Genomic DNA, 288,358 nt, shown 5'->3' with positions numbered 1-288,358 from the left:
CCTGAAAGATTAACTATATGACATTCTTCTTATGGCTGAACCTTTGGGGAAAACATCATGGTGGAAGTGGCAGACTATTGATTGGTTGGCAAAACAGTTATTCCCAACCAACTTCCTTTCTATCATCTTCCATTGCAGAGGCCAGGAAAGTGAAATATTCATTTTTGTAGTATTCTTGCAGCTAGGATTGGCTATATTGGCCAGTTTTGGCCAACGAGAACTTTCTGGGAAAGTTTACAAATACGTTGGAACTGCCTTCTTCTCTTCTTGTTTTGAATATGGACATGATACCTGGACTTACAACAGTCACCTTGAAACTGACTGAAAAGTCAGGAAGATCTCAGAGACGAGGCCCTAACAGTATTGGGCCTCTGATCCTATGTCAGTATTGAGCCATCCTGAGAAAAAATTACAACTCTATTTGTTTCAGTTTCTTTTAGTTGGATTTTCTGTTACTTGCAGCTAAAATCATTCCCAATTTACACGTTGGGTTGTTTTCTTTCCTGACTTTAGTTTGCTCAATCAATTGTGCCAGGCCTGGGAATCAACGTCTCTTTTTTGGCATGCAGCTTATTGCCCTTTGGTGACATCATATCAGTCCTTTTACTGTCCCCGATTTATGGGTACTATAAACAAATACCAAAACACAAAATGATTGAAAGAACAAAGAGGGAGCGTGTAGAGTGAGAATGAGGGGAACTGGAGGGAAGCAGCAAGTTTATCTTCTTTTATCTGAGGTGGTTCTTATTTTGGAGACACAACATTTATTTTCTGAGAACTCTAAGGACTGTGCATTTGGCAAGGACTGTTCATTTTTCATCTTTCCCACTAATGTCTTAGGGGAGGGAGAAGATAAATCTGAATGTCATCGGGATACATATGGAGTTGAGGGCCACGGTTACTAATTAGGTCTTCTCCAAAGATCCATTTGGATACCTCAGAACAAGAGATAAAGAGACTACCCTATGAGGTCTTTTTTTCCTAGGAGCCTAAAGACCCCAGATTATCTTGTATTAACGAGAGTGGTATAAGAGGGCTAAGATGCTTCTACAGTCCCCCCATGGTGCTGGCTAGATGGTAAGGTCTTGGTTGTCTGATAATTACTACTTTAAGCGATGGGTATTTTATTGCATTGCTACTGAGGAAACAGAATTCTAATCATAGCAAGCCCTGAAGCAATTTAAGTGTTGCAAACTAACCCCAAATAGAATTCACTTGAACCTTGCCAAAAATAGGAATGTCATTTTCTTGAAGCTAAAAGGAGAGTAAAGTAATTTGGGAAACAGACAATCCTTTGAAAGTCTCTCCTTTGCCTTCCTGGGTTCACATTTCCACTGAGTCCAACAGTGTGGTAATTAAAAAAAACCTAGTTATTTTATTTATGTTTTTCCAAAGGGTTCCCTCCATCTCTGACTAGTTCCTTTTTTTAACCCACATCAAGAACCTGACAGGAAATGATCAGTGCTTTTCCTGAGTCTGGTCCTGCTCCCACAACAATCCTGCCAAAAGCAAGCCAAAATGATTCCAGATTTCATCTTATGAGAATAAACAAGAGTATCTTTCAGTTCATATCAGACAGCTGGATACTGGCTTTGATGACTGGTCAGCAAACAGACAGAACGGCAAAACAGACAGAACTCACATTTTTGTCAACTTTTTTCTTTAACCTGAAAGCTAGATGAACACTAACAGAGATGACCACACATTTTTGGTGGGGAAAGTACTTTAATTTAGATACACAGTTTATTTCTCTAGAGAAAGGAGGTCAGATCAGCAAATGATCTATTTTTCCATGAAATTTGTTCTAAAAAATTCATGTAAATACCTAAAAATTTCAAATCTTGTCACAGAGGATGCAGTCCTTTTAGCCTAAGTTCCTCTCAACCCATCTTCCACTAGCTAACTTTTCTTTTCAGGAAAAGTCGACAATGACTGAATTTTAAAATCTGATTTACAGGCTTAAGCAGCACATTCTTACGAGAGTCTGCTTTCCCTCTTGGTTAAAACAGAATGAAACATTTACAATTTAGGATATTCTCTGTGTAGGCTAGGCTGTGGTAGAATTACTCTGTATACACCGTAGAGTATGAGCCTATGAAGATTAAAAATGAAATTCACCTGGGAATATCTGACCAAATACCAGGATAGTGCAGGCCAATCACAAGGATGAAATCAGCTGTTTCAGCAGCTGGCCCAATGGAGACAATGAAGTAAATTTTATTCCAGTTTTGCTCCAGGATGAAAGCAAACATTTGTTTCATTGATTTTTGTAGAGCAGAAGGTGGTATTCAACAGTTTTTCCAGTTTCTACAGCAAATTTCTGATATTAGCTGCAAATCTATAAAGTCTCTGATCATTGGAAGGTAATTGTTTTCTATATGGCAGATGGAATTAGGTTATCATTGTGGCATCAATAAATAATGACACGACTTCTCCAAAAAAAAGACTCATATGGTAAATTTTCCAAGACTGCTATATTCTAGCTCTCTGTGGACCTGAAGATTCTTTACCAACTTGTTTATATTAAATCTGATTTGCATGATTGCGAGGTGGGTAGGCATCTTCCTCAAATTGTAGATACAGACAAGCAAAATAGAAACTAAATTCTCATAGGAAATTTGTTTTAATTGTATCTACCCATTCTGTCAGCTTACCTCCCAAAGTACTTGCCTTTATTTTTCTATCCTGTCATCTGAATTCCTAATGGAAATTAGGAGTGGGTAGAATACTGACGCTGAGTTGCTTAATGATAATAAAAGTTAAGATTTACTGGCAGGTTGTGGAAGAAGGGGTCAAAAGGTTCAGAGAAGTGGGAATGTGATGTACACCACTTAAGGCCAGGAAACCCAACTCCTGATAGTACTCTGTGGGAGAGTTCAGAAGACACTCAGTTTTCCCAAGCAATAATGAATGTGCTGGTGGAAGGGGCACCAGAACCACTGAGAAGCTCAGAAACTCTATAGACCAGGCTGATAGTAGGAGATGCTGTTACAGAACTGATAGCAATGGAAATGATAAAAATCTGAAATATTAGAGTCCAGGTGACAGTTTAATCATCAGAAGAAAGACGCAAACAATTATCACAATAAGTGACAAAATCAGAGTGGAAATCAGCCAGGGGTCTCAACTTGCAGAGAGCTCTGGAGATTCCGAATGCCACACAGTATTCCTAGAGGCAAGACAGATGGGTAGCCAACAAGGGTACTACTTAATTTATGCAATCAAAATAAACCAAGGATAGATGATCAGGGAGCTAAGGGCAATCGCCCCAACAAAAGTCAAGATCCATTGCTCTGTTTTTGGAGGTAGGCCACTTTCAGACTCGTGGAGAGACCCGTTGATTGAAGGAGAGGCTGAGGCTTTATGAGGAAGGACCCTGTGACACTATGCTACATTTAATCAACAGTAGTTCTCTACATCTTTCCCCAAACGGACCTACAGACATTTACTAGGATAACTTGCATTGAGAAAAGTAGAATATCCAGATTTTTGAGGATTGTTGGGCATAGAGCCTGATTTTCATTGGTACTTGGGGACCCAGAGTGCCACCATGATCCCCAGTGGGTGGTAAATGGAATCTTGGCTCAGGACTGGCTTACCGTGAGTCCACCTGGTCCATGGGCCTACATGGATGTTATTTCCTTGATACCCCAATGTATAATTGGAAGGGACAGACTTGGCAGAACACTCACATTGGTTCTGGACCTGTGATAGAGATCTCATAGGAGAGAAGGCCAATTGAAAGTCTCTAAATCTGGCCCCTCCTCCAAACTCCCTAGCCTTGGCCCAGTTAGTAAATCAAAATAAATACCATATCCTGTGGGGAAGAGTAATGCCATTCTTTCGAACACTTAAAGAACACAGGGGTAGTGGTCCCTGTTAAATCCCTATTTAATTCACTATTCTGACCCCTACAGAAATTAGATGGTTCACACTGAATGACAGTCAACTACTGCAAATGACTAAGTAGCAACCTCGATTGCAGCTGCTCTGCTAGATATAGTATTTATTTGTTTTTTTGGAAAAGATTAACACAAACTCTGGCATGTGGTATGCAGCCATCTATCTAGCAAATGCATTATTTTCCATCCCTCTTAGAAAGGAGGCTGAGAAGCAGTTTCCGTTCGTGTAAGACAAAGAAGAGTATACATTTAGTAAGGATCTTCCCCCAGATCAATGTTTCTTTCACCTTCAGTCATGATGTAGTCCAAAGGGACCTGTATCATCTGGGCACCTGTTGAACATCACATTCATCCACTATACTGATGATATGGTAATTGAACTAGACAGGCAAGAAGTGACAAGTACTTGACAAAATGCTTGTGCTCCAGAGGGTGAGTGATAAACCTATGAAAGATCAGCAGTCCTCAGTGAAGTTTTCAGGGGGCCCAGAGTTTTGGGGCATACGAGGACATCTCATCCAAAATGAAAGACACATTGCATCTTACGATTTCCACTACTAACAAGCACAATGATTGATAAGCCTCATTGACTTTCGGAAGCAATACATTCCATATTTGAGAATACTGCTCCATTCCCTTTAATGAGAAACATAGGAAGCTGTCAGTTTTGAGCGTGGGAGAGCCTGCAGCAGGTCTATAGTATAAATAGCCCTGCCATCTAGACCATACAACCTGGCAGATCCTATAGTACTAAAGGTATCTGTGGTGGGGAAGGACACGGTGTAGAGTTTATAGAAAGCCCCAAAGGAGAATCACCATCTAGAACCCCAGGGTTCTAGAACAGCTCTATGAAATTTTCTGTGATGTTGAAATGTTTTATATCTGCACTGTGAAATATGGTAGCCACGAGCTAAATATAGCTATTGAGCAGTTGAAATGTGGCTAGTGTTATTTCATATATTTATTTTACTTAATTTCAATTAATTTCAGTTTAAATAGTCACATGTGGTCAGTGGCTATCATATTGGATAATGCAGTTCTAGAGGAAGGCCATTTCATCTGCAACACAGATTTACGCCATTCAGAAAGCAGCTCCTGCATACTGCTTGGATCTGATAGAGACAGAGTGTCTGACCATGATGCAATGTGTCTATGTGTCCAGAGCTATTCCTCATGAGCTGAGTTCTCTCACCTACTGAGTCATAAATTTGGGTGGGCCCAGCAGTAATCTATTATAAGATGGCAGAAGTGGTCTATCCTGGATTGGGCATGAGAAGGGCCAGTGGAGATGAGTTAGCTGCATAGACAGATGCCCTAGACCACTGCATGCCATCCACCACTGTTGTACTGATGCCTCTCCTTTAGCTCATACCCATAGCCACTTGGCGTGTACCTTAGGAATTGACCACAGATGATGACAAAAATCCAACTTGGTTCACCATTGGGTCAGCTTGATGTACCAGTATGAGCTGAAAATGGACTGACCTTATTCTAAAACTCCATTCAGGGATGACCTTGATAGATATCAATGAGGGAAAATCTCCCCAGTGGCCAAAACCCTGGATTGCACCTGTGGTCATTCACTTCGTGTGGAAGGAGATAGTCCAAGATAAGACTATACATGGACTTATGAGCAGGAGCAGACGACCTGGCTAGTTGGTCATGGCCCTGAAAGGAAAAAGTATTAGAGGATAGAAGACACGGAGCATCTTAGAGCATCAACCACAGAACTGGCGCTGAACTATCAAGTAGACAGAAACTCTCAACCATTTAAAGTCGGTCAGCCTCTGTCATTTGCCCTCCTAGTACTGGCAAATTGGACTCACGAATAGAGTCTGCACTGTGGCCAAGATGGACCCAACAGCATGGGCTCCTGGCCACCAAGGCTGACCTAGCTACCAGGTTGAGCCAAATGCTCAACCTGCCAGCAATAGAGACATGGCTGCTATATGGCACCATTCCTCAAGAAAACTACCAGGCATGAGGTTGCGTGTTCACTACTTTGGACTTCTATCCTGGAAGGGGTAGTGATTCATCTCGATTGGGATTAACAGTTATTCTGGGTATACGTTTGCCTTTCCTGACTGCAGAGCTTCAGACAGCACCACGATCCAGGGTCTTACAGGGTGTTTGATCCACTGACATGGGATCCACATAATATCACCTTAGACGAAAAGACCAACTTTAAAGCAAAGGAGGTACAGAAATGAGTTTATGACCATGGGATCCACTGGCCATATCACATACTGTGTCACTCAGAAGCTGCTTGCCTAATAGAGTGACAGAATGGTCTTTTAGAGACACAGCTGAGGTGCTAGCTTGTAGATGACTCCCTTAGAGGCCATTAGAGGGGCACCATTTTCCAAGATATGGCATATACCCTAAATAAAGAACATTATCGGGTGCTGTGTCCCCAGTAGGTAGAATACATAGGTCAGGGAATCAAGGGATGGAAGTAGTGGCCTCGCTTATCATTATCCCCAGTGATTCTCTTAGGAAATTTGTGTTTCCTTCCTCTGCAATTACAGGCTCTGCAGGCCTATAGGTCTTGGTTCTCAGAAGAGGAATGCTTACCACCAAGGGGCACACAGTAAGATTCCCACTGGACTTTAAGCTATGTTGTTGTTTGTTGAGTTCCTTATGCCTGGAGACCATTAGGCAAGGATAGGTGTCACCATGCTAGCAGAGTAATTGACTGTGTTAGTTACCAATTTCTTGCTTCTTCGCTCCAAATCCACTCTTCATTACCCAGCTTGTGAAAGTGGCAATGGACACTAAACATTTCTCCTTTGCTGGCCAAATTTGTCAGTTGAGGGTGCTGGAGGGACCCTGTAGGAGGAAGGGCTTCTCTTTCTGGTCACTTGTGATTTCCCTTTCTTCTTGATCCTGGTCTGTGGCCAGGGCTGACCTGCAGGACACCCAGTCGCACTCACCCCCAGTGAGTTCAACAGCATGGCAGTTCCCAAGCAAGTTCTGTGGGCATCCCAGCCTGACATTCTCCCCATAGGTGATTTCCTGGTAAGTTCCACTGGTTCTCCAGCTGGCTTCCCAGTTCAACAGCAGCCCCTGCAGGCAGTTTCCCAGCATATGTCATTCCTTGGTACCTCACTGGGAGTTTTCCTGCTTGTCAATCTTGGCCTGTAGCACCCCAGTGAATTTCTCCACCCCATCCAGTGGGCTAGAGCCACACCAACTCCATTGCTCTCTGAATCTCTGTCTTGGGGCCAGGGGCATCACACCTTAATTTTTTTCCTCTTTGAGTGCTCTGCCTCAGTCGTAGGAGTAATAATGGCTACTCACTAGATCTGCTATTTCTGTATTCTTTAAAGTTCTTTTTAGCCCATAGAAGCTAATTCTCTGTTACTCCAATTCCATGCTATATTTGATAATTATGTTAAACTTCTCTTATTCAAATTGCTGCTGTATTTCTCTCTTCTGCCTGGACTGATTATCAGTAGAAGGCAAGGCCGTTGCTAACAAGTGGGGCAGAGAAGAATACATTTGGCATTCAGATGATCCATAGGGTAGTCTCTTGAAGCTCCCATGGCAAGTTTTAATAGTAAGTGGACATGTACAGTAACCATGGCCGGAGATAGGCATGGTAATCAAATTCAGACCCCTCAGGAATGAGGGCCTAGACCATCCCAACAGGTAAGCTGCCTAGACCAGCAGTTCTGCTGGCTGAGGGTGAGAGGGAGACTAGACTAGAAGGAAGTGAGGAAGGATGATGACTGTTGGTTGTGGCCTCAAGATCAACAGCAGCATCAGAACTTATCCCACTAACTCTTCTTTGTAGTTTTTCCCAATAAAGAAGACCAACCAGAACCTTGGAGAAGGTATTCTCAGATGGGGTGGACTTATTAAAACAGGAAGTGGATGAGGGTGGTAGGTGTGCACTGCAGTGGATACTGTAGTGCTCTGTCCAGATCCCCTCTTCAGGACTGAGACATCCATCCTTCAAATGCTGGAGATAGCATCTTCTGACAGCTCATAGCTCGTCTCTCACTGGGAATTGTACTCAGCCGCAAGCAACTGCCTCACCAAGGTTTATGCCCCATATCAATTTTGACCAGCAAGCGATTTCTGGTGGTTGCAGGATAACAAAAGCCCAGGCCCTTTGCCTTTATTGGGGACACATCTGTAGGGCCGTCCTAGTTCTGGTCTCTGTGTAAAATCAGCTAAGGCATTAGTTGCATTCACAGTGTGAGTCAGCTTCTCCTTTGGCCCATTCCTGCCTTCCTCACTTCCTTTAAGGTGTATCTCTCTTGAAATCACTTCCCAATAAGCCCGCATGCATGTCTCCATCTCAGATTCTGTGTCCAGGGAACCCAATATAACACATGTGTTAATACTTTACATATATCATCGCATTTTGTAGGACAAAGATTAAGAATTGTCCCTGGTTATTTTTTCCCCAGATTCTCAAGCTCCATTAATTATTTGGCAAATAATGAGTGAGTACAGCTGCTCACGGATGAGAAGAAATGCTGCTACTGCAGTCCATTGCCCAAAACTGCTGCTGGATCACGTCTCTGGGGAAGGTCAAAGCTTCCCTTGGTTGTTGATTAATTGAGGAAAGGCTGATTCAGCAAGGGCCTAATTACCAGAATGGGAAGGAAAGATCTGCTCACAGTGGTAAAAATAACGTACTGTGTGATGTAGAGTCAGTAACAAAGTACGCCGATGTCACCAAGCAGTGGACACAGTCTTTTCCTGTGTGTGAGTTCTGATAGAAGGTTGACTGCTCTCTTAAACATTGTCTCGCCCACTCACCTACCCACTTATTTATTTGTGTGTTGGGATATGAATGGGGAACCATTTTCAACTCACACATTAGGGACAGTGTTTCAGCTACTACTGCTGTAAAAAACGCTACAAAACTTAGTAGTGTAATCCTTATGCTCCTGGATTCTGTAGGTTAGTAACTGGGACAGTGGGAATAGCTTTTCTCTGCTCCACGTTTCCTGAGGTTGAAGCTTGGAAAACTCAAAGCTTCGCATGGCTCAATAGCTGGAGGCCACAATCATCTGGAGGCATCGCACTAGCACGTCTGTAGTAGATGCTCAATACCACTTGGGACCTCAGATGGTCTGTCTGATGTAGGCACAGCCTCTTCATGAAGTCTCTCTCTGTGGTAGTTTGGGCTTCCTCACAGCGTGAAGGGTGGATCTTGGGAGTGAGCATCCTAAGCGGGCAAGGCAGACATGTGTGCGTTTTTATGATCTAGCTTCAGAAGCCATAGAGCTTCACTTTTGTTGCACCCTGTTGGTAGAAGCTGTCCCAAGGCTTCACTCATATTGAAGGGAATGGGAACCCACAGACCACCACTTAATGGAAGAGCTGTCAAGATTCCATGGTGTCTTAGTCATCTCAGTTGCCATAACAAAATACTGTAGATTGGGTGACTTAAACAACAGACATTTATTCCTCACAGTTTTGGAGGCTGGGAAGTCCAAGATCAAGTGCCAGTAGGTTCTTGGTGAGGGTTCTCTTCCTGGCTTGCAGATGGCTGCCTTCTTGCTGTGTCCTCATTTGGCAGAGACAGGAGGCTCTGATATCTCTTCCTCTTCTTATAAGGGTGCTAATCCCATCATGGGGGCTCTACCCTCATGACCTCATCCAAACCTAATTGGGTCCCAGTCCACACCTCCCAATATCATCACATTGGGAAATAGGGCTTCAACAAATGACTTTTGGGTGACACAAACGCTCAGTCAATAACACATAGTAAGAAGAGCATGTGGGGTGGGAGATATTATTGTGGCCATCTCTGGAAAATAGAGTTTGTCACAAATGGATTACAAATAATATTATTTCTTAAGATCTCTCTTCCTTATATATCTATTCTGTGTGCCTGACTGGGTTGGGGGGGTTAGTATAAAAGACTAGATTCTCCTCATCTATTTGTTGAAATGAACCAAAGTGAATTTGTGGGATTCCCAAAGGCCCTGCAAAAAGCAAATGCCTGTAGTGAGGACAAATGACACGATATCTTGCTCCTTGGTTCTGCCATGATTTGTGTTGCCCTGGCTTCCAACCCAGACTCCAGGGAATAGTGGGCACCTAGAAAATGGAGACTCTGGTGCCAGAATCTCTTCTATAGGGGGACCCAGGGAAGTCAGCTTATACCATGTGCCCTGCAGCAGAACTCAAACCTGATTGAATGTGCTTCCTGGGAGAGTGGAGGATCCTTTCCCTCTGTAAGAGAGCAACAACTGCTTAAAATCCCTGGGTAGGAATTAGGAGGAATGGGTCTAGCTATGGATCTTTCGCTTTCTGTGACCTTGAAAATTTAAGAGACTTAGTCTCTACCTGCTGTAAATGGGATTAGTGATGCCTAGTATGAAATTTCATAGGATTGTTGTGAAGAACAAATGAAATATATTCATGAAAATTCCTAACAATTGTAAGTCACTGTGAAAGGAAAGCTATCATGAGGGGTTTATTTATTAGCTCTTATTCAGGATTAAAGTCTTCATTGGGCAGGGATTCCTCAATATGTCAACTTCTAATAAACAGTGCTTCTTTGGGTACAACCAACCGTGGAGAAGCTCTTCCCCTCTGACTACCAAGTGGTTGATCTTGGACCTGACTTTAGCCTGCCTAACACCCTTGGTGCCAAAAATAGATTAAGCCTGCCAACCCTGTGTTGTACCCAGATAGACTCACCCCACTTTGTGCCTGGATTTTCCTATTTAACGTGACCAGAATGAATTCATGTTCACTTCCTGTCAGGGCTCATTTTCCACTCTGGCCAGAACACAGCTGAGATATCAGTCCTTGAGTTTGCAGTTGGACATTCGTTATTTTCAGACTGTTCAAAGACAATTATTGTCAGTAGATGATCCCAAATAGCTCTTAAACTTTGATTTTTAGAGCAATGAGAAAGGAGCAGGAGACAGGAAAAGGCTATGATTTTCATGGGTCGAAAGAGCAGTTTCATAAATTTAGTAACACCGTGTCAACATCACCACCAAAATAGAGAAAGAAAGCGAATACTACCCCTTCCTCTGCCTCCCTTATGCCTAATCACCCTCCTTTATCCCTCTACTTCTGCCAAATGGAACAGAACCAGCGCCTGGGTGTGAGTAAACTTTCTCAAGAAAAATCAAGAGCTACACATGGGCTCAGACTATAGACAGAAAAGAGAAACTCCGTTCTGGAAGTGATCTTCCTGAAATCTCAATGTGAATAACAAAATCTACACATAGCAACAACACTTCGAGTGCATGTAATTCCACATGCCAAACAAGTTTATTTTTAAATCGATAATGTGGATTTGTATTCGGTGAAGCTCATTCAGTGCCCTTTCTTTATCACTCCTTATGTGCGCCCGTGTGTGCGGGCGCGCGAGCGCACACTCACACACACACACGCCATACGTACCACATACTATTTGGAACTTTCTAGCCTTTTCCCCAGTTTTTTGGAGTTTGGATTTTTCAGGGATATTTTTAACAAAATGAGGATTTTGGGTTAATGTGACAAACTGAGGAAAAATACTGATGGCTTATTGCTTTGGTGCAAGGAGGCAGTGACATTCCTGGGCAGGAGGTGGTCACAGACAAATTTTGTGCCAGCAACCATTTTTTGTCATTCAGGAAGACACCTGAAGCTTTGGTCACACTGACTGTGTTGTTTTTTGGGCCTGTTCATGCCCATAGGCATCAATTTTCTATTTGCAAATAAATCATGGAAATGTTTTAATTTTAGACTCTAAAAGCACTTTACCTTGATGTAAGCAAAACAACAAACCCTACCAAGCCTGCCCAAGAAGAAACTAGCTCTGCTACTTTTGGGGTACACTTCTGCAGTTATAAAGTCTGACCCTTATGCAAGTATCTTTCTTTTTTTTTTTTTTTTTTTTTTTGGTGAGGAAGTTTGGCCCTGAGCTAACATCCATTGCCAATCTTCATCTTTTTGCTTCAGGAAGATTGTTGCTGAGCCAGCATCTCTGCCAATCTTCTTCTATTTTATATAGGAGGTCACTACAGCGAGGCTTGACAAGTGGTGCTAGGTCTGCGCCTGGGATCCGAACCTGCAAACCCCAGGCCACCAAAGCAGAGCATGTGAACTTAACCTCTGCGCCACCCAACTGGCCCCAACAAGTATCCTTTAATGGCTTATTGTTGTGTTCTACTTGGAACATCTGTGAAGCAACGTTTATCTTTGTAAAGCTCTTTTGAATTCCCTTTCACTGACTTTTAGAGGTCAAAGTATTTCTTCATCATAGGAAGGAATTATTTCATAATTGGAATTTCAAAAATATCAGCTCTAAATGAAAATGTTTTGTTTAAATAAGGAAAGTGAAACTGGTATTCCGATTCCTCACAAAATTCTTTCAATAATTCTGATACAAATACTAATTTATATTTTTGGCAGGTACTTTAAGTTCTTAAATATATTATTTTACTTACTTTTCATCAAAGTCCTATGGAGTAGGTACTATAGCTCCATATTACAGGTGAGAAAATCGAGTCTCAGAGAGGTTAATAAAATCAATCAAAGTTACATATACAATAAGTGGCTGAGACTAGATTTAAGCTTAGATCTATCTGATGTCAAAGGCCAAACTCTTTCCACTTTCAGACATTGCTTCTCAAGTCACTAAATTATACACTTCTTTACAAGTCCATGAATCACCCCATCCATGACAAGGGTGATAGATTCAGCAAATCTGTTTCCTCTTCTTCCTGGACCATGGCCAGAATACATTTCTAAGCCTGCCAAGCAGTTAGTTATGGCCAGGTACTAGAGTTCTGGCTAATAGACCATACGAAGAAAAATTATATATATATATGTAATTTCCAGGCATGGACCACAAAATCTTCCATATGATTCTCCACATTTTTCCTCCATATTCCAGGGGATGGCAAGATCCAGGGCAACCTTGGAAGCCTCACAAGTGTGGGGGACTGGTCTTGGCCATGCCAAGATATGTCTCTTTGGCATGAGGATTATTGGGCTGGTTGCTTTTGATAAACTGGGACAGGGAAGGAGGCTCTGAGGGGTGGAACTTGCTTGCTCTTTGTTAGGAGATATTTACATTGTAAAGGAAATCTCTATCTGTAAAGGTGCCTCCCTCTCTGTACCAGGAAGAAGAAAGAGGATGACCTTCTCTCTAGAAACTCTTAATCAATGCCAAAGGCAAGGACTTAAATCTGCATAATAATCTTATTCCTGTTTCTGGTAACCTCCTGTAACTGACTCCCCCCACCCCCAACATCCTCCTTTGTCGTTAGCTGGATATGGTTTAAGTGGGGACTTCAGCCATTTTGGTGAGTTGCTCAGCTTGCCTGACCTCTCCCATGTATACATGTTATAAAGCTTTGTTTAATTTTCTCCTGCTATTCTGTCTCATGTGAATTTAATTTGTTCTCCGGCCAGACGAACCCAGAGAGGGTAGAGGAAATGTCTTCCTCGCCTACACAAGCCATGCATAGAACATGGCAGAACCTCTGTCTGTCTGGGTCCCCATGTGGCTACACAGAATGCAGTTTTCTCCTGGCAGCAACTGGATTTCATGTGAGTGAGAAATAAGCTTTTGTTGTGACGTTTTGGAGTTTATAGGTCAGAGTGGCTAGTGTTGATTTCAAGGTACCAATTCCTCTCTCGTTTAAGTAGTGTGCTACTGTTACAGAAACCTCGAATGTGTGACACTGACTTAGCAGTTGGATGGTGAGAAAACTGATATCACAGGCAGAAACACTGAAGTTCCATCTTACGCAGTGACAATGTTTTTGGTAAAACCATCAGCCTGAAGAAAACCTGAAGTCAGATCTTGTGCTTACTGAGCCTGTAGTTCCAGGAAGTAAGGTTGAAAAGCAGTATGTTAGGAATGTGTATTGGTTCTTATTGGCTGCCATTAGCAAGATAGTACAAGACAGAGGAGCTCAGGAAAGAATTGGCTGGTTTGGAGGGAGAGATTAAAGAGGATGGAGAAAGTCCAGAAATCAAAGACATTTGAGGGCTGGCAAAATTCTACTCTACTGGATCCCCAAAGGGTAAAAGATAAGACAGAAGTGTTTTGAGTAACAGAGACCCATTAAAAATCAGCCTTAGGTAAAAACTCTTTCAATAATAGCCATCATTTGCATACCTAAAAACTCACTAATGTCTATGCTAAATTTAACTAAATTGATTATTAACCTTGAGTTACCTTTAGTGGTATAAAGAATTGCCAGAAGCTATGAAATTTGAATTTTATGAAAACAAAATTAAATTTTAATTTAATTTAAATTAAATTCTGGATCAAATTCTTAGGCAGAGTCCCCAGTCTGACTAGAGCAAACCACAGTGGTGGTTGGGGGTGGCATGGTGGTGATCCACACCCCCAGCCCTCCACCCCACACTTGACATTTATGAAAGACTCATCTCAAGCAGAGCATTTGACCTGGCCTTCAAAGGACAGGTAGGACTTTGATATATATAGACAGGTGAGCAAGGACAATGTAGGCGAGTAGAAAGGCAGAGGTAAAGGCACGAAGTGGGAAAGCATCCTCTTGGGCCCACATGTATTTAGGGGAGTAAGATTTAGAAGATAAGCCACATATTTGAGGACCTTGGCTTTGACACTGTCGGGGATCAGAATTGGCCACCCCAATACATGTCGCTTTGGCTTGATTATTTTTAAGGACAAAAGACTCTGAAAGAAACTTTGACCTTCCTCCTAACTGCCTAAAAGAATTTAAAATAGAAGTCCTGTTCTGGGAAAAAGCTAATACCATAAGATAACTGTAGTATAATATAAACTAGGTACGATAGGGTGGGACGTAGCAAGGGCTTCTTAATAAAAGTCCTCTCCGTCACTCATTGTCTCTGCAAGGCATGGGCAACATTTGCTTTTCCGTCTTTATGTGAATTGCCTTCCTCCCCTTTGAAGTCCCAAACCACTACCCACAACATCCTCCTTTGTCTTTAGCTGGAGATGGCATATAAAGTAGTGGCTTTGGCCATTTTGGAGAGTTACTCAATTTTCCTGGGTTTCTCTCAAGTATACACATTACTAAATTTTGTTGGATTTTCTCCTGTTATTCTGTCTCATGTCAATTTAATTCTTAGACCAGCCAGAAGGACCTAGAGGGGAGAGGAATGGTTCTTTCTCCCCTACAACACTAAGGATTTATTCTTCATGTGAGTTAATGTGAGGACTTTCACATATCATCAGCAACATAGGCATGTGGTTAGGACTGTGGCAGCAGAATGTGACATCATTTGGAGAGAGAATAAAATGGAGAAAGAAGACCTGTTTGCAGATCGTCACAATGGTCCCGGCAGTGGTAAGGGAAGAGGGACAGATGCGTTACAGAAGCAATTTAACAGGATCAGGGAAACGCCTGAATATGGGAGACAGAGGATAGGTTCAAGGTGTAGAGAGAAGAATTGATAAGTTTTGATTTCTTGGTCTGTCCATAGTTATGGAAATTTAAGAATGCATTGTATTTGCTTTGGAGTTTCATAAGAATTTTATGAAACCCCAAATCTTGAACTGGTCTTTACCTTTCTCAGTTAAAATAAACAATGAAATGTTTAAAAATTATTTACAATCTATTGTACACAGAGACACTATAAATAAGGAGTCAGGTAGGGCAAACATCTCTTAAGATTAAACTAAGCATATTTTGCTGTCTTAGTATAAAAGTCTCTAGCTAAGTTTAATGATGGTTAAGAAAAATCAAACTTTTGAATATATCCAGTTAGCCACTTAAATTTCTAAGTCATAGTTGCTATAGAGAATTGTGATTGTTCACCTTTAAGTTATCAAAATAATTTCCCACAAGAAATGTGCTGACAGCTACAGGCAGCTTGGGGTGTGCAGGGGGCCCAGGAGATGGAAGCCACAGATGTGGCTTGATCACCAGGAACTGAACCAAGCTGACCACTGGCAGGTGAGGGGATCTGCACAATTTCCATACTGTCATGGAACAGAGACCCCACACCACCACTCTAAGACTTAGAGGTGGAGACAATCACAAGAGATCCTGCACAGGGAATGGTATGTCTAGAGAGTGAGACCGAAAAAAACCATAAACGAAATAAACCTACAAAGGCCAGAATAACCTTAATATGAAACTGGATGGACCAGGACCGGTAAAAAGGAAAAATATACATCTGTCTCAGTTATAAAGGTAAATACAGAAATTCTAAATGGAATATTAGTAAGTTAAATCATAAATAAATAATTATTAAATCAAATTCAGCACTGAAGAAAAAAATCAAAGCTGTATTAATTAAAGTGAAGCTAAGCTGCTGGACTAAAAAGCCCTCAGTGGCTTAAAGAACTTAGAGAGACTCTTCTTTCTCTTTCATGTTAATGCTGCAAGGTGAGTGCCCCAGGCTAGCTGGCTGCTCCCTGTGTTTATTCATGGACCCAGGTTCCTTCAATTGTGCTGCTTCATTATCTCTTAGGACAGTGGGTTTCAAACTTTAGTGCAAATCAGAATCACCTAGAGAGCTTTAAAAAATCCAGACTGCTGGGTCCCATCCTCAGACTTCCTGATTTAGTAGGTTTTGAGTGGGGTCTAAGAATCTGTCTTTTAAAACAATTCCTACGTGCCGGCCCCATGGCATAGTGGTTAAGTTCACATGCTCCACTTTGGCAGCCTGAGGTTCATGGGTTCAGATCCCTGGTGTGGACCTACACACTACTCATCAAGCCATGCTGTGGCAGCATCCCATATACAAAAGAAATAGAGGAAGATTGGTACAGATGTTAGCTCAGCAAAAAGAGGAGGATTGGCAACAGATGCCAGCTCAGGGTCAATCTTCCTCACCAAAAAAAAAAAAAAAAAAAAAAAAAAAAACCCAGGTGATGAAGATGCTACTATCTGGACCCTACTTTTACTAGAACATCATTTTCATCTGTATGGTAAAAAATAAGTCACCATGGGTTCCAGGTGACAGCAAATGGAAAAAGAGGGTATGGAATATGTTTGATTCCTATCTTAAAATAAATGAAGTTGCACACATCAATTTCCTTCTCATTTTATTGGCATGAACGTGGTCACCCAGTTACATCTAACTGTAAGTTGGTCTGGAAAATGTGGCCTCTAAATAATGGCATGCTGGGAAAATCTCTTCCAATTCTGTATTTAGTGATATCACACTGGTAGCTTGAAATTTGCCATAGTGTAGATACAGCATGGAACTGCCAAATGCTACAAATCAGGGCTTCCCACAACCCAAGGACCAGTTGTTAAACATTTACCACCACTCTACTGTTTATAGCTCAGCCACCACGTTCCCAGCTTCAGCTCTATTACCATGGATGTAGGGGAGAATAAATTTTGGTAGACAACTAGCAGCTTCTGCTACAATGACTAAGGAGAGTTTATTCTAAGAATGCAAAGATAGATAAATATCTATTAAATAAATGACCTAAACAGAAACATCTATTAAAGTAGTAGGTTAAATTAATGTAATGAATTACATATGATCATCTCAATAGATGCAGAAAATGTACCTGATAAAATTTAACACACATGTATGGCAAATTCAATTAGCAAGAGATTAAGGATCTTGATAGAGAGTGTCAAGGAGGAAAAACTTTTCTTCTACCCTCTTAGGTGAAGTGATTGAGGGCCTGTAATGAAATTGACAAAAGGCAGATTAGCAAGAGAAAAGGCAAAGTTTATTCACTTACATAAAGGGGAGCTCATAGAAAACATGGCTCAAAGAGGCAGTTAGAATTTGGGCTCATATATCATCTCAATAGGGGAAGGGGAAGGATATTTGTGGGAAAACAAATGACTTTTAGGAAAGACAAATGGGACCTTAGGAGAATAGATGGGACATATGATAGTTTGGTGACAATTGCCTATTTAGGCAATTTCTCATCCTAGTGCTGACTTCTTGCTTCCAGTGATAGGCGTCAATCTTCCCTGGCTGGGGAACTCCTGGAGAAGGATGTTTGACAGTTGATTTCTTTTGGAAGGCTCTGCTTTTAGGGGCTAAGGGGAGCTCAGGAAAAAAAAAAAAACCCAAACAAACAACTCTTCCTACATCTGCTAATTCTCATATGTCTTCAGTTCAAAATAATCCTTATGCCACAATTGTATATTCTGGATCCCCTTCAAGAGTATTAATATATAAAAAAACCTACAGCAAACATAAGGATACAGCTGTTTATAGGAGCTTTGTCCTAAAAATGACACATTCCATTTCTCTTCTTGTTCCTTTTGCTAGAATTTAGTCACATGGCTATATCTAATTGCAGGGGAGACTGGGAAATGTTACTCTGGAATATGGGTCCAGGTAGACATCTAGTAGTCTTTGCCATATCCTCTTCCCTTTTTTTCTTTCTTTCTATGGTACGTGTCAATCCCCAGTATTGGTATTTTCTTGTTAATTTGTTAATTGTGTACCCTCACCACTAGAATGTAACTTCCCTAATGGCAGATACTTCATTCTGTACATCAATGTATCTGTAGCCTGGTAGAGTACCTGGAATATGGTACCTACTCAGTACATATTGATTGAGTGACTATCAAAAATTCATATCAAAAATTTATGCAAACCCTCACCCTTGCACAAAGATGACTCTAAGTTTTGATTCCAGCTGGCTGAGGGAATTATGGTGCCTGGTCAAACATAGGGAAGAAGAAGAAAGTTGAATTTTTGAAATAAATGTAAATTTGAGTTGCTGGCGGGTCAGTCAGATGGGTATAGGCTATAGTTGGTTGGAAGAGCAAAAGACTAAGTCTAGCTCTGTGGAACTGATCTGCATCATTGCGATAGGTAAAGCTCTCAGAGAGTGAGATTGCCAAGGAGGAGCTATATAAAGAGAAGAGCAGGAACTGTTCTGCTCTTGGAGAGCAGGGAGGGATGGAGAAAGGGAGGGATGAGGACCTCGTCAGAGGAGGCAGAGATAGTGTAGTCCTAGAGATAACAGGAGAGCCAGAGTAGTGAAGAACTCTGGAATCCACAAAGACAGAATTTCAAGAAATAGGACATCTTTAATGTCCGTAGAGAGTTTTAATAAAGCAGGGAAAGAGAAATTGCAAAGAAAGCTTGGATCATCATCCAGCTGTGTGATCAGGAAGAGTAGAAGAACATATTGGTGAAGAGTCTTGGACCCACTCTCTGTGTCAGTTTCCTCTGCTGCTATAAAAAATTGTAAAAATCTTGGAGCCTTAAAACAGCACACATTTATTCTCTTAGAGTTCTGGAGGTCAGAAATCCGAAATAGGTTTCCTGGGGCTGAAACCAAGGTATGGGCCAGGCCACGTTCCCTCCAGAGACTCCAGGAGAAAATCTATTTCCTTGCCTTTTCTAGCTTCTAGAGTTGCATTCCTTGGCTCATGGTGCTTGCTCTATCTTCAAGATCAGCAGTGTGGCGTCTTCAAAGCTCTCTCTGTTCCTTTTTCACGCTGCCTTTTCCTCTTCCGTCTCCAAATCTCCCTCTGCCTCCCTCTTATAAGGATACTTATAACTATATTTAGGGCTGAACTGGATAATCCAGGGTAGTTTCCTCATCTCGAGACCCTTAAATTAATCACATCTGAAAATTCCTTGTTACCATGTAAGGTAGCAGTCACAGGTGCTAGGGACTAGGATCTACATATCTTTTGGGGCCATTATTCAGCCTAGCGTTTTCTCCTTTGCCTGGCTTACCTGGTAACCAAAGGATCATTGAGAGAACAGCTCAGCAGAATGTTTGGAGGCAAAAGTGGATAAAAGTTTGAAATTGAGAAAGAAGAGATCTCAACAAAAATTGGTTTTTTTTTTTTTTTTTTGGCTGGTTTGGTCGGTGAAAGGATAGGGCAAGAAGAGTGGCCATTTCAGACTAGAGAAGACCAGAGTCTGTGTGTAGACAGAAGAGAAGGAGCCAAAAGAACTCTCACTGGAAAGAGATACTAAAATCATTACTCTCTGCTCAAATGTAATCATGTGAACAAGGATCATATTGATTTTGTTCACCACTACATTTCAATCTCTACAAACACTACTTAACACATAGTATGCACTCAATAAAAATTTGTAGAATGAGTGACTCATCATTTATGGAGCACTAGTATAGACCTTTGTGCTCATTCTGAAGAGCTAAAGGCACCAGTGAAATCTACTTTCAGCTGGTCTAACAATATATTAATTGAGAAAGTACAAAAAGAATTATGGAGCCAAAATGCACTTGTCAAATTCCGGAGCTACTCAAATACCTATAGAGATGTTGTGGTTTTCAATGTTCCAAAGAGTTCGAAAACTTGTTACAAAGTATCATCTGTGGTATCTCTTTTCTTTTCAATTACGCTGCACATTTTCTATACTCTGATCAGAAGTCCAGAGAAACTTTTCGTTAACTTATATTCTGTATAATATCTGTGTAGAGGTTGGAATATTGATTTGTCTTAAGACCTGAGTAGGTTTGAATGTGAGCTCTGAGAGCTACTGTCTTTGAGGTCCTTGGCAAGTTACTTTACCTCTCTGAACTTCAGTTTCCGCATCTCTAAGTGGAGATAATAACATCTACCTTGAAAAGATGGGTGATTGCATGAGTCAATGCATTAAAAGTGCTCAGAACCCAGCAGCCCTCAATACATATCAGTGTCTGTTATTGCTGCTGCTGCTACTACTGCCATTCTAGACTTTTTTGGCTCCTGTCCCAAGTGAGTGCGTGAAAGGCTTCTAGGGAGATCTCTTTGTGCAACTTGGAGGTCATATTAACACAATTATACAACACCGGAGATGACATTAACTCCTTCATAATGAAATCTGGGTTTAGACACCAATTTGTGGGGCCTTTAGCGCACAAATGAATTCAGTAATTTCATTTCTGTAGCCTTCATTGGCAAATCCAGGGTCTTTTCCAGTTTTATTTTTCTGTGACTGTATTCACTGGACTCCCTGCTCTATGAGGAGAGGAATCACGACTGTTTTGTTTACCATTATTCCTAAATCCTAGCACAGGACCCAGCTTAGTAGGCCCTCAAAGTCTGTCTAATGAAGGGAGCCATGGACTGGGTTATTGGTTTTGCTACAAAGTGAATTTTCATGACTCAGGCTTATGTCTTATGATTTCTGTGTTCCTCATTATAAAAGGGAAGAGAGTAGTGGTACCATCTAACACCACAGAGCAGGCATAGGGTGAGAATTAATCTATTATAATTGAGTCTTTGGGTGAAAATTCTACATCAAGTTCAGTCAGGAGTATTTTTCAGATAGTGATTATGAGATTAGCAGTTAATGATGTTTGCATATAAGAAGACATTCACAAATATAACAAATTAATAGTTAAATGAAAGCTTATTAACATACAACAGTATTAGCAGTGCTTGGTGACAGTGAAGGAGAGGGGGTGTTTCCATGGTTGGATGAAGGCTGCAGAAAAAGGGTGTTAACTATAGGAAGTGAGGAGGAGGGAAGTGGAAGCTTGGTGCTAGCACTCGAAAAAATAGACTATAGGCAGCAACGGAAGTAATGGAAGCCCTTGCTTCTAGGAAATTATCAGAAATTCTTGATATGGGTCTGGGCTTTGTATAGTCACATAGGATACGTTCTTGAGTCATTTTACTCAAATAGCAAAGTAGTCAGTGATCCCAAAATGCTAGAACATGTGAGACAGACAAAACTTTGGTATCTGTCCATGAAATTTAAATGCAGTAAACTTTTATTTATAGACAGCTGCCATAGTTTGAATGCTTCCACTGCAAAGCAGTCATTACTATATCCATTTTATGATGAGAAAATTGTAGTTCTAAGAGTTGAACAATTAAATTTATTTTAAAAAGGAAAGGACTTAATTTTGTCCTTAATTCTGTTGTCTGATGCCAAATCCTTACATGTTCCTATTAGAGTGTGCCCTGGGTCGTCTTAGATTCCATTTGTTCTTGACAGTACGGCTCAGTGGGAGACATAGCCAGACTCACCATGGAAAGGTCATAAACTATCTCTAATTTTAATATTTCAAGATCCAATACTATTGTCAGAGGTAAAGACCAGTGGTCAGATTGGGGACACCATAGCTCCAAGAAATGTCAGATAATATATTGTTGTTAAGGGATTTCCTAATAGAGCTTAGAAGTATTTTGCCTTGTATGCACTATTATTTTTTTTACATAGGGATTACATTTAGTGTTATCTTTTTCTTATATTTTTGTGCCCTTTTGGATGATGGAACAAATTGGGGAGATACAATTTAAAAATGTGGGAAAGCTTTGATGGTTTGTGAATGAAGTACAACAGAATACTCGAAATAAGGATGATTGCAAAATCTGACTTTTTTTTACTATATCTTATATGTTCTTGACTTTTTCTTTTTTTTTGAGGAAGATTAGCCCTGAGCTAACATGTGCTGCCAATCCTCCTCTTTTTGCTGAGGAAGACTGGCCTTGTGGTAACATCCATGTCCATCTTCCTCCACTTTATATGTGGGACACCTGCCACAGTGTGGCTTGACAAGCAGTGTATAGGTCTGCACCTGGGATCTGAACTGGCAAACCCCGGGCCACTGAAGCGGAACGTGTGAACTTAACTGCTGTGCCACTGGGCCAGCCCCTATATATTCTTGATTTTGTAAGACAAATTGAGGATAATAAATAATTCATTTAAAACACATATTTGTGTAGCAGCATATAATGTAGCTGGGGAATAAGAATCATATGTATGAATGAATAGAAACAGTTCAATATAATATATAACTAAATGTCAATCTAAGTATTATAAACTATGATTCTCAGTAAAGGTAGGCCCATAGAGAATGAAGGATGAAAGAAAACTTCATAGTGAGGATAGAAATTGAGCACAGTCTTTGAGGTTGTGTATAATTTGGGTAGATAGAGGCAGTGAATAGAGAATGCAAAAAGGGATTATTGTGAATGAAGGCAATGTGGAAAGAATATATGGCATGTACTTGGAAGTGTAGCCCAACTAGAATATAGGATGCATGTGAATACAGTGTGATTCAGTCGAAAGAGCACTGGTCTAAGTACCATAAAACCCGGATTCAAATGCCTTTCAACCTCTATGTCTGTGAGAGTCCCACCAGTTGTAGGGGTACTTGAAGTGTACAAGTCAGAGATGGTAAAGGATCCCGAGGCTAGCAATAGTATAGAGCCATTACCACTACTACATACGAAGGGTCAAGGAAAGGGAATGGCTATGAGAAACCAGAGAAAGCTGTAGTACTAACTGCAACCATAGGGAAAGTGCTTCATGGCAGGAAGCTGGGCTCTTCACTTCCTGCCTTTGCTTCTGAACTTCAATAGGGGAAAACAGCTACTGTCAACCTGTGGCATAGCAGGAAGGAAGCCGGGGAATGACCTCTCTCTGCTGCCCTGTAATTTCCTCCTATAGTCTCTCATTGGCTCAACAGAACTGGAAAATAAAGGACAAAGAAAATCAATTTACATGGTCCATGGAGGTCAGCTGCCCAGGATGCTCAGCAAGATGGAGAAGGTGTAGAATGGATTTGGAGAGTAATGGAAATATTCAGAACAACACTCACTAGTTAGATGACCATTAGCAAACAATTTGCCCACTTGGATATTCACTCTTCCCATCCATGTCGTTATAAAATACTAGGATAACAGCATTACATTGTAGAAAAGCAATAGGCAAAGTTCAGAAGAAAAACGTTTAACTTTAACCATATACAATTCTTCAAGAGTCTAAAACATCTAAAAGTAGTGGAGTGACTATTGCTATAAAAAGAGCAACATAGCGATAGTTTGGACTTTACAATCTCTATGTTTTCTTTAGCCCTATGAGGTACTTTATGTGACAGCTTATTCCTTGAAATTAAAGGTATTGTGCACGATGATACTTATTTCCTTTCTTCTGAAGTCTTTATCAGTTATCCAGGGGTACGTAATTCCTTAGTCGACTTAATTTGGTAAAAAAAGATATATTGGGCATTTGTAAAAAATTTGGGAAAAGAAATTTTTGCATATGTTTGTTGTTTGGAACTACTCAGTAACTGAAGTATGCCACTTGACATGTATTGAAAGGTACTCTGACATTAGCTTAGTATTGCTCCCCTCCCTTACCACATGGTCCCTGTGGAGCCATCAGGTACTCCAGTAGCTGTGCTTATCTACTGTACATGTGGAGGAGTGGGTTGAAGAAGTAAAGGGATTGTAGTGAGCATGCAGATGATACTGTGTCTTTGTCAGCAGATAATAATGACTATTTTAAAAGAAAGGGACTTCTTGGCCATTTTCTGGTCAAGTCATTTATATGATCACTGTAATCCACTCAGGAGCTAAATCCATCCCCACACCACAGATACAGTAGTTGACATTACTGCCACAGACAATAACAGTCAAGAGCAGCAGCCCCTTGGGCTTTGAGGCCCTTGTTTCAGTTGGCACTTTGTCACAATCACCCACAGACGATAATGTGATTGATTATGATGCCACTGCATGCCATGGATTACTAGTATCTTGTTTCCCTTTGGTAAGCAGCTTAGCCCTGTGCTCAAGCTCAAGGGCATGACCAAAGTGATAACCAAATCCCAACATTAAAGGTCTGTCTCCTGGGACTGATCAGTCATGGTCCCATTGGGAGACAGAAACTACACAGCAATTGGAACGGGGAAAGTTTAATATAAAGAATTGTTAGTTATAACAAGAGATTGCCTACTAAGGGATAAAAAGAACTCTAAGGAATACAGAAATAGCATGTATATGGAAGAGCTACTGCCCCTAGGGCTGAGTCAGAGCATCCAAGGAAAGAAAAAAATTGAAACATACCACCTGCTGCAGGCTGAGATCCAGACCTCATTGGAGAGTGTGTGAGTGTGGCCCATGGGATGGCAGAAAACCTTTCTCAGATGTCCTGTTGGGAGAGGTTCCTGGGAAGCTGCCCTCTGTGGCACTGGGGAAAGCTCTTTGTGGGGAGATGCTGTGCTGGTGACATTTGCTGGGAAACCACCCTCTGGTTTTCCTGGGGAAGATACTCAGGGGGAAGTATCATACCATGGAACTTACTGGAAAGCTGCCATGGGGGTAGTGAATTGTAGAGGGAAGTGGTCCTCTATTTTATTAGGGGGAGGTGCCCATGGGGAGGGCCAACTGAAACTTGCTTGGGTGAGCCCCACTCGGTGTCTTACTTTCTTCTGGTCACTGCACGCTACAAGCACAAGCCCAGGAGAGCCTATTGGCTGGCTTCCTCCCATCCTTAATTGCTTGCTTGCTCCCTTCCTTTCATCCCGCTGCCTCCATATTTCCTCTCTCTCTTTTAGCCTGACTCTTCTGTATTCCTTTAACCAGAGGTAGTTTCTTTGGAAAGCTCAGGATATTTCTGCGAGTCTGGCTGTGGCAGTTGTTTATCAGTTTCCTATGGGCATATTAAAACATCAGTTTCAACTGTGGAAAGTGGAGTTGGCTTGTAGTTAGTCTTTACATCATATCAGCTGATGGGAAACAGGACTAAAAAAATAGAATAACGTCTTACATTAGGAGATTAGTTCATCTCTGCTGTGTGCACTTTGGATCTGGTTTTCTTATTTAAATTTGTATACAAAAAGCAGCATTTCTACACAGAGATTTACATAAGTGAAAAGAATACAAAGCTAGGAGACACAATATCTGGGTTCTGTCACCAAATAGCATCATGATCCCAAGCAAATAACACTTTCTATGGACTTCAGTTTCCTCATTATTCAAATAAGAATAGCTTTCACTTATTTATTTGTTAATTCTTTCTGTAAACATTTTTTGAGTGCTTACTTTATGCTGGCTTCTGTGCCAGGGCTGGAGATTTGTAGCCTATGTAAGACATTATCCTTTTTCTCAGCGAGCTCGATCATGGTCCTGAAAATGAAACGTAATGTCACATTGTAGAGAGTTCTCATAAAAATCAAATGAGATAATGGATTATAAGCGCTTTTGAAAAAGATTAAAAAAAATCACTCTTCAAATGTAAGAGGTTGTCCTAATGTTGGTGTCACAGTCATCACAACCCAAGGATGGCAATTAACCTACTGTATTTTTTGTTCATTGGCATTTGGGCTAAGAGGAAGACTGCAAGTGATTCAGGTAAGACTGGAGCATTTGTATTCCCAAAGAATGTTTCCCATAAATTGGCAATCATTAAAATTAACCTGTGAAGTTAATTATGGTGTCTGACATGGATGGCTTTCGGCTTTATGCAGTTATGTTCCTGACCAGATGAGGTCTTCCTTTTATTAGTTTATGAGTCACAGGGCAAGCACGGGTGTTGTACTGTGAATGCTAAATCAAGATCAAGGAGCTGGAGTTGCTCCCGGCCTTGAAAATAAAAACCTTTTTGGCATATCTATTTTTGTTGTTTCTTGTGAACAAAGGCACCCTTTGTGGCTGCTCAGGATGCAAGCAACCCCTCAAATACCTGGACCTTGACTCTGTTGTGACAGTCTCCCTTTCATCTCTGATGCTTTGGCTTCTAGAGTTCTGACAGGGTGCCAGATTTCCTTCATTAGTTCTTGTTCCTCTTTCTTTGCCCTTTTTTTTTCTCTCTTTCTCTTTTTTCCCCATTATCAAGGTCTCACCAGTTCTCTGGGAGAGGGTTGCATCAGCCTCACCATAAAACTACCTGGAGCTCTGGGTGTTCTGTAACTGCTCATGTCCTTTCCACTCCCTTCAACAAAGGAAAAGAGTGACAGATTGCTGGCTGAGAGCATCAGAGTGGCTGTTGGCTAATGATTACTATAAATTCTGATAATAATAATAGCAATCATAAATAATATAAAACAATTGCACTGCAGCAGCTGGTTTTCATACTGCTCAGATTCTTATTTAAAGGATTAAAAAAAATTTGGGGGGGCTGGTCCCATGGCCAAGTGGTTAAAGTTCTGTGTGCTGCACTTTGATGGCCTCAAGGATTTAGATCCCGGGCGTGGACCTATTCCACTCATCAGCCAGGCTGTGGAGGCATCCCACATACAAAATAGAGGAAGACTGGCACAGACGTTAGCTGAAGGCTAATCTTCCTTAAGTAAAAAAAAGAAAAGAAAAAAGATTGGCAATGGCTGTTAGCTCAGGGTGAATCTTCCTCACCAAAAAAAAAAAAAAAGTTTCTAAAGAGACATAAGAATTTTGGGTTACATGGTGCCACTTGGCTACAAAGAATTGGTAATGAGCAAGGCATTTCTTGAAGGGCAAACTGAAAGAGATGGACAGCTGTCCTGGAGAGTCACCCCATCCTACATCAGAACTGCATGCGTAAGAAGTAAATCTTCGTTGTGTTAGGCCCCTGAGATTTTGGGCTTTATTTGTTACACTAGTGTAGTGTAAACTATCATGGCTAATACATATCACTCATATGTTACTTACATCTCTGCTGTTAATTTTCCTCATGGCCAAGATAACTCTAGTAAAAACCGCTTGTCGTTCATTGTGCTTTTCCTAAGACAGGTGTCCTTCAAGACACTTTACAGTCATATGGGAAGGAACTTTTAGAAGCTTCGGGAGAATTGCACAAATTCTAAATTCCAAATGGAAGGTTGTTGTGCTGAAAAAGAGAAACAGCTGTCCAGCTCCAATCCAAAGTTTATTCCTGTAAATTCTATGTAAGAAAAATCTTGCCTCTCTCTTGCATTTCAGAAACAAAGCTGATCATGAAGCAAGGCTTATAGGTTTAGTATTTACAATTTATTTAAATTTGACAAGCATAAAACATATAGATATTAGTTGGTTACATTATGCGTTATAAATACTACATAGCATTGTTATCTAAATCGAGTTCTTACAATAGGGAAAACTAAACATGGGTGTGTCAATTTTTATATCCACGGTACTTCAGTCTTGGTTCTTGATTGTGAGCAACAGAAACTATCTCTGCACCTAATTGCATGAACCCATGTTGTCATTCAGTGACTAGGAATGGAAAAAAGGAGAATTCCCTTCTTTATCTTTCATAGAGGGAAGCAAGGCACTGTGTCCTACCAATTGTGTCCACAGTAAAGTGGAATTTCCTGAAAATGGGAGGAGGAGATGCCGTCACAGCAAAGCTAACTAATCAGTAAACAATAAAAACTGCCCATAAACGCCCACTCCAATTAGCAAACTAGAATACATGTGAAAAGCATAGATTCCATAGCACAGAAAGTGGAGGAACAATTCTGCCTTAACTGAGTGTCACTCACTGAGTAGATAAAGACAGTATTACCTTATAACAGTTTTTCAAATTTAACATTAGCAGTGGGATTTTTTCTCAAACAAAATCCTTTACAGAGCTCTGATGCATTGAATAGAATTGTTCTAGTGAAGCAGGCGTGGAGGTCCAGAATTCTGCTGTTCAATACCATCTGTTCTCGGTTCCCAGTGGCCTTGATGCCTCATCAGAGCTCTAGGACTCCTGGACCATCGTTTGAAAACTACTAATCAGGATGGCTGTTTTGAATCAAATCTCTGATTTCTGATGCATTCAGCCTTTTGCTCTTCCCCTTCTTACCCCCTACTTGCTCTGGATCTAACTAAAAAATAAAGAGAAAAAAGCAAACGTCAAAAAACCCAAACAAACAAAAAGCAAAACTCAAACCTGTGTTCTCATCTATGCAGAATGGCAGTGGACCAAAAAAAGATACAAGAATTAACCCCAAGTAGAAGCGACTTTTTGTTGAGGTTACAAGCAGGAGAGCTTCTTCCCTTTTGCACGTTAATTGCAATTTGGATTTATGGTCTGTGATATGGTGATCGATCAGTCGTCACTGCATTTTGTAGACAGTAGCAGCTGCAGATGTGGGTGCTGGGCTTGATGTGGTCCGGTGATTATGTCATTTCTGGCAAACTCCGCTCAGATGTGCTTTGAATGATTTAGTTGTTCTTCTCTTTGCTAAGCTGACGTGTACTCTGCCTCAGGCACGAATCATGATCAAGTTACTGAGCCATTTAGGGATCAGCATCCTCTGCAGCCATGGAAGGTTAAAGAGATATTCTCAGTGTCTTCATCCCTCCTGACCCCACTTTTCTACAGGAAGAGTGAAAATGAGAGGAGGAAAGGAGGCCAGAGAAAGGAGGAAAGGAGAGACACGTGATGTGAAGGAGGAGAGGGTGGAAGGCCCTGGTGGGATCTCAGTCGTCTCCGGTCATCACAGCACTCGAGGAGGATGGCTACAAATATGCATTTAAGACTCTTCTTTCTGGACCAGAATTTCCTGTTCAGCTAAGACTACGGCTGCACTAAGTATTTGGCAAATTTGCTGCAGGGTTACCCAGGAAACCTCCCCGGTACTGATGTTCACTTGCTTCTCAGATCACAGGTCGCTTACCAGTGCAGGAAATATGAGTTCTCTGCTCAGTGACAGGGTCCTGGGTACTTCATAGGACCTATGAATCTTTCAGTCCAGCCGAGGACAGCACGCTACCAGGTTTTACCTTCCTCCTTCTCTACTCCTGAAAATCCGAGACCAGGACTCGGGTGCAGGTAGTTGAGTTAGGAGATGATCCCAGGAAACTCATTGAGGAAGCAACAACGTGAAACAGAAAATCCAATAATGGTGAATTAATCAGTGGGTTACTACTGTGGACAGTTGGGGCTCAATCCCCCTGAGACCCTCAAGAAATTATGTGTCCCATGAATTGGAGGCTGGGATATTGACCCACTAACTTCTGCCTCCCATTGGGAGAATCCGTCCAGCAGTGTCAACTCCACACTTCTGGTTATAACTGAGCTCAGCGAGGCAAGTTCTCTTGGTGTCAGAGAAAGCCCTTTGGCTGAGAAGAGGGACCTAGGAGCACTGGAGAGGTAGAAAGCTGTTGGCAGGTGAGGAATTGTCCACCCACACCTGCAGCTGATCTTGGCTGGGTCAAAGGGTATGGACTGAGGCATTAGCTGTGGCTGCTACAGTCTTGAACTGAGAGTAAGGCCTAGCACTATTCCATAAATAATAGAGGATCAAGAAATATTTATTAAATTAAACAACATAAAAATATTTTAATCTAGACCAAAGCAGTTTAGGAATAGGTGATCAGTCTGCATGGGCAGAAGTTGTTAAAGAAAAGAAACAGAGAGAAAAGCACAGAGAAAGAGGAAAAAAGGAACAGAAAGTGAATTTCTATAGGTTGGAAAAGATTTCTTCATTCAGAATATATTTACCGAGCATCGATTATGTTTCAGGTACTGTTCTAAGTTGCAGGGAAGAGAGCAGTGCATAAAAGATCGCAAAATTCTACATCCTTATGAAGTTTATATTCTAATAGGAGGGAGATAGACTGTTAGTAAGATAATCAAGTTAGGTTTACAGTGTGCTTGATGATCAGGAGTGTCAGGGAGAAAAATATGGCAGAAGAGGGGACTAGGAGGTGTGGGGCTGGAGAAGAGTTTCAGTTTTAACTAGGCCAGGCAAGGCAGGCCCCACTAGGAAGGTAACTGGAGGGGCTGAGGGAGCCCTGAGGTATCAAGGGGGGAGCATTCCAGGCAGAGGAACAGCAGGTACAAGCCTCCAAGGCAGGAACATGCCTGTGTGGGGAGGAAAAATAATTTTCCTCCTGCCCTTCTGAGTTCTTGGCTGAGACCACCGTAATAAAGCGTAGATTAACAAGAGAAAAATAAACAGAACCTGGAAAAAATGAGTAACTCATAAAGGTGACTTTAGAATTCAGGCTTAAATGCTACCTTAATAAGGAAATGGGAGGAGGGATGTAGGCCTCTTAGGGGAGAGTAAATGATTTTTAGGAAAGATGAGCGGGCTCTTGGAAGAATAGATGGGAGGTCTGAGAATTTGTGACAAAGACTGTCTGGGTGTGGTGTTGATCTCTAGTCTCCTCTACTGTGATGAAACTCCCCAAGAGGGGATTTCTGACAATTGAGTTCCTCTTGCAGAATGTATCTTCAGGCAGATAAGGGGCCTTCAGAGAAAATTTCTCCCTGCATTTGCATTTGTGTCTACAGCTCAAAATAATCAGTATACCAGAGTGGCATATTTTGGAGTGGCGTATCCTGAATTCCTGCAGTCATATTTTTGAGTGGCATATTCTGCTACACTTCACCTGGTAAGCTGAGTGAGCAGCAAAGAAGGCCCATATGGTTGAAGCAGCTGAGCGAGAGTGAGAATAGAATAGGGCCTTGTATGCCTCTTTAAAGATTTACATTTTTACTCTGAGTGCAATGGGAAACCATCAGGACATTTTGAACAGTGATGTGATGAGATTTAAAAAAGAAAGGGCAGAAATCATTGGACCTTACAGGGAGACAGCAAATGATTATGGGAACATGGCAGCATTTGTTAGCATCTCCTATCTTGGCCCCTTTACACCGCTCTCCAAAAGGGGAACATTTTATACAGGCCTTGATCATACCTACTTCCTGCCCAGCTGGAAGATCCGGAGGTACCGGCATGGATCTCTCCCACCAGCTTCTCTAAACATTTTTACTTTAAGAGGCATTTTTCAGACTAAAAGACAAAATAAACATGTTAACCTTTTATTAGGACACAGTGGAATGAATCTAGAGATTTCTCACGCTTGAAGAATCTTCAAAGATCTGTGAAGCATGCTCTTTGAATTCACCTCCCCTTTGCTTAGAAACCAACAATCTTTTGAAATTAGGTTGTCTTACATATTGGTTAAGCTTTTTGATTGTAAGAAATAGGAGCTAATTTAACTGACACGGTGTAGGGTGGCCCCTAGAGAAGCAGTAGTTGAAGAATTGGCCTTCAAAAGAGGTGGGAATCAGGGAATTCCGGGAGAATCAGGTGGCAGGAGTGAATCAGGAGTCTCAGAGGTATCACCATGACTGGATTGAATTAGCTCCAATCGCTTTTGTTTTATCCCCACCCTTGTAAAACTTCCCACAAAATTGACAGTCCTGGCAGATGGTCCTGCAAATGGCAGAGGCAAATGGCCTCCTCTGGGCCACATGCAGTGTGCAAGAGCAACACATGATGATCAACAGTTCCATAAAGGCAGCACATAGTGAATGAGAGGCAAGCCTTTCAAAGGAAACCTGGGTACTTGTATTAGTCAGGATTCCCCAGAGAAACAGAGCCAACAGGATATGTACAGATATGGATAGACAGATATACGAGCAAATTTCTTATAGGAATTGGTGTACACAGTTATGGGATATGGAGGCCAAGAAGTCCCGCAATCTGCCATCTGCAAGCTGAAGAACTAGGAAAGCTGGTGATGTAATTCAGTCTGAATCTGAAGGCCTGAGAATCAGAGGGCCATAGTCTAAGTCCTGGTCTGCGTCTGACAGCCTGAGAACCGGGAGTGAAATTGTCTAAGGGCAGGAGAGGATTGATGTCTCAGCTAGAGCAGAGAAAGAACATTCACAGTTCCTCCACGTTTTTGATCTACTTGGGCCCTGAGTAGATTGGATGATACCCACCCACAACGGTGAGGGCCATCTGCTTTACTCAGTTCACCAGTTCAAATGTTAATGTCTTCCAGAAACACGCTCACTGACACACTCAGAAATAATGTTTTATCAGCATCCCTTAGTCCATAAAATTAACCATCACAGTACTGTCACCAAACAAATATGAAATAGATGTTGAGTAGGCCCAAACAACAATGTTCACTGTAGTCTATGTCTGCACTAATACAGTAGTCACTAGCTACCTGTGGCTATTTAAATATAAGTTTAAGTAAATTTAAATACTTAATTTAAGTACAATTAAAGAAGATCAAAAATTTAGTTCCTTCGCTAGCCACATTTCAAATGTTCAATAGCCACATGTGGCTGGTGGCTTCTGTATTGACAATTCATATATAGAACATTTTATTGCCATAGAAAGTTCTTTTAGACAGCACCATTATATAAAGTAATAGTAATAAATGTACAGAAATTATTTTAATTGGCCAGGGACTTTATACCAATTTTTTAATACACTCTCACTGTCATGACATTATATTTAACTCCTGTTTCAGCTTTGTGATGTAGATAGAGAGTATATTATTATTTCTACATTATAGGTGAGGAAATTGAGGCCAAGAAAGGATCAGCAACTGGCGGTAAAGATCACCCAGTCAGAACAAGGTCACAGAGCCAGTGCTAGGACAGGGGCTTGCAGCCTCCCAGCGCAGGGTCCCTCATACCACTCATAACCTAGGAGCCCAGCTAATGTATGATTTGGTGTAAAGCTTCTTCTCAGGAACAAGCATTTTGGTTGTCACAATTCAAGTCTTTATAAATTTCCCCATCAAGGAAACAACCATGAAACCCTGGGAAGTTATCTCTTTTCGGGCTTTTAAAGGCTCCTTTGTCAAAGGGAACTATATACCCATGACATAAATATGAAGATAGATTGACAGATAGGAAATACTTTATCACAGGCCAATGAAAAAATTGGGGGAAAGGAATTGTCTCAGACTGTTCTTCCAAAGTGGCGTGGATCTTGGACGTGTGCTGTCCCAGAGCATGCACTAGGACGTGTCACCCTGGCATCGGGGTCTTGTGACTGGTAGGAGCAGGCAGTTTCCCAGGGGTGTGATTTAAGGTGGAGCTTGTAGGTTTATAAAGCTCAAGCTCTTATCACCACACTGCAGAGCCTTTCTAATGCAATTATAAAGACATTAGACTCATTTCTATAAGCTGTACATAAAATCAGGCCCACTGATTTGTGGGAGCTGGGGCAAGGCTGTAAGTGGAGTCTCATTTCCCATGTCTAAATGTTTCAAAGTTATAAATCAAGATAGGCCCATGGGCCAGGTGAGTGGCTCCTCTCAGATCTCCTTGGAGACCCACAGGTGAAAGGAACCTCATCCTCCTGGACCAGCCCTGCTGCCTGCGAGTCTGAGTGGTAACCACATCTGCTGGGTCAGGGAAGGTGGGGGCTTGGCCTGAGCCTGTGGTCCTTGGTGGGATCCGAAGCTTCTGAATCTGGGATGGACTGATTCGGTCATGCATCTCACGGAGCCAAAGCACAGTTCCCCTTCTCCACATGTCACTTTTCTGATTAAGGACTTCTAGACAGTTCCAAGCAGCTTTCAAACAACACAGCTCTGGAACAAATGGGAGGGAGGAAACTTAGTTATGTTGGAAATAGACCTGTCCAGACACCCACTTCGGGTCATTGGGAATTCGCGGCAGGGGCTGCCTTTCCGGTGCCCCTCTGTGCTTCCCTAGCCCCCTGAACACACTCAGCAGCTCTCAGGCCAGCCTCTTGCAGCTGCTGGACCTAGTTTAGCTTGTCCCACGTCCTTCTCCTGTAAGCTCTTTTGCTCAGTAAACTACTGAACTTTCAGAACATTTTATTAGAAGAATAAAAAACAAAACAAAACAAAGCAAAGCAAACAAAACACAAATTTTGCTGTTTTTATTGTGTAGCACCCTCTAAAACAGAGGACTTGGTGGAGGGACCTCTTCAGCCCTCTTTAGGTCCAAGGGCTGAATACTCAGAAACTGTTTCATTACTTTGTAATCATACTGTAGGACAGTTTATTCCATCTATGACTTTTTTATAGTAAATTCTATTTAGCTAGTTTTAAAATACATAGCTCTATTTTTGTTAAAATGGTGCCATATCTTCACCTGAAGGAGTCCACACCTACACCATTAAGTTATATTCTGGACAATAGTCAGTGCACCTCTGATCGCTATTTGTCAGTAGCTCAACCCAACTGTAGGCAACATAGCAAAGAGGAGAGGAGCGGCAGCCCCTTAAGTAGGAGGCTTGTGGCTGAACCATAGTTCTGGCAGACGCCAGCGCACTGAGGTTGATTTTTTCTACTTCATGCATGGCCCTGGACACCGTTCCCCACATCCACTTTAGGATAATTTAAAGTTCAGCTGTTCAGTAGGGGTGATCTTAGAGACCACGGGGTTTACCACTGCATTTTTCAGATGAAGTAAGTGAAACCTGAAGGTCATCCAGCTAGATAGTGGCAATTTGAACTCTCTATCAGATTGTCTGATGCCGAGTGTCTTAGTCAGCTCAGACTGCTATAGAAAAATGCTACAGGCTGGGTGGCTTAAGAACAGACACTGATTTCTCAGAGTTCTGAAGGCTGAGAGCTCTGAGCTCAGGAGGCCGTCACAGTTGGGTTCTGGTGAGGGCCCTCCTCCTGGCTTACAGACGGCCACCTTCTTACTATGTCCTCAAGTGGTAGAGAGAGAGGGACCTCTGGTCTCTTCCTCTTCTTATGAGCACACTAATCCCATCATGAGGGCCCCACCCTTATGACCTCATCTAAACCTAATCACCTCCCAACGGCCCCACCTGCAAATACTATCACATTGGGGATTAGGGCTTCAACATTTGAAATTTAGGGAGATAGATACAAATATTCAGTCCATAAAACCAAGTCAGTTTTCACTCGAGTCTACTGCAAAGCTAGACTCAATATGCCCTCACCCAATGTCCTTTGAATACCAACTTCTAATGAAAGACTTTATAATTTTGCAAGCTCCATAATAATTTTTTGAATTATAAGTACAATATATACTTATAGTAGAAAAAAAACTAAGGAAAATAAAACTTACCTATAATCCCACCAGCTAGAGACTGACAGTTGGTTTATTTTCTTCTGAATTCGTATGTGTGTATGTACATATATACCATCTCTAAATAACATTTTAAAAACAAAATTTAATTCATGCTATAGAGTTTTGTGGGGGTTTTTTGAGGAAGATTAGCCTCGAGCTAACACCTGCTGCCAATCCTCCTCTTTTTGCTGAGGAAGACTGGTCCTGAGCTAACATCTGTGCCCATCTTCCTCTAGTTTATATGTGGGACGCCTTCCACACCATGGCTTGCCAAGTGGTGCCATGTCCACACCTGGGATCTGAACCAGGGAACCCCTGGCCACCAAAGCAGAACGTGAGAACTTAACTGCTGTGCCACCGGGCTGGCCCCTAGAGTTTTTTAAATTCTACTTTTTTGCTTTCTGTAATAATGAGCCTTTCATCTTCTCTTAAAAAATATTTCTGGGGAGTGACGTCAGCAACATGTGGAGTGAGCTGTTCCCTTTATTTGTCCCCCTTCGAGCTGCAACTAAAAGGATAGTCATTGATCAATGGAGGATACCCACACAGCACAACAGGATGCCTGAGAGAACCACACAGCTATACATCTGAAGGTGGATGGACTACCCCCAGGGAGGTGGTGGAGACAGCTGAGAACTTTCCTGCCCACTGGCAGCTCTGTAAACATGCATGACTGCTGTCCTGGCTGGCACAAGCACCCAAGTACCTCTGCTGCCCTGAGTGTGGGAGCATGCCTCGAAATGACTGTGGGAACAGGTGATGGCAGCCCTAAGCCCCGGCATGATGGCCAGTGCAACTGTAGAGGAGGCAGCAGCAGATCTACCTGCCCAGGTGAATACTCTCCCAGCTGGTGCAAGCGCCCATAATGCCTCACAACTTCCAGCAGATGGGATGGGATCTGAAACAGCTTCTGCTTCCCCCTAGTGGTAGCAGGTGGAATCTGTGACCTGATACTACCACAGATACCCTGGCAAAAGATTAGTTCATCAAAAACCATGAGAAACTACAACAAAAATTCAGAGCAGGAGAATGAAAATTCTCCAGAAGCTAACCCTGAAGTCACAGAAATTTACGATGTAAATGACAGAGAATTCAAAATGACTATCATAAAGAAACTCAATACAAGAAAATTAAGAGAGACAGTTAAATGAGCTCAGAAATAAAATCAATGAGAAGAAGGAATACTTCACCAAAGAGATTGAAACTATATATATATATAAAGAAAAACCAAGCACAAATTCTGGGTATGAAGAACACAATTAACGAAATAATGTATAATCTAGAATCCTTAAACAACAGAGCTGGGGGGCTGGCCCAGTGGTGCAGCAGTCAAGTTTGTCTGTTCTGCTTTGGTGGCCTGGGGTTAACCAGTTCGGATCCCAGGTGTGGACATGGCACCACTTGGCAAACCATACAGTGCTAGACATCTCACATATAAAGTGGAGGAAGATGGGCACGGATGTTAGCTCAGGGCTAATCTTCCTCAGGAAAAAAAAAAAGAGAAAAGAAAAAGAAAAAATAGAGCTGGTGCTATGGAGGAAAAAATTAGTTATTTAGAAGATAGAAATATAAAAAATGCTTCAGGTGGAGGAATGGAAAGAATTAAGATTTACAAAAAATGAAGGAATTATTCAAGAAATATCAGACTCAACTAGGAAAAGCAACATAAGGATTATAGGTGTTTCAGAAAGAGAAGACAGGGAGAAAGGAGCAGAGAGCTTGTTCAAAGAAATTATAACTGAGAATTACCCAAACCTGGGAAAGAAACCAGATTTACAAGTACATGAAGCCAATAGAACTCCTAATTATATCAATGCTAAAAGACATTCTTCAAGGCATATAATAGTAAAACTGGCAAAAGTCAGTGAAAAGAAAAGAATATTAAGGGCAGCAAGGCAGAAGAAAATAACCTACAAAGGAATATCTATCAGGCTTTCAGTGGGATTTCCCAGCAGAAACCTTACAGAGTAGGAGAGAATGGAATGATATATTCAAAATACTGAAAGACAAAAACTTTCAGCTAAGAATACTCTATCCAGTGAAAGTATCTTTCAGATATGTTGGAGAAATAAAATCTTTCTCAGGTAAACAATATTTGAGGGAGTTCCTTGCCACTAGAGCTCCCTACAAGAAATGATCAGGGATATACTCATACCTGACACAAAAAGGCAAAGATCTACAAAGACTTGAGCAAGGAGATAAATAGACAGACAAAATCAGAAAACTACAGCTCTCTTTCATAACAGAGAAGCAAATTCTTATTATAACTTAAAAGATAAAGGGAAGGAAAGCACCAAAAGCAACTATAGACACTTCAATTTAGTTGCAAACTCACAATACAAAACCGAATAATTTGTAACAACAATAATTCAGATGGCCAACAGACACATAAAAAGATGTTCAAGATCACTAATTATTAGGGAAATGCAAATCTAAACCAAAATGAGATATCATCCTACACCAGTCAGAATGGCTATAATTACCAAGACAAAAAATAGCAAATGTTGGAGAAGATGTGGAGAAAAGGGAACCCTCATACATTGCTGGTAGAAATGCAAACTGATGCAGCCACTATGGAAAACAGTATGGAGATGTCTTAAAAAATTAAAAATAGAAATATCATATGACTCAGCTATCCCTCTACTGGGCATTTATCCAAAGAACATGAAATCAAAAATCCAAAGATATTTATACACCCCTATGTTCATTGCAGCATTACTCACAGTAGCCAAGATGTTGAAGCGACCCAAGTGCCCATCAATGTATGAATGGATAAAGAAGATGTGGTATATATATACTATGGAATACTATTCAGCCACAAAAGGAGACAAAATCATCCCATTTGCAACAACATGGATAGACCTTGAGCATATTGTGTTAAGCAAAATAAGCCAGACAGAGAAAGACAAACACCATGTGATTTCATTCATATGTGGAAGATAAACTAACACATGGCCAAAGAGAACAGGTTAGTGGTTACCAGCGGGGAGGGAGGTGGGTGATGGGCAAAGGGGTTAAAAGGGCAAATATGTGGGTGATGGATAAAAATTAGACTATTGGTGGTGAGCACAATGCAGTCTATACAGAAATTGATAAATAATAATGTATACCTGAAATTTCACAATGTTATAAACCATTATAACCTCAATAAAATAAAAAAATTGTATGCTATTACAGAACAACAAAACAATATTTATTTCCTCACTTGTTAATGTTTTTGACTATCTGAATCATGTATTGCTTTTAATTCTCTCAGTTTTTAATTTCTAATTTTTAAAATGCATTTCAAAAATTGTATTTTTGTAATTATCAAGTCAAGAAAGAAATACTATCTTTTCATTCTACCTTTGGTAGATGAAGAACTTAGCACATCTTTCCTTTTGCTGTCCCTTCCTTCATGACAAAACCTTGGTTTTGAATGCTGATTATTACTCTTTTTTACAAAATGAATATATGGACATAGGAAATTATTATGCATGTAAACCATGCATTTTGTCTCACAAGATTTAAGTTGGTAATTTGTCTACATTACACTAATTGTTTCCACAAGGTAGAAATACGAGGATTGGCTTGGATCCTGGATCTCAGCATCCTTAATCAGCCCCCAATGTTCTTGCAGGTTCTTGAGAGAACTCTCCCTGTTATTACTCTAAAGCTTTAGATTCCAACACCCGTGGAGAATCTTGGCTCTAGGCTAGACCACAGGGAGCTCAGACCCTTTTTTGCCCCCTGCTCTATAGCCTTGTCAGGAACAGTCCTCCTTGGATTGATTCCAGGCCAACACCATAGAAAGACGAATCTTTCAGGAAGAGCATCAAAGAAAGAACACTTCTCCCTGATGTCTAGGGCTCTTGATCTCTGCCAACTACCTCAAACTTCTTTCTTTTCTGCTGGGCCCTGCCCTTGTTTCTGCTTGAGCAAGATACATGAATTTAGAACATAGATTCTCAAACCATGTGCTGCATTACATTGTCGTACTGTGAGCCTTTGACTTGTTTTTGCTACAACTGCAGATATATCTTGAAAGGATGCTGTTTGTTGGGTGAATCACTGAGCTAAGCAGGTCTGATAATGGGCTGTAGAGTAGGGCTCCATGCTAGAAATTAGGGTCATGAATGGTAGCACCTGGTCAAGTTGGTGCCAAAGAAGAATTCGACATTTAGTGGAACATGTGAAGACTTTGCCTCTGACAATGTGGTCCTGGCTGGGAAGAGGGTTATTTTAAAAAGCAACACAATATTGAAGCATGACCATGTGACCAGTGCTATAGCCAGATGCTTTGAAAGAGTGTGAGACATTATTCTCTGATAGTTTGTGCGTTATAATTATTCCTGTCTTGTTTAGTGTTCGTGTTTTTTGAGTGCCCAAAATTACAGCATTGAAAAAATGTGCCACTAAAATGAAAATTGGGAACTACTGATCTGGAACCTTTCTACTGTTACCAGTCAGAGACCATAGCGAAGACTTCCTATTGTCTGGGGAAAAGGATGGGCAGAGAAAAAAGCCAACCGAAAGAGAAAAAGCAAAAATATTTTATGGTTTCAGCTTTGCTAGCATACCAGTCAATCCATGCCAGCTGTTCTGGTTCCATCAGCTTCAAACTCTACAGGGAGAGCTCTTTCATCAATAGGTTAATTGTGATACTAAAATTTCCATATTTTGGAAAAACATTCACTTACCTACCATGCAAATTGCCTTCTTCCTTAGGGTTTCTGATGTGGAACCAGAAGCATAAGGACTTTTCTGAGGAGATTTCCTTCTTTTATTGACCACCTCATATATTTATAATTTCCCAATTAATTTTTTTAAACTCCATTAACTCCTGTGTTCTTGAATTCCCAATATTCAATTAATTGTGGACTCTCTCCAGCAACACAATTTAACTCCCTTTTGAGTGGCAGAGTGCCCCACATTTATCGTGACCTTGCATTTCCCAATGCCAAACTTTCTGCTTATTTCTGTATGTCTCCAGACCAGCAAACTTGCAAGGTATTCTTATCTGTGGTTTTGCTCTTTATGCATCTCAAGAGCCTGCCCTGAGGGCCCAGGAAAAAGTGACATATCTTCTCCCATACTCTCCAAAATCTTGCCTTTCCTAAAATACCCAGGCCCTGGATAAGGTTGCTACTCTGGCGCTCTGATGGAACAGAACCTTTCCATTCTTATTTACAGAAGTACCTGGCCTTTGTTTCCTTTGAGTAACATGTCATTCTCTTAGCTCCATCTGAGGAACAGATTATAGAGGAAGAAAGGATCTAGAATATTGGCCACCCACCACTGCCAGACATTATCAGGTAAAAAACCTGCCCACCAAAACTCTGGACCCTGATATGCAAGTGTAACCAGTTCTGTATGACAAGTCCTGGCCACAAAGAAGTTTCCCACAGGCCCTGAAATTGGCTTCCTTGATTTCTAGTGGTGTAGGATAAGCAAGCCATAGAGTATGCTTCTCAATTATTTTCATTGATCAGATAGCTGGTAACAAAAAATTCCTTTTCAATTCTATAGTTTTAGAATCTCAACAGAGACTCCCTTGGCGCTGGTAATGAGTCTTCATGGTATTTTGGCTTGCCTGTAGTAAAAGTAATTAAGTCATTTACCCAACATTTGTGGTCTCATTATTTTTAACTATTTACATTATGCATAGTTATCTAGGTAACTATTTGTTTTGCTGCTCTCTTTGCTCACTTAGAAGTCTGCACATAATTCTTTCCCAGAGTATGGAAAATTATTGTTTGATATTCTTAGTTTTCAATGTTGTGATTCAGTGCCTTTCTTTTTTTTAACCTTCTTAGGCAACTTGTGAGCAAGAAAATCACGAACTGTGAGCCACCTGCCATCGTAATTTGACATCTGGTCTCACGGTTTTCAAGCTCCTCCACTTCAAAGCACTCTTACAAGTGAATGATTGTCATTAAATGGGCCTGTGATTGAAAGGCATTTAGACGACTAGGCTTAAAAGAATCAAGACATACTTAATACATGTGACTTGATTGAAAACCAAATAAAACAACCCTTTCAGCATCAGGCTATATTTTCCATAGCTAGGGAATCTGGGAAAAAATTACATAATTCATTTTTATAGGTAGTTTGATAGCTACTCCAATAGGGCAAGTAATTTGAATGAACAAATAATAACCAGCTGCAATTTAAACCCTACTTTCTCTGAAGATAACTCAAGAGATGACTTTCTTCTTTAGTCCTGGGTCTGAGGTCATTTCTACACTAGAGAGAAGATGAGGTCTATTCAGATCATTAGTACAAGTAATTTCTCATCAAAGTGTAGCAGTCTATTTTCAATTACCCATTGGGGAAAAGAGGCCCAAGGAAACAGCAATAATTTGGATATGTGTTTTAACCAAAAGTTGCAACTTATTTTCAGAACTACCTTAAAAGCTATTTGTTGCTGTGAAATAAATCTTTCTTCCATTTTCCCCTCTTCTTTTGGATCTGCTAAGGAGCAGTGAGATAGACCAAATGTAAACAGCAAAAATGAGAACAAAGGAGATTGAGAGATAAAAGAAATCTGGTTTTCTTTGCATTCTTTAGAATGCAGAGTGGTTCCTGGCATAGAGTAGATATTCAATAAATTTTTGTCAAATTAAATGTATAACCTGAATATTCAGAATATGAGTTTAGATACTTTGACTTGCCTGAACACAGGAGCTTTACTCTTAGAAAATTCGGTCAGCTAGAGGAAAAAACTTTAAGTGCCTTGAAAAAAAATAACTGGGAGAGTGACGTCAGCATCATGGCATAGTGAGATCTTCCCCTCGCCTCTCCCCTCTGAGATACAACAAAAAGGACATTCATACACCAACAAAGGACATATACACATCACAAAATTCATCTGAGAAACCCATATAGCCATATGCCTGAAGGTGGTGGTGGGGCTGAATCCTCTGGAGGAAGTGGAAGCTCATCTGCAAGAGCTCCTTGGAGAGAGATGGGCCACAGCAGCAGGAAGTGCTCAGGTGAAAAGGGCACCCCATCCCCACCCAGTACTCCAGCCACAGAATCATCTGGAGCACAGTGCAGAGAGCATGGCAGTGGTGGTGGGGAAAGTGTCCAGGTGAGGAGAGGTACCCCATCCCCCCCCCCAGCATTCCAGCCCCACTATCACCTGGTGCATCGAGTGATGAGTGAGGGCATGGCAGGTGGGAAATGGGAAAGTGCACAGTCCTGCAATTGCTGAGAGCTCTGTACAGAGAGACCAGTGGGGGCTGGGGGAAGTGCTGAGGAAGGAGAGTACTCCTCCTGCTGCCCAGTGCTCCAGATCTGCCATTGATCAGTCGCTTAGAGAGAAAAGCAGTCAGTGGCCAGAACTGGGGAGCCCCTGTTCATGCAGGGCCCAGAATACACAGTGCCTGATCCCAACCCAGTGGCCATATGTGGCAGCTGAAAACAGATAAGAACAGCATGAGGAAGCAAAGATCCACCCCATCAAGCAGTATGAGTAGGTATATTAAATTTCCAGATCAGAAGGAAAGTGACAAGTACCCAGAAACCTACCCTGAAGGAACAGAAATCCACAAGCTAAGTGACAAAGAATTCAAAACAGTTATCATAACAAAACAAAACAAGAGTGATGTCAGCATCATGGTGGAGTGAACTTGCCTGGGACTCTCTCCCCTCCAACATACAACAAAAAGGGGCATCCATACTCCAACAGAGGACATCCTAACACAACACAAAAATGTTGGAGAGACACACAGCCACAAGATGGAGGGTGGAGAGGCTGGAGCCCCCATCAGAGGAGCTGGAACCAGGTAAGAGAGAACTTCATTCCTTCCCCTAAAGACTGCAATTGTGACTGTGGGAGGTTCTGTGAGGGAAGGAATGGAGGAGGGGTCGCTCATCTGCTGGCTTACCAAGGACTCCCTAGGGCCCTTGCAGCCTAGAGAGAAGCCCTCTAATGGGGCAAAAGCTTTCATGAGGGATGACCTCATCAAACCAACACCCCAGGAGACCAGATAGTGAGAGCAGAGCAACAAAGCCTGGAGTGCATGCAGGAGAAAGTGCCCCTCCTCCCACTTGCCCCATGCCGCCCCACTTCCTGGGATCTCCGCTGAAGGCAGAGGGCTCAGAATACACGGTTATCGACCCCCATCCAGTGGCAGTAGGTCATAACTGCAGCCAAATAATATCAGAATGTGTCAGGCCCAACCTACCTCTAGCAACATCAGACACTACATCAAATCTACAGGCCAGACATAAAACGACAAGCACCCAGAAATCAGTCCTGAGGACACAGAAATATGTAAACTAAATGACAATGAATTCAAAATAGCTATCATCATAAAACTCAATGAGGTAAAAGAGAATTTAGAGAAACAATTCAACAAGTTCAGGAGCTACTTCACATAGGAGATTGAAACTATGAAGAAGAATCAATCAGAAATATTAGAGAAGAAAGACACAATGGAAGAGATAAAATAAAATGTGGATTCCCTGAACACTTGAGTGGACATCATAGAGGAGCGCATCAGCATAATCGAAGATAGACATGTTGAAATGCTCCAGACAGAGGAGGAGAGAGAACTAAGACTAAAAAGAAATGAAGAAAGTCTCCGAGAAATATCCGACTCAATGAGGAAATGCAACATAAGAATTATAGGCATTCAAGAAGGAGAATAGAGCTGAAAGCATGTTTACAGAAATAATAGCAGAAAACTTCCCAAACCTAGAGAAAGAGAGGGAAATCTGTGTGGAAGAGACTTCCAGATCTCCTAGATTTGTCAATGTGAAAAGATCTAGTGCAAGGCATATAGTAGTAAAACTGGCAAAAATGAATGACAAAGAAAGAATACTCAGGGCAGCAAGGCAGAAGAAAATAATCTACAAAGGAATCCCTATCAGGCTTTCAGTGGATTTGTCTGCAGAAACCTTACAAGCTAGGAGAGAATGGAACAACACATTCAAATCATTAAAAGACAAAAACCTTCAGCCAAGAATACTCTATCTAGCAAAAATATCCTTCAGATATGAGGGAGAAATTAAAACTTTCCCAGAGAAACAAAAGCTAAGGGACTTCGTAGCTATGAGACCTTCTCTACAAGAAATCCTCAAGAAGGTCCTCATACCTGAAAAAGACAAAAGGGGGAAAGGAGTCACAAAACACAGAGTAAGGAGATAAATAGGTAGACAGAATCAGAATAGGATAGTAAATATTCAACTATAACATTAAGCTACAGGGAAGGAAAACACCAATAACAAAGATAATCTTGTCATTTTAACCAGAAACTTGCAAGACAAAATGGAATAAGATCTGAGAAAAACAACTTAGGAGGGGAGGAGGAAAGGAATTGACTTGGTTTAGACTAAGGAAATGAGGCCATCAGAAAATGGACTATCTTATACACGAGATTCTGAATACAAACCTCAGGGTAACCACTAAACAAAAAAGCAGAACAGAGACACAAATAGTAAATAAGGAGAAAGCAAAGAAACACATCATAAAAACTACATAATTCAATGGGTATACCAAAACACACAGGATGAGAAACAAAGGAAATGTAGGAAAACCAGAAAATGAGTGATAAAATGACAGCATTAAGCCCTCATACGTCAATAATCACCCTAAACGTAAATGGATTTAATTCTCCAATAAAAAGACACAGAGTGGCAAGATGGATTAAAGAACAAGACCCAATAGTATACAGCCTCCAGGAAACACGTCTCAGCTCCAATGACAAATAGGCTCAGAGTGAAGGGGCGGAAGATGATACTCCAAGCTAATGGCAAACAAAAGAAAGCAGGTGTTGCAATAGTTAGAGCAGACAAAGTAGACTTCAACATAAGACAGGTAAAGAGAGACCACGAGGAGAAATATATAAAGATCAAAGGGACACTCCATCAAGAAGAAATAATGCTTATAAATATCTATGCACCCAACACAGGAGCACCAAAGTTCATAAAGCAACTACTAACAAACCTAAAAGAAGATATTAATAATAACACAATAATAGTAGGGGACCTCCACACTCCACTCACATCAACGGATAGGTCATCCAGACAGAAAATCAACAAGGAAACAGTAGAATTAAATGAAAAGCTAAACCAGTTGGACTTACTGGACATATATAGAACACTCCATCCCAAAACAGCAGAATGCGCATTCTTCTCACATGTGCATGGAACATTCTGAAGGATAGACCATATGCTGGGAAACAAGGCAAGCCTCAATAAATTTAAGACAATTGAAATAATAACGAACATCTTTTCTGATCATAATGCTATAAAGCTAGAAATTATTTACAAGAAAAAAGTGGTGAAATGGACAAAGATGTGGAGACTAAACAACATGCTATTGAACAAACAGTGGATCATTGAAGAAATTAAGAGAGAAATCAAAAAATATCTGGTGACAAATGAAGATGATAACATACCATACCAGCTCATATGGGATTCAGCAAAAGCTGTATTAAGAGGGAAATTCATCGCAATACAGGCACACCTTAAGAAACAAGAACAGTCCCAAATACGCAACCTCAAATTACACCTAACTGAACTAGAAAAAGAACAACAAACAAAGCCCAAAGTCAGCAGAAGCAGAGAAATAATAAAAATCAGAGCAGAAATAAATGCTACTAAAAAAAAAGGCAGTATAAAAGATAAATGAAACAAAGAGCTGGTTCTTTGAGAAGATAAATAAAATTGACAAACCCCTAGCTAGACTTACAAATGAAAAAAGACAGAAAGTTCACATAAACAAAATCAGAAATGAAAGACGAGAAATAACAGACAGCACAGAAACACAACAGATTACAAGAGAATACTACAAAAAACTATATGCCAACAAAATAGATAATCTGAGGAAAAGGATAAACTCTTAGACTCTTACAACTTCCCAAAGCTGAATCAAGAAGAAACAGACAATCTGAATAGACTAATAACAAGGAAAGAGATTGAAACAGTAATCAAAAACATCCCAAAGAATAAAACTCCAGGACCAGATGGCTTCCCTGGGGAATTCTACAAAACTTTGAGAGAGGATTTAATACCCATCTTTCTCAGGCTATTCCAAAAAATTAGGGAAGATGGAACACTTCCTAACACGTTCTACGAGGCTAACATCACTCTGATACCAAAGCCTTACGAGGACAGCACAAAAAAGGAAAACTACAGGCCAATATCACTGATGAACATAGATGCAAAAATCCTCAACAAAACTTTGGCAACCCGAATTCAACAATACATCAAAAGGATCATACATCATGATCAAGTGGGATTTATACCAGGGACACAGGGATAGTTCAACATCCACAAATAAATCAATGTGATACACGACATCAACAAACTGAGGAATAAAACCACATGATCATCTCAATAGACACAGAGAAAGCATTTTACAAGATCCAACAGGCATTTATGATAAAAATCCTTAACAAAATGGGGATAGAGGGAAATTACCTCAACATAATAAAGGCCATATATGAGAAACTCACAGCTAACATCATACTCAGTGGGCAAAAACTGAACACCATCCTCTTGAGAACAGGAAAAAGACAAGGATGCCCACTATCACCACTCTTATTCAACAGAGTGCTGGAGTCTTTGGCCAGAGCAATTAGGCAAGTGAAAGGAATAAAAGCAATCCAAATAGAGAGTGAAGAAGTGAAACACTTGCTGTTTGCAGATGACATTATCCTATATATAGAACCCCCCAAAGAATCCTTCAGTAAACTAATAGAAATAATTAACAACTACCGTAAAGTTGCAGGGTACAAAATCAACTTTCAAAAATCAGTTGCTTTTCTCTATTCCAACAACGAACTTACAGACAGAGAACTCAAGAATACAATTCCATTTGCAAGTGAAAGTAAAAGAATAAAGTACCTGGAAATAAATTTAACCAAGGAGGTGAAGGACTTATACAACGAAAACTATGACATTACTGAAAGAAAATGATAATGACAAAAAGAGATGGAAAGAGATTCCATATATATGAATTGGAAGAATAAACATAGTTAAAATGTCTGTACTACCCAAAGCAATCTAAAGATTCAATGCAATCCCAATAAGAATGCCAATGACATTCTTCACAGAAATAGAGCAAAGAATCCTAAAATTCATATGGAGCCAAAGACCCTGAATTGCTAAGGCAATCCTGAGAAAAAGACAAAGCTGGAGGTATCACAATCCCTGACTTCACAATGTACTACAAAGCCATAGTGATCAAAATGGCATGGTACTGGAACAAACACAGGCACACAGATCAACGGAACAGAACTGAAAGCCCAGAAATAAAACCACACATCTATGGACAACTAATCTTCGACAAGAGTGCCAAGAACATACAATGGAGAAAAGATAGTCTCTTCAATAAATGGTATTAGGAAAACTGGACAACCACATGCAAAAGAATGAAGGTAGAATATTATCTCATGCCATACACAAAAATAAACTCAAAATGCATCAAAGACTTGAAGATAAGTCCTGAAACTAAAAAACTCCTGGAAGATAATATAGGTAGTACACTCTTTGACAATGAACTCAAAAGGATCTTTTCAAATATCACGTCTTCTCAGACAAGGGAAACAAAAGAAAAATAAACAAGTGGTAGTTCTTCAGACTAAAGAGCTTCTGCAAGGTGAAAGAAACTAGAATCAAAACAAAGAGACAATCCACAAATTGGGAGAAAATATTTGCAAATCATATATCTGACAAGGGGGTAATCTCCATAATATATAAGGAACTCACACAACTGAACAGTAAAAAACAAACAACCTGATCAAAAAATGAGCAGAGGATATGAACAGACATTTTTCCAAAGAAGATATATAGATGGCCAAAAGGCACATGAAAAGATGCTCAACATCAGTAATCATCAGGGAAATTCAAATCAAAACTACACTAAGATACCACCTTACACCAGTTAAAATGGCTATAATCACTAAGACTAAAAATAACAAATGTTGGAGAGGATGTGGAGAAAAGGAAACCCTCATACACTCCTGGTGGGAATCCAAACTGGTGCAGCCACTATGGAAAACGGTATGGAGATTCCTCAAAACACTAAAAATAGAACTACCATAGGACCCAGCTATCCCACTACTGGGTATCTACCCAAACAATTTGAAATCAACAATCCAAAGTAACATACGCACCCCTATGTTCATTGCAGCACTATTCACAATAGCCAAGGCATGTGCCCATCCAACCAATACAAGTGCCCATCGACTGATGATTTGATAAAGAAGATGTGGTATATATACACAATGGAATACTACTCAGCCATAAAAAAGACAAATTCATGCCACTTGCAATAACATGGAAGGACCTGGAGGGAATTATTCAAAGATAAATAAGCCAGAGTGAGAAAGACAAACATCAGATGATTTCACTTATATGTGGAGTATAAACAAACACATGGACAAAGAAAACAGTTCAGTGGTTACCAGGGGAAGGGGTTGAGGGTGGGCACAGGAGGAGAGGGGGAGAACTTATGTGGTGACAGACAAGAAATAATGTAAAACTGAAATCTCACATCAATGTAAACTATTATGAACCCAATTAAAAAACTCAACAAGTTACAAGAAAACACAGAAAGACAAATTAACATATTCAGGAGCTTCTTCACAAAGGAGATTGAAACCATAAAGAAGAATCAATCAGAATTGTTGGAGATGAAAACCACAATAGATGAAACAAGGGAAAATCTGGATTCCCTAAACAACAGAGCTGACAATATGGAGGACAGAATAGCCAGTTAGAAGATAGTACTATAGAAATGCTTCAGAGGGAGGAGAAGAGAGAACTAAGACTAAAAAGAAATGAAGAAGCTCTCAGAGAAATATATGACTTAATCAGGAAATTCAACAAAAGGATTATAGGTATTCCAGAGAAGGAGGAGAAGGAGAATGGAGCAGAAAGCTTGTTCAAAGAAATAATAGCTGAGGGGCTGGCTCCATGGCCGAGTGGTTAAGTTCGCATGCTCTGCTGCAGCGGCCCAGGGTTCGGATCCTGGATGCGGACATGGCGCTGCTCGTCAGGCCATGTTGAGGTAGCATCCCACATCCCACAACTAGAAGGACCAGCAGCTAAGATATGCAACTGTGTATGGGGGGGGGGGTTGGGGAGAAAAAGCAGAAAAAAAAAGATTGGCAACAGTTGTTAGCCCAGGTGCCAATCCTTAAAACAGAAAAAAAAAAAAAGAATAGCTGAGAACTTCTCAAACCTGGGGAAGGAGCTGGAGATCAATGTGAAAGAGGCCTCCAGATCTCCTAACTTTTTCAGTGTAAAAAGACCCACTCCAAGGCATATAGTAGTGAAACTGGTAACAGACAAGGACAAAGAAAATATACTACGGGCAGCAAGGCAGAAGAAAATAACTTACAAAGGAACCCTTATGAGGCTTTCAGTGGATTTCTTGGCAGAAACATTACAGGCTAGGAGAGAGTGGAATGATATATTCAAAATACTGAAAGACAAAAACTTTCAGCCAACATTACTCTATCCAGTGAAAATCTCCTTCAGAAATGACAGAGAAATAAAAACTTTCCCAGATAAACAAAAGCTAAGGGAGTTCATTATCACAAGACATCCCCTACAAGAAATCCTCAAGAAGGCCCTCATACCCAAAAAGAAAAATAGGAAAGGGGCTACAAAGCCCTGAGCAAGGAGATGAATAGGTAGGCAATAATCAGAAAATGGCAGTTCTCTATCAGATTAGGTTAGTAAACATTTAACTTTTACATCAAGAATAAAGAAAAGGAAAAGTCCAAAACAAACATGATCTCATCATTTTAACCAAAAACACACCACAAGATGGGAAAAGATATGACAAAAATAACTTAGAAGGGGAAGAGGCAAGGGATGGAATCAGTACAGTCTAAGAAATAAGAGGCTATCAGAAAATGAACTATCTCAACTATGAGATTTTTCATAGGAACCTAAGGGTAACCACTAAACAAATAATTAGAATAGAGACATTTATGGTAAACAAGGAGAAAATAAAGAAAAATAACAGAGAAAACTACCTAATCAACTTGGTAGTCTGAAATACACGGGATGAGAAAAAAAGGAAATGTGTGATAAGATGGCAACATTAAGCTGTCATGTATGAACAAGCACTCTAAATGTAAATAGATTGAATTCTCCAATCAAAAGACACAGAGCGTAATGATAGACTACAGACCAAGACCCAACAATGTGCTGCCTCCAGGAAACACATCTCAGCTCTAGAGACAAACATAGGCTCAGAATGAAGGAATGGCAGACAATACTCCAAACTAATGACAAACAAAAGAAAGCAGGTGTTGCCATACTTATATAAGACAAAGTAGACTTCAAGATAAAACTTGTAAAGAGAGACATAGGGGGGCAGTATATAATGATAAAAGGGACTCTCCACCAAGAAGAAATCACACTTATAAACATGTATGCACCCAACACAGGAGCACCAAAGTACATAAAGCAACTACTAACAAACCTAAAAGGAGATATCAATGACAACACGGTAATAGTAGGGGACCTCAACACCCCACTTACATCAATGGATAGATCATCCAGACAAAAAGTCAACAAGGAGATAGTGGACTTAAACGAAAAACTAGATCGGATGAACTTAACAGATATATATAGAGCACTCCATTCAAAACCAGCAAAATATACATTCTTCTCAAGCACACATGGAACATTCTCAAGGATAGACTATATATTGGGAAACAAGGCAAACCTCAATAAATTTAAGAAGATTGAAATCATATCTACTATCTTTTCTGACCATAATGCTGTGAAACTAGAAATCAACTACAAGAAAAAAGCTGGAAAAGGAACAAAAATGTGGAGACTCAACATGCTACTGAATAACCAATGGGTTCTCGAAGAAATAAAAGAAGAAATCAAAAAATATTTGGAGACAAATGAGAATGAAAACACACCATACCAACTCTTATGGGATGCAGCAAAAGCAATCATAAGAGGGAAACTTATAGCGTTACAGGCCCATGTTAATAAACAAGAAAAAGCTCAAATAAACAATCTTAAACTGCACCTAATAGAATTAGAAAGAGAAAACAAAGCCCAAACTCAGCAGAAGGAGGGAAATAAAAATTAGAGCAGAAATAAATGAAATTGAAACAAAAACGACTGTAAAAAAGATCAATGAAACAAGGAGCTGTTTCTTTGAGAGGATAAACAAAACTGACAAACCCTTAGCCAGACTCACTAAGAAAAAAAGAGAGAAGACTCAAATAAATAAAATCAGAAATGAAAGAGGAGAAATCACAACGGATACCACAGAAATACAAAAGATTATAAGAGAATATTATGAAAAACTATTTGCCAACAACCTGGGCAATCTAGAAGAAATGAATAAATTCTTAGATGCTTACAACCTCCCAAAACTGAATCAAGAAGAAATAGAGAATCTGAATACACCAATCACAAGTAAAGAGATTGAAATACTAATCAAAAATCTCCCCAAAAATAAAAGTCCAGTACCAGATGGTTTCTCTGGAGAATTCTCCCAAACATTCAAAGAAAGTTTATTACATATTCTTCTCAAACTATTCCAAAAAATTGAGGAAGATGGAAATATTCCTAACACATTCTACGAGGCCAACATCACCCTGATCCCGAAGCCAGACAAGGACAACACAAAGAAGGAAAATTACAGGCCAATATCGCTGATGAATATAGATGCAAAAATCCTCAACAAAATAATGGCAAACTGAGTATAGCAATACATCAAAAAGATCACATACCATGGTCAAGTTGGATTCACACCAGGGACACAAGGATGGTTCAACATCTGCAAATCAATCAATGTGATACATCATATTAACAAAAGGATGAACAAAAATCACATGATCACCTCAATAGAGACAGAGAAAGCATTTGACAAGATCCAATACCGTTCAAGATAGAAACTCTCAATAAAATAGGTATAGAAGGGAAATACCTCAATATAATAAAGGCCATATATGACAAACCCACTGCCAACACAGTACTGAATGGGGAAAAACTGAAAGCCATCCGACTGAGAACAGGAACAACAGGTGCCCACGCTCACCACTCTTATTCAGCATAGTACTGGAGGTTTTGGCTAGAGCAATAACGCAAGAAAAAGAAATAAAAGGAATCCAAATAGACAAGGAAGAAGTGAAACTCTCACTGTTTGCAGATGACATGATTCTATATATAGAAAACCCTAAAGAATCCATTGGAAAACTATTAGAAATAGTCAACAACTACAGCAAAGTTGTAGGATACAAGGTCAACTTACAAAAATCAGTGGTGTTTCTATGCTGTAATAATGAACTAATAGAACAAAAACTCAAGAATACAACCCCATTTACAATCACAAGAAAAAGAATAAAATACCTAGGAATAAATTCAACCAAGGAGGTGAAAGATCTATATAAGGAAAACTACAGGACATTTCTGAAAGAAATCGAGAAGGACATAAAGAAATGGAAAGATATTCCATGTAAATGGATTGGAAGAATAAACAGTTGAAATGTCCATTCTACCTAAAGCAATCTACAGATTCAATGCAATCTCAATCAGAACCCCAATGACATTCTTCACAGAAACAGAACAAAGAATCTTAAAATTCATATGGGGTAACAAAAGACCCCACATAGCCAAAGCAATCCAGAGAAACAAGAACAAAGCTGGTGGCATTGCAATCCCTGACTTCAAAACATATTACAAAGCTATAGTAATCAAAACAGCACGATACTGATACAAAAACAGACACACAGATCAATGGAACAGTATTGAAAGCCCAGAAATAAAATAACACATCTATGGACAGCTAATCTTTGACAAAAGAGTGAAGAACATACAATGAAGAAAGGAAAGCCTTTTAAATAAATGGTGCTGGCAAAACTGGGCAGCCACATGCAAAAGAATGAAACTAGACCATTATCTTTCTCCATACACCAAAATACACTCAAATGGATCAAAGACTTGAAAGTGAGTCTTGAAACCATAAAACTTCTGGAAGAAAATAGCGGCAGAACAGTCTTTGACATCAGCCTTAAAAGGATCTTTATGAATAAGATGTCCATTCAGACAAGGGAAATGAGAAAAAGTAAACAAGTGGGACTCATCAGACTGAAGAGCTTCTGCAAGGCAAAGGAAACCAAGATCAAAATGAAAAAAACAACCCACCAACTGGTAGAAAATATTTGCAAATCATAACTAATAAGGAGTTAATCTCCATAATATATAAAGAGCTCATGCAACTGAACTACAAAAAATTAAACAACCCAATCAAAAAGTGGGCAGAGGATATGAACACACATTTTTCCAAAAAAGATATACAGATGGCCAATAGGCACATGAAAAGATGCTCAACATCACTAATCATCAGGGAGATGCAAATCAAAACTACACTTAGATATCATCTTATGCCCGTTAGAATGGCTACAATCAACAAGACAAAAAATAATAAATGTTTGAGAGGTTGTGGAGAAAGGGACCACTCATCCACTGCTTGTGGGAATGCAAACTGGTGCAGCCACTTTAGAAAACATTGCGGAGATTTCTCAGAAAATTAAAAATAGAACTACCATATGACCCAGCTACCCCACTACTGAGTATTTATCCAAAGAACTTGAAATCAACAATACAAAGAGACTTATGCTCCCTTATGTTCATTTCTGCATTATTCACAATAGCCAAGAAGTGGAAGCAACACAAGTGCTCTGCGACTGACGATTGGATAAAGAAGATGTGGTATATACATACAACGGAATAATACTCAGCCATAAAAAAAACCATAATCGTCCTATTTGCAGCCATATGGATGGACCTTGAGGGCATCATATTAAGTGAAATAAGCCAGACAGAGAAAGACAAACACCATATGATTTCACTCATATGTGGAATATAAACAAACTTATGGACAAAGAGAATGATTTAGTGGTTACTAGGGGAACATGGGCAGAGGGTGAGCACAAGGGTTGCAGGGGCACATTTATATGGTGTTTGACAAATATTAATGTACAAGTGAAATTTCACAATGTTATAAACTATTTAGACCACAATAAAAATTTTTAAAAACCCAACTGGTGATATGTTGCTTATAGCTGGAGGCTGGCACAAAGCACCTCATAATAGCACTCCGGGAAGCATATTATTTGGAAGGGCTGGCTTGGATTGGTGATAGTTTAGGAGAATGCGGTAGTAACCAAACAGATCATCCAAGCCAGGGGCCATCCCGGCTGGAGCAAAGGCAAGTGTCAAGCAGATAGACTATGTTGGACACAAATTTTGTCCACCTTTCAGATTGCCTCCTATTCTCCTTTGTCTTTATGGGTTGGTATCAAAACTGTGCTGAGGAGCCTGTCTACTTCTAGCTGTGGGTGAAAGGACACATTCTGGAGCATAATACCTGTTTTTTTAAATGCCACAGGGGATTGGATGACACAACCCAGAAGTGTCTGTGAGGAGGGTATATGTACACATTACAGCTCCCTGCATGTAAACCTTGACCAACGAGAAATGGGAAATAGGAGTCCTGCCTGCCTTCTTCCCTCCGAGGACAGCTCCAAGATAAGATTTCCCTTTGCATATTTTCTTCAGAAGTCCCGTATGTCGGGTGAACATGGCTGCTGCCTAGCCACTGTGCTACTTTTTCTCCTCTGACTCTCACTGTTCTGGCTTTTCAGTTCCCAACGACAGGGTCAGCCTTTCAATTCCTTCTTCAGGCTCTGCTTTCTAAAGGATTAAGATTAAGATATTGACTACCTCCAAGCTTCCGCATCTGGAACATCCTACCTCAACACTTTCCTCTTAATATTTTGTGGCACCAATCCAAGGGCATAAAGAGAGCAGTCCTCAAAGATCATGCCCTTAGTCCCTTACATTATCCTTCTTCTGCTTCTCTTACTCTGTATCTCTAAATAACTAATATTTGTTATAGTGTGAAACAGTTTGTCTAGGGAAATGTGTGTGGAGGGGCAGGTGTACAGATTGTATCCTGAACATCACAACTTCCTGTTACATCCACAGCTGATATTGTCCAAGAGCTGTTGGACAATATCAGCTATTTTAACATATGTGTAATTGGAATCCAAGAAGGAGAAAAAAAGAGATAGTCAAGAAAAATATTTGAAGAAATAATGGCTGAGAATTTCCCAAAATGAATGACAGAAACCAAACCACAGAACCCTGAGTCTCAGAGAACACACATACACACAAAATACCACCCTTTTCCCCAAATATACACACCCAGGCATATAACAATGAAACTGCTGTAAACAAAAGATAAAATCTTAAAGATAGCCAGAGAAAAAGAAACATTATTACATACAGAGGAGCAAAGAATTACAGTAAACTTCTTAGCAGAAACTATGCAAACCAGATGATGATGGAGGAACATCTTTAAAGTGTTGAAAGAAAAATAATCTGTTAACCAAGAATTCTGTATGTAGTGAAAATGCCTTTCAAAAAATGAAGGAAAAAATGAAGATTTTCTTAGACAAGCAAAAACAGAGGGAATTCATTTCCAGCAGTCCTACTCTAAAAGAAATATTAGAAGATATTCTTCATGCAGAGAGAATATGATAGCAGACTACAACTTGGACTTATGCAAAGAACCAAAGAACACTGGAAATGGAAGTAACAAAGGTAAAGTTGCATTTAACATATTTTAAATTTTTAATTTCTCTAAAGCAGTTGTTTTCAACTGCGGGAAATCCCTTTCCCCTCTCATCCCTCCCCCAGGGACGCTGGCAATGTCTGAAGACAGTTTTGGTTGTCACACTGGGTCGGTGCTACTGATATCTATCGGGTAGAGGTGAGGGATGCTGCTAAACATCCTTCATGCACAGGAAAGCCTCACACAACAAAGAATTATCCAGTCCAAAATGTGAATATTGCTGAGGTTGAGAAACCTTGTTCTGAAAGATAATTGTCTAAAGCAAAAATAGCAACAATGTATTGTGTGTTTATAGCATATGTAAAAGTAGATGGTGTGACAGCAATAGCACAAATAATGTGAGGGAGGGATTGGGACTAAACTATTGCAATGTCCTTACACTATACAGGAAATAATATTATTTGAACGTAGACTCTTGTTAATTAAAGATGTATATTTAAAAACATAGGACAACCAGTCAAAAACACTGGAGGGGCTGGCCCCGTGGCCGAGTGGTTAAGTTCGCGCACTCCGCAGCAGGCCGCCCAGTGTTTCGTCAGTTCGAATCCTGGGCGCGGACATGGCACTGCTCATCAAACCACGCTGAGGCAGCGTCCCACATGCCACAACTAGAAGGACCCACAACTAAGAATATACAACTATGTACTGGGGGACTTTGGGGAGAAAAAGGAAAAAAATAAAATCTTAAAAAAAAAAAGAAAGAAGGCAATGGCATTCTAAAAAAAAAAAAAAAATCCTGGAGATAAATTCAAATAATAAAATGTGCTCAATTAACAAAGGAAAAGGCTGAAAAGGGGGGGAAAATTAAAGAAAAGGTGGGACAAATTTAAAACAGTTAGCAAGATATAAACTCATTTTATGAGTCCTGCATTTCCTTAATACCCAAACCAAACAATCCCATACGAACATAGATACAACTATTCTTAACAAAATATTAGCAAATTGAATCTAGTAATATATATAAAAAATAATACTGCACAGTCAATGCAGTATCCTGGGCATGCAATGCTGATGCAATACTAAACAAACAAATAAACAAAACAAAAAACCCCACTAAACTATGTAACTCATCATATTAATGGTTTAAAGAAGAAAAACCAATCAATATATACAGAAAAAGTGTTTGACGAAATTCATCAACCGTTCATGATAAAAATTCTCAGCAAACTAGTAATAGAAGGAACTTCCTCAATCTGAGAAAAGGACATGTATAAAAACTCTATGGCTATTGTTATTCTTAATGATGAAAGACTGACTTCTTACCCTGTAAAATCAAGAACAAAGCAAGAATATCATTCTCACCACTCCTATAATTCTTAATACTAGGTGTCTCAGCAGTGAAATAAAGCAATAAAAGGAAATAAAATGTATACAGATTGAAGGAAGAAAGAACACTGTTCCTATTTGCTGATAACATGATTGTCTAGCTATAAAATCTTAAGGAATTTACAAAAAGGCTCCTAGAACTAATAAGTTTATCAAAATTACAAGCTACAAGGTCAACAGGAAAAATCAATTACATTTCTATGCACTAGCAAAAATCCATTAGGAACCTTAATTTAAAAATGATATCATTTACTATAGCTCCCCTCAAAATGAAATACTTAGGTATAAATCTAAGAAAATATGTGTAAGATCTGTAGGTTGGAACCTAAAAAACGCTGATGAAAGAAATCAGTGAAGACCTAAATAGATGGAGACACATACTATTTTCATGCATTGAAAGACTCAGCATAGCAAAGATGTCAACTCTCTCCAAACTGATGTATAGGTTTAATGCAACACCAATCAAAATCCCAGCAAGACATTTTGTAGATATAGACAAGCTGATTCTAAAGTTGATATGCAAAGGCATTGGAACTGGAATGGCTAAAACAATTTTGAAAAAGAAGAACAAAGAGGAATCTCATGACCAGATTTGAAACCTTCTTATAAAGCAACAGTAATCAGGGTGACGTGGTATTGATGAAGGGACAGACACATAGCTCAATGGAACAGGAGACAGACCTAGAAATAGACCTACACAAATACGGCAATTTGATTTTTGACAAAAGCGTAAATGTAATTCAGTGGAGAAAGAGTGTTTTTTTGACAAATGGTATTGGAACAAAATGTCATTCACATGCAAAAGAGTGAGACTCTGCCTCAACTTTACATCTTATACAACAATTAATTCAACTGTATCGTGGATCTAAATGTCAAACATAAAACTATAAAACTTTTAAAAGAAAACATAGGACCACAGGGTTCCCTTAACCCAGTGCTTCGGGGCCGAGGGGAGTATTTCCACGGTGGCCGCAGCCAGGCTTTCTGAGAGTGCACCTTCCTGACTGGAGCTTGCCTCAGTACAGGGCAGGAAGATTCGAAAGGGGAGAAATGGCGATACCCTCCCGATTCTCCATCCCACAGGGCGCCCTCTCCCCAGTCTTCTGGTTGGAAAGAGAGTTTCTCTTTCAGCTTTTTCTGTCCACACTTGCTGTGCATTTCCTGGATTGGGGCTGCCCTAGAGTCTGAGCAGGGAAATATGGGGAAAACATTCAGGAAATTTGTTGCCATCTGGGTTGCCCCTCAGGATTTGATTTCCCTCTCAAATATGCCTGCTGTTATTTACTTGTCGGAGTCCCCAGATGCTTGCCTTGTGCATTGGTCTGAAGATTTTTTGTTGGAATTTGAGAGAGATAGGGTAGAGTGCGCATCTTCTTAGAGGAACTGGAACCACTAATTTTGCGCCCCCCCCGCCCCCGCCTTTTTTTGACCAAAGAAGTCAATTTCCTTTTGCTGGTGATTGGTTTGAAGTGGGAACAGCACCAAGCTCTAGCCAACGAGACATAAGGGACATCTATTTAAGGCTTCTTGGAGACCTAGTTCTCCTTAATAAAGAGAGAAATCCGTGGAAAAATTCCACTCTTCCTTCCTGCCATTGGATGCTTTTGTATAAGGACATGCTGCTTGGAATCATGGCTGCCGTCTTGAACCCCTGAAAGAAAAGCCAAAAAATTACATAGAAGCTAAATAGGAGCCCAGACATGTTGAGGGATGAATTAGCTGAACCTGGAACCATCTATCTTTAGACTTTAACTTATGTGGGATCACAAATTCCTAATATGTAGCCATTTTCAGTGAGGTACTTTCTAAATTGCTTTCCAAGGCATTCTAAATGATAAACTAGATTATTCCATTTTCTAATTTAGGGATTCAGCCATCCACAAAAATAACTGTGATAGAATTAATGACTATCCCTCAATAATCTTTAAATTATATTAAAAAAATGCTTTTGAGTTGATAGTTTATTCACTGATTAAAAGATTTGACTTGCGGGAAAAGATTGATATTTTGATACTTCAGATCTATAAAACTGAAAAATGAATATAAAGCCTCAAAAGAAATATGGATTGTAATAGAATTATTCTTAGTTCTTCTGCTGACTTGGAGATACGTTATAATTCTATTCTTTATGTTCCTTTATTCACATTCAAAAATATTAATAAGGTACATATTATGTGCCGGAAACTTGTTCTGGATATCTGGAGCACTAAGATGAGGCAGAAACGTTTGCTGCTTTTCAATGGCTTGCAGTCCAGAAGGGGATATAGACGTATAAACAAATGCTATGGTTAAAATGCAGAGTGATATAGACTAATAAATGGATATGTATACAATTATTTAGGAATATAAAAGAAAAAAAGAACTACTTTTGAGGTAAAGCTTTAATACAGGGAGAAATCCAGGGAGAAATTCCACTCTTCCTTCCTGCCATTGGATGCTTTTGTATAAGGACGTGCTACTTGGAACCATGGTTGCCATCTTGTACCCCTGAAAGGAAAGCCAAAAACTTATATAGAAGCTAAATTGGAGCTTCTATATAATTCTATTCTCTTTTATGATAATGTATTTATCTATTCGATGGATTTATCTATTAGATATTCTAATTCTATTCTATGATAACATTGATTTTTGTCACATATGAATATAGTACATTTCTTTTGGTTCTAGATTATTAGGTAGTATAATATGCTTCATTTTTACAAGGCGAGACTTTAAAAGGAATATTTCTTCTTAGTAGAGAAACGGGCCCTAGATGGCTCCTGTATGTTGGCCCCTGTATTGTTTGCTTCCTCACAGCAGGCTTGGACTCTTTACTCAAAGCTTTCTGGCAGCAAACTCAAATTCTTACCTCTCCAACTGCTCTAAATGTAGCTCAAATAAGCATATTTTCAGCTATTTACAGCCTGCCTGCTTTGCACACCCTGCAAAACTGCACTCCACATCTGCTAGCCATAGATAAGACAGACATGTGGTATAAAAGACCCGGAACTGCTGCTGCCCTTTCGAGATGCCCCACCTTGCTGCTGGGAGGCATCACTTCACCACATATGCCCCTTCATGGATTCCTCTCTCTCTCTTGGGGTTTCCCTTGCCCTCTTTACCTTCTGTCTTTGGAAGTTCTCTTGCTGTGACCCTTCTCTCTCCTGCCATTCTGTCCAAGTGCCATCCAATTAAGCTTGTGTTGTACAATACTACCATCTTATGGTCCTATCTTTGCCTTGATCGGCCCTGAAATCTCTAACTCACCACATTTCTCTTCTATTATTTTTCTTTTGGTGTTCATTGTAAAAAGTGTACTCTTGGGGCAGGCCGGTGGTGCAGTGGTTAAGTTTGCACGTTCCGCTTTGTTGGCCCAGGGTTTGCTGGTTCGGATCCCGGGTGAGGACACGGCACTGCTTGGCAAGCCATGCTGTGGTAGGCGTCCCACATAGAAAGTAGAGGAAGATGGGCATGGATTTTAGCTCAGGGCCAGTCTTCCTCAGCAAAAAGAGGAGGATTGGTGGCAGATGTTAACTCAGGGCTAATCTTCCTCAAAAAAAAAAAAAGTGTATTCTTTGGAATTCTCTTCCTTGCATGTCTGCTGGCTGAATCCTCTCACACGTCCTTCAAGTGTCTGCCCAAACCTTTCCTTCTTAGTGTATATTGGTCCCTCCTTGACCTGCCTTTCTGATATTGCAACCAGCCCTCCATCCTCATCTCCCTGAATTTCCAAATCTCCCTTATTTTGCTCTATTTTTTCTTATTTCCCTAGAACCGATTACCTTCTAACATACTATCCACTTTACTCATTTGTATTTATTGTTTATTCTATGCCAGCCTCCACTAGAATATTATTTCCTCAGAGGTTAACTGTATTGCTTCATTCTCTTTTCACTTTAGCGTTGCTGACGACGAGTCAGGATGATTCTCATCCCTTTGTAGGTAGCCTGATTTTTCTCCCTGGAAGCTTTGAGGTTCTGCTCTCTATCTGAGGAGTTCTGAACAGCACGAGATTTTTTATGCAGAGAAGTCTTGTTCTTTCTTTCTGTTTGGTAGAAAGTAAGCATTTCATTCCGAAGACCGGTCTTTTTCCAGTTCTGGAGGTTTTTCTGTATATACATACATATAATAATATAATACACACATATACATCATTCTCTCTGTGTGTATGATATATAATGCACACATACGTATAATCATATAATATACACACATATATAGCATTCTTTTTGCGTGTGTGTAAATATAATGCATATTCCCCCGCACACATTCGTAAAAGTCTGTGTATGTGTGTGTATCATATTTCTTTCTTTATTTCCTCTCTGCTATTGTAGAACTTACTGTTGAAGATCTATTATCCATGCAACTTAAGGCGTATTTCATATTTTCCACCTCTCTTTGTTTTTATTTTTTTCAGTTCTTTGTGGGAGAATTCTTTAGTTCAATTTTTAGATTTTAATCTATTATACTCTTTGTCCTATCTGTTGAGTTATAAAATATCATGTTTTTGATCTCTAAGATCTCCATTCACTATATTTTCATAGAAGCCTTTTCTTATTTCTCTGAGGATATTAACTTTCCTCATTTTTAAACTTTCTTTTCCATGGTATTTTAGGCTATTTGTTGAGTTTGGCTCCTTTCTTTCACGGGTGTTGCTTTTCCTCCAATGTTCAGTGATTCTTGTTTGCTTGGTCATATTTTTATTTGAGATTCTCCTTTTGCCTATTGGTGGTTTTGAGTGCAGAAACCTGTACTCAGGTGGTTTGGGGGCAGATGGAGCGTGCAGACAGGTTGGTCGTGTGAGGCCATAATCTTCTGGGCATCAGTCACTCGGGGATTGAGAGTTATGGTGGGGATGGGGTGGGCTCACTGACCGAGCCAACTCTGAGTCCTGAGGGCCACGTCTCCCACTTCAGAGAGTGGTGTTCCCTGCTTTTGCTTAGGGACTAGAGCGAAAGCCATCTGCTTCCTTTCAATTGTTTTCTTCCGTTGTTGTCTATGTGGAAGTATAGTATTACTTTGTTCTCTGCTCTTCTGTTTTCAGCTCCAACGTTTCTACTCAGCCAGTGGTTCTCAACCTTATTTGCACATTGGAATCTCCTGGGTAGCTTTAGAAACTACTGAAGCCTTTGTCCTACCCCGAGAGATCTTGATTTATTTGGTCTGGGGAGCAAACTGGGCATTGGGATATTTTTAAAGTCCCCCAGCTGATTCTAATTTACAGCCAAGATTGCTAACCACAGTGCTAGGAAACGGCCTCAGGCAGATCTTTCACGTGTAAGTGTAGAAAAAGTTCTCCGGGTTCCTCTTAGGGGAGAGACCATTTTTATCTGCTGCTCACTGAGAAGCAGAGAGAAAGAAGGCTGCCTAGGCAGGCTTTTATGACACAGTTCTTTAATTAATCATCTTATCATTTGTCTCACAGTCCTTCCTTCTTCTGTTGACTTTAACTTGAAGTATTTAGAATTGCTTTTATGTCCATAGCTGTTTTTACTTTTCCTTAGTTGTTTTGGGCTGAAGTTTTCTCTTTCCCTGCTTTCTCCATCACTCTGTTATCAACGATGTTCCGTTTTCCAAGATTACTCAAAATTTCTGGTCCACTGATTAACACTATTACTCATTTTTCATCATTGTTGTAAATTTATTTTTAATTATTTATTTTTCTTGTTATTTCAATGTATTTAAAGAGGAATGGATGGACACGAATTTACTCCATCTCCCATTTTCATTCTCCATTTGTCTTGTCCCCCTAATGGATCTATAAATGTGGAAAGAGATGTTTTACAGTCTCTCACAGCACTTCTATTTTTGTTTTATATAATTTGATGCTTTCATGTGAAGCATAAAGCTTCATGGCTATTACAAATTTTATGTAGATTTTGCCTTTTATGAATATAAAATGACCCTCTTTTCCATGGAAACCTTTCTGCCTTGTATTAAATTTTGCTTGAAATAAAAAGAGCCACATCTTCTTTTTTATTTCAAATATCTGATAAACTGTTGCGTATCCTTTAGAAACATTTCCTGCCCCCTTAATATGTTTCTTTAAGCTTAAACAGCATATGACTAAATTTTCAAAATCTTATTTTCTAATGAGGAGTTGAAATAGTTTAAATGTGTTATCATAACTTGTACTATTGGCCTGGCCTCTGTCATCTTGTTTTCGATTTTTAGGTTTTATGCTTCCCTGTTTTTCTCTGGATTTATGTCTTCTATTTTGTGTATTACGTTTTGTTTGCTTTTACCTTTTCCTATGTTCTGAAAGATCAACATCCCTCTTAAAATTTTTGTCTTTTGGTTTTTGGAAAATGATATTTAATCTATTATTAATTATTTTTGGTTTTAGTCCGAGTTCTTATTTGCAAACAATAGAAACTGACTCTGGTTAAATTAGGCAGAAAAGGAATTTTTCCCGAAGATAAGGAGGTATGCACAGAATTGAGAGGAAGGAGGGCAGGTACACAGGGAGAAGCCATTGGCAGCCATGTCGCAGGGCAGGACACACCCAGGAGCAGCAGCTCTCTGAATGCCTTTGCTGCTGCTGTGGTCTCTGTGTTCCCTGGACATTGGCCCTAGACGCTTCCTCAGTCACCTGCACTGCTACCACTCTGGTTACTGGACTCCATTGCTGCCACTGCCAGATGATTTCAGAATGGTTTCTGCTTCGGGGCATCATTTACTTCACGTTAATGTACAGACAGGAATACACAATGGGCTGAGCTTAAGTCTCCAGCCTATCACAGAGCTGAAAGATGTTGAGAGGGCAAGTTTATGGCCTTCTCTGCTCCTGTAGTGAGGCAAGGTCCTGCTTGCCCCGTTTGACACGTCCCAGATCTCTGCCTACTTAATTTTCAGTCCTTCTCTATTTTTATCACATCCCTTCTCTATATTTTATAAATGATGACTAAACTAAAAAGTTAATTACCACTTAAATACTACATACAGTATGGGAATAAAGAGAGACAAAAGTAAGGGGAAGTTGGTTAAAATATATTCACAGCAAGGAAGTGTGGATAGAGGTTATGATCCTTATTTCTTAAATTGGTCATATGGCTGTAGATCAGCACTGTCCAATAAAAGCTTCTGTGACAGTGGAAGTGTTCTGTACCTGCACGGTTCAGTACAGAAGCCATTAGCCACTTGTGATCAGAGGACACCTGAAACATGGCTAGTCAAGGTGAGGAACTAGTATTTTAGTTGTATTTAATTCTAATTAATTTAAACTGAGATTTAAATAGCCGTGCATGACCGATGGCTACAATGTTGTACAGCATGACTAAGTAAATAAAATGATGATTTTCCCTTTGCCTTCAGCCATACTTCAATGAATTGAGCTCTTTCCCAGTTCAATTCTTTGCCCAATTCCAGGATAACCCTGAAACCTGGCTAATCTTGTCTGTATAGAGCTTCAGTAGTCATGCACTTAAAACTGACCATTGAACATGTTAGGAAGGGACCCAACTGTATTGTCCCCTGTCCTTCTGGAGAAAGAGCATGCCTATTTGCTTTTTGTAATTAGTGTCAATTACCAGGCAATACTGTTAACACCTTATTTATCTATTTCTCCGGTGGCATAAGGAGCACAAACAGCCTGATGGTAATTCAACAAGATGGTTTCCTCCTTCCTTGCAAACAAAATTGCAGCACCAGTGGATAACAGAGTTATGAGATGAGAATGTGTAAAATTTTTGCAAGTATTTTATTAGGTTCAATTCCTACAGTTATCATACCCTCTTCCACCCATTTGTTCCTGGACTTACATTCTGACTATAGAAGAAACAGAACATTCATGGAATCCTTAAAGACTGCAATCTAACCTGCAAAGTCTTGTGTCTCAGTTGGAGTGATTCAGTCTTCTGTAGCTAATTACAAAGTTCTGTAAGTCCAGCTGCTTTTAGATGATGGGATACATAATAAAACCAGTAATTGTTTTATTGCTTTTTTCCTTCAGCGAAAGTGAGTTCCTTGGTCATAGACAATGTTGTTTGGCACACCATGCTTGTATATAAGGTATTCAGTAATGGTGGCACTTGTAGAAGTATAGTTAAGGAGGGAAAGCAAATCCAAATCCTAGTAACAAGTGAGGTCAAGTTGTTGTCCTTACCAGGAAGGAAGTTTCCCAAAATAGTTCACCTCCTACCAGGCAGCTGGCTGGCCCATATGTACAGTATTATGTTGGGGGCTCAGGCTTGGTCTTTTAGCAGGAAAGTTGAACAAACAGTAGTGGTGGTGGCTTGGTCAGTCTTTGCAATGGGAAGTCCATGTTGATAAACTTACACATAGCTTTATATGTGCCACCTAAACTGGAGATGTGTTAGCTGGGGAGGAGGGACCTGGCTGTCTGCCTTATGATTAAAAGCATCCTTGACAGTAGGAATTCATATTGGATACAAATATTCTCCCTTTCTGGGCCTTTGTTGAGAGCCCTCTGGAATAGCAGCTGAAATTAGAGTTATAACTGCGTAAGTTTTGATAATCTACTTTAGTTCTCGAAGTCCCAGACATCTTCACCAGGGTCTTCCTTTGATCTTGTTTCCTAATATTACTACCATCCCTCTGGCATTTAAGTGCCCAATATGGCCTCTATTACCCTTAGATCTTCCAATTTTCTTTAAAATTAGAAAACCAATTTCTACTGCATCATCTTCCTTCAGTCTCCCTGCCCCATAAAGAAAGACCTCTGACATACTTCTCAGAGATGCTTGCATTCCCTTTGCTCATGAATGTCTTGGGGTCTTTGTGAAGGAAGTGTCTTCTGGGAGCTATCAGGAGGTGTCATGATGCAGGGGGTGGGCAGGTCCCCCACTGCAAAGACACTTCAGCGTTCCACTCTTCGAAGTCCTTGGATTCCTTTTACATAATACTGAAGAATTTTTGTAACCTCAGATTCATTTGGTGAGGGCCGCCTATGAGTCTAGATTTTAGTTGACACACCAGGCAAATAGTTATAGCACCGTTTCAGATGCTCAAGCTACTATAAAGAATATAGAATACTGAGAATATCCATATTAATAAGTACAACCTTATCCAATGCCTTCTTCCCTCTTTGTCTAAATACTGAGTCCATTCCACATAGATTCCCCATTGAAAAAAAAAATCAGTTTAAATAGACAAAGTCCTGCAGTGTATGTGTGTGTGTATGTGTGTGCGTGTATGTAAGCAAGTTCCTCATAGGCTTGATTTTGACTTTGTAATTGGATCCCTGGAGCATGTTTAGATATGAAAGGTTTTGGGAAACTAAGGCCAGGGAACCACGCCATTTTTCAAATCATATATGTAGAGATACATCAAACTAGATTGTTAGGGCTCTTTTGTCTGAAAAGAAGGCTTACTGGAAGGTGAGGGTTCAGGGTTTAGAGTTCTCTAAATAGTTTCATACATCATCATTCCAGTTCTTGAGATTGCGCTATTTCTTTCAATAGTTTCTTTAAGTTTAGTTTAATAATTTCTTTTAATTTTTACATAAGAGAGCTAGTGAAACTGAGAATTCAACCAATATATTTACACCTTTGCAAAACAAACTGTGTTTTGTATTTTACCACCTCAATATTACAGCCATAGGAAATAGATTCTTTTAACACAATTACGAAATATCCCTAAGTTTTATAAAGGCCTTAATCCAAGAAGTTAAAGAAATTGTCATTCTCTTTCTTGAACCCATTAGGTGCCATTAGAAGCCATTTTAAACTGTCCCTTCTTCTTTGCATCAGTTTCTAGGGATTCAAAGTTCTGAGTAGGAACAAATGATTGACTCATTTTGGGCTGCTTGTCCACAGTATAGCTGCTATGTGTTAGAGAGAGCAAACAACTTGCCTTAACATCTATTGTAGTAGGAGATAGACCCCTCTTCCCACCTATAAATTTCCTAAGCATATGAAAAATGACTCAGACACTGGGAAATCTAAAAAATTCAACTGATTTTATTTATTAAAGTTAGGAGCAAAACAATATTTCTGGAGTCTCTCCTTTAAAGCATGAATAATATTAATTATTATTGTTCTTCATCTCCTGATTTCCTAAATCTGGGTTTAATATCAAAACTATATTATTAGGTTATTTTTTAAAAATATTAATCCCCTTAAAGGATATATTTGTATTAATTCAAAAAACAAATTTCAGAGTTTCTGATTGTTTAAGGGGTTTCAAAGCATCAGTAATTGTTTCATAACACAACTTTTCTTTTCCAAAGTAGTACATTTAATTAATCTTTCAGTCAATACAAATAGATCTTTAAGCAATTATTTTCAGGAAGAGTGCTTTTACAACTTTTTTATTTTTTGAAAATTTCAACCCTACGGAAGTGCTGAAAGAATACTTGAAGTGAATATCTGCATAAATATCAGCTAGATTCACCAAATGACCACATTTGCATTGTTCTTTCTATCTGAGTATGTATGTATGCACACATTTATTTTTTCTGAACCACTTGAAAGTAAGTTGGGTCGTCATGATATCTCACTTCTAAATGCTTCAGCCTGTATCTCCTGAGTAAGGAAATTCCCTTATACAACCATGAAATCATCACATTGGGTGGCATATTTTCTTAGACATTAGTCTGTTTGTGGTTTGATAGATTTTTGATGTGGGTTAAAAAGTATTTTATCAGGGAGATCAACTTTTGGCAAATACCATGAGAAGCTCCAAGGATCGGTTCCCAGTGGAACAGGTGACAATTATAAAAAATCAAACAAATAACCATTCAAAGTTTCTAGAAATGTTCCTAAGGGAATACAGCAAATGAAAAAAAAAATCCATTCAATAAGATCTATAAACATTTGATAAGAAAGGTGAGTGTCTGAGACATTTGACCCAGGATTTTCCCCTTCCTCCCCACTTCCAGCTCAGCGAGATCGAAACTCCACTCTAGACTGGTACAACCAAGGGCACAGGGTTTTCTCTCTCCCAAGCATCCAGTGAGAGGGACTTCTTCCAGGGACCAGCAGGATGTCAATATTTCTCACCCTACCTCTAGCTTCTTGTTGCTGAAGCTAAGTTCTGAAGGAGTGTGGCCGAGAGATAGGGGCTCCTTTTTTCTGCCAGACCTCACTCAGGAAACAGAGGCTCTATTATAGATGAGGCACACTGAAAACACTGGAGCCCTGATTTCCCTTGTCTTGGCATACAAAGCAGTGGTTTCATACTAGGAGAGGCAGGCTGAGAAGATCTGAGTCTACTGCACAGTAGTGCATCTGCCAAATTCTCTGCTCCTAAAGTGGGGATGTCACTCAGAGGGAAGCATGCCATTGTCTCCACCTGCAGTTCAAGGTCCCTGTCTCAGAGATTTTGCCTGGAGAGAGAAACAGGTCATAAAACAGATAACAAAAACAGAGAATCTGTTGCTAGCAGAATCACCTTACAAGAAATATTAAAGGAATTTATTCAGGCTGAAAGCAAGTGACTCTAAACAGTAATTTGAATCCACATGAAAAAACGAAGAGCACCAGTAAAGTGAATAGATAATTATAATATGTAGTGTAAATGAATATTTCTTCTCTTTTCTTTTATTAACTGATTTAAAAAGAAATTGTATGCAATAATATATATATATATATATATCGTTGGGCTTATAACGCATAGAAATGTGATATGTTTTTCAATTATAGCACAAAAGAGGTGAGTGGGAGCAAAGCTGTACTGGGCTAAGGAAATGATTCCAGATATATGATAACTTGAACCCAAAGTACAAATGAAGGGAACTAGAAAGGTTAATACACTAAAACTAGAAATATATATTTGCTTTCCTTTCTTCTCTCACCTCTTTTAAAAGACTTAAAATCATATCAGGTGATAATTATAACATTGTATTGTTGGATTTGTAATATTGATAGATATAGTTATGTATAACCATAATACCACAAAAAATATGAAAAGGGAAAAGAGCTGTACAAGAGTAACATTTCTATATCACCCTGAAATTAAATTAGTATAAATCTGAAGCTGATTCTGATAATTTAAGATGTATATGGTAAGCTCCACAGCAACCACTAAGGGAATAATTTAAAAATATAGTGAAAAAAAATCAAAGAAATTTAAATGCATCATTAGAAAATACTCAATACAAACGAGAGCAGTAAACGAGGATTAGAGAAACAAAAAACTGTGAGGTTCATTGAAAACAGAAAAAAATGGTGGATATAAATCTAACTATTCAGTAATAAACTTAAATGTGAATGGAATAAACAATCCAATCAAAAGGCAGAGATTGTTAGACTGGATGAAAAAATAAGATTCAATTATACACTGTCTAGAGGAGATGCCCTTTGGCTTAGAAGATACAAGTAGATTGAAAGTGAATGGATGAAACCATAAGAAAGGTTTTGTGGCTGTACTAATATCAGATAAAATAGATTTTAAAACAAAAAAACAAGGTTATTAGAGTTAAAGAGGGAGATTTTTTTGTGGTAAAAGGGTCGATCTATCAGGAATGCATAATGATTATCAAAAGTGTTTCATCAATTTTGAGAAGTTTTTTTTTGCCAGTAAATGTTTAAATATGGCTCTTAGCCCATTTTCTCTCTCGTTTTCTTCTGGGACTTCACTTACATGCTTATTAGATCTTCTTCCTGAGTCCCATCTGCCTCTAATGCTGTTTCTGTGTTTTCTATTCTTTTTTCACTCTTCTCTATTTCTGTTTCGTTGTTTTCTATTGCCCTGTTTTCCAAGTGATTGATCTTATATTCTACTGTGTCTAATGTGTTACTGAACCCAGCTAATAGGTTCTTAATTTTATATACTTTTTTATGTTTTAATTTTTATATATGTTTTTTTAATTTAGAATTCCCATCTGATCCTTTCCTATAGTTTTGAATATACTAATGAAGTTATCTATCTTTTCAATTATTTTTTTCATTTTCCTCTATTTTCTTGAACATAAACACAGTTATTTTCAAATTCTTGTTATCTAACTCTAAATTGGGATCATCTGTGAGTCTGTTTCTATTGGTCACTTTTTCTCTTGTTACTTTTTAACACGTGAAGAAATGTTTGAATGAATGCCATATATTATTTTTTAAATAAGGTAGAGATTTCTGATTCCTGGGGAAGCTCACTTTGCCCTCCTCTCATCAGAGTGGTGGTTAATTGCCTTAATTCAATAAGGAACTGTAATGATCATGGGTGTGTAAAGGTCACATTACCTCTGGCTCAAGCCTGGCTCTCCAAATTTTCTTCTAGAATTGTGGTGTTTTGGGGAGGGGACACTCTTTTTTTTTGTGGGTCTCAAATTCTAATCTTTGTCTTGTGAGACTGACCATAGAGCTCTGTTTTGTTCTTCAGAGGCTTTCCATTTATTTTTTCTCCTGCCACATACTGCTTCAGTATTCAATAAATGTTTTGGGGAATAAAACCCTGCAAGCGCTCGGGGGCTGGCCTCATGGCTGAGTGGTTAAAGTTCCACATGCTCCACTTTTGGGGCCCAGGGTTCACGGGGTCAGGTCCCAGGTGCAGACCCACTCCACTCATCAGCCATGCTGTGGAGGCATCCCACATACAAAGTAGAGGAAGAGTGCCACAGATGTTAGCTCAGGGCTAATCTTCCTCAAGCAAAAAAAGAGGAGGACTGGCAATGAATGTTAGCTCAGGGTGAATCTTAAACGCACACACACACACACAAAACGCTGCAAATGCTTGAAACTTTCCATGTTCCCCCCAAAACTCTCCTGGCTTCTTCTTCCCGTGCAGTAGCCCTCTTCCAGGTGTTGCACTGGGGTTTGCCCTAGATTCTCAGCTTCTTGCCTGAGAATTCAAATTCATCAATACCCCAAGAATAAAAGCAACTTCAGAAGCCAATTCCCTTCTCTGTTCCTTCCCTTCTGAAGTGTTAGTTCCTTTAGTCCTTGATGCCTGAGCAACTCTCTTCTGCTTCTAACAAGATAGTTCTTGTATTTCATCTGGTTTTTCTAGTCCTAGATGGGAGCACTGGTCTTTGGACAAGTATTACAATCTACCTGGAGGTGAAGGAGTCTTTGCATAGTACACATTTCTGAATATCTTTTTGTTTATTCATACATGAGTTGCAATTTAGCTGATTTCAGGATTTGAGGGACATAATATTTGTCCTTGAAACTATAAAAGCGATCTCATTTCACTGCCTTTTTGGCAATTAGAGTTTTATGTGAGTCTGATTTTTATTCCTTTTGTGGGTAAACCCATTTTTTAAAAAATCTGCTTGTTTTTAAATGTTTATTATTTATCTGTCTTAGTGAAAATAATATATATTTTTTCTAGGATGTCTCTTAATGTGGCTATCTTTTCAGCAATTTTGAACAGTCTGTGATAAGCCCTTTACTCTAAGCTCCCTTGACAGTTTTGGGAGGTCTTTTTGAATTCAATTTTAGATTTTTGCTTCTTCTCCAGTTATTGTGAAGTCTTCCTAAAAAGGCTTGCAGCTCTTAGGTTCAGCCTCTTTTTCCTTTATTCTCATTACTTTCTCCATAAATTTTTTTGGGGGGTCACTTTGGAACTTTGTACTACATTCTGAAAAAATTTTCAAGTTATTTTATTTCTGTTTTTCTGTTTTACTAGATTTTTCCAAATTTAGTCTTATGCTTTGTTGAATCAATTTGCATTTAAGTTCTAATATTGTGATTTTATCTTCTTTAAAATTATCGTACTTTGTGTCTCTTTCTCTCGTTTTTACTCATATTTGTCTTTTATTCTCAGTCTTTTTTCTTTATCTTGGCTTTCTGCTGCCATTTCATAGAAATCATGCATTCGAATACGTATGATAAACTGATATTGACATTTTTCTTCTTTTTTTTTAGCAAATCATTTTCAGAGATTTGTTATCCTCGTACATTTTTAGGGTGATCTTCAGTTTTACTGTAGTTTTTTCTAAATGAACTTTATTGAGGTATAATTCATAAATCCTTACAATTTACATTCATTTACTAAAATACGTTTTATTATTATTATTTTTTGATTATTTTATTGAGATCATAATGGTTTATGACATTGTGAAATTTCAGGCATACATTATTATTTTTGTTTCTGTATAAACTGCATTGTGCTCACACCAATAGTCTAATTTTTATCCATCACCATACATATGTGTCCCTTTATCCTTTTTGCCCACCTCCTGATCCCCTTCCTCTCTGGTAACCACTAATCTGTTCTCTTTGTCCATGTGTTTGTTCATCTTCCACATATGAGTGAAATGATGCAGTGTTTGTCTTTCTCTGTCTGGCTTATATGGCTTAACATCATATCCTCGAGGTCCATAAATGTTGCTGCAAATGGGATGATTTTGTCTTTTATATGGCCAAGTAGTATTCCATTATATATATATAAAATGGAATTATATATATATATATATATAATATATATATATATATATGTATATTTATACCACAGCTTTATCCATTCATCCATTGATGAGCACTTGGGTTTCTTCCATGTCCTGGCTATTGTGAATAATGCTGCAATGAACATAGGGGTGCATAAATCTTTTTGAATTATTGATTTCATGCTCTTTGGACAAATACCCAGTAGTGAAATAGCTGGATCATATGGCCTTTCTAGTTTTAATGTTTTGAGAAATCTCCATACTGTTTTCCATAGTGGCTTGACCAGTTTGCATTCCCACCAGCAGTGTCTGAGGGTTCCTTTTTCTCCACAGCCTCTCCAACAGTTGTTGTTTTCTGTCTTGTTAATTATAGCCATTCTGACTATCTCATTTTAATTTTGATTTGTATTCCCAGAATAATTAGTGAAATTGGACGTCTTTACATGTGCCTATTGGCCATCTGTATATATTCTTTGGAAAAATGTCTGTTCATATCCTCTGCCCGTTTTTTGATTGGGTTGTTTGTTTTTTTGTTGCAGAGATCTATGAGTTCTTTATATATTTTGGAAATTAACCCCTTTCAGATACATGATTTGTGAATATTTTCTTCCAGTTGGTGAGTTGTCTTTTCATTTTGTTCATGGTTTCCTTTGCCTTACAGAAGCTTTTTAGTCTGATGTAGTCTCATTTGTTAATTTGTTTCTTTTCTTTCTCTTGCCTGAGTAGACATGGTATTCAAAAAGATGCTATTAAGACTGACGTCAAAGAGTGTACTACCTATATTTTCTTCTAGGAGTTTTATGGTTTCAAGTCTTACATTCAAGTCTTTAATCCATTTGCAGATTTGAACCATCCCTGCGTCCCTGTTATAAATTCCTCTTGATCATGGTATATGATCTTTTTAATCTATTGCTGTATTTGGTTTGCTACTATTTTGTTGAAGATTTTTGCATCTATATTCATTAGCAATATTGGTCTATAATTTTCCTTCTTTGTGTTGTCCTTGTCTGGTGTTGGTTTCAGGATAATGTTGGCCTCATATAATGAGTTAGGAAGTATTCTGTCTAATTTTTTGGAATAGTATGAAAAGGATGGGGATTAAGTCTTATTTGAATATTTGGTAGAATTTTCCTGAGAAGCTATCTGGTCTTGGACTTTGGCTTTTTAGGAGGTTTTTGATTACTATTTCAATCTCTTTACTTGTGATTGGTCTATTCAGATTCTCTATTTCTTCTTGATTCAGTTTTAGAAAGGTTTATGAGTCTAAGAATTTATGTATTTCTTCCAGGTTATCCAATTTGTGGGTGTATAGTTTTTCATAGTATTCTCTTATAATCCTTTGTATGTCTGTATTATCCATTGTAATTTCTCCTCTTTCATTTCTAATTTTATTTATTTGAGGCTTCTCTCTTTTATTCTTGGTGAGTCTGGCTAAGGGTTTGTAAATTTTCTTTATCATCTCAAAGAACAAGCTCTTAGTTTCATTAATCCTTTCTACTGTTTTTTTGGTTTCAATTTCATTTATTTCTGCTCTAATTTTTATTATTTTCCTCCTTCTGCTGACTTTGGGCTTTGTTCTTCTTCTTTTTCTAGTTCAGTTAGGTGTAGTTTAAGAGTACTTATTTGAGATTTTTCTTGTTTGTTGAGGTGGGCCTGTATTGCTATAAAATTTCCTCTTAGAACTGCTTTTGCTGCATTCCACAGGAGTTGGTGTGATGTATTTTCATTTTCATTTGTCTCTAGGTATTTTTAAATTTCTCCTTTGATTTCTTCATTGATCCAATGGTTTTTCAGTAGCATGTTGTTTGGTCTCCACATATTTGTGACTTTCCCAACTTTTACTTGAAGTTGATTTCTAGTTTCATAGCATTGTGGTCTGAAAAGATGCTTGATATGATTTCTGTCTTCTTAAATTTATTGATGCTTGCCTTCTTTCCCAAGATACGGTTTATCTTTGAGAAGGTTCCATGTGCACTTGAGAAAAATGTGTATTCTGTTGTTTTTGGATGGAATATTCTCTATAAAGTCCATCTGATCTAGTGTTTCATTTAAATCCACTGTTTCCTTGTTGACTTTCTGTCTGGATGATCTACCCATTGATGTAAGTGGGATGTTAAGGTCCCCTACTATTATTGTATTGCTGTTAATTTCTCCCTTTAGGTCTGTTAAAAGTTGCTTTATACACTTTGGTGCTCTTGTGTTAGGTGCATATATATTCATAAGTGTTATGTCCTCTTGAAGAAATTTCCCTTTTATCATTATATACTTCCCCTCTTTGTTTCTGATTGTCTTTTTTATCTTGAAGTCTGCTTTGTGTGATATACGTATTGCAGCACCTGCTTTCTTTGGTTTGCCATTTGCTTGGAGTATCATCTTCCATCCCTCTACTCTGAAGCTATATTTGTCTTTAGAGTTGAGCTCTGTTTCCTGGAGACAGCATATTTTTGGGTCTTGTTTTTTAATCCACCCAGCTACTCTGTGTCTTTTGATTGAAGAATTCAATCCATTTACATTTTAGAGTTATTATTGATATATGAGGGCTTAGTACTGCGATTTTATCTCTTGTTTTCCAGTTGTTCCATATTTCCGTTGTTTCTTTTTCTTTGGATTTCTGACTGCCATTTCAGTTTGGTGGTTTTCTCAGTTTCTCTATTTATGAATTGTGTCTCTGCTCTGATTTTTTGTTTAGTGGTTATCATGGAGTTTGTATAAAAGCACTTGTAAGTGAGATAGTCCATTTTCTGGTAGCCTCTTATCTCCCTTAGACTAAGCAGGTTTCCATCCCTTTCCTCTTCTGCTTCTGAGTTATTGTTGTCACAAAATATTCTGTTTTGTGTTGTGAGTTTGTGACTAAATTGTATTGTTAATTGTTATTTTTTATGCTTTCCTTCTCTTTGTCTTTTATGTTATAATTAAACGTTTGCTAACCTTTTCTGATAGAGAGCTGCAATTTCCTGATTTTGTCTTTTTATTGCCTTGCTCGAATCTTTGTAGACTGTTGCCTTTTTGTTTCAGGTATGCGAGCATCCTTCATCATTTCTTGTAAGGGAACTCTAGTGGCAGTGAACTCCCTGAACTTTTGTTTATCGGGGAAAGCTTTTATTTCTCCATTATATCTGAAGGATAGTTTCACTGGATAGAGTAATGTTGGCTGAAAGTTTTTGTCTTTCATTATTTTGAATATATCGTTCCATTCTCTCCTAGCCTGTAAGGTTTCTTGTAAGAAATCCACTGAAAGCCTGGTAGGGCATTCCTTTGTAGGTTATTTCCTTCTGCCTTACTGCCCTTAACATTTTTTGTTTGTGATTGGCTTTTGCCAGTTTTACTGTTATATGCTTTGGAAAAAGTCTTTTTGTATTGATGTAATTAGGAATTCCATTCACTTCTTGTACTTGTAAGTCCAGTTTCTTCCCCAGGTTTGGGAAGTTCTTAGCTATAATTTTTTAGAACAAGCTCTCTGCTCCTTTCTCCCATTCTTCTCCCTCTGGAATACCTATAATCCTTATGTTGCTTTTCCTAATTGAGTCAGGTATTTCTCAAAGAATCCCTTCATTTTAAAAAAATCTTAATTCTCTCTCCCCCTCCAGCTGAAGCATTTCTGTATTTCTATCCTCTGAACTACTAATTCTGCCCTCCATAAAGTCAGCTGTATTTTTTAAGGATTCTAGATTATTGTTTATTTCATTAATTGTGTTCTTCATCTCCAGAATTTTTTTATAGCTTCAATCTCTTTGGTGAATTATTCCTTCCACTCATTAATTTTATTCCTGAGCTCATTGAACTGTCTTTCTGAGTTTTCTTGTAACTCATGGAGTTTCTTTATGACAGCTATTTTGAATTCTCTGTCATTTAGATTGTAAATTTCTGTGACTTCAGGGTTGGTTTCTGAAGACTGGTCATTTTCCTTCTGCTCTGATGTGTTACTGTAACTACTACTTTCATGATGAACTGATTCTTTGCTGGCTCATTTGTGGTACTATTGGGTCACAGATTCCCCACCTGCCACAGCTGCGGGGAAGCAGGAGCTGTTTCTGATCCCATCCTGTCTGCTGGAAGTTATGCAGGTAAGGTGGGTGCTCCTGCAGGCCAGGATAGTGTTCGTATGAGCAGAAGGTTGCCGCTGCCTCTGCATGCTGTTGTGCTGGCCACTCTGCTTGGTGGGCAGGGCTTCTTTATTGGGTCAAAATTGGGGCCAATTGTTGGGGCCACTGTGGCACAGTGGGTGCTCCTGCAGGCTGGGATAGTGTTTGTGTGCCCATGTATGGCTGCTGCTGCCTCCTCTTATACTCATGCTGGTGTGCATTCCCACTGATGGGGCTGCCGGAGCGCAGTGGGTGCTCCTGTAGGCCAAGATAGCATTCCTATGCAGGCTGGGCCATCCCTGCCTCCTCTTAGAGTAGTGCTGGCCACTGTGTGAGGACCCGCAACCTGGCTCACTGCTGCTGGGGAGGGGTAGAGGAGTGTTCCCTATCTCCACTGCTTCCCAGGGATCTATTGCATCCCCCTTCAGATGTATAGCTGTGTGGGTCTCTCAGTGTCCTGTCGTGCTGTATGGGTATCCTCCATTGGCTGATAAATGTCCAGTTAGTTGTAATTCAGAGGAGGAGAGAAAAAGGAAACAGTTCACTCCACCATATTCTGATGTTACTCTAAAATACATTCATTTTAAATGAACACTTCAGTTAGCTTTGTTTGTTGCATATATCCATACGTCCACCACCACAATGAATAAATGGAATTTTTCCGAAAATTTCCCTGTACTCCTTTTGTAGTCAATACCCCCAACATCTATCTCATGCAACCACTGATAGGATTTCTATTATTGTAGATTAGTTTCAGCTGTTCAAGAATTTCATAAAAATTGAATAATCTGGCGTGTGCTTTTCTTCTTAGCTTCTTTTGCTCAGCCTAACATTTTAAAAATTCATTTGTATTGTTACACATACCAGTAGTTTGTTCCTTCTTATCACTGAGTAGTATTCCATTGTATGAATGCAATACAATATGTTTGTCTATTCTTGTTATGGACTGAATGTTTGTATCCCCCCAAAATTCATATATAGAAGCTCTAATCCCCAAGGTGATGGTATTTGGAGTCTTTGTGAATCCTCCGCTGTTCAGCAATATCTGTCTATTCTAGGTTGTCAGAACTCAAGCACCTCCTGTACTACCTTAGCGCATTTTCAGCTTTCAGTTTCCAAATAGCTGTTGTTTCCTGGAAGCTGTTCTTTGCCCAGACTCCTGAATCTCTCCCTTGTGCATCATGGCTTACTAGGAAGTCAAAGACTCAAGAAAGCCCCTTTGCAGATTTCTGCAGCTCCTTTTCTGTGTCGCTATTCCTTTTTACTACTGTACATGACAAATATCAGCTGCACCAACCTCCTTGAGCTCTGATCTCTATTTCCTCAGCTCAAAGAGACTGCTAGTCTCTACTTGGCTTTCCTTTCCCTGTTCCAGAGTCCAATCATGTTTCCAAGTGGAAAGCTGGAGCAACCATAGGGTTTGCCTTGTGTGTTTCTCTTCCCTCAGAGATCACAGTCCTGTACTGCTTGTCATCCAATGTCTGAAAGTAGTTGTTAGATATGTTTTGTCTAGATTTCTAGATGTTTATGGTAGAAAGCCTAGACTAGTACCAGTACTTCATCATTTCTGGAAGCAAAAGTCTTATTGTGGTGTTTTCAAGAGGAATTTTAAAATTAATTGTTCTAACTATTTTAAAATGAGAAGAGTTGATCCATTTCCAGTATTTTCTTAGAATCCAGGTGAGTGGTTTGCTGTGGTGCCACTCTTTGTCCTTTTGGATGACGGTTGAAACCTCTTCTCGTATACACAGCTGGATAGAAAGTGGATTTCACCTTTCTTAGTGAAATTCTCAGTGATTACATATTTTTCAGTTAATATTGCTGAGCTTGACCACATAGAGTATTACAAGCCATAGGGTTAGATCTTTGATGCTCTAAATAAATCTGGTATGAAACCCCGTGGCTCCTAGTATGTTCTGCAATTGGAGATCGTCTTCTTTTCAATCAGAGGGGAAATTTCTTTGCTCTTCTTGTGATTTATGAATTAAGACTCCTTTTCTCTCTTTCTGGATAGTGTAGTCTGAAAATGTTGCGTCTGATATTGCTGCAGCAAATTTGGCACCATGATGGTAGGTGCAAGGATGGTAGGGATAGAAGGAAATGGGATACCACTTTAATTTATACAAAAATATTCATTTAGCACCTATTATACATCAGACACTCTTCTAGAGCTAGAGATTAAAAAAATACCTCTAACTTACATTTCATTAAATCAAACCATTGCACTGATGAATCCAACTAACCCTGAAATGCATGCTATCTCTAGATTTTTGAAGTTGCAATCATTTTCCTATCTTTATTGTTTAAAGCAATTTGAGTTAAGTTTTCTGTTACTTGCTGTTGGGAAAGGCAGTTTCCTGCATGCAGTCTTTTGACTCCCGCTCAGCCACATAGCCCAGGCCTTGGGCCTGGGACACTTCCTGACCAACAGACAAAGAGCTCAAACAGCCCATACTGGGCTTATCGCGTTGTGTGGGAATATCTTTCCCTGTTTCAGGCTCAGGGTATGCTCCTTTGTTCTGCTTGCCCGAGGCATGCCTCAGCTTTCAATATTTCAGACTCCACAGGGGAGGGGTAAGTCCTTCCATTGTGGGAGGAGAGAGGAGCATGTAGGTAAACTGCCCTGCATTTGCTGCTGGGAGAGACTCACTATTAGAGCTGATATTACTCTGTCTCTTCTCTGTGTAAGTAGAGTGTTGTTCCATCCAGTGCTTCACTGTGTTGTGTTGTCCTTGGCAACTCTGATACGAGAGGCAGTGTGCAGGTGTGTTTAGAGTCCTCCCTTGGGATTGGTAACTGGCGCATGGTGTTCTGCTGGACAGTTGCAAACAAAGGCATCCTAACATACAGAATATTTAGTTGAGTTACACACTCATGTTGCAGTTTACTACTGCCAATTCCTCATTTCTCTTCTAATCAAATTCTTAACTGGTTCCTTTTTTTTAAAAAGAATATGCAGTATCTGACTAGATTGATAAGAATGGCAGCTGAAATTTGCTGGGCCCTTATTATGTATCAGGTGTCTTTGTAAGCGCTGTACATGCTTTGAATCATTCAGTCCTCAAAACAACCCAATGAGGTAAGTACTACCATTATCCCCCTTTTAGCGATTAGGACACCGTGAGCTTTCCCAAAGTCACATTGCCAGTAAGTGTGGAGTGAGGATTTGAACGTAGGGTCTGGTTTCAAAGGCTGAGCTCTTAACCACAACACTGTTCTACTACACACTTGCTCTTATTCATTTACTATATTGTGGATGTACTTTTGTGCATTAAAGTATCCTCTTACAACACTATTACTAATTGACCAACACATTCAATCATTTGAATAGCCTGCTATATTTAACCAACATCATCCTTTTGGGCATTTATTTATTTCTAATTTTTTTCCTTCAAAAAATGACATGCCATGTAAATCCTTATATATTATTTTTAGAAAATCTCCCTAATTATTTCTTTACAAAAATTCCTAGAAGAAGAAGATCTGGAACTAATGAGCAGTGGATTTTAAGATTAAGTTGAAAATTACAAATTTGCCCTCCAGGAAATACGTATCAATTTATACTGCTTCTAAGAGTGTATCTTCCTTGGTATTTTAGTACAAAATTGGGGAAGCATTACTATTTAAACTAAAAATTCCTTTCACCAATTTTTGTACAGATTTCTCCGTCCCTAATCCTTTCATTTTTCAAGGTGACCTATCCTTATCTTTTTTCCTCCCTTGGATAGTATCTATCAGAATTCTGTATTTTTAACACATATTTTGGGTTTTAAAAGATTAGTCTGTGAACTTGCCATGGGTTTAAAGTTTTTTCCCCGAGACCTTGAGCCCTCACTAAGATTTTCACTTGACCCGGCCTTTAATGAGTGAGGTAATTACTTAGATATTGCTGATGAAAATGCTATTAGAAAGTAAAAAATTTTTTGGGCTGGAATCACATAATTTGACAATTTACTTAGATGTCATTAGTTAGTTTCCTGTTTTCTTCTTATTTTTCTTAAGCCTAGATATCACAGTGACATTTAAACTCATGCTCATAAAGAAAAGCTATTTAATAAGTCCAATATTATTAAGGATAATAGTTTGATTCAAGTTAAGAGATTTTTACTGACATTTATTCTATTTTCACAGATATATTGCCATGTAAGGACTTTTCTTTCATATGAGGACCGACGTTGGCTCAATTAACAGTTTTAAGAACTAATATTCATTCTTACTTATACTAAAATTTTTTCCTCCAGACTATTTATAGAGTACTTAAACAATATTTTTATCTTTAGCCGTTAGAAGGCAAGTTTTAGGGTGAAGTAGAACCAACAAAAATGAAGGTACAAAGTTGATATTGATTTTGCCTTTTTCCCTCCCTGTCTTTTTAGATTGTTTTCTTCACATTTCTCATATCTCTTCTCCCTATTTATGCAAGGCACTCTTTCTTGCTCTAGGCCTTTCACTGTTTTGAAACATAAAAGGGAACTTCAAAGACTTCCATCATGTGAGTTTCAGATGTAACTCTACATTGACAATATCATGCCAAGCTTGTGAGTTTAGTGCAGCAATGCCCTTCATTTGTCTGTACTGATCATAACATTTCATCCCTGCTTGAATCTTAGATGATGGTTATCGAGTCTCTTTATATTCGTCTTTGGAGTCAGAAAATCCCAGAAAGCATCTTTGCTTGGGGTATTTTGTTCTACTTCTTGACAACATTTTGAACAAACACGCTTTTCTGGGTAGATAATGCTTAGGAATATAGATCATACTGGGAAAATTGAAATGAAGAGTGGAAAGATCCAATCATGTTGTCCTTCTGTACTATAAAATTGTGTCTCAGGTTATTTGCTATCTAAGGTTAAGAAGTAAGCTAGTCAAAATATAGCCCTCTGTTTGTGTCCCAAATTGATGGACTTTAAAAATTGAGATGCGCTAGTGAAATATCTGGCTTCAGAAGGTGTTTTTTTATATCCCAGTCAATTTCTCTATTATTCATCTATTATATTGTACATATTTAATGTTTTTAGAAGTAAAAAAGTGTTATAAGAATTTGCCTTATAAACATTGATTAAAAACTAGCCAAGACCTGATATCTTTACAAGATAAGTTCTAAAGTAAAAAAGAAAGAGGTCTATGTTTTTGAACCCCCTGCTCCAAGGGAGAATTTTCAGGTAATGTTATTCATTTATTGTTCCTTATAAAGACTGAAAGTTTTCTCTGCTTATAATTTGTGGTTCATATTTTCACAGCTGCAGAATTAGGGAAGTAACACATAAGACTACCCTCACTTTTGACATCAACTGTAAGTTTGGGGGTCCCCAAGACCACCCTCAGTTTTGATAATTTGCTAGAAGGATTCACAGAACTTGCTGAAAACTGTTTACAGTTTATTACAGCAAACGGCTACAGTTTGTTACAGCAAAAGGAAACATACTAAAATCAGCCAAGGGAAGAGACACATGGGACAGAGTACAGGAGAACTCAAAATGTGGTGCTCCCCATTGTCCTCGCCCAATGTTGTTATGGACAGCATTAACTCCACCTGGGATGATGTGTAACAATATGCACATAATATTGCCAACTATGTGTTTATTGTTATATGTTCATGTGACATTGAACCTTGGCGTCCAGGGTTTTTATTGGGGCTTTGTTATGTAGATATGGTTGGCTAACCTCAGTCTCAGCTCCTGTGGAGGTTGAGCTGATACCATGTTACCCAAAGCCTCTACCATCAATCATGGTGCTGAACTATCTGGCACTGCCCAAGGCCCCCAGGTAAACAAAGATGTTCTTATCAGACAGGACATTCCAAGGGCTTAGAGCTTCGTTCCCAGGAGCCAAGGGCAAAGGCAAGACCTCTCTTTTGGGAAGGTTAAGTTCTTTACTACACAATACCAAATTTAGCAGCTGCATTTTATGACTGTGAATGGATAGTGGGGGAGGTTTCCTATATATTTTGAGTAGGAGTAGTGACCTGTCATTTCAGGAAGGTCACAAGGGTGTGTGGATTTGTGTGTAGGTCAGGATGAGACAGATGCTGTTTGGACCTGTAGGAAGTTCTGCTGAGACCACCAAAATAAAGGAAGCATTTATCCTTTGGCTGTTATTAGGGTGGTTGCCATCAAGCATCAACAGCATACAACATGCATACATTCTCTAAAAAACAAAAAAATAAGACCCTTTTTGAGAGCATATTAGTGGAAATTAATTCTGTGGATGGGAAAGTATTATGGCTTAAGAATTAAGAAAAAAGCAATATCAATTTTACATTCCATTTAAGTACATTTCTACTTGTTTGAGAAAACACATCCATTATTTAGTTAGGAATCAACTTTTTGAATGACCAGTGAAGGAGCAGATAGGCAAGTGTCTTTCTGAGAGCTTTTATGAATAGAATTCTACAATAGAGATTTATTTGTTCCTCATCATCTCTTCTAGTTCTATGAGGATTCTGTCATCTCTCTTAGAGTTACCCCCTTATCTCTCCTATTAGATGAGAAGATGTGTACCTCATCTTGGTTAATCACAGCTCCATCCTTCCAGTTGCTCAGGCCAAAAACCTTATAGACATGTGTATTAGTTATTATTGCTGCATAACAAAATACCACAGACTTGTGACTTAAAACAAGACCTGTTTATTAGCTCACAGTTCTACAGGTCAGAAGTCTGGGCATGGTGTATCTGCGCTCTCTGCTCAGGGTCTTACGAGGCCAAGAACAAGGTGTCAGCCAGCTGTGTTCTCATTCAGAGCTCAGAGTTTTCTTTTAAGCTCATTCAGGTCATTGGCAGAATTTAGTACTTGTGATTATAGAACTAAAGTCCTTATTTTCTTGCTGGATATTTACTCTTAGCTTTCTAGGCCATTCGGCCCTCTCACAACATGGCAGCTTACTTTTCTGAACCAGCTAGATGATTTTTTCTAGTCTGTAAGATGGATGTTTATATAATGTTACGTAATCACTAGAGTGACTATCCCATTGCGTTTGTCATTTAATGCAACCTAATCAAAGGAGTGATTATCCCATCATATTAATAGGTCCTGCCTACACTCAAGAGGAAGGGATTACACAGGGCATTTACACCAAGGGTTGGGAATCTGGAGGTCATCTTAGAATCCTGCTTACTACCAGGTCTCTGTATGGTATCATATTATTTAACAAAATAATCATGTTTTGCTTTTGTAATCTGGAGAAAAACTTTCGATGAATTAATTTAGAAAGAGAAACATAAACCAGAGACTTTAAACATCCAAATAATTGGGGGGAAAGAAAGGAAAATGTTAAAGTTCAATATATCAAAAGAGTTAGGAAAGGAGAAAAAGAGAAGCAAATTGCATGGTTGAAAAAGTAAGGTGAGATGGTACAACTAAATCCAAATTTACAATAACACCACAAATGTTCATTATTAAACCTGCTATCAATAGGAAGAGATTCTTAGGTTAGTTAAAAAAATGCACTCTAACTACAAGAGCGCCCCTGAAATACAGTGATACAGAAAGGTTTATCCACTGATTTAGTCAACTAATGTTTGTGCCAGATATTGTTTCGGCTTCTAAAGACTTTCAGTGAAGCTATCAAAGTCCCTGCCCTCATGAAGCTCACATTACGGTGGGGGATGTTGATAATAAACAAATAAGCCATATAACATGTAAAGAATGGTAAGTGCTACTAAGAAAGAAGCAGGATAAAGGGATACAGAGTAGTTTGGTGGGTGAGAGGGCACTGATCCTTTAGACGGGCTGTTCAGGGATGCCTCTGCGAGAAAAAGAGATCTAAATCGATTGAGAGAATGAGCCACATTGGTGTCTGCACGCAGAGCAAATGCAGAGACCCTGACATGGGATTGTGTGTGGCATGCTTGACAAGCAGCAGGCTGGTAAATGTGGCGGAAGCAGAGAAGGCAAAGGAGGAAATGTGAGGTGAGAGTAGCAGAGGACGGAGCACGTAAGGCTTGGAATTAAAAATAAATGAATGAGGAAAAATATCTATTGAGCACTTATTTATTTTTTTACTTTTTTAAAATTAAAGTAAAATTGGCATACAACATTATACTAATTTCAGGCGTACAACATAATTTGCATATGCTACAAAGTGATCACCACAATAAGTCTAGTTACCATCCATCACCATACAATTGACCCCTTTCCACTCTGGGAACCACCAGCCTGTTCTCTGTTATCTGTGAGTTTTGTGTTGTTTGTTTGGTTTTTTAGATTCTACGTTTAAGCGAAATCATACGGTGTTTGTCTTTCTCAGTCTGTCTTCTTTCACTTAGCATAATACTCTCAAGGTCACCTATGTTGTTGCAAATGGCAAGATTTCCTTCTGTTTCCTGACTGAGTAGTATTCCATTGTATGTATACACACACACACACACACATCTTATTTATCGATGGGCACTTGGATTTTTTCCATAGCTTGGCTGTTGTAAATAATGTTGCAATGAGCACAGAGATGCATTATCTTTTCAAATTAGTGTTTTCATGTTCTTTGGATAAATACTCAGAAGTGGAATAGCTGGATAATATGGTAGTTCTATTTTCAGTTTTTTGAGGGACCTGCATACTGTTTTCCATAGTGGCTGCACCAATTTACATTCCCACCAACAGTGTACAAGGGTTCCCTTTTCTCCACATCCTCTCCAACACATATTATTTCTTATCTTTTTGTTAATAGCCTTTCTAACAGGAGTGAGGTGATATCTCATTGTGGTTTTAATTTGGATTTCCCTGATAATTACTGATGTTAAATACCTTTTCATGTGCCTGTTGGCCATCTCCGTGTTTTCTTTGGAAAAATGTCTATTTAGATCTTCTGCCCATTTTTTAATCGGATAGATTATTTTTTTGCTATTGAGTTGTTTAAGTTCTTTATATATTTTGGATATTAACCCACTATTGGATATATTATTTACAAACATTTTCTCCCATTCAGTAGGTTGGCTTTTCGTTTTGTTGATGGTTTTCTTTGCTCTGGAGAAGCTTTGTAGTTTGTTGTGGTCTCACCTATTTATTTTGGCTTTTTTGCCTTTGCTTTTGGAGACAGATCCAAAAATTCAACACCAAGACCCATGTCAAGGAGCTTACTGCGTATTTTTCCTTCTAGGAGTTTTATGGTTTCAGGCCTTATATTAAGTCTTTAATCCATTTTGAGTTAATTTTTGTGTATAGTATAAGATAGTGGTCTGGCTTTACTCTTTTGCATGTGGCTGTCTAGTTTTCCCAGAACCATTTATTGAAGAGATTGTTCTTTCCCCATTGTATATTCTTGACCCCCTTTTCATAAATTAATTTCTAATCTCTGTATTCTGTTCCATTGATCTATGTGTCTGTTTTAATGCCAATACTGTACTGTTTTGATTACTATAGCTTTGTAATGCAGTTTGAAATCAGAGAGCATGATTATTGAGCCTCTATTTTGTACCACACTTGGTACATAGTTTTGGAAATACAAAACGGATGAAACAGACATGAATCTTGCTCTCTGGGATCTTTCGCTGAATCTTCTTCTATGAAATATCACTTATAGTCACAAAAACATAAACAACAACGACAACAACTTGCCCTCTTTGAAAATGGTAGGTTCCCTCAAGCTCATGTAGGGCCATGAAAACAACTAATTTCATTATTTCTTTCCCTCCGTCTTCCTTAAAAGCTGTGATCTTTTGTTTGCTCTTTCAAGAGTTAAAATTAGAATATCACATGACTGGGTAATTTTTATTCTATCTTCTGCTGATGAATCGTTGACCATTCAACCATACAACAATTTCTGAATGCACTGTCTTACCCAGCAGCAAATTTGCCAAACAGCACTTTGCATGACAAACCACATTTTAACTCTATGCATCTGAGCTTTCTAAATAATCTTTGCAAAGCGTTTGCTTATATCACACAATTTCCAAATGTTTGTTTTAGTTGTTGGGGGGAGAAGTATTGGTTCCAAGGGCAGTCAAATTGGTTGTTTTCCTTACCCATTTTGCACGTGTTTCACTCCATTAAATCTAGGCTTGTAACATTTAGAGAAGGATTTGTCACAATTCAACTGCAAACAGGGCATTCCCTTCTGAGCGTTTTTGAAAATGTGTGGCGATCCCTTCAATGCTTCATTTGGCGGTGTAGAGATTGCCAAAACCTAGAGCTTTCAGATTTTTGCAGAATGCAGTTAGGAGAATGCCTCCTTTTTATTACTGAGCATTTAAAACTCTTAGAAAAAATGGAAAGCCCTGGAGTGGACGTTCTGTGCAGGTGTGGGGAGGAGGCTCTAGACAGCAGCAAGATCAGCTCTCCCAATTTCCCCAAACAATTGACAACTAACAGGGCAGAAAACGTATTTATGCTCGCTACTCCAATGTTGGTTTATCTCATTAGATATATTAAATCATGTTTGCAAATGCAAGGGAGTGTGTGTGTGTGTGTGTGTGTGTGTGTGTGTTTATTTTCTGAGAGATAGCTTTGTAGCAGGGGATTTTTCTCATTCTTCCTATTAGTAACTGGTAGAGCGGAGTGCTTTTTCTCTAATTCTGAAGTTGCTTTGTTTTGTTTTGGGTTTTTTTTTTTCCTGTAAAGAGAGTTCATTTAGGTGAACTCTGCTTCTTACCTCATTCTGCTCTGGGGATACATAGAATAGCATCTAATTAGCAAATTAGATTAATTGTAATTAGTAATTAGATTAATTGTGCATATTCTTTTCAGCTCATCTTCCTCTGGGGAGGGAGGCTGTCCTAGGAGAGCAAATATTGCTGTTTACTCTTTCTATCCATGAGGCTAACCTTACCCTGTTGTCTACCATTGCCTTTGACCGGGTCAGGTGTGTGCCTGATGCTGGGATTCAGTACACATGTCTTCCCATCCATCTGTGTCCCTATAAAGGTTGATGTTTTACCCTCTATCTTTAGTCTTTTATTTTTATTTTTCAAATTATTCAGAATCCTAGTGGGAGAAGGGTGGTATTTATTGGCGCCAACTTACAGACTTCAACTGCAACCGGAAGAGCAGTTCTATGGGCGTAGAATGCAGAAATCCAGCTGTCCACTGTCCCTCTAGGAAGGAGACCCGGGTTCAAGCCAGTTGGCTAAAATGGCAAATTGCAATAATGGTTTATCCCTCAAGACAATCTCTGCAGAAAGAGCCTGACAATATTAACTTAACCATCAGAAAAAACGGTCAGCATTAAACCTACAGAAAGAGGTCTGAGCAGAAGAAACCCACGTGTCAATGATAGGAAACTCTGATCTCTTTCTGAGCAAAAAAATGCTAATACATATTTTCATTTCCAACGAGTTGCTATTACATTCCCTCAGCAGTGAGCAGTTCTATGTAACAATTGCTCATTTAGCTCCCATCTTCCAGAAGAGCAGCTGCAATCATTAAATCTTACTCTTCAGTGTTAGTCTGCATGCCGAGTTTTAGCCTGCCTACATGCTATAATGGGTAGATACTGGGACCTATGAGGTAGAATTCTCATGATATAGGTGTATATACATTATTAACTGTTTTTTCTCAATATGTAGATGACATGATGTTAGATATGGAAATCCTAAGGGATCCACTAAAAAACTATTGAAACTATAAGTGAGTTCAGCAAGGTTGCAGGATACAGGATCAATATAAAAAATCTATTATATTTTTATACACTGTCAATGAGCAAACAAAATGAAATTAAGAAAACAATTCCAATTCACAATAGCATGAAAAACAGTAAAATACATAGGAATAAACTTTACAAAAGAAGTGCAAAACTTATACTCTGTAAACTACAAAACATTGTTGAAAGAAATTAAAGAGGATCTAAATGAATGGAAAAACATCTCACGTTCATGGATCAGAGGACTTAACATTGGTAAGATGGTAATACTCTTCAAACTGATCTACAGATTCAACCAATCCCTATCAGAATCCTAGCTGACATTGTGGTAGAAACTGACAAACTGATTCTAAAATTCGTATTAACTGCAAGAGACTCAGAATAACCAAAACAGTTCTGAAAAAGAACAAAGTAAGAGAACTCACACTTTCCGATTTTAAAACTTACTACAAAGTGACAGTAATCAAGACAGAGTGGTACTGACATTAGGATGGAAATATAGATCAATGGAATAGAATTTATATTGGCACAAGGATCGACATATAGATCAATAAAATAGAATTGAGGATTCAAAGATAAGCCCATGTACCCGTGGCCATCTGATTTAGGACAAGGCTGCCAAGATCATTCAGTGGGGAAAGAATAGTCTTTTCAACAAATGGTGCTGGAACCCCTGGATAGGCACATGCAAAACCATGAAATTGGACCCCTACCTGACACCACATGCAAAAATTAACTCAAATAGGATCAAAGACCTAAATATAAGTGCTAAAACTATAAAACTCTTGGAAGAAAACATAGGGGTAAATCTTTATAACCTTGGATCTGGCAAAGGATTTTTAGATATGACACAAAGCAGGAGCAACGAAAGAAAAATTAGATGAAGTGGACCTCATCAAAAACTTTTGTGTGGGGCCAGCCCTGTGGCTGAGTGGTTAAGTTTGCATGCTCCACTTCTTGGGTCCTGGGCACAGATGAATGCACTGCTCATCAAGCCTTGGTGTGGCAGCATCCCACATAAAGGAACTAGAATGACCTACAACTAGGATATACAACTGTGTACTGGGGCTTTGGGGAGAAAAATAAAAAGAGGAAGATTGGCAACAGATGTTAGCCCAGGGTCAATCTTCCTCACCAAAAAAAAACCAAACCACAAACTTTTGTGCTTCAAAGAACACCATCAAAAAAGTAAAAGTACAACTCACAGAATGGGAGAAAATATTTGAAAATCATATATCTGATAAGAGACTTGTATCTAGAGTATATGAAGAACTTTTAAAACTCAATAATAAAATGAAAAATAACTCAATTAAAAAATAGGCAAAGGATCTGAATAGACATTTCTCCAAAGAAAACATACAAATGACCAATAAGCACGTGAAAAGGTCCTCAACATCATCAGTCATCAGAGAAGTACAAATCTATAGCACAATAAGATACTGCCTCACATGCATTAGGATGGCTAGAACCAAAAAGTCAGATATAGCAAGTATTGGCAAGGATGTAGACAAATTGGAATGCTTATACATTGCTGGTGGGAATGTAAAGTGGTGCAGCCTCTTTGTAAATAGTGTGGCACTTCCCCAAATGGTTGAACATGGAGTTACCATATGACCTACCAATTTTGCTCCTAGATATACACATAAGAGAAGTGAAAACATATCCAGACAAAACCTGCATGTGAATGTTTATAGCACCATTATTCATAATATCCAGTTCCTCAAATAAAAGGTGGAAAAAACCCAATGTCTATCAATAGATGAGTAGGTAAACAAAATGTGTATTCCTATAAAATGGAATATTATTCAGTCATTAAGAGCAATGAAATGTTGATACATTCTACAACATGGATGAACCTTGAAAGCATTATGCTAAGTGAAAGAAACAAGTCACAAAATTCCACATATTATTTGATTTCAGTTATGTGAAATGTCCATAAAAGGGAAATGAACAGAGACAGGAAGTATATTAGTGACTGCTTCAGGAAGAGGTAGATGGACGGATAGGCAAGTGATAGCTAAAGCTTATGGAGTTGCTTTTTGAGGTGATGAAAATATCCTAAAATTGGCTGTGGTGCTGGTTGCATATACCTGTGAGTATACTAAAAACTGTTCAACTTAACACTTTAAATGAGTGAATTGTATAATATGTAAATTATATCTCAATAAGCTTTTTTAAAAAAAGTGATTAAATCAGTTTTAACTCCAGCCAGCAGTGTATAGAATTCCATTGCTCCACATCTTTACCACCATTTCACACCGTCAGACTTAAATTTTTGCCTGAGGGGCTGGCCCCGTGGCCGAGTGGTTAAGTTCGGGCGCTCCGCTGCAGGCGGCCCAGTGTTTCGTTGGTTCGGATCCTGGGTGTGGACATGGCACTGCTCATCAAACCATGCTGAGGCAGCGTCCCACATGCCACAACTAGAAGGACCCACAAGGAAGAATATACAACTATGTACCGGGGGGGCAGTGGGGAGAAAAAGGAAAAAAAATAGATAAAATCTTTAAATTTTTGCCTGATATGAAATGTCATTTCTTTTGTATATCCCTGATTATTATTAAGGTTGATCATCTTTTCATGTTTATTAGCTATGTGAGTTTTCTTCTTTAAGTTTCCTGTTCATATCTTTTAACTATTCTGTTTATGGGTTGTCTTTTTCTAATTGATTTATTGGAGTATTTAGAGACTTCAGTCTGGGCCCTAGGAGTACTTACACCTTCCTGGTTGTCCTTGTTCCTAGGCCTTTTCATGAACAAAACTAGAGTTTATACTGGTGCTCCAAATTCAAACTCAGAGCTGGAGTTTTTACATAAATGTGTTAAACTTACATTTCCCACTTCTTTCCCTCATACACACAATAGTTTCAGATTAACAATACCATCTATACTACTAACAATACGAGAAGTTGAAATTATTTGAGAGCTTTTGCCCTTTACATTTAAAAAAATATTATCTTTTTAATTTTAAAGGAAGTACAGCCAGCCCTGGTGGTCTAGTGGTTAAGACTCAGTGTGTTGACTACTGGCCCAGGTTCATTTCCTGGTCAGAGAACCACACCGCGTCTGTATGGTTGTGATACTGTGGCGGTTGCATGTTGCTGTGACACCAAAAGCTTTACCATTGGTATTTCAAATACCAGCAAGGTCACCGATGGTGGACAGATTTCAGCAGAGCTTCCAGATTGAGACAGACTAGGAAGAAGGACCTGGCCACTCACTTTAGAAAAAACTGGACATGAAAAACCTGTGAATAGTAGCAGAGCATTGTCTGATACAGCACTGGAAGATGAGAGGATGGTGCAAAAACAGAGGGCAGGGTTCTGCTCCGTGGCACACAGGGTCACTAGCAGTTGAAATTGACCTGATGGCACTAACGAAAAAAAAAAAAAAAAAAAGGAAATGCATATTTAATACGGAAGAGTTGCAAAATAGAAAAACACAAAGAACAAAAATTATTTATCATCCAACAACCCCATATATTATCAATGTGAACATTTTGGAATACATGGTTTAGATAGTAAATTTTTTAATAGCAAGAGCTCATATCCTATCAATTTTAGTGGAAAAGTAATAATGTATTCCCAGCCCATACGAAAGCCCCAATCAGTTCCTCAAATATTACTAAAACATTCTTAAAATTCTATAGAGAAATGGACCAGAATTTTAAGGTATTTAAAGGACCAACTACTTATTTAACATTTCATAAAATCATAGGTGGGAATGTTTGCATGTTTTACGGAACAATGTTGCATTGTGTTGGATAGAAATTAAATATTTCTTCTACATTGCGAAGAACCTGTTGTAAAGTAAATCAAACAATTAAATATGTTAAGGATACAGAGGAATGCAAATAATATTTAGCAAAATGAAATAAACCAACAAGGCAAGTTTTTACAATATTTGTCAGTTGAATAGCTACCTGAATGGAGCTGAATGGTAAAGAGAGATGACGACCATAGTCACTGTTGCTGCTTGGGGGCTGAAGGTGTTGGGTTAAGGGGAACTGGAGTGGGAGTGAACTGGAGATGGGGTAAGTAAAAACTGTACATCTGTGAGGTTTCTCCTTACCCAAATTCAAGGAACTTTGTGTGTGGTCTTCTCTTGTTGCACTCAAGACACTAGAAGTTGGTCTATTTTCTCCAATTGATTGAAGAAGAATGCTGCCACCTCACTCTTAGATTTGCAGTATCTTTATTCCGGAGAATTCTATTCCCTTGATTGAGACACACATTTGCAATTTCTCCCTTCTTCAGTCTATGAAATTAGGGTCATCCAGCTGCTCAGCATGACTTATTTTCTTCCTCATACGAGTAGCATTCATGGAAATGCATGCCTACCCTTTCATTTTATGCAGTACAGATGGCTAGTTAAGCTTGTCTGTAAATTATATTTTATCCATAAACTCCAGCATGTCCTGTTTAGAACCACAGAGTAAGAAACAAATACAGTTAAATTATTAATATACATTAAATCCAGAGAGGTCTCAATTTTTAGCCTAATCAAAGTTTTATCTATATTTTAATCGCTTGGTTGAAGCACATACAGATATTAAGAAATGATATGTACTTTATAAAAATGAGCATTCCAAAAGAGTTCTGATTTGCTGAACACAAACATCATAAAGACTCAGGCTCATTAGGTTCCAGACTTCTCTTTTGAGCAATGCTCGTAGCAAAGTGATACAAAATAAATGGATACATATCCAGGCTGTGTGGTTTAATGTTCTAATTCCTGTTTAACTCTTGGATTGGAGTCCTATTGAATTTTGAAGTATTGGTGGAAAATGGTATGGAGGCAGTTTGGAACGACTGGTGCAGAAAAAAGTTTCAACAGGATGGACTTCTATCCCTATTTCTATAAAAACATACCCCAGGAAAAGGGATTAGGGTCTGTTAACCTGATCACCATTTCCACGCTGTGAGAAAGAAATAGGCTGTTAGTTTTTATTTTTTGCCACAATGATTAGTTTAAGCTCTCACACTCTGGGTTTCTGAGATCCAGTGTCTGTTTCCATGGGAACGGCAGTGGCAGGAAGCCCTTGAATTGTCAGGCGCTTCTCATAATCTGGGGGAGCTCCTGTCTGAGTGCAGGCCAAGTTCCTCCTCCAGCATCTTTGGTCATTTAGTCACAAGTGGCTTCTGAGCTTATAGAGATACCTTGACACATAGGCAGTTGAAATACTTCAGTTGTATTGAAATGAGTGTATATATATATATTAATGTATATTTTATATATATACTCATTTCAATATAACAAGTATTTCAACTACTATGTATGTGTGTATATATATGTTATACTTATGTATATATGTATTATAATATATATGTTATATATATATTATTTTTATGGGAGTAAGAAGTAATTTGAAAAGAAAGCGATTTAAGGAAGGCCATATAGTATAAAACAGAAAGTTCCCTGCCCTCAAGAAACTTAAAATTTATTTGGATAGTCAAGTCTCCTGTATTCCATGCTGAAAATGCAGAATTTCAAAATATACAGGGAATGTTTCAACCAAATGCACTGTTGAGCATCTTTGTGGTCGCCCCTTAGTGCTCTTTCATCCATTTTTGTGTTTAATTGCTGAATATATTCCTCTTTGAGGGAGGTGGGGGGCTGGGGTTTGGGAGCAGCAATAGGCACTCAGCAAGAAAATAACAATCCAGTGGAATCCACCCATCAAAACAGCAGTATAGACAGCCAATGTATGTGAGGTCAGTGGGTTGAGGTGGCTAAAGAGGGCTTCATGGAGAGAGAAGGACTTGGGGTGGGCTAAGAAATTTCTTCTGCGCCAGCAGCGTGCTCTGAGCCATCAGCTGCCAGGTTCAGAGCCTTTCTAGCTACACTCCCTTCTCTCCCAGGGGGCTGGGCAAAGGTGATGTTGAGGGTGGCCTGGCTGCAGGTCACTGAGAACTCATCTGATTATCCCTGGCGGGTGCGTGGCCATGTAATACACTCAATCACATTTCACGGCGGTAAGTCATTGCACATGCTGCAGAAGAGGATTAGCTCAGCCTGGGGAATAGCCAGTACCTCTCCACTTGTCCAGACTGATTGACAATTTATGCTGGGTGAGCGGAAGTGAATTTTGACTTCTTTCACTTTATTGCTCGTGAAATCACGGCAGTGACTGTAGACTTCTTGTTTGAACATTTATATTGGTAGGTATTTTTGTGTTTTCACAAACCTGTATTAAATGAACATGCACAATTCAAATACTGACATGAAGTTGTTAATGAATTAATAATTTTTTGCCTCCAAAAGCCAGATTTCTGTTAGAATTAGCTATACAAGGCACACGACTGATCAACTCAGGTATTCAAAGTTACGGCTTAGGAAATTGGCATTGCTGCTGGGCTGAGGATTAGTGTCAGGATCAAATCTTCCTTTCTTTTACACATGCATTCATTCAACATCACGTGCCTACTATATGCCAGGATGCCCGAAGGAGTTTGAGCATCCTGGCATATAGTGTTATACATATAGCTACAGATAGAGATAGATATTATATAGATATCTATATTATATATATCTATCCATCTATCTATCTAGAAAGACATCAATACTAATAAGGCAATAGCAATTCAATGTAGTAAGTGTTATGACAGCGGCACACACAGGGTGCTATGGAGTACAGGAAGGAATGACTTTCTGAGAACATGCCATCGGAGATGAGTTCAAAGGGAGATGTGGGTATTGGCTGATGAGCTCTGTGTATATGGAGGTTGGAGAAGAAAGGGAGTAGATCATATTTTGGGTAGAAGGAGAAATATATGCTAAATGTCAAAGGCAAGGGGAAATATATCTTCTTCTTTAACTGTTTATCAGTCAGGGTTTAATTAGAAAACAGGTCATACTGAGGACTTTAAACAGAGGATATTTAGCACAGAGAATTGATTTCACAGGTGTTGGAGTGCTAAAAGAGCAAAAAAGGTGACATTGAGGTAGCCCAAAATTAGAAATTGCAATCCCTAAGGTTCATATAAAAGAGTGAAGTAGCTACAGTCTAGAACATGCAGAGAGAGGCAGCAATTGTGCAGGGGCCCACTTAGTCCTGATATTATCTATTTTATGTATTGCTGGATTCACTTTGCTAATAATTTGTAGAGGATTTTTCGCTGATATTCACAAGAGATATTAGATTATAATTTTCTTTCTTTTGTATCAAGTTTATGCTGGTTTCATAAAATGAGTTTAGAAGTATTTACTCCTCTGTTTTTGGAAAGAGTATGTAGGAAAGGCATTATTTCCTCCTTAAATGCTTGATAGAATTCATCAGTGAGGTCATCTGGATCTGGAGTTTTCTTTGTGGGAATGCTTTTGATTGCTAACTTGATTTTGTTAATAGATATTGAACTAATAGGTTTCCTATTACCTCTTGGGTAAGTTTTGGTAAATATGTTTTTCAAGGAATTTACCCATGTAACCTATGTTGTCAAATTTATTAGCATAAGGTTGCTCCCAGTATTTCCTTCTTATACTTTCAATGTCTAAGATTTGTAGTGAAGTCCCTTCTTTTATTCCTAATATTGTAATTTGTATTCTTTCTCTTTTTCCTAACTTAATCTTGCTAGGTATTCATCACTTTCATTAACGTTTTCAAAGAAACAACTTTTGTTGATTTTCTCTGTTGTATGTCTACTTTTTCTCTATTGTATGTCTACTTTCTATTTATTGATTTTTTCCTCTTCTTTTTACTACTTGCTTATTGCAAATAGTAAATTGCTTTGGCTGGATTCTAGAGTTAGAATCTTACATCACTCATTCTCAATCTTTTTTCTCTAAAATATCCATTTAAAGATAAAAATATTCCCCTAAGCATTGCTTCATCTGCATGGCGCATGCTATTATTGCTCTTACTTAAGTTTCATTCAGTTTAGTTCCAGTGTGATTGGAGAACATGCTTTGTATGATTTCAGTTCTTTGAAGCTTTTTGAGACTTACTTTATGACCCAGTATCTATCTTGGTAAATGCTCATGTGCCTTTGAAAAGTATTTGTTCATTTCTTTTACAGCTTTATTGAGATATAATTGACAAATAACGTTGTGTAAGTTTAATGTGTACAACTTGTTGATTCAATACACTTACATATTCCAAAAGTTATTACCGTCATAGGGTTAGCTAACACCTCCATCACATCACATAATTATCGTTTCTTTTCTGTGTAAAAGCATTTAAGATCTAGTCTCTTAGTAACTTTAAGGTATTTAATATAGCATTCTTAACTATAATCACCGTACTCTACATTAGATCCCCAGAACTCATTCATCTTATAACTGGAAGTTTGTACCCCTTTACCAACCCTTTTTATCTTCCCATTTCCACCAACTCCCAGCTCCTGGTAACCACCATTCTACTATCTGTTTCTTTGAGTTTGGCTTTTTTAGATTCCATATGTAAGTAATATCATACAGGATTTGTCTTTCTTTGTGTCACTTATTTTACTTAGCATTATGTCCTCAAGTTCCATCCATGTTGTTGCAAATGGCAGGATTTCCTTCTTTCTCATGGCTGAATAATATTCCACTGTATGTGTATATATATATATACACACCACATTTTCTTTATCCATTCCTCCATTGACAGACAGCTTGTTTCCGTATCTTGGCTATTGTGAATAACACTGCAGTAAATATGAGCATGCAGATATCTCTTTGAGAGCCTGTTTTCATTTCCTTTGATTATTTATCCAGAAGTGGAATTGCTGGATCATATGGTAGTTTTATTTTTAAATTTAAATTTTTAAATTCCATACTGTTTTCCATAGTGGTTGCACCAATTTGCGTTTCCACCAACAGTGCACAATGGTTCCCTTTTCTCCACATCCTTACCAGCACTTGTTATCTCTTGTCTTTGTGATGCTAGCCATTCTAATACATGTGAAGTGATATCTCACTTTGGTTTTGATTTGCATTTGCCTGATGATTAATGATGTCAAGTACCTTTTATGATTTTACGAAGTTCTCAGCCATGATTTTTTAAAATACACTTTCTGTCACCTTCTCTCTCTATTCTCCCTCTGAAAATCCAGTAATTTGCACAAGGTTCTTTTGATGGTATCCCATAGATCACACAGGCTTTCTTCATTCTTTTTTCTTTTTTCTCCTCTGATTAGATAATTTCAATTGTTTGTCTTCGAGCTCACTTGTTCTTTCTTTTGCTTGGTCAATTCTGATGTTGAAGCTCTCTATTAAATTCTTCTGTTCGGTCATTGTATTCTTCAGCTCCAACATTTGTGGGGTTTTTTATGTTTTCCATATCTTTGTTGAACTTCTCTTTTTATTTTTGTATTGTCTTCCTGATGTCATTAAATTGTTTAACTGTGTTCTTTTGTAGTTGTCTGAGCATTGTTAGAAGAATTATTTTGAATTCTTTGGCAATTTCTAGGTCTCCATTTCTTTGGAGTCAGCTACTGGAATTTAACTGTATTCCTTTGGTGGAGTCGTGCTTCCCTGATTCTTCGTGATTCCTGTAGCCTTGCATAGGTATTTTTCTCATTTGAAGAAGCAGTCACCTCTTCCAGACTTCATGGACTTGTTTTGGCAAGGGAAGATATTCACCTATGGATATGAGTGCTCTGGATTGGGCTGTGACCTAGTATTGCAGGGCACCCAGTGTGGGGCCATGTGGTGGCACTGCATCTGGGAGGCATTATGTCTCTTCAGCTCAGGCCACTGGGGTCCATAGCACTGACAACTGTGTGGTCCTTTGTGAGCACTCTGTGGTGTCTGCCATGGCTTCAGGTACTCAGGGCTTTTCACCAGCCCCTTCAGGTCCAGTAGCTAGGGGCCAGGGCAGGTAGTGGTGGTGGCTAGATCCAGTGATATGCACACACTCAGCTGTGCAGACCAGCTGCAGGTGCCTGTGTGGTGTAAGGGGCCAGTTGCAGACATACATGTAGTAATGGGGGCCAGGGCAGATAGCAAGGGCCGGGATCAACTATGGATGAACAGATAGCTTGTGGCGGGGGGGGGCCGGGGGCTGGGGCCTAGGTGTCAGACATGCACTCCCATGATTGCAGTCTCCTTCTGGGTGTGCATGCTGTAGTGGAGGCTGATGATGGGCATCAAGCCAGCCGTATGCAAGTGCACAGCTGCAGAGGCTAGTGCTGAGTGCTCGTACAGCAATAGGGGTTAGCTATGGGCATCTATGCTGGAGTCTTGCACTTATACACCTGCAGGGGCCTGGAATAGCTACTGGTGTAGTTCCAGGCCCACAGTAGGGGCTGGAGGGAGGGAATAGAGAGGTATTCAGGAGGCTGGCATCAGCCAATGTGAATACTTGCATGGCAAAAAGTGGTGAAAGCTGCAGGGGGTTGGCAGCAGCTATATTGGCTGTTGGTTTCTTCCGTGGTGAAAGCTGCTGTGTTTGTCTGTAGAGCAGGTCCCTGTGAACAATGGTTGCTCCTGCTGCATGGCTGCTACTGGTCATCCCTGCTTTTCGTCCTTGTTCCTAGCTGTTTCTATACATCTGAGGCTTTCTGGTCTGGGTGAGGTAAAATTGAAGCAAGACTTTCACGTGGTGCCTCAAAAGAGTGGGGAAGCTGGTTGCTCATCCTGCTCTCCCTTTCCCAGTGAGGGGAACTCTTTCTAGCTGGAGAGTTCCTCTTGGGAGCTGAGCAATACTGACTTGGACAATAGGATGATGCAGGCAAAATAAAGCTGTGCTCCTTTTCTTTTGTATGGTTATTCTCAGGTCTTTTATTCCACTGTGTTGCTGAAGTTTCTTAATGGACTCTACAGCTCTGTTTTTGTTCATGGATAGCTACCTAATTGTTGATCTTTGTTGGGGGAGGCTGGAGTCTCCACCGTATTGATGAGGTCACTTGAAAAGTATTCAATTTATGGGGCTGGCCTGGTGGCGTAGTGGTTAAGTTTGGGCACTCCGCTTCAGTAGCAGGGGTTCACAGGTTCGGATCCCAGGTGTGGACTAGCACTGCTCATCAAGCCACACTGTGGTGGCATCCCACATAAAATAGAGGAAGATTGGCACAGACCTTAGCTCATGGCCAATCTTCCTCACACACACACACAAAAGAAAAGTATTCAACCTTCAATTATTAGATATCTACATATCTATGCATCTATCTATCTAGCTATCATCTTAGGTCAAATTGGCTAATTATATTGTTTAAATCTTTTACATTCTTGCCAAATTTTTGTCTTCATGTGTTTTGAAGCTAAATTCGTGTATATTTAAGCTATGTTTTAGGTGCATACAAATTTAGGTTTATGCTTTCCTTTTTAATTTCTCTTTTACCATTATGAATGTCTCTTTTGCTCTAGCATTACTTAATTCTTAAAGTCTACATTGACAATATTAGTAGCTATTCCAGTTTTCTTTTGATCAGTGGTTGTATGGTTTATTTTTTTCTCATTATTTACTTTCAACCAAACTCTGCCCTTATTTTTCAAGTGTGGCTCTTGATAATAACATGCAGTTGGATATAGTTTTTTTGTTTTTTTAAAACCCAGTCTGTTTACTTCATTTACTATTACTGTAATTTCTGATAGAGTTGTGTTTAGGACTATCATTTTGATATTTGATTTCTGTTTTTGCTATCTGTTCTTTATCCTTTTATTCTTTCTACCTTCTTTTGGGCTTATCAAGTATTATTTTTACCTTTTCATTTTTTCACTTCTATTAGCTTATTAGTTTTAGATTCTTTGTGTTTTTAGTGGCTACCTTAGCAATTTCAAGATGCATCCTTGCTTATTAGAGTACCTTGTAACTTGAACCATGAAAGAACTCAACATCAATTTTTCTCTATTCTCTTCCCACCCTTTTTGCTGTTGTCATCATACATTTTATTTCTATATGTGTGAAAAATCTGCATGAAACTTACTATTGTATTTAAATGGTTAACATATTTTATATTTAGCCATACACTTAAAGTTTATGATGCTTTTCATTTTTTCTTACAGTTCTGTGATTTCATCTGGATCATTTTTCTTCCCCAGCATAAAGAACATTTTAGTATTTTTTTGCAGTGCCAATGTATTGATGGCGATTTTTCTCAGCTTTTGTTTGTCTTCTAGTGTCTTTATTTCACCTTCATTTTTTTCCTTTTTAGTCAACTTTTTTGATATATAATTTATAGACAATAAAATGTACTTATTTTAAGTGAATAGTTCAATGAATTTGAAAAATGTATACACCCATGCAACTACTATTCTAACCAAGATATAGGGTAATTCCATCACCCCAAAGAGTTCTCTCATGGCCCCTTAGACTCAAACTCCTCTTATTCCCTCTCTATGACTAGACTGATCTGCTTTCTGTCACTATAAATTAGTTTTGACTATTTCACCTTCATTTGAGTTATAATTTTGTGTGTATAAAATTTTAGGTTGGCTAGTTTTCCCCTCCTTTTGGTATATTAAGACGTCACTCCATCATCTTTGGCTTCCATGGATCCTGTTAAAACGTCTATTGTAGTTCTTTCTATTGCCCATTTACTCATTTAAAAGTAATACTTGTTTTTTTCTCTCACCGTTTTTAGGATTTTCTCTTTATCTCCTATTTTAAATATGCCTTTTTTTTTTATAAAAGAAAGATTTTACATCTAATGAGTTTTGTTGTTAGCTTGGTCATATATTGTCTGGTAATTTAGAATAAATAAAGGTTATAAAATGTACTCAGTGCTTTTGTTTTACAGCTTTATTGCAGTCTAACTTAAATACCATGAAATTCACCCATTTTAAGTTTACAATTCAATGAATTTAGTAAATTTATAGAATTGTGTGTCACCACAATCCAGTTTTAGAACTTTTTTATCACTCAAAAAGTTTTCTTCAAGACTCTGTGCTGTCAATTCTCACTTTACACAGTTTCTCCCTCCCCCCATTTCTAGGCAATCATAGGCTGCTTTTTGTCTTGACAAATCTGTCTTTTGTGGATATTTTATATAAATAGAATTACATGTGTAGTTTTTTATGTCAGACTTCTTTCACGTAGCCTCATGTTTTTGAGGTTTTTCCATGTTGTAGCATGTAGCAATGTTTCATTCCTTTTTATGACTGAATACTATTCCATTACATGGACATATCACAGTTTGTTTATCTATTCACTAGTTTATGTATCTAGTTTTTGTTATTAGAAACAATGTTGCTATGAATATTCAGGTACAAGTTCTTTTGTGGACATGTTTTCGTGTCTCTTGGGTAGATTTCTAAGAGTGGAATTACCAGGTCATGTGGTAAATTTACGTTCAGCTTTTTAAGAAACTGTCAAACCGTTTTCCAAGGGGGCTGTACAATCTCACATTCCTACCTGCAATGTACGAGGGTTCTAGTTTTTCCACATTATCATCAATACTTGATATTATCTCTTTTTGATTATAACTATTCCAGTGAGCGTGTTGCAGTAGCTCGTGATTTTAGTTTGCGTTTCCTTAATAACTAATGATATTGAGCACGTTTTCATATGATTATCGAACATTTGTATGTCTTAGCTGGTGAAATGTTAATACAAGGTTTTGCCCCTTATTAAAGTGAATTGGAGGTCTTCTTATTATTGAGTTGCTTGTGTTCTTTATATTTTTCTAGTTTAGGCCTACAATCCATTTGGAGTTAATTTCTGTGTAAGGGTTTAAAGTCTTTTTGTTTTGCATATGAATATCCAGTTGTCCTAGCATCGTTTGTTGAAAATATTATTCTTTTCCCATTGAATTGTTAAAGATCAATTGGCCATAAATATAAATGTTTATTTTTGGATTCACAATTCTCTTTCATCGATCTATGTGCCTATCCTGATGCCAGGGCCACACTGTCTTAATAACTATAGCTTTATAGGAAGTTTTAAAATTGGGTAGTCTAGGTGCTCAAACCATCTTTTTGTTAAAGAAACAAACAAACTTGTTTTGCCTGTTGTATGTCTTTTGCATTTTAATATAAAATTTAGCATCAAATTGTTGATTTCCACAAAAAACTCCATTGGGATTTTGATAGGGATTCCACTGAATTTGTAGATCAATTCTCTGCCTGCTTTTAGGATTATCTTTGTTTTTGATTGTTGGCAGTTTAACTCAGTTGTGCCTAATTATAGATTTTTGAATATTTATCCTGCTTGGGATTTACTTTATTTTTTGAATCTGTAGGTTGTTATCTTTCATCAGTTTTCAATATTTACAGCCATATTTTTTTTTACTGCTTCATTTTTCTTTTCCCCTTTCTGAAACTCTCTTTTGTTTTTCACTGATTTGTACATTTCCTTTATGTTTTTCTCCCTTTTCTTTCTACTATTTTCTTTCCATCGTCTTCATTTTGGATTTTTTCTATTGACTTGTCTTCCAAATCATTAATGTCATTCTCATCTACCATTAAGCAGATACAATGAGATTTTAATATCAGATATTGTATTTTTCAGTTCTAGAAATGTGTGTTTACTTGTTTCTTTCTTATACATTCAAATTCTTCATTTTTTTCTCAATTTTATCCATCTCTTCTTTATATTCTTTCACATATTCATAAAAGATTAAAGAAAATTTCCAGCTTTATTGGGCTATAATTGACACACAGCATTGTGCAAGTTTAAGGTGTTGATTTGATATGCTTATATATTACAAAATGATTACCACTATAGCATTAGCTAATACCTCCATCACATGATATAATTACCATTACTTTTTTTTGTGGTAAAAACATTTAAGATTTACTCTCTAATAACTTTCAAGGATATAACACGTTATTGTTAACTATAATCATGATGCTGTGCATTAGATTCCCAGAACTTATTCATTTTCTAACTGGAGTTTATAACTTTTGACAAACATCTCCCCATTTCCCCCACCCCATCCCCAGCCATTGTTAACCACCATTCTACTGATTCTGCAAGTTTGGTTTTTTAGATTCTGCTTATAGGTGAGATCGTATGGTGTTTATCTTTCTCTGTATGACTTATTTCACTTAGTGTAATGCCCTCAAGGTCCATCCATGTTGTCACAAATGGCAGGATTTCCTTCTTTCTCATGGCTGAATAAGATTCCATTGTGTGTAAATGTATATATATATATGCCACATTTTCTTTATCCATTCGTCTATTGACAGATACTTAGCTTGTTTCCATATCTTGGCTATTGTGAACAACGTTGCAATAAACATGAGAATGCAGATATCTCTTTGAGATCCTGTTTTCATTTCCCTTGGATATATACCCAGAAGTGGGATTGATGGATCATATGGTAATTCTATTTGTAATTTTTTGAGGAACCTGCATACTGTTTTCCATGTGGCTACACCTGTTTACATTTCCACTAATAGTGCTCTAAGATTCCCTTTTCTTCATATCCTCACAAACACTTGTTATCTCTTGTCCTTTTGATGATAAACATTAGTGTGAGATGATATCGTATTGTGGTTTTGATTTGCATTTCCCTTATCATTGGTGATGTTGAACATCTTTTTATGTACCTATTGACCATTTGTATTCCTTCTTTGGAAAAATATCTATTCAATTCTTCTGTCCACTTTTCAATTGGATTGTTTGAGTTTTTTGTTACTGAGTTATGAGTTCTTTATATATTTTGGATATTAAACCCCTATTAGATATGCGGTTTGCAAATATTTTCTACCATTCTGTAAGGTGCCTTTTCATTTTGTTGATTGTTTCATAAAAGAATTTTTTAAATCTTTGTTTATTTTGGTTAATATCTGAATTATTTTCTGTTTTATGTTTTTTCTTTTGATTATCAGTTACATTTTTCTAACTCTTCATTACCTAGCTGTTTTCTATTTTATGACAGACAATGTAAATAAGAGAACTATGGAGATTGTGGATGATGCTATTTTCCATTAAAGAAAATTCTCATTTTATCCTGCTAGGAAGATAGTTTGAAGAGCAGGTCACTTCAGTCTAGTCATGGACTGAACTGTGTTGGAACTGGGTTAGAGTTTTTCTAGGATCTGGTTTACCTCTGATTCATCCGTGGGCTAAATTTTTTGTGTGTCTCTGTCTCCTTGGCACTGATGTACTAAAAGGATTTAACTCTGACCATTGGAGGTTTTGGACATGGCTCTTTAAGTTCTTGCCCTACACAGCTTTAAAATCCGGTAAATGTCTTAAGGGCAACAAGATGGGTTATAAAATACTGTCTTGTGGTACTTTTTATCCTAAGAACCATAAAACTGTGAAAGATTTTACTCTTCCTTTCCAATTTAGCTCCTCTAACCTTGCATGCTGCCTCAGAACTCATGAATGGACCCATAGCAAAAACTGACTTGTTTCTAGGGCTTTAAAGTTTCCAATTCAGGTCAGCAACTGTGAACCCTCTAAATTTACAACTTCTTTCTCTTTTCTCCACTACAGTCCCTCTGTGAGGGCAATCTTGATCATCATGTCTATTTCAGAATTTGTTAAATGACTCCAGGAAAGAAAATGGCTGGTGATCGTCAACTCTCCTAGGAAAGGCTCTCTTGATTCTGAAATATTAGTTCTTCTGGTCCTCATTGACTCCATGGCTTTCTGATATCTTTAAGCATATGATTTTTGTAATTTATGTGTTTTTTCCTAGTTGCCAGGAAGAACATTGACCTGCCACAACCTCCTACATCTGTCCTAGAAGTGAAGTCCATTTTCTGCTAAAGACAAAAAGAGAAGTGAATTCCGTAATCTACAAACCAGTAAGTTTATTTTAGATACCAAGCAAAACTCCTAGAAATTATTATTTATAAGGGGAAGTTATTATAAAGGGCAGAGTGAAATAAATCTAATATAGGACCATTGAGAATATATTATCCCTAAATAGCTCCATTTCTTTTTTATTTTTTGATCAAGATTACAAAAAACATAGATATAATCTATCTGAAATTTAGAAAGTCATTCGACAAAATTTTTATGATTTCCTTGTTGTCAAGATGAAGAAATGTAAAGTTGATACTAATACATTTAGATGGATTTACAGAGTCAACGCATCTTACCCTATGAATCTGGCTGACTTTTTGAAGAGATCAGAGTGAGTTTGAAGAAATATTTTTGTGAGTATAAGACAAAGCTTGTTTTCCAGACCACTGAGTAGATTTTAATCAATGGATTTGATAAAGACAAAGATAACACACAGACCATGTAAAGTTGGAGTGAATTCCTGTGAACTGAAAGAATCAAGGATCAAAATATTTTCATCAGTATGCAACAAGTAAAACTTGATGGCTACAAATGTAGTATCCTACATTTGGATAAAATAAAAACTGTTAAAATGCAGGCTGAGAAAGATATGGCTTAACAAAAATATATGTTAAAAAAAAACACTTGGGAATTATTGTTGGCATGAGCTCAGAATGAGTCAACAGTGTGATATGGCTGCCAAAAGGGCCAGCATGATTTAGGACAGCATTAAGTAGAGTATAAGGTACAGAATGAGGTAGCTGATGAATCCATTGCACTGGATACTGCTTGGACGCATGCTCTTACAATATGTTCTGAGCATCATACTTTCAGAGGCGGGGACCACATCTCCATATTTGAAGTTCACCAAGAGGAGAGTAACCGAGTGATAAAGGTGGGGAACATAAAGACAGAAACAAAGGATGTAACAGTATCTAACTTGGGAAACAGAACTTTCAGGGAGACATGAGAGTTGTCTTCAAATGCCCACAGGATTGCTTTGTCTTTGAGGTTTGAACTAGGGTAGAAACAGAGAGAAAGCTTGCATTTCTAACATTAAGCAGAACTTTTTCAAAAGAGTTCTATGGGTGTCTGAATTTTGAATGAGGCCATTTAGTGTAATTGTGAAGACCTAGGACTTCTGAATCAGGAAGAATTTGATACCGGACTTCTCTGTCATTTACAAGCTCTGTGATTTTACCTAAACTTTCAGACTTTCATTTTCCTTGTTTCTAAAGTGGAGATAATAATAGTGCGATTTTTTAGGATTGTTATGAAGATTAAGGGAAATAATTTGGAGAAAGTGCATGCCATGGCATGTGGCACATTTTATATGCCCAATGTATGTGAATTAGTTTTAAGTTACTGGTGTGCGGTAAGAAAAAGAAAAAAAAAGCACCTGACTCTTACACTCGCCATAGTTTTCCTTCAGTAAGTAGGAAACAAAGCCCCAACTCAGAATTTAAACTTAACTCCTGAAACATAGGGGCCGGGGGACTGACTTAATTTGATTAAGATTATTACCATTAAGAGTCTACAGACCACGAAAGGTAATTCTAGAAGACTTTCCAGGTGTCATTTTTACTTAGCTCTTCTGCTTGGATGAACTCATACTGTGAGCTGATGAAATATCAGTTTATTTATTCCTTCTAGGTGGCCAGTTTTTACAAAATGACATATGTGTATGCAAACGTGCATCCTGGATTTTGGGAGTACATCCAATTTCAAATATTCTACTCCTTTTTTTCTCTAAGTACATTATCACGTGTATATGTAAGATACGATTGGAAATGCAAACAGAGGTTATAGATGTCACAATTGTGGCCCTGAAACAGTCATAATCATTTTCGTTTAAGAAACATGTTTCAAAAATACCGTGAGGTACCATTTTACACTCATGAGCAAAGATTAATATAATCTATGGAAAGGATAAAGAGCCATGGTAACTGAAAATGCTGGTGGGAGTATGAATTGATATAGCCACTCTGGATGCCAATTTGGTAATATCTATTAAAATCATAGATGAACACCCTCTCACTCAGCAAGTCCACTGCCATATATATGCCAGGAAAAATCTTGCATGTGTGCAAAAGAGAAACAGACAGAATGTCCCTGGCAACATTCAACCTAAATGTTCATCAAGTGGGGAAAGAATAAATCAGTTATGGAGTAGTCATCTGAATGAACGCTATACCACAATTATGATGAATGAAGCAGAGGTACCTCTATAAACACGAATAAATTTTAAGAACATGATATTGAGTGAAAATACTATTTGTGGGAAGATATATGCAATGTGATTCCACTTTGATAAAGATTTAACGGTAGAACAATATTAAATAATGTCTATGGTTATAAATATGGAGCAAATATATAGAACCATTCATGACTGAGATTTATTTTGGAGGAAAGTAAGGAGAAAAATGGAGAGGGGGTAAATGGAGGGGCGTAATTCTATCAGTGATATTTTATTTTCCAAAAAAGGTAATTCTAAAGTGAATGAGGAATAATATTAATATTTGATAAAGTAGGACATTAGGTACATAGGAGCTCATTATATTACTCTTTTCTTATCTGCATCCTTAATATATTTCATAATACTGTTTTATTTCTTTTTAAGAGAAAGAGGGCTCTTTTTTTCATGTCCTTGCTCACTTTTTCTTGAAACAGGTATGATGAGAACATTGAGTGGCCTGAAGAAAGGGGAAAGTTTGGCTCTAATTTAGGCCTCTTGGATTAAGAGGCAAAAGGCATTCTCAAGTCTCCTATTTGGTTAGCCCGTTCGCCAGGTTTGGCCTGAAGTCCCAGGTGGGCAATGTCACACTTTTACTTGGAGTAGTGCAGTAATAAGCACCCCGGAAAAATCTGACAACCCAGACAAGAAGGCTTGGAAGCATGGCTTCGTGGTTAACAAAGGCCATGCTACTTTGTTGGGTGGAACAACCGTACATGCCTGAACGCCCAGGCATCGACTTGGTCCTTGCTCTCCAGGGTCCTGCAGAACATAGACGGCATCCTGCTCTGCCGGCTAATGGAGTGAATGGATTTCCAGCATGCCAGAGGCCCAGGTTCTAATTACAGTCCTCCTTCTGGCTTTTAATGAGCAGCCTTCACTCACTTCCTAGTGTCCTTAGACAAGAACATTCCATATTCTGGGAGAAATTGCCCTCTTTTAGACGTATGAAGTGGTTCTGTATTTGAAGCAAGTGGTCTTGTATTTTTCTTTTTGTATGAAGCAAGCGGTCTTGAGATGATGAGTATATCTTATCATATAAAAGCATCACTAAATGCTCTTTAAAAATGCTATCTAAAAAGGAAACTTTGCCTTAAGGAATAATGCCAGAGAAAGAAGTTTGGGAATTTAAGGCAGGATAGGGAAATTTTAAAATTTAGATGTTTTTCCAGTTTGTATTGTATTTTCCATAGAATACATGTATTGTATGTATTTTAATGTATAAGGAGTAATGAAGGAGTTGCTAGAAGGAGAAAGTGAAGAGAGCTACGGAGTGAGAGAGAGTTAAGATGTGCTGTAGATGACGTTAGTGTAGAAGGCTTATTTGTTCCCCGACATGGACAGAGGGTTATGCCATGAAGACGCTCCACCAGCTTATTTCTTTTTCACTTTAAAGAAGCTTTAAAGATTCCGTTGTTTAGCCTGTACTGCCTTCTCCTGGTTGGTCTTGGATTAGCAGTTAAGATACAGCAAAAGCAAATCTTGCGTGAAAGAACCCAAGTATAACACAGATGTTATGTGCCAGTTTATGCTCTGCCCGCTGCCCTTTACCACAATGCCAGTAATATATATATCCAGTACTGAGGGGCTGGCTGAGAACCATCATGGGCTTGTTTCATGGCCGTCGCTATTGTGATCCCATGCATATATGAATAAAATGTCTAAGTAGAACATTTAAGGTATTCCAGAACTGTGGAGGGCACATATGTGCAGACTGAGGTGTCTGTGAGTCCCTTCTAAATGAGGGAGGTTGCACAAAAGCTTAAGCTCTAGTAATATACTTAAGCTTGTGAAGGGACACGGCTTGCAGGCCTCCAGAGTTGACTTTAATTTTTCTTCTATGACCTGGCAGGAGTGTAGTGGAGAGGTTAAAATGGTAATCTCCAGAAACCTCAGTTCAAAGAAAAGGAATTGGGCTTTCCTCAGTGAGAAGAATTCTCCTGTTTAATAGTCAGATAGATTTTGACGTTCTGAGAATTATACCTAGAGTGAAAGAAAAGGAAGAGACTGGGAAAAAGGGAGCAGAAATACAAAATTATTGATTTTTGAGCAGGAAAAGCCAAAGCTCTATACACATACACACACTGCATGCATGCATAAGCATATACATATATGTGTATCATGGTATGCCTGGAAATTGTACAGTGTGGGGAATCTATCTGCGAGGATTAAGATGGAAAAGGACCAGGGAATGCTGCTAGAACAGAAAGACATTGAGGATGAGGAGCAGGGCTGAGGTTCTGGCTCTAGCCTTTTGTTAGAGCATCCATGGATTCGGAATTTCTGTAGAGGGAAGAGGTTCGTGGAAGTGGCTAGGTCGTAAATAAAAGTCTCTATCCAAATGGGGGAAGCTTGGGAGGTTGAACCAAGCCAAGAAGTAAAAGCAGGCTGTAGCCAAGTACACAAACTGAGACAGAATGGGAGCTAAGTGAAACCAGGAATAACAGAATTGGGAGTCAGAAAGCCAATGGACTGTCATAGAGGGGAGAAGCCAGTGGAACAGCAGGAACTCAATCTGGTCAAATCCCAAAGAACACAAAAAAGTCATGATGGAAGCAAAAAGCCCACACGCTGTGCTGAGACAGAATTTAGCTTCATAGCTTCTTGCATTTTCAAATGACTTTTAATTCCTGGTGCCTCCATGCACAGAAGGTCTACTCCTAGAGAGCCTAAGGCAGAAAGTGGCTTCTAAGAAATGTTCTGGAAAGATATTAGCTATCCTACTGAAGAGAGATCATCTGTATCATATACGTGTGTGTGTATAAAATCAATATGTTCAAGTAAAAGGCCGTGTCGCTGTGGTTTGTTTTGGTTCTTCTTAGCTAAGTATTTTGTCTTTAAAGTCTCAGAAAAGAACTCCACTCCTGTAATTTCCAACCAGAAAGAAAGGTTGACTGTGGTAAGCTTGGAGTAAACAGTAGAGGCATAATCAGACAGGGTCCCCTGGATATCAAATCTCAAACCTGCTGATCCACCAATTAGAGGTCTTTGCTAAAGAATGGATTTAGGATCAGCTACTATTTTCACCTAGTAAATTATAAGGACAAACAGATTACACAGACACTATAAAGTAATCTGATTATCTATTATTGTTTAGAACATAAAGATAATGGAGGAGCCATGTCTGTTGTTTGCAATAACAGAGCCTAGAATTCAATAAATATGAACTGATGATGATAACATGAAAATCTTGATTGCTCCAGAGATAACAAACTAAACCTCACAGCCTTTCCCAGAGACCAAATAAGAGCTAAAATAATTAATTAAGAAAATGAGTGAGGGACTGGCCCCATGGTGTAGTGTTTAAGTTTAGCACACTCTGCTTCTGTAGCCCAGGTTTTCAGGTTCAGATCCTGGCCATGGACCTACACCACTCATCAGCCATGCTGTGGTGGCAACCCACGTACAAAGCAGAGGAAGATTGGCACAGATGTTAGCTCAGGGCTAAGCTTATTCAAGCGAAAAAAAATAAAAGAGGAAGATTGGTAACAGATGGTAGCTCAGGGTGAATCTTCCTCAGCAAAAAAAAAAAAAAGAAAAAGAAAAAGAATGAAAGCCCAGCCAAACTGCAAGAAGATGATCTAAGTTAAAGTACATGACCAGGCAGGCGGCTCCAGTTTTAGTAGGAATATTTTGATAGCTAGGAGCAAGATGAAAGTGGAATATTAGTAATTGTCATTTTTCTTCATAGTTAAGGTATCAGAAACCAATGAGATATTCCATGGCCTGTGAAAGCAAAACCTCCAATTCTAAGAGCCAGTTTTACTCTAATTAGAGAGGTTGGAAAGACTTTTGAGATTGTTATTTTAAACGCCTTTTGCTATTAAGCTAGTTAGGAAATCTACTCAGCCAAAATGATACTAAAAGAGCATTAAGTTTATGAGTCACGAAAACCGGAATGCTTCCAATTAGTTTCTTGCACTTTAGCACTATAGAAGTCCTTCACATGCAAGGGGACACCGCTTTAAAATTGAGACAAGACAGATCAGAATCTCGGCTTCTCTCCTCACCTTGAGTATTGACCAAGGAAAGGTTGGGTGAGGTATGGTGTTGATTCATTTGAAAGATTCCTCTTCTGCAGAATGGCATTAACAGTGGACACATTTGGGTCTTGTGGAGCAGGTCACTGTGCCTCTTCAGACAGAATCTTTTACATGTAGGAGGCAGGAGTGAGAGGCAGTGCAGGTCTCACTTCTGCTCAGGCCCTTAGATTCAACTGTCTCTCTTCCCTCCCTCCCTCCTTCTCTCCATCTCTCCCTCGCTCCCTTTCCTTTTCCTTTTTGTTTTTTTTTCATTTTTTACCTTTCAAAATTGTCTACAAAGTTCATTTTAACCTAACTCCATCCAGTCCCAGTATTCTGAGCAGGAAATGGCAAGGTAGGCTATGGAAGGCACGTGCCTTAGAAGGATTAATTTACAGAAATAAAATACCAACACAGGTGGATTTCTGGGAGCCCTAGAGGTTACTGACAGTCTGTATCCTCAAGGTTTTTCGGCTTTTTCTGTCCCACGTATTATTCCACAGGCTCAGAAGTCCTTAATGAGATGTGTCACTCAAATGCCAGGAAGAATATCTGGCTAATGGGCCAAGAAGTCTTACACAGTATTACTTTGAACAGGAAATTTAAAAGGCAAGAGGCAAAGGACTTTCCTAGATCTCTGTCATCAGAGTGGAAGAAACAGAGACCAAGGCAGTTTCTGATGTGCTTTTTTCCCCAAATATAAGAGCAAAATATGTTCATTTTAGGAAACTCATAAAATGCAAAGCAGTACAAAAAAGCAAAAAAGACAACTGTAATCTCACAACCAAGAGAAAACTGGTCTTGATTTTATATTGTGTTTCCTTCCAGTTTTTTTTCATGCATTTTTGTCTTTTACATGGAATCAAATGCTACTGTTTGTTATCTTGCTTTTGTCACATGGTGTTATAGGAAACACTGTCCCAGTTATTAAAATTTCTCAGAAAATTTTATTTTTAAAGGTAGTAAATAATTCTACCATGTGGATGGATCAAGTTTACTAATTTTAGATATTTAGATTGTTTTTAATTCTATATTATAAATAATAAACTGGCAAGCGTCTTTGTACATATGTTTTGTGACATTATTGAGATTTCTACATGTAGGTGTACTGAGTCAAAATCTGTACATAGTAAGGCTTTTGATGTATGCTACCAAACCGACCTTGAGAAAGCTGGGAACAATTTATCCTCCAGCATCCATATTTGTGGAGATCTCCACAACACCTTGGTATTTCACTGGTGTATAATTTACAACTTTGTTATTTGTAAAGTTGAATGGATGCTTTTTGTTTTCATACGTTTATTAGCTCTTCTCATTTCTTCTTTTGTGAATTGCCTATTCATGTTCTTGATCCATTTTTCCATTAGGTGTTCAACTTGTTATACTAATTTTGTAAGAGTGTTTTATTTATCAGAGATAATATAGGTGTCTGTAATACATATTTTCTCAGTTTATCATAACTTTGGATTTTTTAAATTGTTTTTAAAAAATTCCTGTAGGCAAACGACAATTTACATATGCATATAATACTGCCTATAACGCCCTTCTCCACCCTACTGTCACCCAATCATTTATCTAGCATTCAGATCTGTAGTCTCCCTGGAATTTATTTAGGTGAAATGTGTGAAGTAGCACTCTAACTTGATTTTTCAAATGGTTAACCAGTCATTACAATATCATCGATTAATATCGTTATTTATTCTCTTCCTCACCTTTATCACGTCTCAACATGTTTGCATATATTCCTTTCTGTACTTTTGATTAAATTTCTTTAATCAAATTTTTTTCTTTAGATTCATCAAAAACTCACATTTAAAAAAGCTATTTGAATAGTTTGAAGTCCGCAGGGAAAGGTCCTACTTGCCACTCTTTAATTTTGCGTGTGAGAGTGTGCGTATTGGAGGAAGATTGGACCTGAGCTAACATCTGTTGCCAATCTTCCTGTTTGTTTTTTTTTTTTTAAAGATTTTCTTTTTCCTTCTTCTCGCCAAGCCCCCTAGTACATAGTTGTATATTCTAGTTGTAGGTCATTCTGGTTGTGGCATGTGGGACACCACCTCAATGTGGCCTGATGAGCGGTGCCATGTCCACACCCAGGATCCGAACCAGCGAAACCGTGGACCCCCGAAGAAGAGCGCACGAACTTAACCACTCGGTCATGGGGCTGGCCCCCAATCTTCCTCTTTTTGCTTGAGGAAGATTGTTGCTGAGCTAACATCTGTGCCAATCTTCCTTTATTTTGTACGTGGGATGCCGACACAGCATGGCTTGTGTATAACGCTGTGTAGGTCCACACCAGGGATCCGAACCCATAAACCCCAGCTGCCAATGCACAGTGTACAAACTTACCCACTACACCGCCAGGTTGGCCTCCTATTTTTCTTCCTGATAAACTTCAGAAGCATTTTAGAAAGTTTCCAAACAATGACCCACCTCCCCCAGCTTTAAATGTATGCATTAATTTGGATAGAACTCAGGCCCTCAAAATATTAACTCTTCTCACACATGTTTTAGGTATGCTTCCTCATTTATTTAGTTTTATATCCTATAATACAATTTTATAGTTTTTTCATATGGCTCCTTAGTAGGCTTTTAAATTTCATTTCTAGATACTTTATATTTATGTTGCTATAGTGAATGGGATCTCTCTGATGTATTTTTGTATTTGGGAATCTATATATTGTAATATAGTTAGTTGCAATGTATCATGTATACATATATTGCATATATATATATATATAAATAGCCACAAACTGATCTACTCATCTATTAGTTATCATTGTTTATCAGCTGGGCTTTTTTTAACTTTCCAAGTAGTCAATTATATCATATACAAAAAAATTTTTTTTTTCTCATTTATCTCTTGAATACTGCAGGGTGCAATATATATGCTGTGTGTGTATATTATATCATATATAATATACTATTGTATTAACTGTAATTTCCAGAATAATATTGATTGGTGTAGACATCCTTGACTTTTTCCTAAACATAATGGAGATGACACTAGTATTGACTTTTGAGAGGAATGTTGATGGCTTGATGTTTTGGATAGATATCTTTCATTATATTACTAAAGTATTAATTTATTTTTGGTTTTTAAGAATTTTATTATAAATGGAGGTAATTTTGCCCCATGCCTTTCTAGCATGTTTGGAGATATTTATATAGTTTTTCTTCTTTGACTTAGTGGTGTGATGATTTGATGAAATAGGTTCCTGATGTTGAAACATCTCAGCATTCATTGAATATACTCTGCTTAATCATGATGCTTTATTCTTTCAATATTCTTTGAATTTGATTTGCCAATATTTTAATCTAAAATTTTCCTAGATATAGACAAAGAAATTGATCTGTAGTTGGTTTGTCAAATTATAGTATTGGGATAAGGAATATGTTTGTTCCATAAACTGATTTGAGAAGATAGCCACATTATTCTATGGTCCAGAATTACTTATTCCTTCAAAGTTTCTATTCATGAAATAATTGTCAGATATCTTTGGAGGGATGGGTGAGATGACAATTTTACACTTTTTTCACATCTTCCAGTTTCTTCTGCAGACACTAATATTTTCAGGCTTCAATATCACTTGGGGTTGGTTTTGTTAATTTGTATTTTCCTTTTTCCCCTCTCATTCATTGGTTCCTTTGACAATATTGATTGAGTACCTATTCTGTACCAAATAGTATTTGTGGTTAAAACAGTGGAAAGAACAAAGGAAGACAGAGGTGGACCAGACATACAGAGTTCTCATTGCAGTTCTGGCTCCCTGGGAGCTAAACTCGGAACCTCTGAGATTTGTGTGTGGGGTACATTGGGGAGTGCATCCACAACGACATCTGTGAATGGTGAGGGCAGCAATATTGGGCAGAGGGAGGAATGAAGTGTGACACGGTGGCAACAGAGGCTTCAGCTGATACTATAGGGAGCTCTGGAGTTGAGATGGCCCCGCAGAGTTTTCTCTAGTTGACAAGTCACTACATGTGTGCTGTCCCCAAGGAGGGAAGTGTGACTTTGGGTGCAGGGGGTCCCTTGGGCCCTGTCAATTCTCATTCCTGGAGAGGACTCCCATATGCATTCACATTCCTGGCAGCTGGTGGGATAAGTGCCCCAGTCCTGAAGCGGGACCTCCTCACTGAGTCTACATTGATTGATGTTTAAAACTTTCTGCAGCATTTATTTGATACCTTTTAAAAACTGTCTTATTTACTGTGGTTATATCCCATTAAACATCCAAAGTTTTGTTGTTGTGTCTCCCTGCCCCCCCCCCCCAACTTACCCTGCTTGTGGGTTTGTCTATTTTATCAGTATGTTTGAAGAACTAGTCATATTTATTTACCAATTTTAATTTCACTAGGTGCTGTATCTTTAATATCATCTTTTGTCTTCACTATTTCTTTTTCCTACTTCATTTTATTATGTTCCCAGTGTCTTGAGTTGAATTCTTAGCTCATTTATTTAACCATTTCATTTTTAATAAGAAATACTTTAAAAACATAAATTTTCCTGTGAGTGCATTTTAAACAGTATTCTCTACCTTTCCATAAGGATGGTTTTCATTGGTATTATTTTAAAATTATATGTGGTTGCAGGTCTCATTTCCTCTTCAGCAGCCTTGAGAGTACTTTAGAAGAAAATTCTAAAATGTCAAAGTGATTCTTTTTCTGCTTTAGTCATAGTCAGAGAAAGTGACCTGAAAAATGTCCACAGTTGGGGACTTTTTGAGATTTTTCTCCATGGCATAATGTAATAGGTTCAATAGTGCACCCTCAAAATTCATGTCCATCCGGAACCTCAGAATGTGACCTTATTTGGAAATAGAGTCTTTGAAGATACAATTAGTTAAGGTGAAGTCGTATTAGATTAGGGTAGGCTGTAAATCCAATGACTAGTGTTCTTGTTAGCAGACCAGTGAGCACACAGAGACACATGTAGTAAGAATGCCAGGTGAAGACAGAGGCAGAGATTGGAATAACGCATCCAACAGCCAAGGAACACCAAAGATTGCTGGCAACCATCTGAAGCTAGGAAGAGGCAAGGAAGAATCCTCTCCCAGAGCGTTCAGAGATATGCTAAAGTCACTTGCTAGCATTATTTTTCTATAATTTTCTTAAATTTGGAATACATTTTACACTATGTATAGTGGTGCAATAGTATTTTAGAGCTAAAGACTTATGGTAGTTGTATTGTTATCAGAATTATTTTACATGAGATCATTATAGTAGACAATTTTATTTCATGTAATATGTACTTAGAATTACTTTTTATATGATTTTAATATTTAATCACAGTTTTATGTTTTCTTTGACAAAAAACCTCTTCCCATTCTTCTTTTTAAAAAAATCAACTTATGGGGGCTGGCCCCGTGGCCGAGTGGTTAAGTTCGCGCGCTCCGCTGCAGGCGGCCCAGTGTTTCGTTAGTTCGAATCCTGGGCGCGGACATGGCACTGCTCATCAGACCACGCTGAGGCAGCGTCCCACATGCCACAACTAGAAGAACCCACAACGAAGAATACACAACTATGTACCGGGGGGCTTTGGGGAGAAAAAGGAAAAAATAAAATCTTTAAAAAAAAAAAAATCAACTTATGTCAGTATGTTTTAGTTGCTTCTACTCCATATTTAAGAGTCTATATTTAAGAGGTCATTCCCCATCTCCCCAATTTTGTAATCAAATAGGAAAGTATTTGCCTCTGAATTGGGAAATTTACATAATGTCCATTTATCTAATATCAAGGTTGTAGCTATAGTTGGTGTTAATTTTGCTTGATACATTAACAGAAATGCCTCCTTGATGTTTGTTTCATTTTCTGTCTGCTTTCCTTGCTTTTATATTGTCAAACATTTTAGGAAATATATATTTTGTTTCCAATCCACAAGTTGCTACTCAAAAGTCTTCTTAAATTATGCTTAATATGTGATACTTGAAGGATTTTCTTTGTGAGTCCTCCTCTTTGACATAAGAAATTTAGAACACTTTTACTTTTCTTTCTCCATTACCACAGCATCTCCTCCCCTCTCTGAATTCTCAGCCCTGTACACTATTACCCCTGTATTTTAGATGCTAATAATTGTACTCATCTTATTATTTTTATATTCTATATCTTCTCTTTGATTGCCATATTTTGTTTTGCATTCAATTTTATATCCAGACTTTAAAATTTTCTCTTGGACTTAATATCTGTATTTAACTAGTCTTAAAGGACTCTGTGACCTCTGTTCTCTTAGTCAGCTGAAGTACTTCTTCCAGAAATTCCTTTAAAGAGAAGTACATTTTCTGTTTCCTAGCTGAAATGTTTTTCGCTTTGAACTTCAGTGATGGCTTGAATTTTGCTCCATTTAGTTCTGACATTTAATATGCAGAGGGAAGTTAGAGGTCAGGCTGATTTTTATTTCTTTGGAGGTAAGTATTTGGGAGGTAGGGTAGAGGTAGAAGACAGCTAAGTGAGTTCCATCATTATTGTTATTGCCGGTTGAAAATGTTATCACAATGGTTTTAGGTGTAGCATTTATTTTCCTTAACTCTTTTCTTGGGAAATAATAAGCTCTCTTTATTTGTATACACTGGATTTCCTTGCACTTAGGAAGATTTTCTTCTAATAGCTCATTTATTATTATATTTCTTTCGTTTGTTCTGGCTTATCCAGAAGTAACTATTTTCTGACATCTCTCATATGACATACCATATGATGTCTCTTTTTCCTTCATGTTCTATATTGTCCGTATTCTCTATCATTATTTTAATGTTTATACTTTTCTCTTGCATACTGACATCTTCTCAAGTTTGGCTTTCACATGTTTTATTTGAATTTCTTTTTCATCTGTTCTTTCTCCACTGCCCTCAGTGTGGATTTAATTATTTTTATTTTATGTTTAGTTTTGTTGAATTCCTTCTTTTTTTATTTCTTTCATCTCTCTCTAATCTTTCTGATTGCTTATAAAAATCTTATCACATTGTCACCTCATGCAAAGTTCTGTTCTCTTTGAGAATGTATAGTATATAGTTTCCTGAAATTCTCTTCTGAAAAGTTCCAGAGGTTTACTCTTTTTTTTTGTTTGATTTTGGTGAGGAAGATTGGCCCTGAACTAACATCTGTTGCCAATCTTCCTCTTTTAGCTTGAGGAAGATTGTCCCAGAGCTAATATCCATGCCAATCTTCCTCTGTTTTGTATGTGGGATGCCTCCACAGCATAGCTTGATGAGCAGTATATAGATCCACACCTGGGATCTAAGCCATGAACCCTGGGCCACTGAAGTGGAGCATGGAAACTTAACCACTATGCCAGTGGGCTGGCCCCAAGAGGTTTACTCTTGACTCCTCTTTGGAAGCTATTCTATTGAACTTACCCCATTGTATTTCTTATTTGTTATCCTTCTATAATCTTTTCTCTCTCTTTATTTTTAGCAAGCAAGAGTTTTGTACATTTGTTTTTTGTTGCAATGGGTGAGTGTGTGGCCCTTGGTCACATTCTAGCCATTGACATGGTGTTGGAATCTGCATTTTAAACTTGTGATTGAAAGGCTGGTTGATATGCGTAGCTCCCAGTTTAACTCTCATTTCTTAGCAGATTTTCTCCCAGTGCTTTTCTGTTTTACTGCAGTTTTATCTTCTTCCTAGTACTGGAAAACCTCTAATTCCCAGTATACCTTGTTGATGATTGTTTTTTAAATTCCCCTCTGCATATATTGCTACCTTCTTAATGGACATTATGCTTCTCAGGAAGCTCTGTTCTCCTTCCTTTCTGCCTCTTCTTCTCTGGACTGCATAGAACCATCTTCTTTGTGGAAAGTCAGTGGGAAATATCAGGCAGTGGTATTGAAAAACAGCCATTATTTGGCCTAACACAGGAACATCTAAAATGTGAAGAGAAATAATTGCCTGTTTTCCGGCAGAAATAGGCTTTGGATCCTTGAATATGGGGACGTATTTAAAATTTTTTTTCAATCTGTTTCTATTTCTTGTAATGATGTTGTGTGAAGTCAGGGTAGAATCGCAAATAGGATTTCCCTTTATTTAACTTCTTCTGTCTCATAATTAGTTTCCCTTGCTCCTGCATTTAGGCTTTAGGTTATCCATCAGGGTTAGGTTTCAGAGTTTTGAGGGCTTCAGTTTTTTCCTGTGTGTGCCCTTATGAGAATTTAATGGTTAGTTGGAAGAGGCTGACTTGGAGATTGCAACCTGGTCACCATTTTGGATTGTAAGTCTCTCTACTCATTCAAAATACCATTTTAATGTTCTCAAACTTAAACTTTTACTTTTTATTCTTTTATTGTTGTGGAGTATTTCTTCAAGGAGTTCATTTAGGAATGATACACAGTGTAAGATTTATCTTTGAGTTCTTGCATATCTAAACATTGTTCTGTTACTGTTTTGTATGAATGACCACTAAAACAGGTATGGAAGTTATAGATTACCGTATTTTTTTCTATAGAGATCTAGAAATGATCTTGGCCATCTAGAAATGGCCAAGCTGATTTTTATTCTTTTGTGAACAATCAAATATTTTCCAGGATGCTCATGGGATTCTTTCATCTCTGAAATTTATTTCCACATGATGAAGTCTGGTTAAGTATAGTTGTGTAGCCACTTTTCAGGAGTTTTCCTAAGCATCAAGAAACACTTTCAAAACTCTACATTAGTGTAAATTTCAGATTGTGTAAAATTTCTTTATTATTTCTATGATTATTGATTCTCTTTATATTTATTTTGTTTTCTAATGCTTCCTTTTGTAGGAGGTAGCATCTTCTAGAATTATTTTTCATATGTCTCATCTTCTTCCTTCTTGTTTTCATCTTTTTATCTTCTTCCTCTAATTATGGAATTTCTTGAGTTTTTCTTTTCCATCACTAATTGATTTTCTGCAGTATCTAATATCCTATTTACTGCCATCATCCAGTTTTTGGTTTGTCGTTATGCTTCTCAACCTCACTCAGTCTTTCCAGATTTTAGTTAAGTCTTTCTTTGTGTTTCTCCAGCTATGCGGATGCCATGGCTCTTGAATCTTTTTGAAAAGAGAATCAGATATTTTCTAAAAATTTCTTCTGATTTTTGGAGTATCTCTATTGCAAAAGGTGGTAAAATGGTACAAATTTTTTAACAATGATTCACTTATTTTGAACACCAATATTTTTTCATAGACTTTGGATTTGCTTTTCCTTAGACAGAGAGGTTCAGTACTGGTTATTAATCAAGCAGAAATTGAGGTGGGCTAATGTTTGTGTTTGTACCTGTCTCAATCACTTGTAGAAGGACCCTTGAGTAGAAAGCCCCAGAGTCTCCTTTGAAGCGAGAAGTGGGAATTCAAAAGGTTCTAAGGCCCTACATAGCCGTCACATAAAATTTTAACAGTACATCACAATTAAGGATAGATTCCTTAGGAAGTTCTTACCCTTCTTTATACTACCCCATATATCTCTATTCCATGTCCTCCTCTACTTATCTTGACCCCCATTCCAGGGGAAATCTCAGGCACAGTTTCTGATCTTTAACTTTCTCTGTGCCTTGCGGCTGCCAATTTCAGGAAGGCTTCCCAGAATCTTTCAGTATTGCTTCTAAGTACAGAAAAACTCAAAGGGCACAGTATGGCTATCTCCCTACAGCCTGTTCCCAATATTGTTCCTCACACTTCTGAATTCTCTTGGGAGTTGATAGCCTCTCCTCTCACAGACTTCCATGATAAGCTGCTCTGTTTCATGACAGGGAATGAACACATGCACCCTTCCTTCAGTCTCACCCCACCCTTACTGTATCCGGCAAAAATTCCTAGAAATATCTAGCCTATTGATGGCATCCATCTCTAGTTTCATCCAATGATGTGGGTTTTATTATTTTTTAAATTTAATTGTTCACTACAAAGAATTTGTGGGGGAGCACAGAAGAACAGGTATTTGTAATAAATAACAGCATGAATTTTAAATGTGTTGAAACTATACGGAAAAAAGGGAAACATGGACATGATTCTTAAACAGATCAAAGCATCTCTCTATGCCCCATTTCCCTATTTTGAAGTGAGGCTCTTTGATTTGATTTCTACAGTAGCTTCTAAAGATAAGATTTGATGATGAGGATGACAGTAACTGTGATAATGATGATAAGCACAGACATGATGATAAGTTTAGGGATAATGATGAGCACACTCCCTGAGTGCTTAGTTTATGATAATGATGACTGCTAGCATTTGTTCAGCCTTGCTGTATATCAGGCGCCATGCTAATTGCTTTACACACGTGATCCCAGTTAATTCTTACAACAGGCCTATGAGAAAGATATATAAATTATTCTCATCTTACAGATGAGGAAACTAAGAAACAGACTAGTTAAGTAAAGTGCCCAAGGTCACACAGATGGTACCTGACAGAGTTGGGATTTGAATTCAGAGCAGTCTGACTACAGAGCCTTTGTCTCAGGTACAGCCTGATTTTACTTCTCTATTTGTTTTATTTAAAGTATTATGACACATGACTTAAATATAATGTGTCCAGAGCAGAAGGGTAAAAATTGACTATTCAAGATAGGGAAATACTGGAGTTAGGATTCAAATGCGTTTGAAGCAAAAGTTTCACCTTTCACCTGGTTGGCCTGAGTTTCTTATATATAAGATTTTTATGTTTCTGGAGCCCAATGATTAAGAATTCAAGATTGGGCCATGGGAAGGAGCTGAACTAGTGAGAGAGAAAAAGGTTCCATAAGATGCCCTAGAAGAAACTGTCTATCTAGAGATTAAGACTGTTAAGACTATTGGATACTACATGAATGAATACAGACTTGAGTAAAAATATATGCCTCATGTGCATTTCTTTTGTACTTTAAGATTCCAGTCCTTTGTGGTAAAAATAATGTGTGTCTGTGTTGGTGGGTACTTAGGAAGAAAGCTTTATGTTTGTGGAGAGTGTTTTATTTCATCTTCTTCTATATATTAAGAAACTTGGAGAGGCTACAGGCATATTTGATATCCTGTAGGTAACAACAACGTAATGCCTTTAGGTTGATTTTGGCATGGATCAGCACTTTTTTTTTTAAGCAGAAATCTTCAGTCTATTTGAACCCATAATCTTATTAGGACTAATTACACTATCAGTACAAATATGAACAATCATATCATTAGAAGCTATAATTGTCTAATTATGACTTGAACTGATGTGGCGATTTTTGTTAGAATTTTGTTAATTCCAGCTATAGAACTATTCTTCCAAATCCGGAGACAGAAATTAGAGTCAATTCTAGTCAAGTCAGTGGCTCTTATTTTTTGCTGGCCCTGGGTAAATTTTCCTGTACAATTTCTCTGAGTTGAGGACTCTTGACCTTTCTCTGCTATATATTTTATATCATCCCATTCAAAATTTGGACAATTGCTCATTCAAATTAAGTCATTCATGAATGACTCCTAAAGGGCAATGACAATAAAGGTATTGATTTAGAGTTTTTTATTAGCACGAAATTATATTATTCTTCAAAATCTTCATAAGGACTGATTAAAAGAAACTCCTTGCAGATTGAAACCATTCCCCTCACCACTTCCCTAAGATAAAATACAGGGGCAGGATATTCCTTAGAATCACATACAAAATTAACAGAGGCACCAAGCACCCTAACAACTTTCCAGCAACCTCCTCATTATCATGCTACCCTCCTGAAGACCTCTTTTATCCCACCTGCCTTTATTTTTTTGTTTGTTTCCTGGAGGAAAGTCTTACAAAGCAGGCTCCCCAAATCTTATTTGGAAGACCAAGGCATGGGCACTTTTATTCCTCAGCAAGTGAGCTGTCCAATAGTGCAAGAAGCAGAGAGAACAGTTCATTTCTGTCTTTGGAAAATTTGAAGGCTAACAGCTGATACTTGTAGAGAGAAAACAAATGATGTATAGAAAGTCCAGTTTGAAAGACTACATTTACCCCATCTTCCTGGTGTATTTATAATATTTTAGTGCTTCTGCAATGACCAAAATGAGACTGGTTCTTTAGGAGCCTGACTGCTTGGAGGCATTATTTATTCCTGGGTTTTAAGTGAGTGAGTGTTAAAGAATTCTCCCTGGGGATCTTCCATAATAAGCTCAATTTGGACGACATCCAGGATGGACCCATACACCGAATTCTGAATTATAATGGGCGACGTTATAGCAAAACTCCAGAGTATTTCTCTCCGTGTCCTAGAACATTGGATATTTTTGTCTGGCAGGCACATAGGCAAGACCTAATCTCATTCCAGTCTGATAAGGCTATTTTTGTCATGATTAGCATGCCAAATATTTCAATTTCTACATGCTCAGTTTCCTTCCCCTCCCACCCCCACTGTTTGTAAACTGTGGGGGAGGTGTTTTAACATTTTATTTCAATGTTGTCAGGAGTGGAAGTTGTGATGGTGGGAGGCAGGGGTGGGGGCGATGTTGCTTTTTGGATACACTTTTTTAACTCCACTTTTTCCTGTTTAAAATTATTTTGAAAGAGGTGAATAAGTAGATGAGTATTAGCTGTAAGTTAAATATAGTTCTAATCATCACAATTCTATGGTTATGTTTTATTAGATAAATGATAAATTCATTTCCTAAGGTTGCTATAATGAGGTACCACAAATAGGGTGACTTAAAGCAACGAAACTTATTCCCTCACAGTTCTGGAGACCAGAAGTCTGAAACCAAGTTCAGCAGGGCCATGTTCTCTCTGAATGGGGAGAGAATCCTTCCTGACCTCTTTCCAGCTTCTGTGGGTTGCTGGCAACCCCTGGCATTCCTTGGTTTGTAGATATGTCACTCAATCTCTGCCTCCATCTTCACACGGCCATCTTCCAAGTGTCTCTGTGTTCAAATGTCCCTCTTTTTATAACGACACAAGTCATTGGATTGGGGCCCACTCTAATACAGTACGATCCCATCCTAACTTGATTATGTCTGCAAGGATGCTATTTCCAAATAAGGTCACTTTATGGCATAGTGGGAGTTAGGACTCCAACGTATCTTTTTGGGGGGATACACTTTGAACTGTAACGAGTGGCAAAAGGGAATGTTTCATTTTTTCATTTGCTCAGAGAAGGGTCCCTCAGGGCTGTGGGATAGTTACCCATCATATTTAGCAATTTCCCCTAGAAGCCTCATAAGAGAGGTCAGGATGAATGGGCCTGTTTTACAGATAGGGTAGGCAGCCACCCTCCATACCATCACATTCAACACTTCATAGTCGAAGAAGAATTGTGTTAGCCCAGAGTGTTAAATACATTTCCCAGTTCACACAGTTAATGATGAAGGGCTGAGGGTGTAAGCCACTGTAAGATGACTCCTAGGCTGTTAATGCTGAGCAGGTGAGCAGTGAGGCACGCATCGCATCTAGGGTTACCCAGCAGAGCAGTGACACACAGGATGCTTCTCATCACACTGTAAGTCAATGAAGTTTCTCTTAATCCACCTTGTGGCTTGGCATCACAAATTCTTCTTTGAAAAGAGGTGAGGTATAAACAAATCAAACGAATAAAACAAAAACTTGAACTGTTCTCTCTCCTTTGCGACATTTGCATTTTAGCGGAGCAGCCTGGGCCCCATCCCAGACCTACTGAATCATAAGCTCAAGGGAGAGTCCTGGGGGAATCCGCATTCTACACAGCACACCAGGGGACTCACATGGTAGTTCATGTTTGGGAGACACTGGAAGAGAGGAATCTGAAAGAGCAAGGAGTAAATATTTAGTGGAGGGATTTGAGGTAAGAATCAGGTGGGGATGGTGGGAGGAGAGGGGGAAGTGAAAATTAATTCCTCAATGCCCTCCAAGGAACACGAGTCAGATGCATAATTCTCTACTCTTTGTGCCAAGTTTGAGGTCTGGACTCTGCCTCAGGAAGGATCCAAAAGAAGCAGGTTTTCTGGGCTCAGAGTTCAGGAGCCCTCTTAAGAGAAGCAGAACAGACTTAGGATTGTGTATTAAGCGCAGAGCCCAGGGCTTCTTGGAGCTTGGAGGGCCAATTCCACCTTAAGGGAGGGTATCAGAGAAAATTCTAGCCCGATTCTGTTGCCTCCTTTGTTATATTGCGTGCAGTCAGTGGTTACACACTCTCTTTTTTAAAGAGTTGTTTATTATTTGTTTTGCACCTGAAGTTATAATCTAGTGTCTGTGACGGCACATTTGATTGTTTTTAAATGAAGGTGATAGGAAAGGCAAAGAAATGACTATGGGAAAAAAATCTGGAGAACAGATGATAAGATAATGGTGTTTTTGATTCTCTCAGAATGAACACAGTATTGAAAAACAATCCAAAATCATTTGCTTGAAAAACCACACTTACTTTTGAGTAATATTTTTGTGAGAATCTTTAAAACGTATTTTTCTTTGAAGGCTGGTGTTCTGAAATTGAATTTGAAGCCTGCTTAATAGCAAAGTGTGATATATTTTCTTTTGCAAGGCTTTACTGTATTCTCTTCTCCATTTAGTTTTTACAAATTTAATTTTCATTATTTCTGCATTTGAGATAGAAATCCCCCAGTGGCTTCTACTTGAATGGGATCCTCAGGAACTGGTGACATATTTTCCTTTGTTATTTCCTGTTTCTTTATGTCTGCTGCCTTTCTTCAGTTTCTTCTTGCTTAATAACATTTCTTGAGGGTCTCCCATGCACCAGCACTGTGCTAGGACAGAGGCGCAAGTTGATCTGAGAAGGACCACCAAGTGGTGAGTGAGAAGGATCTGGAACGGGATCACTTCAAAGTGTCGTGAAAAGTAACCTATTATACACTTTGTCAGCGTGCTAGGGGAGCACACGTAAAGTCAGTTGACCGCAGTTAGTGGGGTCTGGGAATGCTTTCTGGAAGAGATTACACTTGGGCTGAAACATGAAGTATGGGTATAGGTTATCTAGACAATTTGTTGGGGTGGAGCACTACAGCTGAATCCATGGTAAGGAAGGAAAAAATCCTACCCTCTTAGGATCGGTGCCTGGGCCTGCAAAATAAATTGATAAAAGATAAATTGGCAAGAGAAAAACAAAGTTCATGAACACGTGCATTGTGCCTGCATGTGGGAGAACCCAATGATGAGTAACTCAAAGGAGGGGTTAGAATTTGGGCTTATACAGAATCTTAACAAAGAACAAGTTTGTAGAGAAGTGACAAGACAAAGGAAAAGGAGCTTTAGGCTTCCAAGGACAGTAAACTATGGGAAAGTTACTATATGGGGGGAACTAATGGGGTAAGTTTTGTACAAACAAACAGGTTCATCTTGCTGCCGACTTATCATCTTCTTCATGGCCATAAAACTTCCCTGGGGGAAGGCAGTTAAGGCAGTCTTCAGTTCTCAGAAATTCCTCCTTCTAGTTAGACAAGAGAAGCTCTGGGAAGGCTTCTTTTTGCCTCTGTTGATTCTTTCCCACCCCCCCGCCCCCAGCTCAAAATAATCCTTATGTCAAAGTGGCATATTTTGGGGTGGCAAATTCTGATTTTCTACACCACGTGCTCCACCTTCCTTCTTGTTGCAGTGGATGGTCTGTTTCTGCTCCTCTGTAAGGCAAACACTTTACTTGCTGCACTCAATCCCATTCTCTGACTTTTTCAAGGACCTCACTCCTGCAGTTGGCCCTTCTCTATCCTGCAGCAGCAATTTTTACTACCTGCTGTGTCTTTTGCATAAGTATGCAAATATGGCACAATATTTCCTTTTTTTTTGAAAACAAAACAAAACAAAACAAAACTCCCTTGAACCACATCTGCCTCCAGCTACTGGCTCATTTTTCTGCTTCTGTTTTAGACCCAAACACCTTGAATAGTTGTTTATAACCACTCTCTCCACTTCTTTGCATTGCTCACTTGGCATTGCGTTACTTCTTAAACTCACTGCAGATTTTCACCTTCACTATTTCATGGAAATCACTTTGGTAAAGGTCACCAACCACCTCCCATCATGCCAAAGTGAGTGGTCAATTCTCAGTATCAACTTGGTTATCAGCAGCATTTGGCATAGTTGATCACGTCCCCCTTTATATACATTCCTCACTCCTCTTCTAGGACATCACCTACTCCTGATTTTTCTCCTAATCCATTGGCCACTAACACTCAGCCTCTTTTTTCTGATTCTTCCTCCTCTTCTGATATCTGAAGGTTGTAATCCTGGCCTGTCTTCTCTCTTTATACCCATTTCAGTAACATGGTTTACTGTCATCTCTGATAACTCCCAAACGTGTAAGTCCGGCCAGTAGTGTGCTAGTAAATGTTTAATAACCAGCTCTCTGGAGAAAATAAAGCCCTGATTTGAAGCATTTACCAATTACTATGATATAAATACTCCCACCATGACAGATTTCAAGCTACTAATGTGACGGAATCGGGAGCTGGGAAGAGACATGCAGTGGTACACCATTGTATAGTATTTGCACCATAAAGACACCACAGGTGTAAATAATCTCAAGAGCTTAGATAAGAATAAACTGTAGTAAAAGAGGTAGGAAGTCATAGTTATGTTTTTAATATAATTTATTTAATTTGTTTTTAATATAATTTATTTAATTATAAATTTATCTAATTTAGTGTTTAATAACGGTTGTATTTAACAACTGGCTTACAAAATTCCTTGAGAGTCAGGATGAGTCAGCTTCTGCACACTATTGTGTCCAGCCCTGATCTTTTTCCTGAGCTCCTCCTCTGTGAAGTGCTGTCAACTACTGCCTACTTTATAGCACCATGTTGGAGGTGCCATAGACTTCTCAAATTTAGGATGTTACAAACCAACCTCTGGGTTTTTTAATCCCAAACCTTTTCTTTCCTGGTTTTCCTCCACTCAGTGAATGGTATCTACATCTTCCCATTTGCACAAACCCACAATTTGGAAGTCTTCCTTGATATTTTTTTCACACTTAACACCCTTAGCTCAATCTAAGGTAATTTTCTTGAGTGTTACTTTCAAAATATATCCCAAATATGACTTTTCATGATATCCACAGCTCCCATTCAAGTCCAAATCACCCTCTTCTCTTTCCCATGGTACCAACGGAGTAGATCTATAATATAGTCTATATTATAATATAGATCTATAATATAATATATAATAGTCTACTGAGTGCCTTGCTTCCTTTCTTCCCCTACAATCTAATTGCTACCCAAGGGACAGAATATAAATCCAATCATGTATTCCACTGCTGAAAACCCTGCAATGGCTTCCATTTACCAACCTCTGCATTACACAGTTTGCCTTCCCACTTATTTCTGTAGATGAGCACTCCATGCTCCTATCTAAAGCCAGTCTCTCTCCTGTTGGATGAGAACCCCTCCCTGTTCACTACTCATGGACAATGCTCTGGTAACTATGTGATCTCTAATATCATCAATTTTTCATCTCTATTGGATTAGTTTCACCAGCCTACAAACAAACAAACAAAAAATAACATATAAAAAGCAAAAACAAAAACAAGCAGTGGCCAAACCTCTTGTGTATTTCAGTGTTGCCACAGGAGTTGGCAGTGACCCCTGGAACTCAATTTCCCTCCAGCTTGTGTAGACAAGATTGCCAAGACTTCTCTTCCCTGGGGAAAATGATTTGAGACTTTGTGCTTTATGGGATTATTTCTGGGATTATGTCCCAGAGCGGAGTAGTGACTTCAAACACCATGATGGCCTTTGTGGCAAGACTATCTCTGGGGAGAAACTAATGAGAACCTTGTTTTAGAAGGCGTAACTTGGCATCTTGCCTGTGTTATAACTTAGGGTTCCCAGCCTATTTGTTTATACTTTTATGATGATCGATTGAAAGGCAAGGATGTGGTCTTTAGCAAGGTATAAGATGGCATGTGGCAGGCTGGGTCCAGGAAAGGCAAAGCCAGCAAGATCACCATTGCCGAGTGTGGGCAAGCCTAATCAATTTGATTTTATTTTCAATCTTAACTCACAAAATCGTTCTATTCTGTAGCTAAGTAGAGCTTCCCAGTACTGTTCATTGTAACCTTCATTTTTCTCATTTGATAGAATTCTTCGGATTCCATATTTCCTTTTCCTTCTCGAAATCTAGTTAGACTTCAGAGGTCAGATTATAATTATGAAATAAAAGCTAAACTACAACACCTCCAAAATGTATTTCTCTTATCCAGACCTGTCTCTTATAGCCCAGGCTTCTCTATCCATCTGCATACCAGACCTCTCCACTTGGATGTCTAACAGATTTATCAGAACTCTCACTTGTACCCCGTCCCTCCAAAACCTGCTCCAAATCTTTATTCTTTCCTACATCAGTGTATGAAAAATCCTCTATAGCCACATGCGGGTCTTTTTGCTCCTCCTCATATATGCCACACATCCTTCCTTAGGCCTTATAGGTACCGTTTTTTCTCTCAGTCTGGAATGCTCTTTCCTCAGATATTACCATGGCTACTCAACTCCTTCAAGTTTTTTGTCAATTATCACCTTCTTGGTGAATCCTACCCTGACCATGTTATTTGAGATCCCAGCTATCCCCACTCAAACTTCCTGCCCATCCTTTACCCTAGTCTATTTGTTTCCTTAGAACTTATCACCTCTCAACACACTATATAATTTATTTCTCTCCCTAGAATGACAGCTCAACAAAGGTTGGGTTTTTTTCATTTTTTGCTCATTGATATATCCCCGGCACATAGAACAATGCTTGTAAAGGTAGGCACATGGTAAATATTTGTTGATTTGAATGAATGAATGAATGATTTTTCATATAAACTAAAATAAAATTCAGACACCTTATTATGAAGACCTACATGATCCATCTTTGATAACCTCTGACCTCACTTCCTGCACTCTCCCGTTGGCTCACTCCAGTCCTTTTTGCTGTTCTCTGCACTCTCAAGCTTGTTCCTGCCTCAAGTTTTACACCAGCCGTTACCTTTGCCCCTCACTCGTGTGTTGCCTCCTCAAAGTGGCCTTTTCCATCTAAATGGAGCATCCCATCTAAAATAGAGCCCCTCCTCTTCAGTCACTAGCATCTGATCCTGCTTCATTTGTCTTCATAGTACTTATAACCTGCTGAAATTGCAGTATTTATTTACTTCTTTACTTACTTCTTTACTGGTATACTTATGTTTTTTTTCTTTTAACCTAAAAGAGCGTAAATGTGGTGAGTCAGGGATTTTGTCTTTCTTGTGTATTGCTTCATCTGTGGCACATAATGCCTGCACAAAATGTATCTTTAATAAATACTGTTGAAAGGATGAATGAATTAATACAAAACTCAGAAAATAGAACAAGCAAAGACATGAATTCAATAAATAAAATAGAGCAGTCTGCTATGGACTATAATAATAATAATATAATATAGTAATAATAATAATAATGTTTGTGACCCCCCCCAATTCACATGTTGAAACCCTTCCCCCTAATGTGATGGATGGAGTGGCCTTTGGGAAGTAATTAGAATTAGATGAGGTCGTGAGAGTGGAAGCCCTCACGTATGGGATTAGTGCCCTTAGAAGAATCACAAGAGAGCTTGTCTCCTTTCTCTGCTCTCTGCCATGTGAGGACACAATAGGGAGTTGGCAGGCTGCAACCTGGAAGAGGGTTCTCACCAGAACTCAGCTGTGCTGGCACCCTCATCTTGGACTTCCAGCCTCTAGAACTGTGAGAAATAAATTTCTGTTGTTCATAAGCCACGCAGACGATGGTACTTTGTTATAGCAGCCTGAACTGTCTAGGACAGTCCATGGGGCGAAGTGCAAACAAGTTTATGTTTTATTCTATAGGCAGGTGGACACAACTGGTTGGACGTGACCAAATGTGTAACTTAATTATATACTGTGAAGAGAAAGACAATACTGAAAGCAGGGAGGATAGTGCTCTTAATCATCTGCTGGGAAATGGGAGCCTAAATTAAGGCAAGAATGTTCAAGGAGGAATGGAGAAGAACGGATAGAGTGGAGAAGCATTTACGAGATAAATGACAGGAGTTGGTAGGATGTGGAGGACGTGGAAGAAGGAGAGTTCCAGAAAAACAACAATTTTCTGATTTTGCAGCTATGTTTGTAGTTGTGTCATTAACTGAGTTAGAGAATTGGGGTGGGGGCAGAAGATGGTGAGTTGGGTTTTAGACATGGTGAGTTGCAGGAGCCTAATTATTATTTCTGTAGTAATTCAGCTCAGGAAATAGACTAGGGTGGAGTCCAGCATTTATAGGTAGTCGCTTACGCCATAAAAATGTATGAAATTATCTACAGAAAGATGTGAAGCTAAGGGGTACTCAGCCTTTCTGATTGCGGCATATTTTCAACAACTAAAATTTCTGACTGTGTACGTGTATTTAAAAAAAAATCAGCAAACTGTCAGTTAATCACTGTGTATGAGAGTGTGCAATATTATCATCTATTTGGAAGTGATCAATAATAATATAAACAGTAATTATAAATTCACTAGTATTTTAATGTGATTCTCAGACCTAACTTTTAAAAGCATTTTATTACTACTAGTCATATGTATGATAAGATGATTCTCATGTATTTAAGTTCCCTGTTTTTCCATTTCTTTGATTTTTATTATTTTATGACCTGCATTTGATACTTTTAAGATTTAAGAATTCATATTAAATAATATACAATGTTGAAAACTGCAACAGAGTTGCAAGACTTTTTGTGAGTCTCTAAAAAAATTTATTTTTGATAAAAATGGAGAAATTAAAAGACATATTCAAATATTTTATTTTCAGGCAGATGCTATAGAAATAGTACTCACTTATGCCTGTTAGATATTTGAAGTGTGTTTCTTATTAGCAGTATATAGTTGGGTCTTACTTCTTTTGTCCAGTTTGGTAATCTTTGCCTTTAATTGAAGCATTCCTTTGCACTGTATTTATATTGTACATTGTATTGGTACAGCTGAGTTGAAGACTGCCATCTTGGTATTTACTTTTTTTTAAAATCCCATTTGTTTTTTGCTCTTCTGTTTTTCCATTCTTGACTTCTTTTTGTTAAATCACGTAGTTTTTATATTCTATGATATTTCAGTTTTCATCTACATCCCTGTATCATTTTTAATAGTAGTGGCTCTAAATTGATTATAATATACAAGTTTAAATGATCACAATCTATCTTTAAATAATATATGACTTCATGGACTGTATGAGAACTGTACAGCAATGTATTTTTAGTTCCTTCTCACCTTTTGTGATCTTCTTTTTTATGTTTTATTTCTACATATACTATAAACCCCACAATATTTTGCTATTATTGTTTGAAACAATTGTCTTTTAAAGAAATCAATATATACATTTTAGTGACAACTTAAGCTTGAATAACATAATACAAATGTTGAAAATTTCTTTAAAAACCCACGTTTCAAAGATTATTTAAAAATTTAGGACTTTTCAGGATGTTTCTTACTATATTTCAACATAACTAACATCTTATGCTATACACTATTTTAGTCAAATTTGGATTTTGTAAAAATTTCATCAGCTGCTACTCAGTGACCAATGTCTTTTCTTTATATGAACTTAAAGAAAATGTCTATTGGAGAGTAATCAGGTGAGTGAGATGGCCAAACTAGACACCTTGTATGTCCATCTATCTAGAAATTGTCACCTACAAAAACTTAGAAATCAAAATTCAGGGACCGTCCCCTTCACTGAGTGGTTAAGTCCGCACAGCCCAATTCGGTGGCTGGCGGTTTCGCCAGTCTGGGTGCAGACATGGCATTGCTCATCAGGCCATGCTGAGACAGTGTCCTGCATAGCACAACCAGAAGGACCTACAACTACAATATATAACTATGTACTAAGGGGCTTTGGGGAGAAGAAGGAAAAAAAAATCAAAATTCACAAAATAAGCATTAGAATTTACATCAATTAACTTTCAAATGAATTTTTTGTAAGTTTGTAACATTTATATTTTGAAGTTATTAAAGCTTAAAACTGCTCTAAGAAGTTTTTTTTTTTTTTTTGAGGAAGATCAGCCCTGAGCTAACATCTGCTGCCAATCCTCCTCTTTTTACTGAGGAAGACTGACCCTGAGCTAACATCCGTGCACATCTTCCTCCACTTTATACGTGGGATGCCTACCACAGCACGGCTTGCCAAGCAGTGCCATATCCATGCCCGGGATCTGAACCAGTGAACCCTGGGCCTCCGAAGCGGAACATGCACACTTAACTGCTGCGCCACCAGGCTGGCCCCACTGCTCTAAGAATTTTGAGATACCCTGTATATATATAACAAGGATCCTTTTCTAAAAGAATAAATAAAAGAGAATTTTTATGTACCAAAAATGTTTACTCTTTCTGGTGCTCCTTATTTCTGAAAAGCTGGTGTTTTATCTGAGTTTTTATTTCCATTTAGTTGAGCGACTTATTTTAGCTTTTCTTGTAATGTAAGAACTTTTATCTTTCTGAAAATGTTTCCATTTTGCTTATCTTTCTGAAGGATATCTTCTCTGGATATCAAATTCCAGTTTGAGTAGTTTTTTCTTTAAGTACTTTACAGATGTCGTTCCATTGTCTCTGGCCTTTATTCTTTCTGGTGAGACGTCAGTCATCAATATAATTGTTCTGTAGGTGATGCGTACTTTTTTCCTCCGGTTGCTCTTTTGTTCTTTATCTTTTGTTTTCAGCACTTTGACTATGATGTGTCTAGGTGTGGTTTTCTTTGTATTTATCCTGCTTAAAGTTTCTGCACTGAGTTTCTTGGATCTATAGGTTGATTTCTTTTGCCAGTTTTGGAAATTTCTTTGTCATTATCTCTTCAAATATTTCTTCTGCCTCATTCTCGCTCCCCTGTTTCTGGAGTTTCCAATTATACTTATGTTAGAGTATTTGGTACTGTCTTATAAATCTCATAAATTCTGTTCTGAATTGCTTCTAAGTTATTGGAAAGTGATTCAATGATCTGATTAGATTTAAAGGTGTTGATGACCCTGTTTCCAGGGGTAAAGGAGACTCTGATTGTCCATGGCATGTAATAACGAAAGAGTGATTTAAATTATCACACGTAGACAACTGTAGCCAAGTGCTTATGGAGTCAAGTATTTGGGTGATCAAATATTCACTGCCCTGGAGTGAGAGCTATTAGGTTAGAAAGAGTCAAATGGAAGCCACTATAACTTCCTTTACCTACCAAAAATTTTTTGAAAACTGCATTCTAAATGGATTTTAAAGCTTCATAATACTGTTAAGGACTTAAAAGATGCAGGAATGGTAATTCCCCATTCAACTTGCCTATTTGGCCTATGCAGGAGATGATTTCGAAGAACAGTGGTGGATCACGACAACCTTAATCCACAGTGACTTCAATTGAAGGTGTTCTTACAGATGTAGTTTTGTTGTTGGAACAAGTCAACACATGTCTTGGTGCTTGGCTTAACAGTTGTTGATCTAGCAAATGCTTAGGTCTATCTACACCTGCTAGTAAAGACCATCAGAAGCAGTTTGCTATCAGCTGGGTAAGCAATACACCTTCACTGCCTTACCTCAGGGCTACTCTCCAGCCCTATGTCATTATGCAGTCCCGAATACGTGGCCTTGATGCCCTGTCCATTCCACAGGCTATCATACTGCTCTAAAGTCTTAGTTCTCAAGGGAGAAATGCTGCTACCAGACACAACAATGGTTTCATTCACCAACAGGCAAAGAATCAGTTACTTCACTGGCTGGGATGATTGATATTGGTTATCAAGAGAAAATTAGATTTTTAACTACACCATGGGGGTAAGGAGGAGTATGTCTGAGATGTAGGAGATTTCTTGGGGTGATTCTTAGTACTTTCAAGCCTTGTGATTAAAGTCAATAGAAAACGACAACAATCCAATACAGGGATTATTACTAAGGCCCAGAACCTTCCAGGAATGAAAATTTGGGTCACCCCATCAAGCAAGGAACCACAACTAGCAGGAGTGCTTACTAAGGGCAAAGAGAATATGGAATGGATAGTGGAAGAAAGTTATAAATACCGGCAATGACTAATTGCAGAAATGAGAACTGTAAGAATAATGTGCATTTCTTCCTATTTTTGATATGAATATCAAAAAAAGTTTCTCTTTCCTTTTTCTCTTCTCCTATCATCTAATGTAATGTGCTAATAATAGTTAATTCATATTTCAGTTTTAATTTATAGGATGTCAAAGCTGGAGAAGGAATGTGACTTAGAAGAGGAATACTTCTCATCCAAAGATGGATAAAGGACTTTTATCCTCTTTTGGGGACAGAATCAGTATATCTTCCAGTTTTATGAGGAACATTTGCATTATATTTTGCATTATGTTACTATTTTCTTTATTTGGAAGTTAAGTATGATTGAAAGAGGGTTATATGGATGGGGGATGGATTGTGGTGGGTTTAAGTTGTGTCAACTTAGCTAAACCAGAAGTACATTTCCCAGAATTTCCTTCCCTGTCAGTTCTGTAATGGCCTGGACCACAAGAGACATTTTGCATCAGATGTTCAAAAATAGAGGTAGAGAAGAGCCATCCTTATGTATTTATTCTCTAATGTTTGGACAATTGGTACAGAGTGTGACATGCTATTGTGGTTTACACATGCTGTCACTTATCCTCTGGCTCATGTGTGTGGTTGATGTATGACAGTGGTAGAGCCCAGGGTCATGGTACCTCTGGCTCCCATCAGATCCTCCTTAAGCTTTTTGACCAGGTACATGTTTAGCACTATGATGAGGGGCGCCTGTTTCTCCTGCAGGGCACTCCCATCATCAAAATTGAATGTTCCGGCAGATTCCTGGTTATCCTCATTGGTTCCAGCTTGCCTCACAGGTTCAGTTTGTGCTTGCTTCCCTATTTTATATTCATTTTTTGTTTTCTTCTTACTGCCTATTCTGAAGACTTTAGACTCCAGCAAAAGACAAACAAACAACATCCTTCCTGTTGAACCAGCTCCCAGAATTGCACACGGTCAAATCCCTACAATAAATTATACATCTCTGATCAAACCCTGACTGAAACATTGCTATCTGATGTTTTACCCAATTTTCAGCCAAAATATATTTTCATGGGTTTGTTGGCCATTTCTATATTTTCTCTGGTGAAATATACATTCTTTTAAAATACAAACTATTTTATAATACAAATTTTAAGACAAAATACATATGATATGAAAAATTGAAAGAAGAGTTTACGTAGACAATTCTTTACATAAGTTTGTCTGTAAATGGCAGCAGAGAAAGGAGATACCGCAAAGGAGATGAGAGTTGAAAATGGACTACAAATATTTACGTTCAGCATTTTTTTTATGACTCAGTAATAATTGTAGTCTGTGGTCACAGTCTCAGTGGGCACAGAGTGAGGGAGGCAAAGGGAGGAACGTTAGAGGAAGACTAACATGGGGCGGGATTGAGTTTATTGCAAAATGGAGAAGAATAATTGAATGATAGAGAGGTATCTTGTCTGGCCAAGAAAATGTTACAGATAGGTCCTCGTAGGCGCAGAAGGAAAGCAGAGAGGCCGCTGGATAAGCAGACTTATTTCCTTGTGTATCAATGAGTCCAGTGACTTTGCTCCCCTCTCCACCTAAGGACCACACTGTTCCACATTCTAACGAGCTAGCTAAAAAGAAGGGGAAAAAAGGCAAAAAACCCAACTAGTTAAAAAAAATCACACAATTCACAAAAAAAGCCCCTCAAGAGTATGTGATGTAAAGACTTCTGTACTAAACCACCTGCCTTGTTTAAACACAAAGAAAGACCTTATTAAAAATGAGTTTACTTTAAGAAACCTATGCATGAATTATTTGAATAACTAAACTGATGAAGGGTGAAATTAAAACAAATGTATTCAAATAAAGATATGCATTGTAAGTGAAGAGGAATATGGTTCAAATTCTGAGCTTTATAAAAATTATATTTATATATAATACAACTATTTGTAATGATAAAGAAAATGAAACGAGTAGCAAGTTTTTGATTCGGACGTGTAGTGGAAATCCAAGCTATGGGAAGGACAAGTGTGACCTTCAGTGTACGCACACGTGTATTAAGCTATTGCTTTATTTTCAGTCCCATCCTTGTATCCTCTGCCTGTGATGCCGGTCCTGGGACCCTGTAAATCACACTTCTCTTTTGCCAGCTGGCTCCCTGTTAGGCTTTGCCAACTAGGGGATGCTGGAGGCCGACTGGAAGGCTGAAGGAGGAAGAAGGGACTCACTTCTTCCTGTTTGCTCCCTGTTCCTTTCAATGACATCCCAGTAATCATTTTTCACCCTAGCAGCCACAGCTTTTCCCGATATTAAGTGGCTCCAGCTTGTAGTTTCAACAACTAGCCTCACTATGCTCCTTTTAGAGACAACAGCACCAGCCAGCGAGTGCCTCATCCTGAGCCATCTGGGCTCGAGCGCTGAGAACTCCCTCAAGCTTCTAAATTGTAATAATTCTAACCTCTTCTCTTTGTTCTCTCAGCCTAGGGATGGTAGTTGCTTCCTAGAGTTGTCTATTTCATGACATTTTAGTATTCCCTTTTGCCTTTTTGATTTTTCAATATCTGTCTGGTTACCAATTCTTTATATTAAATTATCTCTGTAAAAATCACTGTTGTAGTTTCTATTGTATATCTTAAGAGGACCATTAGTGAGTGGCTATGTATATTCATTCAGTTTCCCCGAGGCTTAGTGAGACAAATGTGTGTGTGTGTATAATTATAATATATTATTATTTTAATGCATTTCAATATTGTTACTTTAGAAATTTTATTTATATGTTTATTAGTGAAAATGACCCATAATTGCCTTTCCTGGTACTTTTTATGGTTTTGATATTAGTGTTATGTTAGCTTTGAGAAATGGGCTAGGAAATTTACTGTTTTTTTAAATTAATTAATTCATTTTTAATTAAGACATTATATTTTAGAGCAGTTTAAGGTTCACAGCAAAATTGAGGCGATGGTACAGAGATTTCCCGTAAACCCCCTGCCCCCTACACACACACACCCTCCCCCATTATCAACATCCTTTACTAGAGTGGTATATGATACAATCAGTGAACCCACACTGACACATCAGAATCACACAAAGTCCATAGTTTACCTTAGGGTTCACTCTTGCTGTTGTACATTCTGTGGGTCTGGACAAATGCATAATGATGTGCATCCATCATCATGGTATCATACAGAGTATTTCCACTGTTCTAAAAGTCCTCTGTGCTCCTCCCATTCATCTCTCCTCTCTCACCAGCCCAAACCCTGGCGATCACTGATCTTTTCACTGTCTCCTAGTTTTTCCTTTTCCAGAATGTCATATAGTTAGAATCATACAGTATGTAGCTTTTTCAGATTGACTTCTTTCACTTATCATATATTTTGAAATAATTTGCATAAATTGAAATTATTTGATCCTTAAAAGTTTATGGAATTCACCTGTAAAACCATCTGGGTCTTGTACAATTTTTAAGATAATTTTTTGACTGACATTTCAATTTCTTCTAAATCTATGTATATCTTCTGTTTTGTCTTGAGCCAATTTTGAGAATTTTTATTTTCTTAAAGTAGTGTCCATTTTCATCTAGATGAGTAATGTAGTATATATTTATAAATTTTTAAAGTCATTATCTGTATTTCCAGTTTTCATTCACAACATTGTTATTTTATATTTTATCTCTTTTTTGAAATTACGCTTCTCTCAGTTTTAAAAATGGTTGCTCTAAAAATCACCTTTGGTTTTATTGATAAACTTCTCTTATTATCCAATTGTATTAATTTTCTTTTTTAACTTCAAATATTCTGCTCTGATTTTCTGAGAGTTTTCTTAACTAAGCAAAAGCTTAGTTCAACTGTTTTTAATCTCTCTTGATTTTTAATACTGTTTTGGTGTAACACTGTGGTTATATCTTCATTTTCTTATTCTCATAGTCTCAATAGTTCTACAGAGTTTGTAATTTTCATTTTGTTTCCTTCTTGACCTAAGAGTAATTTCAAATGTGATGAACAATTTCCAGTTATTTAATTTTTTTCTTTTCTGGTGGGAGGGCTGTGCTAAGATTTTTTGTTGAGTTTATTAATTTCTAATTTTTTTGTACCATCCTTGGTGGTTGCTTTTGAGAATTTGTTGAAATTTTCTTTGTGGCTTAATAATGCATAGTAAATTTTTATTAGTGCGTGTTTTTAAAAAAGTATAGATTTTCAATGTTGTGTATAATATTTTATAGGTTCTAATTATTTTTGTTTTTCTCCTTGTTTTGTTATTTTTTGAGAGAGCTTTGTTAGCATCTTCCTTTCAGATTTGTTACTATTCAAAATCTCTTTAGAGAGTTTTTCTTTATAAAAATTTCAAAGCTATTTTATTTAGCTACTTATAGACTTATAACTATTGTGTCTTCTTACTAGAATCTTCCTTTTATTAAGGAATCATTTAATATTTTGCATTAAATTTTCCTTTGTCTTACAATTTTGTCATAATTTTCCTAATGTGTATTTTTCTGTATTGTTATTTTAGGTTTTCCTGTATGCTTTCAGTTTAAAGATTTCTATTATAAAGTTTACAGAGAAGTTATTTTTTTAAACCTAATTCGTGAGTTGTTGTCCTTTAATATGTGAGTTTAACCCTGGTGTATGTATTATAACTAAGGCTTCATGTAACTTTTCCTTGCTATTTTATTTTGGGTTTTATTTGTTTCACTTGCAAATAAATATATTATTTAATATATTTAATATAATATATATTTCTCTTCACCTCTTTTCCAGCCTTTGGTTAGAGTCATCATTTTTTTCTCTTTTTCCCTCACTCTAATGGTTTGGAAGATAGTTCTATTCTGAGTAATTATGCCTAAATTTCCATCACACAAACGTATATTCTTCCACTGAAGTTTAATTATTAAGAATTCCAGTCTTCCCCATTAATTAGACAGAAATGTTTGCACATTTCTCATTTTTATATAGTTTAGAATTTTAATTTGGTTACTGTTGTGGTTTTATTGTTTTGTCCTATCACCATGTTTAGACAACTCTAAATGGTCTTGTTGTTGTTGTTGTTATCATTACTCTTTGAATCTCATTGTTTCTTCTTACATTTTTAATCTTTTTCCTTTTCTTTCTTTCTCCTCTCTTCTCATCCCCAAAATTGCATCCTTTAGTAATTTTTTCAGAAAACATTTGCAAGTGGTAAACAATGTCAATCTTTCTCTTCCTGTAACTTCTATAAATTGGAAAATCTGTATTTATTCTTCTAGTTAGTGTTTATTTCTATGCTCAGAATTTTAATCTCTTCAACCTCTTGTTCATTTTATTTAAGGATGAAATATCCTCTTGTATCTTTTGGGGAACATTATCTATAGTGATCAAAAGTCCATCTTACTCAGACTATAAATTTTCTTTCTTTGTGTGTAAATTTCTTCTCTTTATTGAATTTCATATTGCTTTTTCACAGCGTTGGCTTTCTTTAAATATTTGATGACTCTTGCGCATCTTTGTAACTGAAGTTCTCTAGTAAACTCAGAAGAGGCTACATCTGTTTTTGCAGCCTGCTTAATGGGAGGAGCAGGACCAATTTTTGAATGAGATAGACAGAACTCTCTGCCCAGGACTCAACATTCTCCTGGGTGTTGACAGTTGCCCAAGATGCCACCCTGTCTCTCTACCCAGTCTTTAGCCACTCTCACTCATGTGATGGAGGATTTTCTTGTTTGTCTTACCTGGCCCTTGGACAGGTTGGGGAGAGCAGGGCGGGGTAGGAAGACGTTTGTGTACTGGATCCTCTCTTGCTTCTAGTATCTGCAACCTTCAGACATGGGGGCACCAGTGCTTTTCCCGTCTTTCGCAGCTTCCCTCTTAGCTTCATCTTGGGCTGTGGTTTCCTTCTTCAGCCCAGTCCTCTGCTTTCTGCCCTTCGTGGAGTCCTTATGGTGTCTCCCTGCTTTGTTTTCTACTGTTGAGACGAATTCATTTATTTTGTTTTCTGGCTTATAAAGAGGTTTGTACCTCTTTACAATAACTGATGGGAGCACTGTATCTTCAGTCCACCATCCTGAGCTGGGACCACCCTTCACTTCCTAAGATAGTTTTCCTTATACAAAAACAGCAGAATTCAGTAGTCTGTTCAGCATTTTACATCTATTGTTTTGGTTTTGGCCCTACTTTTGTTTTTTAAATACAACTCACAAAGATAAGATAAGTGGTAGCCAGAATTAAGATTAATCAGCTATAAGCTAATTAGGGCTATAGTTTTTAGTTATGTTTAGACATTCTGTATTTTCATCCTATCCTAATCTCACCTTCTAGAAAATATAAGGTAAATCTAAGGCTATATCTGTGTATTTTTAGTCTCAGAGAATATTGAAATGGAGAATAGATGTTGGACAATTTTCTCATTTGTTTGCCAACTAGAATATTTTCTTTTCTGTTATTCAACCAAGTGAAGACACAAAACAACAAAAATAGTTTTGCAGAGAAGGTAGACATATCCAAGCAGTGTTTTAACGTAGGAGATCTAATATGTTTGCATTTTATTGTCTTCTGAATATATCCCTAAGTGATATTGAAATTGACGAGAGACATTCACTAATGATCCCAAAGGAACTTGGCTGATTGGACTCAAATACGAAGCTCCATGTGATGATTTGGAAGGCTGGTTAAAGAAAGCTGCAACGTTGGCTACTTTGTTGGTGTGGACACTACAAAAAGCATGGAATTTAATAGAGGATTTTTATTATATTCAATGGTCTAGTAAGAAAAATTCATGAAACTTTTTATGGGCTGATCCTCTGACATATCAACATTTAAATAATCTATGAAGTGTTGGCGGGTGTCTTCTTTTATTCTAGGAACCTTAATAGATTGTTAAGTGGGCGTTTGCCTCCACACACACCCACTTCAGATCCTCATTGTCATATGTGACTCTTTTCTCTTCCAGCTTTAAAAATCCTTCAGAGAAAGATATTAGATAATATTCATTTCAAAGCCTAATATTCCATGTGACTGGTATTATTTCCAATGTCTCATCTCAGTATTTTATGCTACAGGATAAACTTAGTTCTTCTGTTCTTTCCTTAGTGGCTATGATAATTACTACTACTTTTTTGGCATTACTTCCCTACTTTTAAAAATAATAATGCACATGAAAGTTATTTATATTGTTCAAAAATATTAATATTATCTAATGCTAATATTATCATTAATATAATATCATGTCACTAGCATCATTGACTTTAAGAACTTTGGATAATAAAAGTTAATGAGAAAGTATGTGTGTGTGTGTGTGTGTGTGTGTCTCCCTTTCTCTTTTGGTAAGTATATGGGTGTTTTCAATATCAGGAACTAGAATACAAGACTTTTCTTGAACTTTCCTGTTGAGCACCAGAAGACTTTTCAACAAACAAGTTGATGGTTTCATGTACCAGTTGGCATGAGGATAAGGTCTTAGCATGGAATTTTAAAGAGGATAAATTGTGAATAGGTTTGATGAATATGAAGAAGCAACTAGAGTAGAATCAATTGCAATAGGGTAGCGATTGGCAAAGACACTTTTCAGAGAGCTTGGAGCTCCTCAAAGAAATTGAGCAGTTTGGCAGAGAGTGGTCTGCATTCTCTTTATGCTATAATAGTCATTAGTCTAAATCTTTCATGCCTCCTCTGCATTATCTGTGAAACTGGGATCATACTAGCCCTACCTTTCTTAAAAAAGTCGCTATAAAATTACATTATAGACCGTAAAATCACAGTAGTTACAAGGCATTCAGTGTTCATTTAATGCCTTTATTTTCCTAAAAAAGAAACAGCCTCAAGTGAATAAGCGATTTGCCCCAGGTCAAAAAACTGGTTGAGATACAATAAAGTAGAGGCTTTTTGAATTGGAAGAGACTTTTTAGTTATATATTTAAATCTTTTACTAAATCAGAAATTCTCTACAACATGTCTGGGAATCATTTGGAGGTTTTCCCATGCTAAGAAATTGATGGTTTTTCGGAGCAGAGTGTTCTATTTTTGGAACACTCTAATTGTTAGTCAGTCACTGCTTGCAACGAATTGGACCCCAGGTTCCTGTGACTTCTATACTTTGACTCTGTCACAGGTGGATTCCCCAGAAAGCAGACTCTAGGATAGAATCAGCATGCAAGAAGTTCATTAGGAAATGCTTTTGGGATCAACATTGTGTAAAGGAAGAGAAAGAAACACGATTTGTCAGAGAGAGAAGTAATCTGCAATGCAGTTCCAATGGAATGCCTCAACTGATGCTGCGAGGAATTTAGAAGATGGAATGAACTTCGAGCTGTCTCATATTGGAAGGAGAGGGCCAGGCCTTTAAACCTCTATGTCTCCCAGTTATTGAGCGTGGGCAGCCTGAGAAGGGCGAGTGACTTTGGTGAAGCTTCTGTCTTTTGCTGAGGCAATCCCAAATGGGACTGACATCCTGAGGACTATTTGCAGGTGGCACTACTAGTAGCTAAAGAGTAGAATTCATTAACTTCTGAAAGGGGATCTGGATGGTACCTCATAGCATCCATCACAAATGATAAATTTTAGCATTATCCTGTAAATTTCCACTAAAAAATTCCCTACTGCCTTTGATTGGGATTGTGTTGTATCTATAGATAATTTTAGAGAGAATGGATATATTAACAATCTTGAACCCTCCAATCCATCAATATGTTATATCTTTCTATTTATTTAGGTCCAAAAATTTTGGTTAGCAATATTTTATAGTTTTCAGTGTACAAGTCTTAAATACATTTGGACGTATTTGCCCTTTAATTTGATGTGTTTTTGATGCTATTTTAAATGGTATATTTTAAATTTTCATTTAAAATATTTATTGCTAGTATATAGCAGTAAAATTGTTGATTTTTGTATATTGCTCTTGTATTCTGACACATTGCTAAACTCACTTATTAGTCATAGTGGATTTTTCAGTAAATTTTTTAGAATCTCCTATGTTCAGGATCATATTGCCCATTGATAAAGATAGTTTTACTTCTTTATTTCTAATCTGCATGTCTTTTATTTCCTTTTGTCACCATATTGTAATGGCTAGGGTCTGCAGTACCACGAGGAACAGAAGTGCAGAGAGCAGATATCCTTCCCTTGTTCCAGATCTAGTCGAATAGCATTCAGTCTTTCATTAAGTACGATGTTACTAAATTATAGAAGGTGAAGTAAACTTCTGGAATAGCCACATGAAAAATATGCATTAACAGACAATTGCTCAAAGTCCTATACTCGCTTTAACTGCATCAATATTGAATACAACAATAGCTGGAACAAGCTGTAAATAATATTTCCTACTTCCTAGCTTTGAAAGAGAGCATGTTTCACATTCTATGGAAAACTTTTGTCCAAAGTGTTGTTGGAATAACCAATTCTTTTGCATATAGAAGAAGCATAATGTCCTGGAAAAAACAATTGTGTAGAAGAAAATAAAGTAACTTTATCAGATATTCATCACTCATGTTGACATATAACATATGAGACACTTATGTAGACATTACGAGGTGATGACATTTTAACATTAAATTCATAAATGCATCTCGTATTTAGAAAATATCCAAACGACAGCCACTGCTGAAAGAAAAGAGCATGAGCTTACTCATGGACTCATTCTTCCACCTCTTCCTCCCAACCTACCTCCTGCTTATGTGGGAATTCAGCTTACTCTTAAAGTCACCCTGAGTTAATCCCGAGCATTGTCAGGATGGTTTCTTAATTGTGCCCAGGAACAAGACTGCTCACATTATACTCCGTCTGCCTTCTCATTTAGATCTCACTTGCTTCTACTGGTACTACCCTCCCTGAAAATGTCAATGTTTCTGTTATGGATCTGGTCCACTGATGTCCCTATCCATAGCAGTCCCTGAGGTGAGGAACAGTCCTTTAGGTGCCAACTTTGTAAAGGGCTTTGTCACTTATGCCCTAAAGCATCACTGTCATGGTCAGAGTCTTACACAGTCTTTCATGAAGTTAGCTCCTTCAGCCTGTCACCATCATCCTTCCCTCCCCAGGGGCCATAGGAGGAGGACAGTGGGAAATTCTTTGCTCTCCTCTCTGTCATCTTCGCCATTTCTCTGATCTTCTCCAACCGTCATACCAAAAACAAGCAAACAAAACCAAAACATTTTCTTCCTTTAGTTAAAACACTAAAACTACTATGCATATACCTGCAAGGGTCACCTGCAAACCAGTGACAAGTAAACAAGTCGAAATTTGGCCTCAATTGGAAAGCTGGCTACAAGGCAAAACCTGGACTGACTAGAGTCAGCCAGTTTGGTGTTTCTGTTTGCAAAATCAATCCAACAGTCATTTATTGAAGACTCATAGAATGTGACTGTGGGAACATTGAAATGAATATAGATTAAAAGCAAAGACGTGATCTTCTCAAGGACTTGTATTTAGGACAGCTTCTACTTCACATGGTCTTTTTGTTTTGTCATTATTTTTTCAAATTAACTAAAATCCAGCTCATTATTTTCCAGGCACAAATATTTGTTCACTATATTTAAACATGTAAATATTTGATGCCTGGCAATTAGCAGTAGACATTTGACTGCTAATGGAGCAGAGCTGATTGTGACATTATATGCAAATGAGGAGTACTGAATCTAATCATGCGTTGAACTTCCCAGACAGTCGATAACTACACCCTCTCTAAAAACCCAAAGCTGTACATTCAAAGATCTATACAGGACTAAAGGTAGCACTGGATGTTACTACTTGTAGTCATTTAAATTAATCACCAATGCCAAGAATGATATTTAGAGGATGATTGAGAACATGAGCATCTTGTAAATATCAAACGTGATCATTCTCTGGATTGTTTCTGAATCCTTCACTCTCAAGAATAGTCAAATATTTTCCTGTGTCTCATTTTTACTAAATTGGAAAAACAAAAGCTAGAACAAAGATACCACCTCACTATTTAATCATCATTTCTTAAATAAATACAATAGTTATTAATCTTATTTATAATAAACAGAAGTATAATAATGCCTCCTTTTAAAGAGAGAGATTTTCATTCATAAGACAATTTTCTGAAATCCTCTGCTCATTTATCAAATGGGAAGTTTTGATGAATAAATCAGTTAAAATTTTAAAAAAATTTAGTTTGCCTCAACTCCATGAAAATTTAATGAGCTGATCTGGCTCATAACATATATAAACATGAATATATGCACTTCATTCTTCCATAAAATTTTGGCAGCAATACAGATCCAAAAGGTTTAATTCACTATTTCTTTGCTGTCTCAATTAGAGCTTTTAAGCCTATTCCTTCAAGCTGCCACTGCATGAGTCATATCAGGAAATAGAAATCAACATCCTGAAATAACTTGAATTGGGGTTTTAAATGATAGGATAGAGCGGTACCTCATGAAATGAAAGCTTTTTATTAACTCTGAAGAAAATATAACTATCATTGGGCTAGAAGTCTTTAATGGAGCTTGAGAAGGACAACTTCCCCAGTTTGCCTGTAGATGTTTCCAGGCCAAGAAAAACTGGTTCTGCCCAGATCAGATGGCAGTGACCTGCTCATTTCCTGCTTTTGCTACCACTAGTATTTCAGGTCCAATTCCATATCTGGTGACTGGTTTCATATCCTCCTCCCTCTTCTCTTCCTGTTAAAATTGGAGCCATTTTTTAATGGTCTAGCTCAGGTCTTTCCTCTGAAGCCTTTTCTGATCCTCCCAGCTTGATTGAATCTCTTCTCCCTCTTTGTTCCTAACAACAGCATTTCTAATCTGTAAGAGTCATTTGACCCTTAACCATATGCTACCTTATATAGAGCACTGCATTTTCAAACCTATTTGTCTGATCTCCTTAGCTAGATTTAAAAAGTCTTTTAGGGCAGGGCTGTTTGTTTTATGCTTATATGGCCCAATGGCTTTGATGCGGGGTCGGTGAGCCGAGGAGTCAAAAGAAAGATTTCTTGGACTCTCAAGGTCTGGCAGTAGTGCTCTTTTATTTAGAGAATAGTGTGGAACAGCATGGGGACAGGACCCATGGGCAGTCAGAGCTGCTGGGTGGGGACAGGACCCACTGGCAGGAGGAGTTGCTGCTGCAAACATGGGCTGAGAGTAGGGCTAAATTTAAGGCATAGGTATGTGAGTTATCTCTTTACAAGACAAAGGAAAGAATATGTAAAAAAAAATTGTTAAAATGGTATCAGTGCTGGTAGGGTCTGGTTATTGGGTGGTCCTATAACTTTTAGATAAGAATCAAACCAGATTAAGTAACTGGCAGAAGCCACAGCTTAAATATTATCTTCAGCTAATGACAAAAGAGGATGTTAGGAGCGGGAGGGTCACTTACATGAGGTTACCAGACAGTAAACAACTTAAGTCCTTGCCTTCCACATTAAGAGTTTCCAGAGATAGGGCCATCCCCTCTTCCTCCTGGTGCAGAGAGGGCGACACCCCCCACAGATGGAGAATTCCTTCACAAATGCAAATGTCTCTCATCAAAGGGCAAGCAAATTCCACTCCTCAGAGCCTCCTTCTCATCTGCAGTTTTTAAAAGTAACCAGCCTAAAATAATCCTCATCAGCTTGTACAGGGGTAACTATTTTGTGTTGATGGTCTGCAACCACAAGCCATAATCCTTTTGCTCCAGGAGGCCTGGTTTCATGGATGTATAAATGCATCTACTAGGTGTATGCTAATTCACGTTATCATAGATGTGGTCCTGGAGTCGGATAAACCTAAGTTCAAATCCTAGATCCACCACTTATTAAATGCGAATGTGGGCAAGTTTCTTAATTTCTTTAAGCATCAGTTTTCTCATTTGGAAATAAAAAGAATAATAAAATTGTTGAGAGGATGGAATTAGATAATGCCAATGAAGCACTTAGCATGGTTCCTGGCACATAATTAGCCCTAAATAATGGTAACTATTCTTATTATGAGTGCTATTGGTGTTGAACCATGGTGGATGCTTATTGACACTGGTCAGTGAGGAAGGAAGTTTGCGTGGGAGCAACTCATGGACTTGTGAAGCTGATCAGCCAGTAGCCAAAAGTCATAAGGTCAAACACAATGGGATGAACTCATACTTGATGAAGGTTCATGTCAGGAGGGAGGCAAAGTGTAAATGAGATCCACGCCAACAGGAATCGCTAAGAGTAACAATACTAGAAGTTTGGTATCTGACAGTACTGGTTTTGGGTAGTCTTTTGGTTTGGATTAGGACATTGGTCAGCATCTGGGATTTCTGAAAACAGGACCAGTTTTTCTGAAAAGCAGGTTAGGAAAGGGATAGGCAGGGGATCCAGGTGCCTAGTCAAGCAGATAAAGGATTAATGTTTTGTTTGTTCAATGTTAATGCTTTTTCTTCCAACAACTGCCCAAAGTTTCTCTTCCTCTTCTTGTTTTAGAGTCATCCACATTCATTGTTACCATTTTGTCATCTTTATTCCCTTACCAGACCAGTGCAAAGGGCTTCCTTTCCCAAAGGTCCACCAAACTCTCTCCCATAATTAGTGACCTTCTTATTTCTGACTCCATGGACTCATCCTTCATCTCTCAACAGCTTTAACTCAATTAACTACAGCCATGCATCACTTAACTATGGGGATATGTTCTGAGGAATGTGTCGTTAGGTGGTTTGTTGTTGCGCACACATCATAGAGTGTACTTACACAAACTTCCTACACACCTAACCTACATTGTACTAATCTTGCGGGACCACAGTCGTACATTTGGTCCACCGTTGATTGAAACATCACTTGTGGTGCATGACTGTACTCTCTTATTCCTGAAATTTTCTCTGCTTTTGGTTGCTGTCAGACCAGACATACTCTCTTGGTATTCGTTTCTCCTTTTTGCTTCTCCCCACTGTTTGTTTGTTTTTTTTTTCATTTTTGCAGATTCCTCTTTCTCCCATCCTTGAAGTGTTGCTATTCCTCAAAATTCTGTGTTAGTCCTTCTTTCCTTCTAACTTTAAGTCCTTTGGCTTCTCCCACTCCATTTGTCTTTTCCCAGATTCCTCTTTCTCCCATCCTTGAAGTGCTGTTGTTCCTCAAAATTCTGTCTTAGTCCCTCCTTCCTTCTGACTTTACATGCTCTCCTTTATTGATCTTATCTACCCTATCAAGTAGTGCTCACACGTTCATTAACCATCTTTATGTTGAAGGCCTCTAAATCTCTAGTGTCTGTCCAGATCTTTTTCCTGAGCTTGGACCTGTAAGACCAATTAACTACTAGACGTCTCAAACGTTATTCAGAACAGAACTCTTCACTTCCCAACCCTTCAGATTTGTTCTTTCTCCCATATTCTGTCTCTCAGGTAGTGACATCATGAGCCACTCTGTTGTTATTCAAATAAAACAAAATGTCCATCCTCCCTGACACCTCATTTCCTATATCCAATTAGTCACCAAAATCACACTGAAACTTCTTGAACCTATGTTCTTCTGAGTAGATATGTCTTTTTTTGTCCACCGTCTGCAAACATATGGACTAAACTGCTTACTTAAAAACCATTCTCTTGTTTTTCTTTCCATCTACCTGGTGTGACATAGTTAAATCAGTTTTGCCACAATTCTTTAGGTATGGATTTAGAAAATATACCCACAAAAAAGCTTCAATGTTTTGAAACTGCATAATCAGAGATTCTGATTTTTTCCTATAGTAAGCTGAAGATATTTGTTAATAACAGTAAATAATGATAAATAAGCAGGGTATCATTTGCCTTATAGAAACTAATGTTCATGTTGATCATAATCCCACTATCAATAGAACTTATACCAATAGCTTATACTATTTATGGTACTACTGCTTGAAATAATGCTCACAATAAATTTTTACTTTTATTAAAATAACAATTGCACATAATTTAGAAAGTCAAATAGTGCTACAAAGCTTATAATAAAAATGTCGAGCAAAGTATCCTGTGCTGGTTATCGATCCCAGGGGAGAGCTCTAAACACTTCTGCCCACTGCATCTGGGTATCAGAGTGGCCAAGGAAAACACAATCCAGTCAAGCACTGGATGGAACAATGTTTACTCACATAGAGAAGAAACAGCAAAATCAGCTTCAACAGTGGCCTCTTTATCATTTGGTGAGGAAATGTTCCAGGCCCAAGGCCCATTCTTAGGTGGCTGATTGGGGGTCAAAAGACTGTGCACATGAGACTGCTTGTCCCAGCAAAAACCAACATCTGCTATCCTCACCCCTCTCAAACCCGATTTTTCACTTCCAGAAGGAAGCATTGTCACTTTTTAGTTTCTTATGGAGTTCCCTCTACATTTCTAAATAAAATGCTTATACTGTGAATTTTTGATTTTAAACTTTAGGCTTGTTTGCTGACTTGTCCTTTTAGTTTTGCTTTCTTTTATCTCCTGTCTCCCTGCTTCCCATTACTACTTTCTCCATCCTAATATACATTTAAATCATAATTTCTATTTAAATTAATGTTTAGGATTTTTATTATCATGGATATGGTTATAGCTGAGCCCTGTAATGTACTATATTACATTTTCTTTTTACTACAAATGTTTTTGTTTTTCCTGGAGTTAAAATGTCCTTTTGTTAGTGTGTTTTCTTAATTTTTTTTACCCATTACTAAAGCATCCACGTACATTGTGCAAGAAATGTAAAATTCTTCTCAATATGGTCAGGTTTATATTTTTCTTGTAGAATTCCTCTCGGAACCCTCTATCCTTCTACTCAAATCATAACTGGCTACATTCTAAGCCAGCTCCACTGCTGTTGTCCTGGACACTTCCCTTCACTCTTTCTGGGAATTCTCTATACCTTTCTCCTTGACTTGTTTTTAGGATTACTGGATTTCTTGATTACTGTGTTTTAGGTTATACATCAATTGTGTGAAGCACATTCCCCAACAGTTTCTGGAGAAAGGGGTCAAGGGAAATAGTACTGTGGGGGAACTCGAATGTCTGAAATTATGTATTCTGTTGTCATATTTGATTGGCGGTTTTGCATGATATTAAATTTTAAATCAAAATCCTTTTCTCAGTAAAATTCTAAGGTACTTTTGCCATTGTCTTCTACTTCCAGTCTTGCTACTGTGAAGTCTCGTGATTCTTGGATTCGGAGTTTTCATATGATTTTTTTTTTCTTAAGCTTTTAGGATCTTCTCTTTCTCTTGATACTCTGAAGTTTCACAATGATGTACTGTGATGTCTTTCTCATTGATTTTTGTGAGTCCTAAGTGGGCCCTTTAAATCTGGAAACTCATGTTTTGCATTCTGAAAAATATTCATGTCTTATTTCCTCCATAATTTTTTTCTCCTTTGTTTTCTTACTACTACTGGTCCTTTTATTCTATTTTCTGCATGATTTCCTCAATTGTTTTCAATCTATCAGATTTTTATCTTTGCCATAATATTTTTAATTTCAAAGGGCTTTTTCTCATTCTTTCTTTCATTCAACGACACTTACTGAATTACTATGATAAACCAGGGATTGCTACAAGTTCTGGAGATAGGCACAGATCCCTGCCATTGGGAATCTTATCTTCTAATGGCTGAAGGCAGACAGGTTATTGCAAGTACCAAGAGTGGGTAGTATTACGTTTTAAAAAGAAGAGTCAGGTTAGGCCTCTTTAGAATGTTACATTGGAGCAGAAATAGATATTCTTATTTTCTGAACTTATTTTTTAATAGCAACCTCTTCTAATTTCAATAGCGTGATTTTTTTTTTCTCTTTGCTTTCAGGATATTTACTGTAGAATTTTTTTTAAGTTTTCTTTTAGCCTCTACGTACTCTTCTTTCTTTTGCCTGTAATTTTCTCTGCCCTGACTTTAAAAAAATATGTTATTCATTTTAAAGTTTCCTCACAAATGTTTGACGATACTTGGCTGCTCACCATATTTATAAATGAAATATAAGAAAACTAATTGGAAGCACTACGTATATGTCAGTTTGGTGGGGGTGGATTGGTCTGTCAACCAGTAGGCCTTCCCATGGATTAAGTGGACGTAACTATTTCTTTGGGCCCTTTCTCTTAGACTGGCTGGTTTCTCCAAAAGGATCTTTCTTCTGCTGTTTGAAACATGGGTGCCTGACTGCCAACACTCTGGGGCCAAGTCAGTATGTAGATTATCACTAGTTATCCTGTGTCCAATAGAGACTCTATCCCACCCTCAGTTATGTGTACTATCCCTGAGTCCAGAGCCTCTGCAGTTCTGTCTCTCCTGAGATTGAATTGCCTGTTTTCTGCCAGCATAGGGGAGGGACAGCTGTTTGACATTGTGGATTTGGGAAGTAGATACACGTATGTAACTGATTTTGATACCTGTCCTGATTTTTTGATCAGTCCTGTGTTGTCGGCTCCAACCCACACCCCTGTCTTGAGAGTTACACTTCCTTGGTGGATCCAGTTCCTGTGTTCTGAACCAAGAAAGACTTAAAAAGATTTTTCGTTGTTGTAGTGGAATTTAGGGAGGGAGAAGAGATAAATCTGTCCTGTAAACAGGACTCAATCTCATCTGTTTAACTGGAAGTCTATAATAAATAACTTAATTCAAATTACTTGTAAAACTTCTTGAATATATTAAATAAATTTTTCTCTTTGGAATGAGAATAGTCTTTCATTCCCTATGTAGTCTCCAAAATAATTTAGTGATTAAGAAAGTAGACATACTTCCTTAACATTTCATAAGCCTTCTGGTTAGATGCAAAAGTTATGTATTAATACTTTTCTTGGAAAATCATATTTAAATTGGTTCATTAGATTTTATTTCAATATTCTGAGTAGTTTGGTTTTCTCTTATTAGAAATTTTTTTGAGTTTTAAGATATTTTAAGGTATTTATAAGGTATTGTTAAGACATGACTCCTACGCCTAACATTAAAAAAAAATCAAAACACACTGTCTTAGCAAGTGTTATCAGAATTAGTCAAACACCAAAAATTTATAAGCATCTACTTTCAGCCTAGCAATATGCGTGGTTCATTGGACTATAAAATATTGGAAAGATCACTTGATATGAAGTCAATAAACTTGGAATTTAATTCCAATTCTACCACTGGCTATATGACTTTGAACAAAACAAAGAAACTTTTTTGACCTCAAGTTCTTAATCTGTAAAATAGGGCTTAAAATAGTTGGTCTAACACTAATATTGAGTGATTCTTTGATAGTTATAAACATAAAGAAATAGATTAGATGTCAGTGTAGATAGAGATATTATGAATGGCAGGGTCCTTGTTCACAAAGACCTGGAAAACTCCAAAGGCAGCATTAATATCAAACAAAAAGAAATAACTGTCTTACATTGTCTCCTGTTCTTTAATATCTCTTTTCTTCCAGTTTATCCTTTTTAACAACCTTACTAAAGTGGAGTTGGGCCCTGTCATTTTCTCGCTCAAAAGTCTCTCCATGGTACGCAGGATGAATGCTATTACTTCTTTTCTCCTAGTCTTTGATCCATGCCCTATGTACCAGCCATTGCCAATGATTTCATATTCCTCAAAAACTCCGCACATAACGTAAGTGTTCAATAAATATTCATTGACTTGAATGGAATAGTCAGCAGACCAAGATGGCATGAATGCCTTTTCGTGTTCAAAGCTGATCTTAGTCCTAAAACCTTATCATCCCAATCTATTTTTATCTTCTGTGCTGGCAGTAATATTGCTCAGATTTCTAAGAAAACTTTTTTTCTGGTTCAAGAAGACATGTTTTTGGTGAATCAGGGCATGGAGATTAGTGGGAAGGAAGATTTTACTAGTAAACGGCTCTTAAACAGTTGAAATCTGAGCTTTTGTACTGTTAAATCCCAAGTCTTTTCCCAATCCTTAGGGGGGAAAGTTAATGATAGGTTTTGCTTAATTTGAAAGGTTTCTCTCATATATTTTTCATGTCCTTTGATGCTTACTTGTCTATACTAGGATTAAAGTAAATGATGATTCCTAATTTATTAGAAAATGGCATGTTTCTTGATTTTAAATTTCCCATTATTTCACACTACTTTCCATGTGATTACTCTGGGAATCAGCTCTGAGCAGAAGCAAGAGAGACATGGAAGGAAAAGTACCTTGATACTTTCAAGAAAAATCTAAGCAGAGGAGAAACGAAATCAAGAAGAATTGGTGGGCAATCCAAGAAGGAAAGCAATGGATGGGAAATGGGACTCCTGAACTGGAAAGGAAAGTTACCACACAAGGAAATCTAGCTCCAAAGAACAATTTATTTTAATACACGTTCTTTTGCTATTTTATTAACTCAGGAATACCTGGCTTTTTACTGTTACTATGGAGGCATAATAGGAAATATAAACTTACTGATACAAAACAAGAAATAACTTATTTAAAAGGCAGAAAGAATAGAAAAATCACATTCATTTTGTCCTTCCTACTGTAAGCTCCAGTTCTCTGCGATAAGCACAGAATATTTATTAAGAAAAAACTTTGGTGATGATATTACAGTGTCACTTCGATATTTGAAATTAAGTGATCAATGGTAATACAAAAAAGGCCAGCACACAGTAAATCTTCTAATATTTTAAGTCACATTGATGAGACACTTGATAAGAATACGATTTGCTTTTATTCTGGCATCATCGTTTGTTTTGAGTAAAGCTAGAAAACAAATAACATAATTTGCATAATGAAACCATTGAGAGTAAATCGCTGTCATTCATCAGAGGTGTCTGTACCATTTTGACTTACAGTTTAAATTCATTCAAGTTTATTTCTCTCCTTACCCCAACTAAACAATGCTTTTGATTTATTCTTGCCATTTAGTGTCATATAAAATAAAGTGTTCCACCAGAAAGAGAAACAATTTGTCAAGTAGAAACTATATTAAGTGAAACATTCTCTTTGAAATGTTTTTAATTTGTTTTACTCCCATTTTGTTATTGTAATTTTCCCACCTGCCAGTAGAGATAAGGGACCATTTCGTTCTTTTTCCTTTGGCTGACTAAGGCCACATGTTCATTTTCTCAAGGAGGGTTCTCCTAACTACAGCAGGAGGAATGAAAGTCAGCTTGGGAAGGGAGACCCTGCAACAGGACTAAGCCAAGAGGTCTGACCATCCACAAGTCAGCTAATGAGTGCTTCTGAGCACCTGACTCCTATTTATCAAACACGGTTCTAGGGACTGCGGGAAACTATAAGAAAAGCACAACAGTGTTCTTATCTGGGCTGATGAAAGTTAGTACTAAATCAGGCTACGCTGAATACTTTATGTGCATTCTGAATATTCCTACTCTTTCCTTCCTCCTATGGCAGGAGTTTTTATCCATGGACCCACAAGAGGCCCTTGGATAGAATTTAAGTGGTCTGCAGAAATTCCATTTCTTAAATTATTAATTACTAACTGAAATTTAGCAATTCTTTCAATTATATATGTAGGCACAAACCACAGTAGTATTAAGAGTGTCTGTGACCTTGTCACCAATAGAAATTACAGATATTTTCATATCACATTACAGTTCTTGCAGATCTCTGGAAATGCCATGTATGCTTTATCACTGTTTTAAAATTAGAGTAGATATTAGACCTGCAGCTAGAGTGTGTAATTGAATGCATTAATATAGAAGTACTTATATCATTAAATCACAATTTTTTTCTCTTGATATTTTTATAATTGTATTTAAATTTAATTGATGTCTTTTGTAACGCTACAACTTTCTTTTGTTCTTTAAAAACATTAGTTTGAGAAGTGGTCCATAGACTTCACCAGCTAGCCAAAGGGGTCAGTGACACAAAAAAAGGTAAAGAATCCCAGGAATTCCTGTCGATGATTATCAGATTTGGTAATTTCTTTATTCGCTCACCCTTCCAACAGAAAAAGAAGGGAAAATGGAAAAAAGTTAAACTTAGAAGTTGAATTCCAGTATTAAATTTTAAGTGGTTAATTACACTGAGGCTTCTGAGTTATCAAGAATTCACATTTTTCCTTTAGATATTCATTATGTTGATAACTGAGAGTTATCCAGTAACTGACCTTTACCATCTTGACGAATCTTTCTGTTTTTGCTTACTAACCTTTTCTCTAATCTGTCATCTTGTGATCTTAGGATATTAATATTCCTTTACATTGCAGCCTTACTTATCTACATTTGCTGGATGGAGATAATAATACCTAGTTTGTTGTTGTTGTATGTTTGTATGTGAGGATTATATTCCTGGCTCATGGTAACATCTTAAAAAATATTGAATGAATTTAATCAAATAAGAATATGTTTACAGGCAATTAGAAAACTTTAAAGCATTATACAAAGATACAACTGCCATGAATTACTATTATGACTGTTATGTTAGAGAATGCTGGGTAGTTCACAAGGTCTTAGAAGAAAACTCTTGCCTATGTACTAAAAAGTGCTATATCACTGTTGGGTTAGGCATGAAGCCTAAATAATGCCAGAAGCGGCACCCTGTGGTGATTTCTAATGGGAACATGGTGCTTGGAAATGTTGTAGCTCTCAGTTTTCTGGAATAGGACGTGCTGCTGTCAATTTCCTGTTACACACAGCTCTCACATGGTTAATAGCACAGTGCATTTCCACAGTTAGGGTGGATGGTGGAGGGGGCCTTAGTATCATTTGGTGAACCTGTGATGGTGCTCCCATGACCGTAGTTTCTCCTCTGTAGCTGGAAGAATTGCCGTCATTTCCTCTTGCAGAGCTGAGAACACGTTACACTGGTAGAGTTAAGGACCATGCTGGTCCATCCATCATCTTTGTTCTTGCAGACATTATATTTTCAATATGCCTGAGAGACCAAATTTTTCAATAAGTAACAAATGTAAACTTTTTTAGCACCTAATATTGCATACTGTGGCCAAAATACGTGGAAGAAGTTGAGTGTGAATTTCAAAGAGATGGTTGTAATGCAACACCTCTCCTGTCACTTAAATCAACATTGCAGCCAATATATTTTAACTTTAGGTTGATGGTGATTAACCTAGCATTCCCCATGTGCAAGGCATTTTATACTGGCTTTTGTTAGTTGCTGCTCACAATGTCCCTTGGTGGCGCTGCTGCCCCCATCTTAAGTTGTTCTGAGAGCCTTGAGTATGAGACACAGCATCTCCAGGCTTCTCTCTCTTCCTGTGCAAGGTCATCAGACTAGGAAAGTAGCATTTAAGAACAAAAAGGCTTTGAGACAGACAAGTAAACATTTCATTCTCCTCAAGAAATTTCACAGGCAGCATTCTTATTTCTGCTAGTACCAACTGTTGTGTTAATGTCGCCTCTCAGCTTCATGTCAGTATTCTGAACTCCGCCCAACAACAGAGTAGGTGGAATAGGTTGTGATTTGATGTGTGTCAGTAAGCTCCTCAGCCCCACTCTTGCTTAACCAAAAGCCTCTGATCAATGTCAATCTTTGATGACATCGTTATAGCCTTTGCAATTATAAGCTACCTTTAAGGCAGAAAGAAAAGAAAGAGAAACAAAGAAAGAAAGAGAAAAGGAGAAAGAAAGACAGAAAAGCAAGTAGGCAGGCAAGAGGAAGGAAGGAAGGAAAGGAAAGAAAGAAAAGAAAGAAAACAATTCTGGATGAGTTTCTTGACATTATGAGATGAGAAGAGGCAAGTGCATTTATCTTAACACTAAGAAGCAGGCATGGAGACTAGGGTAACTAGGGAATAAGCTGACAACTTTGTCATTTAGAGAGGTTAATAGCAAGAAGATACTCGAAATTATGAAATTTAGTTTAAAGGAGTTGGGCTTTATCCTCTTATTGATTCAATGCGATTTAATGGCAGGATTTGAAAAAAACAAAACTGTCTTTGACATTCATTGAACAATAAGGAATAAACAAACTTCCAGGAGGTAACAAGAGACGAGGAGCATCTGGGAGACATTAACATAGGAACCCTACTGTTTCTCCCTTTTACTCACTTTATTATGAAGTTCTGTTTCACATAGCTTGGAGTCTGTGAACCATGCCAATATATATTTATTTTTAATATGGTTCATTTTAAAGTACATTACTGGTGTAGAGAGATGAGAATGAGAAGAGGAGATATACTCTTATTGTTTGATTGAGAAGATTTTCACTGCAACGTTAATACAGGTAAGCGATATGCCCTTCATTTCATGGGCTCTGTGAAGTGTCATGTCAGGACATGAGTAAAGATCTTCCTTTCGAGAGTAACCAGTTTCTGACATTAACTGTGTCTTGATGGAGAGCACAGCATATGAGTTATGAGTTTTGGCCTGTGAGCTGTGAAAGATGACTCAGAAAATACAGCCTTGGAAACTCCTCTGGCAGCACTAAGTCCTAAAGAGACTCAGCTCATTTCTACCTTTGGCTCTTCTTTAGATGTCCAGAATGGCACAAGTCAGCCACCAAACCCATTTCTAATTGCTCCTATTGCAGTGGGTTAACATCTCTTTTCTTCTTTGTGAGAATGTGTGGGGCCCGTTAGATGAGAGCAGGGATAGAGAAGGAAAAGGAATAGTTTTAGGCAACCTCTGGTTGTGATGAGAAAAGGGTACAAATTTAATATAATGAAACAAGAAGATAGTAGAGAAAGAGTATTAAGAAAAAAAGCATTTGGTGAAACTTGAAAATATTTTGAGGAGCTTTAATAGTAAACACTTCATGAACATTGAATAAGAAGAACAAGATGGGAAGTCCACATGATACAACAGAGACTGTAAAGAAAGGGAAAAAGGAGGAGAACATGAAATGTTTGAAACTAAGCTTTATCATAGTTGTTTGTATGCCAGCACTGAATACTCATTTTACTCCCCTATTGTTTACTCAAAGTCTCCTAGGGATGGGAGAAAAAGTACACACAAAAAGAGGATTAAAAAAAAAAAGATCAATAAGGAAGGAACAAAGGGATGAGAAAGAATGAAGTAATAGGACTTAAAAAAATTCTTCTTGGCAAGGACCTTAAAAATTTTTTCCGTTAAGGACTTAAAAATTTTTTTCTTGGCAACAAAGCTATTGATAAAATTGAAGATGCCACCTTAAATGCTATGTTACAGAAATAATGATTGTGGGGTTTATATATTTAGATTCATAGGCTATTAGAGCTATTAAGGACACTAAAGATCATTTAGTCTTCCTCTCATTTTAGAGATGGGACCAGAGGCTTGGACTGATATTCCCAAGGTCACAAAAACCAATTAACAGCCACTTGGGACTTAAATTCTGTTTCTTAGTCCAGGTCTAAGGACCACAGCAATTTCTTTCCCTTCTCAGTAAAAATGATGAGGAAAATAGAAGTCATATGGTTTATTGACTTGCTTGAAGAGAATCAACACATTAGAAGCAAACATGTGCATAGAACCAGTCTTTTGATCTCTAGTCCAGAGCATGAGTTTACTTAATTCTCTGAGTTCTGGACTCCCTGAGATGACATAGATATTAGTGAACAGGAAGCTTATTACAGAATTCCCTTGGAAACAACACCTGTGGAATGGAAGAGAAGGAAGCAGATTTGGGCACAGGGGAAAAACTGGGCTGTGATGCCATCTAATGAAGGTCATAGGTGACTCAAGGGAAAGTCTGAGACTGGGATGGCCCTTGTGGATTGTCATGAGTTAGGGCAAAGAGGTCAGGCCTTTATAACGCCCATGATCAGTTTTTATTTGCTGTACCAAGGGAGGAGCCATGACTTTGAGCAAGGACACTCTCTTCAGCCAAGGCACTTCACAAACAGGGCTGACAGCTAAGGGCTGGTAGCTGGCAGGAGTTCCAAAAACTGATGGAATAACATCTTCATTCCTAAAGGGTCATCTTGGCAGCAAATCAGTGAACTGCTTGTACCTCTTGCATCCACTTCTTCATATAAATACTGGGAATCAATCTTCCATGATTCCAGTCGGTTTCTTTTCCTAAAAGATTCTTATAAGAACAAGGTTGGTAGGATAAACTAGCAACTTGCTGATACAGCTGGTTTTAAGATCTCAAGGGATGTTCATCATCTGCCTCCTCCATTCTCTACTATAGATTTCCTTCACTCCCTACTGGTGTTGGTGGCTTTCCTCACGGGATAACCCTGACCATCCTGAGCCTCTGGTCACCCTGCTTCCTTCAAGTCTGAGTTGCACTAGTCCACTGGCCATTAAGCTTAAGCAAGTGGATCACGTGAGTGCCAAACATATTTCCTCTTGTCCTTGTTGGATATAAGAAGCCCTACTTTCTCCCAATGATCAGGGTTAATTAACACTATAAAGATGTGACTCCTTTTATTGTAAGATTGTCACTTGGTATGAGGAGCCTGAGATGACCAGATGCCAACCAAAGCTTATAATACAACTAGAATCTTTCTGTTCCTTGGTGGAAACATTTCTGCTTTGGGAAACAGGACCTCAAGTCATGCAGTTCCCAGAGTTTCACAAATGGGAAGTACAAATTACCCAAGTGGGTCACTGGGAGTGGTGATGTGTGGGGCCACTCTTGTTTCCATATCTCATTTTCTGGACCACCCAACTGGGACACAGTAAAGATGACTGATTTAGAGTGTATACAATGCATTTTTGAGGATGGAGCCCCAGTGCTGAGAGGATTACCTTTAAGCTGGCACTTCAGCTGTGCCTTCCAACAGGCCATTCCATTACTCCATTACTCCAAAAACCAGCAGCTTTTGATTGGTGTGGTAGGTGATATGACCGGTGATCTCATGGCCAGGTACCAGGTACCATTTCCTTCACTGACTTTGTTTAAAGCAGACCCCTTGGTCTGATGCTATATTATGTAGGATGGCATTAGTAAATCAAGCATTGTAAGTCCTCAGATAGTAGTGCTGACTCACATGCTGTGGGCAATAAAGCCAAATCCATGCCCCGAAAATGTGTGTGTTCCTGTCAAAATGCATTACAGCCTGAGCCTAAGCTGAAAAGTACAGTGTATTCAATTAGCCACCAAGTGGCTATGTGGTCTCCTATAGGGATGGTGCCATTCTGGGGAATTAGTGTTGGTTTCAGTTTCTAGTAGATTGAATATTCAATCAAATCAGTAGTTTGATCAGCCTTGATAGGTAGAGGCAATGCTTTTGAGCCCAAGCATAGCTTCTATCCCTGACACCATACATAGCTGTTTCATTCATATATCCATTGTGCTAGTACTGGGGAGGTTGATGACAGAGCTTGGCTGATATTAACTAAGTTATATTGTCTACTTGATTATTTAGTACCTCTTACATGTTGGATGCTCTCTTGTAGGTGTTAACATTTGATACAAAGATCTTCACACTTCATGTCCACTGCCATAGGTCCATCCAAATCCCTCTACTGCAGACCACTGACCTCCTAGTCAAGCCATGCTCACGAATCCATGCACATTATAATCTCAAGACATCCCCCTTTCCATGCAAAGAACATGACCACAGGCACTGCCTTAAGCTCTGCCTACTGAGAGAATTTCCCCTTGCCACTGTTTTAAGAGCCACCTCTAAATCAGGCTGTAATCTAGCCTCCATTCATTTCCAGCTTTTACCTACACACCAAATCAACCCCATCTGCACACCAAACTTGGATTTTTTTCCTCTCCTGTCAATTGGCCATATAAGGGATCCCCCTATATGGTCACAGGTATGAGTTGCTGGTCAAGTGCTACAGCAACAATAGCATATGACTTCATGAGCTACCTGCTCATGTCGCTTTCTTGTATCTCCTGGTCCTGTTAATTCCTGACCTTGGATGTACCACTTCTATCTCATGATGTATTGGTCCTGGACCCACCTGACCTCATGACTTTGTGGTCTAATGGTATCTAGCTCATGATGAGCAGTTCAGGCCTCATGATTATTTGGTGTCAATGGTCGGGCACTGCATTTGTACCTGGACCTGGTAGCATACCATGACCTACTTTTCAAAAGATGTATAAATACCTTCTGTAGACAGCATGGCCTTAATCCAAAACCCTAGACATCTGTGTTGTGATTCTCCCATTTGGTCTTGCTATAAACACCATATGGCACGTTTTCCCACCACAGATACCTCTCAGCTATACCATACTAGTGGGTTATATTACTCAAGTGACAGGGATACTTGCACTACAGTGTGGACTGCTATATATTCTTTTCCTGCTTTGATCTTTACTCAAAGCTGGAAACCTTTTATGCCGCCTGGCATGTGATTTGGTGCTGTAATCCTGGCTATGGAATATGCTGCCTCCAGAAAATGGAACCACCTACCAGGTGAGGAACTTCCTTGTTTGTGGTAGGAAGTACAAGTGGCAATAATCTGTCCTTTCTTTGGAGAGGATGTCCCCAAATGCCCAAGACCATGAGAGTCCTAAAAATTTTACTGATATAGCAGGACTTGGATCTTTGTAGAGTTTATCTCCCACCATCTGGTAGCATTAGGTTTAAAATATACTTGCCACTTCTTTTTCATCTGGTGCAATTTGGATATCTTAGATATGGTGAGCCAATGATGATATGCCTAGTCAGTCAAGAGCTCTTAAAACTATATTATGAGAGGGAAAATTTAACATACCCTTGGGCAAGATTGCAAATGTATACTCTTATCCATTCCAGGTGATATGATCTCTTTCTGATCTTGTTTTCTTATTTCAGTTAGAAAATCAGACGGATCAATGGTCACATAACACGTGCCTGAGGTCATAGTAATGTGTACTAGCAAAGATGCCACATTTGGCAGGCAGCTGCAATTGGGCAGCTAGTGTCTAGTTGAGTTTGTGGTAATTCATTGTCATCCTTCAGAATCTATCTGGTTTTTTAAGGTGAGTGACTGGTGAATTAAATGGAGATGTGATGGGATCATTATCCTTGCATCCTTTAGGTCTTTAATGGAACCCATTACAGTTATGCAATTTTCCCTGGAATGTGACAGCTAATTAGAGAGTGCTCCGAAAAAAATACCTATGGAAAGGAAGAGAAAGAAGTAAGATTGGGCAGAAGGAAAAGTTGGGCTGAGATGCAATCTCAATGAATGCCACAGCTGACCTAGGGGGAGCTTTTGGTATGGATTGGCCTTGCAGAGGTTGTCCTGAGTTGAGGTGGGGGGACTGGGCCTTTATACTCCTGTGTTGACCAATCATTGGATGCAGGAGTCCAGGGGAAGGGCATAACCTTGGGCAAGGCAGCTGTCTTCAACCAAGGCACTTCCAAAAGAAGGCTGATAGCTGAGGACTGTCCCTGGGAGCACTCCCAGCATCTAGGAGAATAGGTTCTTTATTCTTGAAGGTGAGTCTGAGCAGCGTATCACAGAATCAACAAAGTGAAAAATGGGAGCCCTTATATAATATGCTATGACCCTTAAAGGTAGAATAATATATTTTATATATTTTTGAAAAAAGGTAGAGGGTTTTAGAGTTTATAGTATATTTGAAGTGAAGGATAACAAAAAAAGGTGGGGTGGGAGAGAAAAAGAAATGTCATGGCTTTTACATGGCTTTTACTTTAATTACAGAAGAGTACCACTAACCATTAGCATACTGGACAGACACAGAACTCAGAAGAGAGTGGTATTTGTAGACTGATAAATGAGTCTGGAATAAACTACTTCCCATAAATTGCCTATATGTAGCTCAGGCTAGCATAAACTAGTTGCCTCAGGCTGGCTTCCCTTTTTCACTGGAAAACAAGTGGCACTTCACATTATGGAACTCATTGCAGTTAGAGTACATTCCATTTCATGCTCAAGAGCTACAGTAGACAGTGGTTGGAATTAATCCATAATCAGTAATTAAGTTCTTTTATTTAAATATTTGGGCATGGTGAACTTGGACAAGATTTTACACAATTAAGAATATGAGTTTGATGTATATTGTTACATTTAATGTCTTATAGTCTTCAAAATATGAGAAGATTAATTTATTCAGGAATTTCAAAAATGATAACTTATTGAGACGGCTTCTCTCACCTCCCTGTTTATGTAGTACCTTCCTCATTATTCTCTGTCTCTTACCCTTTTTGTCTTTGCACTTATCACTTTTTGATATATATTTACTTTGGGGTAGATTGACTATATCTTCCACCTCCATTTGGAATGTGAATTTCATGGAAGCAGAGAATTTATCCTTGCTTGTTGCAATGTCGCTAACACCTAGAAGAGGACCTGACACATGATAGATGCTCAATAAATGTTAGCTAAAGGATGGACCAACGAATATGTCATACTCTGTTTGGTTAATAGATTTCTCTGCAATTGGGACACATATTGCTAAAGTTATTATCCTTAATTAGGCTGAGAATTAGTGGTTGCTTTTGGTGAATTCAAGACTGAAATTGCTGTAACTTTTCTTCTATGAGGGTCTCTGAAGTTTTGGTCAGAAGAGTTAACTGTGGTTAATATCTCATTAAACACTGCTTAATTTCAGCAACCATAGACATTCACACTTGATCAATTTTTCTGATTTTGTGGCTCTTGACAGCTACGAATGATGCTACTGTAGACTTGATGATAATGCTGGTGATGATGGTGATAGCAGGTAATATTCACTGAGCAGTTTTTTGTGAGTCACAGTGCTAAGAGTTTGGTATTCATTAACTTATGTGATGCTCACTACAACTCTGTGAAGAACAGTTTATCATTTTGCTGATGAAAAAGCTGAGGTATATCGAAGTAAATATCCAAAGCCATACACCTGGTTGGTGGGAGAACCAGCATTTGAACTTGGGTGAGACTTACACCAAAGCCTATGATCTTACCTACTATGATATTCTGAGGCAGTAGTGAGGTGAAAGAAGGAAGAGGGAGGAGATATAATTTGAAGAGAGATAAATCCCACACTCCCCTTTCAAACAGTAGGTGAGGAAAAGGGTGGGGATGTTTGAGGGTGGTTAGAAATACTAGGTACAAACAGGTAACCTTAAGGCAGAAAGAAAAATGGTAGCGTCAGAACATTATTTAAAGGTTCATGGAAACAGAGGAGAAGGATATCTATTCTTTTGGAGGAGATAGGGTAGGATAACAGAAGTTCTATTTCAGTTGAGGTTGAGAAGTGAAGGAAGAACATATCAGAAAGAAGGGACAACAATGCTCACAAATTGTCAGAAGTAAGATCTGTAATGCACCTAATCAATAGTAAAAACGTATAGTGATTAATCAAACTTCACTCTCTAAGTAGTATATTTCAATATATTATACACATACTATATATAGTATATATATTACATATGCATGTGTGTTACATTATATTACTAAATGTGCTACTCTCTAAGCAGCAGTATACTGTAGTAAGTTGGAAAAATTAATAAAACATATGAGCCTAAAGGGAAATGCATTTCTTTCAAAAGCTCTGTCAAATTAGAAGTGGTGGAACAATAGCCGACTCGATTCCTCCAACAACTTACACTCCTCATTCCTTTATACCCTCAATATACATCCACCAATTGTTTACATTTTCCATATTTGTTTTAGGTCTCTCATTTATGTGTATATGTAAGATCATTATTATTATAGATAAATTGCTAAATCACTTGATTGTAAATTTCAGGCTTGATGACTCTACCACAAAATATTTCAATGTGTATTTTCTAAGAGCAAGGAAATTATTTTACCTACCACAATACAATAGTCAAAATTCATAAAACTTAGCATTGATACAATATAGTCATCTAATATATAGTCCATATCCAAATTTTACCAATTATCCCAGTAACAGTCTTTATAACATTTTTTTCCCAGTCCTGGATGCAATACCAGTATCACGCATTGCACTTAATTGTTATATCTCTTTGTCTAATTTAGAAGATTTCCTCGGTCATTTTTGCTGTCATAACATTAACATTTTTGAAGTATACAAGCCAGTTATTTTGTTGAGTGAGGCTTAATTTGGGTTGGTTTGTTTCTTCATGTAGATTCAGGTTACGCATTTTTGGCAGCAATTCTATATATGTGATGCTGTTTCCCTTCTCTGTGCATCAACTCAGGGGTGTCAATTTGTACCAATATTGATGATGTTAACTTTGAAACTTGATTAAGGTGTTATCTGTCAGGATTCTCCGTTGTAAATATACCATTTTCCCTTTGAAACTAAATAAACTGTGTGGAGATACTTTGAAAGAATAAGTACGCCAACAAATTTTCATACTGTGATTTTGGCACCCATTAATGATTCTTGTCTGAACCAATTATTACTATATGGCTGAAAAAATTATTTAATTCCTCTTTCATTCCTTCTACATTTATTACTTGTCACTTTCCCCATCATTTTTTGAGCAATTTCCTACATTCTGGCACAATAAGATATTCCAGGCTCATCTTGTACTTTCTCTCTTCTACGCCTGGAATCAGCCATTTCTCCAAGTAGCCCTACTTCTTTTATTGGGTAATGGTATCTTGAAACCAAGATTTGGGTGCTAGGTGTGCTCATTGCTACTGGGGTGTCATTGTGCATACATACATTTTAATGCTTCTATGATGGGATGTGTTATTAAATATCAACCAAATGAACCTTAAGGGTATATCATTTGGGGAGTAACCACCAGTTACAAAGAGCTAAAATGTAGTTGAAATCATGAAGATTATAAAAATTCTTATTAGTTTAGTAAGTAATTATAACTATAAAAGACTGCACAATTTTTAAAAGTCATCTTGAGAGAAACTATCAAATCTCACTTCCTAACTAAGGACCAGTTAGCTGGTAAGCCAGATTCTATAACCTTAGATTTCTGAGATTATGTTCTTTACCCTATTGATTTGCTAAGAGTACTGTAACTCTGGAATGGTATCAAAGTTAGTATTTCCATAACACTAGCAATATACAAGGAACTATACACATAAATCAAGAGCATATTGTTAAGGCTCTAGAACAAGCTTTAGTCTAAGTATAGTAATAAATTTTGGAAAACATTGTATTTCTCTATGTTTTATCTACTGGTTAAGATGTTTGAGCCGTGCAAAAGAATCAGCCAGGCTATGGGCTGGCCCAGTGGCGCAGCGGTTAAGTTTGCATGTTCCACTTCTTGGGGGCCCGGGGTTTGCTGGTTCAGATCCCAGGTGCGGACATGGCACTGCTTGGCACACCATACTGTGGTAGGCGTCCCATGTATAAAGTAGAGGAAGACGGGCACGATGTTAGCTCAGGGCCAGGATTCCTCAGCAAAAAAGGAGAACTGGCAGTAGTTAGCTCAGGGCTAATCTTCCTCAAAAAAAAAAAAAAAAAAGGAATCAGCCAGGCTGAATTTGTAAGCCTATTTTAAATTGTTCAAGGAGATATAGTTAAGTTTATAATAAAGGTTGAAACATTTAAGGAAAATTAATTTGTAAATTTTATTGGCAAGGATTTAATAAATTGAACATTTAAGAAATGTAACAACGAGTGAGTGTTATCTGTGCACAAAAGCCCCTTAATATTAAAAAGTTGAGGAATGGGTTCAATGGGCCCCGAGATGGGATCTGGGTAGAGCATTACAGTATCAACTACAATTGATCTTTTGGTTTTCCCTTGTAAGTTTCAATAGAATGTCAGAATGTATAGATTCAGAGACTATCAACCCTGAGAGGGACCTTAAATTTCACACATTTTATAATTTGGATTCTTAGCACAAACAAAGAAATTAAAAAACTTGCCAAGTGTCACTTCATCATGGTACCAAAAAATAGGTTAAGGGGCCAGCCCCATGGCAGAGTGGTTAAGCTCGTGCACTCCACTTCAGCAGCCGAGGTTTTCACCTGTTTGTACTGAGGGCACGGACATGGAACCACTCATCAAGCCATGCTGAGGTGGTGTGCCACGTAGCACAACCAGAGGAATTCACAACTAGAATATGTACAACTATGTGCTTGGGGAAGAAGAAGACAAAAGAAAAAAAAAAGAAGATTGGCAACAGGTGTTAGCTCAGGTGCCAATCTTTAAAACAAACAAAAAAATAGGTTAAGATACTTCCCTATATTTCAGGTCCTCTCACTCTATCCTTCCTAACAACTTCATAATGAAGATTAATGGGACGTGGCTGGATATTCCATGTCTTGCTGCAAGGGTGTTTACTGAATTCTATACTGGATACTGACTCTGGGAAGCTCTCAAAGAAGCAATGAATTACAGACAGATTCTGGTTCTGCTGCTTCCTTCTGCCAAGGTAAAAGTAATGAATTAGTTTAATTGGAGAAAATAAAGCTATTGCATAGAAACCAAAGGATACAGGTGGGAACATCACAGTTGCTTACCCAGGATAGTTGAAATTAAGTACAGCCTAGTGGCAGGAAACTGAACCAAGTGACCCAGCAAGGTTCCATCAGTGCTTTAGCTGTGGAACTGAATTGAGAAAGTATTATTGTTTTTAATTGGTTCCCATTTGACCTTATTAAAAGTTTAAATGTGCTTTTACTCTAACCTTTTATTCTCTTGACATTTCCTTCCTTGTATCTTATACGTCCTTTTGTCTTTCTTCATCCTAATTTTCCATTTATATTGTACTATGTTTCCTTCTGTAAAAAAATGGTCTGTCTCCTTGCCATTTATTAAAGGGACTAACAGCAAAATATTCTTGAGGATGGAAATTGCCTTTATTAGCCGAGTTGCTGAAAGAATTATTTGAGGCAATTATTTCCCACTTCTATGAGACCTTAGTGATATATTTTAACAATAATTGCTTGCAAGTATGTTTGCCTTTACACTGTAATCTGTTTGAGAGCAAGGATATTTCTTTCATCCTTGTTTCCCCAACAGCCTGACATAGACTAAGCTCTCAATAAATGTTTGTTGAATGAATTAATAATTGGTAATGTATTGTAATTGTTTATTCAAATATCCATCTCTCTTGCTGGACTGAATTTAAATATGGGGATCAAATTTTATTTATCTTTATAATACTAGTTCCAGCAAATGCTGTTCATGTAGGAGGTACTCAATACATTGCAGTGAATGAAGGAATGAAAAAAGGAATGAGACAGAGTAGGAGGGATGCTGCATCATTACTTAAGGGTTGTGGAGATGCTCCCTCCAAAATTACCTTTCTTCCGTGGTTCTCAATGACATTGACAATTTCACTATATGTTTATACACTGTCTGTTGCTAAGAGGGCCTCTTGATGAAGTAAGTTCAGAATTTAGTAATAACTCAAGGTCATTTTTAGAAATGCAATTACTTCTTCACAGGATGAGAGCACTGGCTACCTGAAGGGAGGGGAAATGATTCTGGTGAGCAAAGGACGCTGAAAGAGGAAAGTTTTGCTACTTTGTAATGTTGCCGTAGGTCAGCCTGGGGGTAAGATGGAAAGATATTGTGACAGTCTAGTCTAGCGTGTAAATATTAAAGGAAATCCACATGCAGCAGTATCTCTACAGGAATAAAGAGGAGAGCAAGTAAAACAAGGCAAACATACAAATGAGAAGCTGCATTTATTCATCAAAGAAACAAACAAAAATATTTTTGAGTGCCTACTATGTCCTAGGAACTGTGATAGGTACTATGGATATAACAATAAACAGCAAACATTTTCACTATGCTAAAGAGTTTACTAGCTTGTAAGGAAGATTGATATTGAGTAAAAAATGTCACCAAAAAACCCTGTATTGACAGTTGAAAAAACAAAATGAAGGGAAGATGCCTCATGATGTGATGCATATAACAATGGAAATAATCTAACCTAAAAAGTAAGGGACAACTTTCCTGAGGAGAGGTCTCATAAGATAACACGAGGCAAAAAAATAGATTTTAGCAATGCAGACGAGGAAGAAAAGGTGTTCTAGATAAAAGTGAGAGCATGTGAAAAGACTTCATAGCAGGAAGAACTTGAGCATTCTTGGAACTAAAAGAAGATTGTTGTGGTTGGAACTTAGTGATAAAGGGGAAGAATGGAGCAAATTAAAGTTGGGAAAGAAAGCAAAGGTTTAGGACAAACTATGCAAGGCCCAAAGGCCAAGGACTTTTGTTTTTATTTTAATAGAAATACATTGAATAATTTAATTCAACTTACAGGAGAGATATCACCAATTTATGTTTTTAAAAAAGATGACTGTAGAAGATGGTGAACTAAGACATTCCCTCATTCATTCACCCACAGAAACATCAAGTAAACAACAACATACTGACCAAATTAGCCCTATGGAAACTCTAGAAACCAATTAAGGATCTTCAGCAACTTAATGAATTCCCAACCAAGGAAAAGCTGCACAGAAAATGGTACGAAATTTTGTGGCATGTTTGCTCACCTTTGCCCTACTCCTTGCTTGATATGGCAGCAGAGGAAGCCAACCAATTCCTGGTTCCTCATTCAGGATGGAAAAAAAGTAGAACTTGTGTGCAACATTCTGGCATATATGGAAGCTGCCCAAGTGACTGGTTTCTGTCTCGCCTGACTTGGAGCACTGATGGGAATGATGTCATAGTTTGACTATCAGCTTGGGGGTTACTAAAAACACTGACAGCCACAATGATGTGAGAGAACTTCAGTGGGAATGAAGACCCATGGATGCCTTGAGGCGAGAGCTTACAGGCAGGGGAATTCAATAGAATAGCTAAGGCCCTGAGAAACAATAGGAGTAAGACTCTTAGGGAAATTAATACATTTAAAAGCAGCCATGAATATAAGGGAATAGGATAAAAAGCACACACGTGGGCCCAGGGAAGATGTATGCCCAGAAAAGGCCTGAGAAAATCTTAAGACTTCACATCAGGCTTTTTGATGAAGGTCTTCCTCTCTGCAGAGCCAGTCTCCAGAGCCTGGGTGAGGTGGCTGTAGTTTTAATTGCCCTATTTTAAACAAAAGATCACAAGACATACAAAGAAATAGTGAAACATGGCCCATTCAAAAGAACAAAATAAATCTCCAGAAACTGACCCTCAAGAAACAGACTTCAGACTTACTTGACATAGATTTTTAAACAACTGTTTTAAATTCACTAGAGGGTTTCACCTTGAACAGGTAGAAGAAAGAATCAGAACTAGAAGACAGGTCATTTGAAATTATCATATTTGTGGACCAAAAAGAGAATAAAATGAAGAAGAACCTAAGGACTTATGGGACACAGTAAAGTGGATCAATATATGCATTACGGGAGTCTCAAAAGGAGAAAAGAGAGAGAAAGAAGCAAAAGCTTATTTGAAGAAATAGTAGTAGCTGAAAAATCCCAAAATTTGAGGAAAGACATGTACTACAAGAAATTCAATGAACTCCAAGTGTGATAAACCCAAAGAGACCCACACTGAGACATAATGTAATCAAACTGTAGAAAGTCAAAAACAAAGAGAGAATCTTGAAAATAACAAGAGAAAAGCAACTCATCACATACAAAGCATCCTCAGTAAGATTATCAGCATATTTCTCAGCAGAAGCTCTTCAGGTCTGAAAGCCATGGGATGATATATTTACAATTCTGAAAGAAAAAGACTTGTCAACTGAGAATTCTCTCTCTCACAAAACTGTCCTTGAAAAATGAGATAGAAATTAAAACATTCCCAGATAAATAAAAGCTGAGGGAGTTAATTACTACTAGACTTGTCCTACAAGAAACACTAAAGAGAGTCTTTCAAGTTGAAATGAAAGGATGCTAGACAGTAACTCAAAACCATACAAAAATATAATGTTCTCCAGTAAAAGTGAATACATAAACAAATATAAAAACCTATACTATTGTCATTTTGATTCAAACTCCACATAATTATAAGTTTATGTGAATGTATACACAACATATAAATGTGTATTTTGTGATATCAATAACATAAAATGAGAGGTGTAAAGCAAAAAATAGTACAGTTTTTGTCTGCTATTGAAGTTAGTTGTTATCAGTTTAAAATAGATTGTTAGAACGTTAGGACGTTATATGTAATCCCTATTAGGGAACATCAGAGTTCCTAAATATATGCAGCAAAAATAGACAGAATTAAAAGGAGAAATTGGCAGCTCTACAATTATAGTAGCAGACTTCAGTGCTCCACTTTCAATAATGGATAGAACAACCAGACAGAAAATCAATAAGGAAATAGATGACTTGAACAGCAGTATAGACCAATTGGACTTAACTGACATATACAGAACACTCCATCCAATAACAACAGAATACACTTTTTTCTCAAAAGTACATTCTCCAGGATAGACTTTATGTTAGGCCACAAAACAAGTCTTAACAGATTTTAAAATATTAAAATTATTCAAAGTATCTTTTCTGTTCACAAAGGAATAAAACTAGAAAAAAATAGCCAAAGGAAAATTGAAAATCCGAAAATATGAGGAAATTAAACACTATACTCTTAAACAACCAATAAGTCAAAGAAGAAATTACAGGGGAAATTAGAAAATATCTTGTGACAGTTGAAAATGAAAACACAACATACCAAAACTTATGGGATGCAACAAAAGCAGTGTTAAGAGGGATGTTTATAGATGTAAAGGATTACATTTAAAAAAGAAGTTCTCAAATCAGTAACCTAAATTTAAACCTGAAGAAAAATAAAAAAAGAACAAACTAAACATAAGTTAGTAGAAGGAAGGAAATAGTAAAGATTAAGCAGAGAAATAAAGTAGTGAACAGAAAAACAATAGAGAAAATCAATGAAACGAAGAGTCATTTCTTCCAAAAGATCAACAAAATTGATAAACCTTTAGCTAAATTTATTAAGAATAAAAGACAGAAGACTCCCAAATAACTAAAATCATCAACAAATTGGACAACCATGATGAAATGGATAAATTCCTAGCAACAGACAAGCTACCAAGAGTAAATTATGAAGAAATAGAAAACTTGAACAGATCCGTAACTAGGAAGGAGATTGAATCAGTAATCAAAAACCTTCTGACAAGAAAAAGTCCAGAACCATATGGATTCACTGGTGAATTCTACAAGACATTTAAAGGAGAATTAACACCAATCCTCATCAAACTCTTCCAAAAAACTAAAGAACCCTGCCAAATTCATTCTATGAGACCAGCACTACCCTGATAGCAAAACCAGACAAAGACTTATAACAAAAGAAAACTACAGAACAATATCCCTGATGAATATTGATGCAAAAATACTTAACAAAATATAAGCAAACAGAATTGAACAGCACATTAAAAGGATTATATACCATGACTTGGTGGAATTTATTCCTGGAATGCAAGAATATGTGAAACATATGTTTAACGTACAAAAAATCGATCAGCGTAATACACTACGTTAACAGAATGAAGGAAAAACTCACATTATCATCTCAATTGGTGCAGAAAAAAATATTTGACAAAATTTTACATACTTTTTATAATAAAAAAACACTCAAAAAACTAGGACTAGAAGGAAACTACCACAACATAGTAAAAGCCATATATGAAATGCTCACAACTAACATCATAACATCATACATATAAGATTTGGGAAAAGACAAGGATGCCCACTGTCACCATTTCTATTCAGCTTAGTGTTAGAAGTCCTAGCCAGAACGTTAGGCAACAAAAAGATATAAAAGACATCCAAATTGGAAAGGAAGAATTAAAATTATCTCTGTTGGCAGACAACATGGTCTTACATGTAGAAAACCCTAAAAATTCCCCCAAAAGTTGTTAGAACTAATAAATAAATCCAGCAAAGTTTCAGGATACAAAATCAACACACAAAAAATCAGTTGGATTTCTATACAGTAATAATGAACAATATGAAAAGGAAATTAAGAAAACAGTTCCAGGGGCCAGCCCAGTGGCATAGTGGTTGAGTTCATGTGCTCTTCTTCAGTGGCCCTGGGTTCATGGGTTCAGATTCTGGGTGTGGACCTACACTGCTCATCAAGCCATGCTGTGGTGGCATCCCACATACAAAATAGAGGAAGATTGACACAGATGTTAGCTTATGGCGAATCTTCCTCTCAAGGCGAATTTTCTTCACCAAAAGAAAAAAAATTACAGATACATTTGAAGCCTCTCCATAATCATATTGCTGTTCCTCCTGAGAGGAGATGGATGTTTGTCTTGTGTGTGTGTGTGTGTGTGTGTGTGTATAAAATGAAAGGTGAAACCCTGAATAGTATTTTTCCATATTTTTAAAATTTATGTAAATGGAATTACACACTCCATATCATTTGGCAATTTGATTTTTCTGCTTAACATTGTATTTTTGAGAGGAGGGGTTTTGAGTCCCTGAAGCAAAAATTACGATTTATTGCTGTTAATATTTATTCATAGAAAATATAAACTTATGTAAAAATATAAATATAACAAGAATTCCTGCTGCGTAGCTTGTATGAATAATGTTTGATAATCAAAGGCATTTATAAACTTTGTGTCAAAATGATCATTAGAGTCCTATTTAGAGCACAAACTAAGAAAAATCTTGGCAGAAAGGAGGAGGAGCCTCTCTTTTTTAATGATAAAGAATTTTTTCTCCTTTAATTTGGATAAATTTTTCTGAATCGTATCCAATGTCAATTTTCATAACAATAGACTGGTTGCATAACCCATTGGCCAATTTGTCTTTACTGAAGAAGTTATTGAAATTGAATAAGCTGTAAGTTTTTTCTCTGCTCAGGAGCATTTCTGAAATATTGAGAGAAAATGCTCCAAAGAACCTTAATGATTTGGCCCTGGGGCTGTAGGTTCTGAGCTTTCGCTAGAAATAATATTTGTCTCAGAGCATTCTATGTATCATTTCATTTTGTCTCTTCTACAGTCCTAGGAAATAGACATTATTTCCTCGTTATTCAAATGAGGTAATTGGAGCACAGAGGTTTGTGAATCACCCAAGTCACATAGGTACGTGGCAGAATTGGGACTTAAAGTTTTCTTCCTCAAGAGCAGTGTTCTTTCTAGTCTCTGCCAATGTGGATAAATCTTTGAAAAAATTTAAAAGTCTGACTTGGGAAAATAAATTTAGTTCATTTTGTTTTCCTATTTCTCCATCTGATTTTCATGGAGCGAACTGGTATTGTCTATGAACAGGCTTCACACATTTTAATTGGCCCTGGCTATTTGACTCTTCTCAAGGCTTAAGAAACTGAATGTTTTTTCAAACCGATATTGATAACTTCTATCTGAGGTTACCAGGTTTGCCAGAATGTCTTCTTCATCTTTCTGTCATACACATGCATGTTTATTTCATTTCCATGGCTATTTCCTATTTTCTTACCCCTTCCCCAACTCCCTTGTGTCCAACTTCAGGATAGCTTATCTCATTAATAATTTCTACTCTACATTCTTATAGTGTGGTTATTTGTACCAAATGAGAAAATAAGTGTAAAAACGTTTTGCAAACTATGATGAGCAATATGTGTCAAAGAGATCTAGAAATACATATTTCAGCGTGAAACTTAAGGTCACTCTCACTTATGTGAGGATTACCAGAGATATCAATGAACAGAAAAAGGAATATATTTTCTCCCAGTTTTGTTAATTCCTTGAAAACTTATGGTCATTATTTTGTTTTTTGTAAATGGAAAGAATGAGAGTATATGCAATGCTTTCATTTGCGTATAGAATAACAGAAATCCAAGGCTCTATTACAACCACGCATTTTTACTCTTGTAGGCTCTTTTTTTTGTACAAACTAAAGTTGATGACTTTTATTGTATGTAAATTATACTTCGATAAAGCTGATTTTTAGGAAGTTTTAACATTAAAATAAAAGAAAGATTGCCACCACTGTGCAACCCGTTAATATCTAGGTATCCAACATCAATGCTGCTAACATCTTCAAAAGAGAGACAACTAGACACTAAGCGTCTTCTGCTGAAAGAATGCACCACTACCTAGAGTCATATCAAAGGCAGGAACCTATATGGATCCAGCATGTCACAGGCAATCTAACAGAAGACATGTTGAACTACTCCATGAGGATTCAATGAGCAAAATCCAGACTGAAGAATCTTTATAGAAAAACAACCTTCATCAAATACATTTAAAGGACAAAGTAAAAGAGATGGGAGGGAAACTTGTAAACCAAGGCACATATCGTATTGAAAAGAGATTATAATTCCTCATCTTCTTTGTATTCATGCCTTTTGTCACCAAACTTTACAGTGCCCGTCAACCATAGGAGAGGCCACCTGCTCCACCCTTTGACACTAGGCTCAGATACACTCAGTTTCCTCTATTATTAACATCTTACATTAGTACAGTACATTTGTTATGAATAATTAACTGGTACGTATATATTATTGTTAACTAAAGTCCATAATTTACTTAGATTTCCTTAGTTTTTACCTAATGTTCTTATTCTGTTCCAGGATTCCATCCAGGGCTCTACATCACACGTCGTTATGTTTTTCTAGGCTCCTCTTGGAGATGGCAGTTTCTCAGACATTGTTGTTTTTGATAAGCTTGATAGTTTTGAAGAGTACTGGTCAGGTATTTTGTAGAATTTCTCTCCATTGGGATTTGTCTGGTGTCTTTCTCATGATTAGATTGGGATTATGAGATTTGGGAGGAAGAGCATGTACCATGGGTACATACTATCAATGTGGCATCACTACTGATATTGACCTTGATCACCCAGCTGAGAGAGTGTTGGTCAGGTTTCTCCACTGTTACTCCTCTCCCTTTTCATACTATACTCTTTGGAAAGAGTCACTGTGAAAAGCCAACACTTGAGAAGTGGGAAGTTATGCTCTCTTTGCTTTAGGGAAGAATGGCTATAGAAGTTTTTTGAAATTCTTCTGCATGGGAAATTTGTCTCTTCTTCCCCATTTATTTATTCAGTCATTTATTTACATTAGTATGGACTTATAGGTATACTTTGGATTATAATTTAACACTGCTTTGTTTATTTGTTGCTCAATTGGTTCCAGATCTCGCCATTGGAGCTCTTTCCGTTGGCTCCTGTGTCCTTCAGCATATCTCCATCTGGTAAGTGGGTTTTTGTTTGTTTGTTTGTTTAGTACTTCATTACTTTCTAGCACTGCAAGATACTCCAAGCTCATCGTTATATTTCCTGGACCAGCCCTAGAACCAGGCATTTTTCCAAGAAACCTGGTTCCTTTTATTGGAGAATGATCTTAGAAACCAAGATCTGGGCATGAGGTATGTTCACTGCTCCGCTGCTTGGAGGCCTTCTTAGCTGACAGCAAGGGAGTATGTGCATATACTAACTTTCTATATAGAAATAGCCACAAATATTTCTGTACGTAACTATCTGTGTCTAAATTAAGGTGAAACACAAGTTCATAGCGATGTCTCCAGCTCTAATCCATCACCACGTGGATTATTCTAGCCTTTTCTCTTGTTTGCCTGTAACCTCCAAATTCAGCAGTGAGAAAACTGGCCCCTTCCACTTGCCATCCATTGACTTAGTTGTTCGGTTCTAGTACACATATAGAGTGGTTTCAGAATCACTAACCCGTACTCCCATGGGAAATCATTTCATTAACCAGAGTACAGAGTTCATGTACCTTCTCATGGACTCCATGCATTTCCCAAATTACTTAAGTCGGCACCTCTCCCTGTCTCTTCAGTGAGGTTGTTCCAGACATTTGTAATCTTTTGTCATATTGTGCATTCCACACTGGGATCCCCTGAACTCCTAAATGATTTTTAAAAATTTGCATATATTCAAGTTCACTCTTTGTGCTGTAAAGTTCTGTGGGTTTCAACCAATGCATAGTGTCACATATCTACCTTTACTCCCATACAGAATAGTGTCACTGCCCTAAAAATGCTCTGTGCTTCACCCATTCACTGTTCCTCTCCCCAACCTCCTATCAATGACTCGTCTGTTTACTGTCTATATAGTTTTGATTTTTCTGGAATGTCATGTAAATGGGATCACACATATGCCGCCTTTTCAACTTGTCATTTGCACTTAGCAATATGCATTTAAGGTTCATCCATGTCTTTATGTGGCTTTATAGCTCTTTTCTTTTTATCTCTGAATAGCATTCCATTGCATGGACACACCATAAGTTATTTATCCATTTCCCTGTTGAAGGACATCTTGTTTTCAGTTTTTGTCAATTATGAATAAAGCTTTAATAAACATCTACATGCAGGTTTTGTGGGGATACAAGTTTAAAGTCAGTTAAATAAAAATCTGGTAATACAATTGCTGGATCATATGGTAAGATTAGGATCAGCTTGGTAAGAATGTGTCAAAGTGTCTTCCAAAGTGTCCATAACATTTTGCGCTCCCACCAGCAAAAAGTGAGACTTCCTCTTACTCCACATCCTTGCCAGCAATTGGTATTGTCAATTTTTAGATTATAGTCACCCTAATACTTGTGTCGTGGCATCTCATTCTTGTTTTAATTTGCATTTCCTTGATGACATATGATTTTGAACATCCTTTCATATACTTATCTTCCATCTGTGTACCTTCTTTGGTGAGGTGTGTGTTCAGATCTTTTGCCCATTTTTAAATTGAGTTGTGTTTTTTTCTATCTTTGAGTTTTAAGTATTCTCATATATTTCAGATGTGGTCCTTTAACAGATACTTGTTTTACAAATATTTTTCCCAGTCTGTGGCTTGTCTTTTAATTCTCTGAACAGTGTCTTTCATGGAGGAGAAATTTAAAAGTTTCTTTTTGACGAAGATTAGCCCTGAGCTAACATCTGCCACCAATCCTCCTCTTTCTGCTGAGGAAGATTGGCCCTGAGCTAACATCCGTGTTCGTCTTCCTCTACTTTATATGTGGGGCGTCTGCCACAGCATGGCTTGATAAGTGGTGTGTAGGTGCGCACCCAGGATCTGAACCGGCGAACCCTGAGCTGCCAAAGCGCAGCACGCGAACCTAACCACTGTGCAACTGGACTGGCTCCAGAAGTTTTAAATTTTAATAAGTTTAACCTTTGAATTTTTTCTTTCATGGATCATGCTTCTGGTATTGTAGCTAAAAACCCATCACCAAACCCAAGTTCATGTAGATTTTCTTCTATGTATTCTTCTAGAAGTTTAATAGTTTTGTATTTGACATATAGGTGTATGATTAATTTTGAGTTAATTTTTACAAAAAAGTGTCAAGTTTGTATCTAGGTTTATTATTACTATTATTTTTGCATATAGACATCCAGTTTTTCCAGCACCATTTTTTGGAAAGACTTCTCTTTTCCTTGTCTCTGTGCTTTTGACGAAAATCAGTTTACGATATCTGTGTAGGTTTGTTTCTGGGCTATTTTGTTCCATTGCTCTGTGTGCATATTCTTTTGCCAGTGCCACACTGTTTTGATTACCGTCACTAAAGTAAGTCTCATATTGGGTAGCGTGAGTCCTCCAAATTTGTTATGCTTCAGTATTGTGTTGGCTATTTTAGGTCTTTTGCATTTCCATTTAAACCGTAGAATCAGTTTGTCAATATCTACAAAATAGATTCCTGGGATTTTGATTGGGGTTGTGTTGACTCCATAGATACAATTGAGGAAAACTGACATCTTGACAATGTTGAATCGTCCTATGCATGAACATGAATATATCTCTGTGTATTTAGACTTTTAAAATTTCTTTCATCAGTGTTTTATAGTTTTCCAACTGTATGTATTTTGTTAGTTTTATGCCTAAGCATTTCTTTTTGTTGGTGGCGATGGGGTGTTGGTCTTTTTGGTGCTATGGTAAATGGCATTGTTTTAAAATTCCAAGTTACAATTGTTCACTGATAGTGTATAGAAAAACAACTTACTTTTTAATATTGACCTTGTATCCTGGAACTTACTATATTTACATAATAGTTCAGGAGCTTTCTTTGGAGATTCTTTGGGATTTTTTACATAGACAACCATATTATTTGTAAATAAAGACAGTTTTATTTCTTCCTTCCCAATCTGTATACTTTATTTCTTTTTCTTGTCTTATTTCACTAGCTAGGACTTAACAGTACAATATTGAATAGGAATGGTGAGAGAGAATATTCTTGCCTTGTTCTCAATCTTAGGGGGAAAGCATCCAATCTCTGTTAGGTGTAGGATTTTGTATACCTTCTTTATCAAGTTGAAGCAATTCCCCCTATTCCTAGTTTGCTGAGAATTTTTATCATGAGTGGGTGTTGGATTTTGTCAAATGCTTTCCTGCATCAATGAACCAGATCATATGAGTTTACTCTTTTAGGCTGCTGATAGGGTGGATTACAATGATTGACTTTTCAAATGTTGAACTGGTCTTGCATACCTGGAATAAATCCCATTGGTTGTGGAATATAATTCTATTTTATACATTGCTGAATTTTTAAATTTGTATTATTTTTTTTGGTGAGGAAGATTGGCCCTGAGGTAACATCTGTTGCCAATCTTCCTCTTTTTTTTCTCCCCAAAGCCTTGCAGGTCCTTCTATTTCTTCCTCATGAAATGCTGCCACAGCATAGCTTGATGAGTGGTGATAGGTCTGCACCCAGGATCCAAACCAGGAAACTCCAGGCTGTCGAAGTGGAGTGCACAAACCTAACTGCCATGCCACCAGGTTGGCCCCTACATTACTGGATTTGATTTGCTAATATTTAGTGGAGCATTTTTAAGTCTGTATTCATGAAAGATATTTCCATTCTTGTAATGCCTTTGTCTGGGTATGAGCAGGGTAATGTTGGCCTCATAGAATGTGTTAGGAAGTGTTCCCTCTGCTTCTATTTCCTAGGAAAGATTGTGAAGGATTGAGATTATTTCTTCTTTAAATATATTGTAGAATTCACCAGTGAATTCATCTGGGCCTGGTGATTTTTTTTGGAAGGTTATTTATTATTGATTCAATTTCTTTAATAGATACAAGACTATTTTGATTATCTATTTCTCCTTGTGTGAGTTTTGTTAGTTTGTGTATTTCAAGAAATTGGTCTATTTCATCTAAATTATTAAGTTTGTGGACATAAATTGTCTGTAGTATTGTTTATTATCCTTTATGTCCATAAGATCAGTAATGATATCCCTTCTTTCATTTTTGATATCAGTACCTTAATTCTGATATTGGTACTGTCATCTTTTCTTGGTTTCCTGGATATTTATCTATTTTACTGATTTTTTCAAAGATCCAAAAACCAGCTTTTGGTTTCATTGATTTTCTCTATTGTTTTCCAAGTCATTGATTTATGCTCTAATTTTTATTATTTCTTTTCTTCTGCTTGTTTTAGGCATAAATTGCTCTTCCTTCTCTAGATTCTTAAGGCAGAAGCTTAGGTCATTTATTTTAAATCTTTCTTCTTTTCTAATGCATGCATTTATTGCTATAAATTTCCCTCTAAGCACTGCCTTCACTATATTCCACAAATTGTGATAAATTGTATTGTAATTTAGTTTGAAATACATTTAAATTTCTCTTGAGATGTCTTTTATGACTCATGGGTTAGTCAAAAGTATGTTGTTTAATTTCCAAATTCTGGGGATTTTCTAGTTATCTTTCTGTTATTTATTTCTAACTTAGTTCCATTGTGGTATGAAAACATACTTTGTATGATTTCTATTCTTTTACATTTGTTAATGTGTCTTTTATGGCCCACGATGTAGTCTATCTTGAGGAATGTTCCAAGTTTTAGAAGAATATATATATTCTGTTGTTGGATGGAGTATTTTTGCAAATGTGAATTAGATAAAGTGATTGATAATGATTGAAATTCAGGTCATCTGTATTCTTACTGATTTTTTGCCTGCTTGATCTCCTAGTTTGTGAAAGAGGGATGTTGAAGTGTCTAACTATAATAGTGTTTTATCTATTTATCCTTTCAGTTCTATCAGTCGTGTCGCCTCATTTATTTTGATGTTTTGATGTTGGGTGCATACACATTCAGCATTGCTACATCTTCTGGGACAATTGACTATTTTATAATTCTTCAATGCCTCTTTTTACCTCTGATTATTTTCCTTGTTTTGAAGTTTGAATTGCCTGACAATAATATAGCTACTCCAGCTTTTGATTGTTATATGTTATCATGGTATCTCCTTCATCCCTTTTAACCTGAGTCTTCATATTTAAAGTAGGTTTCTGGAACACAACATATAGTTATGTCTTGATTTTTTATCCAATCTGACAATCTCTGTCTTTCAATTGGTATATTTAGACCATTTCTTTTTAAAGTGATTACTGATATAAGTGGATTAATAGCTCCATATTTATAATTGTTTTCTATTTGTTGAATATTTTCTTTGTTTTTTCTTTCCCCTCTTTTCGTGTCTTCTCCTTTATTTATTTATTTATTTTTTTATTTTTTTGAGGAAGATTAGCCCTGAGCTAACTTCTGCCAATCCTCCTCTTTTTGCTGAGGAAGACTGTCCCTGAGCTAACATCCATGCCCATCTTCCTTTACTTTATATGTGAGACACCTACCGCAGCATGGCTTGCCAAGCAGTGCCATGTCCGTACCCAGGATCCAGACCAGTGAACCCCGTTCTGCCAAAGAAGAATGTGTGAACTTAACAGCTGCGCCTCCAGGCTGACCCCTGTCTTCTCCTTTGTTAATCAAGCATTTTATGATTCTAGTTTATCTCCTTTCTTAGTGTATCAGTTATACTTCTTTAAAAAATATTTTTAGTGGTTGCTCTAGAGTTTACAGCATATATTTTTAATTAATCTGAGTTCACCTTCATATAACACTATGCCACTTCACGTGTAGTACGGTTGTCTCATAACAGAGTATTCTCCATTCTTCCTTCCTGTCCCTTGTGAGATCATTGTCATTGATTTCACTTGTCCATATGCTATAAGTACCCAATATATTATTACTATTATTAAAGTCATCTCTTAGTTCAAATAAGAATAAGAAAAAGAAAATATTTTATTTTACCTTCATTTATTTCTTCTCTGACACACTTTCTCCTTCTCCCCTTCTTTTTGAAGATCGTGTCTGTGATCCACTTAATTTTCCTTCTACGTGAAAAACTTCTTTTAAAATTTCTTGCAGAGTATGTCTGCTGGTGATAATTATCTCAGATTTTGTTGGTTTGATAAAGGCTTTATTTCTCCAGTTTTGAAGTAATTTTGCTGTGTATAGAATTCTAGCTTGGTGGATTTTTTTCTTTCAACATGTTAAATATTTCACTCCCCTCTCTTCTTGCTTGCATGGTTTCTGATGAGAAGGCCACTGTAGTTTTTGTCTTTGTTTCTCTATAGATAAGGTGTTTTTTTCCCTCTGGCTTCTTTCTATGTTTTCTCTTTGTCTTTGTTTCTCTGCAACTTGAATATAATATGCCTAGGTGTAGGAGTTTGTTTTATTTTGGTATTTATCCTGCTTGATGTTCTCTGTCTTTCCTGGATCTGTGCTTTACTTTCTGTGATTACTTTTGTAAAGTTCTCAACCATTGTTACATCAGACACTTCTTCTGCTCTGTTTTCCCTTTCTCCTACTGGTATTCCAGTCACCCATATGGTATATCTTTTGAAATTATCCCGTAGTTCTTGGATAGTCTGAGGGTGTTCTTTTTTTCATTCTTTTTTTCTCTTTGAATTTCAGTTTGGGAAGTTTCTACTGACATATCATCAAGCTCACTAATTCTTTCATTGGCTGTGTCAAGCCCACTCATGGGCTCATCGAAGGCATTCTTCTATTACTGTGTTTTTGATTTCTAGCATCTCCTTTTAAGTCTTTCTTAAAGTTTCCATCTATCTCCTTACACTACATTTTTGTTCTTGTATGTTGTCATTTTTTCCATTAGAGTCCTTACCATATTAATCATAGCTATTTTAATTTCCTTCTCTGATAATTTCTATATCTGTGTCATGTCTGAGTCTAATTCTGATGTTGCTTTGTCTCTTTAGACTTTTGTTTTGCTTGACTTTTGGTATTCTTCATAATACTTTGTGGAAAGCTGAACTTGTTGTATTGGGTACTAGAGATTGATAAAGGGGCTTTTAGTAAGAAAACGTGCGTTAATCTGGGTTTAACGTTTGCTGCAGCTATGGTATCAGAGACTTCATATCCTTCCAGTGTCCTTGCTTTTGTCCCCCCTGTTGACTTTGGGCTTCCTACGTATTCCTCCTCAGGGAAAGTCCGTGGCTTGCAGTTCTTCCATCCGTAGCCTGTTGTCATCGTCCTGGAGCTCTGTTGGTGTGCTGGTAAAAGGCAGGGAGGGGTGGCAGTCTATAACCTTAAGATTAAATCTCAGTCGTTTAGCGGGTCTGAGTCTCTTGGCTGTGACCTTCACAATTGTTTTTCCAGTGGTATAGCTATTTTTTTCTCCCTGACCTCTACTCCTTGACTGCAGTGTTCCCAATTTATTTCTTGAAGCCCTTGTGAACTTTCTTGTGAACTTTTTTTTTCTCTTATGTGAGACAGGAAGGCTGGAGGGGTCTGGAGTGTGAGGAATGACCTTCTCTCATCTGAGATAAGGCTCAAAAATGACTTTTTTTAATAGTAGGCCTTTATTGTGGAGAATGCTTTGGGATTATTTTACAATGATTACTCTTGATTCTCTCCCTGCCAAGCCTATGAGGAGATCTTCCTCTGATCCTCATTGTGAGAAACTCATGGGGTTCCTGGAGGTGAAAGCCCCAACGTTTGCCCCGTCCCCCAAGACCTTAGCTCCCAAGGAATTTCTCATTCTCGCAGCACTCCACACCCAGTCTCCAGCAATTAAAAATTACCATTTAAGTGTTCCTACCAAATTATGGCTCCAGAGTCTTAAATTCCAGGTAGGCAGATCTCAGCTGTGACACTCTGTACATGCCTGTTTCTTCAGATTTTGAGGTGTTGATTTACTCTGCAACTCTCTTTTATCATTGATTCTAATGTCTCTAAGTAGAGATAATTTTACTCCTTCTTTATCAGTTCTTATATCTCTGATTGATTTCTATCATTGCATTGACTAATACCTCTGATACAATGTTGAATACTCATAAGGATAGTGGGCTCCTTGCTTGTTTGTGATCTTACTGCAAATGGTTCTGATGTTTTCATAAATATGTGGATACATATGCACATATATGTGTGTGCATATATATATATTTGACAGATATATAAAGTATATATATATAAAATTTATATATAGATTACAATATATAATATAATCTGTATAAAAGTAATATCATATATAATTATTATATAGTAATTATTATTATGCTTATATAATTATTATAAAATAATATAATTATTATATGTTACATATTATATATTATATACACATTATATATTATATATATATTTTTTATCATGCTAAGAAAGTAATTCTCAGTTCTTGTTTTCTCTAGTGTTGTCACCAGGAATGAATGTTGAATTTTATCAAAGGAATTTTCAGTATCTATGGAGATATGAACTTTTTCTTTATATAGAAAATGATATTAATGGATTATTTTACATTGAACCAACCTTGAATTCCTGGAATAAATCTCATTTGGTCATGTTGTATGTTTTACTTAATGTTGGGTAGAATTCTACTAATGTTTTATTTAGTATTTTTACATCAATATTGGTAAGTCTATAACTCTACAGTTATTTTTACTTAAAAATGTAGATTTAGGTATCAATGTAATACTTCATTAAAAGTTAAGAATTTTCCCTTAATCTTCAATGTACTAGAACAATTTATAAAGCATTGGAAATATTGACCTTTGAAAGTTTGATAGAATTTTATTCTAAAATTATCTGGGCGAAGTGCTATTTCAGTGCTGTAGTTTCTTAATAACCTTATTTTTATCTTCTGTGGAAAATGTCATCTACCTATAATAGAGTCAAATATTGTTAGTCTGTATTATCCTAGGAAATTATCTGTTTCATTTGGTTTCAAAGTTATTTGAATAGAGATCTGCAAAGTAATCTCCTATGATGTTTATAATTTTTGTTTCAGTGGTTGTTTCCCCTTATCATTTCTTATTTTTTATATTTGTGATTTCTCTCATTAATTTCTTTAAAATTATCCTATAGGAATTTTATTGGTAAGTCTACCATTTTTCTATTCTCTCCCTCATTAATTTTCACTTTTTACTTTTTTCCTACTTTGTGCTTTCTTTCTACTTTATTATGCTTTTCTAAGCTGTATTTAATACATTTGGTTTTATTCTTTCATTTATTTGACTCACAAAAATGGTTAGTTCTATGAATTTTCCTGTAAACGTTAATTTCAGTATATCTATTGTTACTTTATAGAAACTCTGTCATTTCTATTTGTGTTTTCTCTTTCACAAGAGTGTTTTTCATATACCTGTTGGCCATTCGTATGTCTCTTTTGCAGAAATGTCTGTTTAGGTCCTTTACCCATTTTTTAATTGGGTTATTTGTTTTCTTTGCTACTGAGTTGTAGGAGTTTTTTAAGTATTCTGGATATTAACTCTTTATCAGACACCTGGTTTGCAAATATTTTCTCCCTTTCTGTAGGTTGTCTTTTATTTTGTTGATTGTTTTCCTTTGCTGTGCAGAAGCTTTTTAGTTTGACGTAGTCCTATCTGTCTATTTATGCTTTTGTTGCCTGTGCTTTTGGTGTCACAGTCAAGAAATCATTGCCAAGGCCCATGTCAAGAAGCTTTTCTCTATGCTAGGAGTTTTACTGTTTAAGGTCTCACATTTAAGTCTTTAATCCATTTTGACTTGATTATCGTGTATGGTATAAATTAGGGTCTACTTTCATTCTTTTGCTTCTGGATATCTAGTTTTCCAAACAAAATTTGTTGATCAACATCACTAATCATGAGGTAAATGCAAATCAAAACCACAATGAGATATCACTTCATACCTGTTGTGAGGGCTATTATCAAAAAACCAAAAAACAAATGTTGATGAGGGTGTGGAGAAAAGGGAATCCTTGTACCCTGTTGATGGGAATCTACATTGTCATAGCCACTGTAGAAAACATTAGGGGGCTTCTCAAAAAATTAAAAATAGGACAAACATATGATCTAGCAATCCAATTTCTGGGTATATATCCAAAGGAACTGAAATCAGGATCTTGAAAAGATGTGTAAATGGCCATGTTTATTGCAGCATTATTCACACTAGCCAAGACATGGAAGCAACCTAAATGTCCATCAGTGGGTGACTGAATGAAGAAAATGTAGCATTTACATACAATGGGATATTATTCAGTCTTAAAAAAGAAGGAAATCCTGCCATTGGCAACAACATGGATAAACCTAGAGAACTTTACGCTAAGTGAAATGTGCCAGACATAGAAGAACAAATGGTACATGATCCCACTTATATCAGGAATCTAAACTTAATCAAACTCATAGAAGCAGAGAACAGAATGGTGGTTGCCAGAGCTTGTGGAGGAGAGAGAAAGGGGAGGTGTTGGTCGAAGGGTATGAAGTTTCAGTTATGCATAGTGAATATATCCTAAGGATCTACTGTACAGCATACAGCCTAAAGTTACCAACACTCGATTATATACTTAAAATTTTGTTAAGAGGGTAGATCTTATGTTAAGTGTTTTTATCAAAAAGTTAATAAGCAAATAAATAAATATGGTGAAATAAAAATTTTGGAGGTGATGATATGTTTATAGCATTGATTGTGGGGATGGTTCCACAGGTGTATACTTATCTCCAAACTCATCAAGTTGTACACATTAAATATGTACAGCTTTTTGTATGTCAATCATACCTCAATAAAGTGTGTTTTTAAAATGTTATTCAGGAAAAGTTTATTTTTTTTAATTTGCAATTGGAAGAGGCTTTTTGCTTTTTGATCTTGTTAACAATTTCTAGTTTTTATTGCATTCTGGTCATTATTTGTTGTAGTATTTCTACTTTATGAAACTTACTGATATTTTCTTTGTGACTTAGAATTTTGTTGTTTTGTAAATGTTCTATTGCACTTGAGAAGGAACTATATTATCTACTATCAGGCTGTAAAGTTTGACATACATCCATAAAATCTACCTTATCAATTATGTTGTCTAGGTCTTATAACTCTTCAGTAATTTTTTATTCATTTCATCTGTCTTGTACTGAAAGTGATGTGTTAAAAATCTCCTGTTTGTACGTTTTGATCTGTTTCCTTGTATCTGTGATATATTTTGCCTCTTGAAGGTGTTTACTATGCTATTTTGTGCACAAATATTCATGAATACTATATCTTTTATGTGAATTGTGGCTTTTAGCATTTTTGTCACATTTAAAGTTTTTAGGCTTGAATTTTAGTTTGACTGATGTCAGATCACCTCTCCTAATTTTTATTTTTTCCTTTGGCCTTTTTGGTTCATCCCTTAATTTTGGACTTTCTTCTTCTTCTTCTTTTAAAATATGCGTCTCTTGTATACACTGTATAGCTGTGTCTTGCTCTATGAGCCAAATTGAAAATCTCTTCCTCTTAATAGATGAGTTTGGCTCATTCATAGTCATTGATATGACTGTAATTTTTGTTTTCAGCTCTGTCATAATCATTTGTAATTATGTATGTTATATATTTTTTGCTCTGTTTCTCTCTATACATGATATGTCTTCTTTGTTCTTTAGTTTTTAAAGTCTTTCTAGGCCTGCCTTTGCTTGCCCCAAAACCAGCCAGCAGGATAGGACCAGGAGAGATTATACACAGGGATTTGGTGTTTATTCTTTTTATACTTGCAGTTATAATGAAGTTTGGGCATTCTGTATATTCAGGTTATGCTGAGGGTGTAATTTTTGTGTAGCTTTGTTTTCCTTCTTATTGCTTTGTATTGTTTCTTAGTGGGAGACAGGGACCTAGGCATCTGCCATTTTCCTCAACTACCCAGAATTCTGGCTTCTAGAAATCATGAGAACATTTACCCAAGATAGTCTGACATGCCAAATGTAGCACTAATTAAATTGGGGGAGGGAGAGATATGGAGAGAGAGAGAGGTGCATCTTGTGATTGTAAATTTAGAACTTCTGGCAAATGACATGGAGTGGATTCAAGGTCATAGGAAACTCAGAAGGCTTTTATGTTATTACACTCATAAAACTGCTACTACTTGGTCTGTTCAAAATGTTGAAAGACCTATGGATCCTCAAGTTTCTAAAGGCAGGAAGTCAGCTGAGAAATTGCTAAGGGGCATATTTTCTCATGTCTTCTTCAAAAATGGCCAAGGAGGGTGATGGAAAAGGAAGAATTCCAAGAATGTGGAACCAAGAGCTATAGGAAGAATTGACTGAGGAGCCAGTCCCAGGAGCCAAACTGGAGCCTAATCAAAAACTAGTACCCATCCTAAAAATGGAGGGTCGTGGCTTCATTGGTCTAGTGGGATTATAGAATTGCTATGGGCCAGTGAATACAACATATCTCCTATCCTACCCCTTTGTGAATGGCAGTGTATATTGTGGCTATTTTTGTCTTTATTTCACTACTGTATGATATCTTGTCTTTTTAGCTCATAGGCCTCTAGATCAAGATGAGCCATATCTATATGTATGGTGGATACTGTGATGTTCTTAACAAATATTCTTCAGGGATGAAGCACTTATTCTCTCTGCTGCTGGCAGTGCAGGTGGAAGACAGCTCTCAGTTGTCATCTCTTTTTGGGAATTTCCATTGGCTGAAGAAAACATCATTGCCCAAGGTCATGTATCCTTATAGGGGCAACTCTGATTAATGTGGGAGTATAGAGTTCCAACCCCTTAGCTCCAACTTGGGACAATATTAAAGACCACCCTGAGCTGTAAAATTTCTTTTAGGGTTATCTGGGGCTTTCCTTGAAACTGAATTACAGCTCAACTTCTCCCTTTGCCCAATCCTTCTTTTTTCCATTCCTTTCCACAAGTGTTGATCCTAAGAACACTCCCTAATAATCACTCTGTGTGCTAATTTCCTTCTCAGAATCTGACTTGTAGGGAACACGATCTGCATCAGGTCCTGATATATATCACGAGATGTTGAATTTCAAGCCTGATGCTAGGATAGGAGGAGATGTTTTGGGCATTTTGTGAGGAGTGAATGTATTTCAGCATGTGGGAGGGTATGAGTAATGTCGCCTTGAGTAATAGACTACCGTAGATTGCAAATATGGCTCCGGTTCTTCACTGCTCCCTATGTTCATACTCTTTGCCATGTTACTTTGCAGTGTTCTTCCATTCCAGCTCTATGCTTGGCCATGTGACTTGCTTGTTACACAGCATTATTATGGCAATAGATAACCAATACAAGGGAAGATAAAAGTATGATGTGTGTGGATGCACATTTAGATTATAAAGCCATAAAAGATATACAGATGAGTACCATAAAGATCAGAATATTGGTGAAATTTGAGGAGAAGGAGAGGGTTGTGCCCTGAACAGGACATATGGAGAGCTGCTTGAGTGGCTGGAAAAGTTCTATTTCTTGACCTAGGTGGTGGTTACAAGGGTGGTAATCTTATAATAATTCATTAAGCCACACAATTTTTAATGTGGACTTTGCTCATTTTATTTTACAATGAAAAAGTTAAAAGTTATTTAAAAATTATATAATCCAAAGCCCTGTCTTACTAGTGAGAGAAACATGTGGTTTAGAGAGGCTAAGCGCTTTGCTAAGGAGCGCGTAGCTAGTTAGCAAAGAACCAGGAGTAGCAGCCCAACCAAACACTATCCTAATAAATGAGGAAAAGAGTATCAATAAAGAGAAACGATATTCTCAAAGAGGAGGATGCAGAAATAGTGAATTGTGGAGAATTTCAGTCTAAATGTGCAAAAATGTTCAGTCAGGGGAGGATATGGAATCTCTACTCTGAGACTTTATAGGAAACCATAATTTCTGAAATGGGTAAGTGATTTCCCCATCAAGAGATTAGGATTTACATTAGGAAATATTTTTAAGCATCGCAATTCCATATATTTTTATAGTTTGTTAGCAAGGGAGTTGAATGATGTCAGTCAGTAGTATTGACTGAAATTTGTAGCCTTCCTGGCCATTACTTCACATACTAATTCATGAAATCACCTAGGACCTTTATAATTTACCATTGACTGTGGTTAAACATAGATAGAAATGGACTCTCACTACAACTATAAGAACCCACAACTAAAATATACAACTACATACTGGGGGGATTTGGGGAGAAAACGCAGAAAGGAAAAAAAAAAGAAGAAGATTGGCAACAGTTGTTAGCTCAGGTGCCAATCTTTAAAAAAAACAATAAAAAAAACCAACCTGTGTGTTAAAAAAAAGAAAAAAAATGGAATCTCAGTCTACCTACCCTTTAGAATTACCCTATCTTAAAATGAAGAGACAGCTGGTACCCAAAGACGTGAAAGGATTTTCCCAAACTTGTTAAGGGCCCAGCCAGACCTGGAGGGAAATTTCCTTACGGTAGGCTAATCCTCTTCTCAATTTACTAGGCTGGCTCTCATTTACTTTAAGAGAGAAGATGAGTTTGTTTTATATTTTCCGTTAAAATGGGGGTCCTACTAAAAACAGTGGTATTTTCCTTAGGGGAGGCTAAGGAGAGGGAACATGGCTGCAGAATATGGCAAGGAGGTGGCTTAAGTAGTTGTTTGGAAGTTGCATTTGCATAGCAAGATGTGATTTTCACTTAGATTTTGGGAGTGAGGAGAGGAAGTGGCAACAACCTTTGCAAAACATCTCTTGGCCATTCGCTTATTAAGACCTTGGTTATTCTTTCAACCTGTTTTAGAATATTTTGGCAATCTTATTTAATATTTAGAGTGATTGTATGGAATATAAATTGTATTATAAATTGATTGTAATATAAATTGGTTGTAAAGAATCAAAACTTTTTTTTAAATCCTATTTTTAGCCAGTTTGCATTCAAGTACTTTAAAAATGGACATTTCATCAGAGGTAGTGTTAGGTACATTCAGGTTATTGTATCCATGGCTGTACGTTTCCTAACACTGTGTTATGTACTCTTTACTATAATACAGAATGAGGCTGTGGCTCTTAAGTAGGAAGTTTTGAGAAAGAAAAAAATCTAGATGCTGCTCTTTAGTGATGAAGTGATAACCACACCAAAGTGTTAAAGAAACCCAAACAACCTACAGGTACACCTGTTTTAAATCAGCATCTTTCTCTGATCTGCGGACAGAAATTCAATGTGTATTCTCTGTGAGGCTCATAAAAGAATAACTCTCCAATTTAAAGGCTCTAATGCCCTCGGAGCCCTTTGAGGAATCTAGATTAATGGAGGTTACTCAGAGAACTGCAGAACATAGGCAATCCAGCTAGTGAATGTGTAACACTTGGATCCAAAATCTAAAACGCTATCTCATGAGGCAAAAGCAAACAAAGAGAAATGTCCACAGAGGTAATAAAACAGTGATGACGTAAGTTTTTCCTGTTGTGTTTTTGGCTTCCCCGATATAGGGTGGGCTTACATATAAGTACATCAATTATATCAGCTTAAAGTGTAGATTGCGGAGAAAACTATGTTAATTGTCACCATTCAATAGTTTCCATATTCCCTCACGGTCCGATCCTGCTACCTATAATCATCAACATGCTAAGTTGGCTTCCACCTGGGGAAAGCCATCCCTGGGAGAAGTTATTTTCCTTGTTAACATATAAATGGCACATGTTGACCTAAAACTTAGAATTAAAGTACTATCAAAACAATCACTGCAATTTTACAAGGTAAACATCAGTCCACACGCTCTTAGCAGGGTCAGGATTATTCAGATAGCCTATGTTTAAAGGAAGAGGAATCTGAGGTTCACGGAAGTGATGAGATGCCAGATGTCACCTGGTAATAAGTGGAAGGACTATGATGGAGACCAGTGATTCTCTGAGGACACTGAGGGCTCTCTGCCCGAACCAAGTTCAGCTGGCCCAACTGAACTCGTTTCTTCTAACTCCACTGATGGATATTAGTCTGGGAGAACTCGAGATGAAATTTATCTTTGGAATATCTTTTATTTTTTTTTTACAGAAATTTGATGAGCAAACTAATAGTAAACATGAGATTTTGGAGACCAAAATAATGGGTTATTATTTTGAACTACTTGAACAAAATTTTAAGATCGGAAAACTAGTTAGCATATGACACTGAATTGAGTGTTGTCCATTCGAGTGGCTCCTATCTGAAGGCTAAAGTGGAAGCTCCCCTACTTGGCCGTAGCAGTCAGCTGACACCACTTATTAGTTGTAACTTTGTTGCTGACATCCCAGAGAGTCACGGGGCTGCTGGTTTTAGATTAATCCAGATTTTAAAAATTACATATACCAACAAAAGGTCACAGAAGTTGGAAATTTATATGGCATTTTTATTGTGCCAGGTAGGGCCCTTAAAAAACAATTACCATATACAATCACCTTCATTTCAAAAAAGAAAGAATTTTAACCATGAAAAACTGAAAGACACGCTCAGAATCAAGGATATTTCCCCAAATTGAATGAATTCATCATTATAAAAAACTGTGTTTTTCCCCCTTGCGTTTTTTTTTTTTTTTTTCATTTTGCAAAAGAGCAGTGTCAATTTTGTCACGGGCTGGCATTTGCTTGAGGACCAGTGTCTGGGGCTGACGTCTGTGACGGGTTCATTTAAATGATACAGCCAGGACTTTCTCACATAGTTTCAGTGAAGTGTGATGCGACTCATGTATATCATTTCTTAAAGATAACATAGAGGGAGCTAAAAGAGCCTCTCTAATTGGCCAACATCAGAACAGATGGAGAAATAAATATATTTATGAGGAGAAACTGGCTGAAAAAGAAAACACCAGTGCCTTATGAAAGCAGGGATTGAGGTAAGCAAATTTCAACCTTAAATGAGACATGAAAAGGATAGCAAAGGAATTCACTTGTTTAATTAGAAATAAAAATTCTCAGTGAGAAGAAAAGGGGTTAAGTTTTTTAATAAGGCTCCATTTATGACAGACTCTGGAAGCTTTATACCAAAAACGAATTATTTTTGAACAGGCGTATGTTTAGAAGGACGGTCTGTCTTCATCGTCCCCTCTGTGTGAGCTGTCTGGCTCATGAGAGCTGTACTTTCTGTCTTGTTTGAGCTGCTTGAAACAAGATTTTGTTGTCAGTCGTAGGAACACTAATATAAAAAGCAGAATTGTTGTGCTTTGTCGGTACGCATAGATCATAATTGAGGGCCATGAGAAACGTGCAGCTGTTCTCTCATTGCACCAGGAAGGCGATGTTTCTGCTGTGTTACAAGTCTGAGTGCTTATACCTCCCTAACCTGCTCCTTTCAGAATAATTTCCCCAGAGTCAAATCCCAGCCAAGTGCAGCCTTTACATATCAAGGTGGGCATAAACGCTAGCTCGAGGCCTTTTCTGAAGTTGTAAAATGTTGACGGGTACTTTATTGGTTGGCTCGGGTATGAAATTGTGGAGATTTTCATATCTAAACAGCTGCACTTAAATTTTCCATCCAAAACACCTCCCCATTTATTCAAAATCAGGGGGTAATTGGAAAAGCAGCTTCATAAGATCGTGGATTTTTTAAAGAAAATAAAGGTGTTTAAAAACAAGCAAATCAGATTGTTTCTTGTTGATTTTCTTTCTTTCATTGTAGACACCGTGCATTCTTTCACGGCCTGCTTGGAAGTTTGGGTTTGGTGACTACATCTGTTTTGTTTCACTTCTAAGACGTTCTTTTACTCCAATAAGAAGAAATTCTTCCCTTATTTATTGTGCCAGAGGTGACATGGGGAACTCTCATCATCTATGCAATTGGGTAAAACTACAGCAAAACAAAATGGACTTTCACGGATAAAATTTACGTAGCTGAAAACAGCATGTTATCTCTAAGAGAAATATTGTCATCCGTCTCTGACTGTGCCTCTGCAATTCTTATGAAAAGCAAAATCAAAATAAGTCAAAAAGAAAAATAAATTCTGTTTCTTTACAAAATGTTGAACATATACAGCAAATTCCCTAAGAACGGTAAAGGACTTTTTATTAGTAAATTTTTTCATCCCAGATGTAATTACAGTAAGTAATTTGGTTTCAGAGGAGTTTGAATAATTAAAAAGCACCTGCTGATTTTCTCCAGTGGAGTAAAAAAGTATTTTAATAATACACAAACAGCGGAAACTGAAAAAGAAAAGACTCAAGTAGAGGGATCATTTTAACTAACCAATGTATTAATTTTCAAATTTCAAGCTTCTCATTGCATTTATACCAAGACATGCAGCCCATTAGTTACAGATGGATGACATTAGTGAGAAATCAGCTATATTGTTGTTTGCTATTCAACTTAATGATAAATGTTTCCCCTCCTCCCTTAATCTGGCTGTTCAAAGTCCATATGGGAGACATGAACTCTAGTTGACTCTCTGGATTACCTACGGAATTGGGATGAGGGCTAGCATGGATAAATGATATCCACAGATAATCTCAGGACGTTTTAGCTTTCATCTCTCCAATCTCCCCTACCTCCAAATTATTTCAGTCACTGAGATGCAGCAAAAATGTGCTGAGTGTGTTTTTTTCCATTTCCTACTTTGGTTGATTACCTTAACAGAGGTCTAGAGAAAATGGAATGGTCAGTGTGTTGGCAAGAGGAAAGAGTCATTGAATTTAGCTCCTAATCATTAAATGAACATGGCTGAATTTGCCACACTCTTTTCCTTGCAAATCATTTTTTTAGCCTCAACAAATTATAACCTTCCTCTTGGTGAAATTGGTCCTGACCCTTCTCCACGCCTAATTACTGCTCAGAACCTGATTGAGATAAAGGGTCCAGCTGCTGCCGAAGACAGCTTGTATGGCCCAAGCGGGGTTAGCATCTATTGTCAATGGTTGATTACCTAAGCTTGGGGACAGCTGTCCTGTCCATCAGCCTAACCTGTTTTGGACCCAAGGATTATTTTCACCCCATTCTGTGGTCGAGCCAGGACTGGAGGAGGCTGTGTTTTGGTGGTTCTTTGTACCAGCTAAGAGAATAAAAGCATGACAAAACACGTGAAAATTTGGCACCTGGCCACACGATGACTTTAATGAGACAGGCCCTCATCTCTCTTTGGGGGCTTTAACAATGACAAGACCTTATTTGTTAGTTTCTATGCAATGCTCAGTTCTTTCAATGAAAAGCATTCTATGTAGGGTTAGTGGTGGCTGGATGGCTAAAAAGAAACTCTGTTAAGAAAAAAATTCCAAAGTATCTCCGCCTATGGTTTTCAAAGTTTGGACTATGTTGTAAGTAGGCATTATTTTTATTTCTTTTGAAAAACAAGGGGCAGATTCAAACCAAGTAGCCCTCAGTTTATTTTTTGTAAATAATTTATAAACTCATCTACTGTATGTTCTTACTTTTCACAATAATCATTCTAATTTCTCTGGTTTGAAGGAAAAATAAAGATGGCCATCCAAGATTTAAACCTTCAGTATGTAAACACCGGGAGGTGCTATAATATAACGTTGAGGAGCACCTTCCTCCTCTTCCATTTACCGGTTTGAAATTCTAGTTCCACACAGTTTATTAACAACACTGTTTTCCCTGTGAGGTCCTAAATGTCTAGATTCTAAGGCATGCGGGGTAGCAGACCATCTTCTGGATCGAAAGGACTCTTTTAAGGGAGGACAGTAGCCTTGTCAAGACTTCAGGGACATCAGTAATGATTTACAGAGAGAGAGTTTCTACATGCCTATAACCAGAAAGTATTTGTGGAAGGATAGTAATTAAAGAATATTGAGGGGCCAGCCCCATGACTGAGTGGTTAAGTTCACGTACTCTGCTTTGGCAGATCAGGGTTCTCCTGGTTCAGATCCTGGGTGCAGACATGGCACCGCTCGTCAAGCCGTGCTGAGGTGGCGTCCCACATAGCACAACCAGAAGGATCTACAACTAGAGCATACAGCTATGTACTGGGGGCTTTGGGGAGAAGGAGGAGAAAATAAAAGAAAAAGAAGGTTGGCAGCGATGTTAGCTAAGGTGCCAATCTTAAAAATAAGAAATATTGATACTTTAGGAATATTGGTGTTTTTGTTTTGTGTAACACAGTTTAAAATGCAATCAGAAAACCAGGTGAGACTGTCAAATGAAATTCTGGAGCTGGTGTATTACTGCTGTCCTGGGTGAGTATTTGGAAGACTAACTACCTATCGGGTTAGGCTGTGAAGACAACCTTTTTAGGTACATAGTTAAAGAGAAATTTATTTGTATTTTTCTAGTGAACTAGTAGCATCATCTCCTGGACGAAGCATTCTAATAAGCAATTTTTAAAAATTATCAGGTTCATTGAGATATAATTTACTTAAAATGAAACTAGCCAATTTGAAATGTACAATTTGAGGAATTTTGACAAATGTACACAGTCATGTAACCACCACCAAAATCATGCTATAGCACATTTCCATCGCCCAAAACCAGTTCCTTCAAACTCCCATTCAATTAATATCATCGCACATCCTGGATGCTGGTGAGCACTGATCTGTTTTCTATGATTATACTTTTGTCTTTTCTAAAATTTTATATTACCCTTTTTTGACCAACTTTTTTTACTTCTCATAACGCTTTTGAGATTCATCCATGTTGCACATATTAGTAGTTTATTCCTTTTTTATTACAGAGTAGTGTTCTTTTATATGGATATACCTCAATTTGGTTTATATTCATGACTTCATGAACATTTGGGTTCCCTCCAGTTGGGGTGTTATCTATAAAGTTGCAATGAAGATTCTTGTACAAGTCTTTGTATGGACATATGCTTTTTCTTTTCTCTTGAGTAAATACCTGGGAACGGAATGGCTAGAACATATACTTTATGTATATATATATATATATATATATATACTTAACTTTTTAAGAAATGGCTGCAATATTTTCCAAAGTAGTTGTACCATCTTACATTACCACCAATAGAGTATGAAAGTTCCAAATCTTCCACATTTCACCAACACTAGGTATAGTCAGTCTTTTTAATTTTAGCAATTCATAGTGGCTTTAATTTGCATTTCCCTAATGAGTAACGATACTGAGTATCTTTTCAGGTGTTTACTTGATATCCATACATCTTCTGTGGAGAAGTTTTCGTTCAAATATTTTGTCAGTTTTTAATTGGGTTGTGTTGCCTTACTATTGAGTTTTGAAAGTTCTTTATATATAAAGATACAAATCCTTTATCATATTTATGCTTTGCAAATATTTTCTCCAGTCTGTAGTTTTTCTCATTAATCTTTTTCGATGAGCAGGAGTTTTTAGTTTTAAGTCTTTGTTAACCATTTTGTGTTCTTTTTAAAGATTTTATTTTTTCCTTTTTCTCCCCAAAGCCCTCTGGTACATAGTTGTATATTCTTCGTTGTGGGTCCTTCTAGTTGTGGCATGTGGGACACTACCTCAGCATGGCCTGATGAGCAGTGCCATGTCCGCGCCCAGGATTCGAACCAACAAAACACTGGGCCGCCTGCAGCGGAGCGCACGAACTTAACCACTCGGCCACAGGGCCAGGCCCCATTTTGTTCCTTTTTGATCATACTTTTTGAATTGTTACTAAGAAATCTTTGCCTGACTCAAAGTCACATAGACTTTCTCTGAAGTTTTCTTCTAGAAGTTATGTAGTTTTAGGTCGTACATTAGGCCTGTGGTTATGTTGCTTTTGTATATGGTGTGAAGTTGTATTAAAGTTCATTATTTTTGCATATGAATATCCAATTTTTCTACCATCTTTTGTTAGAAGATTATTCTTTCCCCACTGAATTGCTTTTGCACCTTGTCAAAAATCAGTTGGATAAGTGGATTTCTGGACTATATACTGATCTAATGACCTAATTCTCTTATCTTTACACTAGTACCATACTGTCTTGATTCCTACAGCCAGAATCAGCTACATAATTTGTGGGGTTCAATATAAAACAAAAATATGGGTCCCTTTGTTCAAAAATTAAGAATTGCAAGTTAGTGACAGCAGGGCCCTTCTAAGAGTGTGGCCTTGTGCAACTACATGAAGCTGGCTCTGACTGTAGCATTCTAATATGTTTTGAAATCAAAATCATGTATGATTGGTATTTTAACTTTTTCCTTTTCAAAGCAATAGTAGGTTCTTTGTATTTTCGTATAAATTTTCAAGACAGCTTGTCAATTGCTTTTTGAAAAATGTGCTGGAATTTTTATTGGGAGTGCTATGAATGTATAGATCACTTTGGGGAGGATAGACATCTTCACAATTTCGAGTCTTCAGACAAATTTAGAGCTATTCAGGTTATTTATTTTTCTCGAGTGAGTTCTGTAGTTGTGCCTTTCATGGAATTTCTCCTTTTCGTCAACACTTTCAAATTTCTTGGCATACACTTGTTTGTAATATTCCTTTACCCTTCTTTTATTATATGTAGAATGTCAAGGGATATCGTGTCTCTCATCTCTGATACTGGCAACATAAGAGAGTCTTCTCTCTTCTTGGTCACTCTGGCTAGAGCTTTATTGATTTCCTCAAGGAATCATCTTTTGGTTTCATCGACTTTCTTTATTTTCTTATTTTTGTTTTTTATCATTGATTTCTGCTCTTATTTGTATTATTTCTTTTCATCTATTTACTTTTCATTTAAATTCCTCTTCTTTTTCCAGCTTCTTAAGGTGAAAATTGAGGTTGATTTCAGTCCTTTCTGCTTTTCTAGTATAGGTGTTTAGTGCAATAATTTCCTCCCTCATTATTGCTTTAGTGACATCGCATAAATTTTGGTATGTTATATTTGCTTTTTTATTTGGTTAAAAATATTTTCTAATTGAAGAAAATTTCCTCTTTAAGTCATCGGTTATTTGGAAGTGTGTTATTTAGTCTCCAAATATTTGAGTATTTTCCAAACATCTTTCATTATTTATTTTTAATTTAATTCATTTGTTGTCAGAGAACATTATTGGTGTAGTTTTAATCCTTTCAAATGTATTGGGATTTGTTTTATCACCCAGACTGGTTTATTTTGATAAATATTCTATGTACACTTGAGAAAAATGTATATTCTGCTTTGTTGGGTGTTTTAACAATTTCAATTAGGTTAAATTGGTCACTAGTGTTGTTGAAGTCTTTTATATCCTTACTGATTTTCTGGCTACTTTTTCTATCAATTTATAAGAGAAGGGTATCCAACTATAACTGTGGATTTGTCTATTTCTTCTTACGGTTCTATCAGTTTCTTCTTCATATATTTTGAAGCTCTTCTTATGTGCAAAAACATAGAGGATTGTTATGTCTTCCTGAAATATAGAACTCTTTAACATTGTGAAATGACCCTCTTTATCCCTGGCAATATTGTTTTCTCTAAAATACACTGTGTCTTATACTCATATAGACATTCCAGCATTTTTTTTGATTAGTGTACAGTCATGTGCTGCATAATGATGTTTTGATCCACAACAGACTGCATATATGACAGTGGTCCCTTGAGATTTCCTAGGTGTGTAGTAGGCTATACCATTTAGGTTTGTGTAAGTACACTCTATGAGGTTTGCACAACAATGAAATTGCCTGATGAAGCATTTCTCAGAACATATCTCTGTTGTTAAGCAATACTTGACTGTATATCTTTTCTTATCCTTTTACTTTTAACCTGATTGTGTCTTTATATTTAAAGTTTGTTTTTTGTGAATGGCATATAGCTGGGTCATGTTTTTTAATTCAACTTGACATTCTCTACCTTTTAATTGGGTGTTTAGACCCCTTACATTTAACGTGATTATTGATATCGTTAGGTTTTAGTCTTTTTCCTTGCCATTTGTTTTCTGGTGCTATCTGTTCTCTATTCCCTTCTTGCACATCTTCTGCCTTCTTTTGGATTAATTGAACATTTGTTATGATTTCATTTTATATTCTTTCTTAGCTTATTAGCTATAAATTTTTGTTTTATTTTTTTGTGGTTGCTTTAGGGTTTATTTTATATATCTTTAAGTTGTCACAGTCTAAGTGATATTATACCACTTAATGTACTACTTAATGTATAGTATACTAGTATTACTTTCATTTTTTCCATTCTTTATACTATCAACGTCATGCATTTTTTTATACATATGTTATAAAAACCATAATACATTGTTATTGTTTTGGTTTAGTCATTCATCTTTTAAAGAGATTTAAATAATAAGAAAAATATCTCATACATTTACCTATATATTACCATTTCCACTGTTCCTTCCTCTGTGTAGATCCGTATTTCCGTCTGGCATTATTTTACTTCTGCTGGAAGGACTTCCTTTAACGTATCTTGTACTACAGGTCTGCTGGTGATTAATTTTTTCTGCTTTTGTATGTCTAAAAATGTATCTGTTTTGTCATCATTTTTTAAATTTATTTTTTCTGGGTACAGATTTCTAAGTTGATAATTTGATTCTTTCTTTCAGTACTCTACTAGTTATTCCATTTTCTTCTCACTTGCATTGCTCACTCAAGGAAATCTGCTATCATCCTTATTTTTGTTCCTATTTATATAATGTATCATTTTCCTCCTGCTGCTTCAGGATTTTCTCTTTATCACTGATTTTGAGGAATTTGATTACGAAGTGCCTCTGGTAGTTTTCTTCATGTTTCTTATGCTTCTAGTTCACAGACCTCCTTGAATCTGTGGAACTATAATATTCATTAACTTCAGAAATTTTTCAACCATTATTTATCGTGTCCTGTACTCTCTCTTCACTCCTTTAGAGAATACAATTGCGTGCATATTAGGACACTTCAAGTTGTCCCACAGCTCGCTACAGGTCTTTTCACTTTTTGAAGTGTTTCTTTTCTGTGCCTTTCATTTTGGATAGTTTCTACTGTGATATATATAAGTTCACTAATCCTTTCTTCGCGAATGTCTTGTTTGTCATGAATTCTATCTAGTGTTTATTTCACTTTAGACAATTTTAATCTAGAAGTTTGATTTGGGTTATTTTTATATCTTCTGTGTCTCTACTTTTTTTGTGTGTAAAATACAGTTATAATACCAGTTTTAATGTTCTTATCTGCTAATTCTAACATCTGGGCCAGTGTTGGGTTGACATTGAATGAGTTTTTTTATCATCATGGTTCATATTTTCTTGTTTCTTTGCATAACTGGTAATCTTGGATTGGATGGTAGACATTGTGATTTTATATTGTTGAGTTGTGGATATTTTTATATTCCTATCAGTACTTTTGAGCTTTGTTGTGGGATGCAGTGAAATTACTTGGAAACAATCTGATATTTTTGTTTTCTCTTAAGATTTATAATACAGGGACAGCATAGCATTTAGTCTAAGACTATTTCTTTCTCACCAATGAGGCAAGATCTTTCGTGAACTCTACACAATTCCCCACGAATTATTATGTTTTTCAAGTCTGGCTGGTGGTAACAAGCACTCTTTCCTGCACTGTGTGCATGCTGGGCCCTATTTCTTCTAATCCTTTTGGATGGCTCTTTCTCTGGACTCAGGTAATTTCTTCCCATGCATGTACTGATCAGTACTCAAGGAGGACCCTCTGCATATCCCCAGGGTGCTCTCTCTATTCAGTATTATCTTCTCTAGTACTCTTTCCTGCAATCTCTAGCCACCTTAATATCCCTGGATTCGCAGCTCCGTTTCTACCCAGGTTGTCCCCCAGGCTCTGCTTGGGTTCCTCTCTGTTCTATGGTCTGGAAATTCTCTCAGGCAATATATATGAGACAGTCATATGGATTACCTGATTTGTTTCTTGTCTCTCTGGGATCACTGTCCTTCATTGCCTGATGTCCAGTATCTTGAAAATCATTGGTACATATGTTTTGTTTGTTTTGGGTTTTTTTGTTGTTGTTACTTCAAGTTGGAGGTTGAAGAGTAAATCTGATTCCTTCTTGATTAGAATTTAAAAAGTTCCGTTACTGTTTTAATTTTTTGTGTACATTTTTTTATTGAGATATAATTAACATATAACATTATATTAGTTTTAGGTGTACAACATAACGATTCTACATTTGTGTATATGGTGCTCTTCTTAATTTTTTTGACATCATTTCTCAGTCTCTGACTTAAGTTTACGTATGCATTTATTTTCTCTCTGACCAGAGGTCAAGTGCTCTGTTTTGTTCACTTTTTGTGGAACATGAGTGAATGAATAAATAAACGAAGGATATAATCTAAAGGAGGTGATGACAGTGAACATGGAAATCTTGAAGTTTTCTATAAGCAACTATCAAATTATCTTGACTTATAATTGTTCCTTGTTAATCATCATAACTCTTTTCTAAAAATCTGGAAACTTTTTACTGATAATTGTCCCCTGTTTATAGTGGTGAGGAAAATATCCTTTTTCCTCAGTTTGCAGAAGACAAAGTACAACATTTTAAACTTTTTTTTGCAGTGTCAAGAAAATTCCTCAGTTTGCAGAAGAGAAAGTACAACATTTTAAACTTTTTTTTTGCAGTGTCAAGAAAATTTTTTTTTGCATTATAAAATCAATGAAAATATTGAAGCTTTTCACTTCTGGAAAATATTGAATATGTAAATTGGAGTACAAACTTTAATTTGTTCCTGAGCAGTTTGGTGATAATTATAATTATTTATAGTCATGTGCCACATAAGGATGTTTTGGTGAACAAGAGGCCACATACATGACAGTGGTCCCATGAGATTAGTACCATATAGCCTCGATGTATAATAGGCTATGCCATCTAGGTTCGTGTAAGTACACTCTGTGATGCTCATACAATGACCAAATTGCCTAACAATGCATTGCTCAGAATGTGTCTTCATAGTTAAGTGATCCATGACTGTCATTAAAATCTAAGCTGTTGCTATTTTTTCGTCTGTTCTAGAAGGGCCTTATCTTATATTAATTATACAAATTCTTTGTGAAAATTACTGAGTCAATGATTTCTCATCTCAATGAGATTCCTCATTTCTCTTTAGTTTCAAGTATGAGAAATTCCATTTGATTCATGGTGTAACAATATCTGTAACTATAGTAGTTCAATTCTGATGAATTTTTGTTTTATTTAAAAATATTGGCACAAAGTAAAATTTCACACATTATAAAATTCTCCCTTTTACTTTATGTATCTATCTAACTTTTGGAAAATGTATGTGAGAGTATTACACCCACTGTTTTACACTTGCTTTTTTTCATTAAAATATCTCGAGGATATTTCTCAATTATCTTCTATCCTTGTAACCTTTTAAAATTGCTGCAAAATATTCCTCTATGTGCATGTATTATAATTTACATAATCAGTCACCTATTGAAGTTTTAAGTAGAATTCATTGTTCAGCTAAAAATATTAGTATCAGATACATTTATTTTATATTTGATATTAAACATCTATGAACACTTTAGGGCTTGGAGTTTATTTACTGAATTTTCTGGAACTTTTGGACCATTCCAATTGGCGCATTTAGATCATGACTTCTGGCTAAGATAAAGTGTGAAGGCTCTAAAAAATTCACAAAAGCAGCCTCTACAGCAGCTTCTCTTGGCAGATCACAACCCAGAGCCAGGCCAATAGGTCTTTTCAGCTTCACTGCTTTGCCTTAGAGGCCGTGGGGGATCAGCATTCTTTCTGTAGATGTTTCAGAAGAATGCTTCAATTCATATTTGGCTGGTGGGATTTAGTAGTTTGGCATAAATGAATAGCACAAATAAGTTCGACTTTGGTGACCATACATTACAAAAAATCATGGATTTGTGTTTACCCATATTTGTGAATTTCAGGTTTTTTGAAATTGAAATCCATCCTGTGAAATGAGGCATAATGTTTTCAAAAGCTAGGTTTAGGATTACTAAGACATTTCTGATATTGTTTTGCCATGGGCTTGATCAAAGAAATTTTTTGAAAAAAAATAAAAATAAAAGAGCAAGGAAGGTTGCTTTGAAAATAATACAAATGTGCCACACATTTAATACTTTTTCTCCTAAAAGCTGAAAGTGCTTTCTTAGATATTATCAGATTAAATGTCACTACAGCCATGGAACAAAGATTAGTGAAGGAATCACAGGTATCAGTGGGCTTTCCATTTTCCTCCAGTAGAAAAGCAGGGACAACTAATATTTGTTGCTCAAATCCCTTAAGGAAAATCACTCATCGTCCATTGTGTCTTCTAATCTCAAAACACCAGTGTGAGGGAGGTGTTATTAGACCTGAGAGTCAACGATACTAGGAGTTTGGACACTTGTTAGCCATATAGCCATATAGCCATATGGCTAACAAGTGACAAAGGCAGAGTTTGACCCAGATCTCTCTTTTTTCAAATACTGTTCTTTTTTCTCCAGAAGGAAGATTTTTTCCACTGTAGGATACTTCATGTGTGTGTGTGTGTGTGTGTGTTTGTGTCTGGAGAGTTGCTTCAGAATTCTCAAACATTTCTATATCCTAATGTAAAGAAAAAAATCCACATAACCTGTGTTTGTTTTGAAGAAAAAAGAAAATAAATTTTAGTATGAGTATGAGTCCAGTACTTTGTACTTTCCACTATTTTAATTGCAAAAATTGATGAGGGATAAAGACCTGATCAAGAATTTGATTTTTGACAATTTACAGAAAACCACATTTAAAAACTGTGTGCTCTTTCTTTGGTTGTCACTGGAATTGGAAAAGAGAGAATAAAGTTTTTATGAGAGGAGGGTGCTAGCAGAATGGAAGTACAGCCTAAGTAAGGATGGGTTTGTTGGTAAGAGATTCCCTGTGGTCAGGAGTAGAGGTGAATTTTTTTAATTGAGATCATAATAGTTTATAGCATTGTGAAATTTCAGTTGTACATTCTTATTTGTCAGTCACCATATAAATGTGCCCCTTCACCCCTTTTGCCCGCCCCTCAACCCCCTTCCTCTGTAGGAACCATTAAACTGTTCTCTTTGTCCATATGTTAGTTTATCTTCCACATATAAGTGGAATCATACAGTGTTTGCCTTTCTCTATCTGGCTTATTTCTCTTAACATAATACCCTCAAGGTTCATCTATGTTGTTGCAGATGGGACGATTTTGTTTGTCTTTATGGCTGAGTAGTATTCCTATATAATATATATATACACATATATATATATATACACCACATCTTCTTTATCCATTCATCAGTCGATGGGAGCTTAAGTTGCTTCCATGTCTTGGCTATAGTGAATAATGCTGCAATGAACACAGGGGTGCATAAGTCTCTTTGAATTGTTGATTTCAAGTTCTTTGGATAAATACCCAGTAGTAGGATAGCTGGATCATATAGGATTTCTATTTTTAATATTTTGAGAAATCTCCATACTGTTTTCTATAGTGGCTGCACCAGTTTGCATTTCTACAAACAGTGTTTAAGGGTTCCCTTTTCTCCACATCCTCTCCAACATTTGTTATTTTTTGTCTTAGTGATTATAGCCGTTCTAATGGGTGTAAGGCAATATCTTAGCATAGTTTTGATGTACATTTCCCTGATGATTAGTGATGTTGAACATCTTTTCATGTGCTTATTGGCCATCTCTAGATGTTCTTTGGAAAAATGTCTGTTCATATCTAGAGACGAATTTTTTGGAACAGTAGTGTCTAACATAAAACTCAAAGTTGTTTCCTGTTTTATGTTATTTGTTGTCATTAAATCTTCAGTAAATATTTTACACATAATATCCTTGTGTTGGCTTTAATTTGGGTAATGAGGGAAGGGATGATGTCCAAGGTGGGGCAAAATGGTAAGGCAAGGGGATAGCAGTCAGTGACTAGCAGTGAGAAATTAAATAGGGGCCGTAGTTTAAAGGGAGAAATAGGGGAGATTTTACTTCTCCTCCAGATTCCCATTCTGCTGTGGTCTGAGAATTCTGAGCATATTAGGACACTGGACTTACCGTAGGAGGTGGCATAGGGACTAGAACCTAAAGGAATCGGGGATTCCGTGAAGGAGGCTGGAAGACTGAAGGACGTTTGATTTAAATGGCTGTCATACATTTGGCTTTTATGTTTCACCGTTTTGGGTAGTTATAAGATGCCTCACAAAAATATTTCTGTAGTTGTCCTAAATAGCTCTGAAGTGACAACTTATGTTGTCAAATTGACAATTAGTGCCTTATAAAAGATAGAAACTGCTGGATTGGTTTCTTGCTTTCCTTCCTTCTTCCTCTTCATAGTTGGAGGGGTTATGTAAGCAGATGGGTAGAATTCTTTATACATAGCAAGTGGCCTTCTCACAAGGTGTTTAAAATTCATAATGAACATGTTATAGGTTTTTGAAACAATCTCGTTGATATAAGAAAACTGAGAAATCGAGGCACAGAGTAACTCACTGTAGCAGAACATGGAGTATATCCACAACAGCGTGAGGTAAAGTGACCTGTGCTGTTTGCTGGATTATATAAGCAGTCATTGCTGTTGCCTCCATGTAATCTTGTGTGTGTTTTTCTGTTGAAGTTATGGATGGAAAATCAACATAACAAGATTAAAGAAAATTTCCATTTTAATCTAAGTTAAATTTAAATAATACAACCCTATTTTAAGAAATATTTAAAATGTCTAATTTTTAAAATATAATGCTTTAGTATCTATTTCTTTGAGCCCCCCTAAATTAACTCTTGGTATCAAAATTTCTTAACTAGATAACCATGTTTTCTTTTTACATGGTAGGATTATCTCCTCTTCCCAATAGTAAACTTGTCTTAGTCATTACTTTTTCCTTGATAAAGTCTCCTCTAGAACTGCCATTTATAAATCGAAATCAATGCCTGCAACTTAAGAGCATAATACTTTATATTGTTTTACTGGTTTATTTTAGTAAATTATTGCCCTTGTTCCCCGGTCGGCCCATTCGTTAGAAACTGAATTGACAATACAAAACTATCTGAAAATTTAGAGCACTTTCATCTTCCTACTGTAAGTCAAATAATAATAAATCCTTGCACCACCCCCAGTAAGAGAGACAGCTGTGTCACGGTTAAGAGCGTGGACTTTGAAATGAGATGCTTGGGTTTGAATCCAAGTTCTGCCACTTACCAGCTGAGGGAAATTGGGTAAATTCTTTAATCTCTCTGCTTATGGTTACCCCATCTAGACAATGGCAATTAAATAGGATGTCCCTTAGCTAGTCGTTGTGAGGACTAAGTGAGCGGATACTCGTAAAGCAATTAGAATAGTGCATGGTACACAGTTATTTGAGGTTGGCAAATAATATTTTAAAACCAAACTCAAGCAAAATTCATCCCATGGTATTTAATATTTTTAACATTAAAAAGGACACTAAGACGCAATCTGGTTTAATAATAACAGCAAAACACCACACTAAATGCATCTCTATTTAATGCAGTGGTATGTAGATTTAAATTATTCTTGATGTTACCTGCATTATCTCAATTGTTGTAGGAAATTGTTTAATTAAAACATTTTTCCTTGGGCAACATAAAGAGACATGAATAACCAGGTACTGAAAGCACAAGTATCTAGGCATCATTATCCTAGCATCTATTTTATCATTTATAATTTTACCAACACTAAACATTTTTTTAAAAACACAATGCATTTCTAAGATAATTATATAAAATATCCTTATTACAAATCTTAAGAATTTTCTCTTCAATTAAATTCATTTTAAAATAAGGAAAATCAATAGGACACTTTTGCATATAGATGTCTTTACCCCATTTTTTAAATACCCCCTTCCTCCTGGTGAGTTTCTTCCTCATTTTTATTGGGCTCAAACCTCTGAATTATAATCTGTGCTTTTTTTGGTAGTTTTTAATTTCCAAAAGATCATTACACTTTTTACTCTTTTTCTCACCCTCCTTGATGTGTCTGTGAGGTGAATTTGGGAAGAAGAACTGTTTTACAAACATGGATACTGTTTGAGAAACTTTAGATAACATACTAACCCCCTAGAATGAGGGTTGAGAAGAAACGGAAAGCAGATTCTGGTTAAAGTTTCATTGATTCGTACAGGGTAGCCTTGTTCCAGAATGTGGAGGACACATTCTAGGGTCATCTCATGATTCTTGAACCTTGGTATTCACCAAGAATACCAAGTCTCCTTCCCTTGAGTGTGGGTGTGAGTTGTGACTTGTTTTTAGCCAATAGAATATAGCAAAGGTGATAGGATATAGGTGATTACGTGCATGTGCTTACATTACATAAGATTGTAATGCCTGCCTTGTGAGAAGACTCACTCTGTCTTTGAAGACAGAGACTTTGAAGAAGCAAGCTGCTAGGTTGTAAGAAGTCCACACAGCAGGAAATTTAGGCCCTCAGTGTGGCCATCCACAAGCTACTGAATACCCCTAACAGCTGTGTGAGCTAAGAAATGGATCCTTCTCCATACGAACTTCAGATGAGATTACCTAGCTAACACCTTGACTATAGCCTTGCAGAATACCCAGCTAAGCTGTGCTCAGACTCCTGACTCACAGAAACTGTAAGATAATAAATGTGATTTTTTTAAGCTACTAAGTTTGTGGTAATAGATAGGTAGATAATTAATACAGACTTTGGTACTAGGAGTGGAGTAATGTCATCACAAATATCTAACGATGTGGAAGTGACTTCGGAACTGGGCAGTGGATGGAGGCTCGAAAAATTTTGAGGAACATGATATAAAAAGCCAAAATTGCCTGCAACAGATTGCTCATAGAAATCTGGGCTCTAAGGATGCTGTTGATAAGGGTTCAAAAGTAGTGGGGAATATGTTATTGGACACTAGAGAAAGAAGAATCCCTTTTATGTAACAGCAGAAATCTTAGCAAAATTGTCTTCTGCAATTCTTTAGAGAAAAATCAATTGTAAGGATAAGATGCACTTAGCTATCTAGCTAAGGAGATTTTCAAGGAAAGTGTTGAATATGCTGCCTAGTTTCTTCTTGCTGTTTATGGGAAAACACAAGAGGAGGGATGTAAATTGATGTAAGACCCGTTCAGCAAAAAGGAACCAAGGCTGGACGAAATGGGAACTAGCCTCTCTAGAGGCAAAAGACACTAAATCTGCGAAAGGCTCCAAGCACTGTCACAAATGCAAGGTCCGGAGGAACAGATGAGGGTGTAATTATACAACCTTTTGGTAAAACCTCAGAAAGACCAAAGGAGTAAAGTAGTATTTAGTTACACAAAGGCACTTTTCAAAAGATTAAGGTTGTGCCTCAGGGAGATTTTGATCAAATCATGGGCCTTCAGGAAGCTTAAGTGCATTATCCCTTTGTCTAATGGAGTGAACTTCGTTGAAATTCACAGAAGACCTAAAAAGTATGTGAGAAAATTGTTTTAGCAAAAGCAATACTAGCTTGGACTGAAAGGAGCAAGAAGAAGGTGAAAGAGGCTGTTGGACTCCCAAAACTTCTCCAGGCAGGGTGCCAGCTCTTTAAAATACTCAGCTGCAACACGTGCTAATTTTCACACCCTACCTCGCCCCCTACAACACACAAAATGAAATATGACTCAGAGGGCACTCATCTTTCTTCCATGACTGTAGTGACATTTAATCTGCTAGTATCTAAGGAAGCATCTTCAGCTTTTAGGAGAAAAAGTATTAAATGCGTGGCACATCTGTATTATTTTCAAGATGATCTTTGTTTTCTCCTTTATTTTTGTTTTCAAAATGTTCCTTTGAACAAGTCCTTTGCAAAATAGTATCAGAGGTCAAAGCCAAGAGCCCAGAAAGCATAACCAGGAGCTATGAAGAATTATTCCAGGCTTTGAAACCTAATCAAGGAACTCTCAACATTTGCCACGATGGATTTCAGAATTGTTATGGACCAGTGATTTCTTCATACCCTCTATTTTCCCCATTTGAACAGGAATATCTATATCTATATAGATTTTTTTTAATGCCTGTTCAACCATTGTATGTGTCGGCAGATAATTTGTCCCTTTAGTTTATGGATTGACAGATCAACTTAAAGAGCCTCATTATTACTGCACCTGATTTAGATGATGAGATTCTGGACTATGTGCAGATGCAGTAATGGAATGGAACTCTGGGGAAACTTAGGATGGAATAAGTGTATTTTGAACATGGACAAAACATCCATTATTGGGGGCCAGAGGGTGGACTGTGGCAGACAGACTGTAAAGTGTCCCCATGGTCCCTACCTCCCAGTATTTATGCCTTTATGTAGTCACTTCCTGTTGAGTGTGTGTGAGACCTGTGACTTGCTTCTAACGGATAGAATATGGCAAAAATGATAGATGCACATGATTACATGGATGTGATTCTGTTATATAAGATTGTAATTCCACCCCATGAGGAGACTCTCTCCCTTGCTGGCTTTGAGGAAGCAAGCTGACATGCTGTAAGCTGCCCATGAAGGGAGTCACATGGCAAGACACTGAGGGCAGCCTGTGGCCAACAGCCAGTAAGAAACTGAGGCTCTCTGTCCGGCAGCCTATAGGAAACTGTAGGATGCCAACAATCACAGGAATGAGGAAGCAGCTGAACCTCTGATGAGAATGCAGCGCTGGCCACCACCTTGCTTGCAGCTTTGCAGAAGATCCAGCTAAGTCTTGACCCACAGAATCTGTGAGATGATAAATGTGTGTTTTTTGGAGTACTAAGTTTGGGGTAATATTGTTGCACAGCAATAGATAACTAAGACATGGAATTTACTAAAATGTAAGCTCCAAAGTTGCAAAAAATTTTGTCTGTATCCCCTGCATCTTTAAATGTGTCTGGGATATAGAGGTGTTCCATAAACGTTTGTAGGAAGGAAAGAAGAATGGAAGGAAGGAAGGAAGGAAAAGGAAGGAAATAATAAAGGAAGGAATAAAGGAAGAAAGGGAGGTAAGAAGGTTGGTTCACACCTGTGTCAAACTAATTTGGTTATTTATACTAAATTGAGACTTTGCATACAGGTGTTGGGCAATTTGATAAATTCAGAAGTGAGGAGTCATGGAGCTATTTCCTGAGATTGGACTGCTATAACTGATTCTTATCACAATATAGGGAATAGAGCAGTACTGGGACATTACAGACTCGAAATGTGCATCTCTCCCTGTGCAATCAAGTGTGTGACTGAAAACAACCAGTGTGCTGGCCTGTTTTGAGGCCCATTTGTGCATATGTTGATGGCATATGCAAAGCCAGGCCCTTTCACATTTTCAGATGTTACCTGTTATCTTTTTTAAAAACAGCTTTATAGAAGTGTAATTTATACACCGTAAATTTACTTGTTTTCATTGTATTTCTGAACAACCATCACCACAATTCAGTTTCAGAATATTTCCCAATACCCTGTAAAGATCCCTTGTGCCATTTTCAGTCCCTCCTCATTCTCACCCACCCAAGACAACCACTCACTAATCTATTTCTGTCTTACAGATTTCCCTTTTCTGGGCATTTCATGTATATGAAATTGAACAGTATGTGGTCTTTTACATATGGCTTTTTTTATTTAGCATGATATCTGTGAGGTTCATCCATGTTGTAGCATGTATCCATATTCTATTCCTTTTTCTTATAGAATAGTGTGCGATTGTATGGATTTATCACATTTTGTTTAACCATTCACCAGTTGATGAACATTTGGATTGTTTCCACCTTTTGTTTAACAAAAATAATGCTTCCATGACTATTCACATCAACTCTCTGTGTGGACATATTTTCACTTCTCTTAGGTAAACTCCTAGGGGTAGAATTGCAGGGTCATATGAACAGTTTAAGTTAACTTTTGTCCCGTGATCTTCAGGATAAGATTTTGAAAAAAAATCTCAAACATTTAGGGTCTAACAGTGTTCTTTATAAATAATATTTATTAAAACTCTCTTTACTTGATTTGTACATTTGAAGAAAAAAAAGTAGAAGATGGGCTGCATATTTCATTTTATATAATAAGGAATATAACGAATATCAAAAACCCTTTAAATTTAAGGGATATACAGTAGAAAATGTAGTTCATTATCAATACATAAAGTGCAACTGTAGGTGTTGAACACTTTATATCACCCAAAATTATTTATTTACAGGAATACTTGAACCTATGTGAAATGAAATTTTAAAGTTTAGATTTATGGCTCTAATTATCATACATCTTAAGGAAGCAAAAATAAGAAGCCATTTTAAATACTTATTTATATAACATCTCCTGAGTACAAAGACATAAAGCTAATTAGTCTATATTGATGTACAAATAGAGAATTTATGGTAAATATAATAATAAACTATGCTCAAGAAGGATCCATTGCTTTTATTATAATGGACTGCAAATGGCTTTCAGCATTTTCATTGGCCAGGGGAAGAATTTATTGATCTGACTAAGGAGAATCATGAGTGTAACTGAGTTTTCAGGAACAAATATCCTTTACAGATTAGTAAAGTTCTCTGGGAATTAAGCTCAAAATACAGAGAATATCTTTCAACTCATATGCTATGTATATGACTCTTTTTATCACTTTAATGCTAATTTCCTTTTTTGTGGCATTTTAGAACAAAAAAGCACCTAGTGAAGATTAAAAATGTAGTTTTCAGAATATGTATAAAAAAGAAAGTATACATCTATTTAGCTTGCCATCCTCATAGAATGGAATAGATTAAAAATGGGACATAATTTAAGAAAGATTGACATAAATTAATGAATGATAGGTGCTTGTTGAGTCCAAGGGAAAGTATACCAGGTTATAGGTACACATTCCTGAATGCTTTAGTTTGGGTCTATGGGAGGCAGCCATGTTATCTCTAGAGTCTTCTTGTAGGTTCCATTGTCAAAGAGAGAATGAGAAGCTGTAGAAGCTGAGGGTGCAACACAGTGTGGCATTTCTTATGTTCTAAACTTCAGGTCTGAAAAGCTGGGCTATTCACAGACCGAAAGTAAGTAGGTCACAATTCTTTACAATACCAAGCTTTTAAAAAAGTCACCTCATTATTTTTTGATGTCCAAGTTGTTATAAACACGTTTTTCAATGGTAGGAACCTTAGGAAACATTCTATGCACACATAATAGATTACATGAGTGTCTAAACTAGGACATAAAATTGGGGGGAATTTATAAGTCAGCTCCAGCATGGAAAAATTAAGTGGCAAAACTGGGTAGCTAATGCCTTTTGAGTAGTTACCATGTGCTAAGTACTGTTCTAATTGTTTTGTATGTATTAATACATTTAATCTTTATAATAATTCTATTTGAAGGTATAATTAAGATCATCTCCATTTATTAGATGAGGAAACTGAGGCACAGGGAGTTAGGTAAATGGCCCATGGCCAGCTGGACAGGAAGTGGTGAACTCAAATTTGAATTCAGACAATCTGGCTCCAAAGCATATGCTGTGAACCAGCATGCATATCATCCTCTTTAGTAATTATGCAGAGTAACTCATTTATATGGAGTCAGATGTACCTAGCTGATTATTGTTTTGTTGTCTAAATTATGTACTGCAATAAAATCTTTAAGATTTGCCCACTTTTAGTTGAGAATTTGTAATCATTTGAAAAAAATTTAGTGAAGTTTAATACTGTTAACTATTTTGAGAAGAAACTCTTTTGTAACTCTTTTTTGAAAACAGAAAGCATTTTTTCTGTTTAATGTATCCTCTTAATCAAAAATGCTTTCTCTAGTCATGCTTATTATTCTTACTTTTACTTATTCTGTCTCAGGGTTAGCTGTGGTGAACGTGCCTGGTTGAGAGGCAAGGACAAGTTTTGAGATGTTCTTCCCTCTTAGGAGTCCACGCTGCATTTGAACTACTCTGTCCTGGGCAAGCCCAGGACTGGATCAAGTAATTATTCATGAGATGTAAATTATGGTAAAAGAAAATATCATTTATATTTAGATAGATGGCCTTTTAAAACCTTGTTTTAAGTTAAATGTTTTTATATTTATGCTGAGGCATTTTAATGACAAAATGTAGTTTGATAGAAGAAGCATATACTGAATGAAAAAGCATAACATCTTTCAGAGAACCAAGATGACATGGAAGTCTAACCGTTGATACCACAAATGTCCAGATCTGTGGCTTAGCTGAATGGAAGGCGTAGCATCTGAGAGGGGAGTCAGTAGCAAACTTTGCTTTATTGTGTCCAAATTAATACATAAAATCAGATTGTGGGGGGAGATTTATAAATTATTTCAGTAAACAAACTGTTTTTGAACACCCTTAAGCTGGAGAAAGAGCAATTGTTTACCTGCAAATGATTGATATGCTAATTTTAGATCATTCTTTTCTAGGCATTAAACTAAATCTCTTAAGAGCCACTATTATGGCAGTTCTTTGTTTAGCTTGAATTGTCTCAGGCTCTTCCAATTTTTTCAAAGATTGTATTTCTCTGAAAATAGCCTATAGTTTAATATTTCCACTCTTTCTGGCTGTTCTTTCCTCGGTTACTCCAAGGGGTTACTCTAAGTATTTCTCTAATTTACAGGGTGCATATTTTCTATTCCGCTCTGTAATTCTGTGAAAATAAAGCAATTGTTCAATGGGTAGTAATATAAATGCAAAAATATGTCCCCACTGCAGCATTAACATAATTTAACGTACATTCAACAAAATTAAAGCAGCCAATAAGGAATATAATTCTTATTTACATTTTGAAATGATGGTAACAAAGGGCTTTGTTACCTGTTTTGTGAATGCAAGCTCCACATTGATTTAAACTCTTTTACAATTCTCTGAACAATATTGGCTACTCCATTTACAGTTTTCCTGGCTGAATTCAAGCTTCCTTGGTGAGGTGAAGAATAAGAACAGACACCTTCTAAGGACTGAGTCCCTGTGCCCCTCCCAAATTCATGTGTTGAAGCCTCAATACCAATGTGATGGATTTCAGAGATGGGGACTTTCGGAAGCAATTAGGTCGTGAGGGTGGAGCCTTCATAATGGCATTACAGCCCTTTTATAAGAGACACAAAAGACCTTGCTGGCTCTCTCTCTCTCTCTGCCGTGTGAGGATCCAAGGAGATGGCCATCTGCAAACCAGGAAGAGGGCTCTCTCGGGAACCTGACCATGCCGCACCATCAGCTTGGACTTCCAGCCTCCAGAATTGTGAGAGAGAAATTTCTGTGGTTTAAGCCACCCTATCTATGGTATTTGTTATGGCAGCCTGAGCAGACTAAGACAAGCCGTAAAGAAGAAAATATAATAAATTCTCCTGAATTCTGTATAACATTAGCCATGGTGACGATATATAAGTGGAATGTACAATGCATAAAATATGCATATACTAAGGTAAAGTAGGTAATAATGTTTATCTTAAATTACACAGACCCATTTAGACTCTTTTGGTTTTATAATTTGGCTTGTTTTGTTACTATCTCGATGAATTGCTTATTCATTTCAAGTTTTATAACATGTATTTCTCCTTTGAGGAAATGTAGACGATTGATATTGGGATAGAGCTTAAATTGCGAGAAATTACTCAACTGTGGTAAAGGAAATACATCAGAAGTAACACTTGGCTCAATAAATTTTATTTGAATTAGGTGTCAAGTAAGCTAAGACGTGCAGGAGACAGCTGATGGGGTATGAATTAAATTTTAGGTTCTGCTCATCATTTGTTAGAAGTGGAAATCAGTTTTCAATAGTATTCTCATGCATAATTAAAACACAGAGCTATGTAATATTTGGTACAATAAAGACGCATTGCTTTTAGTCTCTTGAGACGTTTGTCTTCATGAAAAAGACGAAGAGTACATCATGAGTTGTGTAACCTTGAGACAATTTCCTATTTCTACTTACAAGTGTGAATGAATGTCATAATAAAGACCAACTATCATTTGTTATATACAAAGTATATGGTTCTTTTTTTGACTGTTTTTCTGGTTCTAAATAACTACAGGTGACATTTATGAGAAATGAAGTTTACTGAATTCTATTGAGAAAGTAGAAGATTCTATATCTCTATTAACTTGTGAGAGGTTTCATCATTCTCTCCTCCCCAGACTGCCCGATGATCTTTACTTTCTCTGAACTCACATGGTCCATGACAGTCATTTGGCAATTAACAAGGGCACTGAGTTAATACGTGGTCTGTGTATATTTCAGCACACATTTAGGAATGTATGGGGAGATATTGTTGTTCTGGTTTCCTAGGAAACATACTCTGAGACTCTGAGATTTACATGAAGGAAGTTTATTGTGGAATGCTTTGGGGAACAAGGGGAGTGAGGACGGCAGGAAAGGGCAAAGGGAGGAGTTGAACTGCAATGAGGATGCAACAGTCTCTGCCAGTCCTTCAGGGAGGGGCCTGCCTAGGATGAGGTAGTTCTCTGTGCCTGAGGGTGATTCCCAGGGAGGGACTATGTTCCGAGCCAGCCCATCAACAGTCAATGCTTCTGACAACTGATGAAATGAGAGCCTTGGTCCTGAAGCAGGGACCTGGAAGGTGCACCACAGCATCCACTTCAGGAAGTAATGGAATGCAAGGTGCATAACACGGCTTCACAAGTCAGATGGGCTGGTTTAAAACTGATTTTTACTATATACTGGCTATGTCACCTTAGGCAATTCACAACTTTTCTTTCCCTACCAAGTGGGAATAAGATTACTGCAGGTATTTCTTTGGGTTATTATGGAAATGGATGAGTTAACACATATAAAGCACATGGCAGCTCTTGGAATATTCTGAGCACTCTCCAGTTACCACCTATTATTATTAGAGGTTGCTACAAAATAATGAAGCTATCTTAAAAACTAATGTACCCATATGAATATTTTTTCCTGTATAGGTCAGAAGGGACTAGTAACAAATAAACCCCAAATGGCTAGTTGCTTAAAAAAACAAGGCTGTATTTCTTGGCCATGCTACATATACATCATGGGTTGGCTGATGTTTTCCTCACTTTAGGACTTGAGCTGACAGAGCAGCTGCTAGCTGAATCATTGCCATTTGTGTGGCAGAAAAAAGAGATAGCATTTTAAATGCATGCTGACTCTTAAAACTGCCACTTGGAAATGATACATGTCACTTCCACTCATATTTCATTGGTCAAAATAAATCACATGGATACATATAACTCTAAGGGATGGAAAAGTAAGTGCAATCCCATCCTTTGGAAGGAAAAACAGAATGACTTCATAATAGCACTAATGACTATTACAGCTAACTTTTCTTGAGTACTTATTATGTGCCAGGCCCTGTGATAAACAGCAATACTACAAAATAGATCCTATTATTATCCCAATATTGTACATTTTTTAAAAATAGGCTTAGAGAAACTTGAGCAACACCACACATCTAGCTAGTGGTAAACGTGGACTCAAACTCAGGCCTGTCTGATTGCAAAGCTCACACTTGTAACTACCACTCTATTTCCTCCCAAGAACTTCAGTGACACCAACATGACTCGAAATATTTTCAAAACATATACTCTATTTTTTTAAAAATAATTGCTGTTGGAGTCTATTATTTAGAGGAGCCTGACTCCCAAAATGTTCTGAAGTCTCAAACGTAGTAGAAGTTTATTTATTGTGCCCATGATGGTATTAGATGGGTAAATACATGAGTAGAATGGTTTTCTTCCATTGGGTAACTCAGTCAGACTGATGGAGACTCCACTTTCTTCAGCACCAGGCATCCAGGGGTTATCTTCCTTCCAGACAGCCAGAAGGATGCCAGTGGTCCAGGCCCAGAAGTCATGCACATAACTTCTGCTCACATTCTGTTGGCTAGAAACTCAGTCACAGGGCTAGCCATGAGGACAAAGAAGGCTGGGAAGTGTAGTTAGCCGTGTGCCTAGTGAGTCTTGCTCATGACACATTGACTATGCTTTCCATTTTCACAGGATTGAAGAGACTTTCAAATGGGGTAAATACATTTGAGATTAGCAGGGCATATCTCAAAGCCACCTTATTGTTTGGCCTGCAGTCTTTTCTCATTTCAGTGCTCCAGAGTAAGGTCTTATTTGGGTTTATTCCACTCTCTAACATTTAGCATCCTGCATTTCTTGATGTGTTTTATAAACACATTGCCTTTCTGCCAATGGAAAGGTTATAGTTAGATTCTTTACCTTTCCTTTAATTGCTATATGAGATTTTGTAATCTCTTATATAGTATTAATGCAGGATGATGCAGAGGACTCTCTGGTAAGAAGCAGCAAATGGGCCTGTGGTCTGACCCAGAGGAGGGTTTCCTGCTGCTCCCAGGCCAGCACTACATACTTCAGGGGCCCACCAGACCACCAGGTAAGTCCGGGTCTTGTAGGAGAGCAACATCTTCAGATTTACCCTCCAGATAGTCCCTTACAAACTATGATAAAAGTTTTTAAGAAGTCAGACCAGGGATGTGATAGGGGAGTGGATTGCTGAACTGGAAGGGAATTTTGAAAGCTGTTGCAATGAATTGGGAGATTTAGCCCTTATTAACTTTTGGAAGCTTCCTCCTTTAGGCTGGGCAGGTGTTGTTGTATTGCCTACTCCCATAATTAATCATAAAATTAATAAAGACTCTTAAAATTGGTTGTGTATTATTCTATAATTCTAGAGTGGCCGTCATTACTGGGAGCATGAGGGGTCCAGTAACACATATCACTTTAAAAAATTTTTAAATGCTGTCACAGACATAATATTATTTAGATTCTGTCCACCAGGAAAGGTGAGGGTCTGTGTCCTTACTCAACTTGTGTTTCTAACCCAGTCAAAAGTTTGTGTATTTTGTTACATGGAGCATGTACCAACCACAGCTCTCAAAATTAACAAGGCAGATACCTCCACCATTATTTTGGAGAAGGAAAAATGGGTTCAGCAAGATTATATGACTGTCCTTAGGTCATATAGTTGGTAATAACACGTTGAATTTTGAAGCAAGTTTTTCTGATTCATTTTTCATTGTTCCTTCTACCCAGCTATGCTGCCTATCACATTCTTTTGAATGTACTCAAGAGTAGCAAATATTCATTCTTTGAGGACAAATTCCAGATCTGTAAATAGCCAAAAGTTGTACAGTATTAAATGTGATGAATAAAGTTGGCAACCAAGCTAGAAAGTTCTATTTTGGATTAAAAAAATTAGGTACATCTGTAAAGTAACACATTTTTGAGGCTCATAAACTGGTACACAATAACATCCTTTAAGTATTTGTTAGTTTTATTTGATAAAAATGCAAAAATACTATAAAACTCATATATTGACTATGTAGCCATGCAACTTTTACCTATGTTAAGATCAGAACCAGATCCAAGGAAATTGAAAACAGAAGCTAGCTAAAAGCAAAAAGTGCAGAGTTCAAACAATGGCCTTGTGTAAAACCAAACCTTTGTTTTCATGATTTTTAATAAAATCTAGTACACATAACTCAGTTGTGATTTGGCCCTTGAGAGAGGTCATTTATAAAAGTGGAGAGAGAATGAAGAATTCTTTCCATCCACTATGCGTTGGGTGATTTACTTCACTTAATCCTCAAACCAGTCTATGAAACAAATAATATTTCCATTTTTAAGATGAGGGAAGGGCTCATGGTTTTCAGTTACTGATCAAAGATCACACAGCCAGTAGGAGGCAGAGCTAGAATTAGAAGGCAAGTCCATCTGTTTCAAAGCCAATGTCTTTCTTCCAAACAATGCTGTTTCTTTTCAAAAGGATAAGAGAAGATAGAGATGTAGTAGTTCGAATAGTGGTTCTTCCAAAATATGTCCATGTCCTAGAACCTGTGAATGTGACCTTATTTGGAAAAAGAGTCTTCACAAATGTAATTAAGAATCTTGAGGGGAATTATCTCAGGATCATAGAAGATTAAGCTGTTCCTTTGGTCTCTGCCCCCTAAGATACAAGCAAAAGGACATTCATTAACCAACAGAGGCTACCCACACAACACAATAGGACATCTAAGAGATCTACACAGCCATACGTCTGAAGATGGGGGACTGGATTCCCAGGAAGCAGTGGAAGGAGGTGAGTGGATCTCCTACCCCACTCCAGTGGCAGCAATCTAGGTTGTGGGTCTATGTGCAGCAGCTGGTGCATGACTCTAACAAGAGGTAGGCCTCTGCACAAATGCTTTCACTTTTGGAGCTGTATCCCAGCCCATGAGAACACTCCACAACGAGGCAGCTCAGCCACCATGTGGGCACCCACACCAAATCTGGCAGCACAGGTGGTCCACCAGTGAGTGCAGAGTGGGCTTGTGTGTGTAGGAAAGAAAGTGCCCCCGTTCTTGCCTGGTGAACCAACTTGGACAGTTGGCCAGGGAAGCAGATCTGTACCAGAGTGCCTACTCCTGTGTATGTGACCCACCAGGCAGCAGTGGCCAGTGGGCAGGTGCAGACGAGTCACATCAGCAAAACTTCCAGTGGATGGGGACAACTTCCAGTGGATGTGGTGGGTTCAGAAAACATGGCTCCTAGCCCCTGCTCCAGTGGTGGCAGGTGGAATCTGTGACCAGATACTACCACTATGTGCTGGCAAAGGTCCACTTCATCAAACACCATGAAGAAATACATTAACACTCCAGATGAGAAGGAAAATGAAAAGTATCCAGAAACCAATCCTGAAGCCACAGAAATTTACAATCTAAATGACAGAGAATTCAAAATAGTTATCATAAAGAAACGATATATTCAAAATAGTGAAAGACAAAATCTTTCAGCCAAGAATACTCTATCCAGTGAAACTATCCTTCAGATATGATGGAGAAATAAAAACTTTCCCAGATAAACAAAAGCCAAGGGAGTTGTATACCACAAGTCACCCTCTGCCAACAAGAAATGATAAAGAATGCACTCATACCTAAAACAAAAAGGAAAATGTTTACATAGCCTTGAGCAAGGAGTTAAACAGACAGACAAAATCAGAAAATTGCAGCTCTATATCAGAACAGGTTAGCAAACACTTAATTATAAATTAAAGATAAAGCATCAAAGACAACTATTAACCCTTCATTTTAATCACAAACTTACAACACAAAATGGAATAATTTGCGAAAATAAGAACTTAGATGGGGAAGAGGACAGGGATAGAACTGGCTCAAGGTTAATGGTGATAAGAGGCTATCAGAAAATGGACTATCTCATCTATGAGATCTTTTATATAAACCTCATGGTAACTAAACAAAAAATCAGAACAGAGACACAAATGATAAATAAAGAGAAAGCCATCAGAGAAAATCACCAAACTGAAATGGCAGTCAGAAATACAAGGGAAGAGAAACAAGGGAAATATAGAACAACTGGCAAATTAGAGATAAAATGGCAGTATTAAGCCCTCATATATCAATAATCACACTAACTGTAAATGGATTGAATTCTCCAATCAAAAGACACAGATTGGTGAGATGGATTAAAAAACAAGACCCAAAAATATGTTGCCTCCCGGAGACTCACCTCAGCTCTAAAGACAAACACAGGCTCAGAGTGAAGGGATGGAGGATGATACTCTAAGCAAATGGCAAACAAAAGAAAGCAGCTGTTGCCATACTCACATCAGACAAAGCAGACTTCAAGATAAAAAAGGCAATAAGAGATGAAGTGGAGCAATATATAGTGATAACAGGGTCATTCCACCAAGAGGACATAACACTTATGAATATTTATACACCTAACACAGGAGCACCAAACTACATAAAGCAACTATTAACAGCCCTAAGGAGAGAAATTAACAGCCCTAAGGAGAGAAATTAACAGCAACACAATGATAGTAGGGGACCTCAACGCCCCACTTACATCAATGGATAGATCATCCAGACAGAAAGTCAACAAGGAAATAGTGGAATTAAATGAAAAACTAGACTAGATAGACTTAATAGATATATATAGAAGAATATAGATATATATAGAAGAATATAGATATATTCTATCCCAAAACAGCAGAATACACATTCTTCTCAAGTGCACATGGAACATTCTCAAACATAGACCATATGTTGGGAAATAAGGTAAGCCTCAATAAATTTAAGAAGACTGAAATCATATCAAGCATCTTTTCTGACCATAACGCTATAAACTAGAAATCAACTATAAGAAAAAAACTGGGAAAGTCACAAATATGTGGAGAATAAATTACTTACTACTGAACAACCAATGGATCAATGAAAAAATCAAAAGAGAAATTAAAAAATACCTAGAGACAAATAAAAATGAACATACATCCTACCAACTCTTATGAGATGCAGAAAAAGTGGTTCTAAGAGGGAAATTCATAGCAATACAGGCTCAACTCAACAAACAAGAAAAATCTCAAACAAGTAATCTTAAACTACACCTAACTAAACTAGAAAAAGAAGAACAAACAAAGCCCAAAGTCAGCAGAAGGAGGGAAATAATAAAAATTAGAGCAGAAATAAATGAAATTGAAACCAAACAAACAGTAGAAAAGATCAATAAACTAGGAGCTGTTTCTTTGAGAAGAGAAACAAAATCAATAAACCCTTAGACAGACTCAGTAACAAAATAAGTGAGAAAGCTCAAATAAATAAAATTAGAAAAGAAAGAGGAGACATTACAACAGATACCAGAGAAATACAAAGGATTATAAGAGAAAAACTATATGCCAACAAAGCGGATAATCTAAAAGAAATGGATCAATTCTTAGACTCACATAACCTCCAGAAACTGAATTAAGAAGAAATAGAGAATCTGAATAGACCACTCACAAATAAAGAGATTGAAACTGTAATAAAAAACATCCCAAAAAATGAAAGTCCAGGACCAGATGGCTTCTCTGGAGAATTCTACCAAACGTTCAAAGAAGATTTAATATCTATCCTTCTCTACTATTCCAAAAATTTGAAGATGGAACACTTCCTAACTCATTCTATGAGACTAACATCACCCTGATCCCAAAGCCAGACAAGGACAACACAAAGAAGGAAAATTACAGGCCAACATTGTTGATGAACATAGATGCAAAAATCCTCAACAAAATGTTGGGAAACCAAATACAGCAATACATTAAAAGTATCATATACCATGATCAAGTGAGATTTATGCCAGGGATGTAGGGCTGGTTCACATCTGCAAATCAATCAACGTGATACACCACATAACAAAATGAGGAATAAAAATCACATGATCATCTCAATAGACGCAGAGAAAGCATTTGACAAGATCCAACATCCATTTATAATAAAAACTCTCAATAAAAAAGTGAAACTCTCTCTGATTGCAGATGAAATGATTTTATACATAGAAAACCCTAAAGAATCCACCAGAAAACTATTAGAAATAACAGCTACAAGAAAGTTGCAGGGTACAAAATCAGCTTACAAAAATCAGTTGCATTTCATACCCTAATAACGAACTAGCAGAAAGAGAAGCCAAGAATACGATCCTATTTGCAGTCACAACAAAAACAATAAAATATCTAAGAATGAATTTAACCAAGGAGGTGAAAGACCTATACACTGAAAATTAAAAGACATTAGTGAAAGAAATTGAAGATGATATAACGAAATGGAAAGATATTCCATGCACATGGACTGGAAGAATAAACATAGTTAAAATGTCCACATTACCTAAAACAATCTATAGATTCAGTGCAATCCCATCAGAATCCCAATGACATTCTTCATGGAAATATTACAAAGAATCCTAAAATTTGCATGGAAAAACAAAAGACCCTGAATAGCCAAAGCAATCCTGAGAAAAGGAACAAAGCTGGAGGCATCACAATCCCTCATTTCAAAATATACTACAAAGCTACAGTAATCAAATGCCATGGTACTGGCACAAAAACAGACATACAGATCAATGGAACAGAATCAAAAGCCTAGCAATAAAACCACACATCTATGGACAACTGATCTTCAACAAAGGAACCAAGAACATACAATGGAGAAAGGAAAGTCTCTTCAATAAATGGTGTCGGGAAAACTGGACAGCCACATGCAAAACAATGAAAGCAGACTATTATCTTACACCATATACAAAAATTAATTCAAAATGGATTAAAGTCTTGAAGGTAAGGCCTGAAACCACAAAACTCAGAAGAAAATATATGCAGTACTCTCTTTGACATTGGTCTTAGCAGCATCTTTTTGAATACCATGTCTATGCAGGCAAGAGAAACAAAAGAAAAAATAAACAAATGGGACTACATCAGACTAAGGAGCTTCTGTACAGCAAAGGAAACCAGGAACAAAATGAAAAGACAACCCACAAACTGGGAGAAAATATTTGCAAATCATATATCTGACAAGGGGTTAATATAAAAAAATATAAAGAACACATATAGCTCAACAACAACAAAAAAACAACCCAATAAAAAATGGGTAGAGGTTATGAACAGACAATTTTCCAAAGAAGATATACAAATTGCCAACAGATACATAAAAAGATGTTCAAGATCACTAATCATTAGGGAAATGCAAGTCAAAACTACAATGAGATCACCTTTCACCTGTTAGAATGGCTATAATTACCAAGAGAAAAACAACACATGTTGGAGAGGATGTGGAGAAAAGGGAACCCTTATACACTGTTGTTGGGAATGCAAACTGGTGCAGCCACTATGGAAAACAGTATGGAGATTTCTCAAAAAAGTAAAAATAGAAATACCATATGATCCAGCTGTCCAACCATTGGGTATTTATCCAAAGAACTTGAAATCAACGGTTCAAAATGACTTGTGCACCCTTATGTTCATTACAACATTATTCACAATAGCCAAGATATGGAAGCAACCCACCTGCCAATCAGCTGATGAATGGATAAAGAAGATGTGGTATACATATACAATGGAATACTACTCAGCCATAAAAAAGACAAAATTGTGCCATATGCAACAACATGGATGGACCTTGAGAGTATTATGTTAAGTGAAAGAAGCCAGACAGAGAAAGAAAAACACCATATGATTTCACTCATATGTGGAAGATAAACAAATACATGGACAAAGAGAACAGATTAGCGGTTACCAGAGGGGAAGGGGATTGGGGGTGGGCGAAAGAGATAAAGGGCACGTATTTATGGTGACAGGTAAAAATTAGACTATTGGTGGTGAGCACGATGCAGTCTATACAGAAACTGATAAATAATAATGTACACCTGAAATTTCACAATGTTATAAACCATTATGACCTCAATAAAATAATAAAAAATGAAGAATCTTGAAATGAGATTATCCTGAATTATCTGGATGGATCCTAAATCCAACAAGTGTTCTCAGAGGAAATGCTCAGGGGAGATACAGATAGAGAAGAGAAAACCATGTGAAAATAGAGGTAGAGATTCAAGTGATGCAGCCATAAGGAATGTTGACAGTCAGCTACCAGAAGCTGGAAGATACAAGGAAAAGATTGCCCTTAGAGCCTATGGAGAGACTGCCACCCTGTGGACACTTTGATTTCAGACTTCTGGCATCCAGAACTATGAGCGAATGAATTTCTTTTGTTTTCAGCTACAAAATTTGTTGTAATTTGTCACAGCAGTCCCAGGAAACCAATGCAGGAGGTCTGGAGAGAAACGTGTAAGGAGGATGTACACATTGATTCATTTAAGAGAAAGAAGAAAGGACACTATCTTTGGAGATGAGTGGTCCTGGGGTTGAATCCCAGCTCTGCTGCTCATCAGCTGTGTGTGCTGCAGAAGCAATTTAACTACTCTAAGCTTAGGTTTTCTCATGTATATAATGGAAAGTATAATGCATATCATCGAATTTTAAGGATTTCAGAGTATATAAAGCACTTAGTATAATATAAGAAGTCAATTTACTTTCTTCTGTGGATCAGAAGAATATTAATAGTGAAATAAAACATTATCCTTGACTTTGAGTAGCTCAAATAATTTTGTAAATGAGACAGACAATGCAATATAGTGCTATAAGGTCAATAATAGAGAAAAATATGAGACACAGCAGTGGCACAAAAAAGGGAATGGTTGACTCAGGTTAGTTGAACAAGGGAAGCTCTCAAAGGGGAAGACCCTTGAGCTGAGATTGAAAGATGAGTAGGTATGTACCAGGCAGAAGATTCAGGGACGGCAGTTCACACAGAAGAAACAATGTGCAAATACCCTGAGGTAGAAAACAGATGGTACATACTGAGGCCAGAACAAGGTGTGAGAGCAGAAAAAGCTGTAAAAGGTTCAAAGAGTTAAAGAGCTCCAGATACAGACCATGGAGGATCTTGGATATCGCTGAATGTTGTTTGCATTCACACAAACACAGTAGTGGATCTGATAAATATATGAAAATTCTTCGATCTAGTAACTCCTCTTCCAGGAACTTACGCTTAGTATATAATTGAGAATATACACAAAGATTTAGCTATAAGGGTATGCATCATATATTTGTTCCCAGTATCAAAAAAACTATAAATAACCTAAATATCCATAAATAGAAGACTGATTACTATAAATGGAACACTAGATAGCCCTAAAAATGATATTATAGAAATACTTTTATTGACGTGGCATTAAGTGTGGGGACACTATAATTAGTGAAAAATTAGACTACCCTATATTCTTAAATAATATGAGTATATACATATTTATATATACACACACATATTTACATACATACACATACAAATATCCATGTGTGCATAATTTCCTCTTGAAATTGAGAACAAAGTAAGGATGGTTGATTTCACCATGTCTATGCAAAAGTTGTTCTAAGGATCCTAGCCATTACAATAAGGCAAGAAAAAGAAATCATGAAGATTGCAAAGGAAGAAGTAAAACTGTTCGCTTTTACAGGTTGTTCACGTAGGAGTATGCAGGAATCTCCAAATCAACTACAACTAATAAATGAATTTAGCAAGGGCACAGGAAACAAGGTTAATATAAAAGAATCAATTGTTTACTTATATACAGACAGCAAAAATGGGAAGGTAAATTTTTTAAGAATTCTGTTTACAATATCACCAAAGATATAAAATATCTAGGAATAAACTTAACAAAAAAAGCCTAAGAGCACTACATTGAAAACTGCAAAACAATCCTGAGAGAAAAATAAAAAGAAGACCTAAGTAAATGGTCATGGATTGGAAGGCTTGATATTGTTAAGATGACAGTTCTCCCTAAGTTGGTCTATAGAGTCAATGCCATCCTAATAACAATGCCAGCAGACATTTTGGTAGAAATTGACAAGCTGATTCTAAAATTTATATGGAACTACATAACCAAAGAAATTTTTAAAAATAAGAATGGGCTTGGGGGAATTATCCTACCTAATTTCATGACTTACAATAAAACTACAGTAGCCAAGATAGTGCAGTTTTGGTGAAAACACACACTTATAGATCATTGGACCAGAATAGAGAGTTTGGAAATAGACACACATATATTTTGTCAACTAATTTTTGATAAAAGTGGTAAGGTAATTCAAAGGGAAAAATGAAAATCTTTTCAACAAATGATCCCGAATCAACTAGATATTTGTGTGGAAACAAAATGAACATCTACTCTTGCCTCAGACTATATACAAAAATTAAATTAAAATGGATCATAGACTTAAACACAAAACCTAAGACTATAAAACTTCTGGAAGAAAATATAGGAGGATATCTTTGCAAACTTAGGATAGTGAAAGATGTTTTAGAACAAAAGCATGAAAGATAAAAGAAACAATTGACAAATTGGATTTCACCAAAATAAAAAACTTTGCTTTTTGAAAGATACCATTAACAAAATAGAAAGGCAAGCCAAAGACTGGGAGAAATTATTCACAACACATATTTCAATAAAGTGACATATCTAAAATATGTGGGGAATATTTAACTCAATAATGAGGCAAACAGGTAAATAGGAAAATGGGTAAAAGATATGAATAGATGCTTCTGTGGAGAAATATGGATGGCAAATAAGCATAAGTAAAAAGTCACTGGGGAAATATTAATTATAACCACAATGAAATGCTACTACATACCCATTAAAATGGCTAAAAATGTAAACTGACCATCCCAAATGTTGACAAGAATGTGGAGGAAATAGAATTTTCATATAATACTATCTTGTAATGTAAAAGCATACAGCCACTTCAGAAAACAGTGTAGTAGTTTCTTAAAAAGTTTTACAAGTACCAGATGACTCAGCCATTCCATTTCTAGGCATTTACTCAAAGGGAAACAAAAATCATATGTTCACCTAAAGACAGCACATAAACGTTCATAGAGCTTTATTTGTAATATCTCTAAACTGGGAGCAACTCAACGTTCATTAATGGGTGCATGGATAAACAACCTGTGATAAATCCATCAATGGAATACTACTCAGCAATAAAAAGCAATGAACTATTGATACATGGAACAACATGTATGACTCTCAAAATAAATATATTGAGTAAAAGAAGCCTGGCATAAAAAGAGTACATACCGTTTGATTCCATTTTAATAATATTTTATAAAATTTAAACTAATATATAGTGACAGAAAGAAGATCAGTGGTTGCTTGGGGGAAAGGGGAATGGGAAAGATGGATTATAAATAGACAAAAGGAAACTTTCAGGGGTGATGGAAATGTTTGCTATTTTTATCATAGTAATGTGTGTATACATATGTCAAATTGTACATCTCAAATATGTGCCATTTCAAGCACTTCAATTATACCTCAATGAAGTTGAGAAAAAGTAGTAGTGAGGTCCACAAATTTTCCAGCTGTGGAGTAGGTTAGCGTCCATTCTAAAGAAGTCCTAGGTTAAATTCCAGATGAAGATGGCTGATTAAACTCATAAATGTAATTTTATTCTCTCCTGATAAAGAGATTTTTTTTTAAGGCATAAACCTACAAGAACAGAGAAATGATATAAAATTTTGAACACTAGAAATCAGATGGACAAGTGGTAAATAGATTATCTGAGAATGCCAAATCTTAAACTGGCAATGAGTAAAGTTAAGAACTAACTCAACTAATATTGCAAAAGACTCAGGAATTATCAGCACCAAGTTCTGAAAATGGGGGTAAAAGGGTGAAGGTAAATAAGAGAAGTATTTGCAACCTGTTTAGAAGCAGTTAGCTGCCTAGATCCCCCCTCGCCCTGCCTTGATCCTATATGACTGCTCCTTCTCCACACAGACACAATACTGGAGGCTTATTCTTTGGAGAGGGTAAAAGAGAGAGTCTCTGGACTGGGGGACATCTGGCATATTTGAGAGTTGAGGCATCCTGAAAACAGGGTGCTAAGGGCATATATACACATTGAATGCTGCTTCCCTATAGAATCTTCCTCATGGCTGCTTCCCTCATGGGCTCCAGAAACAATGGCGGTCAGGCTTTTAAGTTCTAGGCAGGATATAGGAATGTCTATGGAATCTGACCAGTCCAAGAGGAAAAAGATCTGTTCTGAATAAACAGCTCACCTAGTTCTCTCTACTGTGAAACTCTTGGTATGAAAGCTCTGCCTTTAAGCTTACAGTTTCCATCAGCTTTTTATCTCCCTTTCCTAAACATGAGAAGACAAAAAAGCGCTACCAGAGGGGCTGGCCCTGTGGCATGCTTGAGTCCGGCATGCACTGCTTCAGTGGCCTGGGTTCGTGTTTGGGATCCTGGGCACAGGCCTACACCACTCATCAGCCATGCTATGGTGGCAACTCACATATAAAGTGGAGGAAGATTGGCACAGATGTTAGCTAAGGGCTAATCTTCTTAGGGAAAAAAAGAGAAGGTTTGGCAACAGATGTTAGCTCAGAGTGAATCTTCCTCACCAAAACAATACCAAAAAAGCATTACCAGATAGCTGAGGAAAGTTTCTAAATGAAAGCTACCAAGAGAAAAATGCAATTTGGTAGAAAAAAGCATTTTAAAAATTATCATTAATATCCCCAGAAAGATAATAAAAAATATTTAATCTATGTATAAAGAACAGGATGCTCAATATCCAAAACCAAAAAGAACCTGGGGGAAAAAAACATGGTAGAAGAAAGGAATACTCAACATAAGATTTGGAAGTAAAATCAAGGAATTCTTCCTATTAGTACTGCAAAACCAAAACAAAACAAAAAAGCAGAAATGGAAAATAAGAGATAAAATATAAGAACATCAGAAGACCAGCCCAAAGTCAAGAAGCTTCAGAGTTTCCAGAAAAGTAGAGGGGAGGAATTTATTAACAAAATACTTCAAGATCACTTCTTAAAACAGAAAGACATAATATTTTAGAATGAAAAGATACTGTGAAGTTGTTGAAAATTGATCTACACCAAGGTGCATCATAATATTTCAGAACGTTGGGATAAAGAGAAGATCCTACAAACTTTCAGAGGGAGAAAACTCAAGTCATAAAAGGAACAGAAATTAGAAGGGCTTCAGGTTTAATAAAAACAATACTGAAAAAGAACAATGGAGCCATATCTTCTGCATTCTAAGGGGAAATAATTTCCAATCTAGAAATCTATACTCAGCAAAATTGTCAATGAAGTGTAAGGACAGACTAATTGTCAGTGAAGTGTAAGCACAGTCTTAAAACATTTACTCCCATGGATCCTTTCTTGGGAGGCTACTGAAGGATGTACTCCATTAAAACAAGAAAGTGAGCCAAGAAAAAGACACTGTATCTAGGAAAGAGGAGATTCAACTCAGGAGAGGAGCAAGCTCCCTTCATTTAATGGTGAAGGGAAATCTCCAGATGGAAACTATTTATCTGGTATAAAAGGCAACTGATGGAAGTTAGAGCAGGTCAGAATTTCAGAGAGAGATTTCTTCTAGAAGATGAAGTTGATAGAATAGCTAATGTAAATAAATGCATTCAGAAGGTATTGAGGCAATTTAGGGAAGGATTTGAGGCTGACTTAGGGATAAGTACATAGAAAGATAAGCAAGTGGGGAAAACCCCTAAATAATTATTAGCTCCAGGGTAAATAAAATATTGGGCAGGGAAGGAATTTCACCATAGTTTATTACATGGCTCATTTCTGATTACAGACATAGGTATGATAATGTAATTACTGAAAAACTAATTAAAATTTTGATTTAACACTACTAGGGTATGAGGAGCATGCATGTATTTGGGAGCTAGAAGGGGAGAAAAAGAGCTAGATCCCTACCTTCCATAGTAAATAGATAATGCCTAAAATTGAAAAAAAAAATCTAGAAATAGCAGTTCAAGCACGTTCTTGGGGTAGATACCAAAACAGTCAGCTAAAAGAGTTGCAAGTGGTCACTTTATGAATGGAGAACTGAGAAGTGGGGTGTTTTGAGGCTCCTGTTTGTCTTAACAAATCTTATAGAAGTAGTTTATTCTTGGACTATACACACATGTCACTTTGAAAAGAAACAAAAATTGTAAAAAAAATTGTCCTCGGATCTAGAGTTCAAGAAATTTCTAATCACTCAGGTGAAAACTTCAAGAACTTCTGCCATTACTCCCAAACGAGTGATGAAACCATGGATACTGTAACTAAGCTCTTCGCTGTTGGACTCCTAGGCCTCTAGGGCAGTTTCAAGCATGGCTTACATCTGATGCAGACAACCTTCTGGGTAACGGTAGAAAAGTAAGAACATCCAGGTGACATTCGCCTGTAGCAGGGTTAAGGGTAAAGACATTTTGTCACATTGGGGGATAGAGACAGTAGGAGGGTGATTCCACCATCAACTAGCTTGTTGCCAAAATGTTCATGTTTGAGGCAAAAACCTAACAGAAAAAAAATGCAATCTTAGGTAGGTGGGAAAAGCAAAGATAGTAAGAACAGATAAGTTTAGAGAAGATTAATTCATCAGATCACGAAGGAAGAAATGAAGGAAGATATTATTCTTCCTTGGACCAAGAATTAATTTTAAGGAGAAGTTTGCTGCCTTACATAAAATGGGAAATCTGAAGGTAATTCTATATGAGACACTATTGCAATATTGTTCACTGCAAAAGGTTGGACTTTATAAGGAGTGTTTTCCTCTTGGAACTTTCTGTTCTTTGTGAAGAATTCAGGGTATCCCTAACTTAGTGTCTCATGTCTATTTGAAACTGTGGACACAATTTTCTATAGAAACAATTATAGGTGGTTGGATCCACAAGGCCAACCCTCTAACAACTCTTTAATCTCTGGCTGCCACAACAGCACTGAACTAAACCAATGTTTCCATGGAAAAATCCAAATATGCACTCCTATTGGGCAGCCAGGAATATTTGTGACTACATTTTTATAACAGGAATTAAAAAGGAGTGATAAGGAGATGGGGTCAGGGATAGACATGTTCTTTTTTTTTTATTGAGTTAATGATAGGTTACAATCTTGTGTGATTTCAGTTGTACATTAATGTTTGTCAGTCGTGTTGTAGGTGCACCACTTCACCCTTTGTGCCAACCCCCCACCCCACCTTTCCCCTGGCAGCCACTAATCTGTTCTCTTTGTCCACATTTTTAAATTCCTCACATGAGTGGAGTCATACAGAGATTATCCTTCTCTAACTGGCTTATTTCTCTTAACATAATTCCCTCAAGGTCCATCCATGTTATTGCAAATGGAATGATTTTGTTCTGTTTTACAGCTGAGTAGTATTCCATTATACATATATATATATACCACATCTTCTTTATCCATTCATCTGTTGATGGGCACTTAGGTTGCTTCCATGTCTTGGCTATTGTAAATAATGCTGCAATGAACATTGGGGTGCATAGGACTTTTGGAATTGCTGACTTCAATCTCTTTCGATAGATACCCAGTAGTGGAATGGCTGGATCGTATGGTAGTTCTATTTTTAATTTTTTGAGGAATCTCCATACTGTTTTCCATAGTGTCTGCTCCAGTTTGCATTACCACCAGCAGTGTATGAGGGTTCCTTTTTCTCCACAACCTCTCCAACATTTGTTACTATTAGTTTTAGATATTTTTGTCATTCTAATGGGTGTAAGGTGATATCTTAGTGTAGTTTTGATTTGCATTTCCCTGATGATCAGCGATGATGAACATCTTTTCATGTGCCTATTGGCCATCTGTATATCTTCTTTGGAGAAATGTCTGTTCATGTCTCCAGCCCATTTTTTGATCGGGTTGTTTGATTTTTTGTTGTTGAGTTGTGAGAGTTCTTTATATATTATGGATATTAAAAGCCTTTGTCAGATATATGACTTGAAAATATTTTTTCCCAGTTAGTGGGTTGTTTTTTTGTTTCAATCCTGTTTTCATTTGCCTTGAAGAAGCTCTTTAGTCTGATGAAGTCCTATTTGTTTATTCTTTCTATTGTTTCCCTTCTCTGAGAAGACATGGTGTTCAAAAAGATCCTTTTAATACTGATGTCAAAGAGTGTGCTGCCTACATTTTCTTCTAGAAGCCTTATGGTTTCAGGTCTCACCTTTAGGTCTTTGATCCATTTTGAGTTTATTTTGGTGAATGGTGAAAGAGAATGGTCAATTTTCATTCTTTTACATATGCCTTTCCAGTTTTCCCAGGACCATTTGTTGAAAAGACTTTCTTTTCTCTATTGTATGCCCTCAGCTCCTTTGTTGAAGATAAGCTGTCTATAGATGTGTGGTTTTATTTCTGGGCTTTCAATTCTGTTCCATTGATCTGTGCACCTGTTTTTGTACCAGTACCATGCTGTTTTGATTACTGTAGCTTTGTAGTATGTTTTGAAGTCAGGGATTGTGATGCCTCCCGTTTTGTTCTTTTTTCTCAGGATTGCTTTAGCAATTCGGGGTCTTTTGTTGCCCCATATGAATTTTAAGATTCTTTGTTCTAATTCTGTAAAGAATGTCATTGGGATTCTGATTGGCATAGCGTTGAATCTGTAGATTGCTTTAGGTAGAATGGACATTTTAACTATGTTTATTCTTCCAATCTATGTACATGGAATGTCTTTCCATCTCCTTAGGGATAGACATGTTCTTTAAGGGAGGATGCTGCTATTGGAAAGAATAGATTATAACAGGAAATTTATCTCTCTTCTTTTAATACTTCTTTGATAGAAAGAACTATTGTATCTGGAACCCATTCTGAATCTGATTTGATCTGGTTCCTAGGTGAGAAGTGAATGAAGACATAGTGAGGAGCATTTCTAGGCAGTAACAGATTGAAGACACATGGAGAGTGGGTCTCCATAAGGAAGTCAGAAGGGAGGAAAATTCTTTGGTCACATGACATTTGGCTCAACAATTGGTTTTACATATATATTTATGTATATAAAACATCACATTACATATGTTGAACTCATATAAATCAGAAACTGCCTGGTACATCATTTTGATATCTGGCCAACCTAACAAAAATTTTTATCAATGAATGTTTTGAAATTTCACAAGTAATTAGAGAAGAACAAAGTTTGAGTGGTAAAAATATAAACTCTAAATTAAAATTCTTAATAATCAAGCACTTTTGCCTTGGGGCAGAGGAAGAAACCCAAGAATTATATATTAATTTAACTTAATAAAGAGAGAAATAGCTATTTAAAGAGCTGACCATTTTCTAAAATTCCAGAACTAATAGTGCACATAATTGAATGCTCTTAATAACATAGCAAAGGATGCTCAGTCTATCAAACCCAATTTTAATCAGTTATTCATTGCATCTGCATTTCTAATGTCTAGACAAAATAACTTACTGCTCTGGTATTTTCCCAAATATTTGTTCCTGGTAGACTGATTTTTGCTACAGATAAAAGGGGTTCACTGACATTTTCAATCCTATTTACCAGTTTTTGGTTCATTTTTCATATTGTATTACTGACCTCTGTAAAGAATTGCCCTCCTTCTCTTTTACTCTTGCTTTATAGAATATTTCAAATATTTTCCTTGCTGATTTTGTGATGTTGCCCCAATTCCATGCCTGGCACAAAGATAATATACACAGGCAGATAATTTGCGAACTTACTAAAATGTGGCCAGGCTGTGTCCTGGGATCATCACCCTTTTGCTCCAGTACCTCATAACTCATCCCCAGCCCACAGAGGAAGTGAGCTGTTGGCTTAGAGTGGGAGGACTGTGGCATTCCCCCACTCACTTCAGGTAAAGGAAGGTAACACCTCCTTCAAACCAACTGAGATGGCTGCAAGGAAACTGCAAGGCAATATCGAGGCTATGGAGAACAACAGGAAATTGGCATCTCTCTCCTTAGCTAGAGGCCTGCTGAAACGGAAGCCCTTTTGCCTTCCCTGGGACTGCAGAGGAGTAGAAGGGTGAGAGAGCTCTTGGAAGAGAGGACAGGTGCACCTTGATGTCTGAGGTGTACAGGAAAATGGGGACTGGGGCCTATGTCTTACCTATGGAATTTTGAAGGTGAGACAACAGAGGGAGCACCCATCTTGACAGAGTAAAATGAGCGGGCACCAGGGAGTAGCCTTCCCTTCCATCGTCTGGCATGGAAAAGATGTTTCCCACTGTTTAAGAGGATGCTGTAAAATGTAGAAGTGATCTTAAAAGCACCTTGTCCCAAAGATGCCTTGTCGAGGTACGAGAACGCTGTAGTAACAGACACGAGCGCACTGTAGTAACAGGCAAGAGAAGACTGTAGTAATAGGCTGGGATGGGAGGAGACGTTCCATTTGGGAAAGGGGAATTTCAGGAGGTAAGCCCCAAACTGGACGGCCTTTGTCTGGGAACTGTACAGTGTGGAGAGCCTGCAAAACTCCGAAAGAAGTTTCCCATGAACCTCACAAAAGTGCTAGTATTTGGATGTCTGTCCCAAAGAGGTCACTGATGGACAGCCGGTATTAACCAAGGCAGAACTAAAATGCAGAGTAATTTAAGCAAACAAAAAATACACTTTTCCTTTAATCTCATCTTCCTCAGCTCAGACCCAGGAAAAGCCAGGAATGGGAGGGAAAAGGTGGGGAGGAAACGGGAGGGCACAGGCCTGTCTCCTCTCTCCCCCTGCAGGTCTGTGGGGAGAGGCTTTAAATTGGATGTGAGATGCCATTTTGATTTTGATTGGACCAGACCCCATTAATCCCTGCATGGGAGTCATCGTTAATGAAATGGGGCTTCTTCACACGCCTGAAAGAATCTGGAGACTGTAGGATCCATCTGACACAAGGACCAAGAGAAGGAGATCCAGTAGAGCATATTTAAAAGCAAGGATTAGAGAAGAGGAGAGCCATTTCTCACCAAGCTCTGACTGTTCAGTAAGCTGATTGCACTGGGACAGATTACGTAGTAAGGTTATTTTGCCGACTGTTAAAGAGGCTCTTTGGGGATGTTCTGCCCAGCATATGAGGTTAAGGAGTCAGTGGGTTCCTTCCCTGAAGAATTAATCTTTGGGTCTCAGTTTACAGGGAATGACTTATTACCAATACTAAAATCTGGTTTTTTTAAAAGTCTTGATATGATCTTCATTTGTGGCTTCATTCATTCAAACACTTATTAATTGCCTTTGTCCTGCACACACACAAAAGTTACTCTAAGGCAGTTGTCACTGTGCTCAAAGGTAAGAAAATCATAGTAATTTATATACCACTTACTATGTGTTCGGCACTTGTCTAAATACTTTATGCAGATTAATCTAATCAAATTAATTTACTCCTAAAAGATAGTTACTATTATTAGCTATATTTTATAGGTAATGAAACTGAGGCACAAAGAGATTAATTAACTTGCCTACAGTTATGCAGCCAGTAAGGGTTGAGGCTGGAATTTGAACCCAGGAAATTTGGCTGTAGAGTTCATGTCTAATGCCATACTGTTGCTCACAATATAGGATATTTCCTCTAATATAGATGCTAATTGAGAATATGACTAAGTTTAAAAATAAGATTACAGGGAGAAGGATTAATGTGGCTTGCAAACATTGGAGAATGCTTCAAATTCACAGGTTCAGCTGCCACTGGAGATCCAACCATGAATGGTAGATATATCTTTAGGACCTGACATGAAAGGGCTCCTTAGTCTCATTTCAAAGATTCAGCTATTTGTCATATCCATTATAATATGTTCTATTTTTTTTTTTTTTTTGCTGAGGAAGATTAGCCCTGAGCTAACATCTGTGCCAATCTCCCTCCACTTTATATGTGGGTTGCCACCACAGCATGGCTGATGAATTGTGTAAGTCTCCACCTGGGATCAGAACCTGCGAACCCAGCTGCCAAAGTGGAGCATGCCAAACTTAACCACTACGCATTGGGGCTGGCCCCTCTTCATAAACCTTGAAGATTCTGTTGAGCAGATGTGGAGATCTACTTGTCCTGTGGCTGCCCAAGACAAGCCTCATGGAAGGTCCCTTGCCTATTTTTTTTAATCAATTTTTTATTGTGATAACATTAGTTTATAGCATTATATAAATTTCAGGTGTACATTATTATATTTTGACTTCTGTATAGACTACATCATGTTCACCACCAAAAGTTGTTACCATCCATCATAGTACAAATGTGCCCCTTTACCCCTTTCAACCTCCCCATTTCCCCCTTCCATTCTGGTATAGTAAAACCTGCCACCCAACAATCTGGAATGGTCTGCCTATTTCTTTGGTTTCTCTTTGTCCCCCATGTACTGTATACCAGGGCCATTTTGGATTTCATCCTGGGAACTCCCGAGGTTTCCAACTAATACTGATGCATTCCAGGAAAATATGATGGAAAAGCCTTTAACTCTTTCATATCCCCACGTGGACCTATTTCTTATGCCTGGGAAGATCTTAGCTATGGAAAAATGACACACTCAATAAACAGGGACAATAAATAGAAAGCTGTTGCTTGTTATTTTTGGGGAATAGTGTTCTCAGGAGAAATGACGGGGGAGGCTGCTCAGTGCTGGCTTAGTGGCTGACACCTCTTACCTTTGTAAGAGGAAACTTTGCAATGGGGAACTTAGCATTCCAGGTGCTGAGACCTCAGCGGTTCTGAGGTGCTAGCACTATGTAGTCAATTACTTCCAGAAATGGTTTTTGAAAGGAAAGTCTAGGCTACCAGCTTTTTAGGGAGGCTTGTGACAGGGCTTTTAGTCAAATCATTGTGGCTTACGAGCAAAGCACAGAATTGGGACAGCAGGAGCCTGAGTTCTGAACCTACTTCTGAAAACAATGAGCTTCATGAGCCGTGGGAAAGGCAATCAGCTTTTCTGAACCTTTTTATCATTTCCAAAATAAAGAACTTCAAACTAGTCTAGGATTCTTTCCTGGCCTAACGTTTGATGCATTTCTCCATGAATCAAAGCATAACTAATGGAGAAAGTTTATGATGTTCTAACAAGGCACCCCAGGTTAGTGGGTGGATAATAAAATATTTATTTATACCACTCTTTCAGGAGTACATATAGTAAAAACTGATGTAAAACCTACCAGTAGGGCAGGAAGTTAATGCTTTCTCTTGCTTTGATCTCTTTTATTACATGTTCTTGGTTTTCAGGCTCCTGCACTTCAGCGCCTCCTCAACCTAGTAACACACTCTTTTCCATACTAAGATTTTTACCAAAACTGCAGAATAGAAGTTGGCATAAAGTAATTATGGTTTTCCTGGAGTTATGTTACGCTAAGGAGCACAAAGTTCCTACTATCAGCATGTGTGGGCTGTTCTACAGCAGAAAATTCTGTAAAACCAAAGGAAAACAAAACTGACAAAATTGGAAGTACTCTATTCTCATGGAAAGAGATGCACCCAGAGGGGTGGACTGCCATTCCACCTGAGTTCTAAAGATCTATTTGTTTTCTCTTTGTGTGACTGAAGGTGCCATCTGTATCCTAACCCTTTCAAGGGAAGGCTGATGTTGGGAGCTTCCGTGGTGAAATAACTAGAAAATTGTCAAACTGTCGAAAAGCAAGTGTCAGGATTGTATCTTTGACTCTCATGATTCATAATCTGCTTTTTTTCTTCCTTTTTTCTTTGACTCGACTTGGGGGTATGTTACTGTAAAGGTTTAGAAAAATATTCTATCACAAATATGACCACTTAATTTTCTACAAGTTTTTCAAAAGTTTCTTCCTGGTTTGTATTCATCCCTAAGGAAAATCCCTTAGAAAGTTTTAAGAACATCCATTGAATGCTTTTGGAGTAATTGGAAAGAAAGCAAAAATGCTGTTTACTTTTACTACTGAAAAAGATGGAACTTAAACAAACTTAACCATTAAACCCCTTCTTTATTCAAACTTGGCATATTTGGAAATAGCAACAATAAGCTCCATAAAGTGCTCCTAGAAATAAACAAAATTTATATTTATTACTCCTAAATATCAGGGTACAATGAAACTTTCAAGTCAATTTTTGAAGAGAAATGAAAAACTTATAATGTATTTAGGATCTTAAGTAGTGTCTTTCTCTTGGATGGTTTACAAGTTATCTATTGATAGTGTCTCACTACTAGTAAGGCATAAGAAAGACACGTGCTCAAGGAAAAGTGACAAAAACATAGGACTTTTTTCTTTTTGAGGAAGATTAGCCCTGAGCTAACTACTGCCAGTCCTCCTCTTTTTCTGCTGAGGAAGCCTGGCCCTGAGCTAACATCCGTGCCCACCTTCCTCTACTGTATATGTGGGACACCTACCACAGCATGGCTTTTGCCAAGCAGTGCCGTGTCCGCATCTGGGATCCAAACTCGCGGACCCCGGGCCAAAGAGAAGCGGAACATGTGAACTTAACCACTGCGCCACCGGGCTAGCCCCAAAACATAGTATTTGATCTCAGCAGCTGGCTTCAGTGATCTGTAAAATGATGACAAAAATGATCCCTTCTCTACCTCATAGTATTGTGTTACATTATTAGTTAATAATAATGTTAATATCCATCTCTTTGTCCCCAAGGAGGGTACCAGGGAAGTCATATTGGCTTACAGGACTTAGTTTGATATCCACACTCCCTCACCAGCTCTTCCAAGGTGTGCCACGGTAATGGCTGCGAGCTCCCTTCGGGGGCTGCACACAGGTGGGAACAAAATCTGCTATTCTCTTCTGAGTTATCTTCTTTCATAAGAGGTGCTTCCATGAGAACACAGCTCCCCTACTTCCTGACAAGCGCAATGACATTTCCACTGCTGTCTTGTTCCCCTTTGTTTCTTCAGGACACATCTGCAGTGGTCCTTCCTCCCAGAAGTGGAAAGTGGTCATCTCCCTCACATTGCTTTTTAATTTTTCGCCTGGGTTTTAAAGCAACATGCATGTGTTGCCTTTAACATGCAATGTGCCTTTAAGTTTTACAGTGTTCTTCATCAAAATGGCCACTTCAGGTTTTGCTTTCGGTCTCTGTCCCTTTAAGGATAGGCCCTTGTTCTGAGCTGTCTGGGGAACACAGCCCACACCATTCTCCGTTGTCCATCCTCCTCCCGCCTCTGTTTCTTCGCCAGATCTCTCCTTTCTCCTTCAGAAAGCAGACACACAGACACAAAACAACAGAAAAAACAAAAATACTCCCCTCTCCCCCAAAAAACATCATTAACTCATGCAAACAGATGGGACAGATGATGGGTGAGACAGGATTGCCAGCCACAGACCAGCAATCACGGCTGACTCAGTCTAAACAAATACTGGTGTAACATTGGTGCACAACAGAGAACCACCAGTTGAATTTTATGGCCAGGTCTTAAATAAGTGTCTTACAGCCTGTTATAGAAAAGCACTTTTAAATAGTCAGATATGTCTAACAATGGAGTAAGCATCCCTGGGAGGTAGTGAGCTTCTGACAATAAAGGCATTTGAGTAGACATATAACTACTTTAAGACAATTTCCAAAATGTGCTGTCTACATTACTGGGTTGGAAGATTCTTGAGGGCAAGATACCATGTATCCACTTTGTATTTTGCATAAGTGGAGTTTCTAAAGAATTTCATATGTACTAAGCTATTTTAACCTTTTCAAGTGTCCTGTGGGGAAAAAAAGCAGGGGCTATGCTTATTTAATAAATGAGAAAAAAGGCTCAGAAAATTCATAAATTTTCCTCGGATTTCAGGGCTGATAAATAGCAGAACTCAAGTCTGACCCCAGGCCAATTAATGTCCTTACACTTTACATATATTGCACAATGCAAATGTCCAATGAATGTTCATTTCTTGGTTGGCTGGTAAGGGTGGGTGAAGGAAGTGAACCTAAATGAGACTTTTTGATCTTCTATACTTGTCACAAAGTTCAAAGATATCTTTGAATCACAAAAAAGCAATCAGAAAATCCTCTTGGTTTCATTCTCTTTCCTCCCTCTCAGCTAGGCTGAAATATGTGAAATCTACAAGAGCTCATGTCATACCAAAGTACCCAAATTAGCGGCACTAGGTTCTGAGTTTCTTCAGGGCAGGACCTTTCACCTCTGCATTCCCGCCTTATGCTACAAAGTATTGCCCTTTTTAATTACATAATTAAAGAAATGGAGGGATGGAAGGATGGATGGATGGATGGGTGGATAGCTGAAAGGATGGGTGGTTGGAGGTAACCGGGCCCCCAGTGTCTGTGACTCAAGAGGCTTGATCCAGTTCCTGAAGACTCCTATAGCAGCTGGTATTTAATGAAATCTTCTTAATTTTCTAGCTATTCTTCAGCAGAGACATTTTGCCACATTGCCTCTCTTGGGTGGTTTCTATGGGTCTATAATTCACTAGATCTTTTGACTAGCTCTTCTCTCAAGTCCAGCTTATTGTTAAATCACTGTGTCTAAACTGCCCTGGACCCTGTGCCTGCTCCAAGACAGGCTGCTAAGCGCGGGAGGCTTCTTAGGGAGACTGCAAATTCAGGACTCCAAAGCCAGGAGTATAGTTGTTTCATGATTTACGGCTGGAGATGTGCACTCTGTGTGCTGTTGGTCAATAATGATAAAGTAGATATCAATGCTTCCGTAGATTTCCTGTTGCCCCTTCAATAGCCACCATTTAGAAGCATTTAATCAGGCATTAAGTGCTGGGATGGGAAAATCTTTGCAGGTTGCCACTGCACTGTGGACTTCCTCTTCAGATTTTCTAAACTAGTAAAAGTAGTATTTCACATTTACCTGCATAATTTTGTCTCTCTGTTCATTCCCCACTTGAGCAGAAAAAGAATTCCTAGGTAACATGATGACAACTACTCCGATTCCTAGTTTTCCTTTTGGTTCCAACTGACCATTGAGACAAGTTAAGTCCTCAAGGAAGCACTCACCTTTCCTGTCCATAGGTGGTCATCGACATCTCCTTAACTAGTCAGAAAAAGTCTGCTAAATAGCATCAGCCTCTAATAACCAAGGAGGCGATCCACATTTCCCTTTCAAAACTGGCATGAGCAAAATTCATGATGGAGAGGACATTGACTATTTAAATACAACGCCTAAGTATGTTTACACATGTTTGCAGCATTCTTATGCTATGGATATTGAAGTTTATAAATCTAAAGTTTTTGGCAGTGGTTCTCAAAGTGTGGGCTCTCCACCAGCAGCATCAGTGTCACCTGAGAACTTATTAGAAATGCAAATTATCGGGCCCCCACCCCAAACCTACTGCGTCAGAAACTCTGGGATGGTGCCGGCAATCTGTGCACTGGAAGCACAAGTGATTCTGATGCACACGAAAGTTTAAGAACTCTGGTTTTAGGATGTTTACAAGAATGAGGCTTTTTTCTTTTTGTCTTTTTAATACAATGATGTGGACAAAGTGTCCCTTTTCTGAAAAGCATTTCATGACACTGAACAATTGTTCATACCTTTTCTCAAGCATATGTTAATCATATTGGAAATGCCATTCCCTTTTCGTTCAAAAGGGCAAAAGAGGTAACATCCACTCAGCGTATGGGCGCCCTTGAAAATGAGGATTCCGATAAAGAACTGAACTGAAATACGTCTGCAAATGGTTCTTAGTAATAACTTGTTTTAAGAAGGCCTACTTTTGCACGGGAAATATCCACAAGAATTATCCCTTCAGACCACTTAGCTGAGAGAGGAGTAGGAGAAAATGTGGGAGTAAAGTAAAGGCATTTAAAAAACTACATTAAAAAAAGGCGTTTTGAAAAACATAAGCAGCAGCAGCTTATGTTTAATTATAGATAAAATACTTGCTAAAGTACTGGAGGGGGTATCTACGCATTTAATGACTAAACCAAGGCTTTAAATGTTTATTCTTGTTTTTATTGGCTGGAATTCCATCTCTCTGTGACCCCTGTTGGCCAGTATTGGGGTAATATGTGGTAAACCACATCAGTCCATGATGAATCAGCTGACATTTCTTGAGTGCTTAATATGTGCCCCAAATTGGGTTAGAACAGGGGAAAACTGAAAATATGGTCCCCGTTTTTCAACAAGCTTACAATCTAGTTGGAGAAATGGGAGTAAAACTGAAACATTTGGGCTCAATAAAATACCGTGATCAAAAGTAAGGAGGCATGTTACAGACTGCAAATGCAGGGGGAGTGCGCTGTGGGGAGTGGGTACTTGAGTGTCTAGTATTTAAGAAAGGAGGCTTCGGGTGGCAGGTGGACCTCAAAGGATGCTTAGATGGATGGTGGATTGTTTGCAGAAATGCCATCAATTCTTCCCCTTCCTGTATCTCTGCCCCTTGGCAATGCAACCTTTCAGCATCTCACATTAAGAGATGCTGTCCTCTCCTTCACTCTTGGAATTTGAGCTGGCATTGTAACGGTGGCAGTGACGAGATGCCACTTATGAGGCTAGGCCTCAAGAGGCCTCACGTGCTTCTGGCCACTCTCTTGGAACATGTCCAGCTGCCATGAACAAGCCCAGGCTAAGCCTGCTGAAGGAAAAATGACCACATTCTTCAAGACATGAGCTTTCTCAGCTGAGACCGTCTGAGACCAGTCAGGCCCCAGCAGAGTCAACAGTGAGCCCAGCTGAGAACAGAACCCCCCCCGCCCCCATGGGAGCAATAGTCCAAATTTGCTGACCTGCAGAACCCTGGGCTAAATGGGTGGGTATTGTTTTCAGCCAACAAATTTTGGAGTGGCTTGTCATACAGCAATAGATAACTGATACAAGGTCTGAAAGGTGGAGAGAAGGGAGAAAATGTTCTAAGCTAGAGTTGCAACTGCAAAAAGGTCAAAGTCAGAAATGTGCTAGGTCAGGTCAAAGAAAAGTGGACACCAGTAGGACTGGATATCTGAGCACTTTCTTTCAACAAATCCCCGGGAGCACCAGCATTCAAGAGAAGATACACTGCAGGCCAGAGGTGCACTATTATGCTGCTATATGGTGATCTCCTCTGGAAGCACTCCATCAGGGCAGAAGAAATAGGAATCCCCACATGCTGAAACACAGTGAGCATCAGGACCCCGTCCTGAACTTTGAGAGAGTGAGACGTTGTTTTCTAGCCAACTATATTATGCCAAGAAAAAAAAAGATCTTTGTGGTTTATAATCTGCTTTTATTTTTTTATACAAAAAAAGTCTAAAGCTTATGTGACATACTTTCAAGAAACTGCTAGAGGCAACTTGTAGAATACAAGGGTAAAGGATATTATGATGTCAGAGTGCTTTTAAAATCTTAAATTCTCACAGTGTGGATCTATTGCCCATTGAACAATGACTTCGACTCAGTTTTGTTAGGTCATTGAATATATTTTTCATCATAAAAGCATCTAAGAGGAAATGTTTACCTTTGAACGCTAAAAATGTGTTCTCTTCTTGTTGAATGGTACTTTCTCGAAAAGAACACCCTGGGAGATGATGGATTCTCGTTTTAAAAGTGGTTCCTTAAATTTGGCGGGAAGTGGGGAGGATGAGGGGACGAAGGAGGGTGGGGTGGAGTTACGGTGGGGGGTGTGGTATTCAGAGGGAACAATATTTAACATACAGCAACTCGTGTCTGGATCTTTTGTTCCAGCGGCCACAGAAGCGTCTCTCATTTCATTTCAAAAAAGAAACTGATTAGGTGACAAAGTGCCATAAACTTTACACAAAATGACCTTATTGAGCAACTATTTTATTCAAACTATGCTCCTACCAGCAGTGCCACACATGTCCCCACATCACGGTGAACCAGGAATTTGAGTAGAAGAAAAGGCAGGGGTAATCAAGACTGAAGTGCCACATAGAAAGGAGCGAAAGAGGCGTCATCCCTGATGTGCTCACTGTGTGTGCGCCTTTGAAGGAGAGCGAGCGTGACATAAAGTTGTTTTAATTGCTGCTCGTCTCCTGTGAACATGTTGCTCTCTTTTCACTCTCAAGTAACCAGTTCCCCCAAAACTTTTCTGAAACGAGGACCCGCATCTCCTGTGTCCCTCCTTCCTTCTCGGCCTGCCTTCTCCCTGCGTTTGGGCGTCCTGCGCCTGGCTAACAGGTCCCTGATTACTGAAGCGTCACCTCTCACTCCCCAGTAAATCTCCGCAGCCCACTCGGACTGCAGCCGGTTTGCCGCCCGGCCTCCCATTGCAGCAATCCGGGCGACACGGAGGGAGGAGGCGCGCGCGGAAGGGAAGACCACTGAGGACCAACTCCCCGGCCGGGCTCCGGAACCAGCATGGGGAAGGCAGGCGCGGGGCGAGTTCGCACCCCAGGTAAACAGGCCGGCGAGGCGCAGGGCGCTGCCGCCGCCGCGGCCACCCAGCGATTTCCAGGCACGCAACTCCGCCTCCAGGGCTCTCTCCCTCGCGCGCTCGCCCAGCCGCTCGCTCGCAGCCTCAGCAGCCGCCGCAGCATCACTTCACACAAAGGACTGCTACCCGCTGAGCAGCTCCTCCACCTCCACGTCCTCCTCCGGTGACAGCAGCCCCGACAGCAGGGCTCGGGCGCAGCGGCGGCGGCGCCGGGAGGACCTGTCACTCCCAGCAACCGAGGCGGTGGCAGCGGCTTTTTTTTTTTTTTTGCTTTTCTATTTTGCTTTAATTTCTTTTTTTTTTTTTTGCTCTTATACCTCTTCGCCTTTCTGTGGTTCCACCCACCTCTTCCCTCCCTTCCTCCTCCTCCTCCTCCTCCCATAAACAACTATCCTACACACCCCCCCCCCCAAATAAATAAATAAAAGGAGGAGGGTAAGGGGGGAAGGAGGAGTGGTGTTGGGGGGAGGAGGAGAGAGGAAAAGGGAGGCAGCGCGAGAGAGCGAGGCAGAGTCCGAACCGACAGCCAGCAGCCCGCACGCACCTCGCACCATGAGATGGCGACGCGCCCCGCGCCGCTCCGGGAGTGCCGGCCCTCGGGCCCCGCGCCCCGGCCCCGCCGCCCGCTCGCCGCCGCCGCTGCTGCCGCTGCTGCTGCTGTGCGCCGCGGCCCTGGCGCCGGGGGCGGCCGCCGGCGACGAGGCGGCTCCCGCGGGGGCCTCGGTGTGCTACTCGTCCCCGCCCAGCGTGGGCTCGGTGCAGGAGCTGGCTCAGCGCGCCGCGGTGGTGATCGAGGGAAAGGTGCAGCCACCGCGGCGGCAGCAGGGGGCACTCGACAGGAAGGCGGCGGCGGGCGAGGCAGGGGCGTGGGGAGGTGAGCGCAAGCCGCCCGCCCGGGACCCGCTGCCCACCGCCAACGGGACCGTGCCCTCCTGGCCCACGGCCCTGGCGCCCGGCGCCGGCGAGCCCGGGGACGAGGCGCCCTATCTGGTGAAGGTGCACCAGGTGTGGGCGGTCAAAGCCGGGGGCTTGAAGAAGGACTCGCTGCTCACCGTACGCCTGGGGGCCTGGGGCCACCCCGCGTTCCCGTCCTGCGGGAGGCTCAAGGAGGACAGCAGGTACATCTTCTTCATGGAGCCCGATGCCAACAGCAGCAGCCGGGCGCCGGCCGCCTTCCGAGCATCTTTCCCCCCTCTCGAGACGGGCCGGAACCTCAAGAAGGAGGTCAGCCGGGTGCTGTGCAAGCGGTGCGGTAAGTTCCTCGCCCCCGGGGGCGTGCGCGGGCCGGCCGCGGGGGGCGCATTCCCGGGGCGCGGCGGCCCCCGGTGCTCGACGGCTGCTGAGCCGATGCGTTCGGAGGAGTTTAGTTCGAGGTTGTAGACTCTGAGCGATCCTCCGAGAGGGAGGTTTCGCGGATTGGATTCCACAGGCAGCGCCTGCTCCAGTTTCCTGTGTTCTAGGCTTTGCCATTGGTGAAAGCCCAGGTCCTCAGTTGGGGCCGCCTGAAACTTTTTAATCCCTTGGGGTTTGGTTCACCAAGTGGAATGGAAATGGGCCGGCTGCTTTCTTGCAAGTGCGTTGTGGAACTTGGCTTGCGTTAGGAGTTGCTGGTTATGGGCCGCGTGTGGGGCTTTGCCTTTGAAGGAGGGAGGGCGAGTCCGACAGGATTTTAACGCCTTCCCTTCCCTTTGAGTCCTGAGTGTGCAGATGGTCAGGGTTGTTTTTTTTTTTTTTTTTTTTTGTCTGTGGGGCCTCAACAAGGAAAGGTTTTGGCAAACTCAATGTCCAACAGATAGATGCAGTCTGTACCTTGTGAGTAAGTGTATGTGAGAAGTATAAAGTTGGGGGGGGGGGTTTGGTGAAATCATCTAAAGAATTTTTGTTTTCACAATATTTTGGTTTGGAGTATGTTTTGGCACATCAGTGAATCAGAACAGATGAGCGTAATTATGGAGCTTCACTTGTAGGCCCTGAAGAAGAATTTCGGAAGATAAGTTTAGCAATCGATTTCCCAGACCTTTTTCGATTTTACCACTGAGAAGTATGCTTCCCAGATCTCCTTAACATTATCAGGTCTGAGAAATTAGCTGATAATCTAATTGCATTTCTGAGGTAGCATTACATTTATGCCATTCATAAATAATTTCTAGGTTCTAAATATCTGTATAATTTGCTGATTACCATATGATCACTAAAACGTAGCAGGATTTCTTCTCAAACCGTAAATTAACGTGATTACACATTACAAATTCTAACATGCATAATAGCTTTTTCCCTAGGTCTCTATGTATCTGTCTAATAGATGGTTGGGTTAATTGAAATTTTACAAAACTCAGCACCATGCCACACTCAGCCTACCTGTGATGCAAAATGTGTCCATTCTTTTAAATTTGTATTTGATGACGGCCAGTTATTTAAATTTCGGATTGGCATTCGTGGTGTTTATATCCTGCAGTTAATTAATACCTAACAGTTTGGTTTTAATGACAGGAAAGAGCATTGCTCATCCACCATTTTCTTATTTTAACAATGCACTTTGTGTGCCAGAGACCTGTGAAGATTGCACCGCTCTGTGGACAGAAGCTGTTCTCAGACAGTGGTGCTGAAGAAAGCTGAGTGACGTTGGGATTCCCCGGGTCTGGCTGATAGATGTCACTGTAAAACACGGGAAACACTCTGCTGGGAGCTGTTTTATTAGGGAGCACAAAAGCTCAACCCCATCGTACTGCAGCATATGTTATTCTGTTATAGAATCTGAAACAAACCTTTTAAGCCGAAACATTGTCCCATTTTCACATGTCTTATATGTAATTCAGGAAGGATTTCGCCTTTACCCCAAACCAGTGAGTTGTGAATCATTCCTTATACATAGTGGAAGTTAATATAAGGGGGAAGCCAGTTGGCAAGGATGCCTAGGACTGGGGGTGTGTTACTAGATTAGCAATGGTGTCAGTTATGCCTTTTAACTAGAAACCAATGTCAGACTTCAGGGGTAAAGTTCTTATAAGCGTCCAGAGGATGTCTGGAAATGGCAAATTCATGTTGTCTGGAGGAAAGCTATTCTATTTTTGTGCTTCTAAGGGGAAAACGCTTCACTGAAGGTCGGTAGGTTTGCCCTTTCGCTGGCCTGTCAAGGAAATACATAGTTGCAAGTTGTGGCATGCCAAGCAAAGCAGTGTTGTTTTTGAAATGAGCTGGAAATCTCCCTGCGTGTAATTGAGTAGATTAAGAAATCCTGAAGTTACTGCTCTAGGTTTGTGTAATTATTGTATATGTTTAGTGATTTCAGTGTATTGTACTTCAAAGTAGGATATTGCCTGAAACCTTAACTAATTGGTTTAGCTAAGGACTAATGAAATCGTGCTCAAAGTTTCTCTTGCATTTTTATGAATATATTAGTTATTGTAAGATTGTAGGGTGAAAGTAAATAGTACAAGCTATTTTATGTAATGTAAACTCTGTAAATCCATACTTGGAATATTGAGTGTAAAAGTGTGTATGTGAGTGTATGAGTACTTGTGAATTCATCCAGTTGTGTGGTCTCAGTTAACAACCTCTTTCAGAATTTACCAGGCAAAGGAACGCAAATTGGAAAAAATATATACGGAGAGAATAAGGGCTAATTTGTCCTGGATGAGCTACTTTTGTGTGCTTCTGGTCAGAAGATTTCAGGGAAAGTGATGGAGTAGAGGGTTCTTATCTAAGGACATGAAGCTGCCCTGGGGCCGTGACGGTTGTGTTCCTGCCTGAGCCATGATGCTAGGCTGGAGAGGGAATATAGCAAAGTCATTTTGCGATATCATACCCCGGGGAACAGTTTCCAGCTCTTACGCGCTCAGCTGCAGTGTCGTTTCCTACAAGTTGCTTACTCGTGTAGGAACTACACATGCAACAGATTAGCCTTAGGGTTGAGCTAATAGAAGTCCTACCTGAATCCCCCTCCCCCCATCTAAGATAAACTCCTGAGTACTGTCTATATGAAAAGAAGCTCTTCTCTGAAAAATGGACCTTTTGAAACAGAAGCCGTTGGGCGTATTTTAGGAGATAACATGGAATCTCGTAGCTTGTTTGCTTTATATTTGAAGTTTGTGTAAATTACACTTCCTTTACAGTTATTTAAATTCTTCCCAGTCTTTGCTTTTTCTCTTGCTCACTGAATGAGCTAAGAAATGTTTCTAGGTTTTGTGTTTGTCAGAATGCAAAATAATTTGCTGTTCAATTAAATTTCTGTTATTCAAATAAATCATTGTTTGATGCGCTACATTTTTAGTTTTCAAAGCATTGTGGTTATACTAGACAGAAACTGATTTCTAAAAAGGAGTAAAAATACTGATGTTGAATAACATTTATAATTGGGTCATGCAATTGTGCATCAATTGTGTTCTTAAAAGCCAATCTAAATATTCGGTATACCATATGATAATTGGAATGTATTGATAATGTAAACATGTTTATCAAATAATTATGATAAATGGCATTCACTTTTTCTAATATCCTCAATGACTATTTAATAAAGTGTGCTCACCTTATGGTGGTATGAAAATGAAAGAAAATGCTGCAGGGATTTCCCAGCCAGCATTGAAGAAAATTATTCTTAATAAGATCGATTTTAAGGAAGTAGCAATAGGAACAGATACAGGTTGACTGCTTGTATTTCATAAATACACATGTAAATTTAATTTCCCAAGTGTTTGTGACTGCTCTCTTTAAACTTTATAAATCTTACTGTCAAAAATCTATGCTGCATTTAACACACTTCTTTCTGTTGAGTGGAGAAACTGTATATGTATTTATTTATATTTATGTTAAAAAATGAAACTAAGATGGGTCATTTGGGAAAACTACTCCGTGAAATAAAAATATTTTCAAAAGACAATTTTAATATCTGAATCAGAATATTTTACAAGCGCTAGGGGATAGTTCTCATCAGTTGTGGGAGATCTATAAATCCTCCAAATCTAGGCAAGATTTTACCATATGTCTTAAAGTATTAGGTAGGACCTGGAAGCTTAAACAGCACTGAGCATCAAAACAATGAGCTGTGCTTCCGCTGGCCTGTATCTTTATAGCGAATGAGAACAAACTACGTGATTGGGAGGGTTATTGCCCTTGTCAAGTGTAATCTATTCATTGTTCAGGAAATCTCCTTTGCCTCCATGTCCATTTTCTTCCTATTTTTTTCTTAATTATAAATATCTTTTACAAACTATTTTTAAATTTTAATGACAACTTATGAACTGGCTAGATGTCCAAAGATCTTCAAACTCTCATCCGCCCTTAGTATTTAGCAATACTTAGGTTTGTTTTTTTTTTGATATGCTTAAATGATATGAAAAAATATCTTTTAGGTAGCTCTTATTGAATGGGTATTTTGATTAGCCTTATATAAATAAATGATAAGAATGCAAACAAAAAGTATATAATGAAAAACAGTAGTAGGGATCCATTAGCTATTATATTCATTGAAAGCATAGAATGAAAATAAAGGATAAAAAATTAGGGCTCTTATTGACTTACGCAGTTTGTGACCAAAAACAATAGTGTAACATTCCTTAGTCAAGGTTTTTGTAAGAAAGTGAAAACTAATTTTTAATGTTCTTATTTTGTTAAATAACAGAAATGGCCATTGTGGACGGTTTTCCATCCGTATATGAGTGTTCTAAATTTGTGCATGCACATGTTACTCTGTGCTTTTATGTTATAATACAATTTAAGTTAAAATTAAAGTAACATGATGAAAGAATGTGTGACCTAGCTACTCCCCCAAATATCAATCACTTCATAATACCTGAACAACAGATTAGTGGTACCTCTTGTCACACTTTTAAATCTAAAGTTGAATTATTTTGGAATTTACAAAATACAGACTTAAGTCTTACAGAGTAGAGGTTGTGCTAGTGAAGCAGTTGTGTTTTCATATTGTTGTATTTTTATATTGCTTAGTGCTGTAATGTGCTTGAGGCAAGCCTGTTTCTGAAACTTGCCTGTTGGCTTTCTGTCCCCAAATGATCCATACTGGTTGAAGTAGAAAAAAGAAATTTTGGTTAAGTTGAAAGCTAAAAATGGGTTGACTAATCTCTGCTTGGCATAAATGCAATTGTTAGGAAACAGTTCTCCCTGATATAGACTTGCCATCCAGGAATCCTGGAGACAGATGTCTAAGTGGTAATTTACATTATTTTTTTGGTCTTCAGGAGAACCAGGATATTTTTCCCTATGGAAAATAGTTTCCTTGGAAACTGTACCCTAACCTTAGTTGACACTATTAGGACCTAGTAAAATTTCTATCTTGTGTTTCATAATAACTAAAAAAACGAAACAAAGACAGTTTCCTCACAGCTTGGATGGTGCATAGGAGGCAGTCCTACCAGTTCCTGACTCAGGCTTCATATGTGTTTTCCCTTCATCTCTATTTCCCTTGTGAGAACACCGCAAGGGAAGGCTTTAGGTAAACAGTGGGACCCATGAGGGGGTCTTAGTCTATGAGAGACGGAAGCATAGGATTGCTATTCATCATCACACTGACTAGCCTTCTCTTGACACCCTGGGATTTAGCTGTCTGCGTCCAAAGCATATTGGAAAGCGGAGGTCTTAGATCACAAGACTGTCAATGTAGATGGTCTTTCTGTTCCTGATAGGCTCTTTGTCCAACCCATGAAGACACAGATGTTGACCTGCACTGCATCTTTACCTCAGAGGCTTGCCCCCCGAATCCCAAGGCTCTAGCTTTGGATATCTGCCCCAGTGTGCAGGGAATTGGAATAAAACAGCTCAGCGTGTAACAGGAGGTTACACTGGGCCAAGAGAACCTAGAGGAGGGAATTGTTTCTTTTTGTTTTGCTCCACTGGGCCAGAATATGTGACCTGAACTGGACCAGCACTAGGGGACGTGCCTGATGAGGGCACCAGAGTCTTGGTAGTGGGAACTTTCGGGAGCCTAGGGCATGGAGGGGGCGTGATAACAGAGGTGAAGCACTCACTGTCTGCTTTGCTAAATTTGGAAAGCCCTCAGCAGTAATACTATGATCCCGAAAGAGTTTGTCTCTCCTCTGGGAATTCCCATTAAGGCAAAGCAAGCTAAAAAATTGAGGGGCTACCTAAAACCATGTGGTTATAGCTACCATTTATTGAATGTATATCTTTTTGCCTCTTTCATTGACATATAACTTGCTTGTTGTGTATAGTTTAAATACTTTTAAAATAATGAATCAAGTGAACAAATGACACAAGCACTTGAGCTCCTTGGATAGTGACAACCATTGTTCTAGGCGAAAGTTTGAAAGAAGAAGAGAAAAAAGTTGTCCTCCGATTCTTTCTCTTCAGGTCTCTAATTGGGTGAGATGAGTGTCTGTAGGAAGTAGCATTTGGAGCCATATCCATATCCTACCGAGATGCCAGCCTCGCCTCTGGACCGACCTTTGGGCTTCAGAGAAAGCTTATTTAGTTTCATAAAATTGGTTTTGCCTCAACTGTTCCTGGACAATATTGATTCTGTGTCGTCCATAGCTCCAACTGGGGAAAAAAAAATCCCTGTGTTGTAAAGACTTAGAAGAAGAGAAGGGATTTCGAATAGTCAGTGAATCCCTGCCATTGTTTTGAGCAGACCCATTCCCCATTCATTCCAACTCATTTTCAGTACTAGATCTCAGTATCCAGAAATTCTTTGCTCTTCTTTGATCTCTCCTCACAGATGTTTAACCATCTCAGCGCTATGAGTTCAGTTCTTGTAACTGAAGATGGAAAAAAGCACTGCTTGTATTCCTAAGAAGTAATAAGAAACGATTTTAGATGATTTACTTTTCGCTCTTTTTTTCTTTGTTTTTAACATCATGTCAGCTCTTGGTTAGACTGCAGGTGGGTCAGCAGCGTGTCCATTTGGGCTCTGATGAATAATGAGATCCTTTTCCTTCGCTTTCTCGGCCGGCCCTGGAGACACCCTGGGAGATGATGTGTTATCTGGGAAGCAGCAGATGCGGTGGCAGCATTTTCTTTTCCTGCAGGGAGCATCCCGGCTGCACCTCTCTACAGAGCATGGTAGCTATCTACTGGGGAGGAAAAGGAAGGCTGTGTTTGCTTTAAATAGAATCTGTCATTAGATTTTACCCTTGGGAAGTGATTCTGGTGGTTAAGGCTCTTTGGTGACTGCCAGGATGGAGGTGTACTGCTCAGAGTGGGTGTGCTCATTATTCTGTCATCAGCACAAAAGGGTCACAGCTTTGAATTGAATTTTGCAGGCTCTCTACTTCTTTGCAAGCCTGGACACCTCTGAGATGCTTCTTCCTCCATTGTCTTCATTCCCATTCACTGAAATTGGTTACGTCTTGTCCTCAGAAGCACTAGCAACTTTTCTTTCATTGGAGTAAGAATTTTATTAAAAACTCTAGCATTTTGGAACATAATCTTATTTGGTGAGCAGTTTTTTTCCCCAAATTGTGGTAACATAAAATTTACGATTTTAACCTTTTTTTTTTTTTTTTTGCTGAGGAAGATTTGCCCTGGGCTAACATCTGCGCCAATCTTCCTCTTTTTGCTTGAGGAAGATTAACCCTGAGCTAATGTCTGTGCCAGTCTTTGTCTACTTTATTTGTGGGTTGCCACCAAAGCATGGCCAATGAGTGGTGTAGGTCCACACTTGGGGTCTGGACCAGCAAACCCAGGCTGCTGTCATGTAGTGCACCGAACTCAACCACTACCCCACAAGGCTGGCCCCTTAACCATTTTTAAGTGTGTAGTTCAGTGGTATTAAGTATTCACATTGTTGGGCAACCATTGCCATTATCCATCTCCAGAACTTTTTCATCTTTCCAAACTGAAACTCTACCTATTAAACAACAACTCCTCTTTCCCACCTCCTCTCAGCCCCGGGCACCTACCATTCTACTTTCTATTTCTATGAATTTGACTGTTCTAGGTACCTTATATAAGAGGAATCATACAATATTTGCCTTTTTGTGACTGGCTTATTTCACTTAGCATAATGTCTTTAAGGTTCATCAGTGTTTAGCATGCGTCAGATTTCTGTTTTAAGGCTGAGTAATATTCCATTGTCTGTACGTACCATATTTTGTTTATTCATTCATCTATCAGTGAACACTTGGGTTGCTTCTACTTTTTGGCTATGTGAATAATACTTCTATAAACATAGGTGTACAAATATCTCTTCAAGACCTTGCTTTCAAATCTTTTGGGTATATACCCAGAAGAGGATTTGTTGGATCAGATGGTAATTCTATGTTTAATTTTTTGAGGAACCACCACACTGTTTCCCACAGCAACTCTACCATTTTACATTCCCACCAGCAATGCACGAAGGTTCCAATTTCTTCATGTTCTCACTAACATGTGCTGTGTTCTATTGTTTTGATAACAGCCATCCTAATGGGCATGAAGTGGTGGTGAGCACTTTTTATATTGTTTTCTCTTTGAAGTTGGTGCCTCTAATTACACTGTCATTAATAAGAGACAAAAGTTCTTGGAAAACAGAAGCATTTATCTATTCAACTCTTAATTTTTCCTGAACCTGAAGCCACCAAATAACAAAATTACAACTAATAGCTTAAGAAAAATGAATAAAAACTTTAAAGAATAAACTTAGCCTTTGGTCACCATAGGAATCTTATATTTCTATTCGTATTGCTATCAATATAGTCCAGAAAGGCACCTTATCATACTTGGATTAGTATCAGAATCTTTTAATTGATTTTAGTTATTTATTAATTTTCCGTTTCCCCCCCTAATTTCCCTGCCTCTATTCTTTCCACTGCTCCAAGTCACCTTCCATTAAACACTGCACTGGAGGATGAGTCATTCTAAAGTACTGCTTTTATTAGACCTGTTTCCCTGCTCTGAAACTTTCAATGGATGCGCCATAGTTAACTCTAGATCCCAACATTCAGTGTCCTCCTTAGTCCAAACTGAGCTTAGTCTTTCTCAGTTTTACTATAGAAGTGCTTTTATCTAGTCTAACTGCTCCATGAGTAGGCCATGCACTTTCCTAATTCTCCTGTTTTTACATATGCCATTTCCTCTGCCTGGATCTGCTTCTTCCCTCATTTCTGCCCATAAATCCTGTGTCTCCTGCAAGGACAGCTCATCCTACTGCTTCCATGACAGTCCTAGTGTGATGGTGCCAGAAATACTTGCTCCAGCCTTTCAACACAGAGCACCTGTTTACTGCATACTTTAAACATGGTGCTGTCACAAATTTCCTTTATCTCATGTGTTCTTGAAATTAATGTATTTAAAAAAATTTTCCATATGTATATATGTCTTGCCTCACCCAGTAGGCCATGTGATCCTTGCAGGCAGACACTTGGAGTGTCCTAAGCTTATTTACAAGTGAAAAGTGCCCCAGCCTCAGAGTCAGGAGAACTTCTTTCCACGTCCAGCTTTGAAGTTTAGTACCTGTGTGATTTTAGGTGAGTAACTTTACCTCTTTGGGTCTCAGTGCCCCCTAATACGCAAAATGAGAAGGTAGAACTAAAATGCTTTTCATGGTCCATTCAAACTGCCTCTGGTCCTCATCCAGAAATGAGCCAACATACAGACTGCTTCTGCTCCTGCTCCTGGAGCTTTTCTCTTCCTCTGCTCTCATCTTAGTGTTGTTCTAAGGAGCGTAATCACGGGAAAACAATGGTGAAACTTTCAGACAATTTGAAAGAGGAGTAAGAGAACTTAATGAGCGGGAACCTTCAAGAGAGAAAGTATCTCCTTCTTCCTTAAATCTTTTCACCTCCCTTGCCTTTTTGTGTCATTTTGTTAAACTGTATAAAATACCAGAAGTTATTTGTATTCACGAGCATCATCTTTTTAAGAAGCAAATACCATTGTCTCTGCAGGCCTGTCTTTGAAATTATAAAGTATGATTAATAGATTAATCCATAACTGGAAACTTTTAAAGCAAGAAAGTTCAGTTGTTTGTTTTAATGAAATGACGAAGAAGATTCAAAGTGTTTTACTATGAGTTTTTACTTATTTTAAAGATGTGAATCTTGCCCTGTCTTAGGTTCCAGTAATTAGTGCTACTGTGGAAATGGACGAGGCCAACACAGAGAGTAAGGAGAGCTTGCTTTTCAGCTGGATGGTAACAGTTCTGATGATGGCAGGGAGAGGATCCTTGCCTTGATGCAGGGTTGAGTCAAGAGGCCTTCTTTCTCAGCTTGTGATTCTCATGGTTTAGCAAGAAGATGATATATTTTAGTCTTTTTATGCATAGAATGAGCAATGCAGAAACAAGTTGTCAAATGAAAAATAATTTGATGTGACTTTTTAAATTACTGCATGAAGAGGCCTTGGCAATGCCACAGGGGCTGCGTCGGGGCAGGGCAGGACTCAGCTGGGCTATGGCCCGTTTGTTTTTTCTTTTATTTTGGCCCCTCACGAATTCTTCTATCCCAACAGATCCAATGGTGCTTAGAAATCATGGCTCCTAAATCCATCTCTCTAATCCAGACCCTATCTTTTGGCCCCAGATTCATATATACAACTACTTACCGGATAATCTACCCAAATGTCCTACAGACATTCTATATTAAACACATTAAACAATGTCTCATCATCTCCCCTGCCAGTCCAACTGTACATCTGTGTACCAATAATGAACTACTGTCACAACTATTACAATCACTATTATTATGACCAGTGGCTTCCTTGATTGACGGCTTATTTTGTGCTAGATAAAGCAGTAGGTGCTGGTGTGAATTCAGTTAACCCCTCACCATATGATAGCATCAGTGTCTTCCTAGTTAACCCAAACCAGAAGCCTCTTCTTCTGCCCCATATCACTTTGGTGACCAGATCCTATTGATTCCATCTCCTTAACACGTCTCATGTTCCTCCCTTGTACCCTGACTCCATTGTTTCTGTAGTAGTTCCCATTCTTACTGTATCTGTAATAGCCTCTTATCTTTGCTCATGGATTTTCCCCTTCTTAAATTCATTCTCTCTACTGCTGCTAGAGTTATCTTTCTGAAACAGAAAAGATCATACTATACCCTTGCTTAAATCTCTTCAGTTGCCGTCAGGATAAAATCTAGATGCCTTAGAATGTCATATAAGGCCTTTCAACTTTTGTTCAAGTGTTCTTATCCAGTTACTTCTCCTACCTGGAACCCTGTGCTACTCTGATGGCATTGCTTCACATGGGTCACGTGAATTTCGGGCTCTATGCATTTGCACATATTGTTCCCATTTCCCAGCGAGGTCTGCTTATTTATCTCCCTTTTATATCTTTGCTACTCGTTATTCCAGATTGACTATGTCTTCCAGTGGGAGAATGGTTAAATAATACTGTATAGCTATGTAATTGGTTATTCTATAGTCTTTAAAAATTTTGTTTGTAGAAGGAAGTATAGTGACTTGGAGATATGTTCATAGTATATTGTCAAGTGAAAAAAAGAGTATTATAATACAATATGTGTATGACTGCTATCTATCTATCTGCCATCTATTTATATCATCTATCTGTCAGTGTAAAGAGAAATAAAAGCCTGGAAAGCTGTATAATAAAATGTTAACAGTTGGGCATTGGAATTACTGATGTTTAGAATTTCCTTCATTTTATTTATTTGTATCTCTAAAGTTTCTGTAATAAATGTGTGTTACTTTTAACAAGGAAAAGGAATGCATGCTATTTTTAGTAGAAATACTGTTAAGAACTGAGTCTTCCTTAAGGGATTTTGTCCCTTTAGAACACTGCCTTCCTCATAGTAGATGTGCTAGTTGGGGTAGGCTAACTGCTGTAACAAATAATTCCCCGAATATATACCAGCTCAAATGCAATAGTTTATTTCTGCCCAGTGAATAGAATACAAGAAGTTCTAGTCTTGTCTTTTCTTTGAAAGAGACCTGTGCTAACACCCGAGACATAGCTGAAGCTCACTTCAGATCAATTTGGTTGAAAAAGGCAGAGATTCCAATTTGTGATGGTCATTTTATTTTTAATGGCATAGCCATCCTCTGAAAAGTAGACAGATTTGCCTTCTGCTGCCTCCTTGCAGTGGGAGAGCCCAACAGTTACGTGCAAAGGAGATCATAACAGCCGTCTATGTTTGTTGTAGATAAATAGCAAATTAACTACGTGCTCCTCCTTGTGCTCAGCTTAGCATTTTATGGATTATTTTTGCAACCAATCTTTAAAGTTCAGTGCTCACTATGTCTGGTTTCATTTGATATCATTGAAAATGCAGAGGGTCAGGCCACATTCACTCTGTCTTTCATTGGCATGTCAGGATGCCTTTTAGAACTCCGTGTTTAACAAATCATTTTGATATAGGGACTATGGAGAAATACTCTCAGGCTTTATCACAGCTGACTTAATTGGGTTTCATGATGCACATTTCTTTTTAGTAGGATAAATTAAAAATGGCTGATAAAACTGCCTGTAAAAGCAAAATTGTTAGGTTAAACTTGCCCAGTGTATTAAATGTATTGATGGGTAATCTTTCCACCATTTTTAGTCACTTTTATTAACTTTTCAGTAGTTTTATTTCCAGTAACTTGCTAAACAACTGTCATTATGTTCTCAGTAATATTTCTCTTTAAAATACTATTGAAAAGTCTATGAAAGTGATTAAGCTGCCAATGTCACCCACCTACTTCCTGCTAGTGAGAATTGTTGGTGATTTTGTGATTAGCTGTGATCTATGGTTGTGCTTCCTTTGTGCAACCCTGGAGAAAAGGGAACCAATTCATAACAGGTGAATGGAGACAATGAATGAATGGTTTTGAAGCTACGTAAAATAATTTGTCTTTTGTGCATCTACATGGTACATGTTATGGTTATGCTCTCTTTAAAATATTTTTATTAAATATTGAGATGATAAAGAGGATACTAAAGAATTATGTGTTAAGTATAAAGAATAATGATACATTTGTTCTCCTCTTGAGTCTCATCTTTGTCCTGGACCATTTGGCTTTGTAAGGTCTTGAGTTCCAGGTAACTAAAGAACAGCTTAAGAAATTGTCTTACCTGTAGGTCAATCAGGGACATATCCATTTATTAAGTAAAATGGATTAGAAATTTATCATTAATTTACCCCTTATCTTTTTTGATCTTTTGTATAGACCCCAAATCCTATTTCTTTCCTCTCAGGACTCCTGACCTATGAGAGAAATCTGAGGATGTTGCTTAAATAAATTATGAGAATCATGAGATTGTGAAACAAATGTGGGTAGCTAATCGAAAACGGGAAGTTATGAATGCACTTTATTATCCAATTTATTATTATTTATTTATTATCCAATAAATATCTATTGGGCATCTATTATTTGCTGGTCTCTATACTGATTTCTGGAATCACGGTGATGAAGAAATTAGACACGGCCCTTTCTAAGCTAATAGGGTAGAAAGAGCAGTTGCGTAGAGAATTGTATGATATAATCTACAACTGTGCTAAGTTTTATAAGGGAAAAATACAAGAAACTATGAGAACGTATAACAGAAAAATCTGTCTTAGTCTGAAAGATACAAGAAGGTCTCCTTGAGAAAGAGACATTTCTGATGGAGGTGGGAGGAAGAGGAGAAGGGAGGAGGGATGGACATTCCCAATCCTGAGGCAGGGATGAGGAAGAGCAGAGAGGAGAGTCAGTGCAAAGGAGGCAAGAATGAAGTCTGAGAGGTAAAGAAAAAAATCAGACATTCTGGACTCTTTAGGATTTTGGACTTTGTCCAAAAAGCTTGGGAAACCACTGCATGGATTTTAAGCACATATGTTAAAAGATTCCCATTTTAAAAACCTCACAACTGGCTGTTGTGCAGAGAAACGACTGAAAGGGACCTAGAGTGCGTGCAGGGCACTCAGGTGGGATGCCAAGTGAGATCAGGAGGTGGGCTTGCACTACAGTGCAGGTGGCAGAGACGAAGAGAAGCAAAGGGATTTGAGATTATTTTGGAGGCATCTTCTAGTCTTGGTTATGAAGGTGGAGTGCTTATGGAGGGGGATGGGGAGGATGGCCCCCAGGTTTCTGGAATGAGCAACTGTGTGTGTGTGCTAGGGAATGAGATGGGGAGTACTACAGGAGGAGGACGTTAAGCTCAGTGTGTTTTTGATATATCCAAATTGAAATGCCAAGGAAGCACTGGAATGAATGGCATTCAAAGAGAAGTCTGGGTGGAGTTTATGAATGTGGGAATTTTGGGCAAGGACATCCTTATTTCTGTCTCCATGGAGTAGATACAGTTGCTTAGAAAATGTGGGTAGAGGGTGAGGAAAAGTGAGTAGAGAATGAAGCATAAGGAACAGCAACCTTTAAGGATGAGGTACAGGAAGAGACAGAGGCGACAGGAAGGGAGCAGCCTCAGAAGTGAAAGGAAGGCTGAACAAGGATTCAGCGTGGAAGAAGGGGTCACCTGTGTCTGAGTATCTAGAAATCATTTTGGATGATGGGGAAGGGAGAGCCCAGAGCAGCATTTCCTGAGTGCTGATTACTGCCGAACACTATATGTTTAAAAGTGGGTATTGTTAGTAGCAACACAGAGCCCTTATAAAGCAATTCTCTCTCCAAGTGCCCGCGGTGGAGCCCACACAGGTGGGCTAAAGTACTGATGGCCAACCTCTGGATTATTAAGATTGCGTTTGAATAATATTTTAATTTATTTGAACATATGTAGCAGGAAGCTGTTTTAAGAACTGTGATCCTTTTTTTGGCGTGGGGTTTGGAAGAATGACTCTACTTGTGAGATCTAATGGGTAGTCTGTATAAAGATACGATTTAAAAATATCATGTAATTGATTAAGTTATATAGTGCTACTAAAGTGTTGTCGAAGGTCACTCTTTTATTGCTGTTTTTCACCTTAGCTAAGAATTCTTTCCTGCGTACCATGTAAGCCACTTTAGTGACAAATTATTGTTCAAATTTTTCTTGACACACTGACTTGAGAACTAACTACTGTCTATAGTTGGTACCCAGGTCCTATGGGAATTTACTGCATTGTCACATCAATACTTGTGATGTGACATCTATCAATCTAATCTTAAAAAATATTTGAGTCAAAAGGTCCTTGGACTGTGTATTAGGTTGACACAGAGCTACATTTATCTGAAGCTATGACTGAGCATTTTAATGAGCAGCAGTCAAGAAATGCAAAGTTATTATTCTGACAGTAACTGAATGCATTTTTCCTGCCCGTCTACAGCCAGTCGTTTTATTGTCTAGGAAGTTGCTGAATTGATGCATTCATAGCTGTTAGTTGCATAAGGAGTTTGAACCACCATGGGAAGAATGGTTTTGAATTTCCTGTTTTCATTTGTTTACTTTCTGTACAAGGATTTTGTGAAAGGATTTTTTTCATTGAATTTTCCTAATTTCAATACAATGTAAATAAGCTAGGAGCCATATTTATGAAAACTGTACATTATAAATCAAAGGAAATGGGTAAAAGGATGAAAAGGAAATCTCCAAAAAATAGGAAGAAAAGGTATGAAACCTTTGACCTCAGCAGCAGGCTCCTCAGTCCTGTTCTCCCTGGGGAACCAAAGATGGGTTTTTGGACCAGATGATCTGATCTTGGACAGCCTGGTGGCTTGCAAAAATCATTTGCATGTTAGAATATGCACATCTGTGGTCTAGACTCCAGAAGATAATAATTCATTTGGTCCACAGTTTGTCCTGAGAATTTGCATTTTTGGAAAGCTTTCCAGGTGATTTTGGTGTCCACTCAGCTTTGGGAGCCTTTGAACTCTGTTGTTTTTTTTCAACTAATAAAGTTGAGGATTCTCTGGAAAGGTAGAAGATGAGTAAGAAAAAAGAGAATTAGACTTTACTGAGTTTCTATTATGTGCTGAACATTTTTACATATTTTGCCTCCTTTATTCCTTAACACCATCTTGCAAGGTTTATCATTTTGTTCCAATTTTAACCCGAGATTCAAAAAGGTTTACAGAACTTTAAAGGTCACACCGCTGCTGAGAGGCAGAACCCTTATTTGCATTCAGGTCATTTGATTTCATCTGTTAGAACCATGACGAGGTTTGGAACAGTGCGGCCTGAGAGAATTCTAGTGGCATCATCCCTTGAGTGAGGCCGTCTTGCCCTCTCTGTCGTAGCGGGCCTCCATTGCTAATGGTGAATGTTCTTGTTCATCTTCAAAGAATGTACATGTGGTTGACTCGGTAGGGAGGACTGGATGTGTTTTGAAGTATTGAAGTCAGACACTCTTGGATAAAACCACATCTCCAACAGTCTGTAATGAACAAGCCAGATTATTGTGTCCAGAGATGACATTGTGTGTCTAAGAGGTCTGGCTAACAAGTTCATTATCTGAATGAGGAAACACTACACATTGACATTAACATTTCCCCAGGAAGGGAATAAGACACGATGAGGTCCAGTAGGGGACAACCTGAGTGGACTAAACATACTGCTTAAAGGTCAGGCCTTGGTTCCTGGACTTACCTCTGTTGCTTGTGACCTTGAGAACATTACTTGATGTTTCTAAACTTGATGTAAAATGAGAATCGTCTGTCTTTTAGACATGAGTGAGTTTGGGTTGAGATAATGTATTACAGTACCTACGTCATAGTAAGTTACCTGTTGGTGTTAATTGGGAGAGCTAAGGGGTAGTCATTGTAAAGCCCGACTTGAGGCAGGGAGGATGCAGTGTGGCTGGGGACGTGGAAGGAGGTACTGATAGAGGCAGAAATAAAGATGAACAACACCTGCTCGAGTGCCGTGCTCTCCATTCCCTTTCGAATCCACAGTCTGCTAGTCTGTGGGGCTGAAAGTCCTTTCACAGCGTGGTCCTCCAAGTGTGGTTTGCAGATCAGCAGCATTGTACCAGCCTGGTGCTCATTAGGACTGCAAATCCCTGAGTCCTCCCAGACCTGCTGCTCTCTGTTTCTGATGCTCTCAGAAGTCTGGGCAGCCTTGCTTCAACAGGTGACCTCCCTTGGAGTGAATCGGGTCTGGGGAGGTTGCCTGGTCAGAGAGGAGCGTCTATCCAGGCTCAGCTGTGCTGGCTCTGCAGCAAGGGTTCTTTCTGCAGAAGGCTGGATGTGGTGGCAGCAGCAGTGGCAGGTGGAGGACACTGAGTGAAGGAAGAAAAAAAAAAAAGAGAAAATCTTTCCTAAAAGAGTTAAATGATAGCATGCTCTTTCTGAATGGACTCTGGGACATGGCACGAAGAATGAGCAATATTGAAATAGCAGTAACAGTACCCTCAGAAGAGCAGCCGGGGACCAGGGGAGCAGACAAGATGGTGGGGAGGGGAAAAGGGCGGGTGGTCTGAGGCTCCCACAGGGAGGAGAGAGGAGACCCCCCCTCTCTCGAGCTCACACTGAGCCCTGAGCCTAAGCAGCAACAGATTGGGGCAGGTGCCTTTGGGGAGAGGAATTGAAATGGCCTCATTCCAAGAATGACTCTGAGGGAACCTTCCAGCACATACAGGGAAAAAAATAATCTGTCAGACTCCACTTGCCTAACTGGAGTGCAGAGTGGCTGCTCAAATGGTTTGGGCTCAGGGCTTTGGGAAGATTTCCCATCTTGTGTGTGCTCTGTGGGGCCAGGCTGAGAGCAGAATTTTTGCATTTAGAATATCTCAGGGGAATTGAGCAAGATGAAAACCAACCTTGTTGTAGCTATGAAAATGGACATGGTGCTGCTTTCTATCTTCTCCCTGCTAATGACTTGAGCTTATTTGGTGTACTCGCTCTGTGCTAAGCCCTTCTTGTTTATCGTGCTAAATCCTGATAATAAACCCAGAGGTTGACATCATTATACCCATTTTACAGATGAAACTGTCTCAGAGAAGTTATGATGTTTGCCCAAAACACACAGCTAAGTGAGTGGTGAAGCTGGGATTCAGAATCAAATCAGGCTTGTTAGAAAGTTTCCTTTTATACTCAAGGCAGGCTTTCTTACCTGGCTCTTAGAAAAAAAATGAAAGGTTACATATGTGAGAACCATTATAATGTAAATAACAAAAACAACAGTATTTACTCCTTGCTCTCCTTAATTCAACAAGTATTTATTGATCTCCTTCTGTTCCTGGTTTGCTACCATTGTTGTTCTGTGGGGTATGGAGAAGTTTGAGGAATTTATAATCCAGCCAAGGAGAAAGGACATATGCCTGCTTAATTAGAGTGGAGACATCACGTGTCACAAGTTCAGATCTATGAACTTGACTTGTCCCATGAAGGAGAAAGCACCTCTGTTGGGGCACAGGAAAAAAAAAAAACATCTCTAGGGAGGATATCAATTTAAGATGGTACATTTTGGGTAACCAGAATTGTGTTTCATTTTATGTTTGCAGAAGTATGCTGCATGTATTTGTTTTGGTTTGGGAAAACAATTAGAGCGGGGAGCGTCTTATCAATACTCGACATTCGCCCCTTCTCTGGATAACTTCTGCAGTAACAAACATGGGCCCACCTGCCACAAGAGATAATAAAACTCTCACAAAAGAACCTCACCAAATGGGGGAGAGCTTATTTCTATGTTCTTTTTTCTTTTAGATGGAAAAATGTATATCAACACTTTTCCTTGGAGGGAATGTAATTTCTGTTTTAGTAGGAGATAATAGAATAACACTCTGGCTTAAACTCTATTATCAGAAAACATTCGTTTGTTTTTATCTTGAGGTTAGGATTTTTCATTTACTGTTGGGAGTCTGCAGTAATATTGTAGTCATCATTTGCCATGATATTATTTGGCCATCATTCATTCTTTTAAATTCCTGTCTCTGGTCTCATTTATAATTGTTTTTACATTTTTTATTACTAACATTTAATAGCGACCACCCATTAGAACTATTGCAGTACCTAAGTATATTATAAATTTATCTGACATGTTATTGCTTCTGGATTATAAGCTGGGAAATAATTGCAATTCTTGTTCTTGTTGGAATGCTGTTATTATGATGATTTAGTAATTCTCCAAACGGTTTATGTAATTTGATCCTTTTCTTCATTCGTATGTTTCTTTACTTGCTGGACAGGATATTTTCCTAATTATATTTAAAAGGGATAAACTCTTAGAGCTGTTGATTTGAGAAATACTTTTACAATGCCATGTTAATCTATTTCGCTCCCAGACATTTCTTAGCAGATCAAAGGAATTTCCTGGCCAGTCCCAGAGGCCTGACCGACTTTTATCTATCTTAATGAAGGTAATTAAGGTTCCTCAGATTACCAGTGTATAGTCTTCACCCTGAGAATCTTGGAAGAGGAACACCAACAGCATGGCATTAATTTCTAAATTTATCACCTTATATTTCAGTAGCTGCTGCCTAAGGTGGTTCCGGCAGTATGAGGGCAAACTCAGGTCTGCGTAACCTATTGTTGGTGATATTTGAGAGAAATATGCGTCTTTCTTTTTCAGACTCTGCTGATTATGTGGATTCCTGTCTCATTCATTTCAAATGCATCCGCAACACTCTGTGCATGTGTAGAGATGAAACAAATGATTTTCCAACACATCAACCAGCACGTTCACCGTATCACTGCTTTCCATTGATAGTTTTATGGCGTATGACTTTATATAAAGTTATTAAATAAATGATGTGTTCTGACCTTTTCTAAGCAGTGTCCTGTGGATGTCCACAGTTTTAAATCTTCAACAAAATATTAGAAGTCAATGAAAAATCTTCAGCATAGCACTGCTTACGATCTCCATGTTCATAGCCATTTACTTAATAAATATGCTTGAGCACTTTGCTTGTGAGCCAAACACTGTGCTACAGATACAATGCTGAATAAGGGCCTCACCCTCATGGTGCGTATTCGTATTTTATCATCTGTCAGCTCAGCTGGTCTCCAAAAGGCCATCTTTTCCTGAAATAGTTTCTGAAATTAAAAGGAAAAGGGGTCGTTTTAGAATTTAACCTGAATTCTAGCCTTTGTCTTTTCCTGACCACACCATGGGCTTTAGGGAGAACAGGGAATAAGAGAATCCCTTCCCAGAGCAAATGACTTTCCAGTACAGGACATGGACTGGCTCTTGCAGGATCGACGAAGCTGTAAAGTTAAATTGTACAGTTGGAGGATGGGGTCAGATAATTTTTGGGCATAGGGGAGGTTTCCAAATTTACACAAGATCAAGAACTCTAAGTGGCATTTAAGCACTTTTCTCCGTAATTGTTTGTTTGTTTGGGCTTTTTAAAAAAAGTTTTTTTTATTGAGGTTATGATAGTTTACAACATTGTGAAACTTCAGTTGTACATTATTATTTGTTAGTCCTCTTATAGGTGTGCCCCTCTCCATAATTTTTAACCTAAAAACCATACAAGTTGATATTGTGCAGCTAACTGAAAATAAGCTGTTCTAAAAAAAAAAGCATTTGTCTCCGTGAATGAAGGGCTCCTGAAAATGTTATGAGAAAGCTACAATGGGCTTAATCCATGTGGTTTCTAGTATTGTTTCAGAAAGACAAGAAAACAAATGTTGAAGCGTTTGCATTTTCAATGCCTACCCATTCCGCCTACCACCTGGGCATTCCTGGGTTCCACTTTTGTCCGTTTCCAGCTCTCATTTGGTCTGCAGATGTCTGAGGGCTTTAATGTGTCAGGTCCTGGTTATGTAATATTGATGCAATGATGAATGAGTCAAGGTCTCCATCCAGGACCTTGTCCAGCTACCAATTTTGTAATAGATGCTGGTGGACCACCTATACGTGCCTAATTCATACACGTCTAATTGTATAAGATAACTGTGGGTGAAAGTCCTCTTCAGTTAGACTTCATCATCATCACTGGGATGGAATGGATTTAAGCATGTTAGAAAGACTTAAAGATCAGAGAAACAAAGCACATCAAGTATTCATTGTTGGGATGTGGGAAGAGAAAATAAGGGAATTCTTTGGGTCCTTCTTCCCACCACCCTCCTTACAAGCTCCTCCCACGTTAGGAGGAGCTGGTCATATGATTGCTTCAGGGCCATATGTCATTTTGGGCCTTCTTTCCCTACCTATGGCCAAGTGTGGAGGGGCTTGTGTTCCCAAGGATGGCTTGACATACTCCATGCCTGCTATGCACAGCAGGCTCTATTGCCTTCCCTGCTCACACTGTGAATGGGACACCTGCGCAAGGCTCAGGGGTCACCTGAGTCAGTGCTCCATGAGGCTGGCTTGCTGGAGGGACTGTTGGTCTGTCCACAGACCCAGGATAAATTGGATTGGAGAAAATAGGAAACCTCACTGAGTCTTTGTGGCTAAGGTTTGTACCCAGGCAGTGTTTACCAAAAGAGTTCTGGATTTGGAAGTCGTCAGGTATTTAAAACCTGTGCAACTATTTATAAAAGTGATGCCAATTGTTTTGTGTTTGTTTTACTCAGCAAGGAACCCCAGAGAGGAAGGGAGGTGAGGGGTAGGGTACAGAACCAATACCCTTCCCCCCACCTCCAAGACATCAGCACAGTCCAAGGAGGGTCCAGCATTATTACCATTACTGCTTGTTTGGTACCCATTATGCACTTACCTGTGGATGATGATGTATAAGTGCTTATTTCCCTGGGAAGTTTGTTCCTGGGAGATTGAAGGTCACAGTTCTGTGGGTCTCCCATAGCACCTAGTAGAGTATTATACATAAAGCATGACTTATTGTCCCTTTCTAATTTCCAAATGTGAAAGATTTTTATTTAGCATGTTGTCAAGTTAGGAGTAGGGCTTTAACGGGGCAGGAGGCAAGGTTGTGTTCAATTATTGGGCAGGCGTGTAGGTTGCACCACTCTTTGAGTAGGGGAGGGACTCTTCAAAGTACTGGTCTGCTCCTTCTTGTGGGTAGTTTTCTTCTTCCATTTTCCCATTCTTTTCAATTTTTGGAGTTGGAAATTAGAGAAGGGTGCTGCAGCTTGAGAAAATGGGAATAAGATAGGAGAGAAAGCAAAGAGAACAGGTAGATGTACTTAGCTTTGTTTATTTCATTCACAACTCAAAGTCTGCTTAGGAGAATGTGGCCTTTCTCTATAAAATAATTAGTATGATTCTCTGGCTGATCAGCTCAGAGAAAAGAGAGGCGAGAGAAATGCTTTACTCTTGCATTGTGGTAGACATTTGTCATTTTTGGCCATCTAGCACCTAACTTCTCCCTAACCACCCTCTTTCCTCATAGTCCACTTCCTTTCTTCTCCAATAGAGAGAAACAGACACCAGTAATTCTCCTGCAATGAAGACTTCACACCACTGGGAATTCCCCTAAAAGGAAGAAGCAATCAATTAATGAATAATGCTTTTTCTCTCCGAAATTTATTGGACTTCTCTGAAGAAGAGATGATTTAAATGAGTGATGAAGGGATTAACTGGGTGTAGGGAAGCAGCGGGTACCCATGCACAGAGTGAGGAAAGGTTGAGAATGGGGGTGTAATTGATAGTGAAAGGTTGCTAAGAAGTTGGCTGGAAAGTTATTCAGAGCCAGGTGGAGGGATTGTTCAAACAATTCCTTAAGATTTCTTCTTGCAATAGTCTTCGTTATCTGGTTCTGGAATTTTTCGTCCTTAACCTCTAAAACAGTAGTTAGTATATGCTATATTTTAACTCAAGTTAACAGCATAATGAGGAAAAATTAAGTGTTTTAGTGGATTCTTTGTGTCGAGTGGAGAGACCCCAAAGGGGGATGAAACCATGTGGAGAAGGGGATGGTGGTGGATCTGCAAAATCAGATGGCAGTCAGTCGCTAACTTCTTCGGTAGAGGAAAGAAAGAACAAGCCAGAATCAATTGGCAAAACTTAATAGATTATGAGTTAATCAGGGCCGTAGACTCTGCTTGGGACTGTGGTGGGTAAAGAGATACAGAAAGCGTGGTCAATGACCAGTGGACTTCCAGTGTCATTGTGAAGGTATCTGACCCTTGGAAAAGAACTACACTGTAAGATTATTTTTGGTAAAATGTCACATGAGTAAGTCATGGATGATGATATAAGCATTGAGAGGAGGCAGAGCTCACTTCCACCTGGAAGGATCAGAGTAAGCTTTTATGAGGGGGATGAGGCTGGAGGTGGACCTTACGTGGTGGGTGCTATCAAAGAAAAGCCAGAGCTGGACAGTAAAATGGTAAAAACAGAGTTCATTCAGGACAATTATATAGGGGAAAAGAGATTTCAGTATTGAACTGGGAGCAATTCCAGATATAGCATAAGCAAGTGGGCATTTATTACCAAGGAGCAGGATGGGGGCAGAGGATAGAAATTACTAAGAGGAAATATCACAGGAGAGGGGGATTCTGGCTAAACTGAACTACGAGGATTCTTGGCTGCAGACAGGCCAAGGGGATCAGACGTCACCCAGGGGCTTCGTGGAGGATGAGGAACCTGATCAGATATTGAGGGTGTGGGTTCTGGTTAAACTGATTTGCCAGAGTTCTCGTTAAAACTGGATTTTACAAAGAAGTGCACAGACGGGCCTAGAAAGAAGGTTCAGGAGTTTGACTAAAGTTTAGTCAAGCAAAGAATCTTTGTCAGTGGGACAGGGAAAGGAAAAGACGTAAGTGGTTGTCATTAGATTGAGCTTTACTTTACGTAGCTACAATGGTAATGATCCTTCCAACAATTCTGGAAGAAAGCTCTATTTCCCCCATTATATAAGAAGAAAACACAAGCTCAGAAAGTATAAGTATGTTACCCAAACTTCGCATCCATTAATAATAAAAGTCAGAGCTGGATTTTCAACCCAGGGCCTCTGTTAATACCAGCTTTCCTTCCTGACGTTCTGTATGAAGACATGGTCTGGGAGCAAGAAAGCAAACATTTTGCACCCAGGATGGAAACGAGGTCATTTTGGTGAGGGTGTAGTGTCATTTAGGAAATAACAGATAGCAAATTTGGAAAGATGGGCTGGGCTGCTGGTAGTGGGCAAGAGCAGAGACTGTATCTTACACAAAGGAGGAGCTGTGAAGGCGTTCCAGACAGGGAGGGGACCAGCTGGACTGTGTTTTAGATATTTCTCGGAGATAAGAGCTATGAAAGGAATGATTTTGTACACATGGCAAAAGGTTTATTTAATGGTAGCATTTTCAACTTGATTACTTTTAGTCTCATATTGCATCTGAAAATCAATTGTTAATGTAGTCAATCTTTATTAGATCTTTCTTTTAAGTTATCAGTCAGTTAATGTAGAAAAGCATAGGTTTTCTTTCTTTTTTTTTTAACTTTTTAATTGTCGTGGTTTTGTTTTGTTACGTTGCGTTCATCCTGGATGCATTAATGAAGTGGTGTGATATGACCCAGGGCGCCCATCTGTTTAATTTTGCTAATTTGCTCCATTTTCAAATGAGTTTCCTTTGCTGCGGGAGCAGCAGCAGAGCATGAATATTGATGAAAGGAATTTCGGTTACACCTCTAGTCCCACCTCAGAGCTCCCTCCACCCCCACCCCATAATTTTCTTATCGTCTTTTTGCCATTTGGGAACACAGCCACGTTGTTTGCAATTGAAATATAGTTTTTAAATATGCCTCCTACTGTATTTTTATAGAAAGAGAGCCTCTTCTCCTGGAAAATAAAACACCATTGATTGAACCAAGAGCCCTTCGAAAGGGCTTTAATTACTGCATTAATTGCAAACTTCAGGACAAACCCCGGGACCCAGTAGTAACAAGTTGTCGGGCAGATTCCTAGGCTGCTTTAAGGAAAGTATTAAAGCCTTTAATATCTCAGAGGCTGGAACTGAGAGAAGGAGGTGGGTCTGTGGGAGGCACTACCTTCCTTCAGGCTACGAACTTTACATTAAAAATAATCTCTTTCCCTCTCTAATTTGCATTTCCTGGGATGTCTCTAATGGCCCACCCTCCAAGGCCTCTATGTTTCCTACCTTGACATGGGTTAGAGGAAAGCAAGGAGGTGGTCTAGATTGCGTAGATTAGAACTTCTCTGAAAAACTGGGAAAAAAGAAATACTCTTGGGATAGTCCTTTAAGATGGTACTCTTTGAAATGCTCACTTTTTATTCTGAAGAAAAAAAGGCAAGTAAGTTCCTTTTCTGGCAGAACACCCACTAAAATGTTTCCTTCACATTCAGTTTCTTTCGTGGTTGGCTTTTGGGCAAATTACTACAATGTGAGTATGGGTTTGGGAAGCATTGGAAGATTCTATAAGTCAGTTTTTATGACATTTAGCTCACTCTTTTCCCTAAGGAAAATAACTGATTAATGCTGAGGTGACTAAATAGAATTGAATTCCATGCCTCAGTGATTCATTCAGAATGGTGTCTTCCTTCTAACATGCTTTCGGTAGGAAATTACCACGTGTGTCATTTCTGGCAGGACTAGGAATAGGTTTCAGATTCTAAAACATAACTGGCAATCACATGTGTTTTCCTGATTTACAATATTTTAGCACTTACTATGTGTCAAACACAATACTTTAAAACTTTAAACATATTAACTCATTTAATCCTTTCAACAACCCTGTGAGATTTGGGACTATCATTAACCCTATTTGGCAAATGAGGAAACCAAGTCTTAGAGGGTCCATGGTGGGGAGAACAGGCTGTTTGGCTCCAGTGTCAGCTTATTCTAACCAAGTACTCTAGAAGACATTCATCTCATTTAATATCACCTCGAATATTCATTGACAGTTGATGATTGTTATTCGTATCTCGCCCAAAAGACTCATCTATCTATTTATCTACCGACCCACCTAAGAAGTATTTCTTGAACAGTGGTCTGGGAACAAGATCAGGCATTACGATATGAGAAAAGACCCCATCCCTATGTTTGAGGAGCTCCCAGTCTAATACGGAAGATGGATAAGCAACTAGGGGCTTGAGGGCAGAGCATTGGACCCGGACGTGGGAGGGCTCACTCGTCACTTCATTATTTTAACAAAGTAGAGGGCTGGTATGTGCCAAGCACTGTAGACAAGTAGGCGATGTTCCCCATCCTTAGTAGTTACAGTCTAGTTAGGGGAGATGGACAAGTAAATAGCACACTGCAGTTTGATGTGATAATTGCCGTGATTATGCCAAAGTGTCAGCAGGGGCACAGCATTCGTAAATGTACAAGGCACAGGTCCAAGAGAGGTAGTGGCCTGTTAGGGACCTGCACTGTGACTTAGCGTCTGGAGAATAGACTGTAAATGGAGAAGAGGTGAGAGATGAGGCTGGAGAGGTGGTCAGAAAGGGCTGGGAATCAAGGGCATTGTTTGCTGTCTTAGGGATCCTGGACCTCCCAAGACCATAAGAATGGTACTTTGTGCCCAGCACTATGGTCTCAGGTCAGTTTAATTGAAAAGTGGAAAAGCAGAACTGGAGAGTAACCTAAAATTAAGCAGTGATAGGGTACTGCAAATTTCAGAAGACTGGAAATCACTGCTTTTATTTATAGCTTGTAGCTATTTTCTTACCAGAGACAGACTGTGAAGAAGACGAGTCCAGATCCTGTGTCTATTTCTGGGATGTTGGTTCAGCAATAAAAATATTGTTAGAAAGGAAAGGAAAAGGAGGGGGTTAAAAATCAACACACATCAAATTAACTTATGATTCTTCTATGGAGAAATGATCACATTTCAAGGTCATAATATGGAGCAATGAGACTTAGATAATTTATGGGTGGATATTTGAAATTTCTCTATAAGTAAGTAATGAGAACATTACAAAGCAACCAGATTTTATACTTTTAAGAATTAAAAGGAATGGAGTAGAATTGGATAATGGGTCATGGAACCTCTTATTCTTGGATCATTGGTTTAGAGAGATCCCAGATTGGCAGTAACTAAAAGTTATTTCAATTTTATGTCTGCTCAGTGGCTGAAATGAAGTGGGTTAATAGATGCTGTTTTGCTTTTTGTGGAAGAATGCCCTAGTCACAGAAATCCCTAAAGCTAACTGGTTTTCCTTATATCTCCCCAGACATTTTTCCAGGATAAATAGTCAGGGAGAGGTATCTCTTTGTCTCAGACTAACTTACATTCTTACTGTGTCAGAATGGACGGTGTATCAGGAGTACTATTTAGAAGCGTGAGTCTAATTTCAGTTTATGGTGAAATTCAGTAGGCTGGAAAGTTCTGTGTCCCCAACCAAAACCAGATAATTAGAAAACTGTAGATTGGATATTTGGAACTAAGTATGGGAGAAAGGTGTGGGTAGGCATGGAGGCCTGGCTCTCTGGATCCTTCAAGTCCTTTTACCTTTTACGTCAGGGCTCCACCTCCATAGTAGGTATGGACTGTAAGCTATTGTGAAAAATGTTTGTTTTATACAACTTTATTTACAGAGTCCCTGACAGAACATGGTACATACAGTAGGAGTTCAGTAATTGTTAATGAATGAATGAATGAATGAATGATGTCATCAGCATACAACAGTTTGGCTGTACAATGTATAACAAAGCTACGATAAGGATGAGGAGTTTTGGTATAACGTGTGCATTACAGAGAGGAAAATTTTAGATATCAGATAGTTACACACTTAGAGAAATTCAGGACTAAGACATTTCTGTGCATCTAGTTCATTTTTATTTATTTTTTCCTGCCGCCTTCCCTAAGCCAGGCTTCAGCTTTTTCTCTTAAAGCTCTACAGCTCATTGAAAAAAATTTTGCATGTTATTTTTAAGACAAAAATTTGCTCAAAGCAGTCCATCCAGCACGGAGTCCTTCTTTACTCACTGAAGTCAGTGTTGCTCTGTTCTAATTCCTTTTCCATTCCATCAAATCCCTGTCCAGTCGTTTTGAGCTCCGAGGCTCCAGGCCTTTCCTTTACTTCTTTTTACACTGTCCCAACCAGACTTTATCCCTTCAATCAAAAATCATTAGTGAATCTTGCATTGCCATTGCCATTGCCACCTTCTAAAATAGTTATTTCATTCAATTGCAATATATATGTATCTGAAATCAGGAAGATTTCAAAAGGTGATAAGCAGGTAATGTGATTATTGGCAGAACTGTACTGCTGAACAAGCTTAAAATTGTCATCCTTTTTTGTAGAAAATGTCCCTTCTGGCAGAGATGGGCAGATCACGAGCTCCTTAAGAGTGTGGGTTTCATGTGAGTGTCTACCAAGCTTCACCCAAGTTCCTTTACGTGACTTGGTGTTAGGTTAGAATTTCCCTGGTCCTGACAGGTGGCGCTGCTGCGGGTCAGGGTAGCGGTGGGAGAAGGCAGTGAGGACAGTGCAACAAAAACCAGGTGGGACCAGAGTCATCACTTTCTTTCATTTTAACCTAGGTTTTGGAAGGTATTTTGTACTACAACACTTTCCTTTGAACTTTTTATGTGACTTCCTGGGGATGAAGAGTGTTGTGGAAGGTCGCTAACCTCTCCCGCAGTGAGACGAGATGGTGGGCTACCAGGGAAAAATAGAAGATCAAACCTTTTTATTTTTTGTCTCTTTTTTTAAGTACCTGTTTCCTTATACATGTCATTGTCCAAAAAAATCAGATGGGGAAAGCAGACTTCTATGTACCTAGCAGCCTTACCAGGGAGAAGAGAATCATTATAAGCATGACCATTTTAGCAGCAATTTTTTAACCGATTAGTTTCTAAAGGATGTATATGCATTTGGGGCTTCACTCTGAGTTTCACGATTAATTTGCTTAATAAGTCTTTTCCCCCCTCAAGATGAGCAGAAGCAGACACAAGTCAAGCTTTTATTGTAACTAGTAGACTTATAGTTAATGACTTTGATGGCTTAATCAATACGTTTTATGAGAAATTCTTCGATTGCAGGGATGGCATCATGAAAGGAGCAAAGGAAACAGAAGGCTGCAGAGGTTCTTGTGGAAGAGAAGTTCGAATTTCACGAGCTGGAGGAGCTAACAGCCTACCATTCATTTTACCGGAGGACAAAACCAGTGTCATTAGCAAAGAGATATGTACCAGAATATGGCTTCCTGACTCGAGGAACAGTTCTCAATAGCAGAAAATAGAGTTGTTCTCAAGACATATGTTAGGGCTCTCACAATCTATCAGAAATAAAAAAAGACAGCAGTATAGAGATGAAAGAGAGGAAGAGAGAAAAAAGATTGAGATTGACCATCAAAATGTTGCATGCAAGAATGTATTGAATGTCATTATTATAAGAGGTCTTACTGTAATGATGTTTCCTATGTATTTGGATTTGCTCATCCTAAATTCTTTTCACTTGTCAGTTTGAGAGATGTCTCCTATCTAGGTGTTTTTTCCCTCCCTGTTAAATATCAGCACAGCATCATTCACCAAAGTCAGGTAGGGTAGTATTGAGAATGTTTCCGATCTCAGCAAGCCCAAAATCCATTAATGTAGGCAGATTTTCTTTTTTCTATTTCTACCATAAGAATACATCAGGCTGCAACCTAGGAGCTGATGATCCTTTAGATCAATATTCCAAGATCTAGAGAGTTTTGATAATGGCTTGCATTATTTATCCCATTTTAAAAAATGACAAAATCATTCAACGAAGATGAGATAGTTTCAATAAAGCTGTGAGTGTGATAAAACCTATGGTTGAAAGATTTCTATGAAGTAAAAGTCTGGCCTGGTTTAAGTTTAAGCATTTGGATTTCCAAGGTTCTGGGCAGAAGCTGTGCCTGCTAGTTAGTGATTTAGGACCCACGCACAAGAGAGTTGTGGCTGGATTAATGTAAAAATAGGATTTATAACATTGTAGATATGTGTCTTCAAAGGAAATGATGACTTAATGCTAGTGATTTTTAAGAATGCTGATGTTTTTGGTGAAATAACCTATGTATTTCTCGAGAAATGTAGGTTTGGGGAAAAAGTGCAACAGTTGAATGGAATGTACCAACAAGGATAAATAATTTAACGATTGTGATGACTCATTTAGTTGGCACCTTCAGGTAATGAGTACTCTGGATTAATTTTCCTGAGAGCAGAAGCATATTCCTTTAAATGATTAAGCATTTTATCTCCATCAGTCTTTGAAGAAAATATTTCCAAGATACATTATACATTCTCCTTTGTTAGTAAATATGCTTGACAGTTTATAGGGCTAGAGTTGTAGTTGTTGGTTTTTTTTTAAGAGTTTAAAGAAATATTTGGAGATCTTGGAAAATAATGTTACCTCGTTGGTTCACAATGTTCTTATCTATAACTTATGAGGTTTGGATTAGATGATCGTCAAGGGTCCTTCCATCTCTAATATTCTCTAAGTATACGTCTCTTATATTTTAAATTTTGGTATGCACAAGAGTCACCTAAGGTGCTTGTTAAAAATGCAGATACTTAGGCATCATTCCTGGGGGTTCTGATTCAGGGGATTTGGAATAAGGCAAGAGGATCTGTATCATACATAAGCACCCACCGCCATTCTGATGACCTCGTTTTGAGAAACATCGATTCTCTTTACCCTTGTTAACAAATGCCATTATCCTTATTGGCCACAGGGTCCTGGAAAAAATCCTTGCTGCCCTGCCCTCAGGGGTGCTGAGTTGTGAGGGGCTGATCAGACCCAGATGGCCGTGCTCTGAGAGTCTTTGCTTCTGATCTTTTCCTCAATATTAACTGTCACTTAATTTTAGCTGCTGAGGGAAACCAGATAATCAAGCTTATTAAATCAAGTGCCCTGTACTTGTACACATAATAAGTCGTTAAATTCTAATCTCAGACCTGGGTGTGGGGAGGACTTCCCATTTTCCCCTGTAGTCTAAAGTGTATACATTTCACAATGGCCATCTTATTCCCTCTTTGGACATGTTTTATTCTTTCTTCATATTCCTTGTTGTCCTAAGAGTCAAGTTTTCCAGAAGTGTGACACCAGGATAAGTGGCATGTTACTGTGTAAATGTGTTACCTTGTTATAGTGAGATTTGTAGTCAAGGTGGTCCATGACTTTTCTTTTGTTTGTTGGGTTTTTTTGATGAGGAAGGTTGGCCATGAGCTAACATCTGTTGCCAATCTTCCTCTTTTTGATTGAGGAATATTGTTGCTGAACTAAGATCTGTGCCAGTCTTCCTGTATTTTGTATGTGGGATGCCGCCACAGCATGGCTTGATGAGCAGTGTGTAGGTACCCACACAGGATCCAAACTGGCAAACCCCAGGCTGTTGAAGAGGAGTGCACGAACTTAACCACTATGCCACTGGGCTGGCCTCTCATGGCTTATTTTTAAAAATTTCTTTAATTTTTAAGTGGTTTCATTGAGGTGTAATTTACATGCCATAAAATTCACCCTTTTAAAGCATACCATTCAATGGTTTTCAGTAAAATCTGTGAATTTGAAGAGTTGTGTGCAACTATCACATAATCTAATTTTAGAACATTTCCATCACCCCTAAAAGGAAACCTTGTGCCTATTTGCAGTCACTCCTGTCCCCACCCCCAGACCCAATCAATCAATAATTTACTTCTTATCTCTATCTTTAGATTTGCCTTTCTTAGACATTTCACATAAATGGGATCATACAGTATGTGGTCTTTTGCATCTGGCTTCTTTCACTTAGCATAATGTTTTTAAAGTTCATTCATGTTGTAGCATGTATCATGTTGCTAAAGGATATTCTGTTGTATGGATGTAGTACATTTTATTTATCCAGTCACCAGTTAATGAACATTTGGCTTATTTCCACTTTTTAGCTATTATGGCTAATGTGTGCAAGTAGTTTTAATTTCACTTGGGTAGTTACCTAGGAGTAGAATTACTGGGTCATATGGTAAATCTGTGTTTCATAGTGGCAGTTTCAAATTTTGTGATTCCACCAGCAATGCATGAGGGTTCCAGTTTCTCCACATCCTTGCCAACACTTATTTCTGAAGACAAGTCTTTTATTGAATGTATGGTTTTCAAGTATTTTCTCCTAGTCTGTGGCATGTCTTCACTTTTTTAAGGGTGTCTTTTGAAATGCAATATTTTTTTTTTTTGAAGAAGCCCAACTTATCAGATTTTTCTTTTATCAATGTGCTTTTGGTGTTGTACCTAAGAAATCTTTGCCGAACCCAACATCAAGGCTTCTTGAGGCTTACCTAAAATCTTGTAGACTTTGTTTAGTAGGAAGTAACCAGTGATACCTACAATGTAGTGCCTAGTTTAAACAGATTAATGATTAATATTCAAGTTTGTGACCTGAACCTACTCTAGTGAAAACTTGCCAACAATTATCCTGAAGTCTTGAAGATTGCCAAAGCTGTACTGGACTCATCCATCATCATTCTGTGGCCATGTCCTTCATAGCATTCTTTCCTCATCATAGTCTCTGCCATTAGCAGATGAAGGACAATGTAGGTCTTTAATTTTCCTTTTTGTAGTATGAGGTAGCACCATGCCCTCCTTCCTCCATTTTCAGAGCCTTGGGTGCAGGATCCTTACCTGAGGCTCCACAGCTACGGGAACACAGCCCTTATCGCCTGCAGGTTTCAGAGTAGGCTATCAGGACGGTAGCTCACAATCAGGCAAATCTCTATTAATAGAAAAAAAATACTGTCTTGCGGTTTTATCTTAAGAACATGCTGGTTGTAGCCTCTATAGGCAGAAATCAGATCTCGCTGAGGGCTGATAGACTTGATACTTCTCCCCAGTCCTGTCGTGTCTATCCTTCTTTGCCTAAAATGCTAAATGGTTTGTATTTTCTCTTAGTTCTAGATTTTTTCCCGCTGAGTTCAGACTGGGAGAAATGTCATCAAATTCCAGCATCAGGAATGCCTGATTTCCATTTGGAGCTTTTGTCTCTAGAGGCTAGAAGGCATCTCTTGTTTATAAATAACACTGGGCATCAACATGTATCATAAACTTAAATACAGTGCACATCTAGTAACAGCTTGTATAAAATGTATTATTCCCCAAAGTAGTAATAACAGCTTAACATTGAAAAAGCAAGTTGTAGTTGATCAAATGCTTTCACATATGTGATCGCATCTCATCCTACATCTCTGTGAGGAATTATTGTTCCTTTTTTATGGATGAAGAAAATGACCTGTCAGAAGTCATTTCTTCCCAAATATAGGACTTCTGACACCAGCTTTGATGACTTTTAGATAACACCATGCTTCCTTTCCAAAGTAATAAAACTGAAGTTTTGTAATTTTAAGAAAATTAGATATGCCGGATTGTATTAGATCTATGGCTAATCTATAAGCTGTCATTTACATTTTGAATGAAATCCAGACAATGATAAATTCACCATTTAAGGCTTATTTCCTTTTTCAAGACTCTATTTCTGACGACAGCGTGAAATGTTTTGTTTCTTGTTAAAAGAATTCTAGGGTTGGATTGTAGGTGGGTAAGATTTATGGTGGTGGTGAGAGTAGGGACATCCTGAACATGGGAACATCTTTTTGCCACTAAATTTATACTGTACTCAAAGCTGGTTTGAATACTTTCAGGCTGTTTAAGGTCAGAAGAAGATTCTTTGCCCACCCAGGGAGCAAAAGGCCCAAGAATATTTCCATATGATTTTAGTTTGACTCCAATTACTGGATACTTCATTCCTTTGTTCCTTAATTCCTTGCCAACTTTCTTCACTGAGATTTTCTCCTTTTCCAGAGGCCATTCTTGTTGTGATCTCTTTTTTCCTCTGTTTCATCACCTGTGGCTTAGACCATTTGACATAGGACAGTGGTTCTCAAAGTGTGGTCCTTTGAGTGGGCAACATCAGTTTGTTAGAAATAAAAATTCAGAACCCACAAAATCTATTTATTCAGAAACTCTGGGGGATTGGGCCCAGCAATCTGTGTTTGACACACTTTCCAGGAGATTCCGATACATGGTTCCATTTTAGAACCATTGGTGCAGTAGTTAAGAGTAGGGATTCTGGGGTCCGTTGCAAGGTTTCAAATTTTAGCTCTATCATTTAGAAGCTACTATTATTGTCTCCTACTTACCTAAATGATCTTTGGGGAAGTTACTTTGCTTTCTAAGCTTTAATTGTCTAGTCTATAAACCTGTGGAATAAAATGGCAATAACTTCTGTAGGAACTTGTGAAGACTAAACAAAATAATACGTAGAAAGTGCTTCACGTGATGTCTGGCACATGGTCAGCATCCCTGAACGGGAGCCGTCACGGTTGATACCGTCTCTGACTCTCGTTATTACTTGGACGTGCCTGATAACCCTTCATCACTTATCCCTGGCAGTTTGGCATTTCACCTCTCATTTCTAAAAATAAACATTTTCTGTGTGCTCTATTTTCAATTTTATGAAAATAAGACAGGTTTTCACACTAAAATCCCTAGATGAACTATATTTGAAACTTTGCTTATGTCTTCCTTTTATTTTCTGCTACCAAACCAGTTTCCTATCTGGGACAGAATATCTCTTTTGATAGTAATTGAATATTTAAAGCCTTTGTTTTATTTTACTTTTTATTTGCCAGTTAGGCTTAGTACCTACCTTGCATTTACCTTTCTCTGATTTAGTATATTTAGACTGCTTACTCCAGAAGAAAGTTTGTAGCCAAACATCCTCTTCCGTGAAATGTGTCAGAATTTTGATTTATTCTCTTTTGTATCTTTTGTTCATCCATGTACTCATGTTTATAAATCCAACTGATTCTTTGGCTGGCTTTCTGCCAATAATAAATTTCAAAAAACCCAACAACCAGAAAATTCTTTTAACTTTTTTCTTTTTACAGCATTCCTTACACTCTTCCAAGTGTTTTATGAATTTCATCAGACCTACCACCCTTTAGGGTGACATTTCTCTAACTGCTTTGTTTTTGCGCTAAATAAAGGGTTCCATGGTCAAGCTTACATGGGAAAGCCTATGCACTTATGTATCCTTATCCTATGCCCCCCACACTCTACCCCTGGAAACAAGTTTAGTGATTCATAATTCACAGTGGCATTTTAAAAGACTCTGAGATGTTCTGCATAAAGAAACCAGATTAACTTTGTTTGACCTATTTCTTTTCCCTATGTAGACACCTATTAACATCCCATGAACTAATGTTCTATATACACTTTCATGACCTTTGAATTTAGGAGTTTTGCTATTCTCTTTTCCCCAGTCTTTACGTTTTTAAATGTACTTCTCTTTTCTTCTTAACCTATTTATTTCTTTTCTACTGAGACTTGCTGGGTCTTTTTTCTGTTGAGTTCTTAATGTTAATTTGAAAATTTTGTGCTTGAACTTTCTGTAACACGCATTTGAAACTATTCCTTTCTCTTTTTCAGTAATGTGATCTCTGAGTGATTGCATTTTTCTTTTCGCGTTTCTTTAGAGTGTTAGTCCTGGATTGGATCGGATAACTGTTGTGGAATACTTATAATGAGTTTTAGGTCTTCTGTACTTGTGAATATTTCTTTTTACCATTTCTAATTTTCTCATATTTAATTTTCTGGCAGTTTTGTGTGACCCAAGTTGAACTTTTCTAAAGACGTTTACTTTGAACAAAAGAATAATTTTTGTTCATTGCTTATCTTTCTGTGTTCCATATTGATGGTTATTTTAATATTTTTAGGAATACTACTTTGGTACTATGGGTGGTTTTAATGTTTTTAGATGTCTTTGTTATTTACTTAGTAGTTCATGTGAGATTTTTTTTTTTTTAAAGATTTTATTTTTTCCTTTTTCTCCCCAAAGCCCCTCGGTACATAGTTGTATATTCCTCGTTGTGGGTCCTTCTAGTTGTGGCATGTGGGATGCTGCCTCAGCGTGGCTTGACGAGCAGTGCCATGTCCGCACCCAGGATCCGAACCAACGAAACACTGGGCCGCCTGCAGCGGAGAGCGCGAACTCAACCGCTTGGCCACGGGGCCAGCCCCTCATGTGAGATTTTTAAGCTTCTTTGCTTGTGATAGGGAATAATTAACATTGTATAGTAACATTTATATTTCCCAATTAACTACTCAGAAATTAACTTTTTCTTTTTAAAACTTGTATCAGAACTTTCTGTTCCCTTACAGTGCTCACTCCATACTATCTTCGCACTTACTCTGCCTTCTGCTTGAAGGCTTTTGTCCCCGAGATCCACAAGTTTGTTTTCTCGCCTCCCTCAGGTCTCTTCTCAAGTGTCGTGTCCTCTGGGAGACCCATTCTTACTGCTACGTTTAAACCTGCCGCCCGGCTCCCCAACACTACCTGTTCCCCTCTGTACTCCTTTCTGATCTGTCCTACTGATCAATATGAAACATACTATGCATTTTATTTATTCATTGTGTTTGCTGTCCTTCAATAGAAGGTAAACAACCTGAGGGCAAGAGTTTTCACCTGTTTTGTCACTGCTGTATCTCTACTGTCTAGAACAGTGTGACACAGAGGTGCATAATACATTTTTGATTAAGTGAATGAATATAATCGCAGTAGATGTAGAAAATGCATTCCATAAAACTCAATATCTATTCATGATACAAAATCAACACACTATGATTAGAAAGTATAAATATTCAGCAAACATGATATTTAATGGTGAAACATTGAAAACATTCCTTTTTAATATTGGAAACAAGATAATACATCTATGCAGCATTATGGAGGAAGTTCTAACTAAAATAATACAGGAAGAAAAGGAAGTAAGAATTCTTAGCATTGGAGAAGAAAGCGTGCTATTACTAGTCATTGAGGATATTTTGTCTGTGTAGAAAAACCAAAAGAATCTACAGATAAAATATTAGAATGAATAAAAGAGGTTAGCAAGTATGCTGCAAACAAAATCAATACACAAAATCAATTACATTTCTGTACTCCACTACAACTATTTAGAAAAGACAATAAAATACCATTTATAATATTATCATAAATATGAAGTACATAGGAATAACTCTAACAAAAATCGGCCACACGTTATGTGGAGAAAATGATAAAGCAAAGACACTTAAGAAAACCTAAATGAATGGAGAAATAAATTATATTTAGGAATAGAACATCTCAATCTACAAAAGATTTGATTCTCTCCAAATTGTTTTAGAAATTTTATGAAATTAAAATGAAAGTCCCTTTACCTCCCTCCTCCCCATGGGACATGCAAGCTGATTCTTAACTGCAAATGGAAGAGTGAATGCGGAGTCTTCCCCTACCAGATATTAAGACTCATTCTTATAAAACTATAGTAATTAAGATACTATGGTGTTGAGAAGAAATAGAAACGTAGATGACTGGAAGAGAATAGAGAACCCAGGAACACACTCATACATTTATGGAAACTTTATAAAGATCTGACTCTGAGATAGATGGAAAAAAGAAAGAGTTGTCAATAAATGGTAGTGTGACAGCTGACTTTATATGTGGGGAAAAAATAGACACTACCTTATATCATGCATAAAAAAATCAATTCAGGTTGTATAAGGCAAAGCTAAAAAATTGTTAGAAGAAAATATATAGGAAAATACTTTTACAACCTCAAGTAGGGAAGAATTTTTAAAACAAAATATAATAAGCATAGAGGAAAAGAGTTAATTTTACTACATCAATACACTATTCATCAAAGGACTCAAGTAAAAGAATACTATGACTTGGGAGGAGATATTTATAACATACATTCTTGAAAAACGGTGAGTATCCAGAATAAATAAAGACCGAGTCAAAAAGACCCACAACCCGCAACACAATTGGTTGCGGGGTCTTTTTTCCACAAGTCCCGCAAAGGACTTGAACCAGCATCTCACAAAAGAGAAAACACAAATGGCCTAAAATCATATAAGATGCACAACCTCTTTAGTAATCAAGACAACTTAAATTTAAGCCACTATGACATATCACTCCCAGTCAGCATGTTGGAGAAGCTAAAGAGGTTGGGAACTCATGGCCTGCTGGAGAGACAGTCAATCACTACAACAAATTTGGAAAACACTTTGGCTTTATCTTTTGGTTTACCAATTCCATTCCTAAGTACATACTCTGTAGAAATTCTTATACATATAAGCAGATGACTATAATATTCACAGAATCATTGTTTAAACATTTTTTAATTGACTCTATTATTTTTAAATTTTTTAATCATTTTATTTTTAATTTTATTTTCTAGCTTTATTCAGATATAATTGACAGAATTGTGAGATATTTAAAGTGTACATCATGATGATTTGATAAATGTATACATTGTGAACGGATTTCTCTCATCTAGCTAATTAAATCATCCATTACCTCACATATTTATATAAATATTTTTTTTGTGACAACATTTGTTTTACTCTCAGCGAATTTCAATTATACAACAGTGTTATTAACTGTAGTGTCCTTGTTATACATTAGGTGCTCAGACCTTGTTCATCTTATAGCTCAAAGTTTGTAGACTTTATTTTTTAGAGCAGTTTTAGGTTCACAGCAAAATTGAGTGGAAGGTACAGAGATTGCCTGTATACCCCCGACCCATTATAGCCTCTCTCATTATCACCATTCTTCACCAGAGTAGTGTCTTTGTTACAATTGATGAAGCTACATCGACATATGATTATCACCTGAAGTCCATTAAGTTCACTTTTGGTGTTGAACATTCTATGGGTTTTGACTAATGTATAATGAATGTATCTACCATTATGGTATCATACAGAATACTTTCACTGCCCTAAAAATTCTATATGCTCTGCTATGCATCTCTTCCACTCCCTTAACCTCTGCAACCACAAATCTTTTTACCGTCTCCAGAGTTTTGCCTTTTCCAGAATGTCATATAGTTGGAATCATATAGTATGTAGCGTCTTCAGGTTGACTTCTTTCACTTAGTAATATGCATTTAAGATTCCTTCATGTCTTTTCATGGCTTGGTAACTCATTTCGTTTTAGCACTGAGTAATATTCCATTGTCTGGATGTACCATAGTTTATTTATCCATTCATCTGCGGAAGGACATCTTGGTTGCTTCCAAGTTTTGGCAATTATGAATAAAGTGGCTATAAACAGCCATGTGCAGGTTTTTGTGTGGACGTAAGTTTTCAGCAACTTTGCGTAAATACAAAGGAGTGCAACTGCTGGATCGTATGGTAAGAATATGTTTAGTTCTGCAAGAAACTGCCAAACTGTCTTCCAAAAATGGCTGTACCATTTTGCATTCCCGCTAGCAGTGAATGAGAGTTCCTGTTACTGCACGTTCTTGCCAGCATTTGGTGGTGTCAGTGTTTGGATTTGGATTTTCATCTTTCTAGTAGGTAGAAATATTGTTTTTAATCAGAGAAAAAAAAAATAAGTCAAGGAAATAACTCAGATGTTCATTAATAGAATGATTTAAAAAATTGAGAGTGCATATATAATAAAGTGGCTTAAAACTATGCATACACATTATATGAAAGCCAGTTTGCTGGTTTTGATACTGTTACCATAATTAGATACGATATAACCATTGGGAGAAACTAGGTGAAGGGTACATAGGACCTCTTGGTACTATTTTTGCAACTTCCTGTACACCTATAACATTTTCAAAAAAAAAAATTAAAAAACAATTTGAGAATTGTTTTCTCATATATGAAATACTATCCAGCCATAAAAGCAATGAACTACTGATAAAGACCCCAGGGTTACATCTCGAAAACATATTGAGTAAAAAAGCAATGTGCCTTAACAAGGATGTTGTATAAATTTCAAAACACACAACCTAAACAATATAGTATTTTGAGATGCAACTATGATAAAACTATCAAGAAAAGCAAGTGAGTGATAAGAAACAAAATTGAAGATAATGTTTATCTCAGATGGGTAAGGGAGGGTATGTGAACAAGAAAAGGGACTCAGAGGTCCTCAAGGGTGACTGTCGTGTTCTTTTTCTTAAATTTTTATGAATCACTATTTTATAACAACTCTTTTAAGAGGTCTTATAAACAGATGAACCTGATCTTTAGTTTAGCATTAAACAATCACCTATATTGGAAGAATTGAATTGAATAATACAGAATTGAAAAGAATAAGATTAAGTGAAAGTTAAAATTCAGAAAAATTAAGTGTTTCTGATAGAGCAGGTAATTATAGAGCATCTAAGAGAAGATTCAGTTCTAGTGTGAGTTCTGGTCTGACTCTAACTTATACAAAGGTACACTGGTTTTTGTGAGTGGTTCTCGAAGGGTGTCCTCGGACTAGCAGCATTAGTACCACTTGGATATTTGTTAGAAATGTAAATTCTCAGACCTCACGCCAGACCTACCGTCTGGGACAAGGGTCCAGCAATCTGTATTTTAACAGAAGCCCTCCAGGTGATTCTGATGTACGCATCCTTTTGAGAACCTCTAGTAAGTTCAACTTTCTCATCTATCAAGTTAGTAGATAAAACTAGGTCAGGTTTTCACAAAGTGGGGTATATATACTGCTGATCATGGGCAAGATGTTTTTAGGTGATATACATATCCGAATTTTAAATTTCACTATGTATTTATTTTGGTGTTTGTTAGAGTAATATAAATAGCTTACCAAACCACGAAGTTCACTGATATTGTTGTTTCATATGTGGATAAGTTAAAAAAAAAAAAAAAGGAAAGGAATCAACTTAAACGGAATGTAAATAGAAATAGTAAACCAAAATAGGAAGGTGATATGAGCATATCACGAAACTCATGGAGTCGGTTCTCAGATGTTGAAGTTTCAGTAATCCTAAAGTGGATGAATGTTTAAAATATTTTCCATTATAAAATTATGAGACTTCAGATGCTTGTTTTCTTTTTATGGATTTGCCTCCTTATTTGACTTTTTAAAATTCAAGCTAATATGTTAAAAATTTAGTCCACACAGCTTGTCCTGGGAGGGGAATTGTCTGTTAATGTGCTTTTGTACTGGGGTATACTTATCTGAGATTCAAAATTTAACCATGGCTAATTGATGGTGTGGATAATTCAATGCAAATTATCAAAATTAAATATATTAAGGAAAAATCTGTTTTGAAAACATTGTTTAATTTTAGAAGCACTTTCTTCCTTTCACTACTTGTAGTGTTTATAGTGGCATACGCAGATGTTTTTATATAAGAAAATGAAATGAAATTTGAGGACAGTAAGAAATCTATTTTGATAAACAAATGGGACTACATCAGACTAAAAAGCTGCTGTAAGGCAAAGGAAACCATGAGTGAAATGAAAAGACAGCCCACCAACTGGGAGAAAATAATTGCAAATCATATATCCAACAAGGGGTTAATTCCCAAAATATATAAAGAACTCATACGACTTAACAACAAAAAAACAAAACCTGATAAAAAAAATGGGTAGAGGGTATTAACAGACATTTTCCAAAGTAAACAGGCACACGAGAAGATGTTCAACATCACTAATTATTAGGGAGATGCAAATCAAAACTATAATGAGATATCACCTTACTCCCCTCAGATGGCTATAATTAACAAGACATAAAATAACAAATTTGGAGAGGATATAGAAAAACGGGACCCCTCATACACTGCTGGTGGGAATGCAAACTGGTACAGCCACTATGGAAAACAGTATGGAGATTTCTCAAAAAATTGAAAATAGAAATACCATATGACCCAGCCATCCCACTACTGGGTATTTATTCAAAGAACATGAAATCAACAATTTAAAGAGATTTACACACCCCTGTGTTCATTGCAGCATTATTCACTATAGCCACGAAGTGGAAGCAACCCAAGTGCCCATTGACTGATGAATGGATAAAGAAGATGTGGTATATATAAACAATGGAGTACTACTCAGCCATAAAAAAGACAAAATTGTCCCATATGCAACAACATGGGTGGACCTTGAGGGTATTATGCTAAGCAAAATAAACCAGACAGAGAAAGACAAGCACCGTATGATTTCACTTACATGTGGAAGATAAACAAATACATGGACAAAGAAGACAGATTAGTGGTTACCAGAGGAAAAGGGGGTTTGGGGTGCGGCAAAAGGGGTAAAGGGGCACACATGGATGGTGATGGGTGAAAACTAGACTATTGTGGGTGAGCACGATGCAATCTATACAGAAACTGATATGTAATAATGTACACCTGAAACTATACAATGTTATAAATCAGTATGACAATAAAATAATTAAAAAATGAAAAAAGAAACATATTTTGATAATTAGAGATTTACACCTTGTGAAAATCCACACAAATTATATGTAGTTGCAACATAACTGGCCTTAACTGGCATTTTTTAACAACTTTATTGAGATATAATTCACATTTCATACAGGTCACCCATATAAAGTGTTTAATTCAATGGTTTTGTATATTCACAGAGTTATGTAACCATCACCATGCACAATTTTAGAACATTTTCATAACCCCCAAAGAAATCCCATATCTTTTAGCAGTTACGTCCTGTCTCCTCTGCAACCCAACCCTAGGCAATCACTTATCTATTTTTTGTCTCTATGGATTTGCCTATTCTGACACTTCACGCAAAGGGAATCATACAATATGTGGCGCTGTGTGGCTGGCTTCCTTGTCTTACTATATTTTCAGCGTTCATCCACGTTGTAGCACGTACCCGTACT

At 38.0% G+C, this 288,358-nt stretch overlaps 1 protein-coding gene across 1 annotated transcript; it reads left to right on the top strand.

The window, feature by feature from the left end:
• The first annotated feature begins 245,624 nt into the window (after positions 1-245,624).
• LOC139079994 (pro-neuregulin-2, membrane-bound isoform-like) lies at positions 245,625-246,577 on the top strand. Its single transcript, XM_070598097.1, has one exon. The coding sequence runs from the start codon at positions 245,750-245,752 to the stop codon at positions 246,575-246,577; it is 828 nt and encodes a 275-aa protein (XP_070454198.1). The 5' UTR covers positions 245,625-245,749.
• Positions 246,578-288,358: the final 41,781 nt, after the last annotated feature.

This window comes from Equus przewalskii, chromosome 28 (assembly GCF_037783145.1).
Source record: "Equus przewalskii isolate Varuska chromosome 28, EquPr2, whole genome shotgun sequence".
Taxonomy (NCBI): domain Eukaryota; kingdom Metazoa; phylum Chordata; class Mammalia; order Perissodactyla; family Equidae; genus Equus; species Equus przewalskii.
Note: the sequence above shows the minus strand (reverse complement) of the source record. Positions and strands in the feature narration are given on the sequence as shown.

Coding starts and splice junctions, on each gene's coding strand:
- LOC139079994 (XM_070598097.1), top strand. CDS start 245,750: ATGAGATGGCGACGCGCCCCGCGCCGCTCCGGGAGTGCCGGCCCTCGG.